The sequence below is a fragment of the Mauremys mutica genome, chromosome 5, assembly GCF_020497125.1.
Source record: "Mauremys mutica isolate MM-2020 ecotype Southern chromosome 5, ASM2049712v1, whole genome shotgun sequence".
Classification (NCBI taxonomy): Eukaryota; Metazoa; Chordata; order Testudines; family Geoemydidae; genus Mauremys; species Mauremys mutica.
The window spans coordinates 44,200,992-44,475,690 of record NC_059076.1 but is presented as its reverse complement, the minus strand read 5'-3'; the positions used below and the strand labels follow the sequence as shown (position 1 = coordinate 44,475,690).

At 40.1% G+C, this 274,699-nt stretch overlaps 1 protein-coding gene and 1 long non-coding RNA gene across 6 annotated transcripts; one reads left to right on the top strand and one right to left on the bottom strand.

Moving 5' to 3' along the window:
• The first annotated feature begins 33,004 nt into the window (after positions 1-33,004).
• Positions 33,005-175,965, top strand: PRDM5 (PR/SET domain 5). Of its 5 annotated transcripts, XM_045019971.1 has the most exons (19): positions 33,005-33,080; positions 33,174-33,286; positions 44,922-45,005; positions 59,647-59,769; positions 71,396-71,600; positions 72,338-72,512; positions 74,772-74,864; positions 75,127-75,248; positions 84,883-84,962; positions 90,050-90,134; positions 91,390-91,547; positions 96,500-96,586; positions 98,596-98,689; positions 107,802-107,962; positions 108,231-108,308; positions 120,578-120,671; positions 138,640-138,725; positions 159,962-160,066; positions 172,398-175,965. In XM_045019971.1, exons 2-19 carry the CDS (start codon positions 33,194-33,196, stop codon positions 172,560-172,562), a joined length of 2,088 nt encoding a protein of 695 aa, XP_044875906.1. In that variant the 5' UTR covers positions 33,005-33,080; positions 33,174-33,193; the 3' UTR covers positions 172,563-175,965. The 5 variants fall into 5 exon arrangements, with proteins under 5 accessions (XP_044875906.1, XP_044875905.1, XP_044875907.1 ...); XM_045019970.1 differs by lacking the exon at positions 33,005-33,080 and having other exon boundaries at positions 33,103-33,286; XM_045019972.1 differs by lacking the exons at positions 33,005-33,080; positions 96,500-96,586 and having other exon boundaries at positions 33,104-33,286.
• A 16,073-nt stretch (positions 175,966-192,038) lies between these two features.
• Positions 192,039-206,439, bottom strand: LOC123372027. The gene is made up of 3 exons (XR_006580052.1): positions 206,376-206,439; positions 206,188-206,270; positions 192,039-192,474 (listed from the first exon to the last, which is right to left on the bottom strand). It is a non-coding gene; the product is annotated as an uncharacterized LOC123372027 (long non-coding RNA).
• Between the last annotated feature and the right edge of the window lie 68,260 nt (positions 206,440-274,699).

The following is a 274,699-nucleotide window of genomic DNA, read 5'->3' as shown; positions in this document are numbered from 1 at the left end:
AGTTTTATTAACTCATTTCCCCCCTGCCCTGAGTTATTTACCAGGTTAAAGCAAGCAAATATATACACATAAATGAGGTTACCAGCTATGGTTCCTTAAAGTCCCAGACATTTAGTAATCTGTACATTCAAAATGTCTTTCAGGGCAGACCCAGGTTGACCATGGGAATCTCTGCTTTCATTTAGTGTCTCTGGTATTGTGGCAGCTCAAATAGCAAAGAGAACTATTTATTTTTGTGAGTATTTTTATGTCCTTCTCCCAGAGTTCAAACCGATGAGAGGAGGGCTCCTGAACATACCCATCAACATGGGTGGATGCGGCAATCAGCAAAGCTTTTTGTCCTGTATGGCCCAGTAAGTCTTGATAGCCCTTCTTGAAGAGGAATGGGAGGTGGGAACCACGCTGCCCAAGTTTACAAGTTCAGAGCAGGCATATTTAAAATTATAAAATAAACTTATATTTTACCTTGTAGCATGAAGTACAGACATTACAAAGGAGATTAATGCATGTAGCAACTTACAAGCATTTCATAGAGTCTAAACACAAAATACATTCTTATAATACTAATACCTATTTTGAACAAAACTAACATATGGGTGAGCCGGTTTGATTTCCAGCCAGGAGTTTCAGTTCTTGGCTAATGCCTATGGCCTTGGCCAGAGCTGGTACTTGATTTACCAGCATCAAATACATGTGTAAGTGAAATCAGTTTGTAAATAAACCACCACCATCACGAAAAAATTATACAACAGTTCTCACCATCAACAGAGAAATAACAAAATTGTTTTAAAATGTTATGGTAAAGATATTAAGGAGCTGAACATACATGAAAGGAATAACCAAAAAACAACAATAAAACTAGTAAAACCCCATGCTCATTAAATGAAACTAGCTTAAACAGTAACCTTTATGACAAACCACAAAAGTACCAAACATGCAGCCGTTAGTAAGGCTTTCCTTTTGGATTTTTGCACACCTACCCCCAGGAAGCTTAATTCGGTACAAATGTTTTTGCTGTTGCTGTGGTTGTGCATTTCCTCTTTGCCACATCTGTTCAGATGAACAAGGGGAGGTTTGCAGGTGACCCAGACAATACAAGACTATTGCCTGAAGCCCCTTTCCCACCACTCCCTTTTCCACTCAGACATGGCTTTCTGTTGTTTTGTTTGTTTTACAGCCCCAATATTCTCTGCCCTCAGAATTTTTGGTGAAACTGTCTGTAAATGACCTATCCTCGAAAGGTGAGTGTAGCTGTGACAAGGTTATTTTACCCAGAATTTTGGGCCTACAGTCTGGAGCTGTTTTGTAGTGATTTGTAATACATTTTAGTAGTATAGTACAGTGGAAACAGATTTCTTGATTTTATGATGCCTAGAATTTTGTTACTTTTAACTTTACATATATTTTCAAAATGTTTAGCGGTCGAAGTTAAAGGTGGATGTTATAAATTAGATGGGTTGACAGTGAGTGATGGCCAGATCCCCATGGACTAGATGGCAGTGAAGGGTTCACTCCCAGATTTTCCAATATTGTTTTTGGTTTGTTATTTTTAAAGAGTGTAGAATTTTTGTGAAGAAAATCATTTTAAAAAAAGGGTCTTAATTGGACTCTGTTGAAACACTTTTAGTCTGACTCTTCACTAGCAAAGGGGTGTTTGTTTGGTTAGAACGGTCTGTCAGATCCAGTAACTGTTTGGTTCTTATGTCAGAGGCTCTTGTGTGACTTTTACCTGTTAGAACGATGTGCATGTTAATAACACAAACTGTAAAATGGCAAAACCCACACCTAGAACATTGTGAAAATTAATTGCATTCATCTAAGGATAGATTATTAAGGAGGAAAATGCCTCCAATATAAACATACCTCCACTATATCTGTTTAACTCTGGCTCTCACTTCTATGATTTTTTTTTTAAATCTCTTACACAAATTATGCTGAGTGGTGTGTAGCTGTTAAACTTCTTCTTCTTCCTCTTATTCACTCCCAGTGGAGCATAAGGCGTCAACCATTCTCCTCCATTCATTTCGTTCTTGAGCGAGGCAGCAAATTTCATCACACTTCATTCCCATGCCTTTCATTTCCTCTTCAATGGTCCTTTGCCACATCCCCAATGGTCTACCTCTCCTCCTTCTTCCTTGTGGTGTCCATCGTAGGGCAATATGAGGGTGTCTATCAGCACCCATTCTCAACACATGCCCCAACCATCTCCATCTTCGTTGTTTGGCTTCATCCACTATGTTGTTAATGCCCGTTAATCGGCTCACTTCAACATTGGTGATACGCTGCGGCCAGTGTATGTTAAGAATTCGCCTAAGACACCTTCCTTCAAAACCCCGAAGCCGACTTTCTATCTTCTTGTTGGTCCTCCATGTTTCCGCCGCATAAAGCAACACAGAGCGGACGTTCGACCTGTAGATCTCTACCTTGGTTTTCATTTGCAAGATGGCCGACCTCCAAATGTTCTGAAGTCTATAGAATGCAGTTGCTGCAAGACCGATTCTGGTAGATATCTCCTTCTGAATATTACCATCAGCTGATATGTAACTGCCAAGATATTTAAAATCGTTCACCTCCTCCAATTCTACGTCACATACTACTGTCGTCGTCGAGCTGGCTGTTTTTACTTTCATTGTTTTGCTCTTACCGGCGTGGATATTAAGTCCCACGCCCCTTGCTGCTCTACCTACTCTATCAGTCTTCTCTTGGAGGTCCATCTGAGAGCTTGAAATCAGGGCGATGTCATCCGCAAAGTCACAATCTTCAATATGACCAGAGGGTCCCCATGCGATCCCTCTTGGCCTATCTTCGGTGGCTTTCCGCATCACCCAGTCTATAACCACAAGAAATAGGATGGGCGAAATAACACATCCTTGTCTAACTCCCGTTCTCACATGGAACCACTTGCTCCGCTGTCCTTCATGGCGAACACAACACTTATTATTGGCATACATATCTTTGAGGATGTTAATAACTTTTGGAGGGAATCCATATGTTTTTAGGATATTCCAGAGAGATGGATGGTGGACGCTATCAAATGCCTTCTTGAAATCAAGGTAGTTAATGAACAGTGGCGAGTTCCATTCAAGGGATTGTTCCATTATCATATGTAATACAAATATCTGATCAACGCATCCTCTCCCACTCCTAAATCCTGTTTGTTCTTCCCTCAGGACCTCTTCTACTGCTTGTCTTATTCTCTGTAACAGGACTCTGCAGAAAACCTTCCCGAGCACTGATAACAGGTTTATACCTCTCCAATTATCACACAAAGACAAATCACCCTTCTTTGGTAATTTCACAATGATACCTTTCTTCCATGCTTCAGGTACTTTCTCTTCTTCCCATGCCTTGTTGAATAGCTCCTCTAGAATCCCGGCACTGTTAAACTTCAGCTATTAAAAAATTCTATGGCCTTTAAACATTTTCATTAGAAATAATGCTTATACCTAATGGCAGCAAATCTGTGATATGATGAAACACATAGGTTTAGAAGACAAGGAATTATCACCACTCAAATTTAACGTCCTTATTTCAGAAAGGAAACTCCTTTCTTTCCCCATCCACCTAGTACATTTTCTTACTACAGATGCAAGATAATCTTTATTTAAAGTACATTTTAAAAACAATTTTTTACATATAGGGCAAAATCCAGTGACTCCAAATTCAGAGAAAAAAGCATGTTTCCACTATAGAGAATGGTTTAAGGAACTGGAGACCTTACAGAAGTTCTTTGCTCTTTGCTGGTGGCTCTCCCTTTCGGAGGGAAGACTGTGTGTGTGTTGGGCCTGTTGGAGGTGTGACCAGTGGATTCAGTAATTCTGGTCCAGAATCGGGTTGCAGATTTAGTAGCAGCTCTGTAGTGGACGGTTGCTCTGTATTCTACATACTCTTCTTTTCCCCCACAGCTCGTTTAGGCTCTGTCTACCCTACAAGAATAACACAGTTGAGGCCAATCCATGTTAGTCATGTCATAGCCTTGGTAGCAACAGTTATAAAGGTTTCTGTAATATATTGTTTTTCTGTCAACACACAAAAGAATAAACCATATTCATAATAGAATTTGGCCCCAGCCAAGGGTGTGTACATGTTTAGCCAAGGGTGTGTACATGTTTAGTTCTGAAGTGTAGATCGTATTATTCAGGCTTTTTGTGGTAAGTTATTAAAGCTTAATAACAGACACAGACTTTAATGTAAAACCACTTCAAAATAGGAGCACATCTTCAATTCTTTGGAAGGCCCCCCCTTTTAAATAAGATACAGATACGCCATATTTTCAATATTTTCATATTTTCCCCTCTTTCTTCTTTAAGAGAAGAGATAACTAATCCTTATTTAAGGCAGTACCAAGTAGTAGTAATTTTTCAAATTTATGTGGAAACCCAATGACTGAATGCCTCTGGGCACTTGACAGACTAACTAAAAACATAATGCTAAAAAGCAGTGTGACCTAACACACAACAGAGCTGATGGAGAAACAGAACCCTAATTGCACAATAAATAAAACAGCAACCCACAAACAATATAATTTGCAGCCTGACCCAGAAGGGAACGTAGTTGATCTTTAAGAAATGTGAAGGAGAAGACGCTAGAGTCAAGAATAAGCAGGCGTTCAGGTCTTCTCATATGATGCAGTAGAGTCAGTCATAGCTGTAGAATTTGCTGCTGCAGCTTGTTTCCCTTCTTGCCCTAAGAGGGATATTTAAGAAGAAACAACCTACATTTCTAAGTATTTTATAAAACCCCTTCCTGGGATACCATATTGTTTTTGTGTCCCCTTTTCCATTAGAGGTGCACAAATTGTATTTCTTTAATTTCCACAGAGCTCTTTCTCAACAAACGTATTTGGAATAATATGTTTTTAACACTTTCAAAATGACCCTAGTTACTTTCCCTCCTCTTTCTCGTGTTTGTTTAATTTATATTGGACACAAACCATGATATAGTCAATCCATAGATTATTGCTGCTGATGCCTATAAACACAGAACTGTACACTGTTACTCCTGCTGATGATAGCTCATCTCAATTGATTGGCCTCTTACAGTTGGTATGGCTACTTCCACCTTTTCATGTTCTCTGTATGTATAAATATCTTCTTGCTGTATGTTCCAGTCTATGCATCCGATGAAGTGGGCTGTAGCCCACGAAAGCTTATGCTCAAATAAATGTGTTAGTCTCTAAGGTGCCACAAGTACTCCTGTTCTTTTTGTGGATACAGACTAACACGGCTGCTACTCTGAAAACTGTTACTCTTGTTAAAGATTTCTAAAGCCAGAAGGGACCATGAAGATTGTCTAGTCTGACTTCCCACATAGTAGAATCTAACTCACCCCTTCCTGTAGGGAAGGAAATTATTCTTTCCCACTACAGAGCTATTGTGAAAGATTGATCTTGTGCAACACTTCTCTCTCAAAATAATAGCCCTGTGTTTATAGCTTTTGGTAGTGGTAGCTTTTGTTCTTGTATCTGGAAGTAAAATAGCCTACTAAGTCTTATACACAAACAAGACTATTTGCAAACAAAAACCAAACAAACAAAAAAGCATGTTTCAAAATCAAATATTGACCCTGAGGCATCTTCATTAAATGGCACTGACAAACAGCAAACAATGCCCCCCGAAGTTCTTTATTCATAGTCTGTGTGTATGATGGTATTGGAATATGTTGTGTATCTTGCCAAGGGATGGTGAAATTCAATTAAAACATTCATTCCAAAAATGTGCACTTTCACACAGATATAATAAATTAAATGGATTGCCCAATTGACAGGTTTACAACTCACTTCATTTTGCATCAGTGTTATTCAGTGGATGGCCATGGATCAAATGGCAGATTTTTATTGAAATAAGTTCCCCCAAAATGTTATTAAGTTGCTTTAAATGTTGCCAGAATATAATCTCCTTTTGTGTATGTTCTGTACACAGTGCATTTAGTGTTCTGTGCAAGCTCTAGGCCATATGGCTTCATGTAGTATTAAATATGAAGACAACAGTGCCCACTATCAAATGCTAGATTCAAGGTACCTGGATGTAGCATACACCCTAATAAGGTACCTGGATGTAGCATACACCCTAATAAGGTAAGTGAAATATTAATAACCATAGCAGACACTTGGCTGTTTGGCAAAATAATTTTTACTCTTGCAAAAGAAAGCAATCCATGCCACAGACTAGAAAAATTCACACACAATTCTACGTCTGCCTCTGTGAGTCTGCAGTTTCAAAAGATGGCTTGTGAGTTTGAGTGCCTCTAATCTGGAGCATAGCAAGGCCACAGCCTTCAGAGCTCCTAAGCACCCATAGGCTGAACTGAAATAAATGGGAGCTGTAGCTGCTCAAGCATTCACAAGTTGAAGTTCCCAAAATTGGAAGCCATTTTTGAAGTGTTGGCCCTAAATGCTTATTAAACACCTAAAAATCATACTAAATACTGTTTTGTGGTGTGATATATATATATATATAAGTGTGTGTGTGTGTGTAAAATAGAATCTACGTGTTGGTGTATATATATCATTCAGGTCCTTGAACTACCCAGAGGAGTTCATACCCAGTTAGTTCTACTAAGATACATTATTTAAATAGTTACAAAAGTCTTTATTTTAAAGTGGGGTATACAGCACTGTGCAGTCTAACTTTCCCCTTTTGGAAACATACAGGTGCAGCTGGAATTGGGGTGGTCATAGAGTGTTATGTACATCTATTCTGTAACGTTCCTTTAAACAGGCCCCAGAAGTCACCATTTAAGACTATGCCATTACAGCATCAGTACCATCAGAAACCCAGTCAGTATTTACTGAGTTATTAATCCTCTACCTACTGTCCTCCACTAAAAGTGTAGCAATAAATGAAGCCAAGTCCGTCAGTCTGTTCCAGTGGAGCGCCCCGAACGGGGGTTTTCCACGTCCTTTTATTATAATTGGTTACATAATCATCCTATTATGCGCATGTACTAACTCAGTCCAACTTCTCGCCCCTTCTCCTGATTGGTGCTTTATGCACTGCGTGTTCCAGTGGTAAACACCTGGTCGGCGCTTAATCAGTGTGTCTCCTGACCGGATGTGGGGGGGGACCACTTCAGCCGCTCTAAATTCGGGGGCGGTCTTCCTACCCCCTTAGTGCTTAAGAAGTGTAAAGTTCCTACATCCCCTCCTTTTCTGTTTTGTCGACCCGTGCCTGGGCCGCATGTTTCATGATTTTATATGCATACATGACGGCTTGGGGTGTAGGCAGGGGTTTGCGCCGACAGGGTGTAAAACACATCCTAATTATATTAGGAATACACTGAGCAAAGCAACAAAAACCAGTCAAGCAGGCGATAACAATCAAAGCATATTGCAAAACAGTTCGGACCCATCCCATGGATGGCAGCCACGCCCAAAGGTCATCCCACCATGATGGGTTCCTGTCCTGCTGAATGTGTTGTGCCAATTCTTGGAGGTTATCTATGTGTGCTTGAATCCGTTTAGAATTGTCTGTTAGATTAAAACAACACATGCTATATACCTCCTCACAACCCACATGGCTGAGCAATAGCAGGTAATCAATTGCCGCTCAATTATCTAATATGGCATTGCGAAGCTCCTCCTGTTCTTGATTCAGCAAGGCCAAGGCGGCAGATGTATAATTAATATTTTTCGCTAAGGCACATGCCAATCGACTAAGCTGTTGGTGATTGGCTACTCCCAACGCAGGGAGACCCACCAAGGAAACAGCCAGAGAGATGTACTCAGCCCGACTGAAAAGGCTGACATTAGCATTACATTCTGATCTCATGGGGGTTGAGCTTCGCCGGCGTCGGGTGCGGGCCTCATTAGTTCGGGAGCCACTCAACATTGACCTTGTGGGGAGTATCAATGTGAGCCTGCTTAGGCAGCATTGAGCTTCTGAAATATTGGCCGGAATATAATTAAAGGTCCTCTGACCACACGTAAAAAACCAACCTTCTGGTAACAAAATGTGCCCGTAATTGCTGGACACATTTTGAAAATGTGTACAATTCCATTCCGGGGTACCCACCTACAAACATCCTTTTGGGGGCCTGTGATGTGTGCAATTAACCATCCGTACACAGGTCAAATTGGCGTGATTGGCTACCCATGGGGTAAAAAGGGACAGGGCACTTGCGGGTTTCACCTAAGTGGCCTGGCCCCATAGGCTCATAGAAGAATATTGAATCTCGGTGGCATTTATAAAATTAGACATCCCCGTTGCATGTGCAGCACTGCCTGGCGCCTTACATACTGGGACCAGGCAGGTGCCCAACAGGCCATGCATCTCAGGGGCCTGCTGTAAACAAAAGGAAGATTGATTGGCAAGGACCGCAAGTCGAGCCCATATATTATAACGCATGCGGCTATGCAATTTGGGTTCGGCCCCAACCGGTAACACACAAAAACAACACAACAATATAATAAAAGAATTAGCGGTCAAACAGGCAAAAATAGCAGCAGTAAAATTTTCGGGGGTAGGCTCGGCCTTGTTATTCTCCAGCGTTTGCTGAGCCTGCTGCGCCAGTCGCTTCACCTGCCCCCAGGTAACCTTTGGTGCCGTCTTTGTGGCTCGGCACACCGGAAAGGTCTCGGTCAGGTTCAGATTGAAGTTGGGTATCGGGTTCTTGAGGCCTTGATGCCACGTCATCGTGCCACGGTCGCACGTTCTTGACAGGGACCCACAACGGACCTGTAGGAGTAAGCACAGTGGCATGCCCCCGTCCCCAGGTTATCAACGGAACGGGGCCATACCAATTAGGGTCCGGGCTCTGCCTATATTTAACAGATGGGCGTGGGAGCGGGGTTTCCGTCTTAAAATGTCGTTCAGTGGCTGTAAAATTTTGAAAAATATTTAAAGTATTTAGGGTAAACAATAATATCGCTAATTGATTTTGCTTGGCGCCCAGGGATGGCCCATCATCCCCCACTTTTTTGGTTTGCTTTTTTAGGTACTCTTTAAGTGTACGATTGGCTCGTTCCACAATGGCTTGACCAGTGGAATTGTACGGAATACCAAAGACGTGGTTAATTTGCCACTGTGTGCAAAAATCCGCAAATCTGTGAGAAATGTAGGCGGGGCCATTATCGGTTTTTATCTGTCGGGGGCGGCCCATAATGGCCACCGCAGCAAGAACATGATTAATTACATGTTTGGCTTGTTCGCCCCGTTGGGGGGTGGCCCAAATATAATGAGAGTAGGTATCAATGGTAACATGTAAATATTTCCAAGGAGAAAAAGGGGGATAAAGCGTGACATCCATTTGCCAAATTTGGTTGGATTGAAGGCCACGGGGATTAACACCCAATTCGGGATAATAATGAAGACTTGCACAATGATTGCAGGTTTTAACAATACGTTGGGCCTGAATTAGAGGAATCATAAAATGCTTCACTAAAAATTTAGCATTTTAATGAAAAAATGCATGACTATCAATGGGATCCGAAAAGAACAGAATGAGTTAACTGAAAAACGCTAAAAATAAGACACCGGCCACAGTCAAGGACACCACTCACAGCTAAAACTTGGCAGACAGCCAAGAAAAAGCGGGGCTTGGCGGACAGTCAAAAAAAGCAGCTATGAGAGCGGCAGAACTCGGCCAGGCAATAGCAAAATGTGTTAGCCAAAAAGGGAAGGGCAGTAAACTCAGTCATGAATGGTAAGATGTGATCCAAATTTGCTTAACAAGTCTCTTCCCCATAGGGATACAGCAATATCCATGATATAGGGTTTAAGGAGAATCTCCTTTCCCCCTTCTCGCGGAGTTATAGCAATCCATCGGGTGCTTTGTTGAGCAGCCTGCAATCCGCCCACTCCCCAAATGGCTGGCACTTCGGATTTGTCCCAGGTGGACGGGCACTGCCGAGCGGAGATGACTGTAACGTCAGCTCCAGTATCCACCAGCCCCTCAAGGGGGATACCGATAAGCGAGTTTCCTCATTAATTCCCACTGGGCATCAGGATTATCTACCTGCCTCTGAATAGCCTCCTGTAGTCTATTAATAAATTCCACATACGACTCTTGAGGGCCCTGGCGGGTGACGGTAAAGGACCGGGAGGGTTTTCCCGTCACCGGTACTTTAAACAGGGCCCTTAAAACACAACGCCCCACAACTTGAAGCATTACGAGAGGGATATTCGCAGCCTGCTCCCGTATGCTGGCAAACTGTCCTGCTCCATACAGCTGCTCGGGAGTATAGGCCCCCCCCGATGCCCGCCCCTGTTGTAATGCTTCCTGTTGAAATTCACTATCCCAAATAACATACTGCGCGGGGCTTAAAAGCATCCTACAAAGATCCTTCCAATCTTGGGGGAGCATGCTATATCCATTTGCAATCCCTTCTAACATGCCTCGGGTGAAGGTGGATTTCAATCCAGACTCAGTAACTGCTCGTTTTGCCTCTCGGAGAACGGAATAGGGGAGGGCTGTGATCTCCACTTCAGCCTCTCCCTCTGCGTTGCCAGGACGATGTGTCACTGGGAACGCAGCCAATAACTCCCCCATCTCCTCGCCGCTCAGTTCTCCCTTCTCCTTTTCCCTCTGTATCATTGCCTGAAAAGGGGACAGCCGAGAAATCGGCCGTGAAGAGCCATCCGCACCCGGACATGCATCATGGCATTCGGGTACCGCCTCAGGCAGCTTAGGGGGCAAGATCTGAGGGTAAGGAGGAGGGGCCGAAGGCGCGGGAGCGAGAAGGATAGCCCTGGATGACGCTCCAACCCCGATTGTCTCCAGAGCCTCCTTACATCGCTGCCAAAGCAGGAGCCACTGCACCGCGGCTCGAGGCTCCGCGTGCACTGTCGCCCCTATCTTTATCCAATCATCTACCGACAGTGACCCGTGATCCGGGTACCAAGGACATTGGCGATTGATTTCAGCAAGTAGCTGTTCTAACTGACCCAGGGAGACTGGCCTGCCAGCCTGTCATATGATAGCCTGCAGCTCTTTCGCATGAACTTTCTGCTGAGCTGACAGTTCCCCCCCCATACTCACGGAACGGGGCTTCCCAGCGAGGTTCGGTGCACCGAAGGCTATTCCAGCCGGTGAGCAGGGGGAATCACGTCGGGGTCACCAGATGTAGCAATAAATGAAGCCAAGTCCGTCAGTCTGTTCCAGTGGAGCGCCCCGAACGGGGGTTTTCCACGTCCTTTTATTATAATTGGTTACATAATCATCCTATTATGCTCATGTACTAACTCAGTCCAACTTCTCACCCCTTCTCCTGATTGGTGCTTTATGCACTGCGTGTTCCAGTGGTAAACACCTGGTCGGCGCTTAATCAGTGTGTCTCCTGACTGGATGTGGGGGGGGGAACCACTTCAGCCGCTCTAAATTCGGGGGCGGTCTTCCTACCCCCTTAGTGCTTAAGAAGTGTAAAGTTCCTACAAAAAGCAGTATTGCTGGGAATTAAAAATTATCTGTGCAGAAGCACCATAACGAGGGTACTCCCAATTGGCAAAATCCTTAAAACTGCCCATCCTTAAAACTGGTAGCTCTTGCTTGGGTAATCTAACTTAGAAATTAATAAAATGCCCCAGTAACATCCAGAGAGGGTACGTCTATACTTCGATAAAAGATGCCGTGGCTGACTTGGGATAGCAGGGTGTGGGCTGCAGGGCTATAAAATTTCAGTGTAGATGCTCAGGCTGGACCCTCCATGGGGGGGTCTCAGAGTCCAGGCTCCACCGTGAGCCTGAATATCTATATTGCAATTTTTAGCCCTGTGAGCCCAAGTCAGCTGACCCAAACTCCCCCATCACCAGCCCAGTGACTGAAGCCTGGAGCCTCGAGTCCCCCTCATTGGCCCTGGATTTTTTTATAGAATGTTGGGGGTGGGGCTTAGAGTAATAATCCGAGAATTTAAGGTCCGCAATAATGAGAGATTTAGCAAAATAACATAGCTTCCAAAATCATGAAAAACCAGAAGGCTGGCTGGTGAGGAAGTTTGATTTATACTAACAGATTTTGGACAAATACGTTTTTTAAGGAGGATTTGAATTTTGCCTTTGGCCAATGTTCAGACAAGACTTTATATGAATCCAAGAACACTGACTTCTGTTTGTAAAGAAAAAAGATACTGATTCCTTAAATACCTATCTGCTCCTGCTAAACGGAGATTGAGTTGGTTTTCCTCAAATCATTTATTCTGACCTTGACTTCAACAGATAGTTTGTAGTGTTGTTGTAGCCGTGTTGGTCCCAGGATATTAGAGAGACAAGATGGGTGAGGTGACAGCTTTTATTGCACCAACTTCTGTTGGTGAAACAGACATGGTGACCTGAAGAAGAGCTCTATGTAACTTCAAATCTTGTCTTTCACCAACAGAAGATATTACCTCGTCCACCTTGTCTCTTCAACAGATAGGACAGTTACAACAAGAATCTACTCTGAGTTAGAAAGCTCACATGCAAGATCAGAAATGAGACTAGAATGGGAGCAACTTTTAACTTGTAGTACAAGCAGGGCTCAGTATTAAAGGTGCTGTTGCACAATGATATGTAAAGGCATAAAACTTTATCTACGTCTATTAATGTAAATGCAAATTACAGGACATGTAATTTTAAAAAATTAGCAACACTTAAATGAATGTGTACTAAAATTGACTTTCCTGCCACTCTTAGTGTGGTCAGTGGTATTGAGTATACTATTGGCAGTTTTTATGCATGGGACTGGCCAGGAGTGCCTGCATTTTAATTCCAGCTCTGGGACTGTTTAGCTTTATTGCCTTGGATAAGTTACACCACAAAATATTGAGAACATGGATTCCAATAGCCCTAAAAAAATCAAAGGACTCACTTATGCTCTTGGATACTGCACACTTGAAGTCCAATGAGAGTTAGGGTTGCAAACCAGGAGGCACAGAATTGGTTTTGGCTACCTGATTTTTGTTGTGTGTTTCATTTTAAAAGAAAAAAAGCCAACAAAATCACACCAAATATTATGGAAAGACATGAATTAAACACTTCATAAAGAAAAACTAGAGTTCTAAAAACATCAGAGTTAACTGTCTTTCATTGCTTCCGGTTTCCACTTCTGGGCATATTCCCTTTGAATCCAAGCTTTACAAGATTAGTCTTAATTTTGTAGCATTTCTGGTGTGGAGGGTGCGTACAGACAACACCGATGTGACCAGCATACAGCAGGAAGGTTTGGAAGAAATGTTCTGAAATATCAAAAATACTGATGGGCTGGAAAAACTGTTTTCAGCCCAGCTCTGTGGCTTTCCACTAAAGGAGAGAGGGGGGAAGCCTTGTCCCAGGAGGGGCTGTAAGGGAAACAAGGGCAAGGTCATTGTAGGAAGTGTCCCTCGGAAACAGAAACAGGGTAGTTTTGAACTGAGGGCGAAGTCCATGGTGTTAGGGTTCCAGGCCGCAGGGCTTGTAGTAGAAGGAAAGCATGGCCTTGCCTTTTTAAGATAAACCCACTCCCGACCTATTTCAAGAAACTCTCATTCTTATGCTGTGTGGTGTTGTGTAATCTCAGCATCCCTAAACATCCCAAAATCATGAGACTGGCTTAACTTTTCTGAGTGTTTCTTTTTTGTTTAATGTGTTTAATGAATTTTGCAGTTTTATTTGCCTTCTGGTTTCTGAGCCTTTAGGTTGTTCTAAGGTCACATTTTCAGGCTTTTCTCTGCAACCATGAATGAAATGAAAGCTGAAAATCTCTAATCACTTGATTCCAGCAATGGGGGGGCTTTAAGAAAAACACCGGATCTGAAAGACTTGCTTGAGTTAGCAACTCCACTGTTGCCATCTGTTGTTCATGGTGGACTGGCCGAATGGTAGAGTTGCAGGGCCTGTACATCCTGTATCTAGAATGGTCTGGAAAGGCTGGGGGTGGTAACCAGCTGCTCAAACCAACAGAAAATCCTCCCTCCTTCTGCTAAGCAATAGGCAGCTGAGGTACAGTGATGCTCCATAAGCCCTTGTAAATGGTTGCTAGGTAAACCCGAGGGTTATGTTCCTGGAAAAATAAGATACTATCTTTTCCCTTTAATGGCTTAAAGAAAACACTCAAAAGGTAGCAACACTCTCTAAGAAAATGAGTCCAAATTGCTTCTTCTAACCCACCTAACTACATGCAGTAGGGTCAGCCAAAAAAAGGATCAAAAGAAATACCATGTGACCAGGGCCGGCTTTATGAACTGTGGGGCCCGATTCGAATACCCGACGGCAGTCCAGGGCTTCGATGGCACTTCGGCAGAGGGGGGTAAACTTCATGCAGCTATAACTAAAATGCAAAAGCAAGTGATTTGAAAGCAGAAAACTAAATGTTCATGGATTTCATGTGAGGTAGCAAATGATATTATAACACAAGTTTGATAAACAGTCCAAAATGATTTTTTTTAAAAAAAAGAAACACACACATTGAATACTTTATTGATTGATTGGGAGGGTAATAATCAATACTGAGGTAATAATCTACACTGAAATGATAATTAAAGCCAAAAGGCTTTGAAAGAAGTATTTTAAAAAATGCAACTCTTTTTAAACAAAAAACCTTTAAAAGGCATTTTCTTCTAGCAAATCAAAGTGTAGTAGAGAAAGAATAACATGTTTTTCAAATCACCAAAAATGTAGACAAAGCAAACAACATTGTAGATCTGAAAAAACTGAGACACTTCCCTCTAGGGCAGAAGGGGTTTGCTTGAAGCCTGACAAAAGGCCTGTTTAATTGTTTAGGAAAGTAGATTACGTCTTTGATTTCTTTTACGGGATTCAGAGTTCAGAATCGGTAGTGTAACCATGTGGTTTGTGTTGAGTCCATGTCAACACAATTTGTTCCAGGTCTCCTGTCTATAACTGTCCTGTTGCTATCAACACCAGACTAAGATGGAAAAAAGAAATCCAGGAGTTGAGACAAAATGGTGACTTAAAAGATATAGTGTTCAGCACAAAAAGTCCTTCATGTCACCCTTTCTGGTTGTGCCCTGCAGTGATTCCACAGCTTTTAATCCTTTCCCTTCCTAATGCTGCAGGGGGAATCCCCCATTATGAATAATTAGTGCAAAGAGACAAATAAAAGTGTCACTAGTAATTACTGTAAAGTGGCAGTGTCACTTCAGCTGGCAACTGTGAGGACACTGCCATAACTCTAACCCACTGATGCAATGTTCTCACCTCTTTTATTTTTAACCAGATGTTCTCTTTACTTAAGTGACTGTCATAAATATGTCTGGCTCTAATTTTTTTCCTTTGAAAGTAGGCTTAGAACAATTGCTTATTTCATACTTACAACTTCTCTGATCTTTTTGTTTTTACACGGTCTGGATCACAACCCTACACTGAAGGGAATTATTTGAGTGTTAACAGAGAATATTATTTACGGAGCTATTAAGAGCCGTCCTACAATATTTCACATAGTCATCAACCTTGGCTGTGAATGAAGTGACTACGTTGCCTTGATTCTTGTTGCCTCAGTTCTACTAATACAGTAGAACCTAAGTTATGAACACTTGGGGACTGGAGGTTGTTCATCGTAACTCTGAAAAAAATGGTTGTTCTTTCAAAAGTTTACGACTGAACATTGGCTTAATACAGCTTTGAAACTTTACTATGCAGAAGATACATGCTGCTTTTAACCATCTTAATTTAAATGAAACAAGCACAGAAACAGTTTCCTTACTTTGTCAAATCTTTTTTTAAACTCGTCCTTTATTTCTTTAATAGAAACGCAGTACTCTCTTGTATTTGCTGCTATTTTTTTTTCTTTGTCTCTGATGCTGCCTAATTGAGTGCTTGTGGTTTCAAATGAGGTATGTGGTTGACCGGTCAGTTCATAACTCTGGTGTTCATAACTCTGATGTTCTACTGTATATCTAATCTGTAGAGGATGTCTAGTTCTCTCTGTCAGTGTGTGAGAAAGGAACATGAATGATGGGAGGAGCTCTTAAATAGGCTCTTGGGGCCTGATCCTTCACCTTTAAGTCAATAGGAGCTGGATCAGTCACACAGCCAGAGACTCCAGCCAGTAGGAACAGCCACAGAAACAGCCAACGCAGGTACTGCTACACTGGTGAGGGAAAGGAAGTACAGTAAGGTCCAGCTGAAGCTGCTCCTTCCCATAGCACTCCCTGGACCCAAAACTGTGAGTGTGGGGGGGGGGGGAAACACTAGGACCCACATGATGTCAGTCTCGGGTGACCAGATAGCAAGTGTGAAAAACCGGGACGGGGTGGGAATAGTAAGTCCTTATATAAGACAAAGCCCTGAATATTGGGCCTGTCCCTATAAAAGCAGGACATCTGGTCACCCTATGTCAGTCTCCCCCACACTTTGTCGCCTTTAGTGGAAAACTGCAGAGAGGAAACAACCAGAGACTCCATTTGATAGGAACAGAAACAGCCAAAGCAGGAACCTGGACACACAGAGAACTTTCTACAGTTTCCTTTGGACCTTTCTCTGCCCTGGGTTGCTTCCTCCCACACAAGTCTCATCACCTCTGCTTCACTCCACACCTGTCCCTCTTACCCTCTTCTCCTCTGTCTGTCCTCTCTCCTTTCCCTTCTCTTTCCATTCAGCTGAATCCCTCCCAACTAACACCTTTCCTCATCAGTCACTGTTGTATTTTAGCGCCTTCCAGGAGTGCCTTAAGTTACTGCCAAAGCTCCCAGGGACAGTGAGAGTCCGACTAGCCCCAAAGTGGGGCAGTGCTTGAAAGGCAGAAACTGGCTCTTTCTAAGCTGTGGTTTTTGCCTTGAAATCTGTAAAGTTGTAAAGGTTTCTTTTCTAAAAGTTAATATCTTCAAAAAAGTACTACCGTGTCTGTGTGCTGGGCAGAGGCTTGGGCTCCAGGGCCCCCACATTCAGCTAGTCGGACACGTTTCAGCCAGAGCTTCTGCTGCTCGCTCTCGTTCTTTCTCTATGTATTTGACTGCAAACTCTTTTCTGTTCACCAGTATGATTGTGGGGAATAATTAAGACAAAGTGAAAAAAATTGGACTTTGTTTTAAACCACACTCTGCTTGGCTAAGCAGTGAACAAAGCACAGAGGGCATGTCTACACTGCAGCTGGCAGTACAGTATGCTTGTTGTGGCTTGAGCTACAGCTCAGCCTCTCAAGCCTAGGGGGTCAGGTGCACTTGTCTGAGAGCCCAAGCCTTGCTAGCACAAGTCTGTCTCCTGGCCTGGAAGGCTCGCTCCCACCTGCAGTATAGACAAACCACAGAGAGGCCCAAATTGCCCTCCCAGCTCTAACACGTTGCATGCATCAGAACCTTCTATGTTGGAGAAACATGACTAATCCGATACTTAAATGCACAGTGATATAAAATGCAAGGCACTTTTACTGCATGGAAAAAGAAGCAAGTCCAAAATCTGCAGTATCAAGGGTCTGTGGTGAAAGGCATTGAGGGATCTCAAACAAAGATAATGACTGTGATCACAACCCCAAGAAGCTCATTTTTTAAGCTCTAGGAGAACATTTGATTGTTGCTGCTGCAAACCTGGCAAGGGCTGAAAATTAACTGCATTTTGGGGCTACACTGGTGAAATCTGTCAGAAGGAAACATATACACGGGAGACTGAGGTGTATGTTTATTAGAGGTGACGCCCAGCCTAGCCCATAGCTGCCCAGAAGATACTGCATCCATTTTCACAGAGCTAGAGGAGGGTCAAAGAGAGGTCAGGTTCTGAGAGAGCCACCCCAAACAATATTCACAAATACTCTAAACATCATTACGGGCTCCAGTGAAGAAATAGGTGCTTTTGTAGAGCACTGCATCAGGCTGACTGTATCCATCTAAAACACTCCTACAGGATCCCTATGCAGGAAGGCACTAAATGCAACTGGGAACACTGGGAATGCATCAATCTCAGACATCAGAGATGATAAGGTATAAATATTGAACATTTCAAGAAATCATTACAGGGACAAGGGCACTTGCTTCCCTGATCTCACTCTAATTACCTAAAGTGGAGGAAAAAGCTGTCAAGACTCAAGCAAGCTTTTCAGGATGTTTCTATACCTTGCAGAACAGCCATCCATGACTGTGACACACACTATCTTTAAGCCACTGGACATTTGCTTCTGAAAATTGCTGGCCAATTTTCTTCTGGAGTTTTGAAAGATGATTCTTCCTAACGTATTTCTGCTTCTCCTTCAATTTTGACATGCTAGTTTATAAATCTCACCATTAACCTTTTTTCTCTGTTATAATTAAAGCTGGCTAGAGGGAGACAATTCCATTTAATGACAACTTTTAAGATTTCAAATTTGTTTTTGTTCTGCATTGGAATGAAATGGAAACATTTTAGTGAAAACAGGATTGTGTCGAAACAGACGGTTTTGGATAGAAAAGTTCAGATTTTTCAAGTCAGGCCTCAGAAATGAACAGAGAACCCAAAAAATCTTCCAGACAAAAACTTGGTCAAAATCACTACCCCTCCAAAATGTTTCAGCTTTGATAAAACAGCATATCTTGTCAAAGGCTCTGATCAGCTCTAGTTCTGGTGTTGGAATATATGGACAGTGATCTGAGCAAGTAACTTTTTAGAATTATTTTTATTTGCTAACACAAATTGTATATTCCTTCCCTTCGATATTTCAATTTAGGACATAATAGTCTTGATCATTGCACAAGCAGCTTTATCCTGACAATAGCTCAAGTGTCCTATTTTTCCTTCCAAGAAAATTATACAAATAGATATTGACACAGCCTATTAGGTTTAAAATGTGAAGGCTACTGAATGTTTTTGTATTTTTATTCTGTTTTTCCATAATAATTTTGATAAATGTCCCATGTGTTTGTAAACAAATAATTATAAATCAACATTTGTTCATCCATCTCACCATGTACTTTGAAAGCACTAGACTTCTTCAGAATCCAACTCCAATGCATCAAATGCCCCAATATCTATGTGGCTGAAACAAGACAATCACTAGACTCTCAAACGAACTTACACAGGGTGTTTTTGTTTTATTATTATTTTTCTATCTTCCACAGGCAAACACTTTTCACAAAGCCATCACTCAATATCTGACCTCTCAGTCCTCATCCTCAAAGGAAACCTGCACAACACTTACAAAAGACAAGCCTAGGGACTTAAATTCATAACTGTGCTGGACGCTAAAAAACATGGACTTAAAAGATACAAATTGTCATGAGCCATAAAAATCAGTGTAACATACCCTACTCTCTACTAACCGTTAATTGCCCACTTCACTTTAACTGGTCTCCTGCAGCATGTACCGAACCCAATTATATGCTTAACAATCTGTGCCACCTTGTATTTAGCTTAGACACTCTGGTTACCTTCTTCAAACCTGAAAAAGAGCTTTGTGAAGCTTAAAAGCTTGTCTCTTCCACCAGCCTCATATTCTGGGACCAACATGGCTACAATAACACTGCAAACAACTCCTTTGTCCACATTAGAATTGGGTTACGCACTGAAATGCTTTTGTTGTGCCCAGGGCCTAAATTCGCAGAGACTATTTCCCGGATGCCCCCCTGACCCCACATTCAGGGCACTGAGCTTCAGCTGCAGGGTGGGGGGAGGTCTCTCGGGGCTTGAGCCGGAGATGGGGGGTCATCTGTGTGTGTGCCGTGGCTTGGAGCTTTAGCTGGGGGGGTGGCAGGGGCACCACGGGGAGGCGCCGATGCTCCTGCAGGTTTGAAAATATTTACCGGAGCTCTGCTCTGGACAGCTCTGGCTGAATTTAAACCCTGGTTGTGCTTCAAGGAGTATGATTTTAAAAAATCTTCAGCATTGGCCTAACTCTGCTCTCACTGAAGTCAGTGGTAAAGCTCCCATTAGCTTCAGTTTTAGGCTAATAAAAATCCCATCCTATTGCTCCAATTATACATAGTACACTATGGATTTCACATCTGAAGAAGTGAGCTGTAGCTCACGAAAGCTCATGCTACAATAAATTTGTTAGTCTTTAAGGTGCCACAAGTACTCCTGTTCTTTTTATGGATTTTTTATTTCCCTTTTTTTGTGTAATAGTATTTTTAAACAGATTATTGATATTTATAGCTAGTTATCTATTTTTAATTAGCTTTGGATTATTTCAAACAAACAAAAGGCTTGACATTCGCTGAAATAATGACTGGCAGAAAAGAGAGAACCCTATTAACAATGGCAAAAAATAAATTAAAATAGCAAATAATATCCTGCTGATATCCCTGACATGACATTACAAATATGACAGGATGTGCTATTAAAATCCATATGGAAACATCAGACAAGGGGAGTTCAAAAAATCTGTATCAGCCTACAAAGTGGGGAAGACTAGTTTTCCCTAATCTGGTTTATTACTTTTATTATACATCACAATTAAAAGATGCATATTTTCAATATTTACAAGTCAAACATTTTACTGTGAAATCTGGATATGAGATGGCTCTATATCAATGTTTAACCACATTTGAGGAGCTGACCAAGGAGCAAGCTGGAACAAAACATTTGACTTCTAAGGTATATACAATTTTGATTGAAAAAGATGTTAAGTAAACAACTCAGCTGCAAAAATGGAAGAGGGCTTTGGACAAAGAAATTGATCTCAGTGAGTGGGTCTGTATATGGGAAAGGGGATATACATCTTTAATTTGTGTAGCTCATGAAGAAAATGTTTAAATTACTGTATAGATAGTATTTGACTCCAGTTAAGACCCCTCATATGTTTGCTACTAGGGAGGCATTCTGTTGAAGAGATGGCAGGGAAAGGGGAATATACTTGCACATGTGGTAGATGTGTCCAGGAATTAGTTGGTTTTGGGAGGAAATTAATAGATACTCGGCTTAGACACAATGCCAGCTTCCTAGAGATTCCCTGACCTGCTTACTTAAATGAATGGATCTGCATTTTAACCAGAATGACAAATTAATTTCTTCTTTATTACTAGCAGCTAGGATCTGTATTGCACATTATTGGAAATATGTGACACCCCCCCCCTCCTATGGAATTGTGGTATAGTAAAATATGGACTGTTCTTGTAATGGAAAAGCTTTCACACCAAGTATGTGCACCAGAAACAGAATAGGTATCTAGAAGTTTGGTCACCCTCTCTAGCATACTCAGAAGAGGTGGGCTCACCGACCAGCAAGCCAGACACTTTTAAACCAGATTCTTTGAATATTATCGTGCTCCTGAACAGTTAATGTACGGTGTAGTATGTTAATGTTTTATTGTAACTTTGCCTTAATAAAAAGTAAAAAAGTGAGAATAATGAATGAATACAACATGAATGAAAAAAGCTGCAAAAAACCACAGGTAGCATGACGTTAACAGTTGGGAAAAGACCGCTTCAACCCGCTGCTAGAACTTTGTACTGAAACCTAGGTTGTCATGAATGGTGCAAGCAACTTTTATAGGTGTTTGCTTTTAAATTTCATATCTGAATTCCAGGACTATTTTCTGTTATATGCTAAATTTGAGAAATGCTTCTGTTTCAGGAAGCCTAAGTGCTAGATACATGAAATGGTCTATGTTATATGCATCTAAACTAGTGGACATGCTTACACCCATGCCTTATTCAGCCTAAGCATGTTCTTATGACCAGAGTCAAGAGAAATATGCACAAGGAAACTCAAAAACCACATGAAACTCATCTGTCTTCACATTTCATTACAAGCATGATAATCCTCAACAGAAGAAGAAGTCCCGCAAAGATGGAAGGAATAGTATGAAACTTCACTAACCATCCTGAAGTGACTCCATGCCCAGATCTCGACACATTAATAGTAGATGCAATCCCTGACCCTGAAGCCTGTGCAGATGTACCTTTGTTGGAAGAGGTTCACTCTGCCATAAAGAAATTGTGAAGTGGGTGTGCTACTGGATCTGATGGCATAACACCTGAACTTCTCCGGTGTGCTATACAGCCCATAAGTGTAGCATTATACTAACTTTTTCTCCGGGCATGGACTACTGTGAAGATACCAGAGGAGTGGAAGGAAGGGACCATCATCCCACTTTATAAGGGGAAAGGTCCACACACTGAGTGCAGCAGATACAGGCCAATAACTTTGTTTTCTATTCCCAGAAATGTTTTTACATGTTCTACTTGCATGGCTTCAGCCTCTCCTTGCGAAATACCATCACCCAGAAAGATTGGACTTCGCAGCTGGGTGATCTATAATGGACACTCTACTTGCTCTTTGTCCTTTATTTGAGATTCATTGTAAATTCACTTGGCCTTCAACGGCAGCATATGCAGATCCTAAGACAGCCTTTGACTCTGTTGACAGAGCTGCCCTGTGGAAGGCCCTACAAGGCATCAGCATTCCCAACATCCTCTTGAGGTTAATTCAAAATAATGATTCAGGGTCATGAATGTCATATGGGACCCATAGGTCCTATACTAGATCAAGCATAAAGCAGGGATGTTTTCTGGCCCCCAGCCTCTTCTGCTAGGCAGTGGATTGGCTTCTTGAACAGATCTCCATATATATTGGCATAACTGTTTGGTTCAACTCCTTTTACTGACCTGGATTATGTGTCTGTCATCCTCTTCGGCCAGAATGCAAATGACCTTAAAGATACACTTCCAGCACATGGCAGTTGCCCTTGGGTTACGGGGTTTCTCGGGCAAAAAGAAAAATCCAGAGTGTTGGTGCAAAAGTTGTGATACAAGAGATCTGTGCTGCTGGACAAACTGTGGATGTAGTGGATGACTTCATCTATTTTAGGCAGTAAATTGTCATCAGATAGGTGCAGCCAGCCAGCCATCCTCAGGGGAATCAGTTTAGCAGCCTCAGCTATGAAGGACCTGCATAGTATAAGGGCCTGAGCCAAAAGTAGGTGACATTACATACAAAAGTATGGATTTATCAAACCTGTGTACTTCTGGTCCTCTTACAGAGAGCTGAAACATGGACATTGCTTAAACTAGATAGCAGGAGGCTGGAGGCATTTCATATGCATTGCCAACAGCGACTGTTGGGCATTTTTAATGGTTTGATTTTTATCAGTAATAGGGATGTATTATTTAGAACTGGCCTCAAGAGGATTGAAGGTCTCATTGTTCACTGCCAGCTGGCACTTTTTGGTCATATAGCTGGCCTCAGAAATAAAGTCCCTGCACACTGAGCCTTGAAGATTGAACTTAAAGTCAGAAGGGGACATTGCCCTGCCATGGACAGATGGCAGCCTCATGGTCGTCCATGATTAATTTGGCTACTCCAGATCAGTAATAACCTTGTGGAACTTTTAAACACCTAGAATAAAGCCACACAATGTAGCCATGGCCGTGGCCATTCAGTGCTATGGACCCTCGCTGCCAAGCATATTGTCGTTGTTATGAAAGTCCCCTCGGGTACACTTAAAGGTTCACAGAACTTTCAAGCAAGCATGAGTTGTTTTAAGGCTTTCCATGAGAACCAAGTAAAATTCCCCCATTTCCATACAGTTTCAAACTTTCATCTGTTTCGGTTTGATATTGTTGATTCATTCCAACAAGAAACATAAGGTAAAGTGTGTGTGTGTGTGAGAGAGAGAGAGAGAGAGAGAGAGAGAGAGTGTGTGTGTGCATGCATACTCCTTTCCAAACTGAACAAGTATTGGCTCTAGTTCTGGCCCGTTTTGAAGGCATTTATACAATGAGATCATAGATTACAGAAACTCTTATAGTGCTCTTCTCTGTATGCCTATGGAACATTTTACCTTATTTATATATACTGAAAATCTTTCCTTAAGTAGATGCTGCGATGTTGGCAGACCAGACCCCAGCTCATGCCAAGGTCCCCATGTCTGAGCTGGACACTGACAGATACATAGCAGAAATCTTTCTGGCTCTCTTATGGGTTAATACAGTATTGATAGAATAAGTATCAGAATTATAAGAAATGTTGTAGTGTTTGGATTTTATTGAATGCTTGTGAATTGCTGCATACGTTAATCTTACTTGTAATAGGTCAAAGGACATCTACATAGAACACATCACCGGACATCGGCAGGAGGGATGAGCTGGAGTGCTGATGAGTAGCGCAGTGGGGAAAGTAACTGAAATACTTTCCTCATGGATTGCATTTTCTAAATGGACAACCTACCCTAAATTCTCAATTACTGAGGGACAATCTTCACTCATTGCAATATTTGTTTTCCACAACCAGCTCTGTGTAACTTTTCATGAGTGATGTACCCGAATACTTGGATGCTACTATCTAAACTGTATTGTTAAATTTATTCACCTAAATTTGGGTTATTGCTAATTATGTACTATATGTATCTTATAACTTTTAACAATAAACTTTGTATTTGTGGATAATCTAAGTACTATACCCAGATTTTCAGACACTCTTTCCTAAACCTGTGTATTATATATATATATATTTAACTATTAGCTTTAATAACATTTTAAAATCTGAATTTGATATTGTAATGTAATATTTGAGCAGGTGTATTGTGAGCCTCCATTACTGTATGAATCACCACACAAGAGAGGCATTAGTCTGAAGAGCTGCTCTTCTACAGAAATTGTTATGCCCATCCTGAAAGGGGAGACCCATTAATACCAGACAGGCTATGAGTAGATCTTACAACTGGAAACTCCCAACACCTGGATTGAGGAATCCTCAACAAAGGACTAATGACTCTTATTGTTCTGCTCGGCTCTCCTTGAAGATGAGTCATGCAAGTGGCCCCCTCCCATTAGCTGAGTTTGCAGCTCAGAGCACATTGCAGGAGGGGGATTAAAAACCTTAAACAAAAGGAACTAGGTATCCCTATGCTGCTTGGACTTGGGGAGGGGGAAAGAGGGGGGACAAAGTGTTTTGAGAGATCTCCAGCTGCTTAGCCTTGGTTAGCCCTAAAGGACAAATAGAGCATGCTGATTACAGAAGCCTCTATTACTTTTTGAAACCAAAGATTGCAACTCAGTTTTGTGTCTATATTTGCTTGCTTTAATCTTGTAAATAACTTTCTAATTTCCGTTTCGTATTTAATAAATCTGAATATATTTTACTCTAGGATTGCCTATAAGCATTGTCTTTGGTGTGAGACCTAAATTGCGATGGACCTGGGGTAAGTGACTGGTCCTTTGGTATTAGGAATAACCTGAATATTGCTGGAGTACTTGTGGCACCTTAGAGACTAACAAATTTATTTAGTTATTTAATTTATTTATTTAGTCTCTAAGGTGCCACAAGTACTCCTGTTCTTTTTGCGGATACAGACTAACATGGCTGCTACTCTGAAACCTGAATATTGCTGTAATTCTTGGTATAAGGGGCCATTTATCACAGAGATACACTCACCTGGGTGTCAAGAAAAACTGGAGTACCCAAGGGGACTGTCTGTGACTCCATGTTGAGTCTGTAAAAGTGCCAGAAAAGTTTGCACTTGGTAAGGTTGAATGGTGAAATGGTTTAGAACTCGGAACCAATTAGGGGTTTGTGCCCTGGTTTTTAACAGTCTGTCCTTAAGTTGGTTCTCATGCTCCTGCATCACCGTCGGGAGCATCACAGATGCAAAAGCCACTGTCTTTATTTTTGGAAGTTGATCTACTGTAGCCCAGTTATAGTAGATTAACATCCACAAATGATCACAATAGCCCAGAGCTAAATTAATGCTAGCACACATTTTAAGTAGAAGCATGCAATCTCAAAGAAAATAGTCATTTGAGTGTTCTAGGTAAGTCCTTCCTTCAGCATGCACACCTTCTGCACACGATCTCTTGTCTGTCTTGTGGGTGTATATTTGAGTTATGCTCACTCACTGGTTTTCAAGACTTTGATTAGGGCATGGATGCCACCCATTAGTTTAATTAAACAGACTACATAACAAGTTCTACTTTTATGCAAGGAAGTTCCCTCCTCTGTAATAAAGCACATGCACATATTCCTCTATACTCAATTGCACCTGTAAGGGCCAAGAAAAGAATACGTGAAAAATGGAGGAAAGAAACAGACACATTATGGCTGCCAACATGAGTTGGTTAGCAGTAGGTTCCTTGAAAAAATATGAATACCACTAGCAATTGGGGAGGGTGAAGGCAATTACTGAATTCTACAGATCTGGTAAATCTTGCCAGCAGAGAGACTACATGTTTGAGTACTCTCATTTGTGAGATGAAAACAACCAGGCAAAGTGAATCATAATCCAGAGCCTAAAAATACCGATGGCCAAGAATAAACACAGAACGTGCTTTGTCATTCCCTTTTTTCACTCTGATACTCTTTGCAAGTGGGCTGATATTCTGTCCCTTCCTCATTTGCTTAGCAGAGTCAATACAGGGAAGTGGAGAGTGCTAATGAACTGTTCCATACTAGTTAGACAATACAACCCCCCCCCCCCCACACACACACACCACTCCTAAGTTCACAGGAACTTTTGATGCCCAAACCTGAGTTAGATTCATGGCAGTTGGACTGCAGAAGATGATTCAGGAGAATCTGTGGCTTACACTACAGATAAGACTTTTTGCCAAGCTATTGAGTCAGGGGTTTTCTGATCCCAACAACCGCTTTTTGGCTTCCTTGAGAATTATCCATCAAATATGGAGAACTTTAAAAAAGTTCCATAGAGAACTTTAAAAAAAAGTTCAGTGAATATGCTGTGGTTTTTACATAGATTCAAAAGGTCTTCAGTGTATTGCTCTGAGTTGTGATGTTTCCAGATTTAACAAGATGGAGGTACCCTGGTAGTTAGGGTTGTGTTCTAAAAATAGTCTTAAAATGGGGCATAAATCACTGTCTTTCCTCTTAAAGTAGGTGGCCTTTTGGTGTGAAATTATGTACAGGATAAATTTTTAGACCCTTTGAATTTTCTGAGCAATTTTGGTTTGGTTTCTGCTCATGTTTTAATAGGAAAGGTTAGAACTTTGGTTCGGGCTGAAACACTTAGTGATGACAGCCTTCCATGGCCATGTTTAGCAAACTGCCTTAGCAGTTAGCATAGCAAACCACTACTTCCAATAGTGTAACAGTGTTAGGTGGTGGGGGGAGGGTAGATTGGTAAACATGTATATGGAGAAGGGAAGCTTGAGGGAAACAGAGTTAAGGATGCAATGTCTGGCTGGTGGTGCATAGTAATCATGGTATGATGAGGGGTTTGCCTGTGGGTGAAGGAAAAGAAGAAATGTACTGTTAGGTGGCTTAACTTTTCACTTCCTTGCATCTGTTGGTTTGTATCAGGTATGTTGTGTGTAGAGCAACCCTAATTACTTAACACTAATGGCAAGATGGGTACGTATTTATTATTAGCCTATCAACAAAGTTAGGAACAGAGAATGTGAGATCAACATTTTTAAACAGCGGTAACTAAAGGTAAGCACTTTGGTCTGAATTCAAGAAAGTAGCCCTACTTGAGAAGATCAGTGCTGGACTGAGATGTCAGGAGAGCAGGGTTCTATTTTCAGCTATACCACTGACCGGCTGGGTGATCTTGGGCAAGTCGCTTCTCTTCTCTGTGGCGCTGCAGCTGTAGAATGAATATTGATAGTGACCTTTTGTAAAGGGCTTTGAGATCTGATTAAAGCTCTATATAAGAGCTAAGTATTACTATTAAAATTAAGCATTTGCTTAAGTTCATTTCTGAATTGGGACCTTTGGGCCTGGTTCTAATAAAGGCAATAAGAATATAGCCACTGCCTTCAGTGAGAGCAGGGCCAGCTATTTAATCCATGTTTAGGCAGTTAAAATGGTGCCTTATTTTCAAAGGTGCTGAGAAGCCACAGCTTCCATTGACTTAAATTGATTTTGACACTCACATTTGAAGTTCTGGTTTCTATTGACCACAAATGAGTGGCCGTTCTAGAATTAGAACGTAGGTGTCCTCAAATACTGTTTTCAAATTCATTTATCTAGACATGCTGCATATAACAGAAGCAGCCACCTACCAAGTGCACCCTTTTCCTCCTCCCCACCCCATGTCCAGATTTCCCTTTGCAGTGGCCTCCCTCAGATCTCCCTCTTGAGGCATGCCTACACTGCAGTTAAACAGCCTTTTAGCCCAAGCCAGCTGGCACAGGCCAGGCTTGGGTATCTAATTGCAGTGTAGACATACCCTTAGGGTATATCTAGATTTTACACACACACCCACACCCACCCCCCCCCCCCCCACACACACAGCAAGTATCATAGCCCAGGGTCAACTGACTCAGACTCACACTATGGGACTGAAAATAGCAGTATAGATGTTCCTGTTCATGCTCTGAAACATAGTGAGATGGAGTGGGTGTCAGAGCCCAACCAGGAATGTCCACACTGCTGTTTTTAGCCCTGCACCATGAGCCTGAGTCAGTTGACCCTGGCGCTGAGGCTTTTGGGGAGGGGCAGTGTAGGCATACTCTTAAGAACACCACAGCCCACAAGTAATTCACACTATTCCCTCAATTGGTCCCATTTAGTTTTCTGGGCACACATGGGCCCTTCAGGCCCCAAGGTTAATTCAGTCTCTCTCGAATCCAAAATAACACATAGTCTTTAAAAACAGAACACTAAGTATCAGAGGGGTAGCCGTGTTAGTCTGGTTCTGTAGAAGCAGCAAAGAATCCTGTGGCACCTTATAGACTAACAGACGTTTTGCAGCATGAGCTTTCGTGGGTGAATACCCACTTCTTTGGATGCCATCCGAAGAAGTGGGCATTCACCCACGAAAGCTCATGCTGCAAAACGTCTGTTAGTCTATAAGGTGCCACAGGATTCTCTAGAACACTAAGGGCATGTCTACACTTACCTCCGAAGCGATCGATCCAGCGGGGGTCGATTTATCGTGTCTAGTGAAGACGTGATCAATCGACCGCCAAGCGCTCTCCCATCGACTCTGGTACTCCGCCAGAGCGAGAAACGTAGGTGGAGTCGACAGGCAAGCATTAGCAGTCAACCTACCGCAGTGAAGACACTGAAGTAAGTGGATCTAAGTACATCAACTTCAGCTACATTATTCACATAGCTGAAGTTGCGTAACTTAGATTGATCCCCCCACTCACGGTAGACCACATCTAATTCTCACAATCTTCTTCCAGTTTCAATTAGGTACTACCCCTGCTCCCTGAAGGCCTGTTTGCATCCTTCCCACTAGTTCTGCACTGTAGTTTTTCGTTTTCCTAGAAATTAGCTACCCTGCTGACTCAGGGCCCTGCAGGAAACTTCTTACTACTCACTACGCTGTCTACAACCATAATTACAATTTCTTGTTCTTCTCCCTTCATTGTAACTTCCTGCTTCTTTTATACTGGAATCACCTACTGCCTCTCAGGTGGGGCTCATTGTGAATCAGGGTTAGCTTAGCCCCAGGTTCTCCAACCCATGGGGCAAGCCACACTGTTATAATGCACAAGAGATTCTATATTTCTTTCAGTTCTTTTATTATTTTTTGCTATCGGGTAAAAAGCATATCTAGTCAGGAGTCACACCGGACTTATTATAACCGTTGTCCATGTATGAAAAGAAGCTGTCACACAGGTATTTTAAAGTATAAAGGCAAAACTTGGTTGTTTAAATGGCTGTAACAAACCATATGCAAACTATAGCATGGCTATTTTTAAGAAGTGATTGGCTGCAATCTAAATGCCTGTCACTTTTGTAATAAGTACTGTTTTGAGTACATATATAGACCACTGTAGTGATTTGGAAGAGTGTGATAGAATATCTGTGTACAGTACAATAAAAAAAGGCACTCTGTGTATTGTAATGTTGCACTTAAGCTTCAGAAGGCATCTCCATTCTAAGGGCTAAGTCCTGCTTCCATTTATGTCAATGGAAGTCTTTGCGCAGACTTTAATAGGAGTTGGATGGAACTCTAATCCCCTACTTTCAACTACTTGTAACTTCCTCCCATCTATAAATTAATTTGTGGAAGTCTCTAAATACTACAAGGAAAATAAAGAAATTATACGCTGTGGAATACTTCGCAAGGGCTGCTATGTTAGTGAGGCCCTTCACAAGACAGCATAATTCAAAAGAACAAGTGGACTACTTATTAAAAGTATAAGATATGAACACAGAATTTTAAATATATAGTCTAAAATACTAAGTGTTTATCAACAACTTTTTTGATCTTTTCCTGTCCCTTCTGCTTGCTTCAAACGCCTTAACACTTCCTTGCAACTTTACAATGAGATTTAAACAAACCAACCTCTCCATTGGAAAAAGAATGCTCTTTTGCCAGTTACAATCTTCACTACATTTGGTAAATCGTTTATATATTGAGGCAGCTATATATGCATTCTGGATTGAATTCACAGCTAAATTTAATCTGTTTATTAATGAATAAATTAATTCATTTGTAATACTGCAGTCTAACAGTTTATTATATTATCAAACTGTTAAGGTGGTTAGTATTCAAACTAGGTCTGTGTACAGTACTTTTCAAAATATATCATGCATGCATCCGACAAAGTGGGTATTCACCCACGAAAGCTCATGCTCCAAAACTTCTGTTAGTCTATAAGGTGCTACAGGACTCTTTGCTGCTTTTTCAAAATGTAATGTCACAGTTTTTGCTTTATTTTTAACTATATATTTAATTTTACTGTTTAGAAAAATATACAGATTGGCAGATGTTTTTGGTTCTTTTTGCTCATGCTTTCTAAGTTTCTGAGATTTTATCTAAACTTCTTTGAACAGCAGTGCCTAAAATTGTAGCATTAACTGATGTCAAAAGTGAAGGTAATATTCAGAATTTACCATTCATGCAGTGAGTTTATAGCAGGGGTGAATTTGGACTAATACATAGATTGGTAAATGGTGTCTAAGCGTCTCTCGTTAGTTAAAAATGTTTAGGGAGATGTCATGCTCATAAAAGGTACTGGCTTGACAGACCATGTAGAATGAAATCGTTCATAGATCAAGCACAGGCAGCAGACATACAAGTTAATATTGGCTCGGAGATGCTGTAAAAGATATCAGTACTTGTTTCAACTTTTATCTATGCAAGAAGAAAAAAAGCTTTTATGTTGCTAACATGCAGATTATGGCTTTCATTTTTATATGAAAATATAAAAGCAAGGAAAAATAAACAGTGATTCTTTTTTTATGTATACATTAGGGCTGGCTGAAAATTTCCCATCAGCTTTTTCCAACAGAAAACTGTGCCTCCTCCCTCGACCAACTCTATTTCCTGTAGTTAAGGTTGAAAACAGAATTATAATAGAAAGTGTTAAGCAACTGCCAAACTTTTAGCAGGTCAGGCTGAAAGCTTCCATACTTGGTTTCTGCTTCAGACTGATTTTTTGTTGTTGTTTTTGTTTCTGAAAGATTCATCAAAAATAGTTTAGCTGTTTCTAAAAATGAGATAAGGGAAATAGGTAGTTTTTTCAGTGTTACTTGATAAGGAAAGGGCAGCATAACACATTAGGGAAAATTCCCTGGTTGACAAGGGCAATTAAAATAAACATTGTTGTTCTAACCACAGGAACAAATAGGAAACAAGACACTATACTATTGGCAGAAATATTACACTGGAAACACTGTAGATACTACGTAACATAGTCTTTAGTCCAGACAGGTGGTCGTCTGGGTCTGACAGGCAGTCTCTCAAGCCCCGGTTCCAGTGCAATGTCTTGTTGTGTTGATACTACGATGAAGTCATCCAATGCAGACTGGGTGTTGGGATAATCTCCTCTTGGTGCATAGGCAGGTGCAAGATAAGAAGCATTCCATACCCGCCCATCAGAAAGTCGATAGGTGTAAGGTCCCTTCTTCTCTATGATTTTAAGAGGAGCTGTGAATTTATGGTCCCCTTTGCGTAAAATTACAGGTTTTCGTATTCTAACGAAGGAACCACACTCAAACTTTGGTTCCTTATCACCCCGCTGCTTGTCTGTGAAAGTCATATACTTTGCTTGGTTCTGTTCAACTGTTTTTCTCACATCATCCTTGGTTGGGGCCTCAGGTCATGCCTTTAACAATCCAGCAATGTTCAGTGTAGTATTCATCTGTTTCCCATGCAGTAACTCTGCAGGTGATCTTTGCGTTGTGGCATGTTATATAGCCTGGTATGCTTGCAAGAAATCAGTAGTGAAGGGTATCCACAATCGCCCTTCCAGTTTAGCTGTTTGCAAACTCTTTTTCAAACTTCTGTTAAACCATTCAGTTTCCCCATTGGCTTGAGGGTAATACAGGGATGACCTTCTGTGTAAAATGCTGGCACATGCCCCTCTGCCATGTACATTGGCCAAACCGGACAGTCTCTACGCAAAAGAATAAACGGACACAAATCTGACATCAGGAATCATAACATTCAAAAACCAGTAGGAGAACACTCCAACCTCTCTAACCACTCAGTGACAGACGTTAAGGTGGCAATTTTGCAACAGAAAAGCTTCAAAAACAGACTCCAAGGAGAAGCTGCTGAACTTGAATTAATATGCAAACTAGATATCATTAACTTAGGTTTGAACAGAGACTGAGAATGGCTCGGTCATTACACTAATTGAATCTATCTCCCCATGTTAAAGTATCCTCACACCTTCCTATCAACTGTCCAAAATGGGCCATCTTGATTATCACTTCAAAAGTTTTTCTCCCCTGCTGATAATAGCTTCTCTTAATTAATTAGCTCTTGCAGTTGGTATGGGTCCTTCTAACTTTTCATGTTCTCTGTATGTATAAATATCTTCTTGCTGTATGTGCCATTCTATGCATCCAATGATGTGGGCTGTAGCCCACAAAAGCTTATGTTCAAATAAATTTGTTAGTCGCTAAGGTGCCACAAGTACTCCTGTTCTTTTTGCTGATACAGACTAACAGGGCTGCTACTCTGAAACCAGTCAATATTATGCAGGATCTCAAAGTTATGGATCTTACTTATTGAGCTAAACTGGGTCAGGGGCAGCCTAAGTTCCCTCTCTCGTTTCCCCAAAGACCACCAAAGGGTCGGGTCCAAACATGTGGGCCTGCCTTCCTCTCTGTCTCTAATGGGCTGAAGCAAGCGGGGCTGGATCAGAACGTCACTGAACTGCCGGAAGATCCCGAGCCAGAGCTCGTGGTTTCGGCCAGGCTGGGTCTGAGCCCTGGAGTGCGCAATTTGGGGCGGCTGAAAAAATGCCTCCCCCCTCCCTGCCCGCCGCGACGCTGCCCTACGGAGCGGCCCGTTCTCTCTGCAGCGATCTCCCCCGACCAACTTCCAGCCAATTGGAGCCCAGGTTTTCCCATCCCGCTCCCGCAGCCGCCTCTGACTCCGCCCCTCTCCTCCAGGAGCCAGCCGGGGTAATCCTGCAACCGGCCCCTCTGTCCCTGCCCCCTCCCCCGCTCCTGCCCTTTGCAATGAAAGCCCCCGCTAACTCCTCTCCCCTTTAGCAGGCGGCCCGAGTCAGTGCAAAATGCTGGGCATGTACGTGCCGGACAGGTTTGCCCTGAAGTCGTCTAAAGTTCAGGACGGGATGGGGCTCTATACGGCCCGGAGAGTGAAAAAGGTGGGTGATTTCGCAGCTGCTCCTCGGCACCCATGGGGTCGGCATGACGGGGAGACCAGGGCGCATAGGGGGCTGTGCGCTGTCTGGTGGGTGCACTGAAGCAGCAGCGAGGGCAGTTGCGTAGCTTGCAAGCTACTCCGCCCCCCCCCGCGTAGTTTCCAACATGCTGGGTTCTCCAGAGAAAGCCTGCCACGTAGTACCGGAGCTCACTGCAGCGCCTTCCCCCCTCGCTGCCTGCAGGGGTTTCGAGTTCAAACTGAATCCCAAACTCCCTTCGCCAGAGCTCACGCGCCGTCTGCTTTGCAGCGGGCAGCGTCTTGCTGCAATGAAAAAAACCTCAGCGTTAAACTGAGGCATGTTCTGGTGCATTTCACAGACTCTGTTGTTGGCACGCGAGGACTGAAGCCGGGGTCAAAAACAACAAAAAAGGCACCGTCCCCTGGGGAGCTTTGTTTCTTTGGGGAGTGGCGTAAAATGGCTAGCCCAGCTAGGCAAATCCCCGCCCCTGTACATGCACATGTACAAACAAAGAGTGGGTTAATCGTGGGCATAGGAAGGGGTTAGTAGGAGGTTTTTATTTTGGTTTGGTGTTGCGTTTTTATTTGTGTTTTAAAACAGTTTTTTAAAACCCAGGCAGTGCCCCTGTCCTAACCTATTTCTCCATTTCCATCTCGTTTTCCATCTAAATATCCCTCCCTCCCCACCAAACTCTTGCTTTTTCCCCCCCCACTTTTAACAGAATAAATGATTTAATTTGCTTTGCAGAATAATGAAACTTTGGCTGCAAAAGATGTGATACAGCTGAAACGTCAATTAAGTGCAAATCCTTCTTATTCAAAACAGGTCACATCCCCTGACAGCTGTTAATTAAATTGAAAATTCTCTTGATTATCCACAATCTTACTTATCCAGAAATATTCAGTGTCCCCCATTATATTTAGATAATTGAAGTGGTACAGAACTAAAATGATCAGTCCCACATTAATTTAAGCTTCTATCTTTTGTTTTGTGTGTCTGTCCCATTTTTGGATCCTATTGGTTTGAGAGAGGTGCTGTTTGGGCTATCTTGTGGCAATTCACCTGACTCTATAGAATACAGTGAAATTCATCAAAATTATTATCTATTTCAATAGTCATTACAATTTTGGGCCTGATTTCCCTCTCTCTTAAATATAAATTTCATTGGTGTGAAACTGGTGAAAAAGGAAAGTAGAACTTGCCTACACTCAGTGCCAGAATTCCTCCATATTGTTTAGGCAGGTGGTGCTTTTACACATAATCTTCCAAGCACTTTTTCTCAGTTTGGCGGCAAATGTTCACTGTTAGGAAGGCATGCTAAATATTGCTGTTAGTTTGTTATGCAAGGCTCTGAGTAGAGGTATCTGTGTAAGCAGCAGGCCTTGCCCTCTTCCTTGGTCAACGGAGGCTAGTGTTACTTCCTGGGAACCAAGCATTGGTGTATGACTGAGATTCCTGAAAGAAGGAATTGTCCTGCATGCTATTTGTGACCACCTCTGTGCCAGGACTGGTGTACATGCATAAATAAAATAAACTGTTCATAGGATGTAACCAGACTCCATGTCACTGGGAAGCCTACCTCAGCAGAGGGGAAACAGTACTAATTATACTATATTATAGCCATTTATTGTAATGGCCACTAAAGTCATTCCATTAACAATTTTTGGGAGGCGGTGCTGAATGTGAAATTAGACACATATTTCTGAATAGCAAATTCTGTAGAGTACTCTGTGTTGTCTGACATCTTAACTGTATCTTTCTTTCCTGTGGTTAAAGTGCTCCCTTCAGATGTCCTTATGTTATCACTAGTATTGCTAACCCCAACTGCTCAAAAATAACGAGGCACGCCCCTCAAAAATTGAGTGATTAAAAAAAAATACCATATATACTTGTTCATAAGCTGAATTTTTTTAGTAAAAAAAGGGAAGCACCAGAGACGGGGGGGGGGGGGGGGGCTTATGAAGGGGTATAGAGAGGGAGAGGTGGGACACAGCCTCCCCCCCACCCCACAACAGAGGGAGGAAGGAGGGCAGCACAGTCAGCAGAGCCAGAAGGGAAGAGATGGGGCCAGAGTCTCTCCGCTTCTAGCCATGCTACTCTCCCCCCAGCCTCCAAAGCAGCTGCAGCCCCGGGGCTGGCAGGCTGCAGCCACGCCGCTCAGCCCCGCCCCCCAGAGCAGGCTGAGGCCATGCCGCCCGGGTGCCGGAGCACCCTGGGCCGTGCCACCCAGCCCAGCCCGCTGGACCATGCTGCAGCCGCATCGCCTGGTCTGGCCTGCCAGAGCAGGCTGCAGCCGCGCTGCCCGGCCTGCCAGAGCAGCTCCAGCCAGGCCAGAGACATCCTCCCCTGGCCCCCTCCCCAGATAAGGTGGGAAGGGATGGGATGGGGAGAGTGTGGGGGTCCCGGGCTAGGGGTGGGGTGGGGTCATGTGGGGGGTGGTCACAGGGGTTACTCCCCTGACTCCCAACTTTCCCTGCCCCCCAAATTTCCCTACCAGTTGCTGTCCCAGCGCGTCAGGGTAAGCAACTGGAATGCCGGGACGCTTTGTTTACTTAGATTTACCTCCGTGCCTGCGGACGCTCGAGGTAAACAAACCATCTCGGCCCACCAGCGGCTTATCCTGATGGCCCGGGAGCCAAAGTTTGCTGACCCCTGAATTATAGGGTCGGCTTATGAACGGATTGTAAAAATTTTCCATTTTTACTTATCCCTCTTGGGGGGGGTTGGCTTATAAACGAACCGGCTTATGATCGAGTATGTATGGCAGGGGTCGGCAACCTATGGCATGTGTGCCAAAGACGTCATGCGAGCCGATTTTTAGTGGCATGCTGTGGCCTGCCAGGGTCCCCAGGACGGCAGCAGTCTGGGCGGGGCTGGTGGCCGGGACCTCAGCAGGCCGCAGCATGCCATTAAAAATCCTGCCCGGCCCAGCCTACTCTTCTCCACCCCCCCGCCCACCTCTCTCTCCTGCGGGGGCAGGGGGCAGAAGCTTGGTCCTGCCGGCTGCTGCTGCAGGGCAGCCTCCACCGGCAACCAAGCTCTCTCCTCCCCCACCTCTTCCCCCAGCATGCTGGGTTCCTGCCCCTCCTCCTCTCCCTCCCTGCGGCTGAACAGCTGATGGCCTTGGAGAGGGAGGGGGAGAAGCAGAGCCGGAACCACAGCTGCAGCATGCTTGCTGCTCCGGAGAAGAGGTGGGGACAGGGCCTTGGGGAAGAAGGGTGGAATTAGGGCATATCCCCTCCAGCCCCCTGCCGTGAGCTGCTCAGGGCAGGGGGCTGGGAGCATTTCCACAACTCCAGCCCACACCCCAGGCCTCTGCCCTGACTCCTGAACCCCCACACCCTCAGGCCCCTGCCCTGACCTGACCCTGCACCCCACCACAACCCCAGCCCTGACTCCGGCACCCCCACATATACCCAGCTCCCCCACACTCCATTCCCTGACTCCTGCACCCCCCTCACACGCCCCCAGCCCTCTGCCCTGACTCCTGCACCCTCCTCACACACCCCCATCTCCCTGCCCTGACTCCTGCACCCTCCACACATACCCAGCCCCCCCCACCCCGTGCCCTGACTCTTGCACCTTCCAACATTCCAACCCCCACCCTGAGCACCAAACTGAAGCTCCTGCACCCCCACCCTCCCATTCCCACCTGCACCCCTCACACCAAATGGGAGCTGCCCAGGTAAGCGCTCCACACCCAAACCTCCTGCCCCAACCCTGAGCCCCCTCCCTCATTCTAGCTCCTGGCCAGACCCTTCACCCCGACCCCCAGCCTGCTCCTTCACCCCAAGCCCTGTGCTCAGTGCACTCCCACCCTCAGCTCAGTGCAGAGAGAGAGGAAGAGAATGGGCTAAAATCAGGGAGAAGGTAGGTACCCACTCTATCTGGCAGGGCCGGGACCCCAGACCAGCAGCGGGCTGAGCGGGGCTGGCAGCTGGGAGCATGGCTGGCAGGAGCTGGCGGATGGAACCCCAGACTGGCAATGGGCTGAGCCGCTCATCCCACTGCCGGTCTGGGGTTCCAGCTGCCAGTCCTGCTTAGCCCCTTGCCAGCCGGGGTTCCGGCCGCAGGCCCTGCTCAGCCCTCTGCCGGCCTAGGTGAATGGAACCTCAGGCCGGCAGCGGGCTAAGCGGGCCAGTGGCATAAGATCAGTATTTTAATTTAATTTTAAATGAAGCTTCTTAAACATTTTGAAAACCTTGTTTGCTTTACATACGACAATAGTTTAGTGTTATAATATATAGACTTATAGAGAGAGACTGTCTAAAAAACGTTAAAATGTATTACTGGCACGCGAAACCTTAAATTAAAGTGAATAAATGAAGACTCGGCACACCACTTCTGAAAGGTTGCCGACCCCTGATATAGGGTAATCCATTTTGCATCCTTTTTAATTTGCCTTTGGATGTGAACCCTTAGGTTGCACTCAGGTCATGTTTTCAAGTTTTTCTCTGTTATTACAAGGGCTAGAAACTTCATATTTTAATTATTTTTTTTAAATGAAAGCTGAGATTCTCATGTAATCTCTTCTCTCTATCAGCTAGACTTTTAACTCAAACACCCAATATCACAAAACTCTTGATACAGTCATAAGCATTGGCAACACTGGTTTCTCAGTGCTTTGCTGGAAATGGAACAAGATCATTTGTTGCTGCCTGACTTTCTTTAAAGTTGATCCCTACTGTGTTTTCTGCCATTTTAGTGATATGGCAGTTTGTCTCCTTTTAGTCACTGTTATGATAGATGTTAGTGTGTAGTTTCATTCATTATTTTTTATTGACTTGAGAGGAAGTGAAGTATAAGAATCTGGTATTAGTTAATATATATTGGCATATAATGGAATATTTGTTTGCTAGAACTGGTAAATGTGTATATATCTGTAGAAAAGAAACTTGTAGTCATCAAAAAAGGCTATGTTATTTATATCTGGGACCATTGTGTTGCAGGACATATTGGCTAGCTGCCTAGAACAGGGGTTTTCAGACTTTTGTACTGGTGGCCCCTTTCACACAGCAAGCCTTTGGTTTAGCCACTCACCAGATTTATCTGGAAAACAAGCTTTTAGTCATGATCTCAGCTTATGTTTATAAATTCACATATAACACTGTTATGTGCATTTTGCCACAATATTACTGATCAGGAAATTCAGTTTTTAAATGATCCCTCACAAGACTCGCCTTGTGCAAAAATATTACACTAGCGTGTAGGATTTTAATGCAGGGGCATATTCTGTCACAATGAGTATGTGTACTCAAGCAGGGAATCACACTCCCAGCTCCAAGTGTAAATGTAGCCTAAAGGTTGCAGTAGAAGTTTATTGGTTTTGTGTGATTGGTGTATGAATCACATGTGGTATTCCTGACTTCTTGTCCTTCAACATTATGCAGTATGAAACTATTGCTGTGTTCCAACCCAGAGATAGCTGCCTTTTGATGGTTGGTAAAGTGATTCCTGTAGGTACTTTGTAAGGTTCCTGGGGATCCTTTGGGATGAAAGGATTTGTATAAATGTAAAATAGTGGAGCTAACTGACCCAGGGACAGATATAGTCAGTGTCCCAGGGCAAGTCTATACTATATCGGCACTGCTGTAGCATGTCTGGTGAAGACGTGCTATGCCAACAGGAGAGCGCTTTTCTGTCGGCATAATTACTCCACCTCGGCAAGAAGCGGAAGCTATGTTGGCGGGAGAGTGTATCCTGCCAACATAGTGCCAGTGGGGACAGCATGAAACTTGTATCACTTGGGAGGAGTTGGGGGGCTCACATCCCTGAGCGACATAAGTTGTATCGATTTTTAGGCTGTAGTGTGGACCTCTCCTTAGTCTGCACTACAAAGTTTTGTTCGCATATGTCAGCTAAGAGTGTGAAAAAATCATACCCCCTAGCACTGGCACAACTCTTCCCTTGCATTAATCCCATCAAATCTACAAGTCCTGCCCCCATCACTCCCCCCAAAAGTGCTCTGTCCAGTACCATATCCTCTATCACACATCATCTTCCTTTATGACATCCTACCACTTCTTCTTGGGTTGGCCTTTCTGGGCTTTTTTCCTTCATTCTTGATCTGTTGGACTCTTACCTCGTAGTTGTCAGGACTGTGCTTAAAATGACCAACCCAACTGAGCCTGCATTCTCTTATTTTTGCATTTATTGGTAGTAATTTGAGCATGTCTCTACATGCACATTCTTCACATGGTCTTTCATTCATACACCATTCATCCATCTCAATATTCGCCTTTTTGTGGAACAGATCATTTGCTCATGTTTCTTCTATGTTGCTCAGCACTCAGGGCCATACATTAAATGTGGACAGACCACTCTTTTGTAGATTTTGCCTTTTAATCTTACTGGTATCTTCCTGTCACACGCTACACCACTTAGCTCTCTCCATTTGGGCCCACATGTTTATTATCTTAGCCCTAATTTCATCTTCCATTTCCTCATTTTCCTGGATTCTAAAACTCAGATACTTGAAGCTTTGCATTTTCAGAGTTGTCTGCCTGTCCAGTTTCAAGGATAATTCTTCAGTATTCATATTATTGAAATTACATGCCATATATTCTGTTTTTTTCTGTGCTTATTTTGAGCCCGTCTTTCCAACATATCTCTATTTTTCAAGAACCTATCTTTCTCCTCACTGCATAGAATATCATGTGCACCAAGGTGCTGCCTTCTGTATGTTCCTTGTGAGGGTGTCTAGAATGAGGACAAACGCAAAAAGGGCTTAATGCTGACATAGCTGTGCTGCAAAATCCTCAGTGTATACAACACTATGCCGACAGAATGAGTTCTTCTGTCAGTTTAGTTAATGTCATTCAGGGAGGTGGTTTAGCCATGCCGGCTGAACTCCTTCTGTTGCTGGTATAGCTAGGATGGCAAAACATTTGTAGCATGGGAAACTGAGGGTTTGTCTAATCTTCCTTCCCTCACACACCTATGAGGACAATTATATTAAATATTGTGAGGTGATCAGATACTGTGATAATGGAGGCTATATAAGTACCTGAAATAGGTACATTCAGCTTCTCATCCTCCCTTTGAAAGTTTGCAAGTAGATTGTTTTCTCACTGTCATCCTCACAAAACAAACCTGGTCATGATAGTCAAACTTTCTACATTGTTAATTGCAGTCAATAATTAAGGTTCTGCAGATAAAATTATGTCCTCACTTTGAGCCATGCAGCTCTCTTGGGCTGAATTCTGCCTGCTGCTAAGGCTATATTGTGCTATGTCCGTGGCTGGAAAAGGCCCAGTGGAGAATTCCCCTACAAAAGGGAACTTCACTGGCATAAAGTTTGCCGAAAGTATCTTTACTGCCTTTTGTGCCAGCCAGTCCCCATAAGAGGAAGGATGAGCTCTGTCACACCTGAGCCGCCACTGGCATACAGTCCTTGCACTTAAGCTAACTTGCTATGAGATTGGGTTGCCCTACATCAGGAAACCCCAACCAACTCCCAGGCCGCCTCCTTCTGCTCCATCTAAGCACACGATGTGGCAGATTATGCCCATTGCTCTCAGATTATGCCCCGTGTAACAATGCACCATTAGATTTATGTAGGTTTGTTAGGGTGTCATCGAGGGCATAAGATGAAAACAATGAGGTCTGCATGGGTGTAGCTGTGCGCCTAATTTGACCTGCAGAACTTCCATTACTGGTGAGGTGCAAGAGGGAGAGAATCCAGTTTCAGAGCCAAGGATGGCATGCTGAGGACATTTGTTATGGAGATAAGTGAGGCACGGGGAATATGAAGCCTCAGAATGCCAGCATTTACATGGTCACTTTTAGGTCCTGCCTGTGTGTACATCTGATCTTCATCTCCATCATTCCCTTGGGCTCCAGTCTTCTTGTTTTGCTGCTCTGTCTCTTCCTGCTCTTGTTGTGCCTTCTTTTCACACAGCTGTCTGTAATGACCTCCTCCCTGTGCACCAAGTGTCCTCACTCTCCTCTTTGAAATCTTTCTTCTGCGCTCCATTTGCCTTGCTTTCCACTGCGATTTCTCTTCCACTGCTGTCCATTCCTCTTGCAGCTTTTATTTTAAAATATAAGAATGCACATTGCCTGCTGTGCAATCTCTTTCCTTCTCCCATACTCTTAAACCTCATCTATCCTTTCCCAGGACCCTTTCTTTGTCTGTTATTTTAGTATTCTGTGTTTGTCTCTTGCCCTGCGTGGGCTACCCTTATTGCTAGTTACAGAGCTGGGGAGGGTGGGGCTGGGGGGAAGTGATCAGGCACTGCAGGACTGCCCCTGGTGGTGGGTGGTGGATGGGGCCACGAGGGGTGGGATGGGAGTGGGGAGGTAGGCAGAACCATGATTCTCCTTCCCCCACAATTCTCTGGCCAGAGGAACTAAACCAACATAAAAGAAGTAATCTGCTGTGGAGAAGGGCGATCACAGACTACTTTGCCTCTGAATCAAGAGAGAAACTAGGGAACTAATCGTGATAGTCACAGTCTACACGCTGGCCTGCTCCAGGGGCAGTGCAGCTATGCAATGTAAGAGCTAGGTAGTATTATTAAACACTTCCCTTTACCTGGGGGCAGATTGCAAAGTTACAATCCCATCTTTATGTTATAAATTCTTTTGACTAGTGACCTTTTAAAGATCTCTGTTCAGAACCCTCCAAAATTATGGAGCTATACAAATGTTTATCAACAGTAACCAAAATAATCCGTATGTCTGCACTAGGGGAGGAAGTGTATTTTTAACATGTGTTAGCAAACACATATTAACTAGTGTAAACAAAGCAGTTACAGTTTTAACATGATTTGGCTGGTAAAGTAAACCCTTACCTCATCCAAGAAACACACATTAAAGCTACAGCTGCCTTGTCTACACTAAAATTTTAACGTTTGCTAGCACATGTTAAAAATACCGCACAATTTTTCCAAGTGATGACAAGGCCTAAGTGTATATAATATTGTGCTTGCTGATATTAAGGTTTAATAATATGTTTTCTAGAACTATAGTGCTATCTTGTGTATAAAGGAAAATCTGGCATTATGTTCTTTTTGCTTACAGGAACTAAATTATAAAAGTTGACTTCTTAGCTGTTAAGGTTACCTTGGCAGACAAGTCCTATTTAAAGTGCACTCATACATAGACTACTTAGGTATTTAATTGGGTTGTGTTGATACATTTTTATCTCTGATTAGATCTGTGCTTTAGATTTCTGCAGTTGTTTTATCCAGTTCCAAGAATAAACATTGCATTAGGGACGCAGTGATAGAGATAGACAGTAAATAGAAATGGATTATGAATACTAGACTGACATACTAATGGCCTCTAAGCATTGCTAGCCTTACTGCTTTAGTATATCACTAATGTTAAAAGATGGTGGAATATTAAAACTCACATTGAGAAATGAAATGAAAAATGAGAATTAAATACTAAAAATAAAATATAGTTTTCAGTCAAACTTCTAGAGAAGGACAATACACAATATGGTATAAGTAGTTGTTAATTTGCTGGGGATTCAGTGCTGAAAAGTAAGGGGTTGGATGATTCTATTTGATTAAAAGCAGGAGCCCTTATTCATTGTCTAAGTATAAAGACAAATAATTTATTATAATATTGGTTTGGCTGAGCATAGCAACACAGAGCCTTTTTTATGCAATCAGCTGCAGCTATTGGAGTGCAGTAATCGTCATCCTGTTTCTAGTTTCTGAGTCTCCTTCCTCTCTCATTTTTACTTATGCGCGCCTAACCTAACCTGTAGACTTCAGCCTATGCTGCTGATTATGCTTCCTCCAAATTGCTGCCATAAATGCTCACTCTTCCCTCCTAGAGGTTTGATCCTTGTCCATTACTCTCCCTCTCCTAGCTCTGTGGGATGAAATAATGAAGAGCCCTGTGGCATTGTCTCTTGTCTCTTGGTGGGAAGGAAGAATAGATATCCTTTCCAACTTGGGTGACACCTGTCTACTCTCCCTTCTATGGCCTAGAGTAAAAGGGGACTGAAGATCTTGGTGTCAGGGAGGAGTATGTCCATCTTGCAGAAAAGGGTACAAGGGGAATGCTCTCTGTGTTCCTAGCTGGAGCTCTTGAAGGCTGAATAGCATGTTGGTGTTGTCTCTTGGAAAGATGGGGGAGAAACAGCCATACCTTACAAACTTGGGCCTTAGTTTTTTTTGTTTGTTTTAAATAAGATCAATGTAGAAGTCGCACTGATTTAACATCACACCTTTAGTTAAACCAGTGCAACATTGTGTGTGGACGCTCCCATGTCTGTTTAAACATAGCTTATATCAATTTAGCTGGAACTACTTGAGTAAAGTTAAGCATCTGTGTAAAACTTTGCAGGATTGGGGCCTTGATGCCTTCTGTTACAGCAGAACTTTTTGGTATATGTCAATTCACATGTGTGTCTTTTTACACTTAAACTGTTCTCAGTTTATAAATCCAGTCTTTGGATACTGCTAAGTCACAGTTAACTTGTATCACTTTATTATACTTCAGCAGTGAATAGCCATTTCAGTTAGCCTGTACAAGACTGGAATACTTAACTTCTAGTATGGGAATTTCATCATACCAAAATTAGTTTGGAGAAGAGAAGACTGAGAGGGGACATAAGTTTTCAAGTACATAAAAGGTTGTTAACAAGGTGGAGAGAGAAAAATTGTTCTTAACCTCTGAGGATAGGACAAGAAGCAATCGGGTTAAATTGCAGCAAGGGCGGTTTAGGTTGGACATTAGGAAAAGCTTCCTAACTGTCAGTGGTTAAGCGCTGGAATAAATTGCCTAGAAAGAGAATCCATCATTGGGGATTTTTAAGAGCAGGTTGGACAAACACCTGTCAGGAATGGTCTAGATAATACTTAGTCCTGCCTTGAGTGCAGGGGACTGGACTAGATGACCTCTTGAGGTCCCATCCAGTTCTATGATTCTATGACTACCTGGAAGAATTTTGAGGGACTGGGTATTGTGTAATGTGGAAATGTGACTTGTATCAGGTAAACTGAGGAGTTTGTACCATGAATTACAAATCTTAAGGACTCTTCACGATATCGTTTTAATCTCTCTCCTACCATTTATACAGTGTATTATATATTTTATACAATGTTGAGTATTTTGATTTGATATTTCAAAAAGCAGTGTTGTAATCATGCAAATAAATCTAATGTAAACTCTATAGCTGCCAAATACTTTACCCTTTATAAGGATGTCTGTTGCAAAATACTCTCTTATAACCTTATGCAGAGATAATATTGGTGCTGACGTTTTGTAGTTCTTTATTAAACAAATGTGTCATGTGAATTTCAGCCTCTTTCAAAATACAGAAAAATATTATTTGCCAAGGATATATGTGGTAAGGGAAACTGTTGTAAAATAACAATGTCACAAAATATGAAAAGGAAAAACCCCAAACACATTAGCTCATTGTATAATAATGTCTGTAGTTCTACATGATAGACACTTAGCCTTAAATTTGCAAAGTGGTGTATGAACTTTAAGTTTTAGCCATCCAGCTCTCAGCTGCAACTCTGTTTAATGTGTGCTCCTTAGGAGGATGGGAGGCTGATAGAACAAAATTATCTTTTTCTTCTGAAGCTAAAGGTGATACAAAAGATTGTCGTTTGGTAACTCATGCATTCTTTGTGTAATCATTATTTAGGGTGAAAAATTTGGCCCGTTTGCAGGAGAAAAGCGAATGCCTCAAGAACTGGATGAAAACACAGACTGCAGACTGATGTGGGAGGTGAGATCTATGGGGCCAATTCTGCAAACACATGTAGTGTTTGCTACCCTGAGTAATCCCAAAGTGGTATCGCACTCAGTAGAAAGCATTTGCAGAATTAGGCTCTTAATTATTATATTAAATAATTTATTAATGTTGAGGGACTATTTTGATCCCAAGTAGGAGTTCTTACAAAGCCTAACATCAATATAAATGTTTCTTTGATTTTTTAAAAATATATTTTAAGGGAAACCATTTCCTTTTAAGGGAATAAGGAATAACACCTAAATCCTGCTAATTTATGAGACCCTAAGAATGAAACTGATTGCCATCCATGCTGAGGAATATGAAAAAAGTAAACAACAAGCAAGGTGAAAATCTGATTATGAACACTGAAGCCTTTTTAAAAAAAAAACAAAAACCCAACAACAACGTATGTTAGTGATAGAGTTAAGAGACTGTTTATTATGATTATTATTATTTTATTAAAATTTTAGCCTGACCATGTCCCTTTAAAAGCTGAACATATTGCAATGGAAGCGATTAAAAAATTATATTAGGGAGCAGGTTTGTGGCCTGATCATTGGGTTTGAGATCCTAGGATTAGGTCCTGTATTTGCTAGTGTTTGAAAACTTTTTCAAACACTGTTTCAGTCTGACATGGTTGTAAGGCTTTTTTGGGCCCCAGCCTCATGCTGCTTTTGAACTGTTCCAGTTGTAGTGTAGATCTGTGCTGTAGGTTAGTGGGTAATTGGCTCCTCTCTTCTCTCCATTCTGCAAGTGTAGAGGAAGATAAAGAAAGGAACTTGTAAAAGGGCCTAAAAATTGCAGAAGGGAAGGAGCAGTGGCTGCATGGCACAATCTCCTCAAGCTTTGGAGAAGTGTAGCTGGGTGGGTGGAGCTCTGTGGGACTGATGGTAGGGAAGAGCCATGGATCAGCTACTCTATGGCATGCTCCTCCCAAGATCCCACAGGTTGCTACAGAAAAACTGCATTACTTTTATATAGCACTTACTACATTCAAGGTGTTTTAAGCAAGGATATTTGAAAGCAGTATTCAATAAATCTGGAAATGTTTCTAACTCTTCATTGATATGAATTGGGCACTGTGTTATACAGGTGGCTACCATATTTTTTTAATGACAATTGCAGTACAGTATATAGCTGTGATGGGTTGGACTCCCCCCATCCGGGATGCCACCTGATGTACTGGGGTTTCACCTGAGCCTCTCCTGCTCTACCAGCCTGGATTCCCTCTTCCTGTTTTACTGAATTAGGACCTCCGGCCTCTTGCAGCACAGACACACAGGTATGGCCACACCTAGATGCAGACACAGACTGACATCAGCTCTGTGAGAGAGGACTCACCCAGCACTCATGTGCATGCTCCTTTTGGGGGATAAACCCAAAATAATACTGACTTGCACTGTATAGAAAGATTTGCACAGAGCAAGCTCATAAAAATTCGCCCTCTCCCTCAATGTGGAGAGAGATGTGCACAGCTTCTTGTCCCCCTCCCCCTGTCATAAACGTACAGCTAAGGGTAGCATAAAATCCCTCCTTACCTGTAAAGGGTTAAGAAGCTCAGATAACCTGGTTGGCACCTGACCAGAAGGACCAATGGGGAAAGAAGAAACTTTCAAATCCGGGGGTGGAGTGGGAGGCTGTGTTGTTTTGGTGGGGGTGTTCTCTCTGGAGACAAAGGGAGAGACCAAGCAAGTAATCCAGCTCCCACTGAAATGATACATCTAATATTACAGAAGTAGTAAGTAATAGCAAGGAAATGCGTTAGAGTATCTTTTGTTTTAGCTTGTGAATTTTCCCTGTGCTAAGAGGAAGGTTTATTACTGTTTTTTGTTTGTTTGTTTGTTTGTTTGTTTTTGGTAACTTTCAAGTTTTGCTTAGAGGGGAAATCCTGTGTTTTGAATCTTTTGTTTCCCTGTAAAGTTATCTTCCATCTTGATTTTAAAGAGGTGATTCTTTTAACTTTAAATAAATTCTTCTTTTAAGAACCTGATTGATTTTTCATTGTTCTTAAGATCCAAGGGTTTGGGTCTGTGTTCACCTTTATCAATTGGTGAGGATATTATTCTCAAGCCTTCCCCAGGAAAGGGCTTGGGGGAATATTTTGGGGGAATAGGACTCCAACTGGTCCTTTCCCTGATTCTTTGTCTAAATCACTTGGTGGTGGCAGCATACTATTCAAGAACAAGGTGGAATTTGTGCCTTGGAAAAGTTTTTAACCTAAGCTGGTAAAAATAACCTTAGGGGGTCTTTCATGCAGGTCCCCACCTCTGTACCCCAGAGTTCAGAGTGAGGAAGGAACCCTGACACTCCCTCCCCCAGATATGAATTGCATAAACTGGGTTATGTTATAAACAAGAAATAAGTTTATTAACTACAAAAGGTAAATTGTAAGTAGTTATAAGGGGTTGCAAACAGATCAAAACAGACTACCTTACTAAATAAACAAAAAACGCAAACTGAACTTCACACACTAGATAGGTAAGATATAAATTAGCAAATTCTCACCCTGAGTGATAAACAGGTTGACAGATTCTTAAGGCACAAGTTGTCTTGGCTTTCCCAGGTTTTCATTCATAGGCTAAAAATCTTTCAAGCATGGGACCATCACATCTCACAGTTCAGTCTTTGTTCCTTGGGTGTTTCCAGGTGTGGTGAGGACCTCCCATACTGTCATTTTCCTCCTTTTATATCTTCTCCTCACTTGCTGGAAAGCTCTTTTGCTGTGACCTGGGTCAAATAGTTCCCATTGTGTAGTGCTATCTCTGAGAGGTTTCTGTTGTACACTGTTCCTGGGGTAATCCTTGTGCTTGTGTGCATTTCCCCAATAAGAAATTAACATTATTTAGCCTTTTTACTGTCATATGTGAAAGGCTGCTTGTGGGTGTTGTCAACCTCAGGACATGTTTCAGCAACACATACATAGCCAAACTTCATAACTTCACACATGACGATAGCACATATAGTCCAACTAGATATTACAGTCTAGCAGATTAAGACTTTTAGAATAACACCTCACAAGGCATACTTTGTATAAGACATATCCTAACTACATGGCGGTGAATATTGGGGTGTCACAATAGCTTTATGATAGTCCAGCAGGACAGAAAGCTCTGAGCTGCAGCCAGGCACACAATGCAGCAGTTTTCAGGTTCTCTCTGTGCTCCCCTGGTACTATTCCTCAAATGTAAATAGTACACAGTTAGGCCCTGATGTTGTAATCAGATCCATGAAGGCGGAACCTTCTACCCATATGCAGTCCTACAGAAGTTAACAATGTTAGTAGGACTCCATGGGACCCAAAGGGGAATTAAATTCTGCTGGCATAGATCCAATTATCGGAAGAGGGCTTTTACTAAGAAAATTCAGCCAAATAAAAAAACAACTTAAGAGAAAATTTCTGCTGTGCAGTGCATATTAGTCTGCAGTTTTGATCTTGTTCCCTGTTAGTGCCACTCAAAGCGACAACATGGCTGCTTCCTCCCTAAATATTTCTTGCCATCCATTTATATGGAGAGACTTTTTTTCAAGTTCAGTGATTGTAGTCCTGTTACACTAGATCCAGTGATTGGAAGCTTAATTTCTTTATCCCATTGAAGCGCTCCTTTTTAGGAATTTATAGTCTCAATCAATTACAAATTTTAAAATTTGGCTTGGCTGAGGCAGGCAAAAAAGTTTCTGTGAAATTTAAATGGAAATTGTCACTAATTTTGTTCCATGGCATTTTCCTGAAAATTTCATTTTCTTTGGAATTTTTAATGCTCCAAAATTCCCGATTTTATTTTTCTCAGCATAGCTTGCAAAATTCACTTCTAAATGAAAATATGATTTTACTCATTCAAATTGTCATGCCTAAGTATTATGGCTGGCTTGTGGTCTGAAGATGGGGAGGGATAGAACAACATAGACAGGCTGATTTTCCACCAACTTTCACCTTATGAGGTCGGAGGTATAAAGGTTACTATAACTTGTTTATTGTGTTGCAGCAGATGAAATGTCTCACTAAAACGGAAGTGAGGTTTTAAAAAAAAAAAAAAAATTATTATTAACATAGACTACACACACAATATAACCTGGTCTCACCACAATCAAGCTATCTGTAAAAGCACGCTAGAAATCAGATTCTGTCTAGCTAAACAACTTGTGAAAGAATGCTAAAAGTCAGTCTCATTATACCCCAAATCAATATAAATCTAGTGATGTGAGAACAGCAAAAGGTTCACAATTGGATGGTTTATGCAAGTCTGTGAAGGCCTTCACCACTGATTGGTTCTCGTTTTGACTGGTTATGAGAGAATATATGCAGTGCAAATACACCTATGCTCCTTCTTTGTATGAGTTGGTTCTATATTCCAGGAGAGCAACTGATAATTGTGGTGTCATGGCAACTGGCTTGATTTCATTGGCCTTCATCAATTTAAAAAAGTATACATTTGATGTCACTTGTACTGAATGGTATCGTAGAACTTTCTCACTTTTTCACTACATTTCTACAGGTTACCTTCAATCAATAAGATATCCTATCTGGGGTAGACTTTAGAAAACATTGGATAGGTAAAGGCACCAAGATGAAGGCCTACTAACTTAGGTTGCTCATGGAGTGCAATAATCTTTCAAATGCCTTGTTGCTAATGTTTATATTGAATGTATCCTTTCTTTGTAAGGCAAAAAATAAAAGCCAAACACGTGTTTATTCACAAAATTAACATGACCCCATTGATAGCAAACCAGAAAATGAGGTTTTTTTTCGTGAGTTCTAATACCATTGCATGACATCTTACTCCAGCCTAGTTTTGAGAGTCTTGAAAAGATCCCTGTATACCAAATTTTATGATTTCCTGGATGTTTGAACCCAGGCAGTTTGTGTTTACTGGAGTTGATCTGAATACAAGTTCTATAATGTAATTTTAGTCATGCTGAGTAGCCTGGAGTTGAAATTTGAGGCCAGGAATTTATAAAGTAAAAAGCAGCTGAAAAGTCAGGGGAAATGTGTAGTCTTTCTGCTGGGCTCACCTGAAAAAATATTACCAACATACACCTCTACCTCGATATAACGTGACCCGATATAACACCAATTCAGATATAATGTGGTAAAGCAGCGCTCCGGGGGGCAGGGCTGCATGCTTCAGCGGATCAAAGCAAGTTCAATATAACGTGGTTTCACCTATAACGCGTTAAGATTTTTTGGCACCCTAGGACAGCGGGGTAGAGGTGTACGTTTCTGGTTGTGCACCATATGTAGTGGTCTGTGCTTGATCTGTGATGAGAACAACATTCTGAATGAGTTTTTTTTTTTTTAAAAGGTCACACTGAAACAGAACTGTACTTCCATGTTTTTCTTTGGTCTTTGTAAAACATAGTACTTAAAAGAAGTATTGCGTTCCAGTGATCTGCAGTAATTTTGTTAAATAACGATCTGAGAATATCAATATTTGTGATTGTTATATATAGCAGAATGTCCTTATTCTGCCTGCAATTCCTATGCAACTTGTACTCTTTTGAAGAAGTCAAACATTTACACTTGCTCATTCAAGAGACTCTCTAAAGGATTGATACAAGAGCATCCTGGATTCAGCTGTCAAATTCAACTCAGTAACAGCTGCAGCTTGCAATTTATTATTGAAGAGTTAAGGGGGTGAAAAAAAATGTAGGGTAGATAACCAAGTAGTTAGTAATCATTTAGAGAAAATGTTTGAGTTGTATTTTTTTTTAAGTATCAGAGGGGTAGCTGTGTTAGTCCGGATCTGTAAAAAGCAATAAAGAGTCCTGTGGCATCTTAAAGACTAACCAGGGCCACCCAGAGGATTCAGGGGGCCTGGGGCAAAGCAATTTTGGGGGCCCCTTCCATAAAAAAAGTTGCAATACTATAGAATACTATATTCTCGTGGGGGCCCCTGTGGGGCCCGGGGCCTGGGGCAAATTGCCTCACTTGCCCCCCCTCCCCCACCTCTGGGCAGCCCTGAGACTAACAGACGTATTGGAGCATAAGCTTTCGTGGGTGAATACCCACTTCGTCAGACACATGTGGTGGAAATTTCTAGACTGATTCTTGCCTGCATATTTATACCTGCCTCTGGAAATTTCTACCACATGCGTCTGATGAAGTGGGTATTCACCCACGAAAGCTCATGCTCCAATATGTCTGTTAGTCTATAAGGTGTCACAGGACTCTTTATCGCATTTTCTCTAAGGTCATCAGTCTCTTGGACTAACTGCATGTCATACCGTTTAGATGCAACTAATTTTTGATGATGATCTGTGAAAGAGAGCTTTGGCCTCATAATTTTTAGGGCCACCCAAATGCCCTGATAGAATGTATATATTCACATGCTGAAGTCCATCTATTTTATTTAGAATATAATCCAAAGCATGGCAATTTTTAAACTTTGCTTTATTTGCCCAAAGGGAAAATAAAGGCAGAACAGAATACTCTTTGGGCATCATATTATTTTACATAACTTTTTACCTCGGGAGGCTACTTTAATGTTACCCCCAGTATTTGTTTTCTGCAGGCTGTGTGGGAGGGGGTAGGTGTTCTCTTGCATACATTTTCCCAAAACCAAGCAAGTGGCTTTTCATTTTGAGTAGTGTTGGAATATGGCAAATGTTGTTTTAGTATTGATTTTTGGCAAACATTAATGCAGAGAGGACTGGAAGGACTTAGTCCTTTCCAAATTTCCTGACAAACCATGAAGAAATGTTGGTCAGGATAAGATGGCACATAATACACTTATAGCAATGAACATTATATAGTTTAGGTTTGGCTTCTGTCTATCTGCCAAGATAATGCTGTAAATTAAATATGAGAGGAGCAGACACATGCTAGAAATCAGTCTTTTTATGGGAGCTACTGCTTAAGTTTATTTATATTAGAGAATGAAATGAGCTTTTGTTTCTGCTACTTACTCTCAACACTGTTGCAGTGACAAATTGGTTACAGTTATAAGACCTGACTTTCATTGACCTCAGTGGGCTTTGGATCAGACCGCTAATGTTTCTGTTCAAGGTATGAAAAGTTAAAAGTTTGTAATTAATCTTTGGTAGAATTATATCATCTTTCCTGTTAATCAGAAATGTGAACTAGAATGGGAGAAGTGCCTTTTATACACAATGCAACAACTCACAATATTTCTGAGATTTCATAGAAGAACAAATCTTGAACTGAAGCTTGTTATATTTTCTTGCTCAGAAGATTAATGCTTGCAATGTCAGTGAAATGGGATTCAGCAATGTAGTGTGAAGTTCTTCTATGACATGATGGAATGTTCTTCTGATGCTTTTATTCTTTAGAGAATTTTTACATTTAAGGCATCTTCTAAAATGGTTTGCTTTAATGGCTCTGTAGGCAGCTTTGTTTACTCCTCTTTCTAGAAATATTCTTTGTCTATTTCTCCTACCATTCTCACAATCATGCACATAAATGTATGTGCCTGTATTTAAAATCACCACCACATCCAAGCTCAAACACTGGAAATAGGGTTTCCAGTTGTTTTTCCCTTACCCTGATTTTAATTTTAATTTTCAAATTTTGGCATCAATTTTGAATCTTATAGAAATGCTTTTGGTGGGGTTTTATGGTCATCCTAATTTGACCAGTAATAATTTTTCTTATCACAATTTTTCATCAGTTATTTAGTATAGATTCATGTATTTTGTTAAGTGCTTGGTTTAAGCTTGATTTTTATCACCCTTACTCACTTTAGCCCTAATCAAAGATATTTACTTCAGTGGTCTTTGGAACAGGCCTATTGAGTAGCACCTTGCTACACATTTAGTCTAGTGATTCCTGCGGGACTACTCTCAGAGGAGGTATGGCTTGTGGTGAGTGAAGAATCAAGCCCTTAATTATTAAACTTCTTTAAAATATTAAATGTTTTAAAAATGGCTTTAAAAATCCGGAGTTGATTGAATTAAGTGTTAGTACTCCAATTTAAACTTTGTTATAGTAGATCATACAGTATAGTTAAGTGGATCCTTATACATAGGGCCCTACCAAATTCACAGCCATGAAAAATGCGTCCTGGACTGTGACATCTGGTCTTTTCTGTGCTTTTACCCTGTACTACACAGATTTCACAGGGGAGACCAGTGTTTCTCAAATTGGGGGTCCTGACTCAAAAAGGGGCTGTGTGGGGAGGGTTGTTTGCAAGGTTTTTTTAGGGTTCATGGTATTGCCACCCTTATGTCTGGGCCGCCTTCAGAGCTGGGCGGCCAGAGGGTGGTGGCTGTTGGCCAGGCACTCAGCTCTGAAGGCAGCATCCTGCCAGCAGCATCACAGAAGTGAAGATGGCAATACCATACTATGCCACACTTACTTCTGCACTGAAGCCTTCAGAGCTGGTTGGCCAGAGAGTGGCAGCTGCTGACTGAGGGCCCAGCTCTGAAGGCAGCAGCGCAGAAGTAAGGGTGGCAATACCATTACTATGCCCTCCTTATTTCTGTGCTGCTGCTGGCAGTGGCTCTGCTTTCAGAGCTGGGCTTCCGGCCACCAGCAGCCGCTCTCTGGCCACCCAGCTCTGAAGGCAGAGCCGCTGCCAGCAGAAGCGCAGAAGTAAGGGTAGCCGTACTGCAATCCTCCAGCCCTTTACAATAACCTTGCAACCCCCTACAACTCCTTTTTGGGTCAGGCCCCCTACAATTACAACACCATGAAATTTTAGACTTAAATATCAGAAATCATGAAATTTGTGATTTTTTTAAAATCCTGTGACCATGAAATTGACCAAAATGGACTGTGAATTTGGTAGGGCCCTACTTGTACATCCTTACCTTTCTCTGGAGAAAGATCAGCAAGATATTAATAGAAAATCTGAGAATTTTCTTTTTAGAGACATGAAATTGATCACATAAGTCTGTTATTTCATTTATTGTAAAAGAAATTTGACTGAATTAACTCAGTAATGTATTTGACACCACTGTGTTTAAGCTCAGATAGATATTTTCCAGACATTTATATGAAAAGTGTGCTATCATCCACTGCACGCTGTAGATATCTTCATGCATTTTAGATATCTGATTATTTATAATGCTCTACTAGGATATTACCTTACTGCCGCTGATGCTAGAACATCAGGCTCCACCTGTCTGCAGATTTGCCCTTCTGTTTAGAGGGCTGCGGGCGGGGAGGATGGGGATCACGTCCTCTCTCTCAGTTAAATTAAATCCATTCTACTTGTTCATGGAAAAACTTTTCAATCAGAGGACTGATTTTACAAAAATAATTTGATTGCAGTGTAATGGTAAAAGGACACGTTTTTTGGCCCAAATATTGAGTTCCATTTCCAGCTCTGACACTGATGTTCATTGTGACCTCAGGCACATCATTTAACTTTTCAGGGCCTCATTTTATCCATGGAAAATATTGTAGATGCCTGAATACTTATTTACCTCACAGGGGTCTTGTGAGGTTTTAAAACCTCACAAGTTTGACCTTGTTAGGAAACCATTTTAAAAACCATTTCAGCTGAAATAATTGCCAACTCTGTGCCTGGGGTATACTGTTGTTTGAATGTTTTTTAAAATCCTTTCTTGGACTACGAGGCCAAACATCACTTGCTGATTTTCAGGAATTGTACTTAAAACTGGGCATATCATTTTGCTGGACACAGACTAGACCCATTATTACCAAGTTGGAAAATATAATTTCAAATATATGTAATGATTCATGCAGTCAGGTGTCAGCACCCTGTTTACTGGCAAGGTAGGGAACATGAACATACTGCCACTAGCAATATAAACTTTGTCTTCTTTTAAATAGGTTTTCTACAGTCTTTTATGAATGGCCACTATTCAGATATATATTTGGGGGTGTGGAGAACAGGCAATGCTGTGCTGTTACTCTTTGCAAAAGGCTCCCTTGAACACGTCCAGTCTGAGTCTGTGATACATGTGAGTTTCCCTGGTTAAATATTCTTTCCTTCCATCGGTTCCATACAATTCCCTGTTGACAATAGTAGTGGCAGGCAGATTCTCCTGCAGCCTCTAGTTGTGGGGTGGTTGGACATATAGGGAGCACATCACTTCTGGTCATAGATTCCAATGCCAGAAGGGACCATTGTGATCATCTAGTCTGATCTCTTGTATAACACAGGGCATAGAACTTCTCCAAAATAATTCTTAGATCTGATCTTTTAGAAAAACTTCCAATCCATGACCCTTGGTAAATTGTTCCAGTGGTTAATTATCCCCACTATTTAATTTAAAAAAAAAAAAAAGCCTTATTTCCAGTCTGAATTTGTCTAGCTTCAACTTCCAGCCATTGCATCATGTTGTACCTTTCTCTGATAGATTGAAGAGCCCTCTATTAAATATTTGTTCCCCATGTAGATGCTTAAGGATCAAGAGATGGCTTGATTACAGTCTATAAAGTCTTGTGTGGGACTGTGTCACCATTGGTGGGTGGATGGGGATAGGGGCCTTTGGAGCCAGGAAACCCTAGTTTATGTAGAAAGGGTTGGGGTAGGGTAGTGAGTATCTCTTAGCTGAGGGGATTATAAGTGGAAGCCATTTTCCCTAGGGTGGTGGTGGGGAGAGGGCAAGTGTAGGCTCCATTTTCCATTCCAGTATTGGCTCCTGAGGCTCTAGTGCCTGCCTGCCAAGCCTCAGTCTGAGGAGGAGAGAGGCAAGCTGCTGTGTCTTCAGGACTGTTGCCCAACTGCTGCTTGGCACCATCTCTTGTCTTCCTTTCTCACTAGCACAGCTGGAGCAGCTGCTGTGGTGTGAGTGAGATACTGAAATTACATAGTACATTTCTTATGCTTTTCTAATGGCACTGGTGGGGTATGAAGGAGGGGAAACCCCTTTGCTACAATGGCTGCAGCTGTGGCAATTATGAGCACACCTGCAATACAGCATCTGTCTGAGTGGCAGCCATCTTAGTTTTATCCCCTTGGATGGCTGAACAGTTTTATCAGCACATCTGAACATAGGATTTTAGCACACATCTGTGAAAACGTGTTTTCGAATGTCTCCTACTCCCCCAAATGTAACTTATTCCTGTGCTCCATGTTCACACCACTAGGCGTGGGGGCCAGCCAAAGGATTTTAGGGAAATGATTCTTGGAGGTATACCCCAAACTTAATTACTGACGTTTACATTGTCTGCATTTAGGTTCCCCATGCCTCAAACTGTAGAACTGGAGTCCAGCTGTTTGTTCCTTGTGATTGATTTGCACTAGTTTACAGTTTTAGGGCAAGGATAAGAGCTGGAGGCATTCTTTTATAAATAAAAGTTGTTTTCTTTCATGGGGCTCAGAGGCTAGCTAGCTCTGTTAAGAAAAGGCTCATATGAGCCCCCGCAGGCTCATCAGTGAGAACAGGGCATCCGTAAATGTCACTAATCCAGTCCAGTGTAACATACAATGTTTTGAATATATTTTTCTTGACTTTTCCTCTGTTTCACATCTGTATATTTAATGCAACATTATGTCTTTATGAGGTGAAAAAAGCAATAGAAAATCAAACACATGTCTTCAAGGGTTTTATGGGATTATTTTGGTCAATAGTTTCCTTATGTGTTAAATCCTTGATGCACATTTGACATCTCTTCATGCGTTGGCAGGCACTGAGAGCGCCCAACTGAGATGACTGTAAAACAGAGATGAATATAAATTCTTCCAATTTAATTTGAGGATTAAGCAAATGAAAAAATAGATTAAAAGGAAGGTAGAAGAACATATGGATTTTATAGAATGAACTTGATTGTTTCTATTTTGCAACCCAAGTCAAGATCTGATGAAAACCTTTCTAGGACCAGCTTGGTGGGCTTCCCTGACTCCCACTCTTGGTAGTTATTGCCAAGTCCCAAAGCCATTAACTTGTCTTTAATTGCTCAAAGATGTAAATCTGTGCTGTTAAACTTTTTCATACAGAGATAGTGTTCTGTAGCTTACATATTTAGAACAGTGTGGGCATAGCAATGAACTATCGTGGTGCTCACTTATGGCTTTCAGGTCTTTTTAGGCTGTGAGTACAACATAAACTTGTGCTATTGTGGAAATACAGAGTTTACCTGTAAAGTGTGATTATGTGAATTCCATCTATATTCTTAATCCAAGCAGACATATTTTGTCACCAAGCCCCAGATTGTTTTTAGAATGAGGAGTGAAGAATAGTTTAGCCAGTTGAAACTGCAAGTGGAAACATAAGTATTTGCATTCTGCCAACCTGAGTTGGAATGTGGACAGAACACCAGGGATGCTTGTGGAAAAAAATGCTATAGAATCTTTAGTGATCTCTAGCCGTATGTGGCTTTGTAGGACAAGAACATTTCATGCACTAAACCTTCTGTGTGGTTCTCCCATCCATATACTCACCAGGCCTGACCTGAGAAACTCGGACAAGATGGCCTGGTTACAGATCAATAAACCTTGGTAGAGAGGTTGATTTTCCCATCACTGGCATTTTAAAGTGGAATGAATATGATGTGCAACTGATGAATGAGTGATCTTGTGCAGGTAAAATGTACCTTTCATGATCCAATGCAGTCTTTTGAAGTAGCCCCTTCACTTAATGACTCATTCCTTTGCACTCTAATTAAATAACTTACAGCCTTTCCCTTGCATATTACATTAATTTGATTTTTATCATATCCCCCACTGCTCAGGTGAAAGTTCAGCAGGTATAATTTAAGATTGAATGGTGACCATTGGGGCCACATGTTTATACTTTATGTCAAGATTAGTATAGAAAACAAAGCTTAAGGAAGTGAAGGGACTCAGAGGAGATGCACAGTATGTTTGTACATGAGCCTTGACTGAGGAAAAGGCCCTGGAAATGATAGAAGACAGAAATATAATTGGAGGATTTAATGAGGAACGTGTTACAAGAAGAATATGACTTTATGAAAAGTATTTGAATAAGTTGGTAGGAGAGATGAGATTCAGGGGGACAGAAGGCTACAGCTCAAAGGTAGGAAGTATTTGGAGATGCAAAACTAGACAGAGCTAGAGAGGTGGATTTGGGACACTATGGGCAGGATGGGATCACCTAGAGAGAGAACGTAATGGGAGAACAACAAGGGAACCTAGAGTGATGGCAGCTATGAGAAGAGGGGAGGATGAAGAGCTACTAAGGGAAGAACAATATGGCAAAAGGAGAAATAGGAGGAACAAAAGCTCAGGGAGAAGGAGAAGGAGATCATTAGTGCTGAAGACAGCTCACCAGTGAAGGGATGCAAGAACAGAGATATGTTCTCTTAGGTTCTTAGAAAAAAGATGATATTGGTGGCCTTGGTGAGGTAAGTGTCAGTGGAATAGAAAGGTTGGAAGCTACATCAGAGAGGATGAAGGAGTGAGTTAGAGGAGACAGTCTGCTCAGATGTCTTAGAGAATAAGGGGAGGAGAGAGAGAGGGTAGATTAGATTAGGGGGAAAAAATCAGGATAGACAACAGGTGTATTTTGTAAGTGGATAGGAAGGAGCCAGAGGGAAGCGAGCAGGCATAAAATAAATTGGTAGGGAGGGAATGAGTGGGACAAGAGACAGGAGATGAGGCCAAAAAACTAAGAGACAGTAGGAGTGAAATCTTGGCATCAGAGATACGTGAGGGACAATGTTCCCTCTAATTTTCCCCACACACGTGTGGAATGAATTTTGTTATGTGCACCAATATGGAGGTGATATGTCACACATACCTCCATATTGGTGCACATAACAAAATTCATGTGGTGGGGGTGGGGCTGAGGGGTTCATAGTATGGGAGGAGGCTCAGGACTGGGGCAGTAGGTTGGAGTGTGGGCTCTGGGGTAGGGCCAGGGATGAGGGGTTTGAGGCGCAGGCTCCCCTGGGGCTAAGGCGGGGTGAGAGGACTCCCCCCAGCCCTCTCTTCCCGCAGAAGCACCTGGGCTAGGGTGAGAGGCGCCTATCCTTGCCTCGGCAGCTCCAGGACTGGGGCTGTGGGATAGGTGCCTCTCCCCCCAGCCACGGCAGGTCTGGGGCTTGTGGGGAGAGGTGCCTCTCCCCGCTGTGGCAGGTGCAGGGCTGGGGGAGACGTATCTCTCCCTGCCGCAGCCCTGAGCGCCTGCGCAGCACTTAATAGGCTGCTGCGCAGCTACGCAACATAGAGGGAACATAGGTGAGGGAGGTGAATGAAGGTGGAGTGGGAGAGGAGGAGGATGTAGTAGCAAGGGAGGAAGAGGAACGTGCCCTTTTGATTGTATCAGTTTTTGTTTTTTGAAACATTTGGTAAGATCCTAAGCAAAGAAGGAATAGAAGGAAATATGTTTGTGGAGAGTCAGAGGGAGAAGGCAGATGGACGTCAGTCAGGAAAGAGAGAGGTAGAGTTCAGTAACGAAGAGATTGAGAAAAAAGAGAGTAAACATAGTGGAAGAAGCTGACACGGTTGCTGGAGTTCTGAGTAGTAGATCCACCGTGAGATAGCATAAACAGATAATGCATCATGTGCTTGAAGGCAAAAAGAATGTTCGCCAATATCTGAGCATATGTGCTGAAAGCAGGATTCACCTGCCAAACATCAGGTGGACTGGACACTTTCAATGTCTTTGTTCTGTATCTAAAACATACAACAAAAATTAATCTAGCACTTTGTTCTTTTTCTTTACATATAAGATTTAATCTTTCCCCTTTCTCTGAGATACTATTTCTGGTGTTCATTTTGTTCAATGGTTTTTAATATTTCAGGTTCGAGGGAGTAAAGGTGAGGTCCTTTATGTTCTGGATGCTAGCAATCCACGATATTCTAACTGGCTGCGTTTTGTCCATGAGGCACCATCACAGGAACAAAAGAACCTGGCTGCCATCCAGGTAAATTTGTTGAATTCTTACCATTCACTTCATGTTATTAATCTGCTTAAGGTTTGTTTGTCTCTTGTTTAGTCTTTATCTCTTGCAGTAAAATTGCATTTTATAAGAAACAAAGCAACTTCAATACCTTTCTTTCCCTGTCCCCTCTTTTGGGAGGTAAGTGTTTGTCCTCAAAGATGTACCATAAATAAACATTTCACCACTAACAAGCCCAAGGACTGAGGGCATTTTAAAGCATCTAGTGTAGTCTTTGAAAGGTTTTAATTAAAATCGCTGATTGAAGTTGCTGTACAGAATTTGTAAACATCTAAAATCCATTTCTCTTTCCATTTCTAACACTGTTTATATTAAAAAAAAGTTTGAATTCATGTTTCCAGAATAGTTCATGCAATACAGCTTGTGTTAGATTTTCTCTTTACAGCCCTGTTTGAGCTAGGTAGCTAAGCCTCTGTCTAACTTCAGTGGTACTATTTCTATGCTTGAAGATAAGCATGTGATGATATATCTAGCTGAATTAGGGATAATTATTTAGGGGTTTATCCTGTATTCCTCGCACCAAACTCCCACTAAAATCTTTAGCAGTGCTCAGAGAAATCAGAATTTTTAAAAATATTTTTCAAGCAAATAGTCAAAGATATAAAAACAAACAAAAGATATTTTAAATATTCCAGTTGAAGCTTTAAGAGATTTAATGGGTTTGCAGGATTACCAGAAAGTAGTAATTGATTAGTCATTGCAGAAGATCTAAATGATTTTTTTCACTTTTCATCACAGATGTTAGCTATATACCTGCTCTTTTCAGGTAATAAAGATGAGGCATTGCCAGAAATGTAGGGGTCAAAAGAGGGAGATGCAACTTAAATATATTGTGTAGCGCAGCGTTTCTCAAACTGGGTCCCTAGGGGTCCACGAGGATACTCCAGGGGGTCCACAAGTCCTGCTAATCAACTCCTCCCCTTCCTTCCTCAACTTCTCCCCCTCCCTCCCAGCACCTCCTGAACACCGGGGAACAGTTCCCCGGCGTGCAGGAACAGTTCCCCGGCGTGCAGGAGGCGCTAGGAGGGAGGGAGAGTAGCGGGGATGGGGCACGCTTGGGGGGAGGGGGCAGAATCATGTCCAGGGCTGCTGGCCCCACTGATCAACTCCTCCCATCCCTCCCAGTGCCTCCAGCGGGAACCAGTGGCGTTCAGGAGGCGTGGGAGGGAGGTGGAGGAGCACTCAGGGGTGGGGGCAGAAAGGGGCGGGGAAGAGGAGGGGCAGGGGTGGAGCTGGGTGGGAAGAGGTGGGGTGGGGGCAAGGCCTTGGGGGAAGGAGTGGAGTGGAGGTGGGGCCTGGGACTGAGTGGGGGACTTGGGTGTTCATGAAACAATTTAAAATCAAAATGGGGGTCCTTAGGTTGCTAAAGTTTGAGAACCACTGGCGTAGCGTGCAAGTTGTGTGCTGTGCCCACATGGATTCAGTTGGCTAGAGTGGGGCTCTGTATGGGCCTAGCAGTCCACCTGTATGCTGTATGTTGCAGAACTGAATAAAAAGTCACAAGGTATAGATGATTTAATACAAGAGTTCTGAAATAATTTAGGAATAAAGTGCATGAGCTGCTTATGAAACTACGCAATCTCATTAAAATCAGCTACTGTTATTAAAATCAGGTAGATGAATGGGCAACATAATGGCAACTGAGAGTCGGAGTGGATGGCTCACTCCTGGGGTATCAGCAGGACCCAGGTGGATCCATCCCCAGAGGAGCCCAGGGCAGTGCGGCACGGAGTGGACTGTGGATCCTTCCCCTCCCTCCCCATTGCCCAGTGACTCTTGGTGCCGCAAGCTCCAGAGGATTTAAAATATATGGGGCTGCAACCAGCTGAGTGTCCAGGCCAGGGCTGGACAGCAGTGGGGTCAGCATGCTGGGAACCCCCAGTGATCAGGGAAGGAAGGAGGGAGAGAGCAGCAGATTGCTACTGGGATAAGGCAAGGCTGGGTGGGGCAGGGTGGGGCTGCTTGTCCCTGCCCTCTCCCGAATCATTGAGACTGCCTGCTCAGTCTCCATCTGTTGCCCTGCCCTGACTCAGATACCTAGCCAGCCCCGTGCCCCTCCTCGCGCCCCCTTGATAACCTTGTCATGCTCCCCCGGGGGGACGTTCCGCAGTTTGAAAACAAATGCATTAGAAGGAATAGTTTGAACGACTCATGGCCTTTGCTGGATTCTAAATTAACTCGAGCCACTCAGCAGAAAAAGAGGGGCATCCCTGAGCGGAGATTTTAATTGAGCTGGCTGCAGTATACAATGTTTAAATAAACCGGCTGCACAAACAAAACACCCTAAGAAAGTGTTAGGTTGTATAAATAACTGAATAGAAAATAATACTGAAAATATTATACAATTTGCAAACTGTATAGCCTCACCTTGAATATTGGATTTCGTTTTGGTCTCTCTGTGCCAAAACCAGGGAGAAATGGAAGGAGTTGAAAGATGGGTGACAAGAATGGTTAGAGGCATGGAAAGACTCCCATATTAGGAGATATTGTAAAGATTGGGACTGTTTAAGTTAGTGAGGAGACAGAGTGGACATGATAGAGGTATAGGAAATAACGAAAGGTAAAGTGGGCGCTCCTATTTCCAAGTTGCCTTATAAGTCTTTGGGCATCATCAGTAATGGTATACTAAAAATCCCAGATGTTTTACTGATTTGTTGTACCCTAAGGCCCCAGTACTGCACTTCATATATGTGCTTAACTTTACACGGTGTGAGTAGTTGGAGGGACTACTCTTGGTGCATGAAGTTCAGTGCATAAGTCTTTGTAGCACTGGAGACTTCTTTAATATATAGGATGCCAAAGCTCTGACATTCGGTGTAATTCACGAAAACCAACCCATACTCCTTTAATATGGAAATGTTTTGGTACTCTAATGTTTTTACTGTTATGCAAATTTTGGGTCAATTTCTGTAGTTACTCCGGGCACTGGATCAATGGGAGTTCTGTTTGTGGAATGGCTCGAGTAATGGAACCCTTATTTATTATTAAAGCTAAATACAATATCTCCCTGTATAGCCTTTGTGACAGACTGACAATTTCCTGCAGTATCCTGAATGGACTTTATTGAATTAAGTTAAACCTTATTGAATTAGTCTTTGGAGTTCATTGTACTAAAAATGTAATTATGTATGTGTTGTTGTACAATTGTATGTATTTCCATGGTGAGGGTAAATAGGAAAACAGCAGGGGGTCATTAGGCAAATTCACTCATGTTGTTACATCTCCATAGAAGCCACCCCCCCCCCCGGGAAAGATATGCATCTACTTGTTCAAACTGGATTCTCCAGGAACCCACTGACAAAGAAGGTTTTTGGTTGAGTAGCCTGGTTTTTAAACTGGCTAAGGGCTTTCTTCCTGATTTAGTAAATGGACAGGGCCCTGGTCCACAGAGGCCCTGCTCTTAGGGTACAGTTGGACTGAGCCTTCCAGAATTCATATTAGGGTTAAGGTTAATTCTGGTAAGCTTGTTAGCATGTGTGGAGGTTTATTGTTTTTAATATGTTTTTTCTGTAATGCTTTTAAGCTTAAGAATAAAGTAGGCTTGCATAGGAAGTCTGTGTGGTACTTGTCGCAACTATACTTGTTATCCATCTCTAAAGAGAAAGCAAGCAGGTGTCCTGGGGCAATCTATTTTTGCTGGGAAGTACACAGTGAAGGCAGGGAACTGTGCAGCCTGGAAGCACCCCTGTCAGAACTGGGGGAGATGTGGGTCTCCAGTCAGAAAGGCAATGGTCAGGAAATTGAAAACCTGAGCGTGGGTGCCCTCGCTGAACCACTGAGGGGAAATACAGGTGTGGTTTCCCTGAACTGTGGCAGCCTTCATAAAGATACTGCAATGATACTCTGTTAGACCATGTTTTGCAAGCATTGCAAATAGGACATTTCTTAATTTACATCAGCAAAGTGAATTTAACTTTGATATCATTAACTCCAGTTACTTAGCTGCTGCTGCTACTATTACTGAAACTTATTACTGAAGTTACATTGCTGAAAAAGCTGTAAAACAATTAAAACATTAAAATCATTCATTATACAGATTATCTATATCAAACACAAGAGAATCCTAATCTTAATAGTTCAATTGAATAAAGTGGAATATGTTATCATAATTACATAGAATACAGGGCTAATTTTCTAATTAACAAGAGAAAATGGAATATTTAAATTCAGATGGGGTTCCAGACCTCTTGTTCTAACTGGCACATTGTAATTACCCTCATGAAACGTAGAAATTCTCATAATGTTAACCTCTCAAGACATTTTTATTGTATGAGAAGGAGGAGTTCTTGTGGAATTTGTTGGGATTATAAAGCTACTACTGGATTTTAATTTTGTCTTTCTAACCCATTGTTCAGTTTTCGGATTGTGCTATGGGTAAATGCTCTAATGATTTTTCATCACCTCAAACTATGTAGTTAGGAATAAAGATTTGTTGCTGGTACTTACGATGAGCTATAAAATATCAGAATACTGGTAATTAGAGAGCAAATATGGCTTAGGACAGAATGTTCTCTTGGTATCGTGACTGCTATAAGCTTATCCTAACTTTAATTGCAAAGGGTACTTTACAGTAGCTTTTTTTGAAGTCCATTACAATATCCCACAGGAATGACCAGAAATGCAAACAGATGCTAAATTGCAGCTCCCTTCACTGGCAAAACTTGTCTTTTCAATTTTCATAGAATATAGGTGGAACTTCTTGATCTAGACTGTGGAAAAACCACAGAACCAGGTTTTGTCATGATAATTATTGCAGAGTAGTATCATATAAGGCCTTACGCAACATAAGGGTGACAGAATGAGCCTGATAGTCAATTCAGTGTTTGTAGAGCAGTTCATGGTCTTGGATTTAAAAGGGGATGAACTATGTGTATGTGCCACACACACAAATAAGATGAACCACATCACAGAGTGGAATGGAATACATACAGAAGAATATCTCACCCTGAGATGATTCTGTTGAAGGATCACTCTTAAGAGCACTGATGTCTAGGTTTTAAGATTTGTAGAACATGCTTCCTTTTGTGCATATAAAGGGAATTTACTGGCCTGAAGATGCATTTTTTTGAAGTAAGCTGGTTGTGCTATGTACCTGATTTGCTAGCTCGGGTAAAAGCTGTTTCTGGTATTGTTGGAGTTTAGGATTCTGTAATAAAATAGGATGCTTAGATACTCTTTTGAGTCGAACAACCAGAAAATATTTCTAAATAGTTGTTAAATAACTAATACTGGCATGTGAGCACCAGGAAAAGACTGAAAGGTTGGGGTGTACTGGATATACCAATTTTCATTTCAGTGTACTCTACAAATCTGAATTGAATTGTGGGAGGCTTTTCTCACCTATTCCATTAAAGGAGCTTGTGACAGAGGAATGTGGTCTGTTCCATTACCCTGAACCCAAAGAGGAAAAATTCAACACAGAAAAATCTCAATAGACAATTGAGTTACAACTTTTATCCTCTGTTAGTATACATCTATAGAGTCATTACTCATGGATTGCATTTATCTGGGCAAATCTTCATCAGTGTCATCAACAGTAACACCTGATGGTGTGAACTGGAATCTAGGCCATGCCTTGCAACTGACACACATGTGACCTGTGAAATCCAAACAGTCCATTGTATTTGTCATGATCAAAAGCAAAGGGCTGCTATTAAATATCTTATAGGAGCTCTTTAAAAACAAATTAGTCTGGAAGAGTATTGTATTTTCAATATTCTTAATGCTGTGCACATACATTTATCTGTTTGCCAATTGTCATTTTGTGAAATGATCTCTGCAGTAGACTACTGTGCAGCAAAAACCACTTGGTTGTTAATGTCAAAACTATTTTATAAATAGAATCATAGCCAACCAGAGCTTTAAATTCAGATACTTTGTTCATTAACAACCAGACATTGCGGTGGTCTGGACTAACTCAGCAAACTATGAGTTAGAATAATGAAATGGCAAAGGTTAATGTGAAAGGAGGTATTTATTGTGAAGCAGTAGAGTGGTTTAAAGTCATACTTAACAAATGTAATACTGGAAGATTAGTATTTGAGAATCAGTCAACACTATAATAAATATAGTGCAACTGGACTATCTCAGTCTAACAGGCAAGAGTGAAGCCGGGGGTGGGGGGAGAACACAAGGAAAGCAAGGACAAACTGATAAGCTTCTTAATAAATTTACATATTACAGGACAGTTTTGTGAAAGTCTGAAATCTACTAGTGTCTTAATAACTACAAAGACAAGATTAACTTGTTATGCAATGTAAGTAGTAAAATGAACACAGTGTTAACACCCTGGATGCTCAGAGGACAGAATTAAAATGGCTGCTTGATGCTTTCTTCTCCTTATTATTTTTTTAGGAAAAAGACTGAATTATTTATTTCCAAGGTCATACACATTTATCAAGTTGTTGAGTACACAGCGTGTTTAGTGCTTTTCAGATATTCTGTTACTTACAAAAACGAGCTAACAAAGTGGGCAGCTTTGGAAGAGTGAAGTAGCTATTTTTCTCCAACAGGTTTTTCAGACTATAGCTGCATTATCAATGTAGTCTGATATCAATAGGAGTTTGGGTTAAACTTGATGAATATGAGCCTGAGAAACAGTAAAGCCGCTTAGCAGCACTGTGGCTATTAGAGAAGTCTTAAGGTGAGTGTCAATTTAATTTATGTCGACTTTAAAGACCCCTTTTTACTGCCAGAGTGATGCAAAGGGGGCATTAGTATAAATGAGAATCAGGCCCCACATTTTTATTACTCTATGGCTTTCAAAAGGCTGTACGTGGTTATTTGTCAGTCCGTCTAGCTGCTGTTAATAGTTTTGTTTGCTGAGGTACAGTGTTACAAGGTAGAAATTAAAAAATAACTTTTGCAATCAATACTACAGTTACCACAGTAATTTCCTCTCACCTATTTGGAAAAACTGTTGCCATCAGAGTGGTACTTTATGATAAATGCTGACTTTTTAATGGTGATACTCTTGATCAGTTATGGGAGTAATTTTGAAATGGGAGCTGGGGTGGGGGGGAGAAGGTAATATTTACCCTTTGGAATTAAAGCCCTGTTGCACAAGATTGCTTAAGCATATGTGTAAATAAGAACATGGGCCATCTCAATGAAGTAAATGGGACTTCTCTTGTGCTTAAGAGAGGCCTATGTTGAAGTTCTTTGCTAGATTAGAGCTCAAGTGTCTCATGTATTGTCTTTGCTTCTTGGGAGCCAAGTCCATGATAGACTCTAACACATTTTGTCAGCCAAAAATCAAGGTGACATGATCTTCCCTTCTGTATCTTCAAATGTGGTTCCGGTTCATATAAGGCTTTATAGAACTGCCTCTGATGTTGGTGGGAGTCTTTCCATTGTTGTCAGTAGGGACTGGATCCAACCTAAAAGGCTCAATCCTGCAAAATCCTGAGTGGTGCCATTCCCCAGTGTGCTGAGCTCCTGTAATGTCCATTGACTTGAATGGGAACTGGGGCACTCAGCACTTCCAGGAGATGCTCAGCACCTTGCAGGATTGAGCTTGTGAAGATCTAATTCTCTTTAAGGCTTGTTAAATTGTTGATTTTGATGTTTTCCTGTGGCAGTGAATGTTTTAGGTTTGAACTCCGTATAGTGTTGCAGCGTCTCTGTACTTTTTATGTCTTAATAAGTCAGCCTTTCTTAAATTAAATAAAATAATCTTTTAATCAGTGATGAATCCAAACTAGAACAGCAAATCCAAACATCCCTGAACTTTGAGGAGAGTTTGGATTTAGACCCAAAGTCAGAGCTAATCTTCATGACTTTGGCTCATCTGTGTGTTCTTTTGGTTTAAAAAAAAATAATAATTACACGCTCTCTTCTTTCAAGGAGGAAAAAGTAGGTCAGATCACCCATGGCAAATCCTGGGAATAGAGACTGGCATTAGCATTAATATTTGCTTTATTATTGAAATGTTGGTCAACATACTTTGAAATATAGACTGCAAAAAGCAGCATAATCTCACCAAATCCATGTTAGGAATGCCTGGCATACCTGATGTGAACATGGATATGACTTTAAAGAGTGGGTGCAATTATAAATGAGGGATTCCAAAGCTAGGTAGAGAAGAGGGACTTCAAACCAGCCACCCAGAAATCTGCAGACAAATAGTGTTTCTGAGAAGATGAAGCATGGCACCTTGCATGGTCATCAGATGTGTAGATGGAGCCTGGGACTTCTGGGTCTTAAAGCATGAACCTCTGCTGCCTGAGCAAAAGACCTTGGTTAGCCAAGGCTCTAGCAAGTTCATCAGCCTCTACAGGTGTCCTAGCTATCGCTAGAGAGGGACAGAGTTCCACATTGAGTGGGTGTAGGTTAGCCAGCCTGTTAGAATGCTATGGGAGAGAACCTACCTTAGAGAGAAGAGGGTAATGTATAGAGCAAGTTGGAAAATGGATTTTAATTTCCACAGAAAATTTGGAGTAAAAAATCAAAACCCAAAATATTTGGACCAAAAATTGAATTAGTTTGGTTCAGAAATGCCATTGTGGTGCATGCTGGGAGTTGGGGTTCCTTGTGCTCCCAATCTTATCTATGGGCCAGGGTTCCTGGTTGGACCACACTTTCCAGATGCACCACGGCTCCCCTCTTGGGTAGAGGAGGCCATGCATCATGACAGTCACATAGTCTTAAACTATGTGTTAGCTCCAAAAGTGGTGTCCATTTTTAAAGTGTACAGAGGACAGCTTGGTTACTTACCAGATCAGCAATCGTGCATCACCAATGTCCTTAGATGTTGATAAATGTTTGGCTGTGCATGTGTGTGCTGCCCCAGCCCTCCACAGAGAGCTGGTATGGCAGACCTTGAGCGAACCGCCCAATGACCACAAGATTCGTTAAGGGACAATGTTTATTGTTGATGAAGCATGGTACTAGTATCCTGCAGACTTTACCAGACCACTAATACATGTGTGCCCATAACAATGGACCAGCTTAGTGCATGGCGGGAGTTTTTGTTTTTTTCCAGGCCAGGGAAAGATACTTTATTTGAGATACATTTTTATACCCCAATACAAACAAGTTAGTACTGCCCCTCTGACATAGTTACTGCCTCCTGACGTCGCTAATTATTACTCATTACCTTGTACATGTTAGTTTTTTAAAAACATTTTTATTACATATTGTCTTCCTGACCGTATCTTTTAGGAGGGGTCAGTGTGTTCTGTTATCCTCGGGGAACGTGTTTGTACCATCCTTGGTATCAGGATGTTCTGGTACCACTTGATATTGAGATGTGTTTGTGTGAGTACTTTGTGACTAGCACTTTTTAGGAATGTGTATTTCTGCAATATCAGCCCTGTTCTTTCCAGATTCTGTGAGCAGGTCCTGCCTCATACCAGGGCAGCCCTTTGCTACAACGACTTATGTTTCAGGCTCTCTTCCTACTACACCCTTGACTTCCCTGGAAATTCTGTATGTGGAGCAGCTGTAGAATAAGTCCCTGTAATATGTATTGTTACTTGCACTAATAATTATTTGTCTAGCACATAGAGTGCTAGTTGTTGTAGAGATTGATAAGAAGACAAAAGGCCAAAATTTCAAAGGTATTTAGGAGACTAAAGATGCAGATGTCTAGTAGGATTTTCACAACCACATAGGTGGCTAATGGTTGATTTCAATGGGAGTTAGGCATCTGGGTGCTTTTGAGTTTCGCATTTGCCACCTATTTGCATCACTAGGTGCCTGTAATCTTTTAAAATCTGGTCGAGAGCCCCTGCCCTGAAGAATTTTCAATCTAAACAGTCAACAAGCAAAGGATGGAGGAAATTACTGCAATTGAGTGGTGAAGTTTAAAATATGTCTTGTAGTCCACAGTATTCGTATGTTTAGTAAACGTCAGTGGGAATACACTCTTTAAAGGCATAATACCAGATCCTTCATATGAGTGTGTTAAATGCTTGGTGTGTGAGCAAATCGTATATTTTACTCCTTTTGTGGGTGTTTTTTTTCTTTTTGTTTTCCAGTGGTATACTTTCCCCTATAAGAAACAGCAGGTACATTTCACCTACATGTATAAAATTGCCTTGCTTTTAGAATAAGTTGGGCTGTGCTGAACAATGATATAAAGACAGGATCTGCCAGTGTTTGCATCCTGTCTTTGCCGACAATGAGTGGAGAGAGCCCTTTTTATCTTACTTCAAATCAAAGCTACAGAAGATATATTTGTTTTAACTTACATTGTAGTAAATTAAAGTTCTCTGAAGCACATGACAGTGTTATATAAAAACCAGCACCTCTTAGATGTAGGCAAGAGTTAGGATGGTAAATGGATAGCGATCTAGATTGCACTTTGAAATACAGATCTTGAAAACAAAATGTGTAATTAGATTTCTTTTCAAATGCCCTCAGTGATATAAGGGCAAAAAATAAGGTTGGTCCTTGAAGACTGCTGCTTACATCTAGTTTATTGAATTAAATAGTTTTCACTGTTGTATGAAAATTACTTTTTTAATATATTACAGACCTTCTGAAGTATTAGAAATACTATATTCCTGTTGACAGTTTAAATTAATCTTAGCATATCACAACATTAAAAATCATTATCTTGTCTTTGTGTTATGAAGCTTGCTACAATCTAGATATACTATAAAGAAGGTTGTATTAACTTTACTGGATGTTAATCAGATAAGCATTAAGATTTATGACAGCACTTGGAAATCTTCATTAGGTAAACATGATTCTCCTTTAGTTGCCTTGGGTAGCACCCAAAGCACTTGGCTTATGTACAGCAGAATAGGCAGCCTAGTAGATCAGCTTATGAGGAGACAGCTGCTTTTGTTAAATGGCTTTATATATATATAAGCTTTGGTTAAGTAAACATTGTGAGACACAGAATAGTTAGCTCATGTATCTATTTGGCAGCTTACTGTTCATTCCAGATGCTTCTGGAGATGATTTTGGGGCTTTTTTTTTTTTTTTTAAATCAGGTACAGTATCTGGGCTAGAACTTCAGTTAGTATGAATCAGCATAGCAACAATAATTTACACCAGCTGAGGATTTGACTTTAAGATTAGTGTGTATTATGAGTGTGTCTGTTATAATTCTATAGATTAAGCTTATGATCAGAGTAGAAAGCCTATTCAATAAGAAGGCTGGGGTCCTGTGGAAAAAAGTGCTATGTAACCATGTAAGTGAAGGCTGTATTATAATGCATAGCTTGGGTTGCACAGGCTACTTTCATTCTAGCACTTCCTAATTTCTGAGTGTGTCACTTTCCAGCCCTAAAGTTCTTGGTGTGCTGAGGATGATGGTAGAGGAGGGCAGAGGTACATCACCTTTACACATCCTTATCTTAAGCCTATCCCTTAGCAGAGGTTATAGATCATCCTCAGAGGATGTTCCAGCATCCAAGCCTCACCCAAGTGCAAGGGCCCTCCATCCACACACCCTACACCAGGAGAGAAAGCTGAGAAGGGCTATGCCAGCTGGTGCCACTTGGAGAATTGACTCTGTCACCTGCATCCTTCAGTAGCTATTTAAGCTGGCTTTGTGCCAGTAGGGTTCAGGACCTGACTCTAGAGTTTTATTTTTCTGTCATGGTGATTCATTGCTTGTATTTACTCATTGCAATAGGAAGGTGAAAACATTTTCTATCTCGCTGTTGAAGATATTGAAATGGATACAGAGCTGCTGATTGGCTATCTTGATAGTGATATGGAAGAAGCGGAGGAGGAGGAGGAGGAGGAAATGATCCTTAATCAAGAAGATGAAGACAATACTACTACTACTACTAATAGTAACAACAGCAATAAAGAACTACAACAAGCTGGTGAGAAAGGTACAGATGAGACATGAGTGAGAACTAAAGTAGCTTTTGTGTGTTTAAAAACTACATCAAAACAAGGAAACAAAAACTTCTTACTAGTGAGAAACTGAAGATGCCTGTACAGATATTTTACTCATTTGTGTGTCAAAACTGAGGGCCCTGTCCTCTGCTCCCTTGCACATGTAGAGTCATTTACCTTCATTGAAAGAGAGTGTGAAATGGTTGTAAAGCTACCAGAGCAGAATGATACGTTGCTGCAAATGCCAAAAGTGTGTAGAGCATTGATGAATTGGTGCTCGACCTCAATATTACTTTTTACTCCTGTTAAGAAAGGCAACACAGCAGAGAGAGAGTGAGCTGGATTCTGTTTTTTATTATGGAGAATCAGCAAATTTCAGTAATCTGCACAACCACACTGCAGGGAATGAGGTTGCATAGGCATAACTGAAGGCCGAACTTGGCCTGCAGACCACTGATTGATATGATGATGCACCAAAAGGAAGGAATCCAGTCTGTTTGCAGTGTTGGCATTTAGCAAAAGTAAACCCTACTTGTCCTGGGATTTGGTATGGATAATCCTTTGAGAAACAATGGACCCACTGAACTCGGTGAATCTCATGAGGCCATTTTATATAGTCCCTTTTCAGAGTAGGAGCTCACTTTTAAAGTAATCAGAAATATAATTGCCTAGAAAGTATACCTCTACTAATGTGTTTTTTTCTCTCTCCCCCCGTCCCCCAACTGTGTAGATTCTCTCAGCTGCAAAGAGGACCACACATGTCCAAATTGTGAATCCAGTTTTGCCAGCCAGGAGATCCTAGCTGAACACCTTCAGACGCTGCACCAAAAACCTAGTGAGGAAAAGGAATTTAAGTGCAGGAACTGTGGAAAGAAATTCCCAGTTAAACAAGCCTTACAAAGACAGTGCGTACACACACGAGTGCTTTCTATAAATAACCCTTTAAACCAATCAGTAAGCTTAGTCACATCATTAACTACAGTTTCTGTTGCCTGCAGCTTTCATGCCTCTTTTTTCTAATGGTGTTGTGATTTAAGAGGTTAGGGCTGCACTAAATTTCATTGCCTTTAGTAATTGAATTAGCCTTTCATACTTTGCCCAGTACATTAATTTTTGAATATGTTGACTTGCTGTACTTCGTACAGATCTTTAGTTTGAACCACTAGTGCCATTAATGTTTAAATAATTGGTGCCTTTAGGAAGCCTGGTCTGGGGGAAAAGGCTGTGTAATCCATGTATTGTATTGCATATCAGAGCTGTTGTGCAATGCTGGAACTTTGGTCTACATCAGTGGACTATTTTATCAAGGAGCCTCATGGAAACAGATGGCATCTCAGCTATCTCCAACGGGTGCCATTGTGGAATTAGAATAAAACTTTGAAGTAGGGAGATGAAGATGTAAAAGGACGAAGAAAGAGGAATAAAAACCTCTTGATTTAATTGAACCTTTGTGGGCAGAACAAAATATAAATTGAAACCTGAAAAAGAGGCAAGATTTAAAAGCAAATCGGTTTCAGTTCTGTCCATTATTGTGTATATTTAGCCTTTAAAGTCATGTACAATATACTTTACATGAAAACTTTCCTAATCTAATTGATATTTTGTGTTTTTCTTCTAATACACAATGCTTGTAAGTAAATCAAATAGTGGATGAAATGGATGTACCACTTTTTTTTTAACTGTAGATTTAGTTATAGAGGGTACCCCATTTAATCTGTTAAATATTGGAAAAAGAGTAAAATAATATTACATAGCTGCATTAAACTGTTTCTGTAATGAAGTGATCTGTTGTTTTCATGTAGATAACATCATATTAATCTCTTAAATAATTATATCTTATTTATAAGCAAATGCTCTGTGTGCTTTTCTGAATAATGTGATTTTCTGGAGTAGTATTTTGTAGAGGGAACAAAATGTTTTCAAGCAAAAATAAACTTTCGTCCTTCTAATCTATAATTTGCATTTGATTTGTGCTAGGTGATTAGTTAAATTTATTAAAAACTAGGTGAAAGCCTTTGCTGTCGTCTTGGTGTAATTTGCAAAGTGTAAAAAAAGCCAAAATGGCTGAGAACTTAAAAATGGGATGGTAACAGACTGTGAATCACAGTGATGATTGAACCTGATTGAACATGTTTTCTAAATAAAACAAGCTCTCAACCATGCTTGTAGCTCTTCCCATTGCTTCAGTTGATAATTGTGGAATCGTATTTTTATTTCTTCCCAAGTGCTGTTTTTGTGTGTGTGTGTATATATATATATATATATATATATATATATATATATATATATATATATATATATATATATATATATATATATATATATATATATATATATATATATATATACACACATACACACACACATATACACATAAACAGCGCTTGGGGAGAAAAAGATAAGTGCATTGGTAATTGAGAATAGCTTTCCATTTTATACTATGGCCCCAAACTTTAGCTGTGTCAGTCCCAGTATATTAGAGAGGCAAGATGGATGGGGGTAATATCTTTCATTGGACCAACTTCTGTTGATGAGAAAGACAAGCTTTCAAGTTTAGACAGAACTCTTCTTAAGGTCTGGGAAAGGTAATCAGAATGTCATAGCTAAATATGAAGTAGAACCTCCAAAGATGAGCCTCAAAACTTAAATTCATAACTTTGCTAATCACTAAAAGTCATGGACTGAATAGAGGCACTAGATTTATGGCTCATTACAACAACCTCTAACAGTTAACCTAATAACAGCCCTTATAACACTCCGAAGCTGCTTTCACACCACTTTTCTTTCCCTCCTTTGATTGAAGGGGTGTAAATGGGCCACTTCACCTTGAATGGTCCCTTGAAATATGAATTAACTACTTATGCTAAACAATCTGCTCACCTTGTATTTAGCTGTGACACTCTGAGTATGTTTCTCAGATCTGAGTAAGAGCTTCATGTAAGCTCGAAAGCTTGTCTCTCTCACTAACAGAAGTTGGTGCAGTAAAAGATATTACCTCATCCACCTTGTCGCTCATATTTATGCATGTGAGTAATCCCACTGAACTCAAAGTTTGTAAAGTTACTCATGTGTTTGTAAGATTGGGCCTATCTTCTCTAACTGTTACAGTCAAAATGTTGTTTAGAGAATATTTGCCTTATATTTTGTTTTATCTTTTCCCCTAGTGTCCTTCAGTGCACAGAGAATGTCAATCCAGGAGACACTTCAAGAAGTTTTCAGTGTTCTGTTTGCAATACGTCCTTCAGCTCAGAGTCGAGGTTTTGTGTCCGAGTTACTGGACTGCTGTCATATCATTGCTGGCCTCCCTTTGCATGTTTGCTTTCAAGCTTATTAGTTTATGTGAATCCTAACAGTGAAAGAAGTGAAATACTTTCATTCCTACCAGCTGTAAGTAATGCATGAGGTGGCCCTGGAACTCTGCTGTGTGGCATGTGTTAAGCTCAGAGTGCTTGCTATGAGTCTGTGTTCTCTAGCTACGTCTTCATGTATTATTTTTCCTTTGCTGGTTATCCGATATAGTTATGAGCAGCACAAAGAAGCATGCAGAGGGGATGCTAGATTCATATGCAAGGCTGATAGCTGCGGGAAGAGGTTCAAGAGTAAGGACGCTCTGAAAAAGCACAAGGAAAATGTTCACACTGGTAAGAAATTATTGAATATGACATTATTAACAGGATTGCTGATCTGTTGCCTAACAGACAACTTTTCATTCACAAACAAAAGGAAGAACCATCTTTCATTCTATTTCAAATGGTATTCTTGATACATTTTCATTTAGTTGAATATCCTATTTCTGTAATGTTTTGATTTGAATACAATTAATGTAACCTTCCCACTTCTTCCAAAGGCTGTGGATATAACTAAGTATATCAGGAATAAAATAAATCTGAACAATGGTAAATGGCCATTACTAGAAGGAGATGGCAAAATTGTTTAAAATGATGGACAAAAGGCAGAATTGTTCAATAATATGTCAGTTCTGTATTTGGAAAGAAGGAAGATGTTGTACTCATCTCTCATGAGGATGATGAACTACTCTTATATCCATTAGTAACTCAGGAATATGTTTGCAATTATTAGGCTAGACATTTTAAAATTAGGAGGCCCATATGACTTGTACTCAAGAGTCCTAAAAGAGGTGGCTGAGATGTCTGGCCTCCTGATGTTAATTTTTAATAAGTCTTGGCATACCAGGAAATTCTAGAAGATTGGAAGAGTGCTAATGTATGCTAATATTGAGAAAAGCCAGGCAAGGTGACTTGGGTAATTAATTATAAATCAGTTCGTCCAGCATGAATCCTGAGCAAAATAATGGAAAACTGATACAGGATTCAATTAATAAAGAGCTAAAGGATGAGACTATAATTAACACCAGTCAATATGTTTGGATGGAAAATGGGTCTTATCAAACAAACCTCATTTCATTTTTTGTATCATTTCAGATTTGGTTGATAAAGTTGACTGCATAGATGTAATATACTTAGATTTTTTAAGGCATTTGACTTAATACCTTGTGGCATTATAATTTCAAAAATAGCACTATACAATATCAGTAAAGCACATCTTAAATGGATCAAAAACTACCTGACAGATCTAAAAAAGTAGTTGTCAATGAAGAATCATCTTTGAATGGGGTGTTTTTTTCTGGGGTTCTCCAGGGATTGGTAGTAGTTCCAACACTATTGAATATGTTCATCAATGGTCCGGAAGTACATAGAAATCATTGATGATATATCTTGCAGATGGCCTAAAGATTGGCAGAGTGATAAATAATGATGGGACTAGAGCAGTCATTCAGAGCAATCTGGATCACTTGGTAAGCTGGGTCCATTCAAACAAAATTTGTTGTAATACAGCAAAATGTAAAACCAAAGGAACAAAGCATGTATGCCATGCCTACAGAATGTGGGACTATATCCTGGAAAGCAGAGACTCTAAAAAAGATTAGGGGTCATAGTGGACAAGCACTTAATGTGACCTCCCAGTGTGATGCTGTAGCAAAGAAGGCTAATGCGATCCTTGGATGTTGGAGAACCAGGGAGATAGCTGTATTGTTTTGTATGCATTTTATATGTACTCAGTTTACCTGCTTGATATTATTCTGGCTGACTGCAAGGAGTTAAATCAAAAGAGGCTGTTAGAGAGGAGCAAATAGGAAATGAAACAATGACAGAGATGAGATATGTACAGGGAGAATATGCGGGGTCCTTAAGAGAAACAATGGGTGAGTTAGCCAGTGGGAAATGCCTACTTGCTTGTTGCCAGAAGGGCCAGAGATTGAGATCAAAAGAACACTAAGCAGTTAAAATTCTCTGCGTAAAGGAAAAAGGAAGTAGGCTGGCAGCAGCCGCTCAGGGAGAGCAGAACCTTCCATTTTCTATTGGCATTGCATAATTAGGGCCAGCCTTATGCAGTCATTCAGGGGTATCAGACTTCACCAAACTTTCCTGTGGTCTCTGTGCATTACCACTTCAAGCATGGCGGGGAGCAGTCACCATGGGGCTGCTACTATTCTGCCTGCTTAGGTGGATGGGGAGTGGGCAGAGCCTTGATTCTGTCCCTCCACCATACTGGAAAGCACAAGTGATAAAAATGTCCAAGGGAAAGTAATCTACTGGTGAGGAGCAGTAGCAGATTATGTCACTGTCCTACACCTCTCAAGGAGGAAGGTAAGAGCAGGAAAGGAGTTCCCTGGGCTTCTCCTTCTCCGTGCACAATGAGCTCTTTGTACATGTGCCCCCTGTACGTGGATAAATGTGCCCCCTGTACAGGACTGTGCTTAGGCACAGTATAGCTCTGTCGGAGAAAAACTCAGTTCTCGCTTTTTGTTTGGGTGCAGCAAAATCAAATACTTTATTATTTCTCCAGTAATTACAATGGAGGGGAGAGAGTACCATAGGACACAGGGTCGCCCCAGTCCTGGACAGGTCTCTCAACTGGTAAACAATTACAGCAAGCCTTTATACTTTTGTTACAGACAATAACTAACAATAATACAGACAATAAAGAGGAACACTACATTTTGTTTATACATAAGCCATTCTGCTATCTTATTTGTCTCACTCCTAAGAAAAGCAAGCCTGCATATTTGGTTATCAGTTACAAGGTCGTAATAACTTTGTACACAGTTCTTGTCCTCTCGCCTCGCACTATCCTTGCTTCTACAAGTCTCACGTCATTAGGGTTACAGTATGGCCTGACTCTTGCTAACTGACTGACATGCATTAAAATCCCCTTCAAATCCTTGTTAATTATTTCCCTGCTTCCACAGCTCTCAGAGAGAAGTTTGTAACTCTCACTCTCCACTTATTCCCCAAAAAATCTCACTAGTGCTCTGATATAAGGAACTAGGTAGATTTCTTAATAATGAATACATGAAAATGTCTTGAAGGAGTCATTCCTTGGAGCTCCCGAAGAGGGAAATAAAGCAATTCCCTATCAGTTACAAATTCAAAATAAGGACTGATGAACTGATGACTGAATATATTGCAGTAAGGTATCTACAGTGTGTAATACAAGTGCAATCTGCTCTATGTACATGGACAACATTTCTAAAGATGATTTCACTTTCATTTTCACTAGCCATTGTGGCAGAGCCCCAGATCCTCAGAGATATTTAGGTGTCTGTCTGTCTGTCTTTGAGGATCTAGGCTAAAATAACTTCTTTAAAAAAAATAATTGGGTAAACTGAGTATTCAAGGCTCCTGAAATCTTATGCATTAATGGTTACAGCATGCTATTAACTTTGTTCATTCCTGCATATAGTGAGTGCATTGTGCAAAATGTTTACTAATAATATTAGTGTTAACTTTGAAATAAAATGGTGGCGTAAGAAAGATGATCTGGAAAGTGATAAAACACTGTAGACTTCCCTTCTTAACTACAGGTTTTTGGTACATGGCTGTGATATATGCTGACTTTATTTTCTATCTTAACGTCTTTAGTTTTATCCTAATTAAACTTCTGCAGACTGAAACACTGAGGATTAAGACATGTGTTGTTAAATGTAGTCCCCACAGGCTATGGAATGTTCCAGTTTCTAGCTACCTGCGGCTGTTGCTCATTTTGAGATTAGAAGTCTTTTCAGCATTTTTAAGAGAATACAATTGTATATTTTCATACAGTGCTTAAACAATATCTATATTGTAGTAAGATAAATAATGTATTTAAATAATTTCAATTTTCATGTTTGAGTAAGTAGGCTTTTTTCCTATTTATCAATCAGTATTTTATATTATCAGTTGAAGCTGAAATACAGTATGGATGGTGTTTGACTGAAAGTAGACCAAGTGCAGCTCTGCCTTTCTTCCATCAAAACACAAAGGGGGTAGAAGAGTAGATTATGATTTAGCAATCATCTTGGAATAAGGTGCCTTGGGACACTAGATACTGATGTTGGTGGGGATTATTGTGGAGGGACAGTATGGGTGTCCAGAATGATGTTATTCTTTTGTCCCTTTTTCTGTGGTGTTTGGTCATCCCAGAAGCTACCCACCTTCCTTCTCATTAGCTTTGCTTTGTGTGTCTCACACAGCAACATCTCCAGCAGCCAGCTGTCACCAGTTTACCTTTCCAGTTGCTTCAACTGATTACCAGGGAAATTAGGTTTCAGAGTAGCAGCCGTGTTAGTCTGTATCCGCAAATTAGGTGCTCTAGTTGTGGACCAGGACACATTGTACTAGTTGATGTTCAAATACAGAACAAGCTCCCTAAGAAGCTGGAAATACAAGTATAAGACAAGAAACGGATACAGAAACAATGAGACAATATTGATCAGCATGATAGGCTCTGGTCTCCGCACACCAGCAGCCTAAATGTTGTCAAGTGTTTTGTCATCGTCCGTGATTCCTCGGGGTCAAGGATGATCTCTTCCACAAGTTTTATTTTTATGGGTCCTTTGGTGACTAAGGAGTCCAATCGCTGAGCCGCAAACTCATTGGCAGACGTTGCAGGTGATGTTGGAAGGCAGGGATGGGCCATGACTGCTGCATAACAGTCGTCTGTCCTTTCTTTTCTGGCATTTTTCTGTGACCATGGCAAGGAAATTTTCCTCAAAAGTGATTGTTCCTTCTCTGACAAGTGTTCGCCGGTGAGCCCTGTCCTAGGCTACTGTCTCCCAGTGCGTGGTATTGATGCCACATCTCTTGATTTTTTTTGAGGGTGTCTTTAAAGCATTTCAAACTGGCTTTCTCCAGTTTCTTTTCTCCTTTGGTGAGTTGGGCGTACAGCAGTTGTTTTGGTAGGCATGCATCAGGCATGCACACAGTGTCCACTCCACTTCAGCTGGTGCTGAATAATCAAGGCCTCAATACTGAAGATGTTGGCCTCTGTACGGACACTGATGTTAGTGTGGTCACTCTTCCACTTTATGTTGAAGATTTTTCCAGAGAAAGTGCTAGTGTTCCAGGTTTTTCAGGTGTTTTCTGTAAGTCACCCAAGTCTTTCACCCATAGAGCTTACCACCAGTTTATAAACTAAAAGTGTCGTGTGTGTTCTGATGTCATTGTTTTTTAACACAACAGTCAAGACAGTCTGCCAAAGGCAAGGCTGGCAAAGCAGATTCTGTGCTGAATCTCAGTGTCTATGTATGCCCTCTGAGAGAGGTGGTTGCCAAGATAGGCAAAGTGGTCTACATTTTCCAGTTCTTCTCTGTCAATGTAGAACTTCCTTGCTAGGTCTGATGACTCACTGGGAGCTGGTTGGTGGAGAGCTCTTGTTTTGACAATGTTTAGTGTTTAGCCCTAGCCTTTTGTAAGCTTCAGAGAAACAATTATGGGCTGTTTGTAGATCTTCCTTTGAGTGTGCAATTACAGCACAATCATCAGTTATTGTTTCTGATGTTACTTTAGTTCTGGCACGGAGGTGAGAGTGGTTGAAAAGGTTGCCATCAGTCCAATATTGGATGCCAGTGCCCTGTAGTGGACAGTCTTGGATTAGCGTTTTCATAGCTGCTAGGATAATGGGGAAGAGGATCGGTGACAGTACACAGTCTTGTTTTACGCCAGTTCAGATGCAACGAGCTCAGAGGTAGAGCCACTTCATAGGATGGAGGTAGTCATCTGGTCATGGATGAGTCTTACAATGGTGGTAAATTTGCTTGGGAATTGAAACTTTGACATGATTTTCCACAGAGCCTCAAGATTTAGAGAGTTGAAGGCTTTGGTCAGATCGATAAAGGCCATATACGGCTCCTGGTGGTGTTTTTGATGTTATTCTTGGATCTATCTGGCTGCGAGAATCATGTCGGTGGTGCGTCGTGATGGTCTGAAGCCACACTTGCAATCTAGAAGTACTTCCTCTGCAAGAGGGACCAGGCGAATAAGTAAGATTCTATCAAGAATCTTCCCAGCGATGGAGAGAGAGGCAATGCCCCGATAGTTGCCACAGTCGTCCCTGTCTCCCCTTCTGAAAACGATGACGATGTTAGTCTGACAGAAGTCGGTGGGGATTTCTTCAGTGCACCAGATTTTGAGGATCTGCAAATGAAGCTTGTTAGTCAGTGTTTCTCCCCCCACTTTCAGTACTTCAGCTGGTATGCCATCAGGACCTGGAGCTTTATTGTTTTTCGTTTGATTAATTGCTTTGCAGACCTCCTCAGGTGTTGGTGGTTTGGCAAGAGTTTCCCAATTTGGGTACGGAGGGCTGGAGTCAATGGTGTCGTCAGTCACAGTTGATTCTTGATTTAGAAGCTTTTGGAAGTGTTCCTTCCAGTGCTCTTTGATGCATTTGTTGCCTTAAAGAAGCGTGCTACCCTTTTCAAATCTCAGCAGTGTGAGGCCACATGCGCTTCATCCGTACAAGGTCTTTGTCTCAGAAAAAAATGTGCATATCATGTCTGTCAGTAAATGCTTGGATTTATTTTGCTTTGTCCTCCCACCATTTGTTTTTGATTTCTCAGATCCTCTTTTGAACCTCAGCTTTAAGCTGATGGTAAGAGCTCTGCTTCTGACTGTATAATGGATGTTTCTGCCAGTTGCAGAAAGCTTTCCTCTTCTGGTCCAAGAGGGCTGTGATCTCAGTGTTCTTGTCATCTAACCAGTCCTGATGGCAGAGGGTAGCAAGGCTGATGGATTCCTCATGGATGGTCTATTTTAGAACTTCCCAGACTACTTTGACGCTTGTGTTGTCATTTCCAGGTATGTGTGTGGTCAGTTTTTCACTGAGGTGTGCTTTGAAGTTCTCTTGGTGACCTGAGGATTGAAGTTTTTGAATGTTGTATTGCCGTCTGTGTGATTTGAATTACTTTCTGTGTTCTGGTGCTATCCTGATGGACATGACTGACTTCACCAGGCAGTGGTCAGTCCAGCAATTGTCTGCTTCTGGGTAATTTGGATATCTTTTATATCCTGCATTCTTATAATGACTTAGCTTAGGAGGTGCCACTGTTTTGAATGGGGGTGTTGCCAAGTTGTTTTTTACTTGTTGCTTTGTCTGAAGATTGTGTTAGTGATCTCAAGGCCATGCTCTGTGCATTTGCTGAGTAGAAGGATGCCATTGGAATTGGTCTTACCTACTCCTTTCTTCCCATTGGTACTGCTCCATACATTAGAGTTTCGGCCCACTCTTGTTAAAAGTCCCCTAAGAGGATTATCTTGTGTTTTTGGAACGGATGACAGACTTTTGTCAAGGTCAAGGGTTTTATAAGCCTCATAAGAAAGGAGAATTTTAAAGATGGAAGTCCTTTCTGTTCCTGATTGGAGCTTAGAAGCTAGCAGACTGCAGCAGGAGTGAAAGCAGTTCCTGTCAGGAAAAAGATCTTAACTTTTGTCCAGGCCCTGGCAGGGGAGGAGAAGAGAGGGACAAGAGGCTTGTGCGAAGAGGAAGAGTATGAGAAGATATTGGAGATGGGAAAAGGCATAAGACAGACCTAGAAATGAGGTAAGAAGAGAGAAAATGAAAGAACAGAAGGATGACAAACACACACAAATCACTAGAAGAATAAGAAATAAGAGAGGACTTGGAGCCAGGAGAAGTGGGAAGAAAAGTAGTAAAATATGCAAAAAGAGCAAGGCAATGAGGGAAACAGAGTAAAGATATACGCAAAGGATGGGGCATGGGAGGAAACTGTATACAATGGAGTTGGGAGGGACAAGGATGGGACAAAATGGCAATAAGGCAAAATGGTTTGTAAACATATATGCTCTACAAATGGCATTGTTCTCTGCAGTCCTGGCAGGCACTGAGAACAAGGCTTGTCATACCTCAGAATTCCTAGTTCTTTTCAGCAGCAGCCTGCTGGCCTTCACCAAGTATACAGACTCGAGGAATTTGACCCCACTTGGCTATTATCTAAACATATTAGCGCACCTGCATGTTGACAGAGGCTTCTGTCTATAGTCTTGCTACATATGTAATGGAAGTCACTAAAAAGTTTATCATGCTAACTTACCAAGAGACCATGGCACAGCTCTTAGAAGAGAATAGTCTGCCTCAAGGTCCAATGATAAATTGATGGTTGGATAACTAGCTTTTAGTGCCCTCCTCTGTAAGTGAGAATTTGGCTCACAGAATGCCGTTTGTCTCTGAAATAAGTGTCGGTGAAACAAGCCCTTTTTATTTCATCCACCAATTCCTTGTGTTCAATGACTGATAAAGACCTGAATGCAGTAGAGGTTAGATGCCATCCCTAAGCACTGGCAAGGCAAGAGTGAGACTTTGACACAGTTATCCAGGCCTTTGTTGCCTCAAGATTAGGTTGACTCAGACCAATGCCCCATGATCTATGCTAGCTTCAAGTAAGATTGTTGGAGGAATTCAAGATGTCGATTTTAACTTATAAAGCTGTAAACACCTGGTTTCCTGAGAGATTGGCCCTCCCTGTGATATACTGCCACAGATGAGAACAGCAGTGGTGCTGAAACTGGAGGTCGCTCAGTAGAGGGAGCGGCAGGCAGAGCATTCTCTGTGAGATGTCCTCTGTTTTTTTGGGATAAGAGTCCAGATTAGTTAACCTTCTGAGCACACTGTAAAACCCATCTTGGTTCACTCATTGTTAAGGCTGCTGTGGATTGAGGTGGAGTATATTTATGGGGCAGTCCTTTGTCTGTGCTTACGTTGTAATTTTTAATTTATGGGCTAGGTGCCCACACCACTCATGTATTTTAAATATTTGAATGAATAAGCAGACGGGAGTGGTCTTTATTATTCTTGTTAAACTGATTTGTTTAACAATTTTCAGGGAGGATAAAGATCAGATGCAATTCAAAAGCTGATTTAATTATTTGTAAAATATTCTGAAGAAAGAAATTGGAAAAACAAATAATCAAAAGAAATGTATAGTCTTCAGGAGGACAAGTGTGGAGAAGATCAGACACTTGAATCCTGGAAAAATCTTGAGCTGGAAACCTTCTGATGTGTTAATTTCTGATCTATGCTTCACTGCTCTTCCAAGAAACACCATTTTGCCTCCTGTTTAGCTTTGTGCTCTTTCTTTTTAGTGTAGTGTAGTGTAATTCTTGGATATATGTCAGGAGATAGGTCACGTGGAACTTTGGTTATAAACAAAGAACTAAGTTTGTAGTAATTGTGCCCTGTATTTAAAACAGCTTTGTGCGGTACTAACATGAATTTGAAACCACAGTAATTAATAGACAAACCTAATTAAATGTCCTGTCACTTTTTAAATGAACTGTGAAAAAGGAAGGGAAATGCATCTGGTAGCTGACCTTTAACTGGGTTTATAGTTTTGCAAGATAGATTAGATTTGTATTCATGATGCAGTTCTATTACAAATGCTCTAAGTTAAGAAAATGTTAATGGAATTCTGTTTCTTACAGCACACCTAGCAGGGTAGAATACTTACAACTTTTAGGCCAGGCTGTCATTATAGAAAATAGAAGCTTTGGTGTTGACTTCAATATGGATCTTATTTCTTGTTGTTTCACTGATTCCAAACATTCATTCGTTAACCTGTAACATGAAGTTTTTGTGGATGATAATTGTTTTGGCTACTGAATAACAATGTTTTTTAGTTGTAACATGAAGATTGGTATTAGATGATACTTCAATTTTATCACATTCTTTTCTTAAAAAAAAGAAAAAAGAAAAAAAAAGAAACCTTTCTTGATTTACATTCCATTGGAAAAAAATAGCTTATAGGACACCTACAGAGAACTCTTGTAACCCAATACCATGAAGATGGGTTACAAATGTAAAATTTTCTGTCAGTCAAATGACCTGTGAAAAATCACACACCCAGTGGAAACATTTGGTTTCTTTCTTTGCACTTCCTTTTTAAGATGGTTCTTGTTAAGATGTATTTTGTTTCTGTTCTAGGAAATTCTAGGAAGAAGTTGATGTGCTCTGTGTGCAATAAGAAGTGTTCCTCAGCTACAAATCTTCAAGAGCATCGAAAGGTCAGTTAGATGAAAGCTGACCCACAGCAGGCTTTGACTTCACCAAGATGTAAGGCCAGGGAGCACGAGTCACTTGAGAGCTGCTGTAATACAAACTATTGGGTAGTCTTTTTCGTGGTTACAAAAGCATTGCCTTTTCTTTGATTATGAGTATTTATTTTTGTATCTACAGTAGATGAAACCAAAACTCCTGGTTTCATTCTAATGTATCTTTTTTACCAAATATAAAATTTCATGTGTGTCATGTTCACATTACCAAGCTAAAACAAAATTGTCTGCCCCCCCCCACCACTTTTTTTGTCTGCAGTTCACAAGGAGGGAAGTGAATCCAAGTGTATTTTAGCCATTAAAGTAAATCTGTGAATCTCTCTTCCTCTGCATAAAATGGAAACCAGTTTTGTCTTACCACCCTTTGTGAAAATAACATCACAGTCCTAAGAGTGTTGTATGCAATTTTTATGAGTAATTTGGTTAGTATAAAAAGTGCCACTTACCAAAAAAAACACCCAAACAAAAAAAACCATGGAGCGGCGAACCATGGCCAGCAGGAGCTGCGATCAGCCGAATCTGTGGACGCAGCAGGTAAACAAACTGGCCCGGTCCACCAGGGGGCTTACTGTGGCGGGCCATGTGCCAAAGGTTGCCAATCCCTGTATTGGATCTGTAGTGGATTGCAAAAACCACAGCCAGAACAATGATTAGATAAATAAAACAAACAGCACAGGACTCTTTCATTCGTAGATACTTATTCTTTTAAACATTCCTTTGTTATTAAAGAACAAAGCCTTGCTACTTTACACCTATTTATTGGTGTATGTCCACAAGAGAGTCACATATAGTAGAAAAAAAAACCCAAACAAAAAAAACCAAAACATTTTTGTGCATAAATTGAAATAGTGTAATCTTTAATAACCTGCACAGAAGAGTTAATATCCTGAAAATAATGGAATTAGTATAGAAATACATGGTTATGAATATGAGATTCGGAATTCATTCTATGCAAAGGAAGACCCAGCAAGATTAATTTGATAAATCTCCAAAACCCTACATTTTAATGTTTATCAGATTAACTACAAGTCTTTAATAATGTCCTAGTTATAACCTAAATCCAGTGAGGAAGTAGATGGTAACTAAGATGTTGCAAGGGGAGTGGTAATCTCTTGTACTATCTTTTTGTGATTTGCTTGCTAGTGTTAGTGTTCTCCTGTACTTTTTCTTGAAAAAGCCTTACAAATTCTACCATGCCTTCTCAAACCTAATTAAAATGTATCCTATTTTGTTTTAGCATGGTACCCACAAACCATTGCACACTAAGGTAGCCATATGACACTGTAAACCAGGAATGTCCCACTTTGTAGGCATGTCATTGTTAGGCTAATAGATAAGATCATTACTTTGTCCCAGTTGTTATAAATCCCTGCAGATCCTGCCAGCCAAAGGATCCATTGACAAGCTTTGCCTGTGACACTAATGGCAGATTGACTGACTGCCTGTTCAGCCCTAGATCCCATCAAGCTTGTCACACATGGAAAAATTACAATAGGTTAATAGGAGCAATAAGATGGAAAACAGTCGGGGAATTTGCCAAACATCTTAGATGTATGTGCACAAATGCAAGGAGTATAGGGAAGAAAGAGGTGGAACTGGCATTATTAGTTCATAAAATAAATTATGACTTAATTGGCATCACTGAGAGTGGGTGGGATAAATCTCATGACTGGAGTATTGGTAAAGAGGTGTATAGCTTGTTCAGGAAGGAGAGACAGAACAAAAAGGGAGGAGGTGTTACATTATACATCAAGAATATACACACCGGTAGGAGGGGAGAGGCAGACCCATTGAAAGTCTGTGAGTGAGGATAAAAAGGGAAAAAACAGGGCCATGTCATGGCAGGGGTCCCTTATAGACTACCAAATCAGCAGGAGGCAGTAGATGAATCATTTCTAGAACAAACAACAGAAATATCCAAAATGCAAGACCTAGTAGTTATGGGAGACTTTTCCGATAGATGTCTGGGTAGTTAAATTAATACGCCAAAACACAAAATGTCTAAGTTCTTGGAATGTATTGGGGACTACTTCCTCCACCTTCTGAAACAAGAATTTATCAGGAAGACAGCCATTTTAGACTTGATTCTGAATAAGAGGGAGGAATTGGTTGTGAATATAGAAGGCAATTTAGGTGAAAGTGATCATGACATGATAGATTTCATGACTTGAAGTAAAGGAAGGAATGAGAGCAGCAGACACACAATAGACTTAAAAAACAGACTTTAACAAACTCAGAGAACTGCTAGATAAGGTCCTATGGGAAGAAAATCTAAGGAAAAACGGAGTTCAGGAGAGCTGGCAGTTTCTCAAAGAGAGAGCATTAAAGGCACAACAGTGAACTATCCCAATGCGAAGGAATAGCGCAAACATGTAGGGATAAAATGAGAGGCTAAAGTACAAAGGAACTCACAAGGGACACAAAAGGCAACAAGATGAGGTTGTATAAATACATTAGGAGCAAGGTGAAAGATGAAGGAAAGTATAGGTCCATTAGTGGGGAAGGAGAGTTAATAACAGATGACATCACGAAGGCTGAGATGTTTAATGCCTATTTTGCTTCAGTCTTCTCTAAAAAAAAGTTAAGGGTGACCAAATACTGAACCCAATTAATATTAATAGCAAGGGGGGAGGAACTCCAGTCAGAATAAGGAAAGAACAGGTTAAAGAATATTTAGATAAATTAGATGTATACAGGTTGGCAGGGCCTGATGAAATTCATCCAAGGGCACTTAAGGAACTAGCCGAAACAGTCTCAGAACCATTAGCCATTATCCTGAAGAAATCATGGAGGATGGGTGAGGTACCAGAGGACTGGAGAAAGGCAAATGTAATACTCATCTTTAAAAAAGAAAATCCATGTTGGCTATTTACCCCCTAACTCACAGTGAGTAATACCCTTCCTCCACATGTGGTCTCACTGACCCCAGTGGAACTGGAGTGAGGTAGCTCAGTGTTAGTAAGTTTAACAGAAGCTAGTCTTTTTAAAACTAGACTCTGCAAAGTTAATCCACCTCAGGTTCACCTCCGCAAAGTTATTCAAAGGACTTTTGTCCTTTTTAATAGGCCAAATGAAGATTTCTGAGAGTGTCACTTTTTTAAATGAGGAAATATGATTTGTTGAGGGTACATAGACCTTGATCAGATAATCACAATTATAAAAATATGTCTGACTTTTTAATCCCTCTTGATCTACCCTTTTAGGGTTGTGTGTGCAACCAAATACACCTTTACCCCGCTATAATGCGACCCGGTATAACACGGGTTTGCGTATAGCGCGGTCGCAGCGGGGCTCCGGCGGCACTTTAAAGGGTCCAGGGCTCTGGCTGCTGCGGGGAGCCCCGGGCCCTTTACATCACCACTGGAGCCCTGCCGTCCCTACCCCGGGGCTGCGGCAGCGGGGCTCGCCAGCAATTTAAAGGGCCATGGCTCCCCGCAGCAGCTGGAGCCCGGAGCTCTGTAAATCGCCACCGGAGCCCTGCTGCTGCTACCCTGATATAACGGGTTTTCAGCTATAACGCGGTAGGGATTTTTGGCTCCCCACGACCGCGTATAGTGGGGTAGAGGTGTAATTAAATGAAACTGTTTCTGTGTGAAGTCATTCTTGATATAGGGAGAGGCAAAAAAGGCTTTTTTTTCTATATATAGAAATATTTCCCCCTGTTTAATTACCTACTAAGACTGCCACTTCCTTTTTAGGAGAAAAGCAAATTGTGTATAACAGAAGTTCATAAATTGAAATCAGACAGTCACATGGAATTAGAGAGCAATCTAGACTCTGATGCATTAAACAGTAGTCTACGCTAAAGAAAAACAAACACTCATCTCCTGAAATAAGATGTCTTAAATATTTGGGGAGGAGGCAGGTCTGTGGAATTATACAAATCTGAACGTGAACCCCAGAAGAAGAAAAACCAAGCTGAAAAAGAATACAATAAAACCACATGAATCAATAGGGAGCAGGGAATATGGAATTTATCTGGATAAACAAGGAATTTTTCAGTACAAATGATGTCCACTGAGGGGCATAACCTAATTTTGGATAAGAGTTTTTTGGATAAATAAGACTTTTGTCCTGTTTACATTGAACAGTATGTAAATGGAAGGGAATGGAAGCCTTGTGGAGTATTGTAACTGGTCTTTAGACAATTACAATATTTAATTTGCTTCAAAATACAGTCATTAGTGCAGCGTCAGGTCCAGGCCCTAGATGATTGCTTGGACAGATCCGTCCTGTTGGGTGCACATACACACTTGATGTCTTTGCTAGAACTCTCTAGAAAGCTTTGGCCACTGGGGCTGTGTGCATAGTATGGAATGCATTTATTAATGTAGTTGAGGGAGAAGAAGAGTAGTATTTGATATCTGGATCTTATGATTCAATACTTGAAGGCTAGCTCTTTAATTGTGGATTAAGTCATTTTATTCCTTATCTACTTTATCATTGATTAACAAAATAAAAAGGTTAGTAATCTGATATTCTTGATAATGTTGAAATATATTTTTATTTACATTGGACTCCAATAGCATTTCATGTTTGTTATGCTTTTTGAAAATTATTGCATGTGTGTTATTTTGTTAGAGAGACATGGTGGGTGAGGTAATATTTCTTACTGGATCAACTTCTGTTGGTGAGAGAGACAAACTTTCAAGCTCTTTTTGTTATTTATAAGCCCATGCTTACTGGAAATAAAGAACTGAAAATATTTTTGCAAGGTTTTCAACATTTATTTATTTTTTTGCTTCATGTTTCCATATTGATGAGTTTTAAAATGAATGTGATATTACATATTTACATAATTTTCATTCCTGTGTGTTGTCTTAGTGATAAATGTTCATTCAGAAGTATGAAGATTTGATTTTTGAGACACACTGTTGTTCAGCATGGGATAATTAAGAAAGAAATCACAATATCTCCATGAGTATTAACATAGCTACTAGCTAAGAAATAATTAGTCTGTTAGAGATGTTCTGTATATCTAAGATGTGTGATCTTGTTTGAGACACATATTTAATTATCATTAAACACTCATTTTGCAGGTTCATGAGATCTTTGAGTGTCAGGAATGTGACAAGAAATTTATTTCAGCTAACCAGCTAAAACGCCATATGATAACTCACTCAGGTAAGAAAACCCTGTGTTTTTTCATGTATAGCAGAATTGGTCCTTGAGGTATATTGCCTTATGTTATTTTTTATAGACATTTTGATGGATTCTGCAGTGTCTGGGAGCTGGTGCAAGTAAATCTGGGTGCCAGCTAATGCTCTTTGCACCAGTGGAAGGTCCAAATTTAATGGTGCAACCTCCTGCTCCTGGCAACTTCTTCAAGCTTCTCCTTCAGGCTAGGTGGGATGGGAGAGTGCAATGCTATGGGGTTTGGGGAAGAAATAACATTGCTGCTTGTTTCGTGTAGGGGTTTAGGTGTCTAGTGGTTGAATGCAAGGGGTGCAGAACTGGGATATGACCCAGACAGGGCTGTGATAAAAGGAGAGACGTTCAGATTCTCTAATGGACTCGCATTATGAGCACAGAGCTCCTAGTCGGAATAAAGCAGTTCATACTCCACCCCATGCAGTAGACCACACGTTAACATATCAGCCTGCCTGATGTTTGATGGAGCAGGTCGCTGTGACTGGCAGCATCCTGTGTCTGCAGGTCTGGCAGTATTATATGAATTGGCACTACCAGCATTTTTGATCATTGGAACCTGGCGTTTCTAGGTCTTTCATCCAGTAATTAGAAACATCAACGAACACAATGGAGGCACGAACTTGGTTCTGTCAAATACATTCAAGTTTAAACATGCAGGATTTTGTAACAGCGGAGCCTTTTAATATATCTGCTTTCTTGGTTTCAACATACTGCAATCACATTTATTTTAAAATAAGCTTTATCCAGAGGCTTTTAGGTTTTTGATGCTTTTGGATGAGACTACAGGGCTTGGGTCTGAGTCACCCATTCAAGCAGAAAGGCTTTTGCACAGCAACTTTTGGTTTTTGAAACTAATATGATATGTATATTGTTAATTAACTTTTAAAACATTTAAACTGTCATGCCCTCTTTCACATTTGTAATCTGGAAGCAGGCTTTTCCTCTTTGAAGTCATTCTCTTTTGATTTAAGCTAATTAATCAGAATTTAGTGTTAGCAATGATTATTGCAAAGAATGTGCCAATTTCTTGAGATACACCATAGCTCATCTTTTATGAAGTGACTTAACTGTCTAACATAAAGGGCATTAGATGTCTTTCTAATTGGTTTAATCTTAATTGGGTTGACTTAATTGCAAAAATCTCTCTGAGGAGATGACTGTCTCTGCCTTTCATCTTCTCCCCCTGTATAAACAGGAGATTAAATGTCCCCCCACTCATTTTCTGCAGAAAAACGCCCCTACACCTGCGAGGTTTGCAATAAGTCCTTCAAACGACTTGACCAAGTGACTGCACACAAAATAATACACAGTGAAGATAAACCTTATAAATGCAAGCTTTGTGGAAAGGGATTTGCCCACAGAAATGTTTACAAGAATCACAAGAAGGTAAAGCACTCTGCTGTTGTTGTTTACAGGTCTGCCAGCCTCAGATATGCAGCTATTTTTCTTTTAAATGGTTGATCATTAAGCTCTGGCATGCTTATAAACATGAGATTAAAGTATTGAAAAATGTATTTTCTAGTGTTCTTTGTTATAACTAAGATCTCAAGATAATAAATGAATTCCAGTAAAATACAAACACACACACAGAAATGATTCTTCTGCTAAATGCACTGAATAAATCCCCATTTTGATTTTTTTCATTTGTTTTTATATGTTATCAAGTCAAATATTTATCTGAACTAAAAGGTCTTCAGTTTTTGGCTTAAAAAAGAATCATCATATTTGAACAAAATGAGCAATAATGCCGTTGCAGTCATTCCTAATCATATTTATCAGGAGACACTTTCAAACAACATATTATTTGCATTTGGTAGTGTTAAATAATACATTACTGAAGCAGCAGAAGAAACACTACTCTGAGAATGTACACATGAAGGGATGCTCTACTTCTGTTGATTTAAGCTCAAATCTGCCTGTCCTAATTTCTGTAATGCCTGTCATTACTTTTAACCCTATGTTACATTTTCAATGGCAAGGCTACCCATGACTGCTGCTTCAGAATTACAAGACCGTAAAAAAAAATTTTCTGGCTGATTTCCTGCCCAGTCTTTGGAACCCCTTGCTTTCCCCCCTCCACTTTGATAAACTGATAGACCCATACTTATAAGGTTTTCACAGTGTGGCTCATGTTATATGCCATCTGGGAATTTGGCACAGGATCTTTGCACCATCTCTTGTACTTTCAGACATAAATCATATGAAAGTAATAATAATGTCTCTTACAGGATGAAACAGGGATGACTCCCCCCCCCCCCCTTAAAACAGAACACATGCACAAGCATGCTGAAAGACAAGGCTAGCTGCCATATATATTATGATCATAACTCACGTGTAACTTCATTTTAAAAAAAAACAGCAACCAAAAAACAAGACCTCACCAAGTGGATACAGTTTTATGAAAATTCCTGAAATACATAATCTGGGCAGCCACTTCTATCTAAAAACTAAGAAAATCTACAAATTTTGTTATGATAACCTTCATTTGATGTCCAATAAAGAGTTTTGCCTGAACAAGAACTTCAGGATCAAGCAAGAATAATGAATGAACTGCCATATCATTTTGGCCCCATACTGCAACCCTTACTTAAGTAGGTGGCTTTGCTCATGTAACTAAAGATTCAATGAGTAAACCTTGCAGGGTCGGATCATATATTTGCTGAAGATGACAGATTCTGCTAACTGAGAGAAATATGCAGACTTTATAGTTGATTATCTGGTAAATATTTTATTTAGTTTTGTCATAATTATTTCCACACTTTGCAGTAATACTTATTTCTTGAGTCTATGTGGTAGTAATGCAGAGTATCTTAGTCCCATTAGATAAAGACAATGGACAGAGAAACAAAAAAAATATAAGATCTGTACATTTAATGACACAACAGCGACAAGTCCTATCAATCCTTTCAAGTCCAAGCAACTGTCCTTCTTTAAAACACAGTAAATCCCTGTGTACATTGAACAAACAATGTGGCACAAACTGTATGATAGAAGGGGTGTTAGTCTATTTGTATGGCCATGATTTTGAGAGGACTGCACGATGCACAAGAGGCAGAGGGCTCAGTGACTTATTGACAATGTAGTTATCCCAATAAGATGGAAATTTAAAACTTCATATCATCCCACTCCATCATATATTTCATTTACGCTTTTTTTATCATATTTGTGGTTTTGTTTGTTTAAATCTCCATTCTCCTGATTGGTGTGTGTGTGTGTGTGTGTGTGTATAATCCTCTGGGAATACTGTATCTGTTTTATTTTCTTTGAGTGAAAGTAAATGTTTGCACCCAAATCGGCCAACAGTGCTTTTTCAGTTTCAGAATACTTTTACTATACTGAAGCAGCTTGGTTATAAATGTGCAGTAGGAATGATGTGTGCTATGGTTAAAAAATAGATAAACAGTATGTAATGGAAAACTGTTTTTAGTTTTGAAAAACCGTTTTGGCTTTTACACTGCATCTAGCATTATGCAACAGACTTTCATTTATAATAAGAAACAGGACGGAAGTGTTTTGCCCTCTTTGAATTTTATATGTATCATTTAGATGAAGGTTTGGGGTTTTTTTGATTAATGTATAGAGGATACTTAAGCTGGTGTTGTGTGGAAGTGTCAGAATAAAGTAGTACTTTTAAACATGGCTCAGGTTTTGGGGAGTGCTGCCCGTTGTGCAGTTTAAGACGGGGCTTTTCAAAGAAGCTGAAGAGAATTAGGTGCCCAACTCTCATGGAACTTCAGTGGGAGGTGGGAGTTAACTCACTTGGGATAAGTCTACACAGCAAAAAAAACACACCACACGGTAATGAATCTCAGAGCCTGGTCAACTGCTTTGGGCTTGTGCTATGGGGCTAAAAATAGCAGTGTTGACATTCGGGCTTGGGCTGAATCCCAGACTCTGAAACCCAACCAAGGGGGAGGGTTTTGGAGTCTGGACTCCATTCTGAGCTCAAATGTCTACACTGCTATTTTTATCTCTGTGGTTCGAGCCCTGTGAGTCTGAGCCAGTTGACCCGGGCTATGAGACCTGCTGCCATGTTGTTTCTTTTTTGGGTGGGAGTTGTTTTTGTGGTTGTACCCTGAGGCTCCTCTGAAAAGCCCAGTCTACAGAATTAAATAGGCATTTGGTATGCATAGTTCCTTTCTGTGGAAGAGGAGAGCAGTAATATTTAGGGGAAGTGAGCAGTGTTGGAATTGTGCTGGAGAGAAACCCTGTTACCTTTCATGATGGAAGGTCAGACCTGACAAAGATGGGCGTATAGTACGAATTATTTTTGTACGCAGAAATATCTGGTTTTGTTTCCCTCACCTGTTCATTGCTTGTTGACTACATGTTGCCGACATTGTTAGGGAAGAGAATGTGAAGATAAGATACGTGACCAATAAACAGTAGTAACTCAGTAGACACAAGATGCAGAAGGGCCTAGAGCTAATCCAGGGATATTCACTCAAGACAGACAGTCTCACTGATGGCACTACCATGGGGTTTCTACTAGAATAAGCAGCTGTATGCTGGGGTTAAGAATAGAATTCCACAAGACCCGTGCTAGTTAAAGCTTCCTAGGGAATGTTCCATAGCAGTATTTTCCACAGCTGCCTTGGTCTCATCACCCTCCAGAACAGAAGCCAAGCCCTTTTAGAATTCCAGTGGCTGGTTGCAACCCCCCCGGCGAAGTAAGAGTTGTAGGTGTCTTGGGTGCCACATCCTCCCTCTGTGCAGACTTTCTAACACGAGGTGCCCTATGCCGACCCAGATTCTGAATGAATCAAGTCTATAGTATATACATTTCCATGCCATGCAAAACACTAGAATGTATAAGCAATGGTTTCCTAATAAGGATAAAATTCAAATGAGGGAAATTATTTTCAAGCATCTTTGCCTATGTTGCACTTTCCTTTATTTACGTTACTGCGTGAGCTGCACTAATGCAGTAAAATGCTTACAAATATCCCCAGTGTAGATAGACCTTTTCTGTGCTGGTACACTTTCAAAAAACCTGGGTTCAGTCCTGTATCCAAATTTTCAATATATTTCAAGGCTCGGTTTGCCACTGACTTTGTAGAAAAGAGCTTTGGATAACAACTGAGCGGATTAGATACTTTTCCAAGGCCCTGATTCAGCAGTGTACTCAAGCCTGTGGATAGGGTGCTAGCCTAGGACTTGGAAGACCATGCTCAGTGTCTTGCTTTGCCACCGACCTTTTGTGCAAGTCACTCAGTCTGAATGTGCCTCAGTTCTCCATCTCTAAAAATGAGGATGATAAAACTTTCCTACCTCACAAGGGTATTGTGAGGATAGATACATTAACAATTGTGAAGCACTGTGAGGTCTGTGGATGAAAACTGCTATATATTTAGCTTTTATTTAAGCATGTGAATAGTCCTACTGAAATCAATGAAACTCACATCGTTAGTATTAGGCAGTTGCTTAAGTACCTTGCTGAATCAGAGCCTAAACTGGTAAATGCAGCCCAAGGAGTTCTATAAGGGTAATGGGCACCTTCCTTTTGACTGCAGAAACTACAGGTCTTGGTGCTTGCTGCTTCAGCTTGCTCCCAGTGGAGGTCAGCTGCATATGAAAGCAGCTGCAATCTGTTCTGTTACATTCAGATTAGGGGCAGCTCCCCATGCGGCCATCACCTGGTTGCGGGAGGAGGGGAGGGAGAGAGAAATTGGATATATGATAGTCTACGCTTGTATGATTATCTCCTGCTCAGTGTTTTTGCTACTGCATGTATATTAATCGTATCTTTTAAAATACAAAAGTTGGTGTATTGTGCACACTATATAATGTGTGTGTGTGTACTATTATACAATATTTTATATATATATAAAGTTAGATGTAATTTTGTAACAGCAACTAAAGCCTTATTAGTTGAACCTTCAAATTTCATGTGAGCACAACAAAAATACTAGGCCAGTTTTCCAATTTGGAGTCTCCTACTATAGAACCCATGTGCATTTCTAGCAAAACCCAAAGAACTCATGGTGTGGGCAAGTGAACATGTGATTGTGAGAAGTGTGTGATCATGACAATGATGAATTCATCTCAAGGTGCACTTTCACATCTATTACACATTTAGGCATTCGTCTCAACTATGAGGTTTAGAAACACAGTTGGGCTCCTATACTGTAGCTAAAAGGCCATATATGAGAGAAGCTACAAAGGGCTTTTAAGTGACAATGGAAGGGTCCTGCATCCCTAGAATTAACAAAACAGAAAAGCATTCTAGAGTAGGGTGTTTTGGAAAAAGGGAAAAAAAAAAAGTGACTTTTGCGCTCGTGAAAAGTGCCAGATTGACAGCCCTGGAGACTGAACCCTTCTATTTATCCACAGAACAGGTACAGCACAGACAGCAGCACTGCAAGCTTCCCCACAGTGTCTCATCAATATGTCTCAACCCTGTTCTGGAGGAACCACCTATTGAGGTGAGAAGGTAGTTCAGTCTCTTCATGCCCAGTCAATCCTTGGCCTCTCTGCTGAGACTGCCAATAAGGATATCAACTAATGCTAATTATGATATGAACCACTAAGAACCAGACTAAAATTATCAGTTTATTTTACATAGCTATTGGATGGTCATTCAGTGGCCTTTCTACTATATGTGACTCTCTTGTGGACATACACCAATAAATAGGTGTAAAGTAGCAAGGCTTTGTTCTTTAATAACAAAGGAATGTTTAAAAGAATAAGTATCTACGAATGAAAGAGTCCTGTGCTGTTTGTTTTATTTATCTAATCATTGTTCTGGCTGTGGTTTTTGCAATCCACTACAGATCCAATACAGGGATTGGCAACCTTTGGCACATGGCCCGCCACAGTAAGCCCCCTGGTGGACCGGGCCAGTTTGTTTACCTGCTGCGTCCACAGATTCGGCTGATCGCAGCTCCTGCTGGCCATGGTTCGCCGCTCCAGGCCAATCGGGGCTGTGGGAAGCGGTGTGGGCCGAGGGATGTGCTGGCCACTGCTTCCTGCAGCCCCTGTTGGCCTAGAGTGGCGAACCTTGGCCAGTGGGAGCTGCGATCAGCCGAACCTGCGGACGTGGCAGGTAAACAAACTGGCCCGGCCTGCCAGGGGGCTTACCCTGGCGGGCCATGTGTCAAAGGTTGCTGATCCCTACTGTAACATCTTGATATTGCTAGCCATAAGAAAGGACATTTGGGTTAAAAATGAATGAGAGTATGTGACCCAAAAGGGTTAAAGGCTGCATGTAAATAATTTTACTGCCCCTTTTTCCTCTACCACCTCCTGTTTGTGGAGTAGCTATGAAAGTCTTATGACATTAGGGATTTCCCTGCCACGAGGAGAAAATAGATTGTGTGTTTATGTACTATATTCATGTTTACCCTCAGGCTTTGAGATTCACTGTTTAATATACATAATTTTATTAACCATAATCCCTGTGTGTGATAAAACACTTCCAGTCACTCCTCTTTCCCTTGGGGCACAATAGCTTTCAATTAAGATCCTTGTGAGCTAAATGTGGTATTTAGAGACTGATTCTTTAAAACTTCCCATTATCAGAAAATTATAGGCAATTTGGTTAGATAACATATTGTACAGCTTCATTTACTGGCTATAGTGGGATAGTACTTCATTGCAATAAAAAACAGAGGAAGTTATTTGAAATTTACAGAAGTAGGATAAAAGCTGATTCTTTCACAAGCTCCAGAGATCAGCATCAGCAGCTATGAAGTTTGTTTACAAGATTCAGCCAAGCTTAGCTTTCCATCTTGTTTATGACTTTGATGTGACTATTTCAGCTATGGTGAATTTTTACTGAGGTAAGCAAGGCTCTCAATACAAATACTTCTGTCTTCTGTTTCAAATTAGCAAATGAAGCTGAGACAAGAGGATGGGGATAGGTTCTAGATTTGAAAGATTTTATTTTGCTAAATTTTAAATTGGTGTCTTGAGAATTAGCAGATCAGCAGTGGGCTAAGAGTGGACTGTAATTAACTGAGAAAATGTGCTTTTGAGGGTGCACTTTATTTTGATGACGTTATGTATTATTTGGTGAAACAGCAAATTCTAGCTTGTAGCTTTCCTTCAAAATATAGGTGTTCTCTTTGTATATGTACACACAGGCAGACACAGATGAGTGCGCGCTCTCTCTCTCTCTCTCTCTCTCTCTCTCTCTCTCTCTCTCTCACACACACTCACACACACACACACTCTCTCTCACACACACACACACTCTTTACATAACAGAATTGCAAGGATTTGTGGTGTACAGCTGTTTAATAGCTGCCAAGTTGTCTTGCAAAGTTCCACTTAAATGAAGCATGATGGTTATTTGAATCCTTTGTCACCTAGTATGCAGAACTGCCAGTATGTCTTCTCTGAATGTAGCCTGCCAGGTTAGCTACAGTTATTGTAATAACGCCTAATCGATTTCCCTGATCCTTCCCCCTGACTCATTCTCTTTCGTCTGCAGACCCACTCTGAAGAGAGACCATTCCAGTGTGAGGAATGCAAGGCTTTGTTCCGCACCCCATTCTCTCTGCAGAGACACCTACTAATACATAACAGTAAGTGCTAATTCAGAGAGGCAAAGGGCTTCATCAGTTCACATCACTGACTTGTGGGAGGAAATGCGCTGTTACATAGTACAAAATTAAAGTACGTTCTCATTCTGTCTTGCTCCCGAATACACTAAATTATGTTCAGTTATTATAAAGTTCAACCCACAAGAGCCAGGAAATTCAATAAAGTCTGAAAGTTTACCCTTGACGACTCCTGCTGCACAACATGGAGGCTACAGATAATCCAGTGTTGTTCCGAAGTCCTTTGACAAAGGACTTCTGCATCTTCCAGATGAAGTTGTTGTATTACACCCATTTATAGATGGGGAACTGAAATCCCGAGAACTGAATGACTTCTTCAAGGTCACACATGAAGTCTGTGTCAGCTTTGGGAACTCATGTTATAGCTTTTAAGTCCCTGTCCAGGCCCTTAGCCACAAACCAAGTCTTTCTGTCAGCAGCATAAATGCTAGCAGACTAGACAAGTCCCTATGTCCCCTTTGGCCTACAAGCTGTGCCCTCTTGGACCTGTATCTAGTCTTCTCAATCATTGTTAAGAGACCTTGCCTTGCTTTGAGGTTTGGGGGCAGAGGTGCCCTCTTTACCTCTTCAGCAGAAGACAGGATTTAGTCACTTATGAGAGTCTTAATTTCTTTTATATTTTGTTAAATGAGTTAATTAAAAAATACCTTTATAAAAGTATATGGAAATTTCTCACTATTTTACTCCTAAGATCACTGTAGCTTTGAAGACAGCGCTATGTTTTGGGGCAAACTTTTATTTACTATAATTTAATATACCAGTGTTTTGTACTAAGTGAATACACATTTTTGGAACAATGTTTTTTTTAAGGCTTTCAAAGCTGCTCTGATCTATTGTTTCAGTGAGTATTTAAGTTTGTAGAATCTTGTTCTCCTGATTAAAGTTATCCAGAATGCTAAAAATCTTTTTTCAATGTATATATACTCCACTGCATAAAAAACCCTTTTTAAAACACTAATTTAGGGACTGATCTAAAGCCCATTGAAATAATTGTTTTCCATTGACTTCAGTGGGCTTTGTCTCCCCTCACCTCCAAAATATCCAAAAGTAGTAATGCACTTTGAGTTACAGGCTCTTGCGAATCTCTATTTAAAATATATCTTTTGGTTTTGCAAATTCCCGGAGCTCAAAAGTATTCTTTTTGTTTTGTGCTTTAAACATCTTCGGGGGGGAAAAAGGAGAGAGCACACTTTTATCCCAAGTTTATTAAAATAAATGTTCTGGCTCCTGGCCTCAGTACCAACACTGATATATGCGTAAGGCAAACTTTTTACAGTTGTTACAACATCGCCTCTTCCTATATAGTTCTTTATAACAGAAGTGCTGACAGACCCTTAGCAAAGTGAAAGTCATCACTATCATGTACCGAGTAAGAAATAATTTAAATACAAGATAGTGGCTAAAACAAGGGTCCCTGTTGTTGTTAGAGCAGAGCTTGTGTTCCAGGTAAAGAACATTAAAACTCCAGCCCTTCTGACCTCATCTTGATATTCATTATGGCTATGGCCATGATTATGAGCCTGTCATTTATTTAATAACTCAAAAATAACTGAGAATCATAGGCAGTGTCATACTAGAGCAGACCAGACCAGTGGTCCCTCTTCCAGCATTGAACTATGTGTGCTGCTTCTGAAGAAAGAGCAAAACAAAACCAAAAAAATCCACCTACTGCTAGTTTTACAATGCTGTGTCATCGGGAAGGAATTGTGTGGGAAACTTCTTCCCCACTGAGCAGTAAATTCAGGAAAGCATGGAAAACTCAGAATTAAAGCTTAACCTCCATCATAAATTCCATCTAAAATCAATATGCAAATTGTACACTGTGTTGTTACTTTAAAAGTGGGGTACTCTGCAGGCAGTGGTATCTAGCATACTTAAACTTTTTAAAAATAATGTTAAATTAGCACAAAAATAAATATATTTTAATAAAAGAATGCCTAGAAGTGCGGTTCCACTCTGAAAAGTGGATCTATGAAAAATGGTATCATGTGTTTTGATGATGATGATGATTATTTTTGTCTTTCAAGATTCAAGATCCAGATCAAATGTGTTTTGTTTAGAGGTAAAAGACTTCCCACTGTCCAACTGCCAGCTCTGCAAATTCAATCTGGGATCTAAAAGTAAAGCTGAGTTCATCCCCATTCTTGCATATCACTGCAAGATTACTAGGTCCTTTATGCTAAATTATCAGGGTGGATTTTATTTAAATCATGATTTAAATCACTAGTCAAGAAGGCTCAATTTAATCATGGATTTCTACATAAAAATGTCAGCCAGGTCAACATGAGAAACATAAAATATTGGCTTCTATGGCTAACTCAATCGTCTTCACCTTCATTTTCCTGTTTGTTCATAAACTGGAAAAGAAAAACAAGCTTTCCTGCTTTTTCAGGTCCCAAACCATTTCTCAATTTGGAATGAATTAGTCCAAAGGAAGAAAATATTCTTTCTACTCCAGCAGAAGAAGCTACTTCTGTTAAAAGAGATTATCACTTCAACAGTCTCTGAATCCAAGTGCTTAAGTGACTTCCACCAGTTCACTGGTGTGACTTTCTTTAAAACATCATCAGCAGACACATATTTCTTGAATGGGTCACCCTTAGCTCTGAAGTGTATTATAGTTGGCATTATGGAGGGATGATTGCTGAATGTCCATGTCATAACCAACTCCTCTTCTTCAGCAGTTAAGGTTTGACCCTGGTACCGAGTATTGAGAATATTTGCAAGAAAATGAGCTGGAGATAGTGCTTGTCCCATTTGTTTTTTTAATGCTTGTAATTTAACGCTGTCACTGCATATTTCTCTTTTTAAGATCTCACTCAGTTCCAAATTCAACAGCGTCAGCAATAAAACAACTATTTCCCTGCATTTTGTTCAAGGCTACAGAAATAGGCTTGAAGATACTCAGCATGTGTTCAACATTTCTCTTAAGCCCAATGTTGAGAACTTTGGCTGTGACAGTGCTATCTATTTTTTCACGATTTTATTCACAAACAATTTTGTTCGCAAACAATTTTTTTCACAATTTTGTTCATCAGATTAGGCCAGTTCTTGATACAGTGCTCAAAACAGTCCACTACTGAATTCCATCGCACGTCTTGTGGGAGAGTTAGCTTGGTTCCTCCCACTTTTTTTCAGAGCAGCTGCTGCAAAGTGGTTGTTGTTGAAATTGCAAAATACTTCCATAACATTAGCCTTTTATTTCTGTAACAATGAAGTCTTTGGCTAGGAGGTGCATCAAATGAGCACTGCAACCGTATGTTATTATCTTGGGACTCTCTTCTAAATAATTTCTTCTCATCTTGGATATATTTGCAGCATTGTCTGTGACCAATTCATTCTCTCTCTCTCTCTCTCTCTCTCTCTCTCTCTCACACACACACACACACACACACACACACACACACACACACACACACACACACACACACACACACACACTCATTGTGGACATTGCTCCACCCATCAAGACTTAGGTTAACAATTTTACCCTGTAGACCTTTTGCACACTGCTCGATTTCTCTTTCATACACTTTATCCAACAATTTGACTGTGACATCTGCTCTGTTGGGTGGACTGTGTCCTGGTCTTAATGACTAAACCATGTTAATGAAGCGTGGGTTCTCAATCATACGGAAAGGAGAGTTTGTTCCATAAACAAACTGGGCAATTTTTTCATCAGTTACCTCTTTTTGTAATCTGCTGGTTCTTATCACAAACTTATCTGTGGTGGTTTCTGGATGATGGCGATTTTTTTTTTCTTTTTGCTACATGTGATATACTGTGGCTATGTGACATACATAATGTGACTGAAACACTATCAATGGCAGATAACTCTGAAACTATAGAAAATGATGGCGATCTTGAAGGTGGATAGTCTTCAGAATCCTGTACGTTGAGGATAAATTCTCCTAAACAAAATAAGTCAATGCAGTATTATTACCACGTTACTTATTTAGTATTGCTCATTCACTGACACTCAGTACTGGTTTAAAGGTGAAATTGTAAAAGGAAGATCTGCCTATTTCAGCTATTTATTTTTTTATCACAACTGCATCTAAAATGATAGCACCATAGAGTAACAACTATATTTTTTGCTCAAACATGAGAATTCAAGAATAGTCCAGAAGGAAGACAGGCAGTCCTTAAGAAAGAAGTATGAAATAAAAAAGTTTACTAACCTGACGATCCTGCATGTTCAGACATGTTCCTTTCATCATCTTCAATGCAGCTTCCTGCAGAGAAGGAACACTTCTCATGATGTTGTTTCATTTGGGCAACCAGGCCTTGCATTCCTTTATTGCACTGTTTGCATTTTGCATGCATGCTTATCTTACCCACAGGTAGAGGAACTTTATTAAAATATTCCCAAACTGGGTCTCTTTTACAGCCTGCTGCCATTATAGATTTTCCCTTCTAGTGAGAGAATGGCATGGTAGATCTCAAATCAATGAAGGCAATACTCGGAAAAACCTCGAGAATTCTGAAATACGCTGCTCAAACAGTTTCACTTCTGTTTCTACTGCCTGTCCCTCCCTTCTCACATTTATCTCCAGACTTCTTCTCCTTGTCCAGATCTATTTCCTCCCCCGCACCCATCCTTCTATTAATTGAACTTTTTGAAACTTTGCACTTTTAGAGAGAGGTAAGGGATTGACACTGTGTACACAAACTTGTATTGGGACAATAGGGTTGAGGACTGTTATTTCTCACCTCTATATATTATTTATTTATTTTAAAACATTTTTGCTGTTAACAAACACGTTATCTCTGGAGACACAAATCCACAGTTTGAGAACTGTAAAACTAAGCATCTCTGATGGTATCTTCTAGACTGAGCACTGAGTCCCATTGGGTAGATAGAAAGATTAATCTAAATAATTTATACAGAAGCCCCAGGAACCCTATAAAATTGGGTCCCTAATTCGTGAACTATTGGAACTCATTTACAAAACTTTTCTTAAACATTACATGAATATATTGTCTCCTACTATAGAATTAGAATTTATAATCCCTATTCCATGATGAGACATTATAGCTCAAAGATATATCTTAATTAAAACTATCTTTAGATAGGCTTTTTCCTCAAAAAGCATTTTTTCCAAAAAATCCGATTTAAATAAAAAAACTGAATTTTTTTTAAATCATTGATTTTTATCCACTCTGTAAATTATGCTCTCACTAACACTTGTGCAACCCTTCTGACTTCAACAGATTTACTCCAATGTAACTTATAGCTTTTAGAAACAATTCTGTTGATAATACATGAGAAGGAATATAATCCGTGTTATGCACCTCAGAACCAACAAGAATTAAAGAGAGTGAACACTTACTTTGGTTATTAAAGCAAGCAAGTAGGACTCTAAATACATACATATGTAAGAAGATCCACTGAGCAAGAAGACTCGATTTTTACATACTTTCCAGAGTACAAAACTACACTTGTAAAAACAATAATAATAATAAAAAATTAAAAAGCTCTTGCTACTGTGTCCAGCAGCAGAATTTGTAGGAGTGAAAGTTGGGGAAAGCTTCTCTCCAAAAAACACAGTGAGGCCTATGTTCCTTATAATCTGTACCAGAAAGAGAGCACAGAAATGGGCGGAGCAAAGCTGATGAGGCGTGATTTCCATGTAAGCAATTCAACACGATTAGTACATCTGGGAGAAAGACATTTTTGGGTATATTATACCAGTGCTCCATTGGGTCCCTGTTTTGTTTTTGGATGCAATTATAGGTACAGATTTTGCATGGTAAAGCTCTGCAGTTTGGGTTCTAGCTGTGTGAGAAACACTCCCCTCCCTGTGCACTGTCACAAGAAAGTAAGATGTATTTTCACTTTTATTCTCTAGCTTTGACTGTCTGGGCTAAAGGCAGAAAATTTTGATTAGTATGTTTTTAATTTTAAAATGGACTTCCCCTCAATCCAACAGAGCCAAAGTCTGTTGACTTGAAAATAGAGACTGGAAATACTTTCCCCGTTTTGTATGTATGAAGTGACTTTTTTTTTTTTCAATAGCTCTAGAGCAGTGGTTCCCAAACTTGTTCCGCCGCTTGTTTAGGGAAAGCCCCTGGCGGGCTGGGCTGGTTTCTTTACCCGCCGCGTTCGCGGGTTCGGCCGATCGCGGCTCCCACTGGCCGGTTCACTGCTTCAGGCCAATGGGAGCCGCTGGACGCGGCGGCCAGTACGTCCCTCGGTCCACGCCAATTCCAGCAGCTCCCATTGGCCTGGAGCAGCGAACCGCGGCCACTGGGAGCCGCGATCGGCCGAACCCACGGACGCAGCAGCCCGCCAGGGGCTTTCCCTGCAGAAGTGGTGGAACAAGTCTGGGAACCGCTGCTCTAGAGCAGAAGTAGTAGGTGGAAGAAATTTGGCAGAGAGATTGTCCATAGCCTGCAGACATGCTTCACAGTAGTCTAGTGAAAATAGGTTGTGATTTATCTAAGTAATGAGGTGTTATAAAATATATTTTGTGTACTGTAAAAATATATACTATGCACAGTGGATTTTGTAATGCAATCTTTTCAAATGTACCTAAGGGATTTAGGTGTATACGTCCGATTTGAAAATCAGTTATACTAGTGCTCCTACGTCCTGTAGGGGCTTTTGAAAATCTCCTCCATAACTGTCTACCAATGTTCTATTGCTTTGGTGCAGGAGTATGTTGGTTAGGAAAGTTTTCCTGTGTCTTTTCTGTGATTAATGAAGGTGTGTTGTGAGGCTAAAGTAGAGAAAAGTCTCTAAAGAAAGGAGAAATTCCCTATTCAGTACAGTGTTTGGATGGCATATAGTTAATGAGGTATGGGGCCACACACTGAATAATTAGGATTAGAAAAAAATATTGAATAACTTCTTTGTTCACTGAGCTCTATCCATCTTGTACATTCTGGCTCTTACTCTGCATAGCACTTAAAATATATGCTTAACGTTAAGCTTGTTAGTAGACCCATTGACTTCTGTGTGCTTAAGTGCTTTACTGGATTGAGGTGAGTACATAGCACCTTAGAGGATCCATTAAGGTCTTTGGGGGAAAAAAAGTACATAGTCCATGCAATTAAAGACTGTATCATAAAGTGCGCACACAAAGGGACAGAGTTAAGGTTTTGTCTGCAGCCTCAGTTTTGACATTTCTAACTTTTGGGTGCTTCACTTTAGAACCTTAAAAGAACATTAATACTTTTTTAAAGTGGAATTTGTTGTTTTATAGAATTGTTATATCATTGTGAAAATACAGAACTGAAGCTGACTGGAGTGATTACGTTTAAAAGTGTTTTCAGTATTTTTTATTTAATGAAGCAGTAAGAGCTTGCAGATTACTTTAATCAGAATAACAACAAGGAGTCAGGTGGCACCTTAAAGACTGAGAGATTTATTTGGGTTTTCGTTACCCACGAAAGCTTATGCCCAAATAAATCTCTCAGTCTTTAAGGTACCACCAGACTTCTCGTTGTTTTTGTGGATACAGACTAACACGGCTACCTCTCTGATATTTAATCAGAATGTTAATTGACTTCACTTGCACTTAACACAGGGAGATGTTACTAAAGGAAAGGGATTCCAAAAGAGACATCAGGCCATGAGTTTTAAAGGTTGAGAATGAAGAATTTCATTAAATATTTTGGTGCAGTTTTGGTGTAAAATCTTGTCTCCAATTGCCTCAGACGATGGTGCTTTTGCTCCCAACTGCAAATTGAATACATTTTTTATGATTGATGTTATTGGGAAGAGAAACTGAGGCTGAACCATTAAAAAAAGTTCTAATCTTTATTGGCTCTATGGGTTGGATAATGCTGCTTACCAGAAGAGAATAGGTATAAGATCTATTTCCATGACAAGTAGAGTCTGTTATGAGCGAGGACTGTTGCTAATGGAAAAATGAAATGTTTCGTTTACAATAGTTGTGTTTTTAAATAGTAATGTCAGTGAGAGGTGGATTAATTTGGTGTCATCAACATAAAGTTATGCAATAAGGAAATGAGTATTTCAGCACCATTGGCATGTACTATCAGATTGGTCTTTACCCAAAGGCCATTGAAGCAAACAGGAGTCTTTCCATTCATTAGCCTTTGGTCTTAGCCCAGAGTGCACAAGGAAAATGGAACCCAATGGAACTAAGATGGCTGTATTGTCTAATACATGGTATTGACAAAGTAGCCTTGCTAGGGTTCAGGAGCCTGCAGATCAAAAATCTAGATTGGGAAGTGGGAGGTCCAGGGAATAATGGCTTCCTTGGACTTTCTTTTCACTTTGACTGCTCTTTGTTTTTTATTCAAGTGCATGGAAGTTACCTCAGGACAGATACACCTTGATTTCCTGTTTTTACCAAATTTTGTGGGCCTATAGATATTTTAAATATGAAGGGGTTCTGAATGAATTTCATTTTACAGATCAATACATAGTAATATACTTAGCAGGAACCTGAAATTCACTTCTATATTTAAGGTAATAAGAACAGTAAGATTTTGTAACTATTTACCTCCAGTTTCACCTTCTTGGATTTTCTTATAAAAAATTCTGTGTAGATTTTCATAATATGATACTTCCTCTCCTTTATTTTCTTTTCTTGATGACAATTAAAATATCACCACTGGCATCTGAGTTAGCATTCATGGAAATGAATGAGGCAGTTCTAATCTCAAAGCTATTGTTAAAGATTCTTTGCAAACTCAAGCAGGCATCTCTGCATCAGTTATATACACTTACCATTTTGAAATTTTTCTTTGCAACCACAATAGCTAGAGACTTGCGGTGTTGGGCGTGCTGCTTTTCAGATTAGATATAAACCCAAAGGTCATGACCACTTGTGGTCATTCAAAATCATTCACTTTCGGCAAGGGTAGAGAGGTTAATCCCAACTTCCTGGCTAAATTATTTGGGTGATGACATTCTGCTTTCTTAAATTGAAATTTATATTGGATATGGTGTTCTTTCACTTCTTGTTCCAGGGACATGTCAGTACAACTTCCTCCATGGGACAGATTTATGCACTGTGTTCCCTTTCTCAAGAGACTAGAGAGTTAACATGATTCCTGACATTGGTTGGTGTGTTTACACCTTGCTTTTCCATTTTATTAGGTGAGAGGACCTTCAAGTGTGATCACTGTGATGCTACTTTCAAAAGGAAGGACACGTTAAATGTTCACATCCAAGTTGTGCATGATGGACATAAGAAATATAAATGTGATCTGTGTGACAAAGCCTTTGTTACACCTTCAGTGCTTAAGAGTCATAAAAAAGTGAGTATAATCAACTCCCCTGCATTTTCATTCATTTCCTTGTTCGCTTACCCTCAAGACTGTGACAAAACATAATATCACTCAATGGTATTTTTTTCAGTAAAAAGTTATCAGTTATTATTAACAAGAACAAACATAATGTATTGAAATAAGCAAACTGGGGTTGCTGGTGGCATCCAGAGTTTAGAAGGTTCATAGGTAAAAGTCCTTTCTAAACACTCCAGCATTGGGTGTGTAGCAGAGGTGACTTGTTGCACTGCTCTTACAGCACTCCTATCTACCAGTCCATAGAGCGGCATTGGTGTCAGCTTTAGAAGAGGCCACTTGCTCACCTTCCTGGCCAGAGGTAAGGTGTCAACTTAAGTAGATGTTAATAGGGGTGAATGTAGAGAAAACAACTGAACAAAATGACTAGCCACAATAAATGATCTCCAGTGCTGCCACCAAATGTAGAATATGAGAGAATCTGCTAAAAAACATTGTGTATGTGTTCTTAACTTTACAGTTTGAATTGGTGTGTGTGTGTGTGTGTGTGTGTGTGTGTGTGTATGTATGTATAAAACACAAATCCTTAACTTTTTTTATAGATTAATAGCAAAACCAAGTGTAATTGCGGTATTTATGTACAGCAATTTAAGCATGAGACTATATGAAGCACTGATTCTTTACATTATCATTAGGTTCCTACCAAATTCACGGTCCATTGTGGTCAATTTCATGGTCATAGGATTTTTAAAATAGTAAATTTCATGATTTCAGCTATTTAAATCTGAAATTTCATGGTGGTGTAATTGTAGGGGTCCTGACCCAAAAAGGAGTTGGTGCGGGGGTGGGATGGTGTCACAAGGTTATTGTAGGGGGAGGTTGAGGTACTGCTACCCTTCTGTAGTGCAGCTGGCAGTGGTGCTGCCTTCAGAGCTGGGCAGCTGGAGAGTAGTGCAGAAGAAGGATGGCATGGTATGGTATTGCCACCCTTACTTCTGTGCTGCTGCCTGCAGAGCTGGGCTCTCATTCAGTAGCCGCTGCTCTCTGGCTGCCCAGCACTGAAGGCAGCGCAGAAATAAGGGTGGCAATTCCATGACCCCCCTAAAATAACCTTGTGACCTCCCTGCAACTCTCTTTTGGGTCAGGACCCCCAATTTGAGAAATTTTGGTCTCCTCCGGGAAATCTGTATAGTATAGGGTAAAAGGACACAAAAGACCAGATTTCACGGAGCGGGGGGAGACCAGATATCACGGTCCGTGACGTGTTTTTCACGGCTGTGAGTTTGGTAGAGCCCTAATTATCATGCAAGTGAGTTTAGCATTGAGGGTACTTTTATAAAGACTAACTACAAAAGGGAATTTAAAGTTTGTTGCCACTCTGTCCATATGTTGTCTTATGGTCAGTGCTTGTGTATGTGTTAGCACCTACCTTTCAGCCCACCGCATAGCCTGGGTTTGATCTCAGACCTCTGAATTCTGCAACATAGTGGACTGCATCATCATCTTAGCTTTGTATGGCACCAAGCACACAGTCACAGATTACAAATAGTAATGGGGCCAGTTAAGGAAAGAATAGATTTTTTTTTTAACAGTTTTAACCTTTACTTAAATATACAGGGAAACCCCACTATAACACGCCCCACAATAACGCAAATTTGGATATAAGGCGATCATAAGGTGGCTCCGGCCACCCCAAGCAAAAAAAAAAAAAGAAAAACGTGGCCGGAGCACCGCCAAAGCGCAAAAAAGAAAAAACCGCCAGAGTGCCGCCGAAGCGCCAAAAAACTTGTGAAAACTGGTAGATGATGGGTGTCTTATGTTTAAGCTTTTCAGCAAAGCTGGGGGTGGGGAGTTTGGAGAATTCTTGTTCCTTTTCCACATTTTATCTTTGTTTAGTTCTTCCTCTTGTTTCTGGTTCCTTTTCTTTCTGCTCCATCTCTCCCTCTTTCAAAGGACTAGGGCGTAGGCAGTTGGCCTGATGGTCACGGCTGGGCTGGTGTCCACAAGTCAAGGATGGCCATGAAGTGTAGTCAGCAGGCAGGGATCAGAGTAATTGCTAGAGCCAGGATTGATAAGCGAGAGTCAGGGTTAGGATCAGGCTGGGTCAGAGACTGGAGATCAGAAAGCAAGATGAGATCTGAAGTTACAGCAGCCCAGAAGTCTGTGCAACTTTCTGGGAAACCTCCAGGGTTAAATAGTGGGCATGGGCCAATCAGAAGACCAAAGGATGCTATCACTAGAGCTCCCTTAGGCTCCACAGGAAGTACCACCCAGTCTCCACAGTACTTCTCGGACATGGCTCTCTATTACCTCCTGCTGGCAATGTGGGAATGTCTGCAAACCTGGGTTCTAGTTCCATGATAGGCACATCCATCTTTAGGATGTGCCTATCAAACGTTAAATACTTTGGCCAGCCCTGTCCCCTCAAGAAAATGGATGCTAGATTTTTGTGAAAAAACATTAACCAATTTCACCCAGTGCTTATTAGTATAGTGTGTGTATGTGGGTTTTTTTATGCTTTTGTGTTGATGCTGGTTTATAGTAAGTTGGTTATGATTACTAAATGAAGCTTGTTTGCTGAAAGCTTCACTTGTAATTTCCTGTATTAGAGCAGATTAAAATAGTAGAATAAGATATTAATTCTTTGGTACAATGATGATCCGCTCGTCCTCCGACAAATATCATCATGCTTATCAAATGGCTACTTAATTAGATTTTGTTTGAAACTGCACTACTTTGAGATACCAGAACAAAATGGATTGCTTTCAATATCTCAGATTGATTTTTTTAATTAGTAATGATATGTTGAGTAAACAAAGTACATTAAAATTGTGGTATCCTTCTTATCAAGAAAATCAAGTTTGTTTTACAATCTATATATTTATTTTTAACCACAATAATACAGAGTGTAAAAACTAAAAATAATCTAAGTATTTTTTTTTCAATTTTTTCTTTCCGTTTTAATAAATGAGACAGGAAATGTGTGGAAAAAGAATGTGTGACCCCTCTCATCTACCACGTATCATAAGGGTTGTGTGTGATTTTGTTTTGTTTTGTTTTTTTGAGAGTACAGGAAAAAAATATTTTTAAAATAAGATTGTCATGGAATGCTACAAAAATAGCAGAATCCACCTATAAAAAGATGGGCCTATGAGGCTTATAGGGATAGTTTATGCTGCCACTGTCCAATCCTTTATGCATGTAGTTGTTTTCAGACTGGAAACCTTGATCCCTTTATAGGCACTGTTTAATTGAATAGAGAGTTTGAGGGTAGATCAAAGTTGAGTTACTTTATTCTCTCTAATATATGCTATTATGTCTAAATGTATAGAAATAATTTCTAAAAGGAAGATTATAAACAATAAATATTTAATACTTTAAATCCTATTAATTTAATAATAAAGTTAATAAATTAATATACTTTATATTATATAATAAATATTATTTATGTAAACAAATTTAATCTAAGGAACAAACAGAAGGGTCTTTAAAAACATTTCTGGGGACACTGTTTATCTAAAACATAGTGAGCATATGTTTATAGCTGTAGTTATGAAAATGCGAACTTGCCCTTAACACTGTCAAAACATAATGGAGGAAATAAGTCATTCCTATTAGTTATACACACTGCTAGAAGTTTCTTGGGATAACCTGACCAATCCATTTCTTCCCTTGTGTCTAGTATTATGCTTTGAAAGAATGTTACTTCTTGATATGCTCAGTAGGACTGATGAATGATGGAACTCTAGTCCCTCTTCCAGGAAGTGACTTCTGAGTTTTAGGTTCTCAAAAAAACAATGTCACCACATCCTTTTTTGAGCTGTGGGCAAATACAGTATCTCAGTTGCCTTCTTTTCAACTGGTTTCTTCCTGTCCGTTACCCAAGCAGAACCTCAGACTTGCAATTCTGTCTTGGCAAAACAATATCATTCAGAATGTTCTTTAATTTGTAGGTCTTATCCCCTTCACAAAGCATTATGCCAGCTCTTTTTCTTTAATTTTGTACATATGCAGTACTGGCTAGAGCGAGGCACATTGTAAGCATTTGTTCATGTAGACCTTCCTTGTCACACTGTGCACTTCTGTATATGGCCTACAACATCTCTGCTTTCCAGTTATAAGCAGTTTTCAGATGAAGATAGACATCCTGCAAACTCTGGAATGGTTTTGTTTTGTGTAACTAATTCCCTTTTGAAGACTAGAAAAAGCTGCCAAACTCCTTTTCACCCGTGACTGGTCTCAGACATGGTTTGAACACAGGAGTCCAAAGGTGAATAGCTAGTGTAGAAATATATTGTGCTACTTAGCTATTCCTTTCTTATGTCTATTGTAACTGTTAATAAAGAAATGACTGATCATTTGTAAAGGGCCCCATGCAGGAAGGTGCTGAACCACTTAACTCCCACTGGAATGAGTAGGAGACAAGGCCACTTAACAAATCTCAGGATCCTGGCCTAAAAAAGATGCCTTTTTGACTGTTTTTGAAGCTTTTGGTTTATTTTCTATTAATTTTTCTATTAAAAGATTCATTTTAATTTCAAATGCATCTCTTCAACACTGATCTGAAGTCCTTTATTAAGTCTTTTTACAGGCAAATCTCCTATTGAAGTTCATAGGAGCTTTGCTTGTGTAAGACCTGAGAAGTGACTTCAGAATCATACCCTACTCTATGGTATGTATCTTTCTGTTTTTGAGTTTGTTATACCTTCATTTTAAAATAGCTGAGATGGCAAGTAGTATAGAATTCTGATCCTCACACTAATATGGTTTGTGGAAAAAATAGAAAATGTTAAGGATGTAAATATAGCATGCAAAATATCTCATTTACTTACAGATAATGGCATCTGTTTCTTTTAATTGCTGTTAACTGAATTTCTGAAGCTACAAAAACATTTCAGAGATGTGCTAATGATGACAGAATTTAATTAATCTTAATTCTTATATTTTCAAAGTTTGAATGAAATGGTAATATTTGCTCCTTCTTTGATGAATATGAATCTATGCTGGTATATTTGTGCATGTAGATTTGAATCCGTGTAATTTATGTAAGAACTCTGATACTAACTATATAGTGATCAATGTCATGGGAATACTTATATATGTTGCACATACACACACTTTTATATATTTGTGTGTGTGCGTGTGTGTGTGTATATATACACGCACACAGAGCCATAATTATATATGAGTCAACATTTTGAAAAATGGCTTCTAATTTTGTGGGCACAATCATATGTCCCTCCTCAAAAGATACAGTTTGTGGTTGCAAAACCAGTTGCTTTTTGTGCAAATCTGAGAGATATCTGTCTATTCAGCTTGGGCTCATGCATATGTTTGAAGTAGTTGTCTTTTATGGATGCAATTAACGGTAATGAAAACTGTTGGTAAAAATTTACAGCATTGATGTCCGATGGAAGATATTTCTCATAATTTGCATGTAACATTTGTTTTAAAAGCACATTAAATCCTTTATCTGAGAAATATAAATACTATTGTCAAACCAAGGTCACTGGATGATGATTTTTGTGTGTGCGCGCAACGTTGGTCTAATTATGCAGGGGAAAATCCTGAAGGGTCTACCAAGTGATAGCCAGTAAAAACATCATATGAGATTTTAAGAGGTTACATAATAATTAGACACGGACTAAGCCCTTTGTCTAAAAATACCTTCCCACAGCCCTTTGAACTTTGAGGCAATTCAGATCTGAATCTAGATCCAAACTTAAGCCCATCTCTAATAATAACTTTGTAACTGTTAACTGGTGAATAAAGTCCTTGTGACAGCTGCACATCACTCTACAATGTAGCCAGGACGTTAAGGCCCAATATCCCCAAAGAGAACTGTTGTCCTAACTATAAATCTCCCCCATCCAAACTAGTCCTTTACCTTCTGAAGAACTGGGTTGATATGAAAGAGTGTCTTTCTTATTGTTATCACTAAGTATTCTGTGTATCATAAAATAGAAAATTGTGTAAGAGTCAAACAGCTAAATTCTAAAGTTTTTACTTATTCCTCACACCGGCAAATATTCCTTTGAAGTCAATGGAGTTTTGCTGCAGTAAGGACTGAGTGAGAACTTCAGGGCATTTGACCCGTAATTTTAACAGTTTTTATTGGTCAAAATTTTTTAAAAATACACTCTCATTTTAACCCCAGATGATACTGAGAAGTTAGATATAAGAAGCCAAGTTAGTCCCAATGAAGAGACTTAATTGTTCTTTATTTTTCTTTTCATCCATTTGCATTAGTCACACAAACTTGCATGGAGAATTGATCCATAGTGTATCTAAGATTAAGAATGCAGGGGTTTTGGGTTTTTTTTAATGCTTTCCTATTAATTTTCTCTCTTCCTTGTTATGATTCATCCTTAGAAGGATCTCTCAAGATCTGAGGATCATAAATATCAAATTGAGTTATTGACAGGTTCTGTATAAATAAATACCAGACTTTAAATTTATTCCTAAATATATATATATATATATATATATATATATAAAATTAAAAACCAGATAACTAGTTTTTATTTTAAAAAATGAGACGTACCTGTCCTTTATTTCGTTGGTCCCTTTGTTTCATTCTCTATTGTAACCACTACCATTTTGTGCTGCTATTACAAATAAGACTGGCCATGTATTTGAGCAACCAAGAACTCCTGCGGAAGTTATGTATTGCTTCAGGGAATCCTGTGATTTTTGGTTCTTCGGAATGAATTAGTAGTTGTCTATCTGGAATCCCCCAATGTTGCCATAAAAGATATATAAAACTTCTAAACAACCTTATCCTAATCAAGATGGATTTAACATTCATATCCCTGGCGTCATGGAGTGAAAAGTGCGTTTTTGTTGGATTTTGAAATTGTATCCCATCTACTTTAACTGCGATTACAGTATAATGCATACCATGTGAGTTAAGGTATTTACTGAAGAATAAAGAATGTATAACTTTATAATGGCTGAGGATTTTTCAATCAAAATGAGAATTAATTTCCTGACCTGTAAAGAATTAAATGCAAAGTTTTAAAAACTGAATTTGTCAGTGGGATGAATGGTTTAGTAATCTTACCTCTGCTATCCCATTTGAAATACAGTCAGTAATCCTAAATGAAGAATATTAATGTTTTCAAACAACTCCCCAGAGATGGGTAGACACCATCCTATGTGTATACAATTCAGTAGACAGATAAATCTTTATTCAGAAAAGAAGGCTAGAGGTAGCCCTGAGATGTGAATTGCTGTTTCCCAGTGTTGACGTTATTTTTGAGGTAACATGATGATGCTCACATTGTAACTGCTAGGTAGAATCCCTTTTTAATTCAACAAGTTTCACAACATTTGTTCAAATGGTTCAGCCTTTCATTGTGGGAAGAGAATAAGTTTGAGCTTATTGAATGTTTTCTGCTTTTTCACAATTAATATTTTGATGTTACCTTTTATTTTTGTATTGAAAACATTTTTGTCTAGATATTCCTGATATCATGAGTAGTAAATACACAGTTTTGACACAAGTACAGTCAAATAACTTCAAATGACTAATTGTTACCGTCAGTAATTTGTAAAGTAAAAAATAAAATAAGGACCAGATTTTGACATCCTTACTGTCTTTGAGTAGTACCTTCCATCATGAGTAGTCGCATTCAGTAAATGTGCTTACGTGTGGAATAAGTTGCTGTAAATCAATCTGTGCTGTTAGTTTCAGCAACATAGAATGTTTAGAACCAAATGGGAGAGCATCTCTTCCAGGTTAGTTTGAGCTGTACTGTTAGACCCCAGTTAAGGAAAACAACCATATTAACATTAAGCACATACTTAAGCACATGCTTAAAATGCTTTCCTGAATTGGGGCCTCAGAGCAATATGTGAAAATCTGCAAGAATCCAGGCCCACAGCTTTCACTGCAAAGTGGTCCTTCTATTATCTTTATGTTCAAGGTGGTAGTTTTGTTCCTTCAAAATAGCTGTTCACTATACCAGTATGACATTCTAGCCATAAAAGGGCCAATTATGCAAAGGTAGTGAACACAACCTCTAAAATTCTGAGTGATCTTAGTTCCCATTGAAGACAGTGAAAGTTACAAATGCTCAGCATGTCACTCAAGATAGGTTTTTATAGTTGATAGGTAAAGGTATTGGCCAGTAAGTACAGTCTTAACTTTTTGATTCTACTGTGTTTCTATGCTGATGCATTTGATAAGATGAGCTATGTCAACATTATATATCTCACTAAGGCTTTTAATAAGTAAAGTAAACATGGAAATTGAATTTTTAATTGTTGTAGGAATAAAATTATGGGGAGGGGCAAAGAAACCTCAAAGTCATGTGTTCTATCTCTGTATGACTGATAGTGAAATTTATAATCTTAATTAGATGATCAGTTGCGTTAAATTTAAGAAAACAAGTTAGTGTTTTCATGGTAAAACGTATCTGATAATAAAATACAGAAAAGCTGACGTTAAAGAAATTTGCTGCTCTTTCAGATAATGATGAAAGCTGTTTTCCCAGGAGAGGAGTGTGCTCTTCTATTATCCACAGGGAATTTACTATATGTGTGTACACACACGCACATATCCTTTTGACTTACTGTAACTAATATTTTTCTTATTTATACAATAAAAATATTAACTCTTATCTCGGTAAACCTGGAATATAACTGTTAGGGGTAGGAAGCACAGTCTGAAAATATAACTGCATACAAAAATAACTATAATTTCAGTAGACAGATAAATCTATAACTATAACTAATTATAGATATTTGGGCCCAATATCCCCAAAGAGAACTGTTGTCCTAACTATAAATCTCCCCCATCCAAACTAGTCCTTTACCTTCTGAAGAACTGGGTTGATATGAAAGAGTGTCTTTCTTATTGTTATCACTAAGTATTCTGTGTATCATAAAATAGAAAATTGTGTAAGAGTCAAACAGCTAAATTCTAAAGTTTTTACTTATTCCTCACACCGGCAAATATTCCTTTGAAGTCAATGGAGTTTTGCTGCAGTAAGGACTGAGTGAGAACTTCAGGGCATTTGACCCGTAACTAGACAAATAACTATAATTTCTTGTCTACAGTATTGCCTAAACATGGCAATCTGTATTTTTCAGATCTGATTTCTTAATTTATGTATGTCACTCAAGTAAATTTAGGTGACATACATAAATGATAGAGCTGATTTTTTTACACAAAATGTATACCAAATTAAGGGATTTTTCTTGCTGTTTTTAAGCCAGCTGATAGTGGTCCAAATAATTTTGATTATTCAAAATGTAGACTACAATTTTTGTATGGAATGTGTTCTGAACATGGACAGTCTGAACAAAAAATAGCTAACTATGGTCTAACCTCAAAAGATGCTAAGTATCCAACAGTCTGGGTGGTTATCTCAACTTTGTAGGGTTCATGAACGTCTCGCAAGAAAGTCTGATTTTTATAAGATCTCCAGCATTGCGTCATTTGGTTCAAACCAGAAATACCACAAGAACACAGTCTTGCAAATGGAGATACATATGAAAATAATTGTATAGAATTTGAAATTGTGCCCACAGATGTTCATAATTGGTTTATAGCAATTCTTGCCTTGCAACAGACTTTTTCTCTTCCAAAGCTGCCAGTTAACACAAGCATACTCTCAAATATACACTTGTGTAGTTTCCTTATCAAAGTACAATATGCACAAAAATATTTTACAGAATTTTCCATAAATGAATGAATCTAATATTTATCATGCATTAAATACATAGGGTCCAGTCTTGCAATCCATATGCATTGAAGTGAATTAGAGTTTTGTATGTTAAAGGACTGTCCATGTTAATTTGGAGTAGAGTTTAAATATAACTCAACTATGGCCTGGTCTACACTACGTGTTTAAACCGATTTAACGCCACACCCGTCCACACTAAGAGGCCCTTTATATCGATATAAAGGGCTCTTTAAACCAGTTTCTGTACTCCTCCCTAACGAGAGGAGTAGCGCTAGTATCGGTATTACCATATCGGATTAGGGTTAGTGTGGCCGCAGATCGACGGTATTGGCCTCCGGGTGGTATCCCACAGTGCACCACTGACCGCTCTGGACAGCAATCTGAACTCAGATGCAGTGGCCAGGTAGACAGGAAAAGCCCCACGAACTTTTGAATATTTCCTGTTTGCCCAGTGTGGAGCTCCGATCAGCACGTGTGGCGAGGCAGTTAAAAATCAAAATAAAGAAAGAGCTCCAGCATGGACCATGCGGATGTGATTGCTGTAAGGGCAGGCAAATCTGTTCTATCAACGCTCCGTTACAGAAGACGAAATTCAAAATCATTTTTAAAAAATCTCCAGACAGACGCCATAGCAGGGACTCAGCTCACTGCTGCGTGACAAGCATAACGGAAAGCCAAATAATCAAATGGACGCTCATGGCCTGGAGGACTCAAGCTATCCCACAGTTCTTGCAGTCTCCGAAAAGTATTTGCATTCTTGGCTGAGCTCCAAATGCTTCTAGGGTCAAACACAGTGTCCGCGGTGGGTCAGGGCATAGCTCGGCAATTTACGCACCCCCCCACCCACTCCCAGAAGTGAAAGGGAAAACAATCCTCTCTTGACTCTTTTACATGTCACCCTATCTTTACTGAATGCTGCAGATAGACACGATGCTGCAGCACTCAACACCAACATCCTTGCTCCCCCCCTGTCATGGGTGGCTGATGGTGCAATAAGACTGATATCCATTGTCATCATCAGCCTATTGGCACATGGGGTAGTGCAAAAGGACTGGTAACCATGCCGACTAGCATCAGTTAGGTCGATCAAGGATGCCTGCCCCTAATTTTTCCTGGTAGATGGTGCAATATGGCTGGTAACCGTCTTCATCATAGCAACAGGGGGCTGAGCTCCATCAGCCCCCACCCTTCATGTGTAAAGAAAAGATTCAGTTGCCCCTGGACTAGCAGTGGGATGCTGGGCTCCTCTCCTACACACTGCTTAATGTCCTGTCTGGACTGTCATAGCAGTTGGAGGCTGCCTTCCACTCATTTCTCACTAACAAGTCACTGTGTCATCACACAAGTGGGGGGACAATGCTATGGTAGCCCAGGAAGGCTGGGGGAAGAACAGAATGAACAGGTGGGGTTGTTGCAGGAGCACCCCCTGTGAATAGCATACAGCTCATAATTTCTGCAGGATCTGACACAGAGCAACTGTGCTCTCTGGTTATGATATACAGTGGTTCTCTAGTACACTTGCCCATATTCTAGGCAGGACTGATTTTATTTTTAGATACCAAAAAGGAGGGATTGACTCAGGGAGTCATTCCCAATTTTGGCTTTTGCGCCCCTGGCTGATCTCAGCCAGGGGCACTTACGACAGCAGCAAATGGTGCAGTGCAAAAGGACTGGTAGCCACGATCATCTTATTACCAATTTATGGTATGGTAGATGGTGCAATATGGCTGGTAACCATCTCTGCTGTCATGCAAAAGCAAAAGCATGCTGCTGTGTAGCGCTGCTGAATCGCCTCTGCGAGCGGCATCTAGTACACATACGGTGACAGTCACAAAAGGCAAAACAGGCTCCATGATTGCCATGCTATGGCATCTGCCAGGGCAATCTAGGGAAAAAAGGCACGAAATGCTTGTCTGCTGTTGCTTTCCCAGCGGAAGGAGTGACTGACGACATTTACCCAGAACCACCCGCGACAATGATTTTTGCCCCATCAGACACTGGGATCTCAACCCGGAAAATCCAAGGGGCGGGGGAGGCTGCGGGAACTATGGGATAGCTATGGAATAGCTACCCACAGTGCAATGCTCCAGAAATCGACGCTAGCCTCGGACCGTGGACGCACACCACTGATTTAATGTGTTTAGTGTGGCCGCGCGCACTCGATTTTATACAATCTGTTTTGCTAAACCGGTTTATGTAAATTCGGAATAATCCCGTAGTGTAGACGTACCCTATGTTACAATTAGATCTCATTATTATAAGCCAATTAGAACCAGAAGTTGTGGAGAAAGGGTGGGGGAACTTTCTCCAAATGAAATTTCGTAACACCAATTCCAGTTCTTTTTCCTAGAGAAAAAATTATCTGCAGGACAAATCAAACTCTATTCTATTTTGTAATAAAATAGGACTAGACAAAAACACAAACTTTTAAGCAATGGGTTCATTTTATTGAGGTTAGTGGTGCCTTGAAGAAATCAATTCACGGTTTCCTGTTTTGTACTATTAATAGTATTTGGCATTGAAAATACCTCCCCCCCCATTGGGTATTTGCAAAAGCACATAAAGATTAATCAAACATTTATAAACCAAACTATTTAAGTAATTATAAACTCGGTGAAACTGTAGTTAGATTTGATAAACAGGTTTATTTTACAATCAATAATGAGATGAGTTTAATTAGTTTAGAAACTTTAGCTATTTTGTGGACTAAAAGGACATCCATGATTAATTCTTTAGAATCTCTGCCTGATGGTGTGGAATCAAATATGTAATGACTGTGGAAGGAAATATAAGCTTGGAAGAAAAGAAATACAATAGAGAAAAAACAAAAGAAAAATGGTCAATGTCAAGTATATTGAATCTTCTATAAATCCTAGTTCTTTAAAGCTATGCAATATCTTCTTTTCTTAACTTTTTGTTTCCTTTCCTCCCCATCCAGACACACACAGGGGAAAAGGAGAAAATTTGCCCATATTGTGGACAGAAGTTTGCAAGCAATGGAACATTAAGAGTTCATATTCGGAGTCATACAGGTACAGTAGCTTATGTAATAAGGAGAACTTAATTGTTTAGACATAGAACTATATTACAAAAATATTTCTTGCAATCTAAGTACTGTTTTACACACAGGATGACTGAATACAGCATTTTGAGATTCTTAGTGCTCTTTTGCCTGATTAATTTGAAGATCCACAGCTACCATACTTCAAACATACAATTACAAAAATCCCATTAGACTTTCTGATTACCCATGTTTGTCCATGAAAGAACTTTTCTTACTAATTGGACTGCTGTTCTGGCCTAATTAATTTAGAGCCAAATCCTGCTACCCTTGTTTGTGTAGTCCCACATTACTTCAGTGGAGCTATAACAGTTTGCACCAGTTGAGGATCTGTCCCGGTGACTTGAATGGAACAACTCCCATAAGTAAGGCAAGCAGGATATGGCCCTTAGTGTTTTGAGACTTCACCATAGTTCCCATGGTAAAGAATATCTGTCTATCAAATATGAGATTGACTAAAAATTGATTACATATACATTAGAATGGTCAGTTTTGTTATTTTCACCTTTGGAAGCAAAAATTGATTCTATAAATATATCACCATGTTAGTGATTTCTGGTTCTTGTGGGCAGTACAAGATGAGGTGAAGTCAGAGAGATGCTTCACACATGCCAGAATATTAGCGTAAGGGACAAGTTTGGTGAGGGCATATATTTTATTGGATCAGCTTCTGTTGGTGGAAGGGACAAGGTGGCAGGAGACTGGCTCATAGGCAGTCTGGTGCTTGGAGCAAGAATCAGGTCTAGGGCTCGGAGTCCGAATGTCTGAGCACAAAGCCAAAATAGAGTCAGAGATGGTGACTGGAGCCAAAGGTCAAAACTGAGTCAGAATCCAAATGCCAGCGCCAAGGGTTGAGACAGAGTCAGAACCAGGGCAAGGGTCAGAACCAGATTACCTCATGTCAAGGGAGGCAGGAGCAAGGCTGGGACAAGACTGGAACAAGAGTGGGTGCACGGCAGGGTCTAGGCTGGAGCAGAGCTTGGAGTAAGGTGAGCACAGAGAGGCAGACAATCTCTGGGTGTGTGATTATGCAGCCGCTGATCCTCGCAGCTGCTGGGCTTAAGAGCGAGCCACCTGACTGCCTTAACCAATCAGGTGGTTCTGCTGTGGCCTGTGATTGTTGTCTGCCTGACAACTGGGCAGGTGCAGCTGCAGGTCCTCATTCCTGAGAGAGTCTTTCAGGCTTACACAGAGCTCTTCTTCAGGTCTGGGGAAGGTAACCAGAGTGTCTGAGCTAAATACAAGGTAAGACAGAGTGCTAAGCATAAAGGGTTCATACATGCTATAGGAGACCACTTAAAATGAAGTGGGCAGTTAAGGGTTAGCAGGCAGTAGGACATGTTACAAATTGTTGTCATGAGCCATAAAACCAGTGACTCTGTTCAGTCCATGGTTTTTAGTGCCTAGCAGCGTTCTGCATTTAATTTCCTCAGCTTGTCTTTGAAGGTGTTGTGCATTGAGGGGCATGTGTTGCAAACAAATTCTAGAATCTACCAAGACTGTGTTTTAAGGACAAGTGGAAGGATCCTTTTGGGGGTCTTACTTGCTGCATTAGGAGAGTGTGTGGGGGTCACTCTTGCCCTGTTAAGACTCTTTTTTGCCTGAATTTACAAAAGGAGCTAGGCACCTAAGTCCTTGTTTTGGGACTGCTGCAATTTACAAAACTCCCACTGAACCTTGTAGGTGCCTAAACTCACTTGATGCCTAAGTTTTCAAAGTTCCCTAGGAGTCTGTTTCTGCCTCTGAGCATGCTTCCTCCCTGTAGGCACCTGGGTACCTATCTCCTGCCTAAGCCCCAGAGCAATTCACAAACCAGGGGAAGATAGGCATTCCTCCGCCTAAGTCGTGTGCAGGACTCAATCCAGTAAGCATGCTCAGAGAGCACCTACTGGATCAGGCTCCTTGGGTGAGTTCACACAAAACAGCTGGAGTGGGGCAGGTCCCACTGGGTAGGGTACTCAGCTGAGATATAGGGGACCACCAGCTGAAGTCCCTGTAATGGGATAGATCACAGAACCCCCCTTGGGAGCTGCCACCTGATGTGCCAAGACTGCTTCTGCCCCTGCTTTCCCTGCCAGCCTGGGATCCCAACACCCTGTCTTGCTGAGCCAGACACGCCCGTCTGCTCCAACACAGACCCAGGGTCTGAATTACTTACCCAACAGCTGCAGGCTTAACTGAAAGCATCTAAGACGTGTTCTTGTCTTTAACATTCAGATGCCTGACTCCCAATGGGGTCAAAACCCAAATAAATTCGTAAACTCATAAATTGTTCACCCTCTATAACACTGATAGACAGAGATGCACAGCTGTTTTGCCCCCTTACCCCCCCAGGTATTAATACGTACTCTGAGTTAATTAATAAGTAAAAAGTGATTTTATTAAATACAGAAGGTAGGATTTAAGTGGTTCCAAGTAGTGACACAGAACAAAGTGAATTACCAAGGAAAATAAAATAAAACACGCCAGTCTCTGTCTAATCCATCTGAATACAGATAAAATCCTCACCAGTTCCAGAATGCTCCCCTTTACAGACTAATCTCCTTTTAGTCTGGGTCCAGCAATCACTCACACCCCTTGCAGTCACTGTCCTTTGTTCCAGTTTCTTTGAGGTATCTTTGGGGGTGGAGAGGCTCTCTTTGGTCAGCTGAAGACAAAATGGAGGGTCTCCCCTGGGCTTAAATAGACTTTCTCTCGTGGGTGGAGATCCCCCTCCTCACTCATATGCAAAGTCCAGCTACAAAATGGAGCTTTGGAGTCCCCTGGGCAAGTCACATGTCCATGCATGACTGAGTTCCTTACTAGCCAAGCCATGTTCCTGGGAAAGCCCAGATGTGGATTGGTGTTTCTAAGTTCATTGTTGGCTTAAGTGTTTCTTGATTGGGCACTTACTGAGAATAGTCTTTTCTCAGGAAGCTGACCAACTGCTTAACTACAGCCTACTTAGAATCAAACAAGTATGCAGCCAGTATTCATAGCTTCGAATACAAAACTGATACATGCATACAAATAGGATTAATAGATTCAGTAGATCATGACCTTTACAGAGATGTGTTACATGGCATATGTAGCATAAAACACATTCCAGTTATGTTTATATATATATACACACACACACACCTTCCCTGTTTCTATGAACTATAGATGTTAGACTTCATTTCTCAAGTGTAAAGTGGAGTTAGTTATTTTCAAATCAGACAATAGATCTCTTTTGAACAGGGGGGATTTTATAGCTGTCAGGTTGAAAATTCTATTTACATGTACAGCATTATCCATGACACCTAATGCTTTGGCTCCTTCAAGCAGGATTTCTCAAATTTTGAGAAATGGTTTCATGAACCTACTCCTTGCAAGACCTCTAATGGGAACTATGATAAAGCAACAATTTGGAGCCATAACTGTACCAGAAACAATAACTACGATATTTTAGGAGGTTTACTTGAATCCTAGAGGAGTCCAAAAAAAAGTATACTCACAGTTCGATGTGAGGGATGAGCCTGGCTGAAAGATTATGATCTACACAAGATATTGGAGAAATATGCAGGCTTAAGTAATTCTTTGATCAATAGATAATTGAAATGCTTCAGTATTATTGCCGCCATTAAAGAAAGGGAATGAGAACTTTCAAGATTTTTGTATCTAAAGCTGGAAACTTCTCCTTCACAGAACATGACAACATAACGGCCTGGTCTACACTATGGGGTTAGATCGAATTTAGCCGCGTTAGGTCGATTTTAAATATGAATGCGTCCACAAAACCAACCCATTCCGTCCACCTAAAGGGCTCTTAAAATGGATTTCTGTACTCCTCCCCGGTGAGGGGAGTAGCGCTAAAATCAACTTTGCTGGGTCGAATTTGTCGTAGTGTGGACACAAATCAATGGTATTGGCCTCCAGGACCTATCCCAGAGTGCTCCATTGTGACCGCTCTGGACAGCATTTTTAACTCCAATGCGCTAGCTAGGTACACAGGAAAAGCCCTGAGAACTTTTGAATTTCATTTCCTGTTTGGTCAGCATGGCGAACTCAGCAACACAGCTGATCATGCAATCCCCCCAAAAGCGTAGAGTGTAAAATGTTTCTACACTCCCCCTATCATCTCTGTCCCTGAGGTTATCTCAGATTAGAAGGCAAAAAAACCGCACTTGTGATGCCGTGTTTTCTGAGCTTATGCAGTCCTTCCGCACTGATAGGGCACAGCTTAATGCATGGAGACATTCAGTGACAGAGGCCAGGAAAGAATTAAGTGAGCACAAAGAGTGGAGGCAGGACGTGATGCTGAGGCTAATCGGGGAGCAAACATACATGATGAAGCATCTGTTGGAGCTGCAGGAAAGCCAACGAGCACAGACCCCCGCTGCATCGTCTGTATAACTGCCTATCCTCCTCCCAGTGTTCCATAGCCTCCTCATCCAGATGCCCAGGAACACGGGGAGGGAGGCTCCAGGCACCCAGCCACTCCACTGCCAGAGGCTGGCCCAAGCAACAGAAGGCTGTCATTCAAACAATTTGATTTTATTTAGTGTCGCTACAATAAGCAATGTGGCCTTGTCCTTCCCTCCTCCCCCACCCTACCCGGGTTACCTTGTCCGTTCTCTTTTTATTTTTATTTTTTTTAAATTAATAAAGAAAGAATGCATGGTTTCAAAACAATAGTTACTTTATTTTGAACGGGAGAGGGTGGTTGGCTTACAGGGAATTAAAATCAACAAAAGGGGCGGGTTTACATCAAGGAGAAACACACACAACTGTCACACCGCAGCCTGACCAGTCAAGAAACTGGTTTTCAAAGTCTCTCTCTCTGATATGCAGCATGCCTTGCTGTGCTCTTCTAATCGCCCTGGTGTCTGGCACAAAACGATTGTCTGCCGTTGCTTTCACGGAGTGGGGGAAAGAGGGGAGAGTGACGTCATGTACCCAAAACCACCCACAACAATGTTTTTGCCCCATCAGACATTGGGAGCTTAACCCAGAATTCCAATGGGCGGAGACTGCGGGAACTGTGGGATAGCTACCCACAGTGCAGCACTCCGTAAATTGATGGTAGCCACGGTAGTGAGAATGCACTCCACTGACTTAATGCGCTTAGTGTGGACATACGCAATCAACTGTATAAAATTGATTTCTAAAAATCGACTTCTATAAAATCAACCTAATTCCGTAGTGTAGACATACCTTAAGTCACTTGCAGTACCTTGTCATGGTTAAGAACTGTTTGCTTGCAATAGACTAATTATTGCTACCAAGTCATTATTATTTTGCATGGTGTTTGTGATTCACGTCTTTCCTCTCTATGGTTCACCAGATATATATTCCTAGATCTACAGAAATAGACAGCTAGATACAAAGTTTCTTCAGACACTGATTTTATGAGTTCCTTTTGGTTCCTGACTAATTCTTTAGTTACCCTAGTGAAATTTGAAATAAAAGGGAATAACTTCAGTGTTATGCAGTTGGTTAAACTGATTGCCAAGTTTTCTGGTGAATGCTTTTACACCATCTTGCACTGAGAGAAAAGTTCAACTTGCCCTGGTAACCAAAGATGTCAGCAAAGTTTAGACCATGTGTAAAAACAACAAGGAGTCCGGTGGCACCTTAAAGACTAACAGATTTATTTGGGCATACGTTTTTGTGCGTAAAAAAACACTTCTTCTGAAGAAGACATGTTCTGTCTTCTGAAGAAGTGGTTTTTTACCCACGAAAGCTTATGCCCAAATAAATCTGTTAGTCTTTAAGGTGCCACCGGACTCGTTGTTGTTTTTATGGATACAGACTAACACGGCTACCCCGATACTAGACCATGTGTGCCACTAAGATGAATTATTGAAGTTGTCAAAAAGGGGAGATTCATTGTGGACAATCTGTACTTCTCCAGTTTAATTGAAAGGGTCAAAGTAGTGCTTCACCTTCTGAGGGGCTGCATCGCTGCAAAGGGAAATATGAGTTGCCAGTGAAGATAATCCCTGTCATCATGGCCTTTATTATTAAAGTTCATTACTTTGAACTGCTCTGGGAAAGACCTGAGACAGTTTTTTAGGAGATTTTTCTGAGCAGTAAGAGACCTTGGCTGCATATTAAACATGAAGCCATGGTTTCTAAACGTTGCAATAATTTTGAAGACTTCATGCTGTTGGCATCCACTAAACACTGTGGTTTTGAATGAAATCAATTCAAAATTATACCCTCCTATGTTTGTCATCACATTTCTGCATATCTCATTTCGTTCTGAACTTTGAATGAAACAATCCATCTTCCTGGGTCATCTCTTCCCCCCCACCCCCCAGCCAGGGCTGAGTTTTGACAAAGACTGAAAATCACAGTTGTGAATGACTCAGAAATGCCCTCAGGCCTTAGTGATTACAGCTGACGTGGCTGGTGTCCCAATTCAGTGACGTGGGTTGTCATGTTCTCTCAGCCTGGGTACTGGTGATTCATGTTGTATATAACTATGTTCAGGGGGCTTGTCCTGTTTTGCATGAGATAAATCCAGGCACACACGGGCTCAGATTAATTTTCTTTTATTAGTAGGGGCTGTAGCATCCTGCACTAATCCACACTGAACTCCTACATGGGATGCTCATGTTACAACACTACGTTGGCCTGAAAGTGGCATACCATTACAAGTCTTATGTTATGGATCCAGTATTATCATATGCTATATTGAATTTATTTTATATGACCTATTGTGACCCACCATGACCCCATTTGCAATCTCACCATGAGCCACAGTTTGAAAGACCCTTCTTTACAAAGTATTGTTCCCAAGCACTGTAACCCATCTCTAAAATTTTAAAGCAACCTTCTTCACTGTTGTTCAATACATGGCGCATGTTCTCAAATGGTGTTACTCACAGATGTGTGCACGCTCCCTCAATAAGCAATTTTCTGTTCCCTTTTATCTTAGAATAGGCCTCTGTAAATGAGGCCTAACAGTACTTGCCCTTTCAGCTGTAACTGCCAGTTTGGGGTGAGTGAAGCCGTATGTGTGTGCATGTGTATAAGAAGGTGGATGTTTGGGTCTGAGCCTGGCATATTGCTCTGTAATTCATCATCTGGGTTTCCAGCCCTGGAATGACAGAGACAGCACTCTGTAGGTCAGCCGAAACACTATAGCACATTCTCTCCCTGCTATATCCTGTTGGTTTATGGCTTCTCAGGGTCAGAGGGAGCTAGGGTTAATTCAGCAAAAGAATCCTCTGACTGTGACATAAATTCCACTGATTGTTCATAAATTGTGAAAGAAATTCTATGAACTGCTTTTGGGGGTTTTAAAGCTCTGGGCCAGGAGGTTAATTATTTGCCTAAAGTTTCAACCAACTTTCAGTGCTAACAGATACCGGCTGTTGTTTGTGCTTTCTTGCGTCTACCTTTACACACAGTTATTTAAATGTGATAATAAATCACTGTCTCATATTTAAAAAAAATAATTGTGTGGCTGGTCTCCTAATTGATTATGCCATCTAAATAAAGAATAGAAAATCTTAGGATACCGTATTTGAAGTTGTGCATTACAGTTTGGTGTGTGATGAGTTTATTTTTACAGCTGCTGTTTTTCAATGCATAGTAGCAAGGATGTGCTGAGTGTAAAGTCATTCCATTCTTTACCAATTCCAATAAACCGGGCTTGGGGGCTGGTGATAGAGAATCGATGATCTTGCACATCAGATTTTTGAAGATATTCATGCGTGTGATGATGAGTTAAGCATAGAGGGATAGACTTGATTTTTTTTTCTCTGTTTCCCCCCACTTTTAGCCAAGGAGCCTAATGCGAAAGCTCAATTAAGTCAATAGAAGGACTCCCAAAGAATTTGCTTTGGTTCAGGCCCTAAATGTTGTCCCAACATATTTATTTCTTTAATGTTATATCTTTTTAAATTAATCCATAGCATACAGTGTAGCTTTCCTATATATTGTCTCACACTGTGCAATAAGCTAGCTTTTAATTCTTGAAATAATGTTGAGAGAATTCCTTTAGCTCTAATTCAGAGTAGATAAATTACAGATAATACTAAAGTTGCATTAAAATGACAAAATCAACTAGAACCTTGATTCTACATCTTAATTGCCAAAATATCAAGGTTTTTCTTCCCATTGTTTTCTTTTCCATATTTAATAAAATTTTGGCAGTCTTTTGAAGTTCTTTTCATACTTTTAGAAAATCATATTTGAAGATATTTTCCCCTTCGCGTGAACCCAACTGTGTTTAAAAATTGAGGGCCAAATTCTGCTCTTATATTATGCAACTTGTTAATATGAATTGCACAGATATAATTAAGAGCAAAATTGGCTCTGCATATCAGTATCTTTATGCAAAAGTATCTTGTCCATGAACAGCTTCCAAATGTCTTTAAATAGGTTGTCTCTGTTCAATAACCTGTAGATACACTTTCTTTTTTTAAACCAATAGATTAAAAAAAGAGATCAAGACCCAGAGCTAAGGACTCTGCATTCTTAAACCTTTCAGCTTATACATCATCATTCTATTTATCTCCATGCAAGAGTTATATCTTCAAAAATACCTGTAAAGTCTCATGAAGCTGTCAGCTTCTTGTTGTCTACTACTAGTGGATGAGAAAGATATATTCTTAGAAAGAATAGTTTTCTTGAATGCAAGAAACTTCTTTAGATCAAATGAGTTACACAGCTAATAGTTTGATTAATGTGTATAGTTTAAAAGAATACCAGCACTGGGTTCACTGAGGTCATAAGTTTTAATGCTCCTTTCTTGGGGAAGCAGAATCATTCCATTCCACTGATAAGTGAAAAGAATCAAACTTGAGATGTTCTCATTCTTTTAAGTAATGTTTGGTAGAGTTATGGCTAAAATTATGAATTTGATTATAAAACTAGTAATGTTCTGTGTCTGATTAACAATTTGCTTCTTCCTTTATTGCAACACTTCAAATAACTTATTGACTTTTGCAGAATTGTAATTTCTGATTAGCCTTTGACTTTTAAAACAAACAAACAAAACTCCTACCATATGACGAAGCTTTTGATGGTCCATCTTGGTTGGATGCTTATCTGAAACTAATCTAGACACTTCAAACCTCTTCAGTCTGCAAAATTAAACTAGAAATCTCCAAGAACAGACTTTCTCTATTGTCGCTCTAATGCCCAAGAATAAGGGATGACTGAGCACATAAAAAGGAAAAAATACTAAAAGGTCTGGTTAAAACAACTTGATTTCTTTTCTTTTTTGGAAAGAACATTTTTTCAGGATTTCCCTTTTGGTAGCTCTAATTTCACTTGAGAGTAGGAAACACATTTCTTTGAGTCACAGAAAAGCAGTTATGGTTCTCCCTTGTAGCTGAGGATATACAAGTGTTGCCTCTTGGCTAGGGAACATCCACAAACAAAAAGGTTCTGTTTTTATAATCAGGGGAGCAAAAACAAAATACAGAAATACTTGGCCACTTGTGTTCAGATCATGTCCAGTTAGAATCCTGATTAGAATGTAGGAAGTATAGGTCCTTTCAGCAAGAAACCTCCAGCCCAAGAAACACCTCTTAATGAACCACAGCTGAAGACCTTTTCTCCATTTTTGGCATGTAATGGAATCATTATGTCTCAATGCAAGATCTCTTCTCTCACCCCAGTGAAGGAATATAACCCCACCCCTCATATCCAACTAAGTTCAGGGTATATAATTGCACAAGAATTTTGGTTTTTCTGGTTCTGGTCCCAACTGGAAACCAGAAATATTGAAAAACCTGTATTGTATCTTTCAAACAGTTATAAAATAACTTGGCTAATGACATGAGAGAAATTTTTAAACTATTACTAAATGTTTTCGTTTATCCCTTCTGAAGCCATGAACATCCAATGGTACATTTACCAAATGAGCAAAATATTTGGGAAGGGAAAGGGTAAAAATACCGCACTTATTTATCGTCTGCTTTATCCATTGAGCCTAATTGTCGAGTTCGTATACAGAACAGTTAGCTACAGTGTTTGGCCAAGATCACTGCTTGAATACTGACCCATTTGGTATTACTCAGTTTGGCCTTGCTAGTATCCAGTGGTAACAATTTCAAAAGTGCCTTATTTACCTAAGCCACACACAGGCACATTTGAAAATTTGACCCCATAACTGAAAAATTGGGGAAATGGAAATTGCACCTTATTTGCAATGAGATTTTTGTCTCCTCTGAGTCAGTGTAAATCATTTTACACTTAGACATAAATACTTAACTGAGTATTATCTTAACGTTTTTGGAAGTTGAAAAAGTGCTAGAGAAACCAATATTACGTATTTAATCTTCACAAGATAATCCACCTGTGTGGTGATTTTTGTTCCCAGTATTCCTTGTTAAAGTCAATGGGAGCTGTCCCGTTGATTTCAGTAGACAGTGAATCATTTCTTAGTGACTGTTGTGGTTTTTTCTCTCTCTTTCTCTCTCTCCCTCTGTAGGTACATATATAAAATTAATGCTCAGTATTCTTATGAACACAAAACTCCTATTTACTTTAGTGGGAGTTCAAGGTGTGGAACAGTAGCAGCATAAGGTATATGTGTAAAGAATGAGGCACTCCAGAACAGATAAAATTCTAAGCATATGCCACAGATTATAATTTTGTTCTATCTTTTAACCTTTTGCCCATCTCAACTTGCTATTGAATGCTGTCATCACCCCACATTATCTCTGACTAAAAGGGGCTCTTACAACTCCCTTTCTGGACTGCCCTATTGATCACCTGGTAGGGGGTGTTGCATATGTGATCCAGATGTCCCTGTTGCTTAACCACTTCTCCCCAGGAGAATTGTCTCCATTCCACTAGAATTGTGTGGTGATGGATTTTTTTATTTTATTTTTAAACTCTAATCATCTTTAGTCTGCTCTCAAATCAGGTATTTAAACCCAGGGAATTTCAGAGCTGCAGTTCAACAAAGTCTCTTTTAAAAATAATACACTTGAAATGCCCCTTCTATAGAGTCTTTAGTAATCTTTATAAGACAAATTCATTGCATGTATATGAGTTGATCCTACAAGATGCTAAGTGCCTTATGGAAGGTTCTGAGCGTCCTCAACACTCAGCAGGATTGGCTCCTTAAAAATAATTTTCTGCAAGATCATTTAAAAAAAATAAAGTTGATTTTAAATTAAGCACATTGGGCCTGATCCAGTGCTCACTGGAATCAGTGGAAAGGCTGCCTCTGACTTCAGTTGACCCACTGTGCAAAATCTTCAACTGAACCAGCATTCAGGGCTCATATACTTTTAAACACACTATCTGATACATTGGTGCTCTAACTCTGTCAAATTCTAAATGAACTAATATAAAGAAACTCCAGTAAATCAGACAGGATGATACAAGGCTAGATGAACCACTCATAACACTAATAATTGTAACGAGGAATCACCTATCAGTGAGAGAAAATCTACACATTAACCATTAGAGGTATCTCATGGATGGATATTAATTTTTTTAAGAGAAATTAAACAAAGTGAATGCCAGTGCAATGTAATTAGGCTTGGAAGTATTTGATTTTTATTGGTAAATGTCAGTAAATATTGATTTCACTGTGTGTACACACGTACGTGCACACACACACACAAAATATTTCCATTGATCATGATTGAAATTTACAGGTAAGCAAAGTAAGAACAATGCTGCTTGAGAACTAGAGTTTGATTTTAAGGATATTTACTTTGCATATTTTGACCTATAATGTAGAACATTTGTGCTTTACCAGGTATAAACTTTAACTTTTTGAATCTCAATGTCTGCTGACATTAAATAATTATTGTCTGACCCCCACCTCCAGTTTCCCACAACTGAAAATTTAAATAGATAAACATTTAAAAAAATTCTTACAACCCAAAATTTTGCACCACTGTGAACATTTTTAAAAAATGAAATAAACATTGAAAAAATGCTTAAAAATAAATATTGATATTATCCATTGAAATTATTTAAAATATTTTTTGCCAAACCTAAGTGAATGAAGATCTTCATAAGATTGCTTCATCGTATATACAGTAGTTCTTCAAATAGATGCCACATTTGTGGCTCTTGTCTCTATGCCTGTTTCCCTTTCCACTTTTTGTCTTGTCTAATTAAATTGTAAGCTCTTCAGGGTGGGACTCTCTCCTATTATGTGTTTGTAAACTGTCCTGATCTCAATAGAGACCTCTAGACCAGTGGTCCTAAAACTTTTTACCTCATGTCTCCTCCTTACCCCTGTCCGTGCCTCCCCTCCTGGGCCGCGGCTCCAAGAGTAGGGTGTGTGGACAGGGGTAAGGAGGCTGGGGCCAGCTGGGAGTGGGAGCAGCCGAGGCTGGCAGCCAGGGCCCCTGGGCGTGGAGCCAGTGGCTGGGGCCAGGAGCAGAGCTGAGTGGCGCTCCCTCCCCACCTCCCACCCCCTGGTGGGGGCTGACCCAGGCAGCAGCTGTTCCCACCCCCCCCCCCCACCACCAAATGTTCCTCCTTGCCCACTTAAGGCGGGTGAGTCCACAGATTGGAGACCTCTGAATTTTTACTGAATTTTTTTTTTAATTGATCATTTGTTTAGTCTTACACAAGTGGTTGTTTAATAATTAGTAACTTCTAACAAAATATTATTCTAATGATTTTTATATCCAGTTTTCCCCTAGATTTTTGAAAGTGAGAGTCAATTTGGGGAACTATGGTTTATTACAGTGACCGAAAAATAAGTGGGGAGGTACCACCAAGTAAGACACATTTTAGTCCCTTGTCAAAATCCTGCTGCATCATCAGGCTCAAGACATTTGACCATAGCTGCTGAACTCATTGGTAGGAAAATGACTTTTTTATAGTTCCAGAAGATATAAGACGTTGGGGCCAGATTCTGATACCTAACTCATGTTGTAGTTCCTTACTCCACGAGTGGTCTGATTAAATCAGAGGAACTGTTCATAGGGTAAGGTACTACAGGATGTGAATAAGAGTGGTGGAATCTAAATAAATTTAGTTTTTAAGCTGTATTAGTGTCCAGTACATATTGTGAATTATCTCAAATTGAATTGGCTAGGTCTTTAAATACATACAAATTTTTAAAGTAATACATGGAAATTTAATCATGACATCTTACTTTTCATAAAACTCCCATATCGTTTTCTATCATGTAGTAGTTTTGTTTGATTCCGTATTAGGATTAAATTTATTTTTATTAAATTGAAAGTTTGGTTTTATTTAAATAAAAACTCAAAATAGTATGTCTAGACCTGGCGTCAGCAACCTTCGGCATGCAGCCCATCAGGATAATCTGCTGGCGGGACGTGAGACATTTTGTTTAGGTTGACCGGCCTCAGGCCATGGCCGCCGATTCCCACAACTCCCATTGGCCGGGAGCGGCAAGCCACGGTCATTGGGAGCTGCAACAGGCCGTGCCTGCAGATGGTCAACGTAAACAAAATGTCTCGCGGCGCCCACGGATTACCCTGTTGGGCCGTGTGCTGAAGGTTGCCAACCCCTAGTCTAGACTTCGAATTAATTCCAAATTCTAGTGTGGCTTCTCTGAGGCATCTGATGGTTTTGTCAGAGAAATTTAAGTAATTTGTTGAACAGTTTGACTTTAAACAATGAAGATGTGACAGTCAGTGAAATGTAACTAGAGGGATAGCTGCAGCATTTACTACGTTTATGTCACTCAAGTTTGTTGTGCTCTTTTTAGTAAGACAGCTGCTGGTTTTTTATTTAGTTGATTATTATGGGTGTCAGATATCATTTGCATTTATAAAATTATTTTGGGTATGTTGTTTGAGGATGTTAGCAAATGTAGTACGGCCAGATATAGAAACTATGTCTGCTGAACACTGAATGTAGGAAATCTTCAGCAATGTTCAGATTGGGGTATACAGATCAGATTGGCTCACATGGGGCTTACTAGCAGGGCCGCAGCTGTCAGCATAAAAAAAAATCAGGCCGGCTTTTATGAGAATTATAGGCATAAGGGTGTTGAAAGTTTTTTTGTTTATTAAAAACTGGCCTGTGTCATAGATGTTTTTCAAATTATATGTATCCGAAATGATATTTTGTTAGATAAATATTAGGGGATGGGAAGGATTTTTGCCAACACCTCATCCTTCTGTGTTACACATAAAATAATTAAATTAAGATCTTTCATTTTTCAAGAGAGATCAGTATTTTAAAACATTTTAATTTGTTGTTTACTGCAAAGAACAATGACACTACCATAGACAAGACCACAAATTAGTCCGTCTCCAACGTTCTGATCCTGAAAAATGTTTTATTTTTTACTGCCTATCTCGGAACTTAGAGTAGAATGGTTAATGTTGATGCTAACATCCTTTAGTCTAAAGATTCTACCCAGGAGATTTTTCTCAGTGTGGTGAGATGACCTGCATATTTACACAGTGTCTCAATACCAGTCTTATTAGTGGTATATCTAAAAAAGAAACTGAGTGTGCTGTACAAAAACCATGCTACATTATTCATCTTTATTTCTTTTTAAGGTTGGTAACTTTTTTTTTTTTTTTTTTGGTAGGGAGAGGAGAAAAGAGGTGGATATGCAAAATCTGGGCAAACATGAGTTGCTGAAGATTTTCATTTCTTAACATTATTCATCTTATTTTTAATCTCTTCCACAAACACAAGAGATCGATTCCCTTCCTGATCAGAGAAGGTTTACACCTGTAAATCCCCAAGTATTTATTGTGTCTGAATTGATCTGAAGCTAGGCTTGGAATTTCAATGTTTACATTTGACTTTTGGTGGGTTTTGGTTGATCACAAACAAATCCCAAAACATAGATGGATAATGTCACCTCCCCAGCAGCATTTATTATATAGCATTGGCTCCTCCTGATTTAATGTCCAATACTTCTTAACTTTCTTAGAATGAGAGAACCTCTCATTTCAAGACTTAAGATATATTCCAGTATGAAATACACCCTCTGGGCAAAAGCTTAACAGAAACACACAGAAGAAATATATAGTTTTTATTATTTTTGAATATGCTTTGGAACAAAGGTGTTTTTCTTCTTTTAGGACAACTTGAAATTTATCCAGTAGGGCCAAAATGGGCTTTATTGTGCAATCTGCACACACATTCGAAAGCACCTGTTCACTCAGTCTCATTAAGAAATCCACTATTGGGATTCTTTTGTGAGCAGGTGATCACTCACTGATGTAAATACGGGTAGCGCAATATAATCCAAAGCGAGGAAGGGAAATTTTGGCCAGGCATATTGAGGATTGTATACATCCCAACTCTTGAAATCCAACTCGAGTTTCATTTATTCAAGGGGGGGGGGGGGGAAAGCATGTAATAATTTTAAAAGCTGACATAATACTTTTTCATTCCCCCCACACACACATATACACACACACACACTCATTTCTGGGTCAGTTACAAAGAGGTTAGGATTTTTGGGTTGTACTAAAGGTTCTGTAGTTGCAGATTCAAATTTGGCTTGAATAGGACCCATCGTTAATCCTGCAGAACCCTAGGGATATATGTGGGAGAGGGATGCTTGTAACTAGACTGGGTAACTACATGTTGCCAGTTTGCATGCCTAAAAGGGCCAATTGGTCACATACGAGCATATTTTGGGCACATATATGAAATGTTTTAGAAAATTTAACTGGTAAAGAAACAACACAAATAAGAATAAGTATAAAATGAGTTAGGATCTTATTAAAGATGTTTTATCAATCATCACTGATGCTATAGTTATGGTTGAGAAGACACTTGTATAATTCAGTAAAACATGAGGCCACAATGACTTGTCGCCCCATCAACCCACAGTCTCCATGTCTGTTGAATGGTAAAAAGTAGATAGGAATACTGAGCTGCATACCAGAGAGTTGTAAGGTGCAAATTTACATGATGTGATGGCTGACCATAGGCAGGCTTTATCAGGTACATGTTGCTATCAAGTCACAGTGTTGCCCTCTACTGGCATCCGCTGAAAGCTGTTAAACATCTATTTATCAAGAACCATAAACAACAGGATACATTTGTGAAGGACAGTATTAATAGATTTCAGACCTGCTCTAAGCTGTCCCTGTAAGCAAAAGTCTTCCTCTGTCAGAAGAATGGGGGGTAGCACTTAGCTGTCAGCACTCATCTGCTTACAGACCTCTGCAGACTTTACCTTCAAAATACAAAAGCTTTAAAACATAAAAATGTCAGCTGGATTAATTAAATGTTTGAGCACCAGCGGCTCCTACAGAGTTCGAAGGCTCATGGCATAAATTAGGGACATCAGGGGTCATGAGAGATAGTGTCATGTTTCAAACAGATGTGAAACTTCTAATTCAGAACACACAGAATCACACAGCAGCCTTGTTAAAAAATACTTTGCCAAGTCCATACATTTGTACTTAATAAGATAAGGCAGGGTGGAGGAAAAGGGAGTGTTTGCATTTCACAAGTACTCCATTGCCTTTATTTCTGTTGTTTTTTCATTTAGGTGAGATCTTTCCCCACAGGCATTAAAGAATGGGCCAGCCTATTAAAGGCCAAGGCTCCGAGAAGGCTATACATGCAGCAGTGAAACCCAGTGGGTCAGCTGTAATGTAATCAAAGTGTGTCACTTAAAAAACTGTTTCTCTAGGCTGGCTCCAATGCACACTTTTGCAATTCCTCAAGTTTTTGTTCATACGGAACAAAACATCCAACATCTTTCTGTCAAGCACTCAAGGATAAGCACCTCAAACAGTGAAATGAAAACCGGAATGGGGGCGGGGGAGGTCTGCCTTGCTCCAAGAATGAATGTTCCTATAGTCCGCTTTACCGTCCCTTCACTCGCTCTGTGGCCTTGGGCAATTCATTGCAACTTGTCCAGAGTTTTCCCATATTTAAAATGGAGCTAATCTTACTTATTTACTTACCATGCAAGGTTGCTGTGAAGGTCAGTTAATGTTTATATAGTGCTTGGAACCTGTTATAGTTCTGTATGCATGTAAAGATTTTTTTTTATGACCAACTGAGTTTTCCTAGATTGGCTGAAAGGGGTTCGTTGTATCTGCACATAAAGGAGTGTTCTCCAGGCAGCAGTGTGATTAGCCGGAACAGATTCCATTTAGTTGGAAAATTAGTTAGCATAGATTAGCTTGTTGAAAAATATGTTTGGTGATGGAAGAAATCTGATTTTGTTGATAAGCCTTTTGTGTGCAATTAGCCTAGATGCTGGAGTCTTATTCCAGGACATTGCCTAAAATACTCAAAGAAAAATTTACGTAAGAACTTGTAAAATTTATCATTAGTTTTAAATTATAGAATTGCTACAGAAAACCTCTACTGAGCGGATCTGAATGGCCCAGCCTCTGAGTTACATGTTATAAATTCAGAGTGACTTCACTGAAGTCAACAGAAACTATCCTGATTTACATCAATTTAAGTGTCCAATCCTGTGAGGTACAGCGGGCTTCTTGTGAGGTGCTGTGAGTGCTCTCTACTCCCACTGGGGTCATTGGGCACCTCACAGAAGCTGCTGTGCCTCCCATAGGGCAGATCTTGCTGCCATCCTGTTTGTTAAATGCAACAAATGAACAGAAGTGGGTTTTGTAATTAAATTGGCTTGTGACACTCAAATGGCTCTAATGATGAATAGATGTGAAGTGAGGGAAATGTACTGTACTTTGAGAACAGTTAGTGACTAACCATAAAAGTGACCATGTACTAGCCACAATAGAATTCATCCTAGCACAGTTGTCACCAAACAGCTTTTTTTATCCCTCTCTGCATGTATTCATATTTTATGACAAAATCAAGCAGCTGAAAGTGATACTTTGATCCAGCCTGGCATGCTGTCCAAACAGATCTTTTGTTCTTTATATGTAGTTTCCCTAATGCTCAGATCTTTTTCTCTCTGTTTGAACTGAACATGAACACTAGAACAGAAAAATGTTTGACACACAACCATGCTGTGCTGCCTTGATGTACTGAGGCAATAGTTTCTTTCCTCTGTCTGCATTTGTTGACTCTGATGCTTATCGTATTTTCAGGTGAGCGCCCTTACCAGTGTCCTTACTGTGACAAGGCTTTCAGCAAGAATGATGGACTAAAGATGCACATTCGCACCCATACAAGGGTAAGCGTGGCCCACTTGCTTTAATTGTTACTTAAGAACAGAGGTCGGCAACCTTTCAGAAGTGGTGTGCCGAGTCTTCATTTATTCACTCTAATTTAAGGTTGAATAAATGAAGACTCGTGCCAGTAATACATTTTAATGTTTTTAGAAGGTCCCTTTCTATAAGTCTATAATATATAACTAAACTATTGTTGTATGTAAAGTAAATAAGGTTTTTAAAATGTTTAAGAAGCTTCATTTAAAATTAAATTAAAATTCAGAGCCCCCTGGACTGGTGGCCAGGACCTGGTCTGGTGGCCAGGACCTGGGCAGTGAGAGTGCCACTGAAAATCAGCTCGCGTGCCGCCTTCGGCACCCGTGCCATAGGTTGCCTACCCCTGCTTAAGAACCATGATTGCCCATGGACAATGCAGGGAAATAAATTATTCCTGTTTGTATAAAGGGAGGATGTTTCAAAGATATTATTTGTGATTCAAAATGGAGGAAAAGGGCATAAAAATTAATAATCTTAGAATTCTATTTCTGATTCCTACATTGATCTGTGTGTGACCTTGGACAAGTTAGTTTATTTTTTTTTGTGCCTCATTTTTCCACATATAAAAAGGGGTAATTATTACTATCTTCCTAACAAAGTTGTCTTGGGACTTGTTCAGTGTTTAAAATCAATTAATAGCTTAGTGTCACTATAAAAGCATCATTATTAGTAAGAGAAAGACAGTTAAATGCCCAACATTTTTGTATTTCTCTCACCTCCAGACCTAGTCTCTGGCAAACTCTCTGTCTGTCTTAATAACAATAATGGCATGTGTAGCGCTTTTACCCTATTATCTGTTTACAAATATCAGTTAAGTCTTAAAACAACCTTGTGAAGAAGGTAGGAATAATATCTGTAATGCAGGCTGGAGATGTCTCTGAAGATTATTCTCTGACCTTAAGATCACAGATATCCCCGGAGTCATCTGTTCTGGTTTAAAAGGCTAGTCATATATGGGCTTGGCTACACTTACAAATTTGCAGCGCTGCAGCAGGGTGTGAAAACACACCCTCTCCAGCGCTGCAAATTGCGGCGCTGCAAAGCGCCAGTGTGGTCAAAGCCCCAGCGCCCAGCGCTGTCCGTTATTCCCCACAGGGAGGTGGAGTACGGACAGCGCTGGGAGAGCTCTCTCCCAGCGCTGGCGCTTTGACTACACTTAGCGCTTCAAAGCGCTACCGCGGCAGCGCTTTGAAGTGTAAGTGTAGCCAAAGCCTAAATCTATTTACTGAAGACAACCCTTGCTCCCACTCTCTCCGCCTTGTGCCTGCCTAGCAAAAGGGATGGCTTTAAACAGGCAGCTATGAATTCTGCTTGCATATGAGAATCCCAAGTGACGTAAAGTCATCATAACCAGCTTTGTGCTATTTACTTCTGGTCTCCCCCACCCCCACCATGCTGGGGACAGATTCTAGGCTGGGTGTGCGCTGACACCCTTTGTGGAATAGAAAAGTATTGTAAATTTCACTTTGTGTAGATAGATCTTGATCACCTGCATAATGCAGACAATGAAGTGCTCACAGATGCACATTATTTTTGCAGTCTAAGGAAATTAGTCATTTCAAAGAAGTAAGAAGCTTTTATTTGCCAGAACTGGAATACTTACAGAATTGCTCTTTTGAGAAGTGTAATTCATTAGGATTTTCCTTCTGTTATTAATGCGCTTAGATATCCATAATAACTCACCTCTGTAAGGAATTTTTATATATATACATATTGTCTTCTCAGTCTGGCAGCTCGCTAGAGTCTTTTACTTAATACATTGCTTACATGGGTTCCCATATGTCTTTCCACATTGCCACTGTCGTATGTAAGCAAAACACCATTAACACCTTTAAAATTTGCCAGCTGCCTTTAAAAGACTTGTAAAATATGGGACTGAATGAAAGATGGGCTAAGGACTTATGTGAATATGAGGTAGGAGGAAAAAGGAAATGGTTCAAGCTCTGCTTCTGCATGACAGAACAGCTCAACCAGACACACTAACTAGTCAGTCTGCAGCAACCAGGAGACATTGGTAATTGGATTTTACTGAGTGGAAATTTGTTTTCTATAAATGTTGTGTATTGCTAAGGAACATGATAAAGTTCTTCTTCAAGTGATGGTGTCTACGTGTATTCTGTTTGAGGTGTGTCTGAGCCTGAGATCAGAAGATTTTTACTAGCATTAACTGGAATTATTCAACATATGTGGTCCCTAGCTATATTCCACTACCCACCCTCCTTCATCTCTGCTGTGGAGTCTTATCCTGGGGCTATTCATGGTAGAAAGGTAAATGGAGAGGCGGTCAGTCCACATTGCCATTTATACTCTCAGGAGGAGGAGAAGGGCACAGGTGCAGACCAACAGACACCGCTAGCAAAAATCTTCTTGTCTCAGGCGCACAGTGTGCATGCTCCCCTGGAGTGTAATACAAATAGAGACCACACATCTCAAAGAACTCCATTTATTGGTCAGGTAAGTAACCTTTCTATTTGATGTTTAAAATGGCTCAAACAGAATTTATTGTTGTAATAATACAATTATTTAATCAAAATAGCATCAGTTCAGAAGCCGAGAAAACAGCATTTCCTCAGCTTACTCAACTCATGCCATATGTAGTATGATGATCTCAATACATCTGAGATGTCATGACTGTCCAATAGGAGGCTGGAATGTCCTATTTCTCCTCTTTTTTGACAAGCAAATGAGTGGAAATCCTTGCAGCCATGTTGTGGGCAGACACAGAATTCTGTTTGAAATTCCTGGTTTTAGTGCTGTCAGGTTATTTATATACCACTTAACCCCTAGTTCTGAAGTTTAAAAGTCAAGTTTGTTTATATATGAGTGACATTTTATATAAGCTCACACCAGAGTAGGGATCTGTCACTTCAAAATAGTGGGGCTCAATACTGGCATGTTTTGAGTAAACAAGCTTATCGCTATAATTAAGTTGCCCTCATGCTCCCCTCTCCTTCACACCCCAACTCCATATTTGCATCTGGATAGCAGAAAACTTAATTTCTATGAAGGTGTCATTGTTTGAAAGGTAACTAATAGTATAAAATAAAATACTATTGTTTTAAGACCAGAAGGAATCATTATAATCATCTAGTCTGACATAAAACAGGTCATAGAATTTTACCCAGTAATTCCTACATCAAGCCCATAACTTCTGGTTTAGCTAGCGCATATATTTTAGAAAGACATTCAGTCTTCATTTAATGACCTCAAGACTTCATGTGATGGAGAATCCATCAGTGGTTGTTCCAATAGTTAATTATCTTTGCACATATTAGCTTAATATTAACTTAATATTAGCTTAATTCAGATAAAACATTGGAAACTATGATTTTTCTTAATGAATGTACCTTCCATCCTGAGCGCTTCTGAAAATTCTAGAGAAATTTTCAACATTCCTTCTGCCGTCAAACCATTTCTGCATCCCTGAGGTTACACACTGCAAACCCCAGTTTGAACAGCAAATAGCTTATTCAAATTTCAGATACATTCAGGTTAGGGCAAAATATTGAGACATATTTGGTTTCTTAATGTGGATATTAGTTGATACGTTTTTACAAACTTTTATATACATTTGGATACCCTTAAACCTGTAGTTCCTTATGGACCTAGATCCATAAAGGGACCTAGATGTTTAAGGCCAACACTTAGGTGCCACCGAGATCCTCAGAACCCCTGCTCAGCTGACAACTAACTCTGGAGGCACCTAAAATTCCTTGATCCTGGAGAGTGTACCATTAAAGTCCCCTAGGTGCCCAAGGATATGTTGATATTGCATTGTAAACCTACGTCTGTGGGACTTGGGCCCATGTTTGAGCATGCAGACTGAACTGAAAACCTGAGTTTACAATTCCTAGACCTAGGTACAGGTCTCACAGCCATGCTAAGGTGTCTGTACAGAACTACACAGACCTTCTGACTCAGGTCTGTGACTTGAGCCACATCTTCACTGTAAAATGACAGGGCTTCGATCCAAGTCACAGCAAGACTCAGGCTATGACCCACCCTTCTAGCAGGGTACTGAGTGCTTACTGACCTGAGACGGACTGATTTGTGTGTGGACAGAAGGTGGCGGCTTGGGCTCACATCTGAATTAGAGCCCAGGCTTAGTGTGCAGTGTAGACATACCCTAAATCTCTGCCAGTGGGCATACACACAATTGCGTAAGTCTAGGAACCCAAGCAGCTAAGTCCCAACGGGATCCTGAGTCTAGAATTTGATACACCTATATTGCCTGTGGAGCCAACATCCATTAGGCAGTCTCAGAGCATACCTAACCTCATGCTGGTGGAAGTGGGGTCAAGGGAAAGAGGAGCCCTCCCTTATAACCTTTAGTACAGTGGTTTGAGCATTTGGGATGTGAGTTCACCTCTGAGGTGAGTGTTCTAGTATGTTGGGACCCTGGGGCACCCAAGGCTTCCATGGTTCAGGAGGGCAGCCTACCCGGTGAAGTGCCCTGGAGCTGGGGATTCATTCCCTTTCAAAATTTGGGGGTTTTGTTCCAAATCGGAACTAAATCAGATTTTGAAATACTGAAATCCTCTGTAAAGCCAAATTGCATTTTTCCACACAGCTCTATTCCTAATGTTCACTTTTATGTGTAGGTATTTCCCACTGTGATATCTAAAAGTACAAAGGCTTTATTAGTTGCTAGAAGGACATTATTGAATTCCGTGATCTTAGAAAAGATTTGACTAAATGTCATCATCTAAACTTTGACCTTACGTTGTTAGAAATACATTCATAGCAAACTATGAAAACTTGTCAACAAACATGTGTAAAGCATTTTAAACAATCACTGGTGACCAATAGCTGAGTATTTTTTGCTTATTCAGACAAACTTTTCATTCAGTTGTCATCTGAACAATTAAACATGGCCTGGATACTTAAGCATACAAATACTGTATACTGATAATGTATACAGTATTTTGCGATATGAAATGATTCATGATTGTGTCCATGTAGTAATGGCCTGCCTATTTTTCATACAGTGTATATTGTTGAATTGATATTAAGAGATGTGGAAGACATCCCACAAATGAAATAATTAAGTTCTGCTCAGTTCTGCATTTAAAAAAAAAAAATGGTGCTGAAAAAATTGCATTAGTTACCTGTAGAAACAGGGCAACCCTTTCTGAAATCTAATGTTTTATAAACTCTCAGCTAGAATATGATAATAATTGGTATTCAAGAGAACCTTTTTCTCTTTATTTATATTTTGTTAAACATCATTTTGAGTTTTATAGAAAAATAGACCTTTTTACCCAAAGTCAGCTAAAGGAGTACAATCAAGACTGACAGTCTAAGGGCTTGTCTACATTACCCGCTGGATCAACAGGCAGCAATCGATCCAGCGGGGGTCGATTTATCGCATCTAGTCTAGACGTGATAAATCGACCACCAAGCGCTCTCCTGTGGACTCCGATACTCCATCAGGGCGAGAGGCGAGGCGGAGTCAACGGGAGAGCATCAGCCATCGATTTAGCGCAGTGAAGACACTGTGGTAAGTAGATCTAAGTATGTTGACTTCAGCTACGTTATTCACATAGCTGAAGTTGCGTAACTTAGATCAATTCCTCCCTCTCCCCTCCCCCTTCCCAGTGTAGACCAGGCCTAAATATGACCACCATTTATATTATCTTCCTCTTCCTCTCCAAAGTGGAAGTTGTACTGCTGTGTTGAGAGTAAAACATGACTGTGCAAAACAGAATACTTTTATGAATGCTAGCAATTGCCATTTTTGTTGCTGCCTTCTATAAATTCCTCTCTATAAAGAAATTTCTCTTATGTTTCCACAGTGCTATGGAGCAAAACCTGAGTCTAAAGGCTTTGCTGCACTGAAAATTAGTTGAAATACAGCAGGGCTGAAGGAAGAAAAATATTTCTGTTCATGTGATCTGTCTCTGATTAGGTTCTCCTGGGAATAGGGTGACCAGTCTAATTGCTCGATTTCAACATCAGGTTTCCTCCTTATGGATTTGTTCAATGTGTTCTCTCACTGTTCATGCCCCCAGCATGGCCACTTCTCTCTATTCCTTACAAAGTTCCTTGTGGAAACATATGACAGAGTCCCATTGCATGGATTCTCCACAAGGCTGTGTTTCAGCTTGCCTTTGGTCTTAGTGGATTTGATCCAAAGCCCACTGAAGTCAAAATTGATTAGACCCTATGTATGCACAGATACAGGTTGAGGATTTGGGTTCCCTGAAAAACTGAGCAATCTTCAGCCTCACATGAAATAAAACCCCAAAAATATTTGACATTTTGAGTGAGTTTTGCTTAGCTATGATTAGCTTTATCCTTTAATGATATCCTTTCAGACTTTTAAGTAAAAGCACATTTAAGAGTTTAGATAAAAGTATAAGATACATTCATTTTCCTTTGTTTCTAGCAAACTGAAAAATATTAAGAGATGTGGAAGACATCCCACAAATGAAAAATAAAAAGACAAGATCGTGAACAATTACTCTTTTAAAGGCAATGTATAGCTCTTAAGGAAAAGCAGAATAGGCCAAAAATCAAAATTTAGATTTGCATTTCCAGTAATTCTTAAATATTTTAATAAAAATAGAATAAATAAACCAATAAACATTCTTAAGTGGCAACATTTCTTGGAGTTACTTTTTGGGTTAGGTGGCTTAACAGAGTTCTAGGTTTAATTTAGTACACAAAATTCACTATAAAAGACTGAAGGGTCTAAATTCTGTTACATCATCTCTAATATTCTAATTTAACTTTAGTCATATCGCAAACGATTACAAATTTCAGTCTGTGATTTATGGGCCATTCCTTCTTCACCTTCCACCCCACCTTCAAACTGATTTTTATAGTATAGTTGTTTCTCTCACATATTGCCACACAATTATTTTCATGAGCTCTAAGGATAGGGATAGCTAAAAGTCTAAAGAGTCATCTGTCAAGTATTTTTGCATTAGCTAAGCACAGAAATGTGGAATTAAAAAAAAATCATTTAGCACTATTATTCAGAAGCCTTATACATGGTTCTAATGAAAACAATGCTTTACTTAAGCCTTTGAAATGGAAAACTGTAAAGTCTACTAAATGCAACAACAAGTCATGCACTTCACCAGTGGGACTAGGTTGCAAACCATCCAGAGAACAAGAAAGGCTGCCGGAAAAATCATTGCAGAGTTTGATTTAGACCTGGCAGCTGCTAAATAGTGCACACTGTGGGTGGCCCTAGGTGTCGGTTCTAATGCTGGAGTAAACAGGAAGGGAAAGACAGAAGAGCAGTCAAAACCTCTTCCAACAATGAAAAGAGGAGAAAATACCGGCAAACTTGACATTAAAATTTTATGTAAGTGTGGATTTGTTTTAATAAAAGCTACTATATTTTTTAAAAGGAAAAATAGAAGCACCCAAAGAATTGTGAAAGGGGAATGCGTAGAAGTTCTTGATGTAGTGAGCTTACAAATCGTATTAGCTTTGAGGAGATATCATGTTCTACCTACCTACCTACCCAGTGAAGTAGGTTTTGGGTTTGTTCCAAAATCATGTACAGTATATACCATGATGCTGCTTACTGCAGGGCCCAAAGCTTAATTGTTGAGAAGAAATAGCTTACTGCATTTTACTCAAAAACATTTTTGAATATTAAATGTAACCATATATGTGTACTCCAAAGCCATCATTGTGTTGAATCAGCTTTTTCACTTTTTTTTAAAAACACTCTTATTATATTAAGTTCCAGATTGTACATGGCAATAATGGAAAACAGAAAGAAGAGAAGGGCACCCCCAAATGCTGTTTCATCACTTGTATTTTATATATATATATATAAAAAATACAAGTGATGATATATATATGCCCTTAGAAAAGATAACAATGAGATGTATTACTTTTGCCATTCGTTTTACATCTAATTACTAGTTGTTTGAATACTGCTGACTATAATGTTAAGGATTCAGAGAGACATTACAGTATAATGTGTTATGTTTCATTCTGTTACCTTCGTAGGTTCCTGAAGTTAGGCATCTAAATCAATGTTGAGGGCCACTAAACAAGTGGCTTGGTTTTCAGGATTCTCCCATTGAATGAATGCAAGAACAGGTTCAAGCACTTCTGCAAATCAAGCCAGTTATTTAGGTGCCTAACTTTATTTACCAAAATTTGACTTTTTTGGCCTGTCTAATTATTAGACAATGACCAGGCAGAGGATTGCTGATGCAGAAGATTGCTAATGAGGCCAACTAGTTTTTCACATTTAGGCCACCACATTTGATACTGCCTTTGGTAGCTTTAGTTTAGAGGCTAAGACTGAGGTTTTTTTTTCTCTCTCTCTCTCTGTAACATTTAATTCATTTGGAGTTTTATTACTGACTTCAGTGCAAACAGGTTCAAGCCATGAATGAGCATGGAGGCTAAATAAACTCCCCATTGAGGAATTCCCTCCAAATCAGAGTTGCATTTTATTGGCAGGACAATGTGGGAAGGGCTATCTCCAGTGCTCTCATTTGGCAGAGAACTCAGGGTGATTCACTTGGTCTGCCAGGTGTTTCTTCCTTATCTGTCAGGTAAGGCTGTGTGGGTTCTCACAGACAATACGGCCTCGGTGTTCTATATCAACAAACAAGGATTAGCTTACTCCTTGGCTCTATGTCAGGAGGTGCTACAGGTGTGGAAATTCTAGTCCAACATGCAGTTCGTCTTGAGGTATCACTCCTTCCAGAGAACTGGAATACACTGACGGATCAACTCAGCAGGTCCTTTTCCTATTGCCATGAGTGGTCCCTCCACCTGGAAGTGATCAGTGACATCTTCCAGAGGTGGGGGACTCCCCAGTTGGACCTGTTCACCAAGAGGCATAACAGGAATGGCCTTTCTCCCTCCTGTTCATCACTACAATTCATCTTAGACTATCTAATCCACCTAAAGCATCTTTTGTCAATTAAAGGCCACCTCTGCCTTCCATCCTTCAGGGCGTGGTAGATCAGTCTTCTCCCATGAGGTGGCGATCAGGTTCTTGAAAGTATTGGAGAAGCTCTACCTGCAAGTTTGCAACCCGGTCCCCCACTGGGACTTGAACCTGGTGCTGACGAGACTCACTGGTCTCCTCTTCGAGGTGCTGGCTTCCTGTTCTCTGCTGCTTCTCTTGTGGAAAGTTTTCTTTCTGGTGGCGATCACTTTGACCAAAAGGGTCTCCGAGATTAAAATATTGCCATCAGAACCTCCTTATACGATGTTCTACAAGGACTATATACTGCTGTGCCCCCACCCAGCTTTCTTACCAAAGGTTGTGTCACAGTTCCACTAATCAGAACATCTTTCTACCAGTCTTCTTTCCTAAGCCTCATAAGACCCGACAAGCGCCGGCTGCATACCTTGGATGTTAGGCGGGTCCTGGCCTTCTACTTCGAAAGAACTAAATCTTTTCACAAGTCGACACAGCTCTTTGTAGTGGTAGCAGATGGAAAGGTCTGGTGGTCTCATCCCAGAGAATCTTGTCTTGGATAACCACCTACATCAGGTTCTGCTCCAAGCAGGTTAAGGTGCCACCCCTGACGATCATGAACGCCCATTCCATGAGGGCATAGGCTTCATCAGTGGCCTTCCTTGCTCAGGTTCCAATTCAGGACATTTGCAGAACTGCTACTTGGTCTTTGATTCATACCTTCACCTCCCACTATGCCATTACACAGCAGGCTTGGGATGATGCCAGCTTCATGTTACAGACTGCATGTCTGTGAACTGAGTCTACCTTCGGGGATACTGCTTGGGAGTCACCTAGCATGGAGTCATCATGATGAAGATGATGATGTTGATGGCTGGCTACCTTTCGTAACTGTTGTTCTTCAAGATGTGTTGCTCATGCCCTGCACTCCTACCCCTCTGTCAGAGTTGCCAGCAAGAAGGAACTGAGAGGGTGGGGGGCTGTCAGTGCCCCTTTATACCAGTGCATAAGCGCAGGACTGCAGGAAATGCTAGGACCGGCCCTACAGATACCACTAAGAGAAAAATCTCCAGTAGCCGTGTGCATGGGTGCGCACACACCTAGCTTGGAATGGACATGAGCAACATGTCTAAAAGAACAACAGTTACAAAAGGTAGGTAACTGTTTTTTCTGTTTATATTTTCCCATTGGCGAGACATGAGTGAGTTCCCAAACATCTGTCCTCTTGAAGATGATGCTTTTGCAAGAACTGTGGTTGCTGTATGTGAAATCTCTTTGTTTGCCTACAGGAGATAGAAGGTATGAATATCACAGGGCCTACATTTTCACACCTTTTATTTTCTGGAGTTGACTGATGACTTTTTTCCCAAGTAGAGGGAAAATATATTTTGAAGTAGGTGTTGCTCTTCTTTTAAGGATAGATCAACATCTGTTCACCTTTTGTCATGATTGTTTAAATAAAGCCTCTTTTCACTGAATCTCAGGGACAGAAATTATTTCAGGTTATATAGAACTTCTTTGCAGTGGATTGCCATAAACAGGCAGAGATACTGTGAAATACAAGAAGTGAATGTGATGATAATAAAACCAAGCTACTGTATATACTAGAGCTGGTCAGGATTTTTTTTTTTGTGAGAAAAATGTCAACATTAATTTTTTTTCATTTTTATCAAATATTCTTTTTAAATGTTCAGTTTTTTGTTTAAAACTGAAAAATTTCACATTTCAGTTACTGAAAACCCCAAAACGTTTTTGGTTTTCAATTGTGAATAAAAAAAATAGAATAAAAACCGACATGTTTTGTGAAAATGTCTGTTTTGCTATAAAAACCATGTTCCATCGAATACTTGTTAAATGGAAATTTTTCAGTCAGCTTTATTACATACACAATACAGTACACGTAAATTGAAAGATAGATTTCTCCTGCTAAATTTTGGCAGCAGCAGATACTATTATTAATTTAATAGTAGAAAACATGCTATTCATAATCTAATGTTCTCTTGTCTATGAATCTTAGAATAATTTAAATCGCAAAAGCTTAATATTTCTGTCTGGCCAGTCCAAGCATTAGGAACTCCTATCCGTATTTGATCCAAGTGCCTATTTCCTGAATAAACATTACACTGATAATTGTATACATGTTGGACACTTTAAATAGACCTCTGTCTGTGAAGGAGACATTTGCTCTGATTTCTAAGCAATCTCCAATGGTTGAAAAGACATTTTTAGTTCTTTCAGATTTTTCATGTTAGTACAAAACTTGACCTCATTAACTCCATACCATCTGTGATCTAGGTGACTTATCCTCTCTTCTCAACAGGGGATGTTACGCTGGTGGAGGGGACCTAACAAAATATTGCCAATGTTTTTTTGAGACATAAATCAGTTTAATACCTTCTGTAAGACTAAAATGTAACTGTATAAAAATCAGCTTGATAAGCGGCCCTTGTTGCAGCAGACATGATTCTGCCTTTACCCCCTCTCTCCCTCAAATCCTTCATTAAAAGGAAAGTTGGTCCTTAAAAAAAAAATAGACAAATGCATTCTGTGTTACCATTTGATTGGTAGTAAAATTATCCTTAGTCCCTTTTTACTTGTTAAAAAATAAAAACAAAAACACCCTGTCACTGCCACTGGAATCCACAGAGGTTCAAAAGTCTGTTGCCACAGCTGCTAAACTAATAGATTTTCTTGTAAAGAACTACCCAATAACCATGCCACTCTGCATCATCTGGTAATGTCTACAGGGGGTTTCTAGACCTTCTCAGGACTCTGTAAGATTTTCATTGCTTATTCATTCATTGTCTGCTTAACTGTGAAGTAGTTTGCTGTTAGCTGTTTTATTATGATAATTTACACATTATTAAATACATCTTTGAATGCAGATAGTATCTCATACAGGCAGCTCAGGGTGTTTTACCAACAAGGGAAAAGAAAATGCCTTTGTTTAATAATAAAGCATTAAAAAAAAATCAGAACATACTATTTAAAGGCTGCTCTATCACAAAATTGATTTTTTTTTTTTTAAAAATACAATCACTTTCATAAAGCCCAGGCTCATAGTTTTTTCTCTAAATGTGTTTCTTCCATTGTGAGTGAATATGCGTTTTTGCAAAAGCACAACTGTACACCACATTTGCACAGGACTTTGGAGATGATTGAGGCTCAGGCTTACACCACCCACATATCATCAAACAACTACAACCCATACTAGATGGGGATCACACTCTGAAAAAAAAAATCATCCCTGAACCCCCTCTTCTGGCCTTCAAATAACCCACCAGCCTCTCCAAGCTCATAATCAGAAGCAAGCTCCCCACAGACCAGGACACACCAACTCAAAGTGGAACCAGACCCTGCCAGAACAACAGATGGAAAACCTGCAGACATATCTCCACTGCTACAATGATTAACATCCACCACGAAACACCTTTCAAGATCCATGGATCCTACAACATGTTACCTCATCACAACATGTGGTGTACCTCCATCCGGAGCACTAAGTGCCCCAGTAGCAACTAGGTGGGTGAAACCAGCCAAAGACTATGCACAGGAAAATGATAAGACAAAAACATCATGTCACAGGTGGGTGAACACTTTTCATAAAGCAATCACTCATCTGACCTATCAGCCCTCATCCTCAAAGAAACAACACTTTCAAAAGAGAATCATGGGAGCTTAAATTCATAACTCTGGTAGACACTAAAAACCATGGCCTGAATGGATTTATGACTTACTACAACAATCTGTTATCCACTAACAACCTTCCCAACTGCTGTCCCCCATCCTCTTTCCTTGCCTCCTTATGACTGGAGGGGTATTAACGGGCCACTTCACTGTGGCCTCTTGAAATATGTGTTAACTACTTATGCTAAGCATTCTGTTAAGATCCTGTATTCAGCAAGTGACACTTTGAGTTAGTTTCCCAGACCTGAAGAAGAACTCTGTGTAAGCTTGAAAGCTTTCTCTCTCTCTCCAACAGAAGTTGGTCCAAAAAAAGGTATTACCTCGCCAACTTTGTCTCTCTAACCAGCCACATCTTACATAAATGTATTGGAACCCAGAATCAAACTTACTTTTACCTAACCACATACTGTTTTGCCCCTGGCCTTGACAACTTTATACCCTTACACTGGTCTAAATTACATTAGTGTGAGCAATTTTACTGCACAAGGTTTAGAAAAGTGGAGATTTGGCTTTAAATTGTGGTTTGTGTCTTTGTACAGCCATTTTACACTCAGTTGGCACAGATGTGCGAACCTGGGCATGTGTGGCCTATACAAGAAAGGGGTGCATGTGGTGGATGGGGAAGTGAGTGTAGAGAGAGGTTTGGGAGTTGGTGGTGATCAGGATTAACTGCTGAAGTCAATGGAGAGACACTGGTTTGAAATCAATGTAACTAGAAAGATTAGGTCCTAGATATCTCTGGTATGGTTTATATGCTGCTTATGTGAATTGTACTTGCCACCTTGTGTATGAAATGTATTCTTATCTCAGTCTAATTTATTTGAGTTTTGAGAGGGTTTCTGGAAAAACAAGCATCAATCTAGCATCACTTTCTTGTCTTTACTGAAGAGCTAATATTTTAATGTTCATTTTGCTAAACAATTCCAAGTTCCTAGGAGGATTTAGAAAATTATTTGGAGACATTCACACAAAACCACAGCCATGCTTTACTTGTTTATTACCTAAACAACACAATAGGTATTAGCTTGGTAGTTTTACCATCAAAATGCAAGAACAAGCAACCATATATGTTAATTTGTATATGGTATATGTTTTCTGTAAGAAAGACATAAGCACCCATATCAGCAAATATTTCTAATTTTGTGCATTTTCATCCATCATGGTTGTAAGAGACTGGACACACATATTGTATCTATTTGATAAATATGACATAAGGGAGGTAGTTTTAGGTATTCATGCACAGCTTTGAGCTGTAATCTAATAAAAGACATTAATGCAGTTGCTTAGAAGTCAGGGTCATGACCCATGATTCCTTAATTCAAAGACAAAGAAGATTTGCAATTTTGAGACCAGCAATCTTGAGGCATCTGTCTATCAGATCTATCAGTTCAAATACTAAATGTCTCTAAGTGTTTACTTTTATAAGGCCAAGATTTTCAAAAACAGGAGCCTAAAGTTAGACTGCTAAATCCCATAGCTAGGCCTCTACCTGTTTTTTCAGAAAAGGCCGAGCCTCCAATCGGGCTCCCATTGGCCTCTTTATGTTTTGGAAGAAGAAAGGTTTTAAATCCTGGTTTTTTACCATAGATGTTTCTATTTATGCCTATATACTTGAAACGTGTAATACTAAATCACTTTGATGTTAATTACATTGTGACTGTCTCATCTCTTATTTATCTAATCAGTACAAAAATACATAACTTTGCTGCCATTGTTGCTGTAGCTTGGGATCATGCAGCGTTTAGACAATCTGGATTTATAAAGCTAGCAATCCTAGACTCAAGTGAAGTCCGATTTGTTATCTTCCCAGTGACCTTCTGTTTGTTAATAGTTAGCAATGTTTTCCTTTGCTTTATGCTCTAAATCTTTCCATCTTTCTTTTAATTTCTTCACTGTCTCCATTGTTCTTTCCAATGACACTTATTTTCTGTCCAACTTGTTGCTAGTTTTTAATCTTTATTTTTTCCTGCAGATTTTCTAGAGGGGAGGTTGCATCAGGCACTATCTTCTTTCTCCACATTACAAATTTTCTCTTCTCCAAGTATCAGTTTCTTGTAATAGAAACTTGGTTAGGTTTTTTTTCTATAGTGTGATTGGTTTTGTTTTGAAAAAGCAGTTATTTATAATGTGAGGTCATCCTCCAAGACAGAAAAGTTGTTCTTCAAGTGCTTGCTCATGTCAGTTCCATTCTGTGTGTGTGTGTGTCTGTGTGTGTGTGTGTGTGTGTGTGTGTGTGTGTGTCCACATACACAGTTGTCGGAGACTTTTGCCTTAGTGGTATCTGTAGGGTCAGCTGTGGCTGCCCCTCGAGTTCCGCACTAATGGGTCAGCATATCAGGTACCGCCAGTTCTGTGCCCTCTCAGTTCCTTCTTACCGCCAAAAGTGGTTGGTCTGAGTGCCTTTCTCCCTTGCCTTGCAAGTGATCAGCAGTTCTTTCCCTTTCGACTTCATGTTCCAGCTGTAAATAGTTCTGTTTATTGTAGGTTAGTTAGTTAGTTAGTTAGCTGTGAAGTACTGTAGTTAGTCAGTTAGGGGATGCCCCGTCTCCGAGTTTTACACCCTTCGCTGACTGTAACAGGCCTATGCGTGGCATGGCAGCTGTCTGAAGTGCCAGGGGGATCCCACGTTAAAAAAAAAAAAAGTGTTGCATCTGTGAGAAGTTTCATCCTAGGACACAGAAAGAATACGACATTCACTTGAGGGTCCGCCACAGGAAGACCGCTCTTTGCCCAGCCTCGGAGCTGGCCTGGCCGGACGCAACGCCAGCACTTTGGCCTCGGTGCGTAGCTCGCCCCTGGCACTGGGCTCTGCCCGGCACCGATCCCCCTTCGTTAGTGCCCAAGAAGAAGCCTAAGAAGCGGGACCTAGCACCAAGCAAGATAGACCAAGGGGCATTGGGTAAAGGACCCTGTTTGGGCCGCCTGTCCACACCAGAGCTGCAAGGTGGCACATCCCCGAGGGGACCTCCTACCCCCCTAAGGGATCCACCGACTTTGGGAAGCAGTAGGGGATCCAGACTGATGGCAGAGTCAATGCCTTCCCAGTTCCCAGAGAGCAGAGGACTCTCCCACTGCAGCCAGCACTGCGTGCAGCGATGGACCTGGCAAAGGCTCCCTACAAGGGCAAGCCAGCCGTGAAAGCCTCCCAGAAGGTGAGTGAATGCTGCCGGTCTACAGAGCTGAGGCAGAGCCATTTATCGCTGTGCTCCCAGTCTCCGCATCAGCCCATGTCACCAGTTCACCGCCACAGAGCACCAGCACCGTGCTCCCGGTCTCCACCCTCATACTGGGCCTCACCCAGAGGGAATCGTCAGTCGCTGTATAGTTGGCACTGGTCATCTTCACGCCGACCCTCTCCACACCGATGATCACCGTCACCTAGACGCTCCCCAGCACGGTGCTGCTCCCCCTACTCCCAGCACTGGTCTGACTATTTGAGGCACAGGTCACCCATGGTGACGGTTAGCTGCCAGACTCAGGCGTCAACCGCCCTGCCCTGTTCACTGGAGGAGGGTTCCTCTGGCACAGGGAGGGAGTTCAGCCCCTCTCTGAGACCGCATCGTAGCATCTAGGCTCCTGAGGTTACATCAACCTCGGCAGTGCTGGTTATGCCAATGCCTGTCTCACCAATCGTCGGTCGCCACATCAGACAGACTCCAAACAGCACTGATGGCACTGGGCTTGGGCTCGGTGCACAAAGCGTTAGCTGACACTGAGGTGGAGGGACAGGTGCCCACCCTGAGGCCCCCTTCCCCTGCGGGGAATGATGCCCTGGGCCGTCTCCCAGTGGTTCAGTCCTCGTCTCCAGACGAGGCTGTGACGGGGTCCTTCTGCGCTAGCCCACCAGATGACTTTAAGGAGCACCAAGCCCTGTTACAAAGGGTGGCCACTAACTTAGGCCTAGAGGCAGAATTGATGGCGGAGCAATCAGACACTTTGTTCAATGTGCACTCCATACCCACCCCTGCATATGTCGCGCTTCTAGTGCACGAAGGGGTCCTAAAGATTGCCAAAGCCCTCTGGCAAACCCCGTCCTCAGTCGCACCCACTTCCAAGAGGGCTAATAAAATGTATTTCTTCCCCCACCAGGGGTTTCAAATACTTATACACTGACCCACCCCCTGGGTCATTGGTTGTGTCGGTGGCCAATGAGAAGGAAAAGCAAGGGCATTCTAGTTCCATCCCCAAAAATTAGGAGGCCAAGAGACCGGACCTTTTTGGGTCTTGTGTCCATTTATCCTTTTACGTAGGGACTGTCTAGTTTGGCCGATGTACATAGCAGAGTGGCATTGCTGGCACACGATGGCGTATATAACGTTGCTGGACGTGCAGGTGAATGAACCAGTGATGTTGTAGCTGATCTTAGAAGGCAGGCCAGTCCTTGCCCACAGACAACCCTCCAACCTTAAGCATATTCTCACCAGCAGCCACACACGGCACCATAACAACTCTTACTCAGGAACCAATCCGTGCAACGAACCTCGATGCCAACTCTGCCCACATATCTACACCAGCGACACCATCACAGGACCTAACCAGATCAGCTACAACATCATTGGTTCATTCATCTGCACGTCCACCAATGTAATATATGCCATCATGTGCCAGCAATGCCCCTCTGCTATGTACATCGGCCAAACTGGACAGTCCCTACATAAAAGGATAAATGGACACAAGTCAGATATTAGGAATGGCAATATACAAAAACCTGTAGGAGAACACTTCAATCTCCCTGGACACACAATAGCAGATGTAAAGGTAGCCATCTTACAGCAAAAAAAACTTCAGGACCAGACTTCAAAGAGAAACTGCTGAGCTTCAGTTTCTTTGCAAATTTGACACCATCAGCTCAGGATTAAACAAAGACTGTGAATGGCTTGCCAACTACAAAAGCAGTTTCTCCTCCCTTGGTGTTCACACCTCAACTGCTAGAAGAGGGCCTCATCCTCCCTGATTGAACTAACCTCGTTATCTCCAGACTGATTCTTGCCTGCATATTTATAACTGCCTCTGGAAATTTCCATTACATGCGTCTGATGAAGTGGGCATTCACCCACAAAAGCTTATGCTCCAATACATCTGTTAGTCTTTAAGGTGCCGAAAGGACTCTTTGTTGCTTTTTATGGTTGTGAGTTCATCCCATTGCTATGTCGCCTGGGTGTGGAGCCCTAATTTCCTAGAGAAGTTCTTGCCCTTTTCTCCCCCAAACAGCCCAGCCACTCCTATTGCCCTTGAGCACCTGTAAAATGGGCAGGAGAAGCTGTGATGGCATCAACACTCCACTGACTGGGAACTAGGTAGGTTTCTTGCACGGACAGAGAGGCAACAAGTAAAGCAGGTAGAATTTACACTAAGGAATGTTTTGGCACATCAGTGATTGCCATGGAGCATTTATAGGCCACACAGATGTATAGACTGTTTACTGTGTTTTGTTTTGAGTTTTCTATGGAGGAATTCATTTTCAGAGAGTTTACAGAAAATGTGGTTTCCATTAACCACAATGCAAAACCAATTAAGGGTGTGTTATGGAAACCTGCTTTTCATATGGTTTATCCATAAGCTTCCCCCAAAATTACAGGACCTAGTCTGTGAAGTCTCTACTAAGTCCGGCAAAATTCCCATTGACGTAAGAGCTTCAGACTGGACAGACATTTTTTTTTCAAGTTCATTGTTTGTGAGGAAATGGGTATGTTTTCTTGTATGTTGAAAAATCATGCAAGCCACAAAAGTAAGATAATGATTTTAAAAAGCCACAAACCACATACACTATGTGTGAAAGCTCTATCCTGCACAGCACACACATCCATCAGAATCTAGTCACTGGTTGCACAGACTGAGCTACTAGCAGGATTTGTGCTGTATGCCACATTGTGATTTGTTTTCTCTCTTAATTTATGTGATTTGAATATTAAAATCCTGGAGAAGTATTTCTCAGTAAGTGTAAAACTTGTTACATGCTTGAAGTTAAGCATGTACTCTGGTGCTTTGCTGGTTGGGGCCAGACTGCTCAGCACCTGGCCGGAATACACTATACAAATAAGCCATCTATTGCCTGCATACTAGAGGTAGGGATTCAACAGCTGGAGGGGCTTCAGTTACCCCTGTGACTCCATCACCTAAGCTTGGAGGATTGATTCTTTCCCTCACTTCCCTGGGTCTGAGTGTATCTCCCAAAATGAACTAATGCTGTATGATTTGTTAAACCAAACTCTACAACACTTTCTCCTCCTTAGCTGCCAGTCTCCACTCTGGAAAATATTTGGACAGAAACATTATCTAAATCTCTATGAACTGCACAGGCACTTACATTACTTATAGCATTAGTAGTTTCACACTCCCTCTGGGCACACGTACAGATTGCTAAGCAGGCTGATTTATTCTCCTGGACTCCATTTACTTTTTAAATAGTTGTACTTAGTTTTAAAATTCAGTGTAAGTTCCTAAATAAATGCCATGTGCTATATAAATATACATTTATCTCAGTGTACTTATGTGAGGGAAGATGTCTATTTAGGTCTGTGTATTGATGTGAGGGAAGACGTCTGTTTAGGTCTGTGTATTGTTTTGGTTTTTTGGAGGGGAGAACAGATGTGTTTGTTTGTGGACGCATGCGCAAAGACCATAAGCTCCTGAGACACTGCAAGACTGCATGATAAAGGATTGAGAAAATGTGGCGAATTTGCCATTTTATTTCAGGAAAAAAGTGTATCCATTGGATATATTTTGATAATCTCTATTTTTTAATTAAGTACCAATACTACACTCTGATTTTTTTGGAGTTGTTTTTAAAAAGAGGCAAAGCTTCATTACATAGTTTTCAAATTGTCACTGAATTCTTGTTGTTCTTCCAAAACAATGCATTTTAACCACAGATGATTCTCAGGGGACAAAGAAAACATTGCAGAACAGGCTTATGTCAGAACTACTCTACCTTTTCTCACTAGGCTATTTAAACGTTTAAAGTGACAGGTCTTTAACATGTTTCTTCAATGCTCTTTAAGGACAAATTCCGTGCTTGATGTTGTGGGCCAGCACAAGACCCACCATATCTCTTTTAACCTTAAACAGCAGCTGCACAGAGGGACTGTAGGCAGAGCAGTCATCCTGGATGCTTGTGTAACAACCATGTTGTAATCAGATCTCCTGATTCTGTTACAGTTGTAGTGTAGATGGGTCATTGTAACATAGCTGTTAAAGTATAAACAAAAGATAAACCAAGAGTCTCATAAAATACCTTGGTAACTTTCCAGAAATGACTCACTTAAACCAAATAGGGTGAAATCCTACTCCTATAGAACTCAATAGCAAAACTCCCATTGATTTCAATGGGACCAAAACGTCACCCCCAATCTCTTAATATAGAAGGCCTGATTCTGTACTCCATTACAATAGCTTTCTGCCACTGATTTCTGTGGAACTGTACAACTGGAGTAACAGCGTGATGAATGAGGCCTAGAAAGTGTCCCCAGTCAAACTTTGAGTTTGTCAGAGACTGAATACTTGAGTAGTGTTTAAGTGACTTTTCCTACTCTTTAAATGCCACTTTGCATATCGCACAACTTCAGCTATGAAGTCACATCAATGACTTTGTATTACTGGGTTACATAGAATTTGTATTCACTTCCCACTTACTGATGTTTTATCATTTACTTTATTGTTGTTTTAATCCAGAAAACAAAATCTGATAGTTTTGTTTTCTCAAATAAATGCACAAATTTTGAAATTGAAACAATATGAAATTTTGGGCCAAACAAAAACCTCGCATGAAAGTGAATGACTAGCAGTAAGTTGACTTTGAAAGGCCCTTTGTGTATTTAAAGCATTAAAAATGACCATTGACTGTAAGTGCAGTGCTATTTTTATTCATTCAGTCACTTATTTTTTCTGTCATGCTTTTGGACTACTGTTAATGAAGAAGGATTTATGTCTTCCCATATAAGGTCTTTGATTAAGTTAAGTTTGGGAAGGTTGTAAAGGGTTTGGAAGAAGAAAATCGCTATATAAGCAGTTCTTGATATATGTTCTTGAAATGATTTAATCCCATTAGATTATTGCAACTGTTACAAATAATCGTGGGCTACAGTAGCCACTAACTGATCGTTCCAGTGACAATACAGCTGAGTTGGTGATTCTGTATTTTATTGGGAGATCTTGTGATGAATAAGTGATTAGTCTTCTGTCACCAACTTTTTAAGAGGGTTCCCCCCCCCTCCCACTACCTACTCTCCAGAAAAACATGGATGGAAATCCTGAGAGTCTAATAGATAACTCACTTGTCTTTATGCTTTAACCTTTCATAGAGGGGAAAGGAAAGTACATTGGGATTTTGTTTTTGTACCTTTCACATTATGAAAAACAGACCCCCAGAACTGCTGTGTTTGAAAGACTAAAACAGATAATTAATTCATAATGGGTGTTGAAGTGGAAACTGTCAGGCCACAGCTTTCCCAGCTTTCACTTAATCATTTGAAACTCGTTTTCTGTTGTTTTCACTGACTGCAATCCCTTAGAGAGAATATAAAACTTGCACCATCCAGCATGGAATTCCACTTAATGCCTTGTGCTCTGTGTAAACTCACTTTCACTCACTGTTGTCATTGCATACAGGAAAAGCCATACCAGTGCTCTGAGTGCAACAAGGCTTTCAGTCAGAAGCGGGGTCTGGATGAGCACATGAGAACCCATACTGGAGAGAAACCGTTCCAGTGTGATGTGAGTTGAGCTTTCCCTTTTTCTTCTTGACTTCAACCCAGGAGTCAGACTTTATTTTCCATAAGAGTATTGGCCTATATGTATTTTCACTTTACAGTTACATGCAACAGCATAAACTTACACTGTTTTATGGTCTTCGATTGCTTAACTAATGAGATATCATTGAAGTAATTTTATGTAGCCTCTTGTGTTTCCAAGAGCATCACTGCACACATTTTTTTAATGGTTTATATCCCTAAAGAGTTGTTTGCACCATTCTTAATGTAATTTGGATGTTGTGCAGTGCAAATTCATTACCATTTGAGGCATACCTTTTGTTCATTTATAAGGCCTTGACAAGTTAATAGCTGGAGATTAGCCTGGATGGGAATATCATTTACTATATTACAGTAGAATCTGAATGTCTATAATATATATTTTCCATATAATGGTCGTAATGTTGCTGAATAACCGGAATGCAAATTCAGAATTTCCAGTTTCTCCTAATCAAAATCTGAATTGAAACTGATAGTACTTTGGCACATGGTCACCTTGTTAAATGGTCTCTAAAAGTTGTGCGTCTTGGGTAATGGCTGGAATGCAGTTATATATTTTTATAATATATCACTAGCATGCTCTTTGCGATCTGTAACGTCCCACCTCATAAATGGTGTAGAGTCCCTGTGCATGGAGTTTGCAGATGAGAGTGCTGTATCGCTCAACTTTTGAAAATTGATAGCCATCTAAATGGTTGGAAAGATGACCATTGGTTGGTTTGGAAAGGTTTTAGGCAGAAGTACTAAGTGCCAGAATAAAATTTGTTACTCAGTGGTTTTAAAAAAGTACATGACATTGATTCTGTGTTTTTCATCCTTTTGTGAATAGTTCACAAACAGACCATGACTTTTACAAATGTATTCCTTATTCTAAAGTGCTCAACAAATAGTTTGTGAACAAGTTTCAGACAACTCAGAACTAGATATGTGAGCTGTGTGATAGCTCACTTAAGAGCTTCTCTACATGGTGCATTAGTCCACACCAGAGGAGTGCTGTGTACTAACTGGCCTGTGTGGAGCCTACTGGTGTGCACTCAGAATTCTCTAGCACATGTTAACATAGTCCCATTTCAAACACTACTACCGTAATGCATGCTAGGGAACTTTGAGTGCACACCAGCACGGTCCACGTGGGCCAGTTAATGTGCAACATGCTAGTGCAGACTAGAATTTACACCCTTCTGGAGTGGACTAAAGCATTGTGTCGACAAGCCCTCAGTTACAAGGCTCTGTTTACTGATTAGAATGATCTGGCCTTTACAAAGTACTTCTGATTTCCTTTCATCAGTAAATAAATACACTTTGTTTCTTGATTAAAAGGCTTTCCACTACCATGCCTGAAATAAACTTTCCATAAACTTTGGCAGTGATGGGTGCTTGGGACAGAGCCTCGCTCTCTGGCTGACAACTCCAAAATAGATGAGTTAGGCCCCATCAAGCTGAAGATTCCCCTCAGGCCCCAAAGAGTGAGTGAGTTGGAGAAAGGGAAGAAACCCTCCAACAGTATCAATAGGTGTTTGAGGGCTTCACTATCTCTGGCTAGCAGTCAGGAACCAGCAGCACTCCCAACTTCTGAGCCCCTTCTTCAGTCATGGTGAGGTAGGAGAGCACCCCACCAATGATCACAGGGCTTTAAATAAAAGTTGTTGGGAGTTTCTCACCCTAAACACCTTGACTCGGCAATGCATATGGGTTATTTCAGGGTTAAAGTAAGGATAACTCCCATGGGGATGTACAGAACCTGTGTGGAGAGAGGATTTGTGGTACCTAGAAATAAGGAGCTCATTAACATGAGCTTTAACTCATAGCCACTCCTCAGCTCCCTGATGTGACTATTTCCTCCATTTTTAGCCCTGATTTGGGCAGGTCTTGTCCTTTGTATGTGCTGGCCCAGTGCAGAGTCAGCACGTGGGACTTGCTGGGGTTTGTGTGCTCAGAAGACTGTGTATTTTGGTCTGGATGAGACTATTATTCTGTAAGCCAAAATCCTTATAGAATTGTGGAAAATTATAAGAGCCATGATGTTCACTAACCAATTTGAAACCATAGTATGATCTTATTAAATATACAGAAACAGAAGTGAGTCCAGCAAGTGAAAGATCAATCGTTTTCCAAATGACTCCGTTAGAATCAATCCCAGTTTCATATTGAGTGCAAAAATGTTTTCTGGGCCACCGCAATTTGCATTAACAGCAACATCTCAAATAGTGCACACATCTACAGATATTTAATCCCTCTTACTGGCTCATACAATATTCTGTTGGAGCAATCCTACTCCAGTTTATATCGGATTTCCTTAATTTAGAGTCATTGTCAATGCTTTCTACAGCTTTCGGATTGCTGTACTTCATCTCAATTTTTTCAGCCAACTTGCAGTGTCTGTGTAATTTTCCTATAGTGGCTGAGGCTAATGTCATCATCCATAATTATATGCTTGGCCTGCACACACCTTTAAAAATATCTATTTGCGGAACCTTTTTGGAGTATTACGTACCTATGTGGTGGTAGAAGCAAAATGGAAAAATTCAGTCATGCTCCAGCAGCCCTCTATATTTGCCTGATTAGTCAGAGAGAATAGTGTCTTCTCTAGCTTTAAAAAATAAATAAATACATAAAAATAAAAATTAAACTAAAACTTAATCCATTCAAAACAGGCTTTCTGTAAAGGGATTTTTTTTTTTTACTCATCCATCTCCTTTCTTTTCCCATAAGATTTTTTTCACTCTCTATTCTAAAAAATAAATTACTGCCCCATCTATGCAAATTACGCTTCATTGACATTCTCTTATCAGCTCCACACTTCTAGCAGATGCTACGTTTCCTCAGGTGGTATTACCCACAAAGAAGCTTCCATATTAGAGTGGTTCAGACATTACTCAGTTACGCATCATTATCTACCACTGAGTGCAGAATTAGAGTGGATAGAGAGTTTTCCTTCCAATTGGAGTCCCAGCTGAAGACGTTACAAACATAGAAACCAAACACTAGCATTGGTTAATCTAGTCCAGTGTCTTGTCTCACATGCAGTCTAGTACCAGAGTCGTTAAAGGAAGGTGTAAAAAGCCCAAAAGTGAATAATCTGCCCATAGAAGTTTCTTCCTGACTCCCATCAGTTATGGGTTAGTTTATGCACTGAAGCATGCAAATTTATATTATTTGTGATTTTTTTTAGTTCTAAGGTAATAGTAGATATTCTCATTAGCTGGTAAAAAAAAAAAATTCCTACAAAGCTCTTGACCTCAAAGACATCTTGAGTCAATGAGTTCCACAGGTTAATTAGCCATTTTGTTTTTTGGTTTTTTTTTTAAATCCTTTGATCAGTTTTAAATGTCTTGCCATTCACTTTTAATTAATGTCCCCTTGTCGTCCTTTTGTTATAGGAAAGGGTTAATAGGAGTGCATGATTTTACTGTATATCATTCATTATTTTATATACATCTATCGTGTCCCCTCTTATTCTTCTTTATCTGTGAGCTAAATGGTGTCATTTTTTTCAGTCTGTCCTCATGAAGACTCTCCATGTCACTAATCATAGGTCCTGCTATTCTCTGGACTCCTTTTTTTGATGTATGTTTTAGAGACAGTAAAGCATCCAGGATAGAGTAACAAACGCTCATTAAGTCCTTTTTATACTGTGATTTCATGTATGCAGGGATAAGAATTGAGATGTCGTATAGGGCTAGTTCTGGCAAATCCTTACTTAGGAGGGTAGTCCAGTAGAGCTACAATAGTTGCAGTGATCAGGCCAGTAAAGAATCATTTTAAGGTACAAGAAATTTAGTTTCTTTCAGTGACCGTTCTATTTACCAATTCAAGCGTATATGTGATCATATTGAGGGGGGGAAAAAAAAGTCTTTTAATGAATGACTGATTTTTCTTACCTGGTATCAAGAGCAGTCATAATGACTATTCAGTGCCTTTTAAATAACCCCCTTATTCTAGGTGTCAAGCTTTGCCATTGTTAATACTAATGACTTTAGCATTTAGCACCAGGAAATGCCTCTAGTGCCAAAGGGTTAAACAAGATCAGGTTTCATCTGTTGAAGTAAAGCATTTTTATTAGCCTCATGAAAAGGCTTCACTTGCCCCTAACAGAAATAATTGATGCACCTTTACCTTTGAAAATGCTCCTTGGGTGTAAATATTCTTTGCCTTCTGGAACCAGAAATAAAAACAGCAGCTTCTCATCTCCCCCTCCCCCCCCCCACACCCCGGAGCAAATTTGATGGATGTTATAGTATTAGGCTTTAGTGAGTCAAAGTAATCCATGCACTACTTTTGATTAGTATATTATATTTATTTTGAAATCTGCTTAGTTTTTAATCAAAAATATTGTCAAGGTTTTTGTTTTAATTAGTTCACCTTCATAAGGGTAACGGTTCAAAGTTGAATCCTGCACAGATCTCATTAATATTAGTGGAAATCAGCTTCCCACATACTACAGTGAAAATCTTAGCATATCATCTATAAAAAAGGTGGACTAAACTGGAATTGAGATTGTTTTAAATGATATCTGTCCTCTGAAAATACACATGTTTTTATTAAAAAGACAAATGAACCACAGTTGCTTTTATAAGCAACAGATGCTTGTTTAGGAGCAAGAAGGGCATGCATTGCCTATCTGGTTTATTTCAGGTATGGTACAATCTCTTCACACTGTTCTTTCAGTTGACCCTAAACATACCTTTGCGTGTTGACTATCACCATCTTCCACACTAAAACTGTTGATCATTGTAATGAGATTCAATGTTCAAGTGAGCATATAGTAGGACTTTGTAAATCAATAAAATGTAACAGGTTAATTACAAAATTGAGATGAAAAGCAAACTCTTTAAAATAATTTTACAGTTACACAGAAAGCATCACAAGAAGGATCATATATTCAAGTAATGATTGTTATACTGTCTGGTCTCTGTTCCTTTCCAAAAAGATGATAATTAAAACGGTTTAAGGGCTTGAAGCAAAGCCTGTAACATGTAATGCTAGATCCCGTCATTGTATGGCCACTGAAAATGAAATAATGTGTCCTTAATACAAACCCGGAAATCTTGGACGCCCCATCATCTCGCGCATTGGCACTCTCACTGAAGGACTGTCTGGATATGTGGACTCTTTACTCAGACCCTATGCCGCCAGCACTCCCAGCTATCTCCGTGACACCACTGATTTCCTGAGGAAACTACAATGCATTGGTGACCTTCCAGAAAACACCATCCTAGCCACCATGGATGTAGAGGCTCGCTACACAAACATCCCACATACTGATGGAATACAAGCTGTCAGGAACAGTATCCCTGATGATGCCACAGCACAACTGGTTGCTGAGCTCTGTGCCTTTATCCTCACACACAACTATTTCAAATTTGATGACAATATATATCTCCAGATCAGTGGCACCGCTATGGGCACCTGCATGGCCCCACAATATGCCAACATTTTTATGGCTGACCTGGAACAACGCTTCCTCAGCTCTCGTCCACTCACGCCCCTTCTCTACCTGCGCTACATTGATGACATCTTCATCATCTGGACCCATGGGAAGGAGACTCTGGAAAAATTCCACCACGATTTCAACAGTTTCCACCCCACCGTCAACCTCAGCCTGGACCAATCTACACGGGAGGTCCACTTCCTAGACACTACGGTGCAAATAATTGATGGTCACATTAACACCACCCTATACCGAAAACCTACCGACTGCTATGCCTACCTTCATGCCTCCAGCTTCCATCCCGGGCACACCACAAGATCCATTGTCTACAGCCAAGCACTGAGGTACAACCGCATCTGCTCTAACGCCACAGACAGAGACCAACACCTACAAAATCTCCACCAAGCATTCTCAAAACTACAGTACCCGCACGAGGAAATAAGGAAACAGATCAACAGAGCCAGACGTGTACCCAGAAGCCTCCTACTGCAAGACAAACCCAAGAAAGAAACCAACAGGACTCCACTGGCCATCACATACAGTCCCCAGCTAAAACCCCTCCAACGCATCATCAGGGATCTACAACCCATCCTGGACAATGATCCCACACTTTCACAGGCCTTGGGTGGCAGGCCAGTCCTCGCCCACAGACAACCTGCCAACCTGAAGCATATTCTCACCAGTAACTGCACACTGCACCATAGTAACTCTAACTCAGGAACCAATCCATGCAACAAACCTCGATGCCAACTCTGCCCACATATCTACACCAGCCACACCATCACCGGTTCATTCACCTGCACGTCCACCAATGTAATATACGCCATGTAATATATGCCAGCAATGCCCCTCCTCTATGTACATCGGCCAAACTGGACAGTCTCTACGGAAAAGGATAAATGGACATAAATCAGATATTAGGAATGGCAATATACAAAAACCTGTAGGAGAACACTTCAACCTCCCTGGCCACACCATAGCAGATCTTAAGGTGGCCATCCTGCAGCAAAAAAAACTTCAGGACCATGCTTCAAAGAGAAACTGCTGAGCTTCAGTTCATCTGCAAATTTGACACCATCAGCTCAGGATTAAACAAAGACTGTGAATGGCTTGCCAACTACAAAACCAGTTTCTCCTCCCTTGGTTTTCATACCTCAGCTGCTAGAAGGGGGCCTCATCCTCCCTGATTGAACTAACCTCGTTATCTCTTTCCTGTTTCTTGCTTGCTTATATATACCTGCCCCTGGAGATTTCCACTACATGCATCCGACGAAGTGGGTATTCACCCACGAAAGCTCATGCTCCAAAACGTCTGTTAGTCTATAAGGTGTCACAAGACTCTTTGTTGCTAATACAACCTTAATTAGCTTTTTAATGTAAAAATATAGAGGAATTCCTCTGAGTTCTAGGCCTTGATTCCGCATTACATGGGAGGCAGTGTTGCCTAGTGGAAAGAGCAGTGGTCTGGGACTCAGGAGACATGGATTCAATTCCTAGCTCTGCTACTGAGCACTGAATGACCTTGCCCCTTCTATGGTAATATAAATGGCTGCCTTTTTGTAAAGCACTGTGAGATCTACTGCTGAAAAGAGCTAGGTATTATTACTTAAGCATGTGCTTGTGCGCTTTGCTGGCTTAGGCAATTAAATTGTCAGCTTTATCAGCCAAGTTCAGAAACCTTTTCCTTCAACATTCCATGGTGTTTTTCTACTCCATAACTGCTTTTCAACCAGTCAGAAAGCTCTGTTGTCATAATGTGATTTTTTACAATATGTAAACATAGTAATAACCAGGAAATGATGCATTTCATTTTAGGTGAATTACATTTGCAGTTTAAAGCAATATTTCTGACTGGCTAATCTTATTCTTAACACTGCTACATTTTGTGGCCTCATTCTAAGGTTTAATCTTGGTAATGCACTCTTATTTTTGCATGGAATTTTGCAATGTTGCCATTATTGAATATGAAGAGGAATTAACATTGGATAACCTGTGTCTGTAAGCAGTTTATCCTTCTCTTATGGCAGACAGACAATCTGCCATTGTTAAGCTGTCATCGCTGTACAGTGGGGATTCATTAGAAATTACTTACTCAAAGGTGAACTTGACATACTGCATTTTATTCATAGAGGCACTCATATTGGTTATTGTACAGTATATAGGTTTTGTGTGCATACAAATATATGTATGTATGTAATATCTGTGTGGGCATATACAATGTCAGTTTCATGGCTGTCATGATTATTACAAAATAGCCATTACATCTGACATTTTTGGATTTGTGTATGTGCATGTGTTTGAGCGGAACATGATGGTCACAGCTGGACAAACTTTATTCAAGCCTTAAGAGCTACAAGGTTACTTCCTGGGTTGTACGGGAGTGTAGGAGAGAGCAAGAGATCAGCAAAAGCCCCTGCACCAACATAAGACCAGAACAATGGCCTCTATAAGTAACTTTTATTTTCAGAGGGTCATAAGGTTCTCCTCTTGCCTGAGGTAAAAGGATAATTGCTTGATCACCACATTTGCTATTCAAAGGTCAGCATTGTTACGTCATCTCATCTATTTAACACTACTCCATTGCTACAGCATATGTACTGTTCTTGTTGTTCGGAAAAAATAAGTTATTTTGGATACAAAATATTGCCTTCGACTATTGCCCTTTTCTCTATGACCAACCTATGACTTTTCCTTAATTGGCATGAAACAATTACATTCCAGGTCAGAATAACCTAATTATATAAATGTACTGAACTGGTTTTATTGAGTTAGAAGGGAGCTGCATCATTTGAAATGCAGCACCAGCACTAGTTAGCACAAGTACAGCTTTAAAACTCCACCTCTCTTGATGGTGAATTCCACTGCTACTACCAAGGTCCCATACTTATAAGACACTCCTTTCCTGCAGGAAAGGTGGATGTCTGTGATCCCAGGACTGCAGCTGTTGTTACAAGAGTGCAACAAGTTTCACTCTTCAATCACCACAAGGACATGCTTAAAAAAAAGTTGCCACCTAAGAAGTCCATACACAAATACCAATGTACCAAGATCAAAATCAGTATGTGAAAATATACCTGCAATCTTTCAAAACAACTATTAAGCTATCCTACATACAGAAGAATTAATTTCTGAAAATGAGTATGCAAAATCCATACCCCTTAAAATGGTGTTGAGAGATCAGCTTAGATACAATCTGGGGCTCCTCATCATCATCACTCCCATCATGGCATTTGGTCATTGGGGTACCATCATTGATAAGTAATCAACCAATTGTCTCCACCCCGACGACTGTGTGTTAGTGCATGAGTCTCTGCAAAATCCATTCCTGTCCACTCTTTTATATTTTCAATCCATCTCTTCTTCTGTCTACCTCTTCTTCTCTTCTCCTGTACTGTCCCTTGGAGGATGATCTTGGATAGGCCACATGATCTTGTTACATGACCGTACCATTTCAGCTTGTGCTTCTTCACGGTCGTCAGGAGGTCTTCATATGACCCAGCACATTGAATGATGATATTGTGGACCTCTTCATTAGTGACGTGATGGGAGATGCCCAGGATTAGGTTATGTGTGCATATAAATATGATATGAGTAGGAGATGCCCAGGATTTTACGGAAGCATCTCATCTCTACTACCTGTATTTTCCATTCAAGTTCTGCTGTAAGGGTCCATGTCTCGCATGCATACAGAAAAATGGAGATGACAATGCATGCAGCAGTTTCAGTTTGGATTCCAGGGAGATGTTCTTATTCCTCCAAATTGGCTTTAGCTTTGTTACTGCTGCTGCTGTTTGCGCAGTTCTTGCCCAAATTTCTGCCTTGGATCCTTGATCAGTGATGATTGCCCCCAAATACTTGAACTGTTTCATTGTCTCCAGCTCTTGTCCACTGATAATGATATGTGAGCTGATCACATCACATTTGTCATCAGCTTGGTTTTCTCTGCACTGATTTCCATGCCATATTTTGCAGAGGTTTCATCCAATCGTTTTACAAGGTTGGCATGGTCATCTTTGCTGCCTGCCAGGCCATCAATGTCATCAGAGAACTGAAGATTTGAGATTGTTCGCCCCCCCAATGGTGACTGTGAATGTGATCTTCTGGGGCATCAGTCATTATGCAACCATCAGACAAATGGAGATCCTAGTGTCTTAGACAGCTCAGGTTCAACAGAGGAGGATGTCTTTCCAATACTACATAAAGAAATGGAGACAGCTGTGAAATCACTCAAGAATGGAAAGGCTACAGGTATTGACAACATCCTAGCCAAACTGATGAAATTCGGAGGAGAAATAGTAATAGATGTACTCAGCAAGATCTGCAACGAGTTCTGGCAGACCGATGACTGGCCCTCTACATGGACACAGTCACTAATCATCATTATGCCAAAGAAAGGCAACCTGCAATTGTGTCACAATTACCAGACCATAAGCTTAATTAGCCATCCCAGCAAAGTGATGTTGAAAGTCATATTGAACAGATTGAAGCTACAAGTGGAAAATATAGTTGAAGAACAGTCTGGCTCATGCTGGAAAAAGTACCACAGAACAGATTTTCAACCTTTGTGTTCTATGTGAGAAGTACTTACAACACCAGCAGGACATCTACCATGTCTTTGTTGACTTCAAGAAGGCGTTTGACAGAGTATGGCACAAAACACTCTAGGCAACCATGAAGAAGTACAATGTTGGTCGTAAGCTTATTCTTACCATTAAACAACTGTATGCCAAGGCCAGCTGTGCATTTTTCGTCAATGGTACAATAGGAGAGTGGTTTCACACCACTGTTTGAGTCGGCAAAGCTGCCTTCTTTCGCCCACACTGTTCAACATCTACTTGGAGCACATAATGACTGATGCCCTGATGCGTCCCCCTCCTGCCCCAGGCTACTACAATACAAATAATAATAGTGGGAGCTTACTGTAAGACCTTGTCTGTGTGAGACATTTTTGTACCATGGCATAGCAAGTGTGCTCATGTACTCTATTCTGAGATCAAGACCTGGATTATCTCTATATGTATTTCAGCAAAATGTTTTTGCAACAACTTTCTATGAAATTAAAATAAAAACTTACCGTGTCTCTGTTTCTCTGCTTTGTATTAATTCATTCCTTTTCTTCTCTGTCTGACACTATTTCCTCAGTCTTTGTCTATTCTATTGTCAGTTAACTTTCCTCTTCTCTATTTCCATTCTTTAAATAGCTACTACCATTCCCTTTGTTCTTTCACTCCCCCTATTTCTATTTTCCTCCTTTCACTTCATCCTTATGTGAAAGTCCTCTGAAGTTTAATAAGTATAGATATGATTCTATAGATATTACTCTTAAAACTATACAATAGTTTATTATTTCTATTATAATTTGTTAATATTTCTATGATAATCAGGATCAATAAGGTCCGGACCCCCAGTGTGTGTGTTTTTAACTGAAATATATAAGCAGCTTTTTGTTGGTGGCCACCTTCATTTCTGTTGAGCATGTTACTGTTCCTCTTCACTAATATAAGCACAGCATTGTGATTCTACTCCATGTCCATGCACACAAAGTTATTTCATGAGGGAGAACAATTTTCTTCTGACAGACATTCACAGAGAATACAGAAATTGCTGACAGAACAATGTGCTTTCTGTACAAATGTTCTTTTGTTTCAGGTTTTCCAACAGTGAAAGTCCTTCTTTAAAGTACATACATAGCACTTGAAAGTTCAGTGCCCTTCATCCATCTTGCCTCTTGATATGCCTACAATAATTCTAATATGGTTCCAAAGTGCTATGAAAAGCATTTAATCAATCATTATAGTTTAATTCTGGGCAAGCAAGCACAGTCAGGGCATGCAGTGAGGTTTTTTTCCCTCGTTTTCTGGCTATGGGAAAGATCCTATAACTTACATTTAGGAGTATTTTTTTCTTGACTAGTTGTAGTGATATTAACACACTTACTTGTATACTACTAGTACTCAATATGAGACAGGGTTGCAGAATCAGAACCTAAGTTAAGGGAACATTGAATGAGCAATAGGGTACTTAGTGGATTATTCCCTACTGATATATTTTTAGGTTCAAATCCAACTCCCAGTGCTCAACCCAAATATCTGGGCAGGAAGATTGGCAGGTATGCAGGGAGGCAGGAAGGAAAAATCCTCTGCACTTCTTCCAAACCATGAAATGGGTGCAGAGCCACTCTGTAGAAGCTGTGCAGGGTTGAGGGGAAGAAATGGAAATAGTACCATGTGATTAATATGACCAATCATGACTAACAACCCAGTTCTTATTTCAAATGAAAAGTGAATACCTTGCACTAGCTATGCAAAGAGTTTAACATTAATTGAGTGAAGGCAAATAAATAATTTGGAAGAAATTGCAATCTGACAGTCAATGTGCAGAAAAGCTAAATTTGTCAACTAACATTTTGTTCAGTTATTAAATTGGGCTTGTTCTATGAATTCACAATATGCAAGACGTATAAATTTAGGGCCTAATTTTCCAAATATGTGCATGTGAGTACTTCCCCCACATAAGCAGTCCTGTCAGCTTCAGTGCAATTCTTTTCAAGAACTAGGAAGTCATTGACTTCAGTAGGACTATGCATATGAACAAGTTCCTCAATGCTTCCAGCAGTGTGGTTTTAAAAAAAAAAATTGCCCATCTTGCCAACTTTTAACCTAAGAAGGCAAAGATACAAGAAACAGAGCAATATAACTTAAAAGGAGTTAGTCTTCCAGAGTCTCAGCTCATGTTCTCAGTTTTGCAAACACATAATGCTAGAAGCTCATGTGTCATTGCATTGAATTAAAATAAGTAAAATGTCTTACACACATTCAGGTTTTTTGAATATTTTTTTATTTTTGTCTTGTTTTCCCTGCTTTAGGTTTGTGATTTATCCTTCAGCCTGAAGAAAATGTTGATCCGACACAAGCTGACTCACAATCCTAATCGTCCAATGGCTGAATGCCAGCTTTGCCACAAGAAGTTTACAAGAAATGACTACCTCAAAGTGCACATGGAAAATGTCCATGGAGAAACTGACAGCTAACCATGGCTTATGCAAGAAGAGTGTGTCTAGTGTTCAAGAGTGTTCCATTTGTACATGTACAAACTCCAGACTTCTCACCTGATGACTGAGCAGAGACAGGAAAAATAACTGCAATATGTTCACAATCTTTTTTCCATTTGGCTTTGTGTTTATGTTACTAGAGTATTTTTAATCAAGTAAAACACAGTTTGAAGATAAAAGAACTTTTATTTCTCTTATAATCTACACAGTTTTATCTGCAGCCTTGGTACCTTAGATCTTGGTGGTGTTATCCTGAAATTTTGGACATAGATCAGCGTATCTGAAGTTTCTGGAGCACAGTAAATGCAGTTGGATAAATTCACTTTCATCCTGATTGATCCAAACAAATTTTATTCAGATCTTAACACCACGCTTTATTAGAACATAGTTTCTTCACACTTTTAGTGCCTTTAATTATTAGATAAAATGGAGTAACTTTGTGGCATCTCAAGGTCAATTTAATGTACGGTACAGAAACTGCAGGAGTCTGCACACTCACGCACTTTAACATAATCAGCAAGAAAGACGTAATTTCTTCTAGTTGCCATTGTGTGAGACAAGCCAAGAGCAAAAGCTGTGAACAATTTAGGTTTTAAAACCATATTAATGCCCACAGTTGTAACTGGCAGGGCCAGGAAGGAAAAAAACATGGCTTCTGCAAATACAATTGTCTGGTTAAGGAAAAAAAATGTGTGTTTAATTTACTGGGGAAAATGCTGTTCCCTGAGGTTTTAGCCTGTGGAAATCAGCTGCCCTGATTATCCCACTTAAATGGCTTTGGTTTTCATAAAACTGTTAATGAGTACCAGGAAAAAAATATTGTGTACAACTGCATAACATTCAAATTCTCCCAGATGTTAGATTAAGATTTGTATTCCACAGTTCTTAAAAATAATTCTCATATGCTATCCATGTATGCTACTGTATAACAAAGAGACATTTTTACCTAATGAGACCGTGAAAAGCATAACTCTAGCAGTAGATTGCATTTGAGATTCTATACAATTCCTCAGTAGTCTTCACAGTTAAACATTAGGACTCTGCTTTTGTGCTCACATTCATTTTATTTTACATGGACCAATATTGTTAGGAATAATTTGTAACTATACACCTTGTTCCTGCTAAAAGCATATCTCAGTTGCTGATGGGAAATGTTGTAAACTTCCCCCTGGATGGCAATAGTGACCAGATAGACACTGGATGGATGAGCAAGAGGAAATAGAAGGTGAAAGCCTGGCCTCACTGAAGTCAATGGTAAAACTCAATTTGACTTCACTGGGGACAGAATTTCAACCACTGTTTCCATTCTGGAAGGAAATGAGGGGGCCATTTCCCTATTAATGGTCTTACGTGTATTTTGGATCCTATTCCACTGCCTACAGTCAATTCTCAAAACTGAAGAGAAAATGTGTAATTATCAGTAACATTATTAATTTTCAAACATGGTAACAGAACACCTCATGGGTTCCTGTTGAAACTAAAAAGAAAGCATGTCACTAATAAGTGTGTTCTGAGGAATGGACTATTTCAGGGGGTTGCCCACATTTCCATATTTTACTACAAGACTATTTTTGGACCACCTCCCTTCCCATTAAAGTTGTATAATACTGTGGGGCAACTGTGGCAATTGTTTACATGGTGTCATTTTATAAGAAAGACTTTTAATGTACTTACCTGTCTTTTAATGCAATTAACTAGCTGGAAATAAGATGGAAGCACCATCATTTTGGGCCAGACCATATACTCCAATGGCCTTTTGTTTAGGCACCATGTGACCAGCCAGGTCACAAGGGACCCTCTGCTCTATCTGGATGACACTAAAGTCTGTCATCCAAAAACTTGCTTGTAAAAATAGAATAGACACAGTAATAAGCCAATGGATATGATGCTACACATATATAAGATGTAATTATAATGCATGGACCACTCTCAGTTCCGCTAATGTAAATCCAGTGTAACACCATTGAATTAATTAGATTTAACAGTAAATTGAGGAGAATTTATCACATGCATATGTTGTCATTTTATATTTGATATATTATAACCTATGATATTGAATTTTAATTAAAATAGAACTTATTTTCCTATATTTTATAACAGTTTGTGTCAATGTCATATTTTAGGCACAAAGTAGGTGTTTCATTTTATAATTAATTATTCAGCAATGGTTGGTTCATTTTATTGCATTCCATTTGATTTTTGAAATACATATTGAATCTTATTTTATTGAATAGGACATCTGTAAATTTGGGAAGAGGAGAATAATTGGGAATGTTTTGTTAGTTTGGAATCTCAACTACCTTTGTGAAACTTCTAAATGTAGATTTCTTTATACATAGTTTGGTTTCTGAGAATCTTATGACACTCTGAAGACTTACCAATTTTGTCTGCTTAATTATATATATTACAGGTGTGTCAGACAAATACCGCAAAAGACTAAGTTGAATTTATGTTTACTCCTCTTTTGGGAAAGTTCTCATGAAGGAGTTTACTGGCAAGGATATTTGCAGAAACAGATTATTTTAAATTAACTTGCTGCTGTTATTAGTACCAGAAACCTGATACCAAGAGTTACATTCAGCCAATAAGTGAACAGAAACAATGTGTGTCGTTGACAAAAATAAAATGAAAAAAAAAATTTTGGGGTGGGATTTGGTTTCTTTCTCCCCTCTCCCTTTCTCCTCCTCTTTTGTTTTCCCACTTTTTAGTGACAAAATATGAAGAGGAAGGAAACAAACCTGAAAAAATACATTTTTTAATTTAATTTTCATTTGAACATGTGTTCCTTTTCAAAACCCCATGGAACACTTTTTTCAATTTAGTAATCATTTCTACCAATTTTTTTCTAAAACAATTTGGTGAACAATTTTGAATAAGTGATTTTTCTCAAATATGATATCTGCATGAACATGAAAAATCATTAATTTTTATTAATTTTATTTAGTGTCAAAGCACTACTGAATAAATTGCAGCAAAAGTTCAATTATACTTGTATGTACTGTAACTGATAGTTGCAGCTGTGTATTTGACAAGCTCTCTCATTAGCAGGGATGGTATGGTCAATATTTGGAGGAGAGACCTGAAGGGAAAACATAAGCAGGAGCTGCAGGAAGTGATGCTGAAGTTTCAGCAGGCTGTAACCTACCTCACAGCTGAATCTTGTAATGATGCCCCATCTGGAACTTAAACTCTTGAAGTATATTAAGAACAGAAAGAATTCTAACAATGGTATTGGTCCATTACTTGTTGGAAATGGAAGAATTATCAATATGGTAGAAATGTACAATAAATATTTCTGTTCTGTGTTTGGGAAAAAACAGATATCATCATATGATATGGCTAGCACTCTTTCAATTCCAGTTTAACATCATCCTGAGTTACAACAGCAACTATTAAAGTTAGACCTTTTAAAATCAGCACATGTGGCTAATATGCATCCAAGAGTTTTCAAAGAACTTGACTTTCAAAAAGTCTTAGAACACTGGGGAAGTTCCAGAAAAAGAGAGCCCATGTTGTGCCAATATTTAAAAAGAATAAATGCAGTGACTCAGGTTAGGTTATTTTAGGCCTGTCTGTTTGACATCGATCCCAGCCAAATTAATGGAGTAGTTAATATGGGGACTTGATTAATAAAGAATTAAAGGAGGGTAATAAATTAATGCCAATACATATAGGTTTATGGAAAATAGATCCTGTCAAATTAAGCTGTTACTTTTTTTTTATGAGATTAGAAGTTTGGTTGATAAAAGTAATAGTTTTGATGTAACAGACTTCTCTAAGGCATTTGACTTGGTACTACATAATAATTTGATTAAACAAACTAGAATTACACAACATTAACCTGGCACACATTAAATGGATTAAAAACTGTCTAACTGATAGGTCTCAAAATGTATTTGTAAGTGGGTTCTGAAGGAATTATTTTGGGGAAGTTCTGTGGCCTGTGTTATACAGAAGGTCAGACTGGATGTTCTCAAGAGTCTCTTCTGGCCTTAGAGTCTATGAATCTGTGCATTTACTCCTGGGCAAAAATGTTTACTGAGTCAGTAAAGAACCAATGCCCGTCTTTAAAGCTGCAGGTAATTCTATTATAAGAGCTACTGAGATCTATCCAAGGGATACATCTCTTGGATAGAATACTGGTTTGGGAGGTAATGTGACCAGTATTACAGCATTCACAATACTGAACTGTATACTGAGTTTATATCGAGGATACAGCACAACTATAAACCCTGTTTCCAGTTGGCCATAGCTTTTAAAAAAAAGTGTTCTTTCAGAATTAAAAAACAACAACTTTCCTTTGATTGCCTGATACCATATATGATTTTCTAAAGAAAATTCCCTTCAACCAATTTTGAGTAACGGGAGAGTGAAATATGCCATTTTATGTCTCCCCTCCCCCACATCCCGGTCACCTCCCTCCACGCGTGCACACACTTTGGGGTGGGGGGGTGGAAAGTGGGGGCTCTTTGATAGTCCAATGTAGCAAAACAAAAATATTAATTTGTTGACATGAATCATATGTCTTGGGTCAGACACAGCCAACTCTTCCAAAACAAAACATCAGTGACAGGAGACAATCATATGTAAAGGAAAAAAAATTAGGTATGTGTAACTTTCTTCATGTCTTAGCCTTCTATTTTTTCCTCTTTGTTCTCACTGTAAAGTCCATCCCAATGTAAACTGATGAACTCTTGCTAAGAAACCCATCTTGCAGAAAACTCCTCTTCTATATGGCACACTTAGAGAAGCTTATATTTTCCCCCAAACATTTTTCTACCGTTACTTATACCATATATGCTGTAGTTTACAGTCCACTTGACGGGGAAGATTCTGAAAAACAGTCAGGAGAACGCATACCTCATTGTGAGGAGGATTGCTTCAGAGTAGCATACTATTTCTTGACAAATACAGCGTTCCTATGCCTGAATCTAAAATACTCTGCCATCACCACATTTCACTTGATTACATGGCTTAGCAGTGACTATATAGGCCAGCACGCTGGACTGGCTCGTGACAGACTAATGTTTGTGAGCCAGAGCGAACCACCAAATACCAGTGAAATGTTGCAATAAAGTAAGTCAGTATTTATAAAGTATTTTAAACTAGAACTCCCAGGTCAAGACAGCTGGAGGTCCATTTAGGAATGATATCTCAATGTAGACTAGGCACAATAGAACACTGAATCTCAAGTTACAGAAGCCAGAGCTTGTAAAACAATATTTGAACCCACACTGGATTACTGAACTTCAGCAATGAAGGGCTGAAACCTGCCCTCTGACTGTGTGCAAACACAATAGGTGTCTTTGTATAAGATGCCATGATGCATGCCATGTAGCAGAGAGCAGCTATAAATGGTGAACTTTTCCTTCTTTAATACAGCATATTAACATAAACAAATATAAATTCTTGGATACAAGTTCCTGTTACTCTCTTGTCTTCTCAGAGAAGAACCTTTTGCCTTTTCAGTTGATCAGAATGTTTCTCCTTGTTTAAGATAACTTTTTAGGATGTTTTTTAAAATAAATCTTGAGACACCTATTCCAATGCTCAAATCCTAATAGTGATAACCACAGATTAATGTAACATTTCTTTCAGGCCTCAAGATAATTTACATAATCATAAATTATGGCATCAATTCTGCAAATTGTACATGCTTAATTTTATGTACTGTGAATAGTCCTAGTAAATTAAGTTAAGCAGAATAGTGGCCTACATACATACAAACAAAAAAATAAAGGTTGCAATTTTAAAACATGAGTCAGAATATTATGTTCTAAGAGTAATATAATTAATTATCTCATCTAGGACATGTATTTTCCATATTAAATTATTACTATATATCCAAATATACATACAGTATATAGTATATTGTGTACATATGAGGTTACTTACCCTATCCTTTTCCTTCCTTGTGTGTAGAAATTCATGATATAAATTAAACTCATTTAATGCATTTAAAACATTCTTTACAGAATAATATTTTGCTTGGGCATATTAATGTTAGTATTTTATGCTCATGACAGCTTTGGAGCATTCAACTCTTTGGAAGGATTAGGATAAGGGAGAGGTGAGTTCACAGCTTTTCTGTTGCTAATGTTAGATGGAATGTATTTTTGCAGAAAAAACGTTAGTCTTATGCCACCCGTTGAAAGGCTGTAATTTTTGGCTACCGGTGCCCGGATCATAACATTCACACGAGCCTGGCGTTGTCCTACATTAAGAGCAGTGCAGTCACACAGCTCCAAAGGTTTCAGAGCGGTGTTAGTCTGTATCAGCAAAAAGAACAAGGAGTACTTGTATAAATTTGTTAGTCTCTAAGGTGCCACAGGTACTCCTCGTTCTTTTTACAGCTCCAAAGGAATCTCCAGGAAATACTGCCTCTCCAGGAGACGGAATGCCTCTCAGGCCTTCCCAAAGCACATGGGGATTACAGCATGCACAATCCCTTTGGCTGGCCATCTCAGGAGATGGGTAGGGGAGGAGTGCACCATTAAGGATGAAAAGGACTGTAAGTTGTTGTGGGCCAGTTGGAGGCTTCAGAGCAACCCACCACTGCCTTTTTGGCCAATAGTAGTTCAGAATTTGACTAAGACACTGTAGCCAATTATACTTATCAAGCCAATTTTTGAATTGATTCAATCCCTTATGAATTTTTTCAGAAAAAGGTAGGTTTTAGTACCACAATATCAAAAATATTAACAGGTGAATTGACCCTAGATTTTGGAGGTGCCCCATGTGAAGTAACATGCCACATCCAGCTTCCCCTACCTCCTCAATAACCACCCACCCCCAAAAAAACCCTCCCCATCTGCCTTCTCCCTAACCTTTTTGTCCCACAAAACCTGTTTCCGAGGCTCTTCAGCTTCTAGTGCCCCATAATATGGAATAGTTGTTTAGAAACTTTTTCTTGTGCTCAAAGACAGGGCCCAGGTGGATAATTCAACTACTCCGTTGGGCTAATAGGGCCAGAGTCAGATAGGGCCACAAACAAAGAATCAGATGCACATGGGATTGCACAGATCACATAAACCATAAGGCTGTAAGCTGGGACTGAAGTTAGCTGATCTTTTAATACCACACAAATAAGGAACAAAATGGATATACTGCTTCACAGCAAGGAACATGGTGCCTAAAGCATTCACTGCCACTGCCACTTTCACTCTCTTCTATTTGTTCTGCTCAAGTGACATTTATATCTCAGGCTACTAAGGCGCTGCTTAACCTTAGCTATGTCTCCAGTTACACTAGAAGTGAGATCAGAGGCCTTGTGAGACGTGCACTCTGTCATCACTCTCCAATGAGGAAAGAAACCAGGAGGAAACAACAACCCAGAATGGCACAGATAGAGAGACCAGATGCTCCGTTTCTAGGTAGGAGGGAAAGCATTTCTGGACCTCCTTAGCTACCCCAGAATGATACAGACAGCAAGGTCGGGGAATAAAAGCAAACAAACCCTATGTAATTTTTAGCCTTTTTAAAAAAAAAATTATTTATTTTTCTGGTGGTGGAAGCAAATGTTTTGTTTCTTTTTTAATGGTAACTTGTTTTGATGCTCTTTTTTTTTTTTTAAGAAGTGGCTTTCCAGAGAGTGGTACAAAGTGCTTTATGATTGACAAACCTTGATCTGAACTAACTGCCAGAGGGAGTGCAGCAGGGGTTTTATGGCTATGAAGCATTCCAATAAAAGGGATTTTTTAAGTAGAAACCTTCAGCACATTTCCTGAGAGTCTGGCCCTCTTGATTATTTTAAAGAGACTGCACAGTGATCAATAGCAACCAAAGGAATCAACTAAGTTTTGGAAAGATTCTAATTGCTGGAGGTTTAAGTGTCTCATAGTAAGCTGAATAGGATGTCATGAAAGCAATGTGACTTGGTACAGTACAACAAATGCTCGGTACAGATCAGTTGAAACTGCATCATCCAAGGAAACTATGTGCCTATGATTCTTCTCCTCCTCCCCCCCCCCCCCGACTTTCTCTCTCTCTCGCTCTCACGCACACACCCTTACAATAGAAACAAAAAACTCTGCCCAGGCCATTTCTGAATGAGAAATGTCTCACTGGAGTTAATGGCCCCCGAGTTATGCCCCAAGCCATCAACTCCTTCCAACAGGTTGTTAATCTTCAGGAAATACCCCGAGCTTAGTCATTATTGTTTAATTGAAATGAAGAGTAAGAGAGAAAAGAACTGTCATCTAGGTTTCTGAAAACAATGTTAAATCCCGGCTCTAATCCTGCAAGCATTCAGAGGAGCAGTATTCAGAAAAAGAGCATTGTCATTGCAGTAACTTATTAAGCAAGACACCTTTTCCTGACCAGGTGTAAACCCCAATTAAGCAAAAGCATGCATTTAAGTCTATTCATGGAAGAAAAGCAGAAGGTTAAGTGTTTTGCTGAACAGAGTTGAATTGGGGCTGGGAGGAGGAGGAGGGGGAGGGGGCACGTCTATACTACAGATGCTACTGTGGCATTGTTATACACTGTATGGCCGTAGTGTAGAGACACACTACAGCAACAGAAGGGTTTTTCCATCACTGAAGTAACTATCTCTCTGAGCGATGGTAGCGAGGTCAAAGGAAGCCTGGTTCTGTTGACCTGGTCGAGTCAAAAGGAACTGGACATTTAGGTCGCTATAGTTTTGGCACTCAGGGATCTGAACTTTTCACACCCCTGAGCACTGAAACTATTCCAATTGTTTTAAGTTTAGGCCAGGCCTTAAATCTGATCTCTCACCAGAGTAAATTGGAAGTGATACCCTTTAAGTCAACAGTCACACCAATATAAGAAAAAGAACTTTTACTCTACCAGTATGACTTCTGCACAGCTAAACATATTATAACTGCCAAAGGAGAATTGCATTTAAAAAAACAAAACCCACAAAAACATTGTAAGATTGTAGTAATCAAGCAAAACTGAGGTTCCGAGCATGGACTCTTGTATAAGGCATTTGACTGAGAGTCAGGAGCCCTGGATTCTATTCCTGGCTCTGCCAATGACCTGTGCATGACCCTGGGCAAGTCACTTCACTTTTGTGTCCCTCTTTCCCATCTCACTCTTTGTCTTCTATATTTAGACTGCAAGCTCTTCAGGGCTGGGACCTTTTCACTAGCTGTTTATACAGTGTCTAGCACATTGGTGCCCTGATCTTGGTTGGTGTCTCCAGGTCTAACTAATACAAATAATTGTTAATAATAATAGGAGCATTTCCTCAAAATTACTAACTTGAGGGAGGGACTTGATTGTTGAAAATGCAGTCGAGGGATATTCATCTAAATTGGCCACTAATCCCCAGGAAATGCCCTTTATTGGGGTTGTTGCTGTTGTCCACTGGAAAGGAAAATAACGGTTATATATGGACTTTTATTTAATAGATTATGCAGTTTCTGTTGACTTAGTATTAATACCCCATAAATGCTACCAAAAAAAGTTTGTCTTCTTTCTCATTAAACATACTTTCTCTGAAAAATATGATTTAATTCATAAATTTTGTTGCATTGTCCTCAGAATGTAAGCTCTTTGGAGCAGGGACCATATCTTGTTAGGTTTCTGCACTATGCCTAGCACAAAGGGGCCCCAGGAATGACTATACTATAAATAATAACAATATTCCTCTCTTTTGATACATTGAATAGTGGAGGAAGCGCCCATTCAGTTTGCCAAACAATGTTTTATTGGAGGGAGTTTGTTTTAATTTGTGTTCCTCCTCAAACAGGGCATTTAACAAGAAGGGGACCATTAATAAAAAAGGGTCTTATTATTCTTTTATGAAGGCAAAGACTATAAGCCCTTAAATCCACAAACTCATTTCCAGTTTAACAGCTGTTTAAACAAAACTGGGAGGAAGTACTACAACAGGTACTGCTGCTGCTGCTGGATTATAGGCCTTCACTGGTGTTTTGTCAAGGTTAACCCTTTGGTGTGCACTGTGGTCACTTCTATTAGTGTCATGTCTTCACATTTTAACATATTATATTATACCTGCCAGATTAATAGTCTGTCATGTATCAGCTTGCAAGGCAATGGAATCCCAAATTCTTTCATCAAATAAACTCTTCTTAGTAGATCTTCCAGGCTTGAAAGTCCATTTATCTTTACCTAATAAGACATGTACAGGGCAAGAGCTAACTTTTCAAGCCGGTCATTTATACTGTGATAAAACATGGAACTTTCTTTGTCTGCATCTGTGGGTGACATGTTCATTGTCACAGCAGACAGATAGACAGAGACTAGATGTTATTAGGAACTACTTCATAAGAGGAAAAGAATAAGTACGTTGGAATTAAATGTGAGTTCAGAGAAGATGCCCTGATACTGAAGGAGAAGAGTTTTGCAGTTGAGTTGTAAGTATCATAGAATAGTAGAATCTGAGATTGGAAATACCTATCTGATTATTGAGCCCAAATCCCAGCAAGTGCATGATGGAGGTGGTATTAATAATTAAACTTTTGCTATACTTGACCTTACCCAACGGACTAGCAAAGAATTTTCTGTGAAAGATACACCAACCATACTGTAACAATCAACTAAACTGTTAGGTGAACTGTAACATTCCTAGGTACAAGAAGTCACATATGTAATGTTACTGCTGCATGATAGCTTCTAGAACTATGAGTGAAATACTAATTTCAACAAAACCAAACTGATATTTTCCCTGAAAGGAATCTTACAATCTGCCTTGAGGAAGTGTGTAGTTGCAGTCTGTCCTGGAGCAGAGCAGAGATGAAATTTGTCACTCTTTGACTCAGAGTCCAATTTGCTCCTGCTCTCCTCTTGTTCCAGGCAAGAAGTAAACTACACAAGCCCTCTTCCTGGCATAGCTTACTTCCCCATCTGTACTGGCCAGCACATGGAGCGGAGGGACAGCTCAAAGCATCTGTCCACTCCTCACCCACTTGCGTGGACTGGGGAGTCAAGGCTTGACAGCAACTGCTTTCTCCCCTGCATTGCTACTTGTAATATGGGTAGCAGTCATAGCAAAGTAAAAGGGCCTCTTTAAACTGCGTGTAGCCAGGTTGATTGCCTACAAGCAGGGCCGGCTTTAGGAAGTGCGGGGCCCAATTCGAACAGTGTCGAAGGGGCCCCGACAGGGATGACAAAAAAAAATGTAAAATAATATGTGGGGCTTGTACTCTCTGGGCAGTGCTCCAAGTCTTCGGTGGCACTTTGGGGGCGGGTCCTTCACTTGCTCCAGGTCTTCGGCGGCACTGAAGGACCCGCCGCCGAAGTGCTGCCGAAGACCCAGAGCAAGCGAAGGACCCACCCCCGAAGTGCTGCCGAAGACCCGGAGCGCCGCCAGGTGAGTAAAAATTAAAAAGGGGTCTCTAGCCAGGGAAGAGATTCTCACTGGGCGCAGGGCCCTCTTAGGCGCGGGGCCCGATTCGGGGGAATTGGTGGAATTGGCCTAAAGCCGGCCCTGCCTACAAGGATATTTATCTAAGAAGGAGAGAATATCTACCTCCCCAGTCCTAAATAAATTACTGGCCTTTAAAACTTAGGATCTGCCTGTGATTTCTCCTCTTGGTAAAACACTTAGCTTCTCATGTTCAAACATTTGCTAATCCAAATTAAAGTGCAGTAACAAACATGAATGCAGCTAGTAAGAAAACAGCTGATAAAGATGACCAGTTTGCCATTGAAAGGCAGAATTTTCCCATGTTCTTTAACCATTAAGGGCCAGATTGTGAACTCCTTATTTCTTTTGGTGAGCTCCTACTGAAGTCGTTGAGTCTATGCTCATGAGTCAGTGCTTACTATAATAAAGGCTCTACAATCCACCCTAAGAAGGAAAGATCTACTAGAGAACTGAAAATGAACTTTTCCTAATAGACTGACTTTCATAGTTCCTGCTCATCTCTTTTGTGAGCATAAAAGCCCAAGGTCAGCATTAAATTTTTTTCCTAATTACAAGTTTCTTCTAGTTGATTCTGCAGTTTCCTAAATTAGAGTCCCAGCTGGGTCTGGTCAGGATATGGGCTACAGTCATATCCACAAGGATGTGGTTCATCTAGCTAGGGTTCATCTCTCCATCAATAGAGGATAAATATTTAGATGTTTTGCTTCAAAAGAGCTCTTGAGAGAGATAAAAACAACCTTTACAGGCATTTACTCCAAAGGAATTTAGAGCCCACATAGTTAGTGTGCTCCAAACGACTGTGGCGTTAGCCTTTTTCTTAAAGCAGATCCTTGCTAGATAAAGCAGCTGGTTTAACTGCTCTTTCTCCACCCGGTATCCCTCATGACATGACTTTGAGAAGAGCCAGACAAAAAGAACAAAAAAAAAATGTACATTTTCTGAAATCCAAATAAAATGGATCACAGATGAGTCTTTGGGTCTTTATTGTATTTCAGACTTGTAATAGGTGAATCCACAGCTGTTCTAGATTTTGGCAGTATGTTTGTAGACATACTGAGCACATAGTCTGAGAATCACAAAAATCATTCTCATCTCATACTGGTTTAACTCCACTGACCTCAAAAAAATAGAAATGTTTAATATGTTCACATAGAGAAAGAGATACACACACACACACACACACACACAGAGTAGCAAAGAGCTTTTCTCAAATTCAGAATTATTTAAAAATTGAGTGTTAAACAAAATTTAATCTGCCTCTCTCCTTTTGGCAGATGGAAACCCTGCCTACACGAGAGGCTGGTTTTTTTGGTCTGATTGTCATTTTATATTTCTTTTAGTCGAGTTGGGCACAACTGACTAAAGTTAGAAGGGCCCTTTCCAATTAAGATGCATTGAATAACCTGTAGAGAGAAACAACACAGCTCCAATTGTGTGGGATAGGTGGAGTTGAACATCTAGTGTATGAGTAAAATTTTCATAGTACTAAAGTCTATTTGCAAAAGTGACCTTAGGCATTCAAGGCCAGATTTTGGCCTTTGCAGCCCTAGTGGGCTCTGTGCCATCCATGCTCCCTACAGAGTGCACGAAGCTAGTTTAACACCAAAGAAAGGGATTTTCAGAAGCCAGCCAGCTCTCTCATGCTCATTCATTTCCCTCTGTCCCTTGCAGTCTTTTGTGCAGGTACTGTGCTATTCTCCCCCACCGCCAATTGTGGCCTGCATCTGACAGATATCAGGTCTTAGATGGACTCACAACATACCTAGACCTAGAGGATGGGCCCTGCTGGAAAGACAGGTGTTCCCAGCCTAGGGAGCCTCCAGAGCTTTGGCTTCAGCTAGGGCTGCTAGCAGCTGTGGGGGGTGGCAGTAGGGCACACACTGCTTTTGTAAATACTGACCAGCACAAACGTAGGTGCCCCAGAGACTTGGGAACCTAGGAGAGGTTAGTGGCATCTGAGCTGTTGCTTTGAAAATGGCAGTGGCGACTACATGGTGGACTTAGGCACATATCTGCCCCTTTAGGGACAGAGTACATTTAAAAATCTGGCCCCTAATTCCCAATGAAATCAATAGGATTTACCACCAGATTTTTAAAGGTATTTAGTCACCTAAAGATTCAGATTGGTCCTTAGTAGGATTTTTCTCAAGCACCAAAGTCTCATTGATGATCAATGAGACTTAGGCGCCGAAGTGCCCGAGTCACTTTTGAAAATGAGACATAGGTCTCACAATGCCTAGCACAGCAATGATTCAATACTGTTAACAATCTAAGTGTTAAGTACTTCTGAAAATTTTACCCAGTCTATTTAAATCCTACCAGCAAACAGTGTAGGATACCCCATAGGAGAAACAAACTTCAAAGTTCCAGTTTTGAACTGGGGCAGCTGTTCTACAAACTGATTGGATAATTCCCAAGAAGAAATCAAGAGGATGACCACACTTCTGTACATTTGTAAAGTTACATCTAGGTCTGGTAGTTAATATTGACTTTGCAGTTGAAATCAATGTGACACTAAAATTGGGGGTAGATCAGCGTCACAGATTTCAGAACAAATGAAAAACTGGGACTACTTTTGGAAATAGACTTCATATTTTCAACACGTGGCAAGTTTGTGAGTTCGAGCAAACACAATAGCAACACGTTTTCCACAGTACATGGCCAGTTCTGCTTTAAATAATGTCAAATCATAAAGTACATAGAGCACATGCTGTAATGCTCGTTACCTTTTTTCCCCTAGTATATTTTGTCTATTCTACGTGCACCAGTTTACCTGTGTTTCTGCCCTCTTGTGGATTTGAAACGTAATAAATACTGTAGATTTAGATTTATTGGATTTAAGTATCTGGAAGCATTTTATGGTTGTCTAATTTTCATTTTCTAGAGAAAAGAAAATGAAATTAGTGTGTGCTGTGGCTCTACTGGATTTATTTGTCCAAAAAAACCCCAAAACCAAAACAAAACCACAAAAAAAAACCTTGAGCGTAAACAGTATTTTAAAGACTCAGATTAGTAAAAATTGACATAATTGATCAGAAACTTCAAATGTGGTCTTCATTTCTGATCCTGCCTATTCTCATGCAGTTACTCTTCCAATTTTGACTGCTTCAGGAAGCCAGAAGTAAAAACCAGGATGAGATGTATGAAATATCACATACTTATTCTGAGGCTCATAAAGCCCTGGGAAACTTTTCTAAGGTCACTAAGAGATCAGAGCCTTCCACAACCCTGGCATATAATATATAATCTGTATCTTGAAGATTGCTGCATGTACAGAAGAAGAAAGCTTCAAAGCTGGATAGCAAGAGATTAGTCCCTGTACTAGTAAGAGCCAAGAAGATCAGGCCTACGTCAAGCCACAAGGTGGAATTCTGAAAATGATGCCGGGAAATCTGAAACCCAGGCTTGAATATTAAAAACAATATCAGTGCAATGTGTGGCTGTTCTGAGTCATTCAGAATATCTTGGCCATGTTTATTTTATTTCTCTGTATGTTAAACATACAGCTAGTCCCATAACTTTGCGCAGCATTACACAACTTAAAAAAAAGCCATGGTCCCTGCCCCACTGCATTCACAGTCAAAGGTCCAGACCCTTCAAGAATCATCACATGGGTGGACCCCTGAGCATTGACAGTGCCCCCATTGCCTTCAATGGAGCTCTGCATGGCTGCAGTTGTCCACGCCTGTGGTTTGGTTCCCCTGTCAAGATCAGGACCTAAATTAGACCAATATAAAACATGAAGGTACCAGATAATGGAAGGGAATAAGGGAAAGAAGAGTGAGGCATAAAACAAACAAATCTTATATATTGTGATGCGTTTAAATAGAGATTAAAGGTAGGGCGAGAGGAGAGGAGTGGAAGTCAGCAATAGAGAGCTAGGGGATATTGTTTATATTTTTCTTTGTACCTAGTGTTTATTATTCACAATCCCACACTGTCCAAGGTGCTGACGACACCTTTTCAGATATACAATATCAACATTATATAGACCTTTTGGAGCATGAGCTTTCGTGGGTGAATACATCCGACGAAGTGGGTATTCACCCACGAAAGCTCATGCTCCAATACGTTTGTTAGTCTGTATGGTCCCACAGGACTCTTTGCTGCTTTTACAGATCCAGACTAACACGGCTACCCCTCTGATACTATATGGACCGTGTCCTGTTTTCTGGAGCAGGGACCGACAGCAAAGGCCCTAGTAAATTCTTGTTACAAATCCTTACTAACAGATGGTTTTGATGCACTTGCTGGTATTTTAGCTGATGATTGTGATTATGCATTTAAATCCCATTGATGTTCAATGGGACTTAGGCACTTAAGTCAACTAGGCTTTTTTCTTTTAATTGCTTTTTGAGTGCACGAACATATGAAGAACAACTGTCCAATGGCCGTTTCTCTGTTTTAGAACGAGTCTGAGTTTACATGGACAGCGAGTACAATTCCTATAGCTTTTTTAAAAGAAATAAATATATGAATGTTCAATGTTAGATTATTAACTTCAATGGCCTGTATTCACCTTTTGTTTACACCAGTGTAAATCAAAACTAATGCCAAAGAACTAGTGGCCCACTGTTTTAAAACAGCCACACGTTAATGCATAATTAAGTCTTCAAAATATGTTACATCACTAAATTAAAAAAAATAATAAAGTCCTTCAGAATTTCCTACATGCTAATCCCATTGCTTTCAATGCTGTTTATTTTCATTCCTATTTATACAAGGTGTACATTGAACAACGTTATGTACACCTAGGGTGCACAGAAGCTTAGTTTCATTAGTATTCCACCTACTGAGAGGTGCAGATGTCCTAGAATCTCTTCTCTCTGCCCCATTCCCTCTCTTTTCAACATTCAGCAAGGTCTTATTTATCAAGTTCTTGACAAACTGCTACAATCTGACAGGATCAAAACTGGTAATTGTTCACTGTCTTTAAGCTCCATTTATTGTCAGTAATGGCTCTTTAGGATCATTTGGGTCTATAAATAAAAATCTTAAGTGCTGCTGTGCAGATGTTTTTGTTTCCCTTTTTTATGGATCTCTAGATACCCAAAGCTGTCCATTGGCCACGATGTACCAAGCAGCTACCCCAAGCTTCTTTCTGGTAATAAAATCAATTCATAAACCATAGTCCTGCTTCTGTTCCAACTTTAATGATTTTTTGGGGTAAGGCTTGAAATATCACTTCATTAATATATGTTTTATTAAATGATTGCTAGATTCTACTCCATGCTTCAGTAACTTTTGCTTTAGTACGTTATTCAAGATATTAGGGATAAATTCTTAACAGATGAAGCTATAACTAACCGTAACACAGCTTATTAGAAGATGTAATATTAATGCAATGCACATCATATGCCAGTTTAATACTTGAATGTAAGGTTAGTATAAAGTAAACTGTAAACTTCCATATTGTTTAATCAGTTACGCTAGTCAAGTGTTCATAAATGGAACCATACCAGGAAATGTCACTAAATTCTCATTGTGCCAGTTTTCAAAACAGCATCTGCCTTATAAGTGGAAAGCACAGTTGTTTGTAGTTAGCTGACTGACAAATGATAAAGCCAAAAGGTTTGGCAGCAGAATCAGAGACTTCAGACTGTAATTAGTTTTTATGCATTCAATGTATTTTTACTAAATTTTCTAATTTTAATAATGTGAGGCTGGGTGGCCTCAAGGAACAAGCACCAAGCTGGGAGCTTTGTTTTAACTGAGTTCTAATCTAGGCTCTGCCACTGACGCACCAAGTGGTCTTGGGCAAATCACTTAATTTCTGCCTCACTTTCCTTGCTTGCTCTAGGGTCAACAGCACACACTCAGAAATTATGAGACTAACATGACAAAAGAGCTTAAAATAGTAAACATTGGTTTCTTTTTTATTTGCCCTCTGGGCAATAAGCCTTTAGACTTTGCATTTTTGATCTTTTCTCACCAAACATGAGGGATAGAAATTGACTTAAAAAAAAAGAAAGCAGACATTCTCACATAATTACATGGGGCTTTAAGTGTGAGACTTGACTATAAAGGCTAAGTATTACGATGATTTCTGAGTACAATGGTTATAACTATATCACCTCATAGTACAATATCGTAGGTCATACTGTTATGCTGCTTTCGAAACATGGCCCCACGGTTGGTGAGGTTATTATTCCGTTCTCTGCATAAACAGGTGTGGTCTCACTAATGCACCAGTTGAAGAAAGGACTGAAGAATGTGCTTAAGTTCCATTGAAGTCAGTAAAAATAACGACGTGTACTTGTGGCATCTTGTAGACTAACAAATTTAAGTCAATGTGACTTAAGTACAAGTTGGCTGTTAAACATGTGCATGAGTGCTATCCTGAACTGGAACCTTAGGCTCAGGTTCTGACATGCTTATTAATGCTGCATAGGGACTTATGCTGCAAGTAGCCTCTTTGTAAAGTGCTACACAGTGTGAATTGGGGTTTTAAAATCCATCCCTCCGTACTATCGTACTGACTGGAAAAGCCTCTTCTTCTATAATCATAACATTTCTCCTTTAAGTGAAGAAAGATAGCTCCTAATCCACCAACCTCCCACTGCAGCTCATCTTGCAGGTCCAATAAATCATTCTTTCAGCCACCTCTCTTTACATCTTTATTTTCACCACATTTAGGTACTCTGTGGGGTTTTGCGTTGTTCTAGCCTGGGCTCATTGTGAGACATTAATATAGCTCTGACAAGGTACATGAAGTGGAACATTTTGGTCTATAGCACCAATGAAAACAGATGGGAAAGCAGAGCCACGTGTGACGTAAGACATGAAGAAATGTGGATCTTTCCAATTAATCTCAGGATGCTGCTGACAAATAAGTGACAGTAATTGATGCAGACCTTTGAGAAGCAATCTGTAACTACTGCACTCTGGGAAAGCTTTCTTTTGTTTGTTTGCTGCATTAATGTCAAATAACTGCCTTGCTTAATTGCTGCCCAACACTGCTTTATGAGCTAATAGTGTCAGTGACAAGCCCTGCACTAAGTTTATCATCACTGATAAAATTGCAGATGACACAAAAAATGGTGGAGTGGTAAATAATGAAGAGGACAGGTCACCAATTCAGAGCTCTCTAGATGGCTTGGTAAACCAGGCAAAAGCAAACCTATACATTTCAACATGGCTAAGCATAAATGTATAGCTCTGGGAACAAAGAATGTAGGCCATACTTACAGGCCCTACATATTCCATTCTGGGAAGGAGTGACTCTGAGAAAGATTTGGGGGTCGTGGTGGATAATCAGCTGAACATGAGCTACCTGTGTGACACTGTGGCCAAAAGAGCAAATGTGATCCTGAGATGAATTAACACGGCAATCTCAAGTAGAAGTAGACCACTGCTAGAGTACAGTTCTGGTTCCCAAAAGTCAAAAGAGATGTTGATAAATCGGAGGGTGTTCAAAGAGGAGCTAGTAGAATGATTAAAAGATTAGAAAACGTGCCTTATAGTGATAGATTCAAGGAGCTCAGTCTATTTAGCTGACAGGTTAACAAAGAGAAAGTTAAGGAGTGATTTGATTACAGTCTGTAGGTACCTCTGTGGGGAACACATTTAATATAGCTGAGAAGAGTATAACATGCTCCAATGGCTGGAAGTTGAAGCTAGACAAATTCAGACTGGAAATAAGGTGTACATTTTTAACAGTGAGAGTAACGGACCATTGGGACAACTTACCAAGAGTCGTGGTGGATTCTCCATCGCTGACTATTTTAAAATCAATAGTGGATGTTTTATTAACTAATAGACATGCTCGAGGCATTATCTTGGGAAATTCTATGGTCTGTGTAATACAGGCGGTCAGATTAGATGATAACAATGGTTCCTTCTAGCCAGATTAAGGTATAAGATAAGCAAGCTACATTTTAGGGCCTCAATACGCGGGGGCCTCTAAAAAAGAAAAAACTGACTCCATTTAAAATGTTATCAAAATCATTTGATAAATAAAAGAGATATGGGGAAAAGATTCTCTCTAAATGCAGACATTTTCAATAAAATATGACAAAAATAAACATCTGGCTACACAAATACCCTTACCCTTCACTAATTGTTCGTTATTGCCTGGCAGGAGGCCAGGGGTGAGGGGGGAAAAATGATAATTGCACTTGTAAAATTAGTATTTCTATGAGTAAATCTGCTATTAGTCTCCTAAGGCAGCGTTTTGTTGGCCAGCTGCTACTGGTAAAATTCTGACCATGTCTTCATAACTTCTTTAAACACATAAATAATCTCATTGCTGATAAAATGGGGAAAAATATGTGGTCAGAGATGGCAGTGTCGTGAAGCAATCCTGCCAAGCTCATACTCCTATGTTATTGTGTTCTTTCATCTTTTGATCTGTACATACATACAATTGTGTATTTTAGCACACATGCCGCTTTCTGCTTCATGCACTATCCATGCTTCACATGATTGTAGGTGATCATCTTATGGACTTGGGTTGAGTGGATCTTAAGGAGGATAAATTTGTGTTGGCTTCCCTCCGTCAGTTTCGGGAACCTTCACAGTAAATATCAGAGAGTGCTGACAAAAGGATAAATAGAGGGTTTTGAGAGAAGTGAAGGAAGATATATCAAAATATTCTGAGTACTTGCTGAGCAAGTTATTTCAAACTATGTGCATATATGATTCATAGGCTATTAAAGCCTATAATATTCGTTATATTTGCTTGAATATAGGCTAATGTTTCTCACTTTCTTAATGCCTCTCTAGAAATTACCAGCCTTTTTTCTGGTAAATTCTTTCTTTTTTGCACATATAGCTTGTTGTCACTCTGTGTCTCTGAGGTGTTTACTCAAGATTAATCAGTGGTCCTGGGGGAGACAGAGGATAGAGAAGCAAATGCAAAGAGAGATGTCTGCCTCGAAAAAAGACTGGGATTTTCTGCTTGGCAGGTTTGGTGCACACAAGATAATATTTTATTATAGTAGCATGCTATGTAAAAATTCTTGTATAAATTTAGAAATCACATATATGCATAATACCAATGTATTTTTATAGTATGGCAAAAGAAATATCCCAAAATGTATTGTTTCATAGCGAAAATTAAATTGGAATAAACGTTTGTAAATATATTTTATATATAGTCTGGACAAACCTTGCATTTCCCTAACAAAATTAATCAAACATTTTTCCATTTATTCATATAAAAAGGATAATTTTCCTTATTCATGGTATAAAAAAAATTATATATCCTCTCTTGTTTTCCTGTGAGAACATAGGGCTTGTCTTCACTATGGAGGTAAGTCGACCTAAATTACACTACTCTGGCTACATGAATAATGTAGCTGGAGTCGATATAGCTTAGGTCGGCTTACCCCGGTGTCTTCACTGCGCGTGTCAACGGAAGCCAGGAAACCAGCCCATAGACAAAATAGCACTCAGGCCTGGTCTACAGTAAGGGGGTAAGTCGACCTAAGTTACGCAACTCCAGCTACGTGAATAATGTAGCTGGAGTCAACGTAGCTTAGGTCGACTTAATACAGTCGCTATACCATGCTGGGTTGACGGGGGACACTCTCCCATCAACTTACTTTACGCTTCTTGTTCCACAGTACCAGAGTCATGAGGAGAGTGATCTGCAGTCGATTTAGCGGGTCTTCACTAGACCCACTAAAAATCGATCCCTGGTGCATCAATCGCCGCAGCGACAATCCCCGGTAAATGTAGACATGCCCTAACTTTCACAGAAATATCTTGGTAAAATAACACAGGTTTTGAGCATATATATATATTAATAAAAATAATATATGTTATATAGATATATAAATTAAATTACAATTTTTTACAGGTTTCAATAAAAACTTTGTTAGTAATTTTAGTATCAATATTAGGTAATTCAGCATAACCTGCTATAAAAAGAAAGCAGCAAAGAGTCCTGTGGCACCTTATAGACTTACAGATGTATTGGAGCATGAGCTTTCGTGGGTTAATACCCACTTCGTCGGATCACCCACGAAAGCTCATGCTCCAATACGTCTGTTAGTCTATAAAGTGCCACAGGACTCTTTGCTGCTTTTACAGATCCAGACTAACACGGCTACCCCTCTGATATAAAAAAAAATCAATTTATTAGAAAAATACAACCCGCATATAATTTTCTGATGGTTTGCTTATTACTTAGGTGTAATTCATATCAATAAAACTAACAGTTGACCTTTAAGTTTGTGGTTTATCTGCATCCTATATATCCTCTATTGCCATCTTATAGCATATTCAGAAAGGAATTCCACAATTTAGATGCCCCAACAGAGAAGAAAAATTTCTTGAAAACTCTTCTAGCAAATTGTATTTTTCTTGTATTTTTTTTATTTTGTATATTGTATCGTTTACTTCTACTTTACTTATATATGCAATTAGTTCAAAGAATGTGTCTAAAATTTATTTCTGTCATGATGTCATTATGAAGATTATTCTTCAATTTTTATAACTTCGCCTTTGTACATATGCAAATATAAATCTTTAGTGTTTATATATTCAGTGTCCTTTCTGTGAAAATAATAAATGCATTTTTTATGGTATGGGACCTCTTACACTTGACATAGTTTAAGGCCTCAGAATGTCATAATCCAGCCCTGTGTCTAGCCTTAGGATCTATGAACCGTTAGCCAGATAGATACCATTAATTCCTGTATGTTTTCTAGTCCCACAAGCTAGTGAAATTCCAGCCTCCATGTCTGTCCACCATAGCACATCCTATACACATACAGGTCAGCAACTATTTGCTGTGAATACTCTACAATCCTTCATGACTTATTTGCTAGTCAGTCCTAAACAGGTGACTTATGTCATCTTATGTTTGCCATTTAGGTGGTGGAGTTAGGGTTTTCAGGATGCGAGCAGATTCCAGTGATGCAATTTCTTCCCTAGCCAGGAACTTGTCTATGCATCATTTATACTTATATATATATATATATATATATAATTAAAAACTATAGTCTGCTGCCCAAATATAATTTATTGTTTATCCACAATGCTAGAAAGTGAGTTTTCTGCTGCCTGGCAAGGAAGAGAATCAGTGACTCAGACCCAGGCATAAGATATGAAGGGTGTTTCCATATAGTGAAGAGTCACTGAATTCCCTCTCCAGTAGGCAGCGGCCGTTCCCATCACTCTGCAGGAAGTTTCCTTCCAGGAGTCACCGGGGACACAACAATGGACTTCATTATTACTGGAGGCCGGCCAGAGTATTTCACTACAGTGCAATAATATTATTACAGTAAAAGAGCTGCTGAATGAGGCCTCCTGTGACCATAACAGTTGCTGCCATAACCACTCCGTTCCCCATCCATGATTTAGATCTGAGGCCATCTTGCTTGTGATTATCAAGCATAGAAAACTAATGAACAATAACCTTTTCCTCAGCTTCCTATTTGCTTTCGTAGCCTCTTCTGGCTGCAGCAAAAAGGTGTGAACAGTTGCAAGAGAGGGAAGAGCAAAGCAAACACAGGAGGCTTGAGTAGCAGTGAGGAAAAAGTGTGAATAAAAAGAAACATACGCTTTGAGTCCTACAGCTGGTTGCTCTGGTTATTCTGTCACATAGTAGTGCAACTACCGTGGCGTGTGAAGTTAGTGGGACAAAGTAATTGATATACACACAATTACAGTCAGAAGGAAACATTCAACATGCAATAGGGTAGAGTGCATAGTCCTATTTGGCACTCAAACAGCTCGTTTCCTCAGAGAATCTCCAAGCACTTCACAAAGGAACATATAATTACTCCCATCTTACAGAAGGGGAAAACTGAGGCATAGGGTGACCTGGTATTTAGACATACTTAGCACTCACATTCCCCATTGATTGGAATAGGACCTGTGGGTACTCAGGACCTCTATGAATTGCAATTATAATTGACCTGCCCATGGAGTGAGTCAATGGCAGAGCTGAGAATAGAACCAAGGGGCTAATTCTCCATTGCCCTGCACCAAATCAGAAAGGTAGCATTTAGTCCCCATTTTGCACAGGTGTAAATGGCTACAAGTAAATAAAGACAAGGAAGAATAGCATCAATATTATGATCTTGTAATAATAACCCTGCCCCTTTTGATTCCACACTCAACCCATCAGCTAGTATAACTGCAGATACGCCATGGCAGAATGACATCTCCTCTTTATACAAGTGAAATCACTGACCATCTGCAGCTGTTATTTCACTACTATATATCAACAATGCAAAGATTACCTACCACAGCTTGCCATCCACCAGAGAGACTGTAAATACTAGGTAGGTGTGCTGATGGGGCAGTGGTTGTGGGAAGGGAGAGAAGCAGTATCTGCTTCACAGTTTCTATGGGTTTAGTTTCCTTCTTTTTTCTTTTCGGTACATCCTGCTAGGATTAAGTACAGCATCAAGGCTGTTATATTATGCATGCAGGAGTTACCTCCGTAAATGATTCCAAAAACCTAGGTTAAGGACAGCAGGGCCCCTGCAAAGCAAGATGTATGGGGCCTCAGGCAGATTTCCGTAACTCACCTAACATGACTGGAGGAAGCAGGGACTTTGCAGCTGGACAGATCAAGGACAGTGGCCTTTAAGGCAGGAGAGGAAAAGCAAGCAGCTGGGAAATGAGGATCAGGGAACTTGTCATTACAGATGAGTCAGAAGTGTTTCATAAGTGAAATGGGGGGAGGGCTTTGGATATTGCAAGAGTGCTGGCCAAGCTCAGTTCCTCTTTTAAGGTTTCTCCCCAGTTATTTTCTGTGTTCACACACACTTCACTGCACAAGCCCTGTAGTGTGCTCAAAATACAACAGTGTCCTCTCTGTGCTTCCCCAATAGAACTTCTCCCTCTCCCCATGTCCCTTCTTTGCCTTTTCTCTCCATGTTTTGCTGTTGTAAAATTCAGGTCTCACCCCTTTGTTCCCTGGCTCCCATGTTTAGATCTTCCTCCAAGAAATCTGGAAAGATGCACTCATCTGTTTTCCTTCCAAGTACAAGAACAAAAGCACAAAATGACTCTTGCCTTCCCTGCTGATTTCCCAACTTGAACCAATATGTTTCACAGTGTTTATGGAAGCTTTTCTCCTGAGCTACCTGCCAGAGCTCTTACTGTGGGGATCAAGCATTGCTGCTGATTCCTGGGATAAGAGCTGACCTAAGAAACTGTTACAGCACTGGAAGAAGCAAACATGTTTTTTCACCTTATGGACTGTCAAGGCTGATTCCCCACTCTGGCACTTTGAGTGCAGAAGGTGGGAGCCCACAAAGATTCTAACAATTAATACTGGCCACTCCAGGCTTGTATTAAACTCCCAAGGTTACAGCTTCTCTTTGACCCTGGATGGGTAGATGCTGCCACTACCCAAGTGCAAAACCCCTCTTGAGAGCCCAGAAAGGCGCATTTGGGAATGTCTTCCTGTGGGATACCCTCAAGCCCTTTCACCCATCCCCCCCAGGGAAGAGCTGAGAAAGAAAAACAAAGCTAATTAAACAATATGTGCACAAATCTCTTAGGACACAAAAATCCAATCCTGTTCTTAAAAAAGGTAAATTTTATTAAAACAAAAAGAAAATACATCTGGAAACTCAGGCTATTGCTTGATTTAAGAAGAGCAAATACAAGGATTAAGCATCAAGAATAGTTCGAGGTCCAGCTTCAAGGTTACAAGCAAAACAAAAACACCTGGGGTTAGCACAAAGTCCACAAGCCATAAAGAAATTAAAAAAAAAAAAAGAGATACACCTAATTGCGTCTTCCTAGACATTCCCTGATCTACTTACATATCTGGGGTTTCAAATGAGTAGTTTTTAGATATGATCTGATGATTTTTCATACCTGGCCCAAAGGTTTTTACACCACCTCTGCTCTGTTCCCTCTCTCCGGAGAACAGACAGACAAAAGGGACGTTTTTTCTCCAATTTTAAAAAGTTCTAGCCTTCCCATTGGCTCTTTTGGTCAGGTGCCCACTCCCTTCCTTTTACCTATGCATCGCAGGGAGACTTTTTAACCCTTTACAGGTAAAGAAAGTAGAGAACAACTACTAAGAGGGATTTTATAGCTAACTGGCTGGCTGGGTGTCCATAAAAGGGAGTTCCCCCCCCCACACACACTTTCATTTATCACATGGACAAAAAAAAATAACACTTCACACATAAGTCTGTTTCACCATCATTCAGTAGGGTTTGAATGGTCTGAAAAGTGGCATTTCCCAATGGCTTTGATGGGCCACATTTCAAAGTCTTGTTAGTTATGTTATAAAAGTAGTAGATTAAATTGCTGATTAAATACTTGTTATATGATGGATGTGATTAACTATTTAACTAACCTGTCAGTACTATCAATCAGATTTTTGAAACCACGTTTTTTATAATGTTCTCAAAATTGCATACATATATGCAGTGAGCAACCTATTGTCAGATTCATTAGTTCATTCCAATACAGTGTGCTGTATATTGACTGACATCTTCAATCCATTCAAGAAAGCATCCCAATTCAAGAAAGCACTTAAGCACATGCTTAAGTAAGTGCTTGGTTGAATTGGGGCCTCTGAGGGTTTGGCTGGAAGCCTCCTGGAATTGGGCTCGATCTCCCAGAGGCTACTGAAGCCAATCTGGGAGATTTTAGGCCACTAAAAGTGTAGTGGTGCAGCGGGGGTAAGGCAGGCTCCCTACCTGCCCTGGATTGTGCCACTCCTGGAAGTGGCGACATGTCTGGCAGCAGCTCCTAGGAGGAGGCACAGTCGGGGGAGGAGGGGGTCTCTGCACCCTACCCCCGCCCCGAGCACTGGTTCCGCAGCTCCCATTGGCTGGAAATGGGGAACTGTGGCCAATCAGAGCTGCAGGGGCGGTGCTTGCAGGCAGGGGCAGCGCGCAGAGCCACCTGACCACCCATGAGCCTAGGAGCCACTGCCAGACATGCCGCCACTTCTGGGAGCCACCCCAGGTAAGCAACAACCATCTGGAACCTGCACCCTGAACCCCCTTGCACACCCAAACCCCAGCCCTGAGCTCCCTTCCACACCCAACTCCAAACACCCTGCCACATCCCAACCCCCTGCCCCAGACCTGAGCCCCTCCCGCACCCAAACTCCCTCCCAGAGCCCACACCCCGAGTCCTCTCCTGCACCCCAACCCCCTGCCCCAGACCTGAGCCCCTCCCGCACCCGGAGCCCCCTCCTACACCCCAACCCCCCTGCCCCAGGCTCAGCCCAGAGCCTCCTCCCACACTCCAAAGCCCTTGGCCCCACCCCCTTATCCCAGAGCCTGCACCCCAAACCCCTGCCCCAGCCCGGTGAAAGTGAGCAGGGCTGAGGGGGGCTGGAGTGAGCAGGGGGCAGGGCCTCAGAGAAAGGGCAGGGCAGGAGTGTGGCCTTGAGGAAGTGAGGGGGGGCAGGGGTGTTTGGGTTTGTGCGATTAGACAGTTGGTAACCCTAACCTACACTTCAATAGAACACCTGCTGCTGCTGCGTCAGCTGACTCAGGCTTGCAGAGCTCAGGTTGCGGGGCTGTAAAATTGCTCTGGGTCCCTGTGAGGGGCCCAGGCTCCAGCCCAGGCCTGAACATCTACACTACAATTTTATAGCCCCACGGCCCGAGCCCCAAGAGCACGAGTCAGCTCACGTGGGCCAGCCGCAGCTGTTTTATCACAGTGTAGACAAACCCTCAGAATACAACAACTCATTTTTAATTAGTGTATCTGAGTGGGAGTGTATGACAACAATGGTCTGTGCTAGCTGCCTGCTGGTCTCTGGGTGGAGGATAAGGTGTTGGTTTTGATTAATAAAGCCTTCAATGGCCTGTGACTTGGCTTTTTGACAGGCCTCCATGCCATAATACAACATTTGAGATCAGAAGAGGCATTTATGCTTGACCCTCTTTCCTCACATTATAAAAGAGAAGGACAGTGGGATAAAGCATTTGCTTTGGGGTTCAATCACCTTCTTGGTGTGAAACAGATCTGAGGCATGCTGGAAAAACAATCAATTTGAAAGGGCTTCCAGGGATAGCTGAGGGGAAAAGGTTTTGGGTGGAGTATAATAGCATATATTTTGCCTCTACTTGCCAGCTGCTATGTAACTTTTCTTACTGTATTTTATGGCTGGACAATATTTCTATGGATTGCAAATTTAATTTTTGTCAGTGTGCTTAGAGCTCATGCATTGATATTAAAAAGGAGATAGAGGGTAATAGTTTTTAAATGAAGTGATTTAGAGCCTAACTCCCATTTACAAAAGATTTTCTAAATGTTATGGGACCTAGGCTCCTAAGTCAGTTAAGTGCTTTTGAAAAAATTTAATTAACTTTGGCAGCCTCCTCAAATTTGTGATATCAATGGGAAAGGGACTAACCGGAGTGTATATTGAAAAATATAGTCAATGATTTTATGAAAAATATTTACAAAGCTGTCGAAAACCCCATATTCACTCGTTGCAGATATTTTGTTGGGAAATAACTGTGGTAAATCTGAAGCATGTCATCTGTTGGCAAATGTAGCCTTTTTAATGATAGCCCCCCAATACTCCCCATCCCCATGGATATCTTTTTCATTGTTCTGTAATATTATTTAAGATCCAATTCAGAATGGTGTTCACAGGTTATATAAATTGTTAGCCATTTCTCTGTCAGATTCATGAATCAGGTACATGTGTGAATTCATAAATCTAAAAAGAGATTGCTGTTTTATGATTCACGATTCTGATAAAAAGCTATGATTTCTTAGTGACTTAGGAGCCTAAGCCCATTAACTTTCAACAGGACTTAGGAACATAAGTAATTTAGTTGCTGTTGAAAAGTTTACTCTATTGTGTATACTGTATAGTATTCATTCCAGATTATTGATAGTTGTATTATAGTAGTATATTAGGCCCCAGCCAAGAGCGAGACCCCATTGTGCTAGTCACTGTTCACACACATAGTAAGATACCATCCCTGCCCCAGAGAGCTTACAATCTAAATTGATCAAACTGACAAAGGAAGTATTATCATCTCCATTTTACAGCTGAAGAATTGAGGCACAGAGAAATTAAATGACTGGGCCAAGATCTCACAGGAAGTTTGAGACACAGCTAGGAACTGAACCCACACCTCCTGAGTGCAAGTCAAGTGCCTTAACTTCAAGGCCAACCTCCCTCACTTGAAGAGAATTATAACTATTTGAAAAATTGATAGCAGTTTGGCAGTTGCAGTTTCATTTTTATATTGTGTAACTCACTTATCAGGCCAAACACTGTCCTAATTTATACATGGGTATCTAAGTTTCTCCCTTTCCTGAACGGCTTTTTAAACTAGGTTTAAAAAAAAACCACACGCATCAGCAGACCCCCTGCCAAATAGTCTGCACATGCACATGGTTTAAGTGCACTTACTGCCAAGGAGCATGACATTCTCTGTGATGCTGGGCCATCAAAAAAGCATGAAGTGAAGTTTGGATGTGACAGTAACTCAGCCAGTGTTTATGCAAAAGAAACAATGATCTTCTTGTTATGGAGATCATTAATGAAACATCAGCACTGATCTGCAAATGCTATCATGTTGTGATCCAGCTGAAAAAGCAGCTTTGTGTAATATGAGTATGTTGAGTAACTTACGAGCTGGAAAAAAAAGTTTGAATTTTCAAGGACTATTTATTTTTAAACTCAAGCTGAATGAATAATCCAAAATGAATAATGTATTTGATTAATTTAGCCTATTTTTCTGCTCAAAGTATATCTGTCTGGGAACCCTCACATGTATTTGTAATTCAAATTTACTTAACACATACCTTTTTAAAATCTTTTATTATATGATGGATCTCAAATATTTGAAACCCAATCTGTATTTCTTACTTCTGATTGGTCAGATAAGTCACATGGTATTACTTCCATTGCTTGATTGGATGAGGTACAAAAAACACTTCCAGAGTAAATATATGTGTCTGAGTATCAACATTTGGTTTGCTTACATGGTGCATCTTTGAAATTTGCTTATCATTAACTCTTTCAATGGATTAAAAAGCATTCATTCAAATGTTTGTAATACGCAAACATGTGGTTGAGTGAATTCATTAAAACATTCTTATAATTTACATTATATGTTTGTCCCACTGTAATTAAACATTTTTTATGCAAATCCATATACAACAAAACCAGTTTTCCTCAAACTTCTTCTCAGCTTCTTCATTCTGTAGTTGTATTTCATTACAGAAAAAAAATCTGTTGCCAAATACAACATCAGGGGAGGTCAGAGATAAATTTATACTGAAACCAAACAACCTTTCAATTCTCTTCTTACAATGCTCGCCATTTCCAAAAGTGCTAAATACCTACCAGCTCTCAGTGAAGTAAATATCAGTTAAGAAGCCTGGTTTTAGACACTCAAGTTTGAATATTTTTGTCAATGGCTTTAAAACTCCTCCTCTGATGTTTTCCAATGCTCCCAGTAAAAAGATTTCTTTGGGATGAGATATGGCATGTGAAATTACTGAGTCTCTTTTGGGGGGCATTGAATTGGGGAAAGAAGGATGAAAATTTGATTCAAAGTTCAGCCTACCTTCATCTTTAACTATGGAGAGGCCAATACTGTTCAATAGTATTACTGTTAATAAAGAATACACTTCTGAGATGGAAAAAGTTCAGGCCAGATATTCAGACGTTGTAAATTGACATATATGCATTGAGTTCAATGGACTTATGTTGATTCACATCAGCTGAAGACCTGGCTTTGTGACCCCACTAATGAGAATATAGGACAATTTTTGTCAACCAAGGAGAGATTGCTCAGCCATAATAAAGGGTATGTATATGGAATAGGAATCAGTAGCCAGCACAAATTTCATCTTAATACTTATAATAGTGATAGTGATCTTTCTGAGTAACACCTCTATGAAATGCTGCATGTCACTGAAGACATTACAATATTCAAAAAATATGGGTCTCAGCCTGCAGCCAAGAATCCATTTGTTCTAATTCAAGCTATGACACTGTATTCCTGTGAGACCTTTGGCAAGGTACCATACTTCTCTGCCTCAATTTCCCCATGTGTAAAATGGTGATGAACTTTGAAATAAAATGGAAACTATTATGTTTGAAACTGCCAAAGTGCACATTCCAAAAAGTCAGACCACACCATGGTTAACTGAGAAGGTGGTTGAGCAGGTGGAAAAATTACAGAGTGAAAGAGAATGGCTTGGAGATGGAGGAACAAAGGAGAGAATATAAAGAACTAACAGACAGATTCAAAGGCAGACTAGAAAAGACAACAGCAAATATATAAGGGCAAGGTGTATGGACGTCAGAATCATAAAGAAAGTAATAATACAACAGGTGTGTTCACAGTGGTCAGATTTCTTACCACAAAAGGTTTTCCCCGTGATCAGACATAATAAAAGATCATGACAGAGTCCTCACGGAGGGTGATATTAAACGCAGGTGGAGAGATTATGCTGCCACTCTGTATGAAATCACCAGAGCCCCTCATAATACAGGATGACAGAGAAGGGAGTACAGAGCTGGGACCATCAGTCCTGGGAGGGAAAGTGGTACGTGCTATTATGAAAATGAAGTGTGGGAAAACAGCAAGGGTCGATAACATGCCTACAAAATTGTTAAAAGCAATTTGCAAATGCGGTGCTGATCTTATGTGGAAAATTCGTAATGAAGTAAACATGATGAGAAATTGGCTGCAGAACTGGATAAAGGGAATTTTTCTGCCCTTTCTGAAGGAGGGAGACATAACAGTGTAGTAACTATCATACAATCTCCCTGATATTGCACATTAGTAAAGTTCCGTTCTATATAATCCAGGATTGCATGAAATAAAGGACAGAAGCCAAACTACCACCACCACCACAACCTTGTATCAGAGTGGGACGAGACACATGTGACCAAACTATGAATATCCATCACATCACTGAAAAAAGCAAAGAGTACGTTTACCCATTGATCATGTGCTTCATTGACTACTCAAAAGTGTTTGACACCCTCAGAGGATACTGGCAGACGTGCGAATTTCAAAGCATCTCATTGAACTCATTGCACGTCTCTTCCTCCACCAACATATCACCAAGGGGACAGCTGTAGGTGACAGTAAGTGTTTTTTGACTGGACAGGATGCGAGACAAGGCTGTATTTTGTCCCCAGCCCTTTTTAACATATACCCTTTATTATGAGACAAGCCTTGGAAGGTTTTGACAAACTGGAGGGAGCTGGGATTTCCATTGATGGACTCCTCTTAACCAACTTCAGATATGCTGAGAACACGATGCTCCTTGCTACAACTATTGAGGCAATGCAGAAAATGTTGGGGTCCATAAAAACAATTAGTGAGGAATATGGACTATTCCTGAATGCAACAAAAACAAAATGTATGTACACTGACATGAATAACAAAAACAGGATATAAGCAGACATCACAATTAATGGACAAGCTGTAAATGCAGTAGTAATTTTATTATTTGGGACCATATATATATTTCCAACCAAGAAGGGTGTTCCAAAGAAATCGGAAGATGACTAGCGATGACTCGCTCAGCTAAGGCCTCCCTTAAGAAAATGTGGAAGAACAGTGACATTTCAAAATGTACAAAAGCCCAATTTAGTGAATGGTGAAAAGCCTAATCTATAGCACAGTGATTTTTGGATATGTATCCTGGGAAGCTGATGCTGCTGACAAGAAGAGAATTGAAGCTTTTGAAAGGTGATGCTGACAAAAAGACACTTGCATATCTACTGGATGGGGGGGAAAGGCAAATGCCTACATTAGAAATACTGTTGGAGAGAAGCAGACTGATGTCAGAACTCAACAGCGGCTTATTTGTACTATGTACATGACACAGAGAAATAACCTTAAGAAGGAATGGTGGAGGGTCATTTTAGTAGTGGATGATGAGTAAAGAGATAGATGAATGGTGTGTGCAGATCACTGGAAATTCAGCTGCTGAGTGCTCAAAGTTAGCAATGGATTATGATGGTTTCCAAAAATTCTACTCTGATGTCACCAATATTCAGACATAAATAAATGGATTTTCTTATTTTAAATTGGTGATAACAATCCTCGCCTACCTACCAAGAATGTTGGAAGAGGCATAGATATTAGTAGTAATGTAACAATATGAAAAAGAAATTTACTATGTAAAAGATAAGCACTTTACAGACTTTACTGGCCCTTTACAGAGGATATAAGAAAAGATACCTACAGCTTTTAAGTATAGGAAAGACAGGAACTTGGATTTTTAGCTTTAAATAAAACAACTTTGTGTTATGTTTAGTTATCACATTTTAAAATGTTTTTCTCCAGAGCTGGCAGTTATCCAGGATATGTTTTATTGGCTCTAAGGATGAATTAATTATATATGGTACAGACTTTGTTTTACGACTCTTTCCAATAAATATTAGCATACTAAAGCTGAAGCTCTTTATAGTTTCAAAGCTGGACAGAAATGCCAGACACACTTTCATTACAACTTTTTAAACTTCTGTTTTGTTACTGTTGCAGTTGATATTTATTTTACAAGCTTCAGCTGCAGTACAAGTCAGAGTACCTATGGGTGGAAAGGGCTCTTGTCTGGTGCAATCAGCAGTCACTGAGTATGAGAGATGCTCATAGATAGGAAGAAATATGTGCAGTTGGATCTGAATCTACCAGATTCCTCCATCAGATGTGGCCTTTCCCATCATCAGTCATATGTGTGAGTGATTAGAAAACATTTGACAATGGATATAATTATCCTCTGATGTACAGAAGAATTAATGTTTCCAGCTCACATTATCTATGCTCACATTGATGGTATAAACTAAACAGTATTAAGTATTGTGGTTTATTTGATCAATATAACTCCCTCTTTCCCTGATCACAGATGCAGCAATGGTTTCTTAGTTGAGTGAAGAGACCATATCATTTATGATTGCCTGGGGATTATTTTATGGAGTAGTATCTAACTTTTAAAATTTATCTTTGTTTTTGCAATTATTTTTCATTTTAATTTCCAAATATGGAAAAATATGGTTTTGATATATGTTATTGCACATATATTTCAAATGTGACAATATGCACACTACATTTCAAATACTGCAATACTGGCCATTTTGCAGACTGGTTTAGATTTATGCACTGACAATATATTCTATAGTCTGATGTTATTTGACATTTGGCTAATTTTTGTGTTTTAATGTATATGTCTATATAATAAATGTTATCAAACAGAGACTAGATGGAAAAGAGTTTTTCGTGAAAGAAGAGCTGATGTTTTAGAGAATCCATTCAATTTAAAACACAATTTCAGTGCTACACTAAACTGATGTCTTCTTTCTTATTTTATTACCTGTATTGCAGTAGCACTTAGAGGCCCCTGATCTGTGCAACTATATGATGGGAAGATGCTCCTTGCCTCAGAGGATTTACAGTCTAAATAAAAGAAAAACAAGAGGTATTATTGATATAATAGTGGTAATGATCATTATTGGTATTGATTCGAGGAGAGAGATGAATATTAATAGCACAAGCTACCACCATTGTGGCACTGGTAGGCATCTTCTGGGAGTTTATTCCTCACTTGAAGTCAAAATCCTATCTCTGTGACACCAACAGCCATTTCCATAGCAAGTAACTGTGATGTCACAAATAGAGGATTCCATAACCTCAGGTGGGGAATAGGCAGCAGGAGCAAATGACCCAACAATAAAATCATCTTTCCTTTTAGATGACATAGGCAGAAATGGCTCTAACTAGAATATTTTTCAAAGTTTTCCAAGAGATGTCAATGGATTTTTTAAAACTTTCTATTTTTCCCCACTTGTTTCATACCTATTTCCTGATACGATGTAGCCACCCACGTTTTGTAGCAAGTTATTATAGAACAATGCCATGTATTAGGGGGTTCATTCCTACTTTCACTTTCAGAAATCAATTTGCATAGAAGAAAGACAGAAGCAAGATTTGGCTAATGATGAGCAAATATGTAAGTAGTATTGTTTTACAAAGGGTGAACAAAGTCTTAGTTATGCCAGTTATCTCAGAGTCTCAGTCTGGTTCCTGCCCAGGTTCTGGAGCAGTCCAGCTATACACTGTCCCTTATGTAGGCTAGATTGTAAGGTTACAAATCAGCCATAAATAAATGTATGTGAGATAATCCTATTAAGACAAAAATGGGGCAGAAGATGTTTATTCCTTTAAGGCTTTCAAGAATGTAAGCCAGTCTCTGACACCCATGAATACAAAGAATATCTGACCTCTCAAAAGTCAGTGGAAGCAGCATCTGACACACAAATTGTAAGAACTTTGGTCCTGATTCTATGAAATGTTGAGTAGATCGGTCTCGGGGTTCACTCACCGCTAGTGATACTCCTGCTGGCTGTCCTGGGAATTAGCTCTGTGTGGTGTCGCACTCCCCGTCCCGTGGCGTCTTCCCCCGCGCTGTCTCGCCCTGCGGCCCCTCACTTCAGAGACTAGTCTCCTCTTCATGATTTGGCCCTCCTGCCATGTCACTAAGGTCAACCCCTGCCAGGGAATGTAAAGCCCTTCCAGACCCACTGTATGGCTGGCATCTCAAATGCCCTTGCCACTTCCCAGCAGCGGATAGGGAAACCTATCTGCCCAGGGACCCTATAACAAGCAGGCAAGGTCTCTGTACCATCTGACCCCTTGCTTAAAACAGGGTGGGAAATCTTTAGGAAAAAGGCCATTTTTCAGTGAAAATGTTGAGTATTTCCCGAGGGGCCATGAGCGCCCTCAATTTTCAGCAAGTTCACTGGCAGTACTCTGGAAGCTGAGACAATCTAGAAATACTGGTAATTTCCTGTAACTACTTTACTCTGTGATCTATCAGACTGAGGCAACGGTAATTGAAGCAGAAGTAGCTTAGCCACTGGAAATGAATAAGACAATCAGGGTGAATGTATTTGGGCAAAGAATAAGGATCTGATCAAAGTCCTGTGTATTATCAGATGTAATTCCCTATTGTAATAGAAGGTTGCATGCTAGTGCACATGTTTTTAAACAGGTAGCAAGCCCATTACCATTTTTCTAACAGAAGGACTAACTTCTGTTCAGCAGCCCATCCTTTAGAAGAAGAAAGTTTAAAGAAATGTAAATTAAATGTCACTAATCCTATTGAACTTCTGAATTCGTGGTGCAAGTTCATGGTGTCACTTGTAAAAGTGATGTAATATGCAGAAAACCTCTAAACGCAGCACATATGCTATGTGTAAAGCAAGTTGCAAAGTTAACTGGAGCACAGTGGCTGAAACATGTACTCTTTATCCCCATCCAAGGACTGGACAGAAGGCATTTGAGATAAGGACCTAGAATTGGTAATGATCTCTATTTCCTGACCTCAGTGACATGTATAACACTTGTATAGGAACAATAATAAAAACAGAATGAACTTTTTTGGTTAAAATTGGTACTGATTTGAGGAGAGAAATGAATATTAATAGCACAAGCTCCAAACATTGTGGTGCTGGTAGGCCAGATGCAAGTTCTTGCCCAGGCTGCAGATGTTAGCTAAGTACTTGCTGTGATGGGCTGGATCACAGAAACCCCCTTTGGGACTGTCACCTGATGTGCCAAGACTACCTCTGAGTCCATTTTCCCTGGCAACTTGGGACTTTGGTGCCCTGCCTGCTTTGAGCCAGACATGCTTGCCTGCTACAAACACAGACCCGGGTCTGAACAACGTCCCCCAAAAGCTGCAGATTTAACTGAAAACAGCTTAAGATGTGCTCCTGTCTCCAACACTCAGATGCCCAGCTCCCAATGGGGTCCAAACCCCAAATAAATCCATTTTACCCTGTATAAAGCTTTTACAGGATAAACTCATCAATTGTTCGCCCTTTATAACACTGAGAGAGATATGCACAGCGGTTCCCCCCCCCAGGTATTAATGCATACTCTGGGTTAATTAATAAGTAAAAAGTGATTGTATTAAATACAAAACGTAGGATTTAAGTGGTTCCAAGTAATAACAGACAGAACAAACCATTAACTGAGGTTTGAACAGAGACTGGGAATGGCTCAGTCATTACACTAATTGAATCTATTTCCCCATATTAAAGTATCCTCACACCTTCGTGTCAACTTTCCAATATGGGCCATCTTGATTATCACTTCAAAAGTTTTTTCTCCCCTGCTGATAATAGCTTCTCTTAATTAATTAGCCTCTTACAGTTAGTATGAGTACTTCCACCTTTTCATGTTCTCTGTATGTATAAATATCTTCTGACTGTATGTTCCATTCTATGCATCCGATGAAGTGGGCTGTAGCTCACGAAAGCTTATGCTCAAATAAATTTGTTAGTATCCAAGGTGCCACAAGTACTCCTGTTCTCTTTAGACAGAACAAAGTGAATTACCAAGCAAAATAAAATAAAACACGCAAGTCTAAGCCTAATAATACAGTAAGAAAGTGATTACAGATGAACTCTCACCGTCAGAGATGTTCCAATAAGTTTCTTTTACAGACTAGCCTCCTTCTAGTCTGGGTCCAGCAATCACTCACACTCCTGTGGTTACTGTCCTTTGTTCCAGTTTCTTTCAGGTATCCTTTGGGGGTGGAGAGACTATCTCTTGAGCCTGCTGAGGACAAAATGGAGGGGTCTCACAGGACTTTATATAGACTCTCTCTTGTGGGTGGAAACCCCTTCCTCTCTCCTAGGCAGAATCCAGATGCAAGACAGAGTTTTGGAGTCACATGGGCAAGTCACATGTCCATGAATGACTCAGTTCCTTACAAACCAGGCCACATTCCCAGGAAAGCTCAGATGTGGATTGGCATCTCAAAGTTCATTGTTAGCTTAAGTGTTTCTTGATTGGGCACTTACTGAGAATACTCTTTTCTCAGGAAGCTGACCAACTGCTTCAGTGAGGCTACTTAAAATTAAACAAATATATAGCCAATATTCATAATTTTGAATACAAAAATGATACATGCATACAAATAGGATGAATCTATCTAGTAGATCATAACCTTTGCAGAGATGTTACATGGCATATCTAAATAAAACACATTCCAGTTAAGTTATATTTACACTCATAACCATATTTCTATAAAGAATTATGGGATGCAGCATCACACTTACATAGCTGGAGAACAGAGTGGGTGCCTGTATGTGAGTTTTGCTCAGAATAGGTATTAGTCTCATCTGAGTGAAATTACTCATGTACTTAAGTATCTGCAAGACTGGGCTCTGACTCACCACTGCTCAATAGCCTCCATTCCCAATAGCCTGGTTTCCCTTTCAGATCCTTTCCCAGCATCATCACACATGTTCAGACTCACCATGTGTTATAACATCATTAGCTTTTTCCGCCAATATTATTTCAACCACCAAGGGGTTTTTCGTTGCTCTTAAGCCAAGCAAATGCTATAAAAGAATGCCAGGTAAAATATTATCAAGGTTTCCCCCCCTTTATCTTTCCCTTTAAGTTTAGTTTGTATGCAGCTTCTCCCAGGATAGGCTTTTTTCCTCCCAGGCTTTTTAAAAAAAATGATTAGGAAAACAATGCAACAATCTGAGCAGCTCTTCAAAACCGTACCAGTGTTCTTGGACAATGGAGAAAAAGCATTAGACCTATATGGACGAAGACGACATTTTAATCTCCCAGCTATCTGTGACTCAGACTTTAAGGCCAGAAGGGACCATCATGATCACCAAGTCTGACCTCCTGCACATTGCCGGCCACAGAACCTTATCACTCCTGAAATAGATCCATAAGCTCTGGCTACATTACTGAAGTCTTCAAATCATGATTTAAAGACTTCCTGGTATAAGAATTCACCACTTACACTAGTTTAAACCAGCACGTGACCTGTGCCCCATGCTGCAGAGGAAGGCAAGACACATCCAGAGTCTCTGCCAATCAGACCGGGGGGAGAGGAGGTAATTCCTTTCCAACCCAAAATATGGCAGTCAGTTGGACCCTGAGCATTTCAGCAAGACACCAGGAAAGAATTCTCTGTAGTAACTCACAGGTCTCCCCATGTAGTGTCTCATCACTGGTCATTGGGGATATTTGCTACTAGCAATCACAGATTGGCTAACTGTCATTGTAAGCAGTCTCATCATACATCTCCCTTCATAAATTTATCAAGCTTAGTCTTGAAGCCAATTAGGTTTTTTGTCCCCATAGCTACCTTTGGAAAGCTGTTCCAGAACTTCACTCCTAGGATGGTTAAAAACATTCATCTAATTTCAAGCCTAAGCTTGTTGATGGTCAGTTTATATCCATTTGTTCTTGTGTCCACATTGGCACTTAATTTAAATTAAGTCCTTTCCCTCCCTGTATTTATAAAGAGCAATCATCTCTCCCCTCAGCCTTTGTTTGGTTAGACTAAACAAGCCAAGCTCTGAGTCTCCTCTCAGAAGCTAGGTTTTCCATTATTTTGATCATCCTAGTAGCCCCTCTCTGCACCTGTTCATCTTTCTTAAACATGGGAGACCAGAATTACACACAGTATTCCAGATCAGGTCTCACCAGTGCCTTGTAAAATGGTACTAACACTTCCTGTTCTCTACTGGAAATACCTCGCCTGCTGCATCCTAGGATCACATTAGCCTTTCTCATAGCCACATCACATTGGCAGCTTATAGTCATGCTGTGATCAACCAATACACCCAAACCTTTATCCTCCTCTGTCACTTCCAACTGATAAATCCCCATCTTATAGCAAGTGAAAATTATGGGAAATTCCTTGAGAACGTCATTTTAACTTTGATAAAAGGAAACTCTTCTTTCACTTTATTTTTTTTATTTCTTCTGTAGTGAATGCAAAAGCTACCGGCTAGCAACAATACAGAAAATTGAGTTGAACTTTTTGGTACCAGAAGACAGCGGACAAGCTCTCTGATGTGATGTGACTCAATGGATTAACGCATCCATTAGCGTGTAAAGGGCTTCAAGGTAGCTAAAGAGCCAACTAAATGACATATTAAGGGCACCTAGTAGAAGGATTAGTGTAGTGTATTACTTTCAGACACTCTGTCTCTGTTTGCACTCCAGAGTAAAGAAACATATTGGAATGCAATGCCAAAAGAGTGTACAATCAGGGGGAAAATGCCTATAAAGACATATAAATAATAGCCTATATTATGGGAGCGGGGCCTTGGTTACCTGCTCCCAGCAACCAAAATCTTTTCTTGCCCTACACAGTCTACTAAAAACGTGGATAAAGGATCTTTGACACATTTTCGTACAGTTCTAGCAAGCAGGAACCCACTGTATGCTAATTAACACAGTTGACACCTATATGTTATGTGCTTAGCACATTTCCTGTTGAACACTCCAGGTGAAACCATGGGGTCCTCAAGTGGTGCTCAGTATCATAAAGAACTGGGCTCATAATTAGGACTATGGTAGATAGAATTGAAAAAAGCCCCATTGTGGTAGATGAATCCATCCCCTTGCATGAGAAAGATTAATTCATTCTCTATCAATGGATTATACAATACTGCATTTAATGTTAGTCAACCCTTTGGTTGACCTGTCAAATATATACAGTACATTGAGGACCTGATTCACCATTTCCCTGACTCTTATATAGTCATACACACTAGTGCAAAGTGAGTGCAATCCCCTGCCAACTCAGAGCAGTAATGTTTGACATCAGCCTCTGTACTCATTTACAGCTATGCAAAATAGGATGGCAACAGTGAATTGAGACTGAAATATTCCCCAGTTTTAAACATCCATCATCTAAACCCGCCAGCTTTAGGAACTTATGCTATACCCATGGTTGTTTACAATTTGAATCGTCTCAAACAGGAGCGGCAATATAATCAAGATCCTTTATAGTGAAAAGAAACTTAAAGCTTGATTTGTTTTGATGCTCATGTTCGTGCTGACGTCTCAGAACCTAGCTCTGAGCAAAGAATATGTTGCAGGAAATAGGTCTGTAACCTCAAGGCAAAAAAGGTAATCCTGCATCCTGAAGGATGAACAAAAATAAATTCCATATGGACACTGCTGTCACATTCTTTTACCAGGTGCTGGAAAAGCACAGAAACTCCTCAGCAGATAGCTTGCATGCAGTCACACCTATGTTTTAGGGTATCAGAGCTTTTCACCTAACTACGGACACTAAATATATCCAGTGCTCAGGAAACATAGTAGAGTAAACTGTTAAAGAGTCAACAAGGGTAAAATGAAAGGGAAGCTACATGAATTGACGTAAAATGATGTTTGCCACTGGAACCTTCAGGCAGAGCACACAGTATTCCTCCTCTAATCAGAAGCAGACTTCCCCTTCCAGCTGAGCCACAAACTCTGTTTATTCACTCTTTGTATTAGCAGCATGGATCCTTCAGTGAAAACTTCATTTCCCATAATATCTTCAGGGAAATCCACGAGGCTGGTAACAGATTATTACCACCTGTTACCACTGTGTAACAGTTGATTCTGCCCCACTTTGCTAGGTGAAATAGTCTAGCTGTGTTAATTGCAGTGATAACAAACCAGGTGCTCAGTGGATGGCCACAGGACAGCAGGAGCAACTTCAGACATGGGCTTTCCTGCCCAGTCTTCAAAGCCCAAATTCAATACAGCACCAGATATCCCTGAATCCAGACACCAGATAATGACTTGAGACCACCTGCCTGCTGTACATCACCTTCCTCCACCTGATTCTTACATTTTCTCTCCATCCCATGTCTTCTTTTCCCCATGTCTTTTCTCACCTCAGGGCTCTCCTCACAATCTCTCTTCCTCCCCTGTATTGCACTCACACAGCTTCCCTCCCTTCTGTTACCAGAGCTCAAATCATTCTCTATCCACCATCAAAAAAAAAATCCACTTCCTAAATTTAAACGACTGGAAAGCATGCGCATGTGTGTGCATATCATGGTAACAGCAAGAGATGTACATGATATACTGAAGTAATGGCCTAATATAGTTGGTAGACCTTTTATGGTTTGCTTTCTATGAAAATTTTTTATCTTTTAGATGAATTTTTTTATTTGTAGTGTTTTCATGAAAACTCAAAGTGTTTCATAATAAGAACAATTTTTCAAACAGGTCTGTTAACTAACCTCATATTTGTAACCCGGGAGGAATTTTCACCTCTACTAATTGAGTCATGTCTTATAACTAAATTTTAAACAGTTTGGACTAATAACTGTCTTTTTCTTATTTGTGCAGCACACTTTTCACAGCTCAAAAACTGTTAATCGATTACCATTATTACTTAAAATGGATACAGTTCTGTATCTGGAGGATGAACAATAACATTTCTTTTTTTCCTCAGTGACTTCGTAGTGAATGTAGAAAGAGGTAAGGAGGAATCAAAAGATTTAAAAAACATAGAATTATTAGTTTCATACAAACAACATTGTGGACATGTTGCTGTAATAACAAGTTCTTTTGGCCTCCTCATTTGTTTTCTGATTGAATTGCTCATGTAGGTTTTCTTTGGAATCCATAAACATCTGTTTAGAAATCTAGGCACCAATCCTATGGATCTCTATGTAAGAGCAGAGATCTGCTTGTGCAGCATTCATTGCTGGATCAGGGTATTATTTGGGAAAAAAATCTAGATGCCAGACTGATTATATGTTTCTGATATTTCTTCATGTGGTTATGCTGGCCTGTGGTTCTTTCCTCCTGTTTAGGATGGGATTTTCAATAGGGCTCAGTGTTGGCCTAACTCTGCTCTCACAGAAGCAATTAATAAAATTCCCTTGACTTAATGGGAATTGTTTTATAGACAGCAGATACAATATTATATTTACAATATAAATGTATCCTGCCAAATTTTATAGAGAAAACAATTTATGCAGTAATTCTTCAGGTGACATGCGTAGTTATCAGCCAGTCCAGATCATATGTTTATTTAAAAGGTTCTGTAGTTGTTCAGAATGGAAGTTGAGTGTAGAATGGGAGATATAAATATCGATGTTTGTTACATAAAATAGTTGAAATCTACTCTGGTTTATTGCTGATCAGTAGATGTTCATCATTTCTATACTCTACTTTTATATACAATTATTAGACTGTCTCCCCTCTCACCTCAATTTCAAGTGTTGGTTTATTCCACAGTAGAGTTTTAAAAGAATAATATATTTATGAATTAGATATTGATTTAGAATATACCAGAGTAAGCTTTTACCTTTTATTAACTAGAGTGGGTAAAGTATATAAAAGTATGCAGTGATCTGAAGTTTTATTTTATATTTGCCCACAAATATATGCTCTGTAATCATCTTGTATTACTGAAAACCATTTCACTAAATGAAGGAAGAAGAATAGTAAATAGTAAGGGCTAGAATATAATTCCCTTAGTCACGCTGATGGACATGAACAGTCCCATTCCATGGGATAGCACTGTGGTCCCAAATGTACAGTCCACATCTGAGATTATTAAAATTTTGTCTGGAATTCATACCTGTTATCACAGATAAAATGAATGATACTTTTGGAAAGGTTTTGACAGGTTCTTCCTAGGGATATGAGCCTCAAAACATTTGGACCAATATTCATTTTTATAAATCCGTAGTCCACAAAATAAAGGAGTCATTGCCATTTTTTCTTTTAAAATATATATTATGTTGAAAATTCAAATTCCGTAAGTACTTTGCTGATGTACACCTAAGGATTGTTAAAGTCCAGCAAACTAGATTTTCCACTGTTATTCATGTTTCCTGTAATTTTCTGAATTTGGTGGTTGGTTCTAGTAGATGTAGTGTTAATTCTAGTCATTTTGATTGCTGAGAGAATTGCTTAAATACATGTTAAGTATATATATAGTGCTGTATCCGCAACACCAAAGCCTAATATGTGTATACTGTAAATAGACACTGAGTGGCTCTAAGGAAATATTAAAAAGGAGGGAAATAGTGGACATCCTTATCTTGCACAGTTTTAGCTCAAAGGGATAGGATATGTAGCCAGTTGTTATATAAATGTATGCTATACAATACAGTCTCCATCTTTTTTTTTTTGTGTTAGGCCCAAACCCAAATTTCTTGATTATAGGTAGAAGATACTATATGGCCATTCAACTCTATCCCATGCCTTTCTGGCAGCCTATGATACAGCAATGGCACAGTGTTTTGATTATTAGGTTTCAAGCATTAACTGTATTATTCCTTGAGCATAGTCAGCTCCTAACCTTCCATTTATAAAACCCCACTCAACCTTCCTGTATAATTGTGAAAAAATGGCTGTTTAGTCCTGCAGCCAAGATTTGTTGCTAACCTTTTCCAATTTACATCTAGGAAAGCAATTGGCTGGAAACCTCTGCGTTGGTTTCCTGTTTTATCCTATTCTGGGATTAGTGTAATCAGAGCTGTTTTCATATCCTCTGGGATAGGGCCAATGTTGAAGAAGTCCATCTACATTTGTAGAACAGTTGTGTTATTTAAAGGTTTTACAGATATTGCACAAAACTATCTAGCCCTGGTCAGTGATAATAGTAGGTTTTTAAAATTTTTAAATTGTAGCCTACATTTCTTATTTATGCTGACTATATGGACTTTGCATTCAATTGTATGTACCCTGCATTCACCTCTTTCCTTCCAATGAATCCTGGGACCATTCTTAGATGTTATCAAGGGTTAGCCTGGTGGCCTGTGCTTACCCTCCTATTTTTTACTCTGAAGGTCAAAGGGCCGCTTCCTGGGTCTTTGGTTTTGAGGGTGAGGAGGGAGATTGTTGCAAATTTGCAGCTGTGCAAATATCCTCTGCTCACGTGTGCATAACATTTCAAACAATGCACCCAGGCTAAGTCTGAGTAGATTCAAGATACGCTGCAAATATTTTACACTGCTCCAAAGGCAATGGCCAGCATGGTCAAGTGCCTGACATTTCTGACTGGGAAGCAGCAGGTCACTGATCAGGTTGGCTGATCACAATATATAGCCCAATTCTCAAGTCTGGAAAATTAAATCAGGAAACAAATCTTGCACTTCACCCCTATCCAACTGTTATGTTTTTCTATATACAAAGAGCTACCATATACTTTTAGCCTGAATGACTTTATTTAGGGAAAACAACAAAATAAGAAAAAAAAATCACACCAGTTGCATAGCTACATACATTACGGTAAAGGAACCTGATTGCATTTCCTAGTGTTGGGGCAAGGTCCGATGGTAGTAGCCATCTGTGACCCATTCTGGAAAAGTAATAGAAGAATCTGGGATTCTGTGACTTCTGCAGCTTTACCTGCACCTTATTCATTGTTTCTGTAACATGTATGTTTCTTGAGGACCTGTGAACTTTAGGGAAAATTATCTTCACTGTATTAGGTTTTTATTTATTTTATTTTTAGAAAAGTGACCTTGATTGGGCAAAACAAGAACCATCACCTGAACCTGAAATACGCTTTTCAAACAGTTTGGAAAAAAAATTCTGATTTCCCCTCCGCCCCCCAATTATTTTTCCTTTTCATTTTTCTCTGCACTTTGTAGTTCTGGTCGGGACAGGAAGCTAATGTATCTGGAGAAAACCTGCTCTACAAAATTGGGCTGGATACCTTGTAAGAACTAAGATGTTCAGATAAACATCCAAACTTTTTATTATCTGATATAACCTGAACCTTTTTACATCCACCTATTTATAATTGATGAAAAATTATCCTTGGATTTGTCAGGTGTCCTCAACTTTAGACACAAAAGTGGAAAGGACCATAAAAAGCCTGTCTGTATCCCGTTGATGTGCAAAAAGTAGTAAAGAGTTGCCTTTTCTATTCTTTTTACAAATTAATCTGACAATGAGACATCATTAACATAAATTTGAAGACGACTCTTTACAAGATCATTCTTCTCCCAGGGTAAGACTCATTTTCCCTATAACAAAGGACAAGATATTGGATTATACTATATTCCCTGCCATAAATTTATTATTTCCTTTAAAACCATCAATTTAGAGGGCAATACCATAGTATTTGTTCAAACACCTTTAAAACTGAAACCTTTCCAGAAGGCAGAAAATTAAGTTTCCTGCCTGAGAGCTATTGTGAGATAAAAATCTGCTTTTGCTTCCTGCTTCTCTTTATAAGTCCTGTCTGATGCAAAAATGCCACTTACACTTTTGAAAACTGATATTAGTCTCCTAAGAGAGAACCAAAAGTGCCAATTCTTGAGCCACTGAAAATTATTTCTTGAAATTGGTTATGGTATTTTAGAGAGTTTGTTAGATAAAAGAAAGGAGCTGGGATGATGAGAAGAATGCAAAAACATGTGCAAAACCTCATGATTTTATAAGTGGTATAACCTTATGATAATCCAACCCTATCTCCATTGTCTGATATCATTTCTACATGTGTCTTGTCATGCCTTAGATCACTGGCTCTCAACCAGGAGTCTGGGGCCCCCTGGGGGGCCATGAGCAGGTTTTAGGGGGGCCACCAAGCAGGGCCAGCACTCTACTCTCTGGGGCCCAGAGTAAATGTTGAAGCCCCACCGCATAGGGCTGAAGCCCAGAGCCCTGCTACCCAGGGCTGAAGCTTAAGCCTGAGCACATTTTGGGGAGGGTGAGGGGAGGGAGGCTGTGGCATGGGGCCCCCAGCAATTGCCCTGCTTGCTACTCCCCGATGCTGGTCCTGGCTTTTATATGCAGAAAAACAGTTATTGTGGCAAAGGTGGGACCTCAGAAAGAGAGGTTGAGAACCCCGGCCTTAGATGGCTCTCTATGGCCAGACTTTTTGGAGTAAGAGCCATATCTTTTATATCCAAATCACCGTCACACTGGTACCACTGTATAAATAATTATTCATAGTAAATGGAAAAATCTTAAAATGCTTGATTTGATTTAAATGTTAATTTGTTTATTTTTTTCTTTCATTTATTTGAAATTCTGAGGCCTGAATTTTTAATTGGACTTCAGTTGTATTTTGTAGGTGCCAATCTACAAACCACTTGCTCCAGGAACAAAAGAGGAGCTCAGTAACTCATCCAACTGAAAGTGCAGGTGGAATTTTACATAGGCAGAAAGTAACTGCCTATATTGGAATTTCACCAAGAAAAGAATAAGTTAATAATCCTCTTCTTGCAAGAAATATGATGGAATCTTTAAAGATAAGTGGCCTCTGTTAATATCCCATCTGAAAGGATTTTGATCAAAGGAATAAAACAAATAATACTTGGTACTAAACTCTGTTCAGCTCAGAGATGTGAGGGTATCACTTGCATGTTGAGATTCTACCTATTGGATGTTCACATGATTCTACTTATTGGATGTTCACAGTGTGTGAGACACAAATATTCTAATGAGCATGTTTACCTTTCACCCAGGTATCTTAAACAGCAGAAACTGGGATGCAAAACAAAATCACAGAAGTGTCAGAACATGATAAATGGTTTCAATTTCTGACTCTGGTGCAGATTTATACAAAAAGTGAGAAGGAGCTTTTTCTATGCTAAGAATTTTTTAAAAAAATATTCTTTTAAGGGTGATTTTATAAAGTAGATGTTCATGAAAGATGAACAAGGAAGTGAACAGAAGACTTCAGTGGAGGTCCATGCATAGTGAGAAAGACACTGTCTGTATTGGTTATACTGCCGGAATCTGATAACTGTCTTCTGTTCTCTGCATGGATTCAAATTTATGAACTAGCTCAAAGAATCTTGGGTCTAAAGGCGATTGATATGATCTTCAAAATGATAGTCCTGCAATCATTATTTAGTGATACCTAGTCCGTGTTTTCTTTGAATTGATTTGTAAGGATAGGGAGAATATTTAGTGTAGAGGTAGGTAAAACCCCAGGAAATTCAGTTTCTAGATTGATTCCAGTTTATCAGATAAAATCTCCTTTTCCAAAGACCTGATGCATGCTCTTCATCGCATCTAACCTTGCTCTCTGATCTTGCACAATGCCTCAGCACAATTCAATGATCTACTAAATATCATGATTCTGCTATGTGGAAAACAGTAAAGCATGTGGTATGAGTTAGACCTCACTATTTTCCTGGGAATTCAAACACCTCTTTCTCTCCTTTTAAATATTTTATATATAAATATAAAAAAATAAATTAAAATGTGTGTATTATATTATACAAACTGCTTATAAAGTTTGGATTTACATTAACCAGAAACAGTTGCTGTAAATAATTTCTGTTCAAACTGTTCTACCAGCCCTAGGTACTAAAAGGAATATATCCTCTGCATTTGATGGACTTTATAGGTACTAAGTACTTCATGCTCAGAGGGGACATGAAAACAATACTGGCAAGCAGACTATAGAATTATTTTACTTAACCTCACATTTATCATAACAGTGAGGAGACGTTTGGAAAACTAAGCCTATTATTGTTTGCTCTTATTTTTATACACCGTTAGTGTGCATGGTGATTTACAGACTCGAATGAAGACAAGAGCCATACCCTGAGGAATTTACAGTCTAAATTAGATAGCATAATAGACAATAGGAGGGGAAAGGATACACACAGGACAATGAGACTTGCATTGTCAATAACAGACAGAGTAAGGGGAGGATTAGATCTGACCCTTGCACTGGTGGGACACAAAGAAAGGAATACAGAGTCTCTCCCTTGTTCAATGGTCAGACACAAATGCAGACCCTTGTGAGAGCACCATCCAAATGGATAGTACTGGGTGAGCACATTTCCTGTATTCTCTGGAAACGTGGGAATGCCTTTAAATGTAGGCCATGGCCTCTAAGACACAAGTTGGCCCTAAGCACCCAATTCAGCAAGATACTTCTGTTTAATTCTAAGCAGGTGCTTAAATACCACTAAAGTTAAGGTTTATCTCCTTTCAAATAGCAAGAGAGGTGATTAACCTCAACAACATTGAAAATAACCAGTCCAGATTAGTGAGCCACTGCATAGCTTTGCAAGTGGCTTGGTGCAAGCCTGTGATGCCACTAACACAAATCAACATGGTCCCTAGTTTGCTACTGTTGTCCACACTCACATTCACTCATCATCCAGAGATACAGGAGATGGTAGCATCTACCATGTGATGTTCTGAAATGGTTCAATGAGGACTATCGTTTCCAAGGTAGGTTAAATCCTGGCAGTTCTTTTGTAGGGTTGACAATGAGGTATTTGTTTAGAACATTAGCATTATCCCAGAATTCTTTCTAGTGTTTCTCAGGATTGAATGAGAATGCCTTGGAATGTCTATACAGCACTTTGAAGCAAGCCTCCCAGCCCCAGACTCAGCCTAGTGGGGCTCACGCTAGTGCCCTAAAAATAACTGTATAGACAACGCTTTGAATTTGAGACTCAGGCTGGAGTTTAGGCTCAGAAACCCCTTCTCTCCCCCCCTCCAGGCCTCCGAACCTAAGCTGCAACTTCAACTGTCCATACAACTATATTTAGAGCACTTGTGCAAGCCTCACTAGCCTGAGTCAACCTGGGCTGGGAGGTTCACACCAAAAGCATTTAAGAGCTTTAACCTGATCCTAAGGTTCTGGAAGACCTCATGAATTGGTGAGTTCAATTGGCAGTCGTTCAATTGTACTCATGAGGTGTGTGTGTCTCTCTCTGGATTTGGGTGGGGGGGTATATTTTCTAGAGAGGATAAGCACTCAACAAGTCTTGATTTTAATATTCCATATTCTAATTCTTATCATGGCATTGAGCTGAACATCCAGAGATTTGGTATTTGAGCTGCCTGCCCAGACTGGGGCACAATATTCAGCAATCCACTGTACCAGTGCTAGAGTTGCTGTTTGAAGTGTGTGCACTTCAGTACTCCTTGTTGTGCTCATAATTTTTGGACAAGACTCGTCTTTGCTTTTGCCTTTTCTCGTGTCTTTTCCAGATGAACTTTAAGAGTCAGGCTTCTGTTCCAGGTAACACCCAAGTACTTTGGATAATGCTCATTGCAGACAAGCAGACTTTAGAAGTGGTTCCTTATCAACTCTATCATTAGGTGAATGGCTGTTAGCAAGGTCTTGGAAGCATTAGGGTGAAGCTTCCAGTAATGAAAGTATTCCACCATTATATTAAGATTGGAGGAAAGGGAGTCACTGATAGTCATGAGACCTTTGCCTTGTGCCACAAAAGCAAGGTTGTCAGCACAAATTAATTTACCTGAAATTGTATCAGGTAAGTCATTTATGTAGATGTTGAATAGCAGAAGAGCCAGCACAGATCCTTGAGGTAGACTATTATTGTGGGTACATGCATTAAAAGAATGCACTTATCGACAGTTGCTCAATATTGTGGAGCTGCACAGTGCTACAGCTTTTGATCACCCTTTGTGCCCTGAGCAATAGTCCCTATCGCCATACTGTGATGTAAGCTGCAGACATTCCTGTCAATGCCATTCCAGTTTTTCAATTCCTCCGGAAGACAGCCTGCATGTGACTGGTAATTATGAGAACGCGGCCACAGTATCTTCCTCTGAGCTTGAAACCAACCTGTTCTTTTGGCAAGATAATCTCAAAGATAGGGGATAGGTGGGCCAGTAAGTTCAAGTTGTGAAGAGGACTGATACTGGGCGATTGCTGGTGGCATCATCTGGTGATTTCCCACATTTGAGGAGGGCAATAACTATTGCCTCCGGCCAACTTTTTGGTTGAGATCCTTAAGGAAGTTAAGGAGATCAGTTTTCCCTAGACAAGCCTGAGCAGCATGGCTTGGATATGGATCTGAATTTTTGCAAATTTCAGGGCTGTACATACCAAGAGTTCCCGTTCTCCCACTGAGTACCTTATATTGAAGACCATGTCAGAGCAGAGAGGATTTAAAACAATATAGTTACTTAGGAGAGACTCTAGAGGTGGCACTGAAACAGTCTTTTCTGCCAGAATTAAAACAGATTTATACTACAATGCCTCTGCTTTAACTCTTAGTGCTGGTCTCTATTACATGTTAATAAAATTTGAAAAAAGCTTTTTATAGTTTCTCTTCCTAAGAAGTATAAATCACAAGAGTAGGAATAGCTGGCTGTAATAGGTTTCAGCTAAAAACTGAAATGAAAGGGAGCACTTTACTGTCTTGTATAAAAGAAACTGAAGAACTTATACCAAGGACATTTTATTATTTTTAATAGTAAAGCAAAAGATAAAGAAATAAAAGTACTTGTTAACCACAAACTAAAGCATGTCAACTTTCAGAATTCTGAGTAACAAACTAAAAATCTATTCTACACACTCACATGTGTAGGTGTTGCATGCCACAAGGATTGCAGAATCAGGCTCCAAGAGACTAAATAAACTCCAAAGGATTTATGAATTGAGTTTATTGGACAATACACGCTACTGTCTGCTCTCAGTTACACAAGTGTAAACCTGGAACAGCACCAGAGAAACGAAGAGCACAATTTAGCTCTCCATCTTGGTGTAAGTCTCACCACATGGGTTAACAGAGTAGATGAAGAGACCACTGCAAGGTAAAATGCCATATAGGCTGAAAGACAAAATAAAAAAAAGGAATCTTCTTCCCTCAAACAAACAAAATACCAGGGAACATGCCACCTTATGAAACTTCTTTATTTGGATCAAATCCATAATGCCTGCTGATTTTTACATTTACCTACATCTAGGCCATGATTCAGTTAAACCAGTGGTCCCCAATGTGGTGCCCATGGGCGCCATGGCATCCGCTGGGGCATTTACGTGCGCCCGCCTAGTGCCCAGCAGGGGAGACAAGCCGCAGCCCCGCGCCTGCCGGAGACAGAGATCTCCGGGGCTGCAGGCGCCGGTGTTCTCTGTCCTTGCAACTTCTCTCCGGCTTCTCTCTTTTCTGGATTCATATACTATGTTATATTAAATATGATGTTTTTCATATTATTTAATGTACAAATACAAAATAAGCCTTGAAAAATTGTTGGCGCCCGCCACACTCTTCTGATAACATGAATGTGCTACTGGCCACAAAAAGGTTGGGGACCACTGAGTTAAACACTTAAAAGACATACTTAGCTTCAGTGCATAAATGCCACTGAAGTCACTGCAAGGGACAGCAAATCCATTCAGACTTCACTGGGACATGTTTAAAGTACTTGGCTGTCCTGGAGCCATACAGCATGGCCCTGTTACAGTGAAACCTACTCTGATGAACTTAGGTCAACGGGAAATGTACGTATCCAGATCTCAGGATAGAATTTGGCTTCTGGTAAGTCAATCTATCATTATATTGGACAATGACTTGGTAGCATAAGTTATTTTAAACAGAGACTAGTTTAAGACCAGCCCTTTCTGTCTCTTCTGCCCTTTAATTAAAATGGCAGATTCAATTGGCAAATGATATATTTGGAAGAAAATGTGAGTCATTTAAAGGAATGTATATTTTTATATTCTGCTGTTCACTATTTTGTATTCATGGAAAAAGTAAGCTTACATTAAGGACAAGGATACAATCTGTAGAAAAATGTTACTAGATAGACTGACAGTCTAAGTTGAAAGCAGCCAAAGTTTGTCTTTTCATTCCATGTTTGTAAAACACCTACCACAATGGTGAGCTGGGCTATGGCTAGGGCTCCTATGCATACGATAATACAAATAATAAAACCAAGGGCAATATTTTAATTTCCTTTTCTTTTTCTCACAACAGTCACAAATTGGAAGAAAGACGATGTCCTTTCATATAGTAATTCATCATGGCAAACAGGCATTCACTTTAAGAGAATTTACTAGGTCTTCTCCATTTTCTTCAGCAATCTCTGGTCCTGATTCTCATCTCACTAACTAATGACTAGTTTTCATCCCCACTTCATCATTTGGGCCTCTCTCTCAGAAATGGATCTTAATTGGAATATTTTCTGAAGACTTTGAATTTTGAGGTAGTTACTACCCAAACTGCACAGTTCAGGCCCACTTCTGTTTCCTTAATTAGGATGAGCAAATTAAGCAGATTCTAATCAGATAATTCTGTCAACTTCTGTAAAATTATCAGTTTGACATTAGGTGCTCTGATGCTGCTATTTTGCTCTCATTTATTTTTATTAATCCATAATATTTCATATATCTTTCATATTGTCCCTTTAATATTAATTAAAAACATAATAAAATATTAAACCAGGTAACAGTGAATTTGACATATTCCCCTTAATTCTCAACCTAAAGTAAGTGGAAATCTGCCATAAAGGAGCAGTTGTGGGTTGCCCCTGTCACAACTACTGTCTGCAGCAATGTAACTTAGAACAGCCCTGCAGCTGCGCTAAAATTATGCTACGGGCTTTCTGGGACTTGGCCAACCCAAAAATCAAGGGAGGAGTGTGGTGGCTACAGTCCAGTTTCCACTTTTCTCTGGTGTGCTGAGTGCAAACTCAACATATCAACTGGGCATTGAACCTATTGTATGCAAGAGCATTTTTGTTTTCTTTATTTAAAACACTGTGTTTATATTCAGGCTCTGACCTAGTGTAAGGGAGCTTCTCTTTTGCCTTAATGGAACAAAACCCCTAGAATTCACAGTTCCAGTCCCTGGAGTAATTATCTCTGTACAAAAGTATGATAATTAGTGTGTGCCATCATCATTGTGATTGAAACCTCAGTATTTCTAACACAGGGCAACCATGACAATAAGTATCCTTACAACATGCTAAACACAAGCACACAGGTTCTGAGAAGACTACCAATTAATATTTTAACCATGCTCATCAATAGCTCTTGCTATGATTCCATTGCCTTTCATTCCCATCATAAATGTTGTTCCACTACCAGCACATTTTTTGCAACAGGGACAAGACAGTACTACATATCCTTCACGTTGGTTTACTTTTCTTGTGTGTGATCCTGCGCATAAAATTTTCCATGTAGTCCTGTATTGGGTGGGTGTGGGGCTTTTTGGTTTGTTTTTGTTCAGATAGAAAATCTATTCTAGAGGTATGGATATTTGTAGGGAAACGATAACAAGAGGGCACATAATTAACTAAAAATAACTTGAAATGACTATAGAAGGTTACAAAGTTACACAACAAACTCTACGTGAGACTCTTGATACACAGTGAGTCTCTATTGCACAATAAGAATAGCATTGTATTGGAAGAACACGTATGATTTGTTCAACTACTACTAGAAAGGAAGTTTACTTCCATAATTTTGCAATATGAATAATCTGCCACCCTCCAGGTTTCTCATTAAACTTTGACTGAAATTTTATAGTATTTAGTTAAATAGCAATTGACTTTTAATAGAATTATAAGTAAGAAAGCCATAAGAATGTCAGCAGTGAATGATCTAACACCGCATCACTGGAGAGATACTGGAAGGCTTTTCCACCATAAGAATGATACTCACAGCAAAGAAATGCCCCTCTAGCCATAAATACCAACCAACCCCAACCGCCAAAAAGGTTACCCAAAAAATGTAAATTAATAAACATGTAAACAAATCAAGACCAAAACCCTACTCATCGAGCAGTGTTTTTAGCCCAACAAGGGAGACGTGAGAGAGACTTCATGAAGTTTACTAGGGACTTTCATATAAAATCAACAGCAACAGAGAAGGTGTCTTGATACTTTGGTAATGGCTACCAGTATAAAATTGAAAGTAGGAAGATAGGTAAGTAAGAACAGAGGAATTTCACAAAAGTAGTGCATTCAAAGAGTGAATTCATTCTCAGGGTAACTCAGTGCATATGCGGATAATTTTACAACATACAGTTCATTTTCTAAAGTCAAAATTTTACAACATACAGTTCATTTTCTAAAGACAAAATCTGTAGCTGACAGATAGTGATTATAAAAAGAAATCTAAGACTTAAACTCTTGGGTAGGATAATCTAATTATAGTTACACAAGAAAGAATGTCGATTTGGCAAGTACAATTTCTTACACGCCTCTCTAAATGGAGAAGACATTAGCAAATTTCTCTTTGATATGTTGTGATACTGCCAAGTTTTAAAGGATTATTTTATGGTTCTCCAATGAAGTGGTTTTTTATTCACTCAAGATGAGCAGAATTTTATTATTGTTATTTATAACTATGTACTATATACCTTAAGCTTTTTTCTCAATTATTTTTCAGAGAAGAGGATCTGTATCTACAGAACTAGATCCTCTGACATACATTCCAAATCTATTTAGTCTTGTTATTTTAACCCAAACGCATATATAAAACCTTTCACTGGAGTAAGTTACTGCATGTATATGATATGTTTCAGTGGTCATAACAAATTTTCCCCTTCTGTGGGTGTAACTATGAGCTTATCTCTCTCACACCAGATGTGATATTCCACTGGGAAAGGAAAAAAATTAAATTAAGTGGTATCTAAAAGTAGTACTTTTATGATCCCATACTATATAAATATAGTTCTCCATTGTTTCTTGAGGGCTTTTTTCTTAACCTCAACATTTTACCTCACATTTATGTTCTCAAAAGAGAATACCACTGAGCTATGCCAGAAAGAAAAAACCCCCAGGGATTTGCACATCTGAAAAGTACTTCTCAGTCAGGCTCATCAACAACCATCGAGTGTGTGTCTGTATGTGCGCGCGCACACGCATACACACTTTTATTATATATATAGCATTCATGCAGAACCCCCTTGAAATTAAGATTTATGAAAGATTTGGGACTGAGACTCTTGGGCCAAAATTAAAACAAATTAAAAAAATAAAAAAGAAGGCATCTCTTTCCAGCTAGCTAGGCCTTGAGATTCCAGACCTGTATTTATTTATTTGCAAAATGTTGAGAGGTTGCATCATTCAAAACTAACATGTGCACATGCATTCAATTATATACATCAGTGGATGTATTTGAACGTGCATACCTATGTTTGTTTCAATGTCAAGACAAACCTCCTCCTCCTTTCCAAGCCTGTGTATACTCTCTCTCTCTCAGAACAACACTGGAGAAATGAGAAACTGCAGTTTAGACAGGGAGATGAGCTAGATCAGAGAAAGCTAATCTCTAATTTTACTGGTGATTTTTGTCACTGAGTCATACCACCATCACCACCACCAGACAGGCACAATAGTGAGGTGCCCATTATGGTCTGGACCCAATATGCACCTGCTGTACCAAACTCTGGGTTTATGACAAACAGATTTAGTGGCAATAAGTGAATACTAATGATGCTTCATGATTCTTTTATGCACAACAGTTTCCACAAGTTTTTGTTGCCAGGTTGGATGCTCTTTTTCTCTCTGTTAAGACCAAGTTTCTGATTCAGATGGTGGTTGCACTGTTCATTACTCTGATCTCCCCTTGACATTGACAGGAGCATATTGTATTCACATGGAGTACTATTGTGTGAACTGTGGCATAAATATGATATATGTGCATGTGGCAGGAGAGCAGAATACCTAAAGTGGGTGAATCTGAAATTGAATGAAGAGCAAAATACTGTGCCGATATGAGAGGATAGGTCTGTATTATACAGCTTCCATCAGGGGAAGGAAAATATTTCAGATCAGGTGTGGGTGTGTGGGATAGGTGTTTGTCAGTGTTGCATGTACATGCACATGTGGGATGGCAGAGAAGGAAAAGATATAGCTAATCATAATTCAATATAAATAAGAGTGTTGGTTGTATTTCTTTTTCTTATGAGCTTATGTTTAGTTGGATAGTTTAAAGTAAAAACTATTTCCAGAACTGATGAGTCTGTGTTATAGCGTTGCAAATATTGAAAATGTATGGCTAAATCTCAAATGGTGTAAACTGGCACATTCCCATTTAACCAGATGAATAGTAAATGTCTAGACAGTTTTTTTCAAGACACTTTTTAAAATAACAGATAGAGAAGAAAGTAAATTACACTGTGATGCAATATAGCCTAGTGGATAAAGCGCTGACCTGAGATTCAGAAGACCTGGGTTGTATTCCCAGCTCTCCCACTGACTTGCTGGGTGATTTTGGGCAAGTTACTTCACTTCTGTGCCTCAGTTTCCCCACTTTTAAAGGTGGATAAGTGATACTGACCTCCTTTGTAAAAGTACTGTACTTTGAAATCTAAGGATGAAAATCACGATATAAGAGTTAGGTATTGTCATTATTACATTAGAGGACAATTACTTTAAATTTTGATTAATGTAGCTCTCCAGATGTTTCTCATGCAGTTCTATACTGTGCTACAGTAACTCAGATTAGTGCGTACTTTAGCATATGTGCTTAGATATAATATACAAGTACTCCAATTTATCTCATGACTTTGGAGAAAATTCAGCCTATGCCTAAACCTCTGAAGTGCATAAAAGATAATGGGGAAGCAACAATGTATGGAAGGTGAGGATTCAGACAGGATCCAATTAGGGCACTGAAACATAGCATAAAATACACACTGATACAATCTTAGGAAATGCACCCTGACCACAGTTTCTTGGGTGTACTCAAAAATAAGAATATCCCTACAAATTAGCTAATGCATATGCTGCTGTCAACAAACACAGCCATCTTCTGCAGCACAAAGACCTTCACTCCAGAAGGCAGTAGCGGTAAGTAGCATCCTTCTGTCACATTGAAATGGCTCCACATCCTTCCCTCTGAGAGCAGGATGTCTCTTATGCCAGATATATCTTACTGTGTGTCTGACTACTTGCAGCTGCACTGCTTTGGGCTGTAATGCCAGAATTTGGCACTTAATTTTGGCTGATACATTATGCTTCCAGTTATAATCTGATATTCCTGCTTGAAGGTACAAAAAACACTGGGCCTGATTCTACAAAAATTGCTTGAGAAGTAGTAATTGAGGTGCTCAGCACCACATAGTATCAAAACCGTGCTGTTGAAGCTGACCTGATAAAATAGTTCTGATAAAGGAAATGAGAATGGGTCTTTTAAGGAATGGGTGGTACTATGCAAGGTCTAGCCTCAAATTCTTGACAGGATCTTTTCTAATCCACCAGATCTTTTCTGTGTCTTTGGATATTCAGGTAACCTTAGCTTACTAGCAAGTTCCCAAGAATAGCTGGGGGATGACATGCAAAGTGTTCCAGTAAACAGCAGATGATGGAAAAAAGTGTTGAAAGAATATTTTATTTCAACAGTTTATTCTTGGAGAAGTGAAAATAAGACAGTTCTAAGCTGAAGTCTGTAAGCTTTTTCTGTTCAAGCTGAAACTTTTAGACAAGCTGCCATATTTATGAGCAGGTATCGGAGTCTTCCAATACTGGGACTACCTGAGAACTGGCTCACTACCTCCAAGATCAGTGAAATTTGTGCTGAGATACTGTTGTGCCTCCACAAATAGGCTGTTCATACTGTGGAAACTACTACTCATTTGTGCATGTGACCATATCAGTCATTGATTAAAAACTGGTGATGCAGTTCCTTAGAATCACAAGTGATGGTGAACGTAGACAGACTGCAAAGGAGACATAAAAGATTTGTTTTGTGCATCTTAAAAATGACTGCTAACCCCAATTTGTCCACTATATGATTCTTAAAAACTGTTGTTTAACCAGAATTCTCTCATCTGACAATGGAAGTGGTAGGAGAGGGCAGCCCAGAGCCTCCAGAGACTAGAGAGGTTCATAAAGGAGACCACTATATGAACCTTTCACACAGAAGAGATTTTTTACAAGGCAGCTTGGAAAATGGCTTGTAATTCACATGAATAAACCTAGGGTTTCGGTTTTAAGTTAACTAAACTTTCCAAACCTCAAGAGAAGGTTTGATCTAAGTTCTGAGCAAGGATTCAGGTTGCTTCTTATTTTATCTTGTCTGGGTCACTGCTCCCTGTTTAATTTGGCATGCTTTGATTTAGTAATAGGATTCCTTAAAATCAATGCTTATGTAAAGGATCCTGCATTCCTGAGCACACAAAACTCTCATTGGCTTTAATGGAGGTTTTCATCGTACAAGCAATGTGGGTTTGGGCCCAAAGTCAGATGTCTATATTTAGCTCGTTTAAGATGATGTTGAGGTAAATCATGTTGTTCCAAAGAATACATATTCAGAGAACTCTGGTGAGGCTAAACACTGCATTTACTGAGTAACTTAGCACAGTGGCAGAGAAAATGAATGCTGCATACAAACATATTATTCTGTAAAATATATGCTACACTTAGCACTAATACAATACCTTGTAACTGAATGCTACCTTTATCATTTAAGCTGTAGAATTAATCGGTTAGCTATTGCATCTATTCAGTGAAGAAAAAAAGCATACTTGATGTAACAGTAGGTATCATGTTCATGCAGCATAAATCAGCTGTATTTAGAAATTAAAAAACAGGCATGAAATCTCAAAAGCCCACGGTCTGATGACCTCTTAAACTGCAAAATGTGTCAACAGCAATAAATTCCACTCCCTAGGTTCAAAGTGCACCTGACTGTATTCAACAATGACATGGTCACCCATGCTCGATACTCATCATCAAATGATGAACAACACAGACATGAACTCCTGAAATGTACACCATAGTGAGACAAGATGCACCTGTCACCACTGTTTGGGAGATGAAAATGGATAAGCCTCCTGACAGCTGGAAGTGAATGTCCCATTCTCAGTGGATCAGCAAGACAAAAAGAGTAAACACACTACTAAAATTGAATCAAACCAGGATGTTACCATATCTATATCATCTCAGTTTTTCAGTGCTTAGCTTTATGAAATAATTTAGGACTGACAAATTGTTGCTGAAGTCCTGTATTGGTTACACAGATGATAAAGAAATCTGATAGATTCCATAAGATGTTCTATATATTTGAATCTTCTCTTTATATTGGACACCTTACTTCTGGAAATAGTAACTCTCAACTGAAGAATAAATTTGTGGGCACAAGTGACTTCTACCAAAAAAATTACTTCCACAAATGTGAACTGTATGATTTACACCTGCAATGAACTGAATGTATAGATATTAGCATACGAATGTCTAAATATTTGATTTGTTCCCATGAATAAGTAGTTAAATGTGCAACTGTTCAGACTTGTGCCCACAATTTAATTGCAGATTCAAAAATGCAGGAGCAAATTATGCAGATGTAAATTGCTCCTGCTAAAGGGTGACCACTTTTTCTTTAAAGTACTTCTAACTGAAAAATAAAATTATACAAAATCATGAATTCTGGTTTCCAAGGTGATTTTACAATAATAGACACTAAGCCAGAGTCTCTAATCTGCTAAACGCACTGAGTGCCATGTAAGTGCCAGGGGAGTTCTCCCCGGGTTATCTCTAGTCATTTTAAGGTCAAATTGATTTTTTTTCCTGTTTCTTTCTTAGTAATGCTTCTAAAATCTGACTTTTTTTTCCCCCTAACCAAAAATCCAGCATTCTTCTTGTTCAGACCCTCATCACTTCCCATCCTGATTCCTGGTACTTACCATTCTCTGGCCATCTCAGCATTCATCTTCCTCACCCTCATCCATTCAAAATGTATCTGCTAAGATCATCTTGCCTATCAGCCTTCTGATTACATGAATCCCCCGCCCCCACTCAATAACTCTATTGGCTCTCTTTACTGGTAGTCTTACTTAAGAGCTATAGCCAGGTTCAACACCTGAAAGTCAGTCAAAATGAACCATTTAAAAATGTTTAGAATTGACATTTCATTTAAAAAATATCAACTTGAAATGAAATATTTGGATTTTTTGAAAAATTTGTTTTCATTTTTTTTTAAAGCAAAAACCATTTGCCAAATTTGACCCAAATCTGTAACTAGCATCAGTGCTCCAAAATGTTTTTTCAAGTGCCTGGTGTACAATATTTCTACATACAAGACTTTAGATATATGTTTCACATTTCGTATCAGTTAAGTCATAACCATGCAGGAAACTAACTCTGGTTCTCAGTCTCCTTTAGTCTTTTCATTATTCTCAAAGAATCAAACAAGACTGCATTTTCTTCTACTTGTATTGTCCTAAGCTGAACCTTCAGAGTCAACAATATGACTGTGCAAAAATCTTCCAGTATCTTTAAACACATAAAAGACACATATATATGCTGTCCTCGTAAACAACTCTCATTTCACTAAGATATAAAATTCTGGTGTCAGCCCTTATCCTGGCAAAGTCCAGATTTAAACAGCTAGTCTCCGGAATTTAATTTGGGTCAGGTTTACATGACTCTTCAAACCAGTTGTTTTATAGTTCTTGGACAATCCCCTTCTATTGCCCTATGGCTCAATCCCGCAAACACTCAGGTGTTGTTTGGCCATAGGGGCTTCAGTGGAACTGCTCATATGAGTAAAGTTGTGTAAGTGCGCCCAGGATCAAGCCCCACTATTAATAATCAAGCTCTGAGGAAATGATCCTGCATCCATTGAAGTGAATGACAAAGCTCCCACTGCTTTCAAACAGGTGCAGGATGAAGCTTTAAGGCCAGACTATCTTGTCATAAAATAACTTATTGGACATACCAGCGCTCCAGAAGGCTAGTAGCCATTCACAGCAAACAGAAACTAGGCCTGACAAAGTACAGCACTGAATGAAGGGAGAGAGAGCTGGATGTCTTGTCTAGCACCAATACCATATTTCATTCTACCATTGCCACCAGCTTCTGATCATTTCTCAAAAGAGATTTTTTGCTCCTTTTATTTTGAGGTATGAAACAAAAAGATTTACAAAGCTCGGGCTATCTTTTTAATGAATAATAGTGTTGCACCTTTCATCTGAGAAAAAGCATTTTACTAGCTTTAAAATACATATTCAGAAACATGAATGTTTATCTGTCTTAGATGTGTCATTATCTCGTTGTTAGGGTTTGTGTGTTTAGTACAACATGCTCATCCTCCTGATTTGCATGAATGATATAATTTCATTTAATTGGTGGACTTCAGAGTAGGAATGATCATCATCATCATCATCAGCTAGAATAATTAACTTTGCCAACTACAGTTAATTAAGATGAAGTCTGTCAAAGTAATGTAAAAAATAACAGATAAAAGCAAGGTTTTTGCTTATTGGCTTTGTTTTGGTCAGAGCAGCTAGTGTTATTTTTTGAGGACTATCAAAAATTATGAACTTTCATTAAAACATCATCTAGCTCTTTTGAGATTTTAAATTTCTCATCTATTACAGCATATGTAATTCTCCTCTGTTTTCACATTTGTATATTATTAAATATCTTATAAATCTTCATTTCATCTAGGAAAATTGTGTGGGGGTTGGGTGTGGGGGCGAGGGGTGGACTGGTTCTACTGTTTAAATAAATATAACATAAATAGGTATCTAGCCAATGTAATGGGCAGAATGGGTGAAATTCAATCCTGTGCAGAGGGCCAGCTAAAGGTCTAGGCACCAATTAAGTTCCTCAAAATAGGGAGTGAGATTCTGTGCTGCACCTCTAAGAGATGGGGAGGGAACTATGATGGCTTCAAGCCATCTTTGTCTCCTTCCTATCCTGGGTTGCTCTTGGTACTGAACTGACTCCCTGGGTACCTTATACAGCCCAGGGAGACTTAGTAAGTTATGGCAGCCTCCACAGGTCTATGGGTCTCAGCACTGGTTAGAATCTCCACAGAACTGTGTGTTTGGACACTGCTCCTCCTCCTCCAACCCCCAGGAGTGACTCTCTATGCTAGACTTGTAAGACAGTCCTCGGACAGCTGTCTTCTGCAGTGCCTATGCTGGAGGAATCCTTCCTTGACCAGAACCAGGACTTTTAGAGCCCCTTTATACCATTCTTTCCCTTTTACTGGGCATGAAGGGGCATGAGTGAGAGTGAGCATCTCACATGGGTTATAGTGGGATTTAAATAGGATTTAGATTGTTTTGGCCACTGTGAATATAATATGGCAAGACTGAACAAATCGTATGAAGATATAAAAAGGACAGATTTTACCTGTGAGGGAGAAAAGCTTACAAATATTGCTAGTTAAATTGTCTCATTTTGCTGTGTCACTTGAATAAAATGTCAATTTCCTGTTGGAGCAAAGTGGAGTGGGGGCTGAAGTTGCCTACCCAGGGCTACCCATAATGGCAGATTAATACATTATTTCTCTTCATGGCATTTCTCCATTGAGCCACTCATGAGTTATGAGCAGCCCAACCAACCATCCCTTACTTATTTTCTTAAGTGTACTATACTACCCATCATCATGCACAGCAGTCTGTGTAGTTACACACGCATACACTTATGCACATGTCCAAATGCAACACATTAGTTCATGGCTAAGTGATCCTCTTTTTTCCAGTAAATGTTTATTTTTTAGGACGTCTGCCTTTCTTTGCTTCATACCCAGTAATCAATCCCCCCATGCACCACACTACTGAAAGCAGTACAATGTTTGCTGTTCAGCTATGGTTTACATATGAATTTCTCATCATGTTATAAAAGGTGTAAAAAAAAGCTCATTTGGGGGAAATTTGTCATCAAAGAATGTGCAAATAGGTATCATTAATAAAAGAAAGTGTGAGAACCTTACCACGTGTTATGCTGGCTAGTGAATTATATGAACCCTCTATAAATGCAACATGAGTATATCCAGATATAGAACATTGGGGCAATAAGACTGCAGCTATCAATTATTTAAAGAAAGCCTGTCTGGAGATAGCCATGCCAAGCACCTGAATCCACTTTAATAGTGGAAGTGGACACATATGCTTGGGGAGTTCAGACCCTTTATGAGTAACATTTGCTTATGATATACGAACAGAGACCCAACATTAGGGAAGATTTTAGCAAGTATGTGGTATTTGGGAGTGCATAGTTTAAACTTCCCTTTTTAGTGTGGTCGTGTTGTAGCTGTTATTATTTAGTAATGGTCAATCTGTATTCCAGTCTGTTGTTGCAGACATGAAGAGTTAGGACTGTCACGTGATCTGGCATAAATGAATGTTTCCATACACCAGCTATTTGCCTTAGTAGTAGTTAGATAAAAGGAGCTAATGAAAAATTAAATGAATAATGCTACATGCTGAAGGAGTACTCCTGATTGGCTAGAAACTTTTCATCACCATTTCTTTGATTCATTCCCAGGAAAATCTGTTGTGTCATTCCGTTCTTTATCCTTTATATATAAATGAATACAAAAACAGAACTTGTCAAACTTTGAAGAATTGTCTACAAAGTCACTAGTATTTTGGTGCTACCTAATTTTCAAATGAAAAAAATTCAGTATTATAGAAGAGACTGTGCTTAATGCTATACAATTTGTTTTCAGTATAACGAGAGCTCCATTTCTATTTAACATGAACAGTAATAGAATATCTATGATGATATAGAAGGGTTTATCCCCTAATTCATTCCTATTAGTTTTCATTCCAAAATACAACAACTTGTAGTGGTCCCTGAGAGATATATAGATATATATGTGAAATAAAACTAGTTTTAAATAGTGATGGATAAATATAGTAAAAATGTTTTGAAATCAATTTGCACTTCCCTGTTTTGAAAGGAGCTAAATCCTGTAAGATTTGTGTTTCATGGAGTATTAGGTAAGGTTATCTGGGAGAATGGAATCTGACTGAGGTCTTATCTACACTATGGGGGTAAGTCTACCTAAGTTATACAACCCCCTCTACTTGAATAACGTTGCTGGAGTCGACATGGCTTAGGTCAACTTACCTTACACTTCTCCTTTTGGTGGAGTACCGGCGTTGACAGGAGAGCGATCTGCAGGCAATTTAGTGGGTCTTCACTGAATTGATTGCTGTAGCGTTGATCCCCAGTAAGTGTAGACATGCCCTGACAATTATCTCTTACAGCCTCTGAAACCCATTGAGAATCTAGCATGTAGATGAGTAACAGGACAGACAGTAGCATGTAAACATGGACATGGACATGAAAGTATTACAAAACAACCTTACAGTTAATGAAAGTGAAGATGTGTGGTAACTGTACAGGAACATGGGGGTGGGGTGGGGGGGGGAAACAAAAAGCTAGAGGATCCCTGAAATGAAGGATGAAGGACCAGAAAAAGAGAGAAGGAAAAAAATAGATGCTAGGGACAAAGATAGAGGGGTCTGGCAATCAAGAAGCAGAATGCCTGGTGAATGAAAGGCATAAGGCTTGGCAGCAGAAACAGAGAGATGCCTTGAAGAAAAGAGAGACAGACTTGCAAAAGTGTCTGGCCACAAGAGAGAAATTTTCAGCCACATATGCTGCCCTGGCTAATAAGGATTGAAGATGCAGCCAACCTTTGAAGAGCCATCCAGACAAGAGGATTGTGAGGTTAAAACAAATGCATTTCTTCCAGCAGTATATAAATTAAGTTATAAAAACATGTTAGAATATTATAATATCCGGTCCCTAATTTTAGAGCAGCAAGAACAATGGGCTAGGTTTGTACTATATTCCACTTTTGCTATTGTACAATTATTGTCACGTTTCATCACTTCCTGCTCTTATCTTTGTCGTTATGATGTTCAGAATAGTTTGTTGCAGACTAGTTGCTATGCAGTTAATTTAGTGTGTGTTCTGGATTGTGCAATGACATTCTGCATAAAATGATATGGTAGGTAGTTGGATATGCCAAAATGCACAAGAAAGCAAAAACATACCACAGCTTGCCCTCACAAATGAAAAGTTGTTGGAGAGAGCAGTGGCTTCAGTTCCTGAAAAGCAGAGAGAATGAAAGAATGCAACCCCCCACAACAGAAATAACATATAGCTATGACCAGCATGCATCCTCTGAGAGTCTAGTGCATTGCAATGGCTATTTCATGCCTGCGGTCAGAATCAGAGTTTTGATTCTCATATTTCTTAGTTCTCTATGATCTTTACATAGACCTGTTGGAAATATCAACGATGCACTGAATGATGGCAAACTAGGGACATAGAGTGGAGAAAATACATGGTCCAACACAACTGCCAGGGCTCCCTCTATTGCTGTGCTGTGTCCAGCTCACTGATGCTAGTTTTGTGCCATTAGCAAGATACTGAAAGTTACAGCTGCTCAGAGCAACACCAATTTCAGTAGTATATTTGTGATACTCCATCTGCAATGTTCCATGGGTTATCCTAGTAGTCCACCTGAAGATGATTCTTCCCACCTTGCAACCATGATGGCATTTGGGCAGGCTACGTTTGTTGCATGAGTGTCTTTTGAGGATTTTGTTTCTTTCAGCATCATAGAATCATCGGCAAGGGCACCACAGCACTTACGGGGCTCTGCAGCCTTTTCTTCTAGACAATTGTGATATGTTTCTTCATTTCATACAGCATAATGGCAGAAACCACCTCGGTATTTACAACAGACAGCATTATGAATGGCACATTCCTTTAACTGGGCTGTGAGTATAAACCAGGGGGTGGGCAAACTTTTTGACTCGCGGGCCACAATGGTTTCTAAAATTTGACAGAGGGGCCGGGCCAGAATAGAAGGATGGTGTGTTTGTGTGAACTAATATAAATGAAATGTAAAAACCATTACATGAAAAGATTTGGCCTTTAACAGGCACCAAAACATCAATGTGCAGGGTTCATTGTAAAAATTGTTTTCCAAATGTATTAATTTAATAACACAGTAGATAAACTCCCATTCAGTTTCAGTGGGAACAGTGTTGTTGATCTCCTTTTTTTGCAAGTGCATCAAAGTCTGGAGTTAGTTTTGTTGTGGCAATTCTCAGGATAGATCCGAGGTGTTGGTTAGTTAACTTGGATCTGTGATGGGCTTTGTTGATGTTCATGACGCTGAATGTCTGTTCACATACATAGGTTGAGCCAAACAACGTCAGCATCTTCTGTGCCATCCTCCGGAGGTTTGGAAACGTGGCTTCGTTAAGTGAAGCATAAAAGTCGTTCAGTTTAAGAGAGTTGAACTTCTCCTTTAAGACGGAGTCAGACTGCAGTTGGAACTGATCGATCTTCAGCTCCAGTGGTGCTGTTTCAGGGTCTTGTGACAGGGGACAGGACACCAGCTGAAGTGACTTTTCAATTTTTTCAAAATCAGAGAACCGATGGCAGAATTCTCCGTGCAGGTCGTCCAGTGATTTGCTGTATTTCTTCGCGTTTCGGATCGCCTCTTTCTGCATGGCTAGTGTGGGGAAATGAGCGAAAGATTTGTTTGAAATTTGTCTGGAGAAAAGAGTCAGCTTGGATTTGAAGGCTCTAACATTTGTGTACATGTCGTGCACAAACTGATCTTTCCCCTGTAGCTTCATGTTCAGCTCATTCATGTGCGAAAATATGTCCACAGCAAACGCAACGTCACAAAGCCAGTTCTTGTTGCTTAGCTCGGGAAATTCGTCGGATCTCCCCATTAACTCCAAAAATGCACCAATCTCCTCCTTGAGCTCCCACACTCATTGAAACACTTTGCCCAAACTTAACCAGCGGACACGAGAGTGGTAAAGTAAGTCCTGGTGATCTGCATCGGTTTCTTCCAGGAACGCAATAAACTGACGATGCTGAAGTCCCCTTGCTCGTATAAAGTTAACAAGTTTTACGACTGGATTCACGACATGATTTAGCTGCAATATAGACTTACACAGAGCTTCCTGATGAATGATGCAGTGAAGGAAAATAACATCCTGATCAGGTTTTTCCTCTTTTACTTTTTCCTGGACTCTTTTTAGTAGCCCAACGTTTTTTCCAGTTAAATTTGGCGATCCGTCCGTGGTGACTCCAAGGTTACTCCAAGGTAGCTTCATTCTCTCGATGACAGCAGACACCTGGTTATACAAGTCCTCTCCCCGCGTTTTTCCTTTCAGGGACTCCATGGTCAAAAACTCCTCCGTAATCTCAAAACTGTCGTTAATCCCTCGGATAAAAATTAGGAGCTGAGCAGTGTCTTTTATGTCGTTACTTTCATCCAGTGCTAGTGAAAAAAACTTAAAGGACTCCACCTTTTTGTTTAATTTGCTAGCTATATCTTCGTCAATCAGTTCCACACGGCGAGTCACAGTTCTGCGTGATAAACTGATTTTTTCAAACTTACCTTTGCTCTCCGGACACAAGAGACCTGCTGTCTCAACCATGCATTCTTTTAAAAATTCGCCTTCGGAGAAAGGCTTACTAGCCTTTGCTAATTTGAATGCCAGCAAAAAACTTGCCTTGGTACTTGACTCTTGAATCGCAGTTTGTCTGTGAAAAATTTTTTGCTGAGTCTGTGAATTAGCCATCAATCTCTGAGCCGTAGCCACCCGTTCTTGTGTAGACTGTTTGCTAGCGTAGTTAGCATGTTTTGTGGCAAAATGACGGCTGATGTTGTATTCTTTAAAAACCGCTACAGTTTCTTGGCATATCAGACATACAGCCATTGATCGGACTTCAGCGAAAAAATATTTTGTTGTCCACTCTTTATTAAACACTCGGCACTCACTGTCTACTTTTCTTTTCTTCGGTCCGCTCATTTTTACTGAAGGGCTCAAACTGCAAAGCGAAAAAGTGAAGTAGAGAGTAACACATCACACTCAAACAAAGGTCAATGTCTGGAGTGCGCCATCTGTTGGGGAAACACGGGCATTACAGGGAAAGGTAAAATGAAGGAGGTTTAATTATAATAAAATTTAATTTAATAATATAACTTGGACAAGTTCGGCGGGCCGGATTAAAAAGCCCAACGGGCCGTATATGGCCCGCGGGCCGTAGTTTGCCCATGTCTGGTATAAACTGAGGATCCACATCCTTTAGATATTTGTTTCCTCCTGGAACCACTTCAGTACTCAATGGTTATTAAGGGACAGGTTGTCTGTTCTGTAGCTAGGAGATACTAAATCAGCTCTGAGCTTCCTGTACAGTAAGAGGTTCTGCCCAATCTGATTCAAGAAACATGTTGTGTTTTGGGGAATGGAGAGGGGGGGTCTGTGAAAAGAGTTGCTACATTAAAATCTTTTTGCCTCTCTTTAGGAGCTGACAAGCTGTTGCAGCTTGAGTGTCTTCAGGCTGAATAATCTGGCAAGAAAAGAATAGTGTTCTTCAGGCCTCTGTATGAGCCTAATAGGTAGCGTAACATGCTGTATAGCCTGAAGTCAAAACAAAACCTTTTAGAAAAAATACAGCTCAGCTAAATCTTCATACGCTAAGAACTAGATGCATAATCAATGGAAAATTTCTTTACTGGGCATGCTGAAAATTCTATTTTGTGGATTTAAACTTGAGAAACAAGGATGACATCTAACCCCCAAAAGTTTGTTTTCCTTGAACAGTTAATTATGGTTCTCTCATTTATTACAATCTTAGAAATGTAACACGAGCAAACATTTGCACCATGAAAAACTGCACACTGAAACGCTGTAAGAATTTCCCTGATTTGAAACATTTCCATAGCTTTACATTAGCAGAATTCTTTTTCCAGACCTTAGTGTTCAAGAAGCCTGTGCTAGTTAAACATACACAAATGTTTTAGCTTATGTTTCACACCATTTTGAATGTTGCTTCTCTTATGTTACATCAATTATAATTTCTTAAAATCAGTCAGAATACACTGACACAAACAACCCAGTATTCTAAATCAGCTTCTAAAATTGTCCCTGAAACTTTATTATTGTCCAAAAGCAAGTTTGGAACACGAACACACACACACACACCTTGACTTGTGTGCTCTATTGTCAATCCTTTTATATAGATGCAGATTTTGTGCATGTAACAAATTGTATATGCAAGACATTGTAATGGCTACGCTGAGGCCAGTTGAAGATTAGACCCTCGGAACTGCTATGTTGTATATTGAATAATGGCTTTTTAAATTACCTCTTGTAGCTTAGTGACTGTGTCTCTTATTAATATATACTCTTCCCTATTCTTTGAAATAGAAACTGTAGAGTAGTTGTTCAGATTTCAAGTAGAGTTACTTCTTCAGATTTCAAGATTACTGCTACAACGAATACTATGTAACATCTTTCAATTTGACCAGCAGCAGTGGAACTACAGCAATCTTTTATGCAACACAAGAACTGCTACTATACAATCCAGGGACCTCTCTAGAGATACCCCTTATTTACCTTGAACATTTTACTGGTTATTCATTGATATTTACAATTTTCAAAAGTACTTTACAGCTTCTCAGCTGTAGCTCTGCTAAAATGAGATGGAATTTTGAGGGAAGCAACCAAAGTGATTTATGAAGAAAAATTAAAGATTAAATTGTATTGCCTAAGCAATGGCTCAGTGGGATAGGATTACAGTCGACAAGTCTTTGAAGGGTATGAACAATTTGTGGGAATGGGTCTGGTATTCCTTCAACTTGAAGAAAAGCTAGTTCCATTAGTGCCACAGCTGATGTATACATCATCTCTCTTCCATATGGAGCGAGCCCTCACAAAAATTCATGATGGGTTCCACTGCCTTAAGACTTTTTCCCCCTGAATTAAGGCACATGAGACACATGATCCCTCCATGGCTTTGGACTACTGAATATTTCAGCAAACACTTTGTGCTTGAAAACGAATGGCCTGCTGTTCAAAGGTGCTGAACACCTGCATCTCCCATTGATTTCAGTGACCCATGTTATCCATCTAGCCCAGCTCCCTTGTTGGATGTCCTTTTGATAACTGGGGCTAGCAATTGATGTTTCATAGAAGGGAATCCTGTCTCATTACCCTTCATACTTTTAGTCAGTTATGTAATACTCTCCACAAGGACTAAATTATTATTTGACAACACCCCCTCCCCCCCATTGCAAGGTTGCATTGACTCTGACAATTTGGACCCACATTCTTTAAAAAGGTCCCTGAATTTTGCAGAATTTTTGGCATATTTACCGCTAATAGTCAAAGACGAATTAATTGCCAAAATTAGGCTATCCCATTATACCATCCCCTCCATAAATTTATCAAGCTTAGTGTTGAAGCCAGATGGGTCTTTTGCCCCCACTACTCCCCTTGGAAGGCTGTTCCATCCTCCTCTGATGGTTAGAAACCTTCGTCTAATTTCAAGTCTAAACTTCCTAGTGTCCAGTTTATATCCATTTGTTCTTGTGTCCACATTGATTAAATAATTCCTCTCCCTCCCTGGTATTTATTCCTCTGATATATTTATAGAGAGCAATCATAACTCCCCTCAGCCTTCTTTTGGTTATGCTAAACAAGCCAAGCTCTGAGTCTCCTTTCATATGACAGGTTTTCCATTCCTTGGATCATCCTAGTAGCCCTTCTCTGTACCTGTTCCAGTTTGAATTCATCCTTCTTAAACAAGGTAAATTAGATCTACTGCATTTCCTTTGTCTAAATAATCTGTTACCTTCTCAAAGAAGGAGATCAAGTTGGTTTGGCACAATCTACCTTTTGTAAAACCATGTTGTAATTTGTCCCAATTACCATTGACCTCAATGTCCTTAACTACATTCTCCTTCAAAAATTTTTCTAAGACCTTACATACTACAGATGTCAAACTAACAGGCCTATAGTTACTCGGATCACATTTTTTCCCTTTCTTAAAAATAGGAACTATGTTAGCAATTCTCCAGTCGTACGGTACAACCCCTGAGTTTACCGATCCATTAAAAATTCTTGGTAATGGGCTTGCAATTTCATGTGCCAGTTCCTTTAATATTCTTGGATGAAGATTATCTGGGCCCTCCGATTTTGTCCCATTAAGCTGTTCGAGTTTGGCTTCTACCTCAGATGTGGTAATATCTACTTCCATATCCTCATTCCCATTTGTCATCCGTCCATTATCCCTAAGCTCCTCATTAGCCTTATTAAAGACTGAGGCAAAGTATTTATTTAGATATTGGGCCATGCCTAGGTTATCCTTAACCTCCATTCCATCCTCAGTGTTTAGCGGTCCCACTTCTTTCTGGAGCCTCCTCTTTGTCTTGTTCATCTGTGTGGTGCCCATATAGAATCAGAATTTTTGCACAGTATTTTGTGTGTGGCAAACCTGCTGAATTTACTTAGTTTTGGTGCTTCTGAACATACCTCTTCCCTAAAGGTGTGTAGCATTTAATTGAATTAGATCAAATGGATAGTAATTGTACAGAAATTCTGGTCCCATATTAGGTGGATGACCATTAGTATGACAGAAATCTATTAAAAGGTCTCAGATCCCCTGAGTTATTCCTTTTAAGTGTATCCTATTGTCTCCAAGCAACATAAGATCTGAAGCTTAAAACATCTGTGTCAGATATCAGCTCTCCAGTCTGTGGAATTCAGTAGAGCAGGCTAGATTTTAGTTCATGTACTTCATTTTGCCATTCCAGTTTATGTTGTGTGTATTTTAACAAAAGGACTACATACTGCCTCTAGAATTTAAATTGCCTAAAGCTCTCTATTGTGCCATCATAAAAACACTCGCAGATCTCAGCTCATTTGGCATGTATACATTCACCATTTTTATATACAGAGGGATGGAGGGATTTGGTGTACTTGCAAAACCCATAAGAAAAGAGAAGAGCAATTTTTTTTAAAAAAGGCAATATTTTAGTTGGGCCCAAATCTGAAATCCTTATTTTCGCCTTGATCCTCCAAACACTTCCATATGTAGGTAGCTTTGCACACATGATTAATTCCACTGAACTAAACAGGGCTACCCGTGAGTAAATGTTTGCTGGATCATTATTATCTCTTAGTGTCCATGATACATTTGGCACTTTCCAGACATTCAGAAATTGCTTACAACTGAGTTGCTCAAAAAGGATAGAAAGAGAATCAGACAGACAGATTAGTGGTAGGGGAACAATAAGCAATTTATTCATCTGTCAACTTGATTAACTGCAAGCAGCACAGCAGAAGTGGGTCTTTAAAAGGGCCTTAAGTGTGGATAGAGCAAAGGCCTTGCATATGAGCTCTGGAAGGTTGCTCCATGCATCAGAGGCCAGGTAGGAGAAAGCAAAGGGGTGACTCTAGTAGAATTTGACAAATAGGGCAACAAGGATGGAGGCACCAATGGAATGGACATGGGGCAATGTGAAGTTTGACAGGGGAGTACAAATAGGGAGGAGGAGATTGTGTCAAGTTTTGAAGATGGTGACATGAGGCTTAAATGATAAACGAGCAGCCAGTGAAGGCATTTGAAGTGGGAAGTGACATGATCAAATTGATGGGCAAGGAAAAGGATTTAAGTACAGTGAAACCCCGCTATAACGCGATGTTTGGGGTCCAAAAAACTTCCATCGCGCTAAATGCGGGGTCACGGTATAGCAGGGTTTCAAGCCAGTTTGTCAGTGGTCCCCAACGCAGTGCATTGATGTGCGCCGCCTAGTGCCCCTAGTGCCTAGTGCCCAGCAGGGGAGAGAAGCTGCAGCCCCATGTCTGCCGGGGACAGAGAACTCCGGGGCTGCAGGCGCCGGTGCTCTCTGTCCCCGGCAAGTGCGGGGCCGCGGCTCCTCTTGAAGCTGGAGAGAAGCCGCAGCTCCACACCTGCCGGGAACAGAGAGCACCGGCGCCTGCAGCCCCGGAGAAGCCAGAGAGAAGCTGTGGCCCCGCGCCTGCTGGGACAGAGAGAACCGGCACCCACAGCCTCGGAGTTCTCTGTCCCCAGCAGGCACGGGGCTGCAGCTTCTCTCCCCTGCCATGGTGTTGGAGACCACTGGGACAGTACTTTATTATGCCTTAAAAGGGAGCCAACCTATGATCGCTTTATATGCGATTTCGCGTTATGGTGGGACGCGTTATTGTGAGGTTTGACTGTAGTTGTATTTTGTATGGATTAAAGGCAGGAGGAACAAGTGTGCGTGTCTGGAAGGTCAGGGAGAAGGATGCTGCAATAGTCAAGGTGTGATATATGAGAACTTGAACAAGAGATGCATCTGTGGTGATAGTAAGAAAAAGGACAGCTCTCAGAGGTGTTGAGAAAGAAGCATTAGCAGCATCAGGACTTTGCCCATCTGCAAAGAAAAAGCTCTGTTAATGGATCCACAGAAATGCCCAGTGGGATTGGGGCAGGGAGAAGGAAATGAAGTGATGCACAAACAAGAGCTGGGAAAAAATCCTATAATAAATCCAACCCAAAACATATTCTAAATTAAGAAATCATTGGAGAAGTACAGTATGGATTTGCCAGGAGGAGGATACTGTATCAAATCCATATCTCAGAACATCTGGGAGAAATAAAACTGGTTAGATGGAGGGCCTTTGACATCTATTCCCACCTCTAATCAGAAATATTTTATAATCCTAATTCCCTAATGGAATTTGGGACAAAAACATTGTAACAGCTATCACAGAATCACAGTGGAATAATATTTGTTTGCTTTGAGCATTCTACAGCTGAACTAATATTACAGCTAATCCATCAAAAATTAATCTTGGGACTCTCAAAAATGGCTGATGCTGTTGCTAGAAATGCTAAGGCATCCTACAAGATGAAAGTGTTACCACATGAGATTTGGGAATGATAGAAATAAAATCAATAGCTCATAGCAGGATATTAGCAGCAGAATCTATGGGATGCTAAACGTCACCACACGAGGTGATCCTGGTTTATTCCTGCTATGCAATTTTTCACTTCAGTCAGTTTAGACTGAAAATAAATATTCACCGGTGTTAAGTACATGTCATTAACACTGTGACATAACTGAACAACTACAGTTTTACCAGCAAGATTGCTAGGAATTTTGTTTTGTTTTGTAAAATAGTGAAATACATGTGTTCTTCTGTGTGCGCGTGCATGTATTTGTTTGGAAGTCATCTTGTACCGAAGATTACAATTTCACTGAAGAGAGTGAAAGATTACCATTTCTCCCTTTGCCATTAATGATCAAAACAAGGTGGCTCACTGAACAAGGAATTTCACCACATTCAGCAAGAAGTGCCTGGTCCAAAGCCCAGTGAAGTCTATGAGAATCTTACCATTGACTTGAACGGGCATGGAATCAAGCCTAAATATGTGGATCTTAAGTAGCAGCCAATGAAGAGGAGAACAACAAATCCATGTTAGCGAGCCTCAGGAACTTTTGTACTTACAGACAACTTCGGCCTGTAGTTTAATAGTACTCAGTACTTCAAAATGTTACTTTTCTTGTAAGAGAAAAATTTGAGAATTTTGAGAAGAGGGTTTGGCACCACAAGTGTACTGAGCAATTGCAGAGTATATTAGTTGTAATTTGTTCCTTTTCCAATATTGTAAAATGGCAGATCCTTGAAATCACAATAAATTACCTTTCCCCTAGCCACCACTAATTCCAGCTACAACTGCTCGAGCTGTTATTTTCTACACAGGAGTTTTCCCAATGCCTCTGTTGCTGAATAAAAGTAGGATATTTAGTATTTCTTCAGCCACCATATGCTTTACATAAAACTAAGAAAAGAAAAGTTTAGGCTTGACATCATGAAATTTCTTAGTGGAGCCATTGGCCCCTGGAAAAAGAGTTGGTTAGAAGCAATCTTAGTGGGACTTATATGAGTAATCCTGCAAAATGCAAGTGTGGAAACAGGATAATAAAAGTGTTATTTTCTGGTCAGGTCTCTATCTACTGATGAGAGAGAGAGAGAGAGAGAGAGAGAGAAGAAAATGCCTATGCAGTGGAGAGCATTGAAGGAGGTTCAGTGTTTGCAAAATCATGGTAACAATATTTATAATATTGAAGCTATCATTTCAATATTTGGGATTTTATTTGAAACAAAGGCAGAACATTTGTCACAATATCATTATATTTAGTACCAAAGATGCATGGAAGTTTTTAATCTGAAACTCTTGAGTATTTGGGTCATGGTATTGTGTCCAGAAGAGGAGTGCAGGAACTGAAATACTCTTATATACCCTTATATAAGCGTCACTGTGAATGCACTGATCTACTTCATTTCTAGAGGTTCCAGAACAGTTGTATCCAAAGTGGCCCTTACTACATACACTGTTCAATAGCCACTCCAGCAATTCCAGCACTGTAATATGAAACCTAGAAGTGAAGGCTTCTTTAGGTCAGAATTTGAGATGGTTTTATGTATGAGACCTTTATACGCTAAAAGTGCACTGAGGGCTTTGTACACTTTGTACACTTTTACAGTTTACATTACTGGTTCTTTCCCTTTCTGCCCTGTGTTGACAGGCACAGCTTGCAAGATACTATTTAGGACTGACTTCAAACTTCAAACTTCCAGGGATCTTAATCCTAATCTATGGATTGGTGAGAAATTGTGTTCACAAAGAGCTGAATGTTCATGGCTGTGTCTGCCATCTTCCTAATTAAAAGAATGGTGAGGTGGCCTTCATTCATGGGGAGTGTTGCCTAGAGGTCATACTTAGGCCCTTCATCCTGCACAGAGGGGATTTGGTAGGGTAGCCCAGGCACTCCCACTCCCCAGGGTCCTGTGAGAGCTATGAAAGGTTTGACAGCCTGGGACGCTGTAAGGCTGCCCTCCTTGGGCCACTTCTGAACAACCTACCATTGCCATCTGTGGCAAGGAGGTGTGCAGGGCATCAGCTCACCACTTGGCACCTCCTTGTGGCCACATGTGGCATGGTAGGTACCTCGCTCTCAGGGCAGCTGCTGCCTCCTTCTATGGCTTGGCCCTTTGCCAGATCAGTTCTAAGTCAGACACCTGCTGGGGTAATGCATAAACGAAACAAGGGAAATTAACGCAAACAAACTGAATTAATGGGGGGGGGTGGTGGTGGAAGAGGAGGGATGTCTCCCTCCTGGAGGGAATCAGAAGCAGATCCTCCCTTCCCTCAGGGAGGGACCTCTGAGAAGTTGTAGGGAGAGATCCTGCCTTCCCTCAGCTCTTTTCTCAAGAGCTGTGAGTTGCAGGTCTGCTTTCTTCCCTGGCCTGTCCCCAAATGAGCTGCTCTGCCTCCTTGTAACTCCTCCAGTCTGTGCATCTCTTGCAGATGTGGTGGGGGCAGGGCTGGCTTTTGTTGCCCAGCATGGGGTTTGTATACCCCATCACAAATGGTTAAAGAATATGTTCACTTATTCTTTTACAGGAAAAACATATTGTGGCAGTGAGATGACAAAGAATAATACATTATTTATTGACTTTGTTTAACCTTTGGGTCATGAGCACTTATGTTTCTAGAGGAGCACTTTGGAAAAAAATACACAGAGCAATTTGCTATATATTAAAAAATTGGAACCTTTTTTCTTAACTACATTTTAATTCTTTGTGTTTTAGAGAAAAAGGGCTATATGGCCATTACAAATGTCATCAACTTTTGTCTAACAGTTACTCAGCACTGTATCCTACTCAAAATTGCATGGAATGGTTTGAATTATCAATACGTAATGTCAGGTTTGGTCATTAGGATCTAACATATGGGAGAAAAAAATCTTGCCACCTGCTGTCGCTTTAAAAACTCCATTTTAAAAGTTTAATTTTCTCATCCAATTTAAAACTCCCAAAATATTTTTTAAAATTAAAAAGCTAAACAAGAGATGTAAGTTGAAACAGTTGTTAAGAAGTACAGTCTAATAGTAAGCAGAAAATATCTATTTATCTCCTGCATTTGGCATACAGGAAATTAGTTGCCAAAGGAATCCATCTTTTAGAAATGAAACAAACCCTCCATGGCCTATTTTATCATTGTGGTGACTGGTGCAGAATGATAGATGGCACCAATACAGCTTTGGTTTACATACACATTCTAAACCTATTAACACTTGCTTGTTTTCGGAAGACAAGGAAAGCTACAGAATTCACCTGCTTTTGTTTTGAGAGGTTACACAAGGAATATTGCAAGACCATACGGAACCAATAGAAATTCCAACATTTATTTCAAGACAAAATAATAAACTTTATTTAGTATGCGATCTTTTATACAATCTGCATTCAAAATTGAGGCCTTACCCCCAACTCCAAAGAAGTCAGCCAATGGACGTTTTTCCACTGACTTCAATGGGCTTTGAATCAAGCCAATAAAAAGCATAATCCAGCAAACACCTACACTACGATAGAGTGTACTGTAAAGTTCAGAGTTTTGAACTGTACCCATGGTAACTTCATTGATTTAAGAGTTTGTGAGTTTAACAACTTTTGAGGAATAAATACAAAAAAAAACCCTCTTACCTGCCAGGATGTGAGCTAAGTAATATTTTCTTTTAAACAGTGTTCTAGAATTGTAAAAATTGGTTTTATAAAATTCTCTATACAGTGCTTTATTGCATTTCACTTCTGAAGGTAATACCAATCCATTTCTATTTTGCCTTCTTATGAACACATTCTTCCATCTTTTTCTGTGCCATTTCATAGCCCTCTTACAATCCTTTCCTTTTGTTAAATCATTTAAATATAGATATTGCACCTACTTAAATATCTTTAAAACTACTCCGAAAAATACTTAAATCTATAACAGATGCACATGTGAACACTGCAGTGAATGAAATATATTATGGACACCAAGTTGTCATCAAATATCTCACCACCATTTTTTCACTTGCTCATGTGGTGTCCACCTGTGTGGCTTGTTGGCATGATGTTTGCAGTGCAAGACTGAGGTTCAAAATTAGCCTTGTACCTCCTTTCACAAGGATTTTGCATCAGGCTTTAGTTAGCATCTGAGGATATGTCTACACTATAACTAAAAATATGCAGCTGGCCCATGCCTGCTGACTCAGGTTCATGGGGCTTGGGCTAAGGGGCTGTTTAATTGTGGTGTAGATGTTCGGGCTCTGTCTGGAGCCTAGGTTCTGGGATCCTCCCGCCTTACAGGGTCCCAGAGCCTGGGCTCCCTCCTGAGCCTGAACGTCTACACTGCAATTGAAAAACAGCCCCCTAGCCCAAGCCCACCTGGCATGGGCCAGCCATTGGTGTCTAATTGCAGTGTAGAAAGAATATTAAGGTTCTTATAAGTATTTCTGTAGCACAGACAGCATTGTTTTAAAGTGCACTAAAATAATAAATGCAGACACTGAAGAAGTCTAACTGGATAAGGAAGCATAACTGATGTAATTAAAAAACCTTCGAATAATTCTGGAAGCCAGGATCATTACATGTTTTACATTACAGTTCAGTACGTTAACACTTGGCCACAATACGACTTACCTCCTAATGCATCAGAATTATACAAACATCTAAATAGCTTCATGCTGATCCACTGAGAAAATTCAAAGGATTCAATACTTTTAATTTTTTTCATTCTATATCTAGGAGAGTAGATTGCACATGGGGTTATATATCCCTTCATCCATCAATGCCTATAGGGTACATCTATGCTGCTTTATTAAGGGCTGGTCCTTGCATGGTTATGCAGTTTGGGGAAGGCACAAAGAGTTCACTCTCCTTTTCTGTAGGCCATGTGAGGGCTGCCGAAAATTACAGCTCTCTCCTGAGGCAAGCGCAACTCCAAGAGAGAGATGGCTGCACTCCACACTCCTCTGTCTTAGATCCAGAGGGTCTGGTCTATGCCTGTAACCACAGAATCATAAAGTTTAAGGTCAGAAGAGACCATTATGATCATCTAGTCTGACCTCCTGCACAATGCAGGCCACAGAATCTCACCCTCCCACTCCTGTATCAAACCTGTGTCTGAGCCATTGAAGTCCTCAAATAATAGTTTAAAGACTTCAAGGTGCAGAGAATATTCCAGCAAGTGACCCGTGCCCCACGCTGCAGAGAAAGGCAAAAACCCCTCAGGGCTTCTGCCAATCTGCCCTGGAGGAAAATTCCTCCCCGACCCCAAATATTGCAATCAGCTAAACCCTGAGCATGTGTGCAAGACTCACCAGCCAGACACCTAGGAAAGAATTCTCTGTAGTAACTCAGATCCCACGCCATCTAACATCCCATCAGAAGCCATTGGGCATATTTACCGCTAATAGTCAAAGACGAATTAATTGCCAAAATTAGGCTATCCCATTATACCATCCCCTCCATAAATTTATCAAGCTTATGTTGAAGCCAGATGTGTCTTTTGCCCCCATTACTCCCCTTGGAAGGCTGTTCCATCCTCCTCTGATGGTTAGAAACCTTCGTCTAATTTCAAGTCTAAACTTCCTGATAGCCAGTTTATATCCATTTGTTCTTGTGTCCACATTGGTACTGAGCTGAAATAATTCCTCTCCCTCCCTGGTATTTATTCCTCTGATATATTTATAGAGAGCAATCATATCTCCCCTCAGCCTTCTACTCAGCCAAGCTTTGAGTCTCCTTTCATATGACAGGTTTTCCATTCCTCGGATCATCCTAGTAGCCCTTCTCTGGACCTGTTCCAGTTTGAATTCATCCTTCTTAAACATGGGAGACCAGAACTGCATATAGTATTCCAGATGAGGTCTCACCAGTGCCTTGTATAACGGTACTAACACCTCCTTATGTCTACTGAAAATACCTCGCCTGATGCATCCCAAGACCACATTAGCTTTTTTCACGGCAATATCACATTGGTGGTTCATAGTCACCCTGTGATCAACCAATACTCCGAGGTCCTTCTCCTCTGTTACTTCCAACTGATGCCTCCCCAGCTTACAACAATAGTTCTTGTTATTAATCCCTAAATGCATGACCTTGCACTTTTCACTATTAAATTTCATCCTATTACTCCAGTTTACAAGGTCATCCAGATCTTCCTGTATGATATCCCGGTCCTTCTCTGTGTTAGCAATACCTCCCAGCTTTGTGTCATCCGCAAACTTTATTAGCACATTCCCACTTTTTGTGCCAAGGTCAGTAATAAAAAGGTTAAATAAAAGATTGGTCCCAAAACTGATCCCTGAGGAACTCTACTAATAACCTCCCTCCAGCCTGACAATTCACCTTTCAGTACGACCTGCTGTAGTCTCCACTTTAACCAGTTCCTTATCCACCTTCAATTTTCATATTGAGCCCCATCTTTTCCAATTTAGCTGATAATTCCCCATGTGGAACCGTATCAAATGCCTTACTGAAATCGAGGTAAATTAGATCCACTGCATTTCCTTTGTCTAAAAAATCTGTTACCTTCTCAAAGAAGGAGATCAGGTTGGTTTGGCACGATCTACCTTTTGTAAAACCATGTTGCATTTTGTCCCAATTAGCACTTACCTCAATGTCCTTGACTACTTTTTCCTTCAAAATTGCCTACTACAGATGTCAAACTGACAGGCCTGTAGTTGCCCAGATCACTTCCCCCCCCACCCTTTCTTAAAGATAGGAACTATGTTAGCAATTCTCCAATCATACGGTACAACCCCAGAGTTTACAGATTCATTAAAAATTCTTGCTAATGGGCTTGCAATTTCATGTGCCAGTTCCTTTAATATTCTTGGATGAAGATTATCTGGGCCCCCTGATTTCGTCCCATTAAACTGTTCGAGTTTGGCTTCTACCTTGGATGTGGTAATATCTGCCTCCATATCCTCATTCCTATTTGTCATCCTGCCATTATCCCTAAGCTTCTCATTAGCCTCGTTAAAGACTGAGGCAAAGTATTTGTTTAGATATTGGGCCATGCCTAGATTATCCTTAACCTCCACTCCATCCTCAGTGTTTAGCGGTCCCCACTTCTTTCTTCTTTGTTTTCTTATTTATATTGCTATAGAACCTTTTACTATTGGTTTTAATTCTACATGGCTTTTGGCCTTTCTAGCTTTATCCCTACATATTCCAACCTCCAATAAGGTAGCTTTCCTTGCTGATCACTCCCATCTTCCATTCCTTGTAGGCTTTCTGCTTTTTCTTAATCACCTCTATGAGATGCTTGCTCATCCAGCTTGGTCTACAATTCCTGCCTATGATTTTTTTCCCCTTTCTTGGGATGCAGGCTTCTGATAGTTTCTGCAACTTTGACTTCCAGGCTTGCTCTACCTTTAGATCCCCAAGTTCTTCAGTCCAATCCACTTCCCTAACTAATTTCCTTAATTCTTTAAAGTTAGCCCGTCTGAAATAAAAAGCCCTAGTCCCAGATCTATTTTTGTTTATCCTTCTATTTAGTTTAAACAGAATTAGCTCATGATCACTCAAACCAAGGTTGTTCACTACAGCCATTTCTTCTATGAGGTCCTCACTACTCACCAAAACCAAATCTAAAATGTCTTCTCCCCTCTTGTTGGTTCAGCAACTACTTGGTGAAGGAATCCATCAGCTATTGCATCTAGGAAAATCTGAGCCCTATTACTAGCACTTGTCCTCCAGTCTATATCTGGGAAGTTAAAGTCTCCCATGATCACACAATTACCATTAGTATTTACTTCATTAAAAACATTAAAAAGGTCTCTATCTATATCCAAATCAGATCCTGGAGGTCTATAGCACACTGCAGGCACTATCTCAGGGGAGGCTCTAGTAGCTTTCTTCCACAATGTGATTTTTGCCCAGACAGACTCTTATCCATTCCATCCCATCTTATTTCTTTACAATCTACCTCATCATTGATATACAATGCTACTCCACCACCTTTGCTTTTATTTCTGTCTTTCCTAAACATCACATACCCTTCAATACCTGTACTCCAGTCATGACTACTATTCCAGCATGTTTCTGTTATCCCTATAATATTGGTTTCACTTCCTGCACCAGTAGCTCTAGTTCCTCCATTTTGTTACCTAGGCTCCTCACATTGGTGTACAAACACCTTAATTCTTGCTGTTTGGCCTCACTCACATTCTTTGCCCGACTAGGCCCAGATGTTCTACCACCAGTATCACCTATTAGAACTGTATCTACAGTACCCTTCCTCCGTATGTCCATTCTCCTACCCATGACATTTGTTGCTTCATTTTCTTCCCTCTCAATGTTAAAATTCAGCGTGGAGATTACCTGGACATCTCCCAACTATCCCCCCCCCAAATCCTAGTTTAATGCTCTCAATCAGTTGTGCCAGCCTCCATCCTAGAAGTCTATTTCCCTCCCTACTCAAGTGAAGTCCATCTTGAGAGAACAGTCCTCTGCCCATTCCTTGGGAGTAACCTCTTTAATGTGCTGGGCCCCAAGGACCCACATAGTTCCACAGGGGCAGGCCCATGGCCTCCAAGACCGGGTCTTTGGGCACCAGCAATCCTGGTCACTCTCCATGGCTCCCTGCAGTGAACCCAGCCAACCAGACTCCAATGGGAGGTATTTACTGTACCCCTTTAAGGAGCAATGCTCTCATCGTATTTTCAGCAACAGTAAGCAGACTTTTCAAACAAGGTAACAATTTATTAGTCACCTGGCCTACAGAATCTCAAAGTCCTTAAGTTAAAGTTTATCTCTCAATACTAAGTAGGGTGACCAGACAGCAAATGTGAAAAAAGCAGGACAGGGGATGGAGGGTAATAGGGGCCTATATAAGAAAAAGACCCACAAATCAGGACTGTCACTATAAAATCAGGACATCTGGTCAAGCCAGAGCAACCCACCAGCCAAGCTGTAGTGGACTCCATTTTAGGCTCTGTCTCTTTTTCCTTAGTCCCAGAGGAGAGCTGCCGGCCTCTTCCAGAAGTAATAAGGTATGCTGCTGGAATAATGTAAAAAGATCTTTAGCAGGAGCTAGAATCTGGTCCTAGATCTCCTAGATATAGCAGACCCATGTCTCATTCGCTGAGCCACCCTGCATTTCTGAATGAAACTGCCAATTTTACACTTGGCTGTGCTATCTGTAACCTAAAGACCCCACTCCCCTTCAGTCAGAAGCAGAACCAGAGATTCTGGATTTCCAACATTTCTCTGATATTTAGAAAATAGTGGGCAAGCCACTAGCAAAGTATGTGTCATATTGCCCTCTAGTGGTTGACCCACATAGAAAACAGCAGCCTACTACTGCTACCAGTTATTCCTTTAGGCCACGTCTACACTACTCGCCAGATTGGCGGGTAGTAATCGATCTATCGGGGATTGATTTATCGCGTCTCGTCTAGATGCAATAAATCAATCCCCGAATCGACACCCATACTCCACGTCGGCAGGAGGAGTAAGTGGAGTCAACGGGAAAGCCACAGCAGTCGACTTGCCGGCCTGAGGACAGCCAGGTAAGTTGAACTAAGATACTTCGACTTCAGCTACGCTATTCCCTATGATGGGGAGTTCTGTTTTTTTCAGTTTCATAAATTCCAAGGCCATAAGGCACCATTGTGATAATCTAGCCTGACCTCCTGTATAATGCAAGCCCATTGACCTTTCACCAAAATAATTCCTAAAGCATCTCTTTTGGAAAAACATTCTCATCTTGATTTTAAAATTGCCAGTGATGGAGAATCCACCATGACCCTTAGTAAATTGTTCCAATGCTTACTTACTCTCACTATTTAAAATTTACACTCTATTTCTAGTCTGCAGTTTGCTAGCTTCAACTTCTGGATCATATTATACCTTTACCTGGTAGACTGAGGAACTCATTATTAAAACACTTGATCCCTGTGTGGGTACTTATCAGGGCCAGCTCCAGGCACCAGAGGAGAAAGCAGGTGCTTGGGGCAGCCAGTGGAAAGGGGCTGCACGTCCGGGTCTTCTGCGGCAATTCGGCGGCAGGTCCCTAAGTCTCTCTCTTGCTCTCTGAGCTGCCACCAAAGAGAAAGAGAGAGGGAGCAAAGGACTTGTTGCCAAATTTCTGCCAAAGAATGGAGCGGCACGATTGGGCTGACACCGAAGTGCCGCCGGTCGGCTTTATGTCCCCCCCCAGTTCGCCGCTTGGTGCGACGAAAAAGCTGGAGCTGGCCCTGGTACTTATAGACTGTAATCAAGTCACCCCTGCATCTTCTTTTTGTCACTCTAAGTAGATTGAGCTCCTTTAGTTTATCACTACAAAGCATGTTTTCTAATCCTTTAATCATTCTCGTGGCTCTTCTCTAAATCTTTGCCAATTTATCAAAATCCTCCTTGAATTGTGGACATCTGAACTGGACACAGTATTCCAGCATCGGTAGCACCAGTGCCAAATATAGAGGTAAAATAACCTCCCTGTCTCCTACTCGACACTCCTGTTTATACATCCAAGGACTGTACTGGCCCTTTTGGCCATAGTGTTGCCCCAGGAGCACATGTTCAGCTGATTATCCACTATAACCCCTCAGTCCCTTTCAGAGGCACTGCTTCCCAGGCTAGAGTCCTCCATTCTGTAGGCATGGCCTACGTTCTATGTTCCTTGGTGTATACATTTACATTCAGCTGTACTGAAGCACACATTGTTTGCTTGCACCCAGATAACCAAGCAATACCGAGCACTCTGTATTAGCGTCCTAGCCACTTCGTTATTTACACTCCCCCAATGTGTGTCAACTGCAAACTTTATCAATGATAATTTTTTGTTTTCTTCCGGGTCACTGATAAAAGTGTTAAATAGCAAAGATCCAGTTACAGATCTTTGCAGGACCCCACAACCCTCACAAGTTTGTTTTTAAAAAACCTAGGAAATTACACAAAACAAAAACAAAAACCACCATTAGTGTTGCAAAGTCAAGTAAGGAGATGCCAGAAATAAGGTTTCCCCTTAAATCTACCCCCTTGTATATCCCATAATGGTAGAGCCCTTAATACTGTCAGCTCTACAGGATCTCTGCCTCATTCAGTGCATAGGAGAGACGATGAATGAGAGAGTCTTGCAGGAAAAAGACAGAACTTTGTTTTGTTTAAGGCACTGGACTGGGGTCCAGGAACTACTAGGTTCTATTCCTGACTCTGCCACAGACTTCCTAAGTGATGCTGGGCCTGTATAAGAATGCATATGCTCAAGGGACCTGAATAAAGATTGCACAGACAACCTCAATTCTAGCATTTTCCAACTGTTGAGAGTTTGTCTTTGCAACCTTAATGTTCTTTTAATGTGTAGCATTTTGTATGTAATTTATATACAAGTAAAACCTTCTATACATTGAAACCTGAGGTCCACATATATTTACACAGATATTAGCTTGTCCACTTTTGCCAAGGCATACACTGTACTTGAGAGAGGCAACGTCTGATTTCAAACACAGTGTAGTAAATGCACATGTAAAAGTTAGTTAAAAAAAAAAAGCACAAACCTCATGCCTTGCTCTAGTCTAGGCTCAGCCACCAGGAAGTACCTTACATAGGAAGTACCTCAAATGAACCTAGTCATGGAATAAAGTGAGGAAGGGTGAGAGAACTGGGTTCATAATGTGATGAATGTCTCCCCAAAACAGAAAGACCTGAAACCTCTGTTCCCCCAGTTCTCAGCTAAAAATGGAGTCAAACTGGAGCAGTGCAAAAAGTGGTAAGTCACCAGGTCAGGGCTCCTCACAGTATCAGTAAGTTATCCATATGGTTTTTCACAGTAATTATTTCTAATGAGAATAATTTTTAATTTTCTATTAAATACATTTTTCAGGTTCAGTAAAATCAACATTTGTTTTATCTTCTAATATCTCAATCTATCCATTTTTTACTGACCTGTGCTCTTAAGAATAAAATAATTTGTATCTGAGGGTTTCATATATTTCTTTTCAATGCTGTAGGACATTTTTCTGACTATCTAGCAGATATAACCATGACATGTGTCTGGGATTGTTGTCAGCAATACTATATGTAATTAAATTTCAATGAACATTTTATTAAAAGCAAGTCCATTGAAGGCATGAAGAGATTTATTTGAAGTTATTCTTGATGTTAATGCTAAGAAGCTGCAGCTTAAATTGCTGAGTACATGGAAATGCTATACTTGGTTCACACTTTTATAACTCAAACTTGTTAATGTCGATTTTTCCAACTACAACAGCCATAGTATTCTTATTTGATTCATCATTAAGACCACACATCTCTCCATCCACACCTTTGTGGTTTAAGACTGACGTTTAGCATTTCATTTGATATAAACTATTAACCTAACTGCCACAACTACTGCATACACAGCTCCCCACCCACCCCAAACAAATTCACATGCACTATTAAAATCAAAAGCTAATATTAATCCCTTTTCCTGCATCCTTTTTCCTGTTAGACTAAGCTAAAGCCACACTGATTAGTACAGTAGCAGAATAGTTACTCATACACAACAGAAGTAAATTTTAGACATTAAGTATCTTCTCTGTGCCAAAGAAAGCCCTCCATGGTATTTTGTTATTTCCACCTGTGTGGGAGCTCATCTCTTTATGTATGCATATCTCCAGTTTTGCCACGGGTCTCCATCAGTATGGCTCATTGGTGGGTGCACAATTTACATTATATCCTGCTATTTGATTTTATAAAATATGTGCTGCATAAACTACTTCCTGGGACTTTAAAGAGCTACACGATTCATCATTAAGAGAGGAATGGGGACATACAGCACTTTATTAGATCAATGTGTACTTTCATGTGCAGAACATGAATGGAACTTGACATTCTTCTTGAAAATATGCCCCAGTGATAAATTAATATTACAGCTGGTAGAAAGTTTGGCAGAACTTCCAACAACAATGGCTTTTTCAATAAGTGGAAATTTTCTTGATAAAATTTCCATGTTCGTGCACATCTAGTCTAGGATTTTCCTGAAAAAAATTTCAGGTGTGTGTAAAAAAAAATCAAAATTTTTCACTTGAGAAGTAAAAAAGGTCAGTTTTGGTTTTTCATCTTTTCAACAAAAAACATCCACAAAAATTGTCAATGTATATGAAAAATATTTTTCTTGAAAAGAAAAGCAACAACATTTTTCCTCCTACCAGCTCTACTCAAAATAAAAGTCATCGTGGTAGTTTTCCTCCTGTTGCTATGAATCTGCCTTTTGCTGCTACCGATGCTGCTGCAGTTTGAGCAGATGTTGCTTCCACAACCTTCCAAAGCAGGCAACTCAGCCAGCTTTCTATTGGAAAGCTAGTATGACAAATTATTGCTTTGTTCTGATTAAACCCCACATATTGGATACTTTAATGTATTGCATATAATGTTAGAGAGATAATCAGCCCCAAAGTCCTTTTGTAACATCTTTTACATAAATTAAATTGGTGTGCAATATATTTTGCGGATGATTCTAGGGTTATTGAAAGATGGCTCCATTAAAACAAGAGAGACATTTGTTTCTTATTTACCAAGAAGTAATATGCAGCATGTATTTTTTGGGTACAGCAGAATCCTGTGTACTGTCAATCCCATAAAAAGAATGTTTTCTTGCCTGGGACAACTGCCAAGAGAGAGATATAGCACAGTGCATTTCACCATCTCTAAATATTAGATAAATGGCACAGCTAAGCTGTTTAAGTGGCACACCAGATGTCTTCAAGCTTAAGTCACAAGACTACAGCTATCAGTGTATCTATTAGCATAACATTTTCATTTTTCTGGCTACACATTGTTTAGTTTTATGCTGTTTTCTGCTCTAGTTTCAGTGCTAAACAAAGCCATCCTACAGTTTAAAAATGTTTAGTGCCATATAAGGTATTCACACTATTTAAAAGCCAATTCATGAAAAGATGATACTTTTCCAATGCAATGTATAGCCTCTGCTTGTCAGGTGATCATATTATTGGCACATTTGTTTCCATGAAGGAAATGCCAGTTTAAAAAAACAAACAAACAAAAAACAAACAAACAGTATAATCCTCCAAGTCACTCACACCCTCTCACTGTGGTGATTGTCTAGATCAGGTGTTCCCAAACATTCTCATCCTGAGAACCACAATTTAATACATAGGTTGTTTTGTGGACTCTCTCCCTTACTATTTACATGTGTTCAGATCACCTCCTCTGCCATTCACAATTGCATGACATCTCTGCAGCAACTACATGGTAAAGCAATAAGGAAAATATTTAATACAATTTATCAGTCTTTTAATGCTGTTTAGCAGCTGGAAATAACAGAAGCCAGTACCATGTGACTGGCCAGCTGTCCACTGGCTGCTTGGGAACCATTAGTTCAAATTAAAAGCAAGCATGTAAGAAAGATGGCAGCCTTTTTTTTTGGTATAACAAAGGGATGCTGGTACAAAGACGTCTCACAAACAATAGGAAATGTACTGGCAGAGGAATGGACTAGCTGACTCAATATAAAACTTTTCCCCATCTCTAATTTTATCATTTTTAATCAAAGAGGGCTCTTAAATATTTCAGTGTAAACTGCTTCTCTGTTCACATATTTAAAATAGCTTGTGAAACTTGGCACTTAGACATTTGTCCTCAGTCTTTTGGGGGTAACACAACATTAAAGATGTGCACATGCCTCAGATACTTGTGCAAACAAAATGATGTTGTGCATTTCCTAGTTTGTTAACAAGAACACTTGTGTAACAACTTGACACAGCCACTATTCCATTTCTATCAGCCGTCACAGAGACCAGAGTCTAGAAAATTAATTCACAAGCAGGCTGTCAGAAACAGTACAGCACACCACATCATAAGCTGCTAGCACAGTCAGAGATAACTATTAGGATGATGAAGTCCACCCTGACACTGAGAACCCTTGTTTCTGAGGTAACGGCTGCTGCATTTTCAACTGGTCACCCAACACTTGAATCCCATCCCTAAGTGACCATCTCAGTAGATATTTTTGGGGTGGTTAGATTACAGCTATAAACTGTTCTCATAACTAGATAGGAGTAAAAGTTTTATCACACCATATGGCAGCATAACAAGGTTTTATATCCTTTGAGACTTTATTCTGAAACAGCCATTGCTCACTGTACATTTTAGGATAGCCTCAAATGGTTTTCTTTCCAGGACTTCAGTGGACTGCAATAAATAATGCCAATATTCTTGGCATTTATAAAGCACCTTACAAAAGTGGCTGAGAGTTATTCGCCCTACTTTACAGATAGTCAAAGTGGGCCGTGGAAAGTTTAAGTGATTTTTCCAAGGGCCACACGATGAGTCAGTAGCAGCATCAGGAGTAGACCCAGGTTTGATTGTAGTAAGACGCCTCTGCTCTATTCACCAATTTGGATATCTTCTTTAACCAAAAAAATCGCCTTTAAATCAGTCGCAAGGAATACATTTTCCACGATAGATGTGGAATAATCAAATAATCAAATATTCTGTCAGTCTGTGTCATTTTCATGAACTATTTGAACCATGATAACAATTTGATAGTTGAGTTCAATGGGGGCGGGGGCGGGATGTCTGCCTATGAATTGCAGGCCTGACAGCAGTATGATTATGCCCACACAATGGGTCTTTTTTATAAATAAAAGACTGTGCTGATGTCATTGCCATTCGATGCTGAAGTCACTTGGCCAGAACCTTGGGAATGGCCAGGGGGTGCCTAGGGCAGCTTATAGGCATTTTTGCAGCTCCCTGATCCTTGGGCCAAAGGAGGCTCATCTAGTCCCAGGAAGCAATGCAGGACAGCCTCAGGCAAACGTACCATTCGGACAGCCAGGACTCACCAGAATATAGCAGTGCTCCAGTACGCCCCTGACACCAGGGTGGGTTGGCTACACCAGTTCTGCTCAGCAACTTCCCCACACCAGCCAGTTTAACAGTTGTGGTGCACCATCAAGGTGGTTTAAAACAGCCTCTGCGAGGGCCATTATCTCTTAATCATAACACTGAACATGCTCACTTTCCCCAAAAGATGAATATTTAGTTTTTTAAAATAAGTACAAGTAACTAAAGAGCCCATTTTAAAATTTTATTTAGGTTTCTAACTCAGACACTGGCCCTTGTGAAGAAAAATGGCTGTTTCTGTGATTTATGTGGCTCCTATAGTTATTTTGCTCTAATCATTATTGAATAAATTCAGTGCTTGAAGCAGTGAGGGGCTAACAGGACTGGCTCCAAGGGGATAGTGTGTAGGAGCCCATGCTGGTGATTATGTACCTCATTCCTGACCTTATTCCATGCTCTGTCTGATCACAGCCTCCTGAGCCGAGATATCCAACCATGCTGAATTCTGTGGCAGTTTTGAAAAGGGAACAAAGATGAGGCTGAGACCATCAGGCTTATTTTTCGAGTGATCTGACCTTGGCTTTGAACCCAAACCCTCTGTGTACTTGCGGCTTTAGGACTTAACAGTTTAAGCCATTAAAACAACTGTATGCTTATAGTATACTAAGGAGAATATGGCCTGTTCTGCTTCACCAGTGATTCCTGCCCTGAGATTGCTATACACCCTGCAGCTGTGAAAGTTTATCTACTTGGATAACAGGCTCTACTTGGATAAATTTTTAATTTGTTTGCAGTGTACTCTGGGACATTTGTATTAAATGCAGAATACTGGCCTAGAAAGTAGAGTGGAACTGTTGTAGGGCAAGATTTTCAAACCAGGGCCTCCATTGTTGTGTCAGATACTTGCAGGCAAAATTCAGGTAACTTCATATTTTAGGTACCTAGTTTGTATCTGCAGATCAAATACAACTAGATGGCCTAAAATGGGCATACAAATAAATTTGTCCACAATTTAGCTGATGCCAAAATTAAGTCCAAGTTAAATCTGAGCTGAAAATTTGGACCGTATAGAACACAGGGTCAGAAGTCAGGAACTTCTAAATTCTAATCCTGACTATTTCTCTCTCTCAAAGTTATTTAGAGCTAAATAGTCATTGTCATTCAAAAGTAGTCATTGATTTTGAGTGCTTGGCATCACTAGATATTTTAAGTTGGGCACTAAAAATCTTCTGAAAATGTATCTGTAATTGATTTACCAAGTCCACACAGTGAGGCAGTGGCCTTGATCCTGCAAACCCTTAGCAAAGTTTTAATGTATATGGGAATGAAACAAAACACAAAACAACCCCAACTTCATTAAAATAAATTCCCACTGTGTATTACCTCTGGAGTAATACATGCTCCCCATCCCCCTTTCAAAGAGAGATCCTCCAGCATGACAGTAACCAACCTTCTTTTATTTTACCTTGTGTTTATTTTATCCTAATGAGAAAGTAGCATACCCAGTTTAATCCTGATAATTGAACTATTATTTTCCTTTTAACAGGGTATCTTTAAGGTTGGTCAGGCCCAAGACTGACCATTTTTATTCTTCTCTCTCAAATTATGATAATTCTTTGTTTTACTTCATTTATGTTTAGTTATCTATTTAGTCCTAGACACCAGTGAAAAGAAATATTTAACAAGATATGACCTAGTTTATTTGTCTGCCAATTCACTGAGTGCTAAATTAGAAATTCCTAGTAGAGGCACTCTACCCTAGGCACTAGAAAGAATTATAATTCTCTGCTTATGGTACGTAAGTATATTCATTCAAAAGCCAGAATTTTAACTTTCCTATCGAAAGGTACTCAACATTTGTCTCTTTTTAGCAAGTCACTACCCAAGATGAAAGAAATGCCAATGACATTTAGCACAACAAAACAATTAGAATTAGAATTAGAAATGTTTTTTTTAATGCAGACCAGCTGACTTGCCTCAATAAAATTTGCTATGATACTTTCTAGTGACTGTTTAGCTGTCTACTATCTTAAGCTGACTTTGGTTCCTTAAATCAGGGCAACTCCCAGGGAAGCCAATAGGACTTTGTTCTGAGGAAGGAGCACAGCATCGTGTCCTGATGGTGTTTGAAATGCGTGAAGCAAAAGAGACAGACACACTGTATATACTCGTTCATTAGCCCATTCATTTATAAAAGTCGACCCCCCAAAATGGATAGGTAAAAATAGCAAAAACTGTATGACTCTTCCAACCTATATTTCAGGGGTTGGAAGACTTTGGCTCCCGGCCCATCAGGGTAAGCCGCTGGTGGGTTGGGACGTTTTGTTTACTTGCAACGGCTTCAGCCATGGAGCCCCTCTCAGCTCCCTGTGGCCACGGTTCGCTGTTACCAGCCAATGGGAGCTGCAGGAAGTGGCCACTTCCATTGGCTGGGAACAGCAAACCGTGGCCACAAGGAGCTGAGGGGCTCCATGCCAGCAGATGTTCCAAGTAAACAAAACGACAATGTATTAGATATTCAATTCAATGATTCCATAGAGTTTAAAATCATCAAATTTTGATGTAGACCCATTTATAAGCCAAACCCTGCTCTTTGATCCGTCACTTTTTTACCAAAAATATTTGGCTTAAGAATGATATATAGCGTTAATTTATTTCCAGTTCAGAATATCTGAACCAATGAAAAGTTAGTATTATTGGAATGAAAAAAGATTTTATTGTAACCCTGCAATGCAAACAAAATAGGCTGCTTTTGAATTCACATGTTCTCATTTTTCTAAAAATGGAATAATTTCATTTCTCTCCATGTTTTGTTATAAGACCAACATTTAGAAACAAATTCCTTTGATTAAAAAAATATCATTGAAAATACATAACATTAAGCAATGTTGCTGGCAATTATGATTCACTGAAGGGTTTACATTTTACAGACGTTTTGCAGGAAAAAGTCATTTTTTCCAAAGCACACTGACAGATTTTTATAATACGTATAAATGGAGTTTATTATGGTTTTGGCAGATTTGTAACCCTGTTAGTTTGTATAGCTCAATGTACCCTAGCAAAAATTCAAGTTTGGCATTCTCTTGCTCAGAAAGCTTATTGGATGCATTTCTCTGACCCTCAGCTTAGGCAACAAATTTCCTTAGACCTATCCCTTTAACTCCAACCTATCTGTAGGACTGTGATAAAAATACCATGTACTATTCTCACCAGTTATTTCTCCCTGACCAATGGCATAATTCACTTGCCCAATGTGTGTAGCTAAGGTGAGAAGTGTTCAAACACCCACATAAGCCACATATGCACTTCAAAAATAAACCTTTCTGCATAAATTCACACACTTCATAACTGTGAGGTTTACTGGACAGCATAATAATTTTCCAAGGGAAATGGTGCAAGGCTTGAGTCAATTAAATCTACAGTACACTGAACACACTGTAGCACTGGAGAATGTACCATAGGGAGCAATCTTGCAGGGTGGAGGCTAGAAAAGTTCTTTCAGCCATAAATTTCTATGATGCTGTGAAGTTTACAATCTGAGTCGGTGTTCATAATGCATAAGAATTGCAAGCAACTGTAGAAACTAACAGGGGCTGAAACAATTTTTATAGTGGGGGTGCTCAGAGCCATTGAACCAGAACATAAATCCTGTATATAATGGAATCTACTTCAAGGCAGGGATTGTGATAGCACCCCCAGCACCCCTAGTTCCAGCACCTATGGATACTAACATGAAAGCAGAGGATCTAGTGAAACAACTGAGGCTAGTAAAGAATTTATTCTACAGCGACTGGGAAGATTTGAGTGTTTTTAATCTTAACCTTTCTGCCTGAGGATCAGAATTGAGACAGACAAGGACACGGCTCTGTATGCTTGTTAAGTAATTTTCAAAGGCTTATAACTTGGGCAAATCATAAGCAATTTTCTACAGATCAGTGAAAGGTGTAGTACCATTCCTCAGTAATGGCTATTTCTATATCCTATTTCACCACACAATATTCAGCTAATTTGGCAATAATGCTGTTAAAAAAAGGCTAACTTTTTTTAGAACGAGAAAAGTGTATTTTTCTGAAATCCTTGTGTTCAAAACCATTGAATAATTTCCAACATTTTCAAAGAAAAATTTCACCTTTGGGAAGAGGCCAAACCTGGACACATTTAGCTTGACAGAGGGAAATCTCAAAGTTATCATCAAGTGAAAACCAGTACGGGGGGGTGAGGATTAATGTAAGTTATCATGCAACCTTAAAAATATACCATATGCTACCGCTCCTGTTATTTGATATCTTTTCAGTGGCCTCAGTGAAATGAGTTCTCAGGCCACTACTTCCCTGAATCATTAATGGCAACAGAAACATATCTTCTCACCTCTTGTAGGTGGTCCCTTCAGGAGTTTCAGTTATAGTAACCTTTGGTATAACAGCCACAGAAGTGTTTTTTTTTTAAACCTTTAGTTTCCCTTTAACAGCAATGAAGGGGATCTAGAAAAATTATTTGGGAGTTTACTTTTAGAGAAACAAGTCAAAGTTTAGGCCCCATCCTGCAGTGTAATGCACATGCACAGACCCTTCCCACAGAGATCCACTGATTTCAGTGTGTGGGTTCAGACGCCCATCCACATGCATCACACTGCAGGATCAGGGCCTTAAAAAGTAAAGTACTTCCTCAGTATCAACAAAAAATGCTTTGACCAACTCTTTTCTGGTCTAGCTAGTAATAATGGGCTATATTCGCCAAAAATACAGTTTTCTTAAACATCAATTTCACTGCACAGCAATATGACGCCTGGCAGGGATACCAAGAATGTTCCTGAGTGTTATGAATATCCAGTTGACTGCATTGAAAATGTGTAGCATTACCTCGTATACTGATTTAAGTTGTAACACGGTCTTTGCCAAAGCATGCATGCAAATGAATACAGAACAAAACAAACTAATCTGTCCTTTTTATTTAAGGACCACTGACACTGTCCTGGGACTCATCTTGTTCACTCTGTTGCAAGCTCTTATCTTGAGCTGATATTTCAGTCCCCTCATCGATATCAGCATCTGAAGCAACAGCGGCTGCATCTGGATGGGTCTGTCCTGATCCACCCAATTTACCTTTGAGAGTTTCAGTTGTTCTGTATTCTCACTATTCCAACTTTATTCATTTTATCCTGCAAATGTCAGATGTAACAGCAACAAAAAAGAGATATCCAGGAAGAGAAATGTCAAGTGGTGTTAGTATAATTGGAAATGGGCTGAATCAGCTCAGTGCAGAGAAAGCACTCTTGATAGAGAATTTAGGCCAAGTTTTTAAAAACGTGAGGGTCTAAGATTAGGTTCCTAGGTCCATATTGAGATACCTAAACAAATGGTATCTCTTTTAGAAGCTTGAGACACAGCATATTTTTTAAAAATCAAGCCACTTATTTGGATGCCTAAATACAGACTTTGGAGCCTAACATTAGGAATCTAGGTTTCAAAATCTTGGTCTTGGTGATTTGAAGATGTCTATTTTCTTGCTACACAAGCTAACCATCCATCTCCAAAGAAAAAGGTGTTGATAAAGTTGCTCTTTCTAGCCTTGAAAATACTACACAGCCACATTGCTGCCAGAGATGACACCACAACATCAAACAGGGTTGGATGGATTACTAGCCTCATTCCTGGAAATGATACTTTTCAGTTAGCAGAGGGACCATTAATCAGCCCCTGAATTTAGAGTGCTCACCAATAAACAATGTTTTGACAAATACCTATAAATACGTTGTTAGGTCAGGAATCTCATGTTCATCTTAACACTACTGAACCGGTTTTATTTTTGATCAAAGCTGCCTGTCTGTTTAGTTTCTTAGAGTGTTGCTGCATATAATAAAAGAACTAAACGTCTGATACAAGTGTTACTTTATTTTTGACTTGTGTTCATTAAGGCCCCAGTCCTGAAAACACACACTTAACTCACATGAGTAGTTCCATTGTTCTCAATAGGGCTGCTCACATGGGTCTAGGACTAGTTTCAGGGCAGGCCTGCTGGTAATAGATCTAAATGTAATAATAAAAATGTCGAGGAAAGAAGCAGTTTAATAATGTTTTAACAGATCTCAGTCCATGCTGCCCGTTCCTCCTATGTCTTTCAAAGAAAAAAAAATCAAGCTACAACTCAAACCATAAAAAATATATATTTCCCATTGGACTGAAAATAGAGTGAATTCTTTGAGCTTTTCCTTTGATTCTAGTCTTGTTAGCTTAGGTCATAATGGTCTTACCTTGGTGCTAGGTAAGTTCCCTGATGTGCTCAAGGAGTGGCCTACCACTTCAGGAAACGTGCTGGGTATATGGAGAATGTCCCTGGCCATAGGACATACAAGATAGGTCACAAGGAGCCTCTCTTCTGGAACACCAGCACAAAGGCCAGTCACAATCTAGCTCTTGATATTTTATGGCTGTAGGCTAGGCTCTTGGTATCCTGCTGTTAATTGATTTCTCTTGTTAAACTGACCTCACACTGTATTTTTCATTCCATGCATCCGATGAAGTGGGTTCTAACCCACAAAAGCTCATGCCCAAAGTATATTTGTTAGTCTATGTGCCACAAGGACTCCTCATTGTTTTTTCAGACCTAGGTTCAGGATGGAGTTTCACTGCAGCCTAAGAGCCTGATCAAAACATTTGTTGAAGTCAATGCAAAGATTCCCACAGACTTCAGTTGGTGTGAGGTGTAAATGAGGCTGTTTAGTGACCTGGGGAGAGGGGCTGGGTGGGAAGCCAACTACTTTATCAGAGTTGTAATCTCTGGGAAACAGCTATTACACAGGTATGTAACTAATCACCTATGTGGGATTACTCAGGTGAATAAAGTTACACATGCCTAACTATTTGCAGGACCAGGAAACTAAAGCCTTAAATTAGCTACTCCCAAACCATGGTTATAATCCAAGAAAGCAAATGTGATTTCTTTTTACATTCTTCCTAAGAGATATTCGTATTGGTGAAAAGCATTAGATTGACAGCCCTGGTGACAGCCCAGGGGTTTTCATTTCTGAAATGAAATTATAGGGAAAACAGCAAAGCCAAGTCAACATATGACATATAGTCTACAGCATTTTGCATTCCACATCCATTTGCTCACTTATCTAAAGTAAATTGTATTTTAATTCTGTTTGCTTTTTGGTAGGGTATGGGGGGGAGGGAAACTAAACATTTGAGCGCGTGATGGCTAACATGCTGTCAGCACCTAAGAGCTCACCATTTTGCTCATTTGCAGGCAGCTGCAATATGAACTTCACCAGCTCCCTCAGCGGTGACTGAGAGACGCCCCTTTACCTCACTGGGGTGAAAAGTGATTCAGTCCCCTTGCTACCCATATGGAGTCTTACCTAAGCAGACCCTGCCCACTGTGCCAAATGTGATGTGGAGTACTGACCGTCAGAGACTAAGTATGCCATCAAAACACATTTAAGTCAAGTCTACAGACTGGACTTGCCCTGGGGACCCTAAGTGGTGAGCCACATACTATATAATTTAAAATATATTTATTTTCAGGCATTACTAATTGGGGGGTTATCTAAGCTCAGTGTTGCAATTCAGATGTATTCAGCTGCTGCTTAGCCTATCACATCATTAGTTCCTGGCAAAAACATATAACACAGAGACTTCAGCCCTTATTTGGAAAGTAAAACATAAGAGTCAAAAACTTGACTCCAGGTAGGAAAAAGTGGCTGGAAAAAAATATTACAAAAATGATCTGTGAATATTCATTTTAAAAAAGGATTAAATTATATAAAAGACATTTATTTTAAAAATTGAGCTAAAGTCCTCCAAGAGCATTGTAAGTTAGACAGGTGAAATTAGATTTAACTGTAGTATAGGACTACATAAGGAGATTAAAAGATAGAGTTCTTTAGAAAAAAAATAAATAGGCAGGTTGTATATACTTTCTTCTTCAGAGCTATAGACCAATTTTGACAATGGACCTGATCCAGCAAGGTACACAAATGTGTGCAAATCTTAAGCATGTAAATAGTCTCATTAAAGATTATGATTGGACTCAATGACATTGAAGATAGGTACTGAAAACAGTACCTTGCTGGATCAGGGCCAATGTGAGGTTAGGGTGAAGAAATGAATTGAACCACCAACTGAATATCTTCAGAGTATTAGAGTGTGTAATGCTAGCCACTATGAACAGAACAAATTCTTCCTTATGGTAAGAATACCAGTGGAGGATAGTATGTTTTCACATACCAGTCTTGAAAAATAAAATAGACAATTCATAGCAAACTTCTGGAGAGGATACCAAAGTATAGGAAATCATCTTCATCTCTTCTGCAATCTCACCAAATTGAAAGGCTGTGGCACAGATATTAAGAGCTGAAGTAATAGTTATTTCAGGGATGTCCTGATAATTTGTTATTGATACAGTGAGAAGGCAAAATGTTCTGCTTGCTGAAGATAAACATAACTCCAGAGAGTGCTCTGCAGCATGGAGGAGAAGATCTTTTGAGCTCCAGAGCCATCTGCTAATATCTGTTTCCAGCTAGAGTCCAGGGCCCAACTGACCCGTCCTTCCAGTAAAGGAACCGGTGCTCCAAAATCTCTGAAGTGTCAAAAAGCAAAGATATGTCTACTGGGAGCTCTACAAGTAGCCAAAGCAAAAACAAACCAACCAACCACCAAGGAAAACAGAGGCCCCCAATCTTCAGACAAGATGGCTGCTGCATAGCTGTGTCCATGATGGCCCTGATAGAGAAAGGTGCTGCAAACACAGTAGATATCAAGCTACAACACAACTGACTTATCTCAGTTAAGTTCTCTCTTCAAAGGCTGACAAGATGGGTGAATGAAGAAGGGAGACTATAAGTGGAAGATCGGGTACAAGAGTTCTCTGCCCAGAAGAGAGATTTATCTTCTCTTAAATCTAAATTAACCAACCTCAAGGGAAGGTTTCTCCACTCTAATTTGAGAATTATAAGATTACTTGAAGGTACAGAAGAAGACGACCCTCTAAAATTTATTCCTCAACTCCTTTCAGGAGTGCTCAACCTGCCTGATTTTAAAATTGGATTTAGAGAAAGCATTAGGTCCCTGCCTCCGAAACCAGCCTCAAATACCAAACCTCGTGAACTTATTAAATATGAGAAATCTGACAATGTAAAAGAAAAAATAATGCAGCTAGCTTGTGAGGAAAAGAGAACTGTTGGGGGTAGGGGGAAGGATACAACAAGACAAATGATTTTTCAAGAGATCTGATTGAACACAGATCAACCTTTAGAAGAGCAAGGGAAGTTTGCCAAGCAGCAAAGGCTCAAATATTTGATAAGGTTTTGCAACTGAGTTTCTTGTCAGGATTGGTGAGGAAGTGCATCTGTTCCAAAAACCACAAGCAGAAGATTTTTTAAAATAACCTGCAGTGAATGGAGTACTTTTTTTTTTGTTTAAATACCAAGTTTCCCTCCCACTTATGTTGTTTAGTTTACCTGCAATTATGAACTTAGCCTAAGTTAGTTAGTTACAGTGATGGATCTCTCTTCTGCTCCATGCTTATACCTTAACTTTGGGACATGGACATTAGTTCTCATCAAATGACTGAAAAAGCAGCACCCCTGCAGGGGGGTTAAGGGAACACCTCATCCCAAAATTAATCTCAAAAAAGCAAACTGACTGGAAAGGATTTAAATTGTGTGTTAGGAATATTACGTGCCTCTGCTCCTGTATTTGTGCTGGGGAATTAATAAAACATTTGATAAACTTCCCTAAACGGACAGATCAACACGAATTATTTGGTTGTGATTATAGCAGGTCCGTGTGTTAGGTCAGCATGGACTTACACCAAAGAAATCAGGGGGTGGTGCAGCTCCTGTTACTCTGTTAGAGGGCTCCAATACTATTTTTTAAAATTGGTGCCAGTGGGAAACTCTGTCTTACTGCAGGGCATCCTGAAAGACCAGCAGCTTGACATTCCATGTACTAGAAGTTCAAGAGACAGCTCTTGTCCCTGTCAGATGTCATGGAATGCTGCGCAGGAGATGAGCAATGTAGTTGTACACCCTATGGGCCAATGGAGCAGATCAACGCTGGTTGATGAGCTACATGGACAGTGTGTCTGTACTCCCTATCACCTCTTACTTCCCCCGCCACTGCTCACTCCTTTCCGCAGGTCCCCTGCCTTCCTTTTCCTACCATTCCCTCCCTCTGCCGCCTTAATTCCCCCATACTTCCCCTTGTTGCTCCATCCTCCCTCAACTTCTCCATAATACCTTCTATAACTCAAACCCCATAGTACATAACTTCATGTTTAATACAGAAGAGTCATTGTTCTATTGGATTGTTTGTTGAGTTCTTTGGTGCAGTAATTTACAGTTTGTGGGAGTAGTTAGATTTGTGTAGTTAGTTATATGTTTAATATGGGAAATGGAAACTAAATGTTTAGTTGTAAACCAAAGGGGGAGGCAGCATGAAGCAGAAGGGAGTAATCCCCACACTATACAATGTGTCACCGAGTTTACCAGACTGTATCAATACTCTCAGGTTTGGTTTTGGAAACTAAAAAGATTACAAATTAGAGGATAATACCCAGGCATCAGGGGCGGCTCTAGGCACCAGCAAAACAAGCTGGTGCCTAGGGCGGCAAAATGTAGGGGGCGTCCCCTGCCGCCGGGGAGGGCGGGAGGCTGGGCCGGCGGACCTGCCGCAGTCATGCCTGCGGGAGCTTAACCGGAGCCGCGGGAAGAGGGGACCCGCCGCAGGACCGGGGAAGGGCGGCGCAGCGCACCGCGCTGCTTGGGGCAGCATGATTTCTAGAGCCGCCCCTGCCAGGCATATCTTTGATATACCCAGGTTAAGAAATACAATGTTTGTGGCATGTGTGCTCCCTTTCTGTTGCCTTCCAATGTAATTACCACTTTGCGTTATGGGAGAAAAAAAATAGGATGCCATTTTTAAAAAAGGATTGACAGTGTGTCTATCCATCCCACCCTTTCCAGAATTTATGGCTTGGTTTTGTTTATAGTGTTAAATGTTTGATAATTGTTGCTTTTTCATTGTTATATAATGTTGCTTAGTAATAAATTAAGTTATATGTTTTTATTTTAACTTGTCCTCTTGTGCTCTTTCCTCTCCCACTCCAAAGCCGCCTTCTACCTATTCCCTGCAAGTCTAGCAAGTAAATAGCAGCTGGCAAGGTTATCCAAAAGTCCGTGGAATAAGCCTCAGACATTTCTTCATTCACAGCCCCAACCCTGCCTTCTGGGTTTCTGTTTAGGGAGTAGGACACATTGTAATACAGCAAGTGACAGAAACATTCCATCATTTTCATGTGCAAGCCCAAATAATTCTTAACACAGCCAAGTGGTCCTGAATCTTAAATTTTATTTCCTGGAACGTAAAGGGTCTCAACACTCCAATTAAAAAGGGCGGGGGAAATGTGATCATTAAAGAAAGCAAAAGGCAGACAGTGCTTCTGCAGGAGAAACTTAACCGCAGATGAGGCTTCTAAATTAGAATGTGATGGAGTAGGAGAAAATCTCTTGCTGCTTCTCACCCAAATCCAGAGGGGTAGTCATCCTCTTCTATTAAGCACAGGCAGTAACAATCTCAGTCAATTTCAGACAGACAATCAGGGCAGATTTTTAATCCTTGCAGTCACCTTAAATGGAATCTGAACAATTCATTGCTAATCTGTATGGGCCTAATCTTGATGATCCTGAAATCTTTCATAGGTAGGTTCTCTCCCCTCTCCCCCCTTGGTACATTATAGGGAGAACCTTATCTCCCTACTGAGATTGCTGGGAATTTTTATGAGGTGCTTGATCCTTTTGAGGACTAATCTCAGCCTCAGGGTCATAAACTAAGAAAACTAGAACGGGTCTGGAGTTGTACATTATGTATAAATCACTAGAGATCACATCATGGGTAGGGACTATTCAAACTTCTCTGGTACATGGGTCTTGTTCCCATATAGATTTCTTGTTCATCTCCAGGGACTTATATTAACTAAGGAGTCATTTACAGAATGAATCAATTGCATTTCTGATCATGCTCCTATAACTCTGCAAATAGCAACAGACCTGGGAGAGAAACAGCCATGTAGTGCAGATTTAATTCTTCCCTTTCATTAGATTCCCCACTGCAAAAGTTTGATTGAAAAAAGAAATTGGCCTGTTCCTGGAGACAAAAACCCTCAGCATCTTCTAGCAGGCTATGGTAGGATGTTCAAGGCCTATTTGAGGGGTAGAATTGTAAGTTTCCCACCTCCCAAGAAAAGGCAACATGAAGAAAATATGATAGCCCTTGAGGGGGGAAAAAAAAGTAGAAGCTTGATTTGTCTTATGCAACAGCTCATCTCCATAATTACTGTGATCCTTGATTAATTGTATACATGAACTCAAACTGCTCAGTTTGCCCTATTTTGACTCCTGCAGGACTTCTGGGAATTGGGTGAAACCTGGCAAGTTGCTGACATACCAACAGACCTCTAAAACAAAAGACCTCTGCATGTAGAATCACAACCATTCATTATATACACATTTATTACCTAAAGATAATAAAGAGTTCGTTCTAGAAATTAAAGGTGTCTACAAATTGGACACGAACCACTCCACAGATGGTTTGGATCAATTTTTCAAAAATGTTACATTATCTCAAATTACTACAGCACAAAAACCTTGATGTACCCCAATAGAGGATGAGTTAATTAAGGAAATTAAGAACATGAAAGTGGGAGACACTCTGGAGCCACATGACTTCCCTGACAAATTCTGTAGACACTTCCTTGACCTCCCATCTGACAAGATGCTTAAAGTGTTTAATAAGTCATGCCAAGGCGGCATCCTTCCCCCTGCACTGAAGGAAGACCTAATATCAGTTATTTCTAAACTGGGAAGAGATGCCACATAACAGTGGCCTATAATTGGAATGAAACAGGGTGAAATTGCTAGATTTTGGTCAATATTTTGACATCAGTGATATTGGAGATGGTTTTGGGTTGTATCATACACCCAAATCACATTGGGTATGTCAGAGGCCATCATGGCTCTCACAACCTTCAGTAACTTATTGATATCATAGCCGTGAAAGGACGACAACCCTGACCCACAAGCCCTATTAGTCTTAGATGCAGAAAAGCTTTTGATAGAGTGGGCTGGAAGTATGTTTCATACGC

What these genes read in the sequence shown, in the direction of transcription:
- PRDM5 (XM_045019971.1), top strand. Translation starts at nt 33,194, where the DNA reads ATGCTGGGCATGTACGTGCCGGACAGGTTTGCCCTGAAGTCGTCTAAA. An exon ending in TTTACAAGAATCACAAGAAG is followed by an intron (nt 91,548 to 96,499) that starts GTAAAGCACTCT and finishes TCCACAGAACAG; the next exon opens with GTACAGCACAGACAGCAGCA. An exon ending in TGCTTAAGAGTCATAAAAAA is followed by an intron (nt 107,963 to 108,230) that starts GTGAGTATAATC and finishes CTGCTCTTACAG; the next exon opens with CACTCCTATCTACCAGTCCA.